Source organism: Prionailurus viverrinus, chromosome A1 (assembly GCF_022837055.1).
Source record: "Prionailurus viverrinus isolate Anna chromosome A1, UM_Priviv_1.0, whole genome shotgun sequence".
Taxonomy (NCBI): Eukaryota; Metazoa; Chordata; class Mammalia; order Carnivora; family Felidae; genus Prionailurus; species Prionailurus viverrinus.
Window position 1 is genome coordinate 77,387,670 of NC_062561.1, and position 288,358 is coordinate 77,676,027.

Sequence of the window (288,358 nt, forward strand, 5' to 3'; positions counted from 1 at the left end):
CTTTAGCTAAATTATCTACACTACATTTAAAAATATACATGGTAAAACATCTTGTTTGGATATTTACCAGTATTTCCTTCACTCTTCTTTATAACCACGTTTGAGAATGTTTACGCCTTAGTAAGTATTCCTTTTTGGCAATACTAAACAAAAGTTGATGTACGTTTCCACTGGGAATGTAAAAGTTTTGTTAAGACTAGTTAAGATCGAAAACACTATGGCACGCGAGGTACCGAATACATTCATTCATATTATTCCGGGTAAATCTTTGAGATGAAAACTATTTTATTTTCTCTAATTGCTAGTTTTAAAATAAGCCTCCAATTTGAGGATTTTTTTTTTTTTTTAAATGCTCAAATACTGCACACCAATTTGAAGTCACGGACTGATTCCCTTGAAGACTAAAAAACCAGGAAGGGGCAGACAGTATTATTCATAACTTTATCACAAGGGTTAAAAAAGGAGTGGTTTTAACAAATGTCCTAAAACATTTACGGAATTCGTTTGAAATTTAATGTAAAGCTCGTGATTTTCTAAAAGAACTAAAACCGAAACAATACCATCCGTTTCATATTTAGCAAAGTTATTTTGTGAAATTTAAATGGTGACCTCTTTGCTCCCACATCCTCTCTCCAAGTAAACTAGAGGAAATAAAGGAAATTTGCATGGTCTGAAAATAACCCTGGCTTCCATTTTTAGTAAATCAGATATTCACACGTCCAAAGCATTTTACCTTGGGTAAAATCTAATGTAAAACTTGTTTTTAAACAAAGTGTGTATTTGATCAAAAAAAATAAAATCCTACACAAAGATTACCACTGTGTAACTAGGGTGTGAATATTTATCAATTTATTTTCAGTAAACACGGATCATCTGTAGAGACTAGGTGAAAAACATCAACAGTAACAATTTCAAGGTGAAAATGTTCCTCTGCTGTTTACCATAATTTCAGTTCCATTAACCTGTGGAGGAGAGGGTCGGGAGCCCCTGCCCCCCCATCAAAAATCCTTGTGTAACTTTGGACTTCCCAAAAACTTAACTACCAATAGTCTTGTTACAGAACCCTTACCAATAACATAAAATCAGTCACCACATATTTTGTTATGTGTATATTCTGTATTCTTATAGCAAGCTAATGTTAAGAAAAATCTAAGGAAAACACATTGAGACCACTGTATTTATTGAAAAAAAATCCCCGTAAATGGAACCACGATTTCAAACCCAAGTTGTCCAAGGGGCAACTGTAATTAAAAGCATCATCTCAAGTCATTTGTGTCTGTATCTGTACATATATGCCAGGCAGAAACTGTTACATCAGCATGTTACAAGACAAAGTTCAAACTTTAATGGATGCCAAACCAAAAAGAACCTAATCACATCAATTTGATACATGTTTGTATTTGGATTTCTCTTTATGATTAAAATTGTAGGAAGAAACACAGTTATTCCCGAAAATCCATAATTTTACCAGCACATATTTAACCCCACCAAAAAAAAAAAAAAAAAAAAAGGAAGTTTTATTTCAGCTGAGGAAGTTAACTTCAACTACTTCCAAAGTTAAAGAAGAAATTTCTAAAAGGTTAAAACTTGGGGCATTTCAGATAGTCAATTATAAAAGTCAATAGAAATATAAATTTGAATATGTAACGAGGTAGCAAGTGTAAATTTCAGTTTAGAAGATTAAGTTGGCAATCAAGTTTACCCAAGTAAATGCACCTTGGTAAAGTCATGTTCCTGCCCCCTTGAATTCCTAAACATGCTTTGGTCTTTAGACCTTATGGATGTTTCTTATATATTCCTTGTATAGTAATCCATCAATTCTCAGATGTACTTCAAAAGACATCTCTAACATAACTTCTATAAAAACAAAGAGCAAAAGCCTTATCTAAATGTAACATTACAGAGAAATTACTGAAATTTGATATACATGTTGATTAAACGTCGTCCAAGCCATGAACTTCCCGTGTAGCTGTGAGCCTCTACTACTGTTTCCTGGCATTGCATGCGGTTTATTTCATAAAGGTCACTGAAATTTTTAGGACTCTTCTGCAAATGATACAGCTCAAATTACTCAAAGGGAAGACCTTTCAAAACAAGAGTAAAATAAAAGTCTTTTCTTAGTAAACTTTGCCATACACTCCTGTGTCATCTTTCTGCTTCTAAAATTCAGTTTACACACATCGAAGCATCTTAATTAAAAGTATTAATTATTACACTGGGCTCTTGGGCCCAAAGAACATTTTTCCCAAGTTTAGTGACAACTGACCTTATAGACTAGAACAATATATTCCTTATGGAACTAAAATACTTCTCGACTACAGTAGTCATTTCAATTTCTAGTTTATAATCTATCACTGGTTTCACATTATTAATGCAAAAGCAGCTTATGTGGAATGAGTACCATTATGGCTCCAACTAACTTGGGCACTTGGCATGAAATCTCATTTCCTTATTTGCAAACCAACAGGTTTAGAAAACCAGCCAAACTCCTGTCAACCTTCCAAGTTGGTTTAGGAGTTTGGTGGAGACAGATAGGTAGCAGCTGTGCTGTTTTGGTTTTACCACTCACAAACACTAATACTTTAACCTCTCCAAAGAGGATTCCCACTTCATGGACTGATACAGATGTGCTGTATATTACAACAAGTTAAATTCTGCTCTAAACACAGAAGTGGTATTACTGACAGCAATCATAAGGAGATTAACATCTACTGTGGCTCCATAAGATCATTTTTGCTCCCTCCCTAACCCACTTTACAGTAAGATGTTCAACAGCACTTAGAAGAGGTTGCATTATATATTCCTTTGTTAATTCCTTGCTACTTGCTTTTCAACCCATAGTGCAGTTCCAGAAGCCTGGAAAATGAGGAAGGAAACAATCATTATCCAAATGTATATAAAACCACAAACCTATTTTATTCTAACGCTCAAGGACCAGGTTTAGTAATCAATTGTTGTACAGACCCTCTTACACACACCCACAGCCGCACCCCTTAGGAATTCCTGAGCGACAGTGAAAGCTGCTGACCACTGAAAATTTTACTCCTTAACTTACTGGTTTCACATTAATACATCTGAAGAAAATATATGTGAAAAATACAACTGTTCGACATCCTCTGGTCCAACCACTGGAGGCTCTGGAAAAGAACACTCTTCGGCCTATCAGTTATATACAATATATAGATTAAGACCATGGGACCATGGGATCTAGTCCTCTGAAAACCAGTGACCAATTTGCTTCAAAATGTATTGTGCAGGCCAGGAGCAAGGAAGTGCAGATCTTCTGGATTACTGCACCAGTAGCAGCTCTATGATCATGCAAAACTGAATGCTAAAATAACACAAGAGTAAACACAAAACAGAAATAACAAGTATGATAAAGACAAGTAGGCAAGAAAATGGCAATTCAACAAATGAAAATGTAGGCCCTATTCTTTGGGCTTCAACACCCATTCGAGACTCCTAGATTGAGGCCCTTCTCCCTTTAGTAGTCCTTTCACTAATTAATAACATTCTGGTATTTGAGTGTTCATAAGACTCCTTCCTGGAGCAAGTGGCAAGTCTCAAAAATTAAGATATCCTGTCTTCAGAAATTCTCATGGCCAGTAATCCAAAACAGATGGACGGTTCTGGGTGTAAAGGAACAGAAAATTAAGGTAACTGAAATGAGAAACTCTAGTTAATAATAACAGCTTTGGAGAAATTTTAGTTAAGGGGCAAGTGGAGGTGCTTAATATAAAATGAGGGATCAGAAATGATACATAAGAGTTCAGCAAGCCAGGAGCCTATGCTTATTTTACTTTGGAAGATAAGAGGTGCAACATTACTGAAAAAGTTTGAAATGCTGGTGGCCATACAAAATAGCTGTGGGCATCTATGAGGCACGACTACATGGCTGGGTCGTTACCTTGAGCGGACTTCGCTACGACTTTGTAAGGGAAGCTGGAACAGTCAATCTTTAACTAAAAACCCCTTTCCCCTCTGCAAGCATTAAAGAGTCCTCACACCAAGCTAATTTAAAGGTTTCGTTTATACAATTGATAATTCTGCAAACTCCACAATAAAAATTGCAATAACTACATATTTTAAATACTGTAATAAAAATAAACAGTCATTAGTTACTGCTATAATGCATTAATAATAACCTAAAAAACAAATTATGAATAAAGGCGTGTTTAATAAATTAGGGAACATCTGAACTGCTAATTGGGAGAAAATTTGAACTTTTATAATACGTACACAAAGGCAGTGGAAACAAATGAAGAAAACAAATTAGTACACATTGTTGCAGCACAGAAAAGATTGGGTGTATTTTATTAACAATCACATCCTCTTTCCTGTAGCCTGGCACAGGAACAATTTCAATATCTGATGCGAATCTCCCGCAGCCGGCAGATATGGCGGGGTGTCACTAAGCAACTTACTGTGATTTCACACCATATGTGGCAGTAAGAGATTTTCAAAAAATTAAAAGGCACGCATAAGCTAATTTAAAAATGTAAGTCCAGGCTACTCTCTTAGATACAATGTTTATAACACTCGTAGAGCAAAACAATTTTTAAATAAACATTTCCCAAAACTTGAATATACAACCTAAGAACAATGGATCTGCACCAAAAAAAAAAAAAAAAAAAAAAAAGTTACATTAAAAAAAATCATGAAATAGAGCTAACCTCTATTTAAAGGTTAAAAAAGGATTCATAAAGCAACCTATATTCTTTAGGTAAATAAAGTGAATGTTTTAGAGTAATAGGTATCATAAGTCAGTTCTCACTACAGTTCATGCCTACTTAAAATTCTATCTTTAAAGATATTTAAACTGATAATATTGTTCCTTACCACAACAGACTCACTGAAGAGCTCAAACTAAAGCAATAGCATTTTTCTTAGCATGCACACACAAAATAATCTACCATTTAGGCATCTCATTAACTTCTGTTTTCACTTTGAAAGACTGATCAAACGGTCTCAAAAATATTGGAGAACATGTTCTCTACTTTGAAGACATGTTTATGCAGCTCAGGTAGCATTTTTAGATCCATATCCTTGTCTTGAATAAATGTTTTAATACCAGTAGACTTAAACATACGTAGATAACTGAGGCAGATTCTAGTGTAGTAAGAGTCATCCGTAAGGTATCACATGCAAAAACAAAAACTTGTAAGAAGTTTAAATGTGTTTGTCCCAAAAATAAACGTGCAGGCACCCTACATCAAAGAGGATTTGACTACCTTAGCCTTTAGTCAAGGCACAAAGCTAAGTTCTTTCTGATGGCCCACTTTGAAAATAATCTAAGGTTCTATACATTTTTAGAACCATTTTTCTTGCCTTCATTAAGTATAATTTGTGATCGTAGTATTTAATATCCTAAAACAGAGGCACAGGATTGAGAATTTAAATCTTTTTCTGGGTGCTTACTCTTTCTTAAAGGTAATACTGACGTCTTAATTGCCGTAGCAGCATAAGTTAGGTATTTGTAAAAATAGCCATTAAATACTAATACGTGAGGATATTTAATGTACATATAAATCCTATTTTAAAAGTATGAGGAAATATAGCATGGTTCTAGGATTCCTAAATTGTTGACCATCAAAAAGTAAACCACCCTCTTTAAGACTTAACAGAACTTTAAAAAAAATTGCTTCAACATATGAATTTAAGACTTTACTTTATTCAGCAAAATCATTTATTTACACAATGGGGAATGCTGGTTTGATTTTGTCAATGAAATAAAAACAAACTGAACAGAGACAATACTGAACTGTATATATAGTTTGTGCCAGAGCTGACCAACTGTTTCCTTACCTGTATCAGGAGCATCAAGGACACTGGTTTAACAATACACCACACAGGTCCAGTAACACCCTGGGAGCTTCCAATGCAATTACCAACTTTTTCTTTTTTTATAAATATATAAAAAAACAAAAAGTCAGCAAAACCAGCATTATGACGTAATAGACAGAGTAGAACTCTGAAGTCAATGGGTCAGTAAAAACCTTATCAGACCATCCAGTTTACCAAGTGATCTGCTCTCCTTCAGACCATACTACAGAATCCAAACAGATGAAAAATAGATCCCTCTTTAGAAGACAGCAATGATCTGATAAGGATTTGACTTAATGGAAGTTAAGGGGGGAAAAGGAATGCAGAGCAGAGCCCCTATTAGAACAAGCTAACTTTTCCAGATTTTCCAAATTAAAAAAAAAACAAAAAACAAAAACAAAACAAAACAAAAACCACTTCAACATGAAGCTACCATACAAAGTTTTTCCATTTTTCTTTGTAAAAAGTTCAGAGTTTGCAATTTAATCCTGTGTTTTTAGTGAGAAGGACAGTTTGGGCCTGGACTTCCCTTTGCCCAGGATAATTTTTTGTTCTTCTTTTTGTTGACGTTGTCGCTCTTGTTCTAGTTTCATCCTTTCCTCATGAATCTTTCTTTGTTCTTCAACAATTCTCAACTGTTCCTCAGCCTGAAAGTTAAAAGTAAACATTAAAACTTCCAAGAATTTCAGGTCTTCCATTAGTAATATTGGGAAATCAGGTGACACAGGAACATACGTACTACAGTATGCTTAATAAAACTCACACAAAAAGTGATAAAGGAAAAATTATAGTGGAATTAGAAAATAACTCCTTATTAATTCTGCCTATTCTTTCTTTTTATGAAAAATATATTTAAAAATTGTAGAAAAGCACTTGCACATTTTGAAAATGGAAATTTCTAAAAATCGTATCTCGAAACCAGTATAGATTTTGTCCTAGTACCTGTTTTTATCCACATCTTCAGTGAATCAGATTAAGATTGTCAATTATGAACAAAGGCACCGATTTCTTCAAACGGTTAAGTTCTCTACCAATTACTAGAACTAGATTTGTAATTAGAAAGACATATAAAAAAGTTACACGAGGGACACCTGGGTGGCTTAGTCAGTTAGGCATCTTTCTCTTGATTTCAGCTCAGGTCATAATCTCATGGTAGTTGAGTTCTTGGCTGAAAGCTCAGAGCCTGCTTGGGATTCCCCCACTCCTGCCTCTGCCCTGTTTGCATGCTTGCTCTCTCTCAAAAAATAAATAAATAAATAAACTTAAAAAACAAGTTATAGGAGGGGTGCCTGGGTGACTCAGTTGGTTAAGCATCCCACTCTTGGTTTCAGCTCAGGTCATCATCTTGCAGTTTGAGTTTAGACGTCGAGTTAGGCTCTGTGCTGACAGTGCGGAGCCTGCTTGGAATTCTCTCTCTCAAAAGAAATAAATAAGCTCAACAAAAAAAAAAAGTTACAGGGGAAAAAAAAAAAAAACCTCTACTGGGGCTACATTATATTGTCAATATGCAATCAAGAAATACTAAAGACCCCTTTCTCTGGAGTGAAAAAATTAAATACCCTTTTCACCCGCTGATTATAACACGCTTTTCGGTTTCAAATGGACACTGGAATAATTAACTTTTGTGGTGACTTCAACTCCTTCAGTCTTAAGTAACCAACTCCCTTCCTGTGTTGTCTATACGTTTCCCCTCTTTACCAAAAAATTCCAGCCATTCCAATTCTCCCTCCTCATGGTCTCTCTCCTTCAGGTCTACTTCCTTACTCCCCCCCATCCCCCAGGTGCAAGTCTACCCCTCCAGCACAAGGGACATTAGGCCATGTGTGCTGGTGACTCCGGTGGTCACGAATGGGAGAGTGGCTCCTGGCATTTAGTGGGTAGAGGACAGGCATGCCGGTAAACATCCTACCACGCACAGGTCAGCCCCCCACAGCAATTATCCACTCCCAAATGTTAAAGTGGCCAAGGTTGAGAAAACCTGCTCTAACCCTTTGAGTTTTTAAATCTCAGTGATCACTGTGGTCCCTTCTTTCCTATTTGATCTTCATCCTAAAACACTCACTGCATCCTGTGAATGCTTTCCTATTTCCAAAGTCAAGTCTTAAAGTCACTACTTCTATCTCCATTATTCTACTAAAATTATTTTCTAGATGGTCAGAAACTCCATTCTCAATGACTTCCTTATTCTTCTGTTCACTTGAAATCTTTTAAAATTTTTTTCTCTTCCCACATATTCTTTCATACAAAATACAGTGGTTCAAAACATACATTAAGGCTCCAGGTATCTGTGGCTCAGTTAAGTGTTTCGACTCTTGATTTTGGCTCAGGTCAAGATCTCCTGGTTCCTGAGATAGGGCTCCGCACTGACAGCATGGGGCCTGCTTGGGATTCTCTCCCTCTCTGCCCCATGCATGTGCACGCTCTCTCCCTCTGTCTCCAACTGAACATTTTTTTTTTAAAACAAAATATTTAAGGCTCTCCACCCTGATCAGTTCTGTTTGTCTCCACTGATAGGTTTTTTTTATTCTGAAATAGTAACATTCAATGTGACTGAATTACAGGCTTTTCAGCAGAAGACCGGAAAGATGATGGACTCTGGTATGCAGCATAGAATGTTTAAAAAAACAAAAAACAAAAAAATCCTGACATTTAAATACATAAGTAACACAAAGAGGTTTGTTTTACTTTAAGATGGTATGGGTGTAGACTAAAAGGCAGAAGATAGATGGTGGGACAAATCCACTGAAATCAAGTGAAGGGCAAATGGGAGGAAGATCAGAATTAAAAGGTGGGAATTTGGGGGCACCTGGGTGGCTCAGTCAGTTAAGCGTCTGACTTCAGCTCAAGTCACGATCTCACAGTTTGTGGATTCAAGCCCTGTGTCGGGCTCTGTGCTCACAGCTCAGAGCCTGGAGCCTGCTTCAGATTCTGTGCCTCCCTCCCTCTATGCCCCTCCCCCGTTTGCACTCTCTCTCTAAAATAAACAAACATTAAAAAAATAAAAAATAAATTAAAAAGTGGGAATTGGGTCAGTAGGCAAGATGGAAAATCCAATGGAGAGGTGAAACAGATCTCTCTTTCAGACCTTTTCCCTAAGCTCCGTTTCTTAAGCTACAGCACACTACAGGACAGAGAGCTCTTCAACATGTCTAAGATTTAGAATCCTCAAAACTAACCCTAAAATAAATCAGCCCTCTCTACTACCTTCTCTATTGCAACCCATATTCTGTAGTTTTATCCTGTCTTCCCCGACACAAGCAAATAGCCAACCAGTTTGTTAATCCTCCCCTTATATTCTTTTCCATTACGTTCTCTCATCTAGAGCCTGTCCTCCATTTCAACTGCCACCACACCAGCACAGGGCCCCACATCTTCTTAGAGACCTGAAATGGTTTCCTCATTCCCAGTCTTTTTTGCCCTTCATCCACCATCCACCCTACAGAACACTGCCAGTTTTGGGAACATCTTTCTGTTCTCTCATGCTCCCAAGTGATCTCCACCAGGTGTGGAATATGGCCTAACTTCCCCAATTAGCACACTATTTAAGACGTTCTATAATCTGGCTCCAACTGTGTGTCTGCTAGTATCTCAAAATTATGCTTGCTTTCTATCTTGCCTCCGCTTCTCCTATACTCCTGCCATTCTCTCCTCCTACTGAAGTCCCACCTGTACATCCATCTCAAATCTCCACTTTCGTGCTTAGACTTTCACTGATGAATACAAGAGAAAAGAATTACCTACTTCTGTTCATCCTCAGTAATAAATTCATATGCCAATTACTTTGCCCAATTTTAACAAATCATCACACATTTGGGGTAAGAGCCTGGCAAGTACAATTCAATCAAAGAACAGTAAAGAATCTTACTTTGTGTCCATGTGCTTGGGAAACCCTTACCAATATAAACACCCAGATTCACTGCTGCCTATGGTTCTAACTCAGCCCTCAACGAAGCAGATTAGATCCTTAAAGAGTGAAGAGTCTGAACATCACAGCTTTACCCTTAAGAGAAATCTAATTAAAATTACACACTATTTTTCACTGTATCATATTGACAAATTCAAAAGTGAAATACAAAATACTAGCTTATGAAGAGTACTATGGCACTACTTACCAAAATTTTATCTTCATAATACTTTTACCCAGAAAATTAATTTTCTGGAATATCCTATAAATAACACTTGCAAACATGCTAAATTGAACAAGGTTTTTTAATGCAACATATCTTGCTCAAGACTGGAGAAATCCAAAATTCCCAAATATGGGACTATTAAATTATGCAAAATCTATGTAACAGACACTGTGCAGGGGCACCTGGGTGGCTCAGTCGGCTAAGTGTCAAATTCCTGATTTTGTCTCAGGTCATGATCTGACAGTCATGAGATCAAGCCCAGGCTCCGAGCTGGGGTGGGAGCCTGCTTAAGATTCTCTCTCCCTCTGTCCTTCCCCCACTCACGAGAGCACATGCGCACTCTCAAAAAAAATACTGTGTGGTTAACAAAAAAAACACAAAAATAGGAATCCCTACATACTGAAATGGAAACCCCCCCAAGTTATACTGTTAAGTAAGAACAGCAAAGTCCCAAATAGTTATGTATAGTATGCTATTTCTCTGCAAAAAGGGGAGAATAAAAATACATGTGTTTGTATCTGCCAAAATATGCATTTTAAACTCTGGAAAAATAGACAAAAACCATAATTGAATATATTATTCTGGAGATGGGAATGAAAAGTAGGTGGATGGGGAAAAAAAGAGACAGAACCATTTATTTTTCTAAAAAATAAATCTGAATGATGTGATCACATACCTAAATTAAAATGAACAAGATTTTTAAACTAGTTTCCTTCATTAACAGGAAATACTGATTCTGCACTGCAATTGACTTTTTTTTTTTAATGTTAATTTATTCTTGAGAAAAAGAGAGACAGAGCACAAGTCGGGGAGGGGCAGAGAGAGAGGGAGACACAGAATCCGAAGCAGGCTCCAGGCTCCGAGCCGTGAGCACAGAGCCCTACCCAGGGCTCGAACTCATGAGCCACGAAATCATGACCTAAACCAAAATCCAAGACTGTGCCACCACCCAGGCACCAATGAAATTAGACTGGGTAAAGAAAGTTTCAGTGTCATCCAGGTTTACAAATACAGGAGACGGAAGTGCATGTGTGCAGAAGAGGGGCTGCAGTCTCTCTGGTTCTCCCTTAGTGCTGAGCATATAGTGCCTACTGGAAATACCTGATAATGAAATGACTTTTAAAAATGAAGTGAGCAGGTGAATATCCTGTCTTTACATTCAAATGTTTATACTTTGTTCCACTATAGCTTTAAACTAAGCATAAATGTTATTCAATTACACCAGAGCAAAACCAAACCAAACAAAACAAAAAAACCAAAAAAAACAAAACCAAAAAAACTAGTCGAGCAAAACCCAAAACCATCAATTTTAATATAGTGGTTCTCAAATGATGAAAAACTGGTTTCCTACCCCATCCATCTGTGAGGTTTGACCCTACACCTTATTTGCTAGGTATTCTAAACCCTAGCCCCCTCTGCAATCTGATATGCCATTTCCTTCCCAATGCCCCTGGAATATCCACTACTCCTCCACCCTTCTGTTGTTTCAAATGCATGCAAAAGAAAGAACTATTCCAGGGGGGAGGGGAGATGTACACGTGTATTCATACAGAAAAACAATACCAAGCTCTCCTACAAGGATTACACATGGACGTCATGGAGGCCCAAGAGAAAGCCAACATCCACCATACTAGAGCCATGAAAAGAGGGTGGGCCTTCTTAGCCATTAAGTCCAGGACCCTCACAAAGGTGGCTTTCAACCCTGTACCTCACTGGCAAGAGTGGCGGGTGAGATAAAATACATAAAAGCAAAGTATACCATTCTAGAAGAGTCTATTTACCCCTTCCAGTACCTTTTGTTCCCCCCTCTTCTACCCAGAGGTCCCAGTGTCCTTATTACAACTGCACCTTTCTAAGCATCCCCCACCTACACGGTCTCTAACTGTACATTGGGGTGATCCCTAGCAGCAGTTTTTCAGCAAATAAGGATGCTGAAATCTACTAAAAATACATATGAAATTTTACGACATCTTAAAAATACAAAGAGAGAATTACTTGTTATCAGCAGTGATTACGGGAATGACAGGCAAGAATGAAAAAATATTACAATTAGGAAATCATGCCACCACTCAGAAATGTGGATTTCTGCATTTTAAACTTCCCAGACACACATCCTGTTAAACTCTGCCATTTGTAACTTTAATTCCTTGACTCATCTTCCCCCCTGTAACAAGTGTAATGTTTATCCCACTTTAAATAAACAATGCGTAAAAAAAATATTAGAAAGAAATTTGAAGTAATTAATTCTGACCCTTAACAAATTACGGATCAGTAAAGTTTTCTGAAATTATTAACGTACAAGGTTAAAAAAAATAACATACCAGGATTTTTTTAAAAAAGTAATCCCCCCCCCAATGGCAATTTGGTTATTCTGTTACCTAATGTTTACAGTGTATGCTATAGCATACTGTTAGCTACCATATAAAAAGAATTCGTATCACTCCTTCTAGCCCCTTTCCTTTGCAATTCCTCAGTTGCTACACCTTTATAATCTTAAATATATTTTTGGAACGTCAACATTACAGAACATCTCCCAAGATCCCGTATTACTTAAAAGTGGACACAACTGCTTCAAGAGGAACTGATAGCCGAGACTGGTAAGGGATACTCGACACAAAAATCAGTGTCCTCCAGGGCTCAGCAGAGACCACTCTAAGAATACTGCCCAAACACCAATCTCATACCTTCAGGATTTTAGTATTTGTGTCCTAACGTGAACTCATCCAGATGTGGTTCTTTTAATCTTCCATACCCTAAGTTCTCTTTTCTTTCAAGTCAGTGCTTCTGTCTGCCTTGGTCACTCATTCCCTTTTGTGGAGGTTTTCTCAAGTGCCTGCTGATACCTGGCTGTCAGCATGAGATCTTCTCTGGTTCCCACACCACATTTTCTCCTCTTCTTTCTCCTCTTCCTCCCTCCGGGCACTTTTATCGCTCAACCAGGTTTACTCTCTTTACAGTTTCTCCTGCCACCTTACCAATTCCAGCCCCATCTTCTGACAGGCTTTCAGTGGGTTTCCGGTTGACTTTCTGTCCTTCACTCACACTATATAAGGCCAATTCAGTAATATCCAGAACATTTTCCAAATACTGTTGCCCAAAATACACTAACACACTCTTAAATGAGCTTTTTACCGTATCAGTTGAAAACAAGCCTCTCCCTGACTAAACATTCTTCCATTAACTCCCCATCACTTCGTTACAAATTAAAATATTTAATTGACATTTACATTTGGCGCCATGCCGTCCCTGTCTCTCTTAAAACGTGTAAATACATCACAATTAACTGAATATATCACTCGGTCCTGTGCTCTCTCAACTTAGATGTGCTCACTCTACTTACTATAAATGCCCCATTCCTTTTCCATTTGTATTAGTTTCCTGTAACCACTGTAACAAATTACCACAAACTGGATAGCTTAAGAGAACAGAAATTTACTCTGGGAGCAAAGGAGTCCAAAGTCAGTGTCACTGGAACTAAAGGTGAAGACAGGGCCACCTTCCTTCTGTAGGCTCTCGGAGGGAATCTGTTCCTGGCCTCTTCAAGGCTGCCAGGGTTTCTTGGCTTGTCTATGCACTGCTCCAATCTCCAAATTTCTCTCTGTGCTGTCCTCAAGTCACCTTCTCCTATACGAGTGGAGTCTGCTGGGAGTCTGCGAGCCCTTCATCACGGTGTCCTCTCCATGTCCTTTTCGGTCCAAGTTGGCAGTGTTTCTGCTGACACAGCATCCTCACAAACCCTGGGGGTCTCCCAAATCTGGCAGGCCACTGGACAAGATGCTCCCCAACAGATCTTTCCTGGATAATCTCATTTACTCCTGGTGTCTGCTACTAAAGTGCCTGAAGGAACTTATGAGTCACAGGCATAATCTCTTCAGCCCTAGCAAATGGTTGTCCAGCCACAGCCTTGGCTTTGTTTGCAGTTTTTTAACAGGAAGCCTCCTGACTTTATAGCATCTTTTGTAATCTAGATGGGCTGAAATTTTCTCCAAACATCAACTGCTCATTCTATTTTACTTATCTGTTCTTTCCTCTATCTGTTCTTGAACTTTACTATCAACAGCCAGGGGAAGAAACCAGACTGTACCTTCAACACTTCACTTAGAAATACCTTAGTTAAATATGCCAGTTCAACACGGAGAAGTTTCACCTTCCACACAATTGTAGGACACTACCAGGTTTCCTACCACTATACAGCGAGGACCTCCTTCCCTCTAGTTTAAAGTAACATCCTCTTCCTCTGCTTCTGAGCTTTAACCAGAAGCACCTTTAAAGTCCCTATTTCTACTAACGGTCTTTTTTAAGGCCGTCCAGGCATTTTCTATCATGTGCCTCAGAATTCTTCCAAACTTTAACTGTCCAACTCCAAAACTACTTCCATATTTTTAGTAATCAACTGGGTAGGTCCAGACAACATAAAACTATTCTGGAGGCCAGAAGTTCGAAATCAGTATCACCGGTCCAAAATCAAAGTGTCAGCAAGGCCCGCTCCGTTAGGAGGCTCTAGATTGAGAGTCTATTCCTTGCTTCTTCCAGCTCCTGGTGGCTGCCAGGATTCCCTGTCTCCTGACCACATCACTCCAATCTTCAAGGCCAGAATCTTCAAAGCTCTCTCTGCTCTGTCTTCAGCTTCTCCCGTGTGTACTGTGGTAAAAGCCCCCTCTGCCTTCCTCTTACAATGGTTATGTGGAATGGCTTTTAGGGCATAGTGGATAAACTCCCCAAGATTTTTAACTTAATCATATCCACAAAGACTCTTTTTTTGGGACCACACAAGGTAACTAGTGTTACTAAAGTAACAGGAGATCAGGACACAGAATACACAAATAGCTTTGTGTATGTGGTGGGGGGGGGGAGGGGGGAGGAGCGCAGGGAGGTATTTTCCAGAGATACCTCTTAATTGCAAAGCGAGCTCTGGTTTACTTTAAGTATGTGGAACACATTTCACATATAATCAACTTCCAAACATGGTACAATTTTTTCATTTCTCAAAAGAGAGAAGTACAAAGCGTTAAGCATGATGAACATGGTAAATCTCCTTATTTGGCAAGTGGGTAAGGAAAAACTATTTTTTTCTTTGTTAATTTGAGAGAGAGAGAGAAAGAGATCGAGTAAGTGCGCGTGCAAAGGGGAGGGGCAGAGAGAGAATTCCAAGCAGGCTCCATAGTCAGCATGCAGCCAGAAGCAGGGCTCAATCCCACCACCCTGGGATCATGACCAGAGCCGAAATCAAGAGTCAGACACTCAACCAACTGAGCCACCCAAGCACCACAAAGAAACGGTTTTTAATATTAAAGAGAGGAAATACACTGTAGATCTCAAACTTATGATCTGCATATATTTTAAAAATTCCAAACAATGTTTCCCAGTTAAAATCAATTTTTCCTTTTTATCAGCATGTTTATAATTTTATTAGAAACTGTCCGTCTCTTATTATAGTTTCAGTATTTACTCACAAATTAACCAGATAACATTTGACTACCACTTTCATTCACCCACGGATAGTCTGAGGGTCATGTTTTTCCTACTGCTCTAGCCTCCTGCAGGGACACTGAATTCCACAGCAACATCTATCGCTTTTCTTAGTATATTTCCCTTTCTAAATAAGTAGGATTCATACACATTTCAGAATAATATCTGGGCTTTTCCCAGGCACATCACGAAAAAACTTGTGAAGAGGAATAAAAAAAATTTTTTTTAGTACTATTTTTAACATTTTTAAAAAACATTAAAAATCTCCATTGTACTAACAATACCCTTTCAAATATCTGAAGACAGTGGTGCACTGCCAATAGTCAGGCAGAACTAGATACCAATCTGCCAAAAAGCCAAGTCCAGGCAAGCCAAGACACGTGTCAATTCTTCCTTGATTTTATTCATCAAGCATGTCTGTTGGTTAATATGCTTTTGCCTGCTTTTGGACAGATAAAATCAAATATCTTGACAAACAATTTGGAACGGATGTGAGCAAAAACTACTGGTCTAGAGTACCTAACATGAATTCTACATGAGAGAACCCATGGGGCTAAGCTAATACATTCCTTATTACAGTCATTACTGTGATCAATCTTTGAACTTTTGTCATAAGGACCTACTTAAAAGTTAGTCAAAGTGTGGTTTAAATTTACTTTCTCTACTAATTATTTTTATGTGATCATGAAAGTGATGTATGTTAGTTGTAGAAAATATAGAAACCAGAGAAAAGTATAAAGTTACATGTAAGTGTACCAATTACAGATAGCGATTCTTAGCATTTTTTTCCCATCTACTAAACCGTGCAAATATACTTTTCAAATTAGCAGGATCATAATGTACACGTAAGTTCTGCATTTAGCTACTTCCCCTGGATTAACAAATACTTTGACTAAAGAAAAACCAACTATATAAGTGACATAAAACCTGTGAAATTTTCACTATTCTAAATAATAAAGGGAAAAGTTTTTTTTCTTTATTAGTTTACTTGTATCTGAGTCACTTTTCTCAAAATAAAATTCTTAGACACAGAATTAAAGGCTCCTGATATTTACTGATTCACTGTTATTTTCTAAAATGGTCACAGCCATTTAAACTCCCCAAATCACTACATAAAAAGGTCCCTTTATACCTTATCCTTGCCAACAGTTGGTGCTAATGAGGGAAAAAAAGTCTTTTTCTACTGGTATTTAGCATTAGAGGAAAAGAAAGGGGGGAGGGGAGTCCTTTGTTTTGCTACATTGTCAAGAATTTATGAAGGCACTTTTCCATTCCACTTGTGTGAGTGAATTGTCTTTTAAGTCTCTTTTCTTTTTCTATTAGGGAGTTGGTCTTCTTTACTGACTTCTAAGAAATCCTTGTATTATTCTTTCAAGATTACAATGTTTAAGAAATACCCTTTGGGGAACCTTCTCTCCCCACCCTCCTTTAATCTGCTTTCGAACCTCATCTACCATCACTTACCTCACCACCTTCTTGACTACACAAAAAGCTGGTTCACTGCTCCGGCCCATCCCACTATCCCAAGAGCACCTACACACTCTTGCCTTTATTCTAAGGCCCCCAAAGGCCTTTTCCCTGCTTCATTTCCTCACACTCCTGTCCCCATCGTAAGTGCAATTTCTAACTATCCACGGAGGCCCAGCTCACACGATCTCTTCCAGGAAGGTTCCCAGGTCTCCCTAGAGACCTGGGCAATGATGTCAATTATCACACATCACCCGTTGCACTACTTAGTATTTTCATATTATTAACTTTTCTTGGAATTGTCCTTGTCTCCACAATAAGTACATTAAATACTTTAAGAGAACTTAACATCTTATCAATTGCTTTTTACACCTAACAAATTCTCAATATGGATTATGGATTGGCTGCTCCCTCTTCTCCCCTTGCCTTCTAGAAGCTAAGAATGCATCCCATTCTTCTTGCTATAGCATGAACCGGTCCACATTTCTAGCATATTTATTAGGTCATAAAAACAAACAGAACTGTTGCTTCAACAAGATAAACCAGCACTACTGACACACTCAGGAAAAGTCCCGTGCTATCTACAACATGGGCATATTTCCCTAAGTATCTATTCTTTTAAAAATATATTCCAGTAGTATCTCCCAATAAATGTGTGAAAAGATGAAAGAACTTGCTGAAAACTGAGAGGATGAGGAATGGACAAGAACGAAAGTCTCCGTACGCTCCTGGCATCTTTATGCAGTAACATTCTGTCTTTTCCTACACAAAGAATGTGCTAGTTTCCCTGCAATAGATGATGCCCAACAGAAACAAATAAAAATTTTCTCCAACACTGACAATTATTTCTCGAGCTTCCAACATTATCATGCACAGGAAACAAATGAGTTATGTGCAAATTCTTACCAAACAGTCTCAAATGCAAACTCTTTTTTTCTCCAAAATATCTTTTCACGAAAGTTGTACTGATAACATGCAATGCACAGTCTATTCTGCCAAATCCCAATGTTCCAGAACAGTGCTGGTCTAGGTATGATCCATGAATCAGCAATAGTCTGCAAACCATAATGGATCCATAACAAGATATGTAGAAACCAGGAGTGTTTTAGAAGCTTTTATAGCCACTTGATGTCATTTTTCTAGTAATTCATCTTAATTGTATTTTGCAAACATAGTCTGAGACAAATTAGGATTAAAAGACAAAAACAAAAACTGGCCAATTACCACCACTTGAGAAGCACTGCTCTAGAATAAGCTTGCTGATCTTTTCCCAGTAAGGACACACCGAAAGTTATGTTTTTATGGTTTGTGTGTGGGTAAACAAAGAAAACTGCCAAAAGAAATATAAAGCGCCAAGTTTCCCTAGGCACCAGACAGCTACCTCGGGATCAGAAGGGATCCTGGCAGGGCATAAGCAGAGGAACTCTTGTTCTAGGAGTCATAATCCGGCATTCCAGGCCACCCAAAACTGAAGTCACCATGCTATCCAATCTCTTACCACGGTCTAAGAGGGATTCCCCCCACTTCGTGATGCCGGTACAACATTTTCAATACCAGCTATACTGTTCCACCCTTCTGGAAACATCCAGGCCCTACAAACCACACTATATTTACCTTTCAAAAAAGCTCAACATTCAAGACTCAAATGAAGGTTCATACTTTCCATCTTCCTTCTTCCTACCTGAACTGAGATTTTCTTCTTAGCATCACTAAAAAAGCACGATCACGTACTCATTAATGAGCAGGTAGGGACAGACCTCAGAATGACTCCTCATCCATTTCACTTTCATAGTGCTTGCTCTACCTTAACAGATTTTAAGGCCTTTTCATTGGGAAAGGCAGGATTAAGTCCCTCCCTTTCACTATGACCTTTACAATAACCAGGATGGCAATGTGCATGAAGAATCCTGGTGTCATCCTCATTAAGTTGCTTAGTTACTTACTTAAGTTGCATTAAGTTACTGATATTTCCAGTACTGGCTTTTATCTGGGGCATACCACCTCTTAAAAGATTATGCCTTAGAACCAACTGGACCATAGTTTTAACTTTTTACATTCTTATCAATTACGGGACACATTACTTATGATCCTCCTTCACCCCTACTCTCATTGGGATCCACTGTCAATTAATTACTTAGACCAACTCAGATCTTTCTGTCCCTTTATAAACAGTCACAAAATTTGTTTTTCCTAAACCACTTAACGAGAGCTTACAACTTGCTTTTATCCTTCATGTGACAGTATGACTTCGCAGCAAATGTCTTCTCAACACATTTCTAAGTAAACAAAACTTTTCTAAGATGTCTAGAAGCAAGAGTCCCTCCTGGGTCATGTCTCCATTCCTGGGCACGAACTAGCACTCATTCTCCGTTCATCCTAAGTAACTTCCCTTCCACTTGATTTAGATTCTTACTTCAAAGTAGAATTCCTATATGCCACTTTCATGAGGCAAAGAAAGTTTTTCCTTTAATGCCTGTCTCTTCCTTTTGTTTCCTGGATTTTTTTGTATCCACAGTCATTTCATTCTGTTTTCTTCCTCATACTGAGACTGCTTCAGAATATACATTTTTAATGGAAATCCCTAGGCCACCCAAAACTTTACCCTACTTCTTTATTCTACTTTAAGTGCCAGTCTGTGCTAAAAATAAAGAAACATAACAAACAAAAACCTCTGGATTTTTGTACTAAAAAAAAAAAAAAAAAGAATTGGAAGGAAAAGCAGAAACAATCACAGATTAGTATTTTTCTATTTTCAAAAGATGACCTCAATGTTCTTACACTGGCTTCTTCACTAATATTTCCAAATTGTTCCTCACCCCCGTTTAGATCCGTATGTCATAATTACTTAAGTCTCTGTATTCCTTGCTGGATTACAAACTTGGAATAGGAAAAATAGCTTATGAGTCCGGCACACTATCAAATACAGACTCCCTACATACTATACCCAGTAACTGGGTGGGAACAAGGTCACTCATGTGAAGTGAAATGCTGCGTTTGAGTTTAAATACTTCCAAGCTTTTGTTTTTACTATCCAGGCAGAAAAATGTAAATGAGGTGAAGAGAGAAAAACTCTGGGACTGGGGATAGTACAATTCTCCCAGGAGCCCTGTTTTAAATGCAAATTTCAGAATGTTCTCCAGAGTTACTAGAATCTCTGGACTGCCCCCGGATGGATTCCTCTGGAAGACACTAGCTAAAATCTCATGAACCATTCCTGCTCTTGCCTCAAATCCCTGCAAACAGCCCCGAAGACTAAAAAAATGTGTCCATGATAAAGCACAAAATCATCCCACAAAATCTGAAGCAGCAAAGCAAATAAAAAATGCGTTTCATACATACCAGTTTGGCTTGTGCTTCTGCAATTTTTCGGTTATTCTCTTCCAGTATTCGCTCTAGCTCCTCACGTTTTGCACGTTCTTCCTCCTAAAGGGGAGGACATGTTAAGATGTTAGAAAAACAAAATGTTTATTTTTACTGATAAATATTTACTAATCTTCCTCTGAACTTTTTTGAGCTGACTTAGAGGGCAGCTTTATAGCTACCTTCTGTCTGACAAATGATAAACTGTGCAGCCACTAAAATTTGTTTCTAGCACTAAATTTAAATCATCCCTCCCAGTCCAAACAGCAACCGACTAAACCCTCCCTAATGATAGTTTCCTGGCAATTATTACTAATACTTTAATATCACACAAATCAACAAGGACAACTACAAAACTGGATAGTATTTACCAAATTAAAAAAATAATATATAAAATATAAATAAAGTGAATATTTGTCTCACCAATTATGTATACCTACGTATTCTTTACCTATACTCCTTTAATCAGCATTAAAAGTTGAATATTTACTGTCTTGTCCAGTGTCCTGCAGAGTGTGCTCCTCGGCTGCCATACGCGCCAGCTTCCTCTTTAAAATGATTTGTACTGTTAGCTTGGCAATACCTGCATCAGCAGCTCAACCATTTATAAAGAAACAACATACAAGGAAGGCTGAGCTGAGGAATGCAGATGTTTATGGTAAGAAGGAACAAAAAATGTAATTCATCATTCCTAAGGCAAACAATTAATAAGAAAAATACATTTACTGTTAGTGAAAAATACAAATGGTAATCCATACTTCATGGAACTAAGGGCTTCTTCCATGGGGAAAATGGACTTAACATTCAGATGTTGACAATTTCTAAAGGCAGCTTATCTTGTCATCTACAGTCTGAACTGAAATTCAGGAATCCAGGGGGTGCATGGTCCGGAAATAAAATTCTGTAATTTATTTTTTATTGGAGAATTTAATGAGATTTTATAATGCAAACTATATGAAGATTGCTTGATGGTTTGGGCAGTGTTCAGATCACAGCATACATATTCAAATGATTTTAATATTTGGAAAGACTGTCAGAGGGTTGTGTCCGTGTAAAAAAAAATTGTTAATACGAAACAAAAAGCAAATGAAGAGAAAAAAATCTTCCTATGATTAATAACTCGCTACAAGACAGCACCATTACTCCAAAATTATCTCCATTATTAAAAGCACTGATCTAAGTAAAATTTCATACATTCAATTGCACAGTCTGTGATAGCTACCAAATATAGACACGTGTATCTAAAGACAGCACAAGGGAGAATGCACTTGAAAAGCTAAGCTTACTGGAAAACAAGAGAGATTTAGTATGATGCCAACTTGCCCATACTAATGCCAAGATTAACAATGATATGAGACATATATTTTGAGTCAAATATTTAAGTTCGAGAAAATAGAACCACAGGATTTTCTATGGCACGCACCAATGGAATTCGTATTCATTACACAAACTATGTCAAGGGACACTCAGCACTGTAAAGTAATTTGCCTTGAGTGTTTCAGTGACTTTCAACAAGTTTTAGGAACCTGGAGTAATCAGTGCAAATAAGCCATAAAGCTTCAGTAGCAAATTACTGTCTCACAGAAAGACATTTTCAACTTCTGCTCCAGCTGCTGATAAAACAAATCATGTGTTTAGCTTGACTCCAGACAAGGACAACCTGTTCCTTCATAACTCTCTAGAGAAAAAAAGGAGTTGTTAGTAGATACTAAAAAAAGTGGATGAATACTCTGGACATTTTTCCTAAAAAGATTCTTTGAAACACATTAGGAAAATGGAGGGAGGGCCTTATGATCAGAATGCCAGAATTAGTCCATTGTGTTGAAGCAGGATTTGGGGGAGGGGGTGAGGGATAAAAGAAGGAAAAAAAGAAGAGCAAGAAAACCTATTTATCAAAAGCAGGTGCTGTCACTCAATGTTAGGCCCTGCTCTTTGTAATCTGACTGAAGGCAAAAAGCCTCTCACAGTCTAGGCAGTAAGAATGATAAACAGAAAAGAAGAATACGTAACCACAGGTGGATTTTTACCCTTTTCCCTTTACCACTCCCTGTCTCCCGCCACCCTCCCAAAAAAGAATGTAAGTCCTGCAGCCATGGCAAAAGTTTCAAACACTTCTCAAATATGTAAGCCAGTTCCGTTAAATCAAAAAGTATCCTTGAATACGTTTTATGAAAGTAACTTTTAGATGTCAGTCAGCACTTCTGAACAGGCTAAAAAATTAACTTTCGCAGCAATGTTAAGTTTAGATGAGAAAGGAATTAGTCTGTATTCCATCTCTTTCTGAACTGAGCAGGAGGCACACCCAACACTGAAAGTTTTGCCATGGACTGTCTCTACTTTCCAAACGACCGAGCGTTACCTCTCTGGCTTTTTGTGCTGCAAGCTCAGCTTGTCTCTGTCGCTCGAGTTCTTCGAGCAACTGCTTTTCCATGATGCGCTTGGCTTCCTCCACCCTTCGGAGAACTTCTCGCTCAATTTCATCCTTCCTTTTCTCCAATTCTTCCTCTACCCTTTTGGCCACTAATTCTTCCACTCTTCGTGCTGTTTCTTCCTCGATGAGTTTTTCTTCTATTTCCTGCTGCCGACTAGCACACAAAGTAGAAAAAAGTGACTTAGATGACAGAAGTAAACGTAAGAATTAAAACTAGTTATACGTCTGTAAAACATTCAGCCTGATTCTATGATTTTATAATTCATCTGAGTGCAACACTCAAGGAAATACTAGACACCAAGATGTTCAGGGATACAGAAACTCGAACAAATATGAAATCATGTTTTTGTTAGCTTTCACTTTCTAAATCCAAAATGACTCAACAGAGAGCTTAATTCATTAGTTTTAATTTAAGAACTGTTAAGAAATCTGAAACAAGAAGTCTACTTTTTGTTACCAACTTTATAACGAAAGGACAAAGTGCATGGATTTACTCATTTGCCAATGCACTCAGTCTAAGGGTTGAGCTTCAAGAGAAGTCAGGAGAAAATACTATGTAGCAAGCAATTCAGACTAAGTTCATCCCCTGCCCCCCAACTAGCAAAATCAGAAGAAATACAGACTCAAAGAGATTCAGACTGTGAAGGCAATGAAGCTTTTTCTGAAAATACAGACCAACTTAATTCAGGTTCTGAACCTAATACCTTTCAGCGTACCTTCTTTCTTTGGTTAATTTTTAATTAAAAGCTCTTCAAGATGTGGGAGGGTAGATGAAAATATATTGCCAATTCTAATAAAAAGTTTAATGACGCATGATACGGTTTAAATTATTTTAATCCCATCTAGATATTATAAACCAACTTATTTACTCAAAATCAAATTCTGCACTGAAAATACTGACATTTATCAAGGCACTGTAGTGGACACCATGTACATTTTATACCAATGACATCCAATATGGTCTACTGGGAATGACATCCCAGTATAAAATTGGTCATTTTATACCAATGACATCCAATATGGGCTACTGGAAAATTTCATTGTACATATGTAGCTCACTGTATTGAGACAATAATTTGTACTGAATTAATAATAAATTCAGAGGCTCTGGAAGTATATCTAAATCCTAAGAGGCCGATTTATTATTATTAATGCTTCAACTTTCTCACAGCCCATAAAATTAAATACAACCTGTAACCTTTATATCTTTTGATGACTCATAAATATGTATGAGCCAGTCATTCAATTTACGTGTTTAGTAAAGACTTTATAGTGTCTAAGTGACCTTTAAACACCCCAATCCACTTCAACTAAACTGTATTTTGGGGGTGGGGGGGTAATTCAATTCCCACTCAAGTGCTTTTATTCTCAACTCCTGTTACTTATTCACAGTGATACCATACTAACACCAATGTATCTTTAACATTCTGATTCATTTCAGTTTCTGCATTTATAACCTCTTATGTTTTTCTGACCAGGAGATAGTAACTACTTAAAAAAGCACAATTATTTATTCTAGGTTCCAGACATATGCATCCCATTCTGAAAACTCTGTTGCCTGTTTCTTAAATATTTCCTCCCCACACTAAATTATTGATTTTTATTTAAAAATATACAAAAGCTTAACATATACTCTAAACAATGCTCCTTTTCCTATTCAATAACTTCGAATAAAATACAGTTTAAGGTAGTTTCAATAAGCCTTTACCTATAGCAGCTCAATAAAAGAGAATAGTTATCTATCCCAACACTAAAATGAATTGCCAGACATACCTCAAGGAAACCAGGCAGGGATTTTAGTGGAAATTAAACTACATTTCAAATATAAAAATTTTGTTTCTTTACCTCATCCAAAGAGAAAAATATTAGGCTGAAATAAGCCTGATAACTGTCAAACCTAGATGATGGGTGTATTAACGTCATAATATTCTTTCCACTTTTGCAGAAGTTGGAAAGTTTACACAATGCAAAGTTTTAAAAGTATACACCACTCACCACAAACAAACTTTTGCTAGTAAATGTAAAGGAGCCTAAGAAGAAGTTCTCTTTTAAGATGTCAAAAATGGTGCAATTCAACTCTAAGGACAACGTAAAACAATTTCAATTAAAACAGTCCAAAGTAAAAAGCAGAGAGAAGAATGGAATAAGGCTTTAGGTTAGCTCATCACTAGAAAAGTCGCCAAATAACTTAGGAATTTTGGAAAGATGGAAGAGACCTGATACATATTCAGGGTTTTTTTCAAGCAGTCTGTAAGTAATAGCAATAGCACAATGGCTAATGGGGTCACATTTCTGGATTTAGTACGGAGAAAATAAGCCTAAATAAATTCAGTTTATTACTTACAGCAAAAGCCAGATCAGCACAGTGTCAGCTGTTTCTGGTCCCACTCATGGACACCAAACCAGAGGGGACAGGTGACATGCAATACAGGCATAGGCAGTGGGCTGTTTTGCTGCTAAGGAGTCAATTCTAAGGGCAGCTCAGTGGTTTTATAGCCCAGAGGGGAGGGCAAGTGGAAAGTCCCAAGCTCAAATGAAACTGAGAGGATGAGAAAAGGCCTCGTGGAGTTTCTCACAAGGCTGCTTATCTCCCTTTGTTCCTGGAGGAAGCACAGGACACACCACTGTGACTGTAATTAAGCCTTGCTGCTGTGTTCCATGTGGAGACAGGCAAGGTCAGGGCACCACAGCAGAACTGTTCCCCTACAAGTATTATCAACAATATAATTTTTTGTTGTTGCTGCTATTCTTAGTAGCAACAATCAGAAAAAAAAATTTTAAGTGATTTTTCAGATCTAGCACTGAAAAAGTTACTCTCAATGACGCTTCAATTCCCCTCTCCCCACACTGAATTCAGAAAAACAATGGGCACATGTACAATTGAATTAAGCAGTTCATCTTTACTGACGGCAAGTTTATTATCATTATCAATGATAAAGAGGTAGAAGGCTAACTTTCACCAGGGGCACTGAAACTTTCTTGGGGAAAAAAAACCAAATACTTTTGCTCATTAGTATCATAAAAAACATTTCATGTCACTGCCTATCCACTCCTTAAAACTTTAAGTTTTTATTTATTTGAGAGAGAGAGAGAGAGAGAGAGAGAGAGAGAGAATATGGGTGTGTGAGCAGGCGAGGGGCAGAGAGAGAGAGGGAGAGGGAGAGGGGGAGAGGGAGAGAGAAAATCCCAAATCCCAAATCCCAAGCAAACTCTGCGCTGCCAGAACAAAGCCCATCGTGGGGCCTGAACCCAAGAACCATGACCTGGGCCGAAATCAAGAGTCAGATGCTTAACTGACTGAGCCACCCAGGTGCCCTACTCCTTAAAACTTTTGCCATAGGAGTTGTCACTTTCCTGATGTTCTTTAGTGGCTCTTATCTCTTCCTCGGGCTCCTCTGCTCAATGTATTCCCTTGCCAAGAATTTGTGCCAATGTTGAAAGGGCTGAATCACAATCTTCAAGATTTCGATGGTAGTATGTATAACACTAGGTCCCCATTTTCTCCATGCCTCCATGATTTCAGGTATTTTAAAAACTCCAGTCACCACCAACTTTAAAACGGTAACTATTAAAACAGTAAGGACCCAGCAATACAGCACTGTTAAACCAGAGTATGACTCTGAACATGGCAAATGGCAATATTATTTAAAATATTATACAGAAATATTTTAACGTGTATGAACTCAACCCTAGGAGTTTCCTTCTAGGAAGTGCTTCATAACATCACAGCAAACAGCATTAATTCAGTACTGAACAGGCACCAAATACTGTGCCAACAGCTTTATACACCATGTCATCAGTTACACCTCTGATGATTCCCAAGGCATAGGAATACTTTACTAGCTGGGCTCCAGGTCACTGCATTTTGCTAAGAGAGGACTCCTAACCTAGGTAGACTCCAAAGCTCATGATCTAAGCCCTATAGTACCCTACAAAGGCAAAGGCATGCAATAATATTTACCCAAATCATTTAAAAAATTTATAAATTTCTTATCAACATCAGCTAGATCTTATGCCCTTATCCTTTGTCTTAAAGCCCTAAGTGTCCCCGAAATACAGTTCCACATACTGAATTTGCTCATAAAAGCTGTTCTCTACTCTCAACAATGAGCTCGTCAAGTACTCTAAGGATCACTCATATAGATCCCAGTTCAGCTTAGATACTTTAATTCAGAAGGCTCTCAACCTGTCATGCAATTGAACACTAAGCATATTGAAACCTAGATTATAACAGGCTACAGTAAATTATTATAGCATTAACATTTCCCGGATTTGCTGCAAGTTATTTTACAACTGCCTATTTTTTCAACATGCACAGTGAATACAACATGCACAAAGCCATTTCAAGAGAATACATATGAAAATGATAAGGAGAGAGAACCACACTAAATGGTTGGGACACAGGGAAGAGGTAGAACTTCTGAATTCAATTTTGAAACATGTGAACTAGCTATTCAGAAATGAGAAAAAAAATTAATGCTAAGGTCTACCTTTTACTATATTAATATAACTCATAAGAGCACTTCATAAACTCACCAGGCTCAATCTGGCTGCATTTCGTAAATTATATTACATTATGTACGGAGGCCCATTATATGCCAAGTATGTCTAGATACTTTAAATGTGCCATTTTTTTTTTTAATGTTTCATTTTTGAGAGAGAGAGAGAGAGAGAGAGAGAGAGAGAGAGTGAGAGTGAGCGAGCGGGGGAGAGGCAGAGAGACAGGGAGACACAGACTCCGAAGCAGGCTTCGGGCCCGGAGCTGTCAGCACAGAGCTGGATGCAGGGCTCAAACCCATGAACTGCGAGATCATGACCTGAGCCGAAGTCGGACGCTTAACGACTGAGCCACCCAGGCGCCTCATAAATGTGCGATTTCTAATCTTCTTAACGAAGACCAGTACCTTCATTTCACAAATAAGAAATCAAGCTTACAGGTACGTGATTTATTCAAGGCTTCACAATTGTAAACAGCAAAGCAATCTGGTTTCCATTATTACCACAAAATTAGTTAAGCCCAACAGAGTATTCAAATTTTGCAGTCTCTCCCCTCCCACGGACCCTTTTCCAGGTACAGGGACACTATGCTCTCTGTTGTCTTCTCTGCTTCCAGCAAGCACTGGTTTCTTCCAACAAACATTCCCTAAGGTCCTCTCAGTCCCGTAAGCCAACTGATTTTTTGCCTTCACACGCTACCTGGGTCGTTCTATCTACTCTCAAGGTTTCCTCCTCAAGGCTTCAGTCTCTCATATCAAACTCGCATAAACTCACTATACCCAAGTGTTAAAGTGCCTACAGTGGAAGTGCCAGTTGAAACTCCCCTCGACGTTCCCTGTCCTCTATCTATCAGGTTTCTGCCGTTTTAACCACCGTCTGCCACACAAATAGTTCCTTAAACATTTGGTGCCCGACATGCAATAGCTACAATATAAACACGAGAACCAATATTAATGCTTTATTTCCCTTATGCTCCAATCCAGTTTTATTTGCACTGTTTCCTAAATCTGTCCTTTCCCATTCCAACAACCGCCCCCTCACTACTCCTGTGTGGTCTTACTGTAACTAGTTATCTATCCTACACAGCGTTCAGTGCTGTTTTGGGGGGGGTGGGGAGGGAGAGAAAAAAGAGCTCATCCCATTTACCTCCTCAAAACATTTCCTGTTTCTAGGATGAAATCCAAGTTCCTTAACATGACTCCTTTATAAGATTCTCAGCCTCTGTTTACCTCCCCTGACTAAAGAGACTCCATGATGTTAGTACTTATAGAACTTCCCATGTTTTACCTCACTTGTAAGCCATTCAGCCCCCCTCCCTCCCTTTACTCTGGCAAGGGCTGAAGGGACTCTGTTTTGGTCCACATGTACCTTCCTATGCCTTGCCGGACAATCTCATTTCTATCTACCACCCATTCCTTAGGAGGATGAAGGTGTTTACCCATCTGAGATGCTTCCTTCTTAAAGTCACATCACTATCACTGAATTTACCACACTATTATTACATACCCACTTAGCAGTCTTTAAGCTTCTTGGAGAGGGGTCAATTATCTTTATCTCAGCAGCACCTAGCACAGTGCCTGGCACTTATTAATTGCTCGAACCGTATTAGCTGAATGAGACCTGTAGACACACAACTACTTAGGCCCATTTCCAAGGCTCTAAAACCTAGGTCTTTCCATGGTTTCCTTTGTGTTCTAAGACATTACACCGTACTGAGGAGTACCTACTGCATGGCACACAGAATTCAGTGTACAGGTGGCTGCTCGCCCCTCTTCCCTTCATAAATGCTGATGGTAATCTGCTGCTTCTGCCAACTTGGAACTATATAGCTCTCCTATTTTCTCTTTTAATCCCTGGTTTCTGTCCCTGCTATTCATGTGCAGCTTGCTAAACACCTCTAATTATTCTCTGCATACCAAGTTCCCTTTTATTTTTCCTACAAGTCATAGCTTTTTAGAGAATGGCAAATAACTTCTCTTTGGACACCTGTTTTCACGTGGGAAAATTATCTGAGACATGACTTAATTTTTAAAATGTTCGGGGCGCCTGGGTGGCGCAGTCGGTTAAGCGTCTGACTTCAGCCAGGTCACGATCTCGCGGTCCGTGAGTTCGAGCCCCGCGTCGGGCTCTGGGCTGATGGCTCAGAGCCTGGAGCCTGTTTCCGATTCTGTGTCTCCCTCTCTCTCTGCCTCTCCCCCGTTCATGCTCTGTCTCTCTCTGTCCCAAAAATAAATAAACGTTGAAAAAAAAAAAAAATAAATAAATAAAATGTTCATCTGTTGACATTTATTTGAAAGTTCATTTTTACAGTTAAGGATCTTGTTATATACCAGAAAAACCCGGATTCTATATAATCAAGGTTTGTTGCAAAACAATTACTTGTATGTATCTGATGTTAATATATGTATCACCGACAGCTCTACATAAAGGAAAAATAAAGACACACAGCAAATAGCTCTCCAGGTACTGCTTCCTCTGTAATATTAGTCAGTGCCCCAGTCCCGTAAATCTTAAAAACTTTGCTCCTTAGAAATACGCTCTGCTGGAAAAATCTACATAACGCAAAGCCAACTGCAGAAAAATTTAAAGCCCCTAAACAATCAGTGCATATATCTGTCTCAGAAAATTCAGGTAATTCTCCTACCTCGTGTGCACTTTCTAAACACCGACGGGCTGAGGAAGATGGCCAGTTAAACACAGACAGTTCACATCTAACACTACCTTTCCAACTGGCTTTGAGAAATGAATACCTAGAGCATCAGGGTACTATGGTCTTAAACCAAAACCAAACCCAAACCCTACATTTTAAAAACAAAAGATGATCAATTTGGAATTATTTGTACCTACTCTTGGATCTAAAGATACTTGAGAGGTGACTCTCAGAGATACTTTTACCCCAAGTATTTCAAGTTGGGGACCTCACTGTGATCCTGATTTTCCCTACATTAAGTACCATACGTGAGCAATGCAAAAATAAAAGCAAATATTCAAGTGTCCTCTACCACAAGGGAAAACAAAACGCAGGATTGCACCTACTTTTTCTACAGAGGAATATAAAGCCATATAAATGAGAAGTATAAGGACGGAGCAACTTTTGATAGGGATGATGGTTATGCAAGTGAATTCAAGTATCAAAATTCATAGTACTGCAGGCTCAAGGTTTGTGCACTTTATTTTTGCAGCTCCAAAAATAACAAACAAAACCCGAACAGGCTCGAAAAAAAAAAGAAAAGCAACCGCGACATCTTTAACAAAAGGAACTCACTAACATAAAATGCATCTTTGGCTGTACTGTTGGGACCACCAACAGGGTCTCATTCCCCGAGAAGCCCTGTCAAATCGAAGCCCCGGTACTAGAATGCTCTGGCCAGCTGCAATTTGCATCCCAAGGGTTAATTCTTTCCGGCTCCCCCCCCCCCTCCCCACCAGCGGGCCCCAAACGCTCTCCATCCCTTCTACGGGCTCCCTTATCCCACGCCCTCACTGGCCGAGGCAGCGCCTCTACCCCACTCTGAACTCCACCCCCTACTTCCGGCACTCCGCTCCGCTCTCGCGCCAAAATCGCTTTCTCTGCTCCTAGCCCTTCCTGCGCAAGCCCCGGTATTTCCCAGCCCAGCCAACTCGTGGGTCCGTCCGGCCCCAAGCTCTCCACTCGCGCGGGCTGCAGCCTCTCGGGCAGGTTCCTGCGACCCCTCGACCCACGCCCCCCCCCCGCCCCCCTCACGCCCCCACTCGGCCCACCCAGCCCCGCCGGCCCCCACCCGCCAGGCTCCCCGCCCCTCCCCCCGTGGCCGCTCACATTTTTCGCTGCCGCTCGAACTCCGCTTTCTTCTCCTCTTCCTCTCGCTTCTGCTTCTCGTCCAGGCTGCTGCGCTTGCTCACCGTGCGCCCGAAGATGTCGATGCGGTCGGGCGGGGACGAGGCGCGCTCCCGGTCCCGCTCGCGCCGGGACACGGCCGTGTTGGTGGAGCGCGAGCGGGACCGCGACTCCCGCCGCCGGTTCCGTTTACTCTCCCGGGACTTGGAGCGCTTCCGCACGCGCTCCTTGTCCCGAGACCGCGACCGCGACCGGCTCCGCTTCTTGTTGTGTTTGCTGCTCTTGGTGTGTTTGGAGCGGGACGAGCTCCGGCTCCGAGACCGGCCCATCCTTCCGGGCGACGCTGTGACTAACCGCTGGCCTGGGGCCCCGCACGCGTCCCACTGCCCTCGCTTCCGCCTCTGGACGCGGGCTGGCCGTCCTATCGAGGCCGGAGGAAGGAAGGCCGTCGGCCAGCTGACTTTATACCGCTCTCTGAGGTGAACGGCCGCCACGAAGGCCGCCTCCGACGACCAGGCCGCAACGCCAGGAGTTGCTAAGATGGCAGCCGCGGCTGCACCGGCCGCCCTTCCCACAATGCCCCGCGCGGAACGCGCCGCTGCGCGAGCCCCGCCCCCTGACGATTGTTGCCGAAGGCGTAGCGAGCGCTTCCGAGCTCACTCGGCTCCTTCCGCCTGCCCCGCGCCGGCCCGACGCTCTCGGGAGCCGTCGTCACCCAGCTCGCTTTAGTGCCCTTCTGCTTTCCGGTAAGAGGCCAATGCCATAAGAATGAACCTGTCGCGTTTTGGTGAGCATGAAGTCGTGCCTCAGCAGAAACCACTGATTGCATTATTTTCTAGGAGCTGGTTTTGTCAGGCAGCCCTACATTGTATCAGAGTGACTCTGAGCAGATGCCTTGCTTCTCTGAGCTTAGCTTCCTCGTTTGTACAGTGAATGTACCCACACTTCACCAAGTGGTTGTGAGGCTTACGAGATGACGTGGGCTTTGATGCGTGGAAGCCAGTGCTTGATACGGGGGGGGGGGCTCCGTGTGCTTTGCGTTTTGTGAACTGGTGGTCCATTCTCATTTTGGGGGTGGGGACGCTGAGGTCCATCAGGTAAAGACCTTAGCTGCCCAGACGGCACAGCTAGCAGGTGGCAGAGCAGGTGTGTGTGTGTGTGTGGTGCGAAGCCCTTGCACATCACGGGTAAGACCCACGGTGGCAACAACAACAAAAAGTACTTAAGAATAAACATTAACAAGTTACAAGATCCTCCTGCTGAAATCCCTCAACCTTTGCTGAAAGGCAGAAACAAGACCTGAGTAAACGAACAACATATGCCATATCTTTGGATGACAAGTCAGTCTCAAAAGCATGCCAATTCTTTCCAAGTTAAATTACAAAATTAGCGCAATTCCCGTCAGAGTCCCAAGCACTCTTGGGAATGTGTTAGAACTAACTAAATAATTTCAAATTTTATACAGAAGATCACCTAGTTGTGAGTTATCAGGAAGCCCTTTAAAAAAAGAGTAGTAAGCATTTGCCCTATAAAAGATTAAAATAAACGGAACGCCAAGGTATTGGGACAGCAATAGGAAAATAATCAGAATAGAAGGGAAGATTTATTATTTTTCTTGAGATACATTGGAGTAAAAACACTTAATAATCTAGATTGTATAGAATTACCCGTTATAAAGTAGATATTCCTGTCAATCTAGTCTGTACACACACACACACACACACCTGAGATGATGCCCATCTAATGCTAAAGATAGTTATTTCTTTTTTTTTAATTTTTTTTTTTTTACATTTATTTATTTTTGATAGAGCACAAGTGGGGGAGGGGTAGAGAGAGAAGGAGACAGAATCCGAAGCAGGCTCCAGACTCTGTCAGCACAGAGCCTGACGCCGGGCTCGAACTCACAAACCGCGAGATCATGGCCTGAGGTGAAGTTGGACACCCAACCGAGTGAGCCACCCAAGTGCCCCAAAGATAGTTATTTCTGATTCACCGATACATTGGTTTTGTAGAGCACCACAAACTCATGGCATGAAACAAAAGAAACTTATTCACTTACAGTGCTGGGGTCCAAAAGTCCAAAATCAAGGTATTTGGCAAGCTTGGTTCTTTTGAGATCTCTAGAGGAGAATCTGTTCTGTGCTTCTCAACTCCAGGGGTTACTGGCAAAACGTGGCATGCCTTGGCTTCTGATCATTGTTGCTGTCTTCACATGGTATTGACTGTGTGTCTGTCTTCTTATAAGGGCACCCAAGATTGAGTTTGGACCCATCCTAATCCAGTCTGACCTCATCTTAATTATAACTACAAAGACCCTATTTCCAAGTAAGACCCCGTGTCTGGGGTGGACATGAATTTTGGGGGACCCTAGTCAACGTACTACAGGTTGGATTTTTTTTTAAATTTTTTTTTTAACGTTTTTATTTATTTTTGAGACAGAGAGAGACAGAGCATGAACGGGGGAGGGGCAGAGAGAGAGGGAGACCCAGAATTGGAAGCAGGCTCCAGGCTCTGAGCCATCAGCCCAGAGGCCAACGCGGGGCTCGAACTCACGGACCGTGAGATCGTGACCTGAGCCGAAGTCGGACGCTAAACCGACTGAGCCACCCAGGCGCCCCCAGGTTGGATTTTTAAAAACTTCTCCTAAGTGTTTTTCTACATGTTGTGAATTTTTTATAAATACATAATATTTTAGAAAAAAATGTAAGATGTTTCTTTCAAAAACTACAGGAATGTGAGAAACTCTACAGTAAATGATAAAGACGATGTTTTAGTGGAAAAAGAATGGTTTATTAAATGCTGTTCCTATGATGAAAGTAGAGACACTTAAAAATAAGATACAGTTGGGGCACCTGGGTGGCTCAGTCAGTTAAACATCTGACTTTGGCTTAGGTCACGATCTCACAGTTTGTGAGTTCAAGGCCCGCCTTAGGTTTTGTGCTGACAGCTCAGAGCCTGGAGCTCGCTTTGGATTCTGTGTCTCTCTCTTTCTACCCCTACTCTGCTTCTGTGCGTGCGCTCTCTCTCTCAAAAAATAAATAAATGAACATTAAAAAAAATAGAGACAGTTAATTAAAAAATTTGTGGCATCATAACAGGAACAAAAGTAAATTTAAGATGGATTGAAATCTATATTCAAAAGCATATGCTTTTTTTTATAATAATGTAAGACATAAAAATAAGAGACCCTGAGCCAGTGGTTATACCACTTGGAGATTTGATAAGACACACAAAATCCTGTGTCATGCCAGAAATTCTCGTACAGTGCTTGGGCCCCAGAACCCCCATTTTTAACTAGGACTCCATGTGATTCTCTTGTAGGTGTTCCACCAACCACAGTTTGAGAAGCACTGGTACAGACGAGCAGATTAATATATTTGTCTATGTAAATAAAAGACAAAACTTTGGGAGAAAATATTTGCAATATTTAGCATGCAAGGCATTAATATCTCTACTATAGAAAGAGTTTCTAAAAAAAAGGGGGTTTCTAATCATCAATAAGAGAAAGACAACCCAATAGAAAAATGAGCAAAGAATATACATCTGCAGTTCACAAAGGAAATACAACTGATTGAAAAAAAAAATAAACGGAAGAAAGAATCTAAACCTCACTAATAAACTAGGAAATGCATATTTAAATAATAATCATTTGTGTGTGTGTTTTCCTTTTAGATTAACAATTATTTTAAAAATTACTGACAAAGTGTTATGGCAAAGGGTTGATTTGGCCTTGCCTATCAGCATTTTAAGTTTTTACATCCCGTAAGCTGGCAATCTCACTTCCGAGAATTTGTCTTACAGATACAACAGCACAGTATATATGATATGATGATGTATAAGAATACTCACTGGGGCACTGTTTGGATGTCAGACAATTGACAACAATCAAACATTAAAAGTTGAAAAGTCTGTGGTACATCCACAAACGTAGCACAACACAGGTTTATGTGGACTGACTTGCAAATGTGTTCTCGGTATACTTATGGCTGGTGGGTGAAAAGGAAAGTTGTAGAAGAATGTGCACGTTGCCATCTCATTTTTTTTCCCCCAAACACATTTGTGTGCTTATATTTCTCTGTGTGAATGATAGCTACAAATTACTTAGAAGGGTCTGGAATTGGAGGAGTAATCTGGGAATTTAGGCTGGTTGCTTGCAAAGCACATTATCTATTTTGTTTAGATGACATGTATTCTGGGGTTGGCTTAAAGGTAACTTCTGGAACTTTTAAAGGAAGATGATATATATCCCACTCAAGCCATGTCTTTTTGCTGCCCCTGGGGGAGCAAAAAAAAAATCCCTAGAAACAAAAGTGCATCAAAGACCTCCCTCCCTGCCCCAAATCACTAGGGATTTTCTCTGAAGGTGCAGCAAAGAAATGAGGGACACGTATATTTCACCCCTCACTTTATAGTATAATTATCAAAGTCGCAGTATTTCAAGCTCCCAGAACTTACTTTGTTTTCTTATATACTTATTTATTTATTGATTCTCTCCTGCACTGGAATCCAAATTCTAGGGCCGTTTGCCATTTTGTGTTCAGTGACACCCACGGGTTAGCATGCTAACCGCAATAAATGTACACCAAATACATGTTGAATGACGAAGATTTGAGTGGTTTTTACTTTGAGTGTGATTTTGGTTTTGTGTGTTTTGCTTTCGCATTCTGTTTAAATTTCCAGATGCCCACCTTTTCCATTCCCTTCTCCCAAAATGTTTCCTCAGTTCATCTTGGAATAATTACAATAGCCAAATGTAAATAACAGATCCTTCAAAAACAGATCATTCTGAAGCACAATCTCCTAGTTTAAACAAAAAATACCAAGGAGATGCCTGAATATATCTCTCCTCCTAATTCTTTTATTTTTATTTTGTTTAATGTTTATTTTTGAGAGAGAGAGAGAAGAGGGAGAGAGAGAGAAAGGAGGGAAGGGATAGAGAGGGAGGGAGACATAGAATCCGAAGCAGGCTTCTGGCTCTGAGCTGTCAGCATAGAGCCCAACGCAGGGCTCGAACCCACAAACAGTGAGATAACGACCTGAGCCAAAGTCAGACGCTTAACCCACTAAACTACCCAGGTTCCCTAATTTTTAAATGAGTAATCCTCAATTTCTTTTGACAGCTTTTAAAATTTGAGGTGTATCCTGTAATGTGCCGATGACGATCATTTATTCACGCCCTAAATATCGAGTATTTAGTTCACGCCAAATACTGTACTAGTTGCTCATAGATTCATACCCATGCTTACCGTATAGGTGGAGCCCTTGGGCACCAGGTGCGAATCTCTCCATAGCTCACTGAACAACAAAGTGGTTTTCTTTGCCTGGAGCTGTCTGACACCCCAGCCATACTCATCCCTCCCTGCCCCACTCAACTCCTTACCCCTTGGCGGGTTAGTTCTCCTTGACAGAACTTGTCAGGTTTGTAATATAAAAAGTGATTTAGTGAGCTTCTCAGGAGGGAACCATGTCTGATTTGTTTGCTGCTGTTTTCTTGTTGTGGCCATACTACCTGTCATATGGGAGGCATTTAACAAAACATAATCTGAATGACTAAATAAACATGGAATATGCATTGTCTGGTTTTCCTGGCAACCTTAAAACATGGCCTCTTTTAAAACTGCTTGAGACATCCAAAATTACAGGATATTCCATAATTTGAATGTAGAGCAAGCCAATTTCATCACAGCCCTGATAATAAAATCAGCAACACTCACTTCCAAAAACTATTTTTTGATTTAATTAAATATGTTCAGTTCTCTACAACACATACAACCTTTTTTTTTCCCTAGCAAATGTTACTCTCATTCTCCACCTCAAAGTATTGCCAGGAGGCCCTATGCTAGGTAAGGTTAATTGTAAAATTTTAAGCGCGCTTCTGTGAAAAAAAGAAAATCCAATGTTTGCCTAAGAAACAGGTAAGGAATTTTTTACTCAGAAAGAAAGAAGAAAAAAAAAACCCTTCAGACTGTTAGAGTACATACAGATAGAGCACAGCAGAGATCTGTGTCTTTTGGTTCAAATGCATGAAGAGCAAGACAGCCAAAGCTCTTGGTGTTGTAAGCACAGAAGAGCAAAGGGAGCCTCTTCCAGAAACTTGCTCAGACTGGACGGGACTAGAGCTGATCTCTTAGGGATGGGAGAGCGAGCTTGGCAGGCTCTGATGTGGAGCCAGTGCAAAGCAGAAGCCAAATTTCATGTCGAATTAGAAACAAGTCTGGACTTAAGAGAGACTTTATTCAAAACGATTATCGCAAGGGGTAGGGTGTAGCATGAGGGGGATGAAGCTGTTGCAATAGGGGGATGGAGACTATGGAAATGGGGACACTGTCATGACCATAACATCTGCAAGTGTCTCCAGAATGGTTGTCTTTGATAAAGAGGGGTAAACAAGGTGAGAAAGATCCAGGTGTGGGGGAGTGAATGAAAGGGGGAGCATGATAGGATAGTACATCAGGGAATGTTTTCCTCTGAGGTCAGCCTAGTTCTCAGGAGGGGTTGTCAATGGGCTCAGGCTGAGGGTGGGCCAATGTTCAAGCACCTGGGGGCAGGAGAGAAGCTCAACCAAAGTTTGATAAACAAGCATTTTGTTCCCGTTGATCAGTGGGGACAAAATAATTCAGCTCATTTATGAGGCAAAGAATAGGAATTTGGAGGGTCTGTGTCTGGAGTCATCCTGGGTAATCAAAAGGGAGTTCCTGTGAGTCTTACCTAAGTCATAAGTGGAGGAGGGGTTCTTTGCAGTGTCATCTTCCAGAAGTCAAAGTACGGGTGGGATATCTCTTATTCTTTGCTGTTTTCCAGGAGCATGGGGTTCAGTTCAAATTCAACACTGTTGGCAGGAAGAGCTTCTGAGGACAACCTCAGAGTCTTCATTTATTCCTTCTCTGATTCTTTCTTTACATAGATCTGAGTTTCTGATCCCTTTATCCTTTTTATCCTTCTCTTTGGAAGAACTTTTCCCATTTCTTTCAGTGTGGGGTCTACCAGTGACAACTGCCCTCAGGTTTTATCTGAGAAAGTCTTTATTTTTCCTTTATGTAACTTGGAAGGATAATTTTGCTGGGTACAAAATTCTGGGTTGGTGTTTTTGTTTTGTTTTGTTTTTTCCTTTCAAAATTCTGAATGTTTCTTTCCACTCTCTTGCTTACATGGTTACTGATAAGAAATCTGATGTAATACTTGTCCTATATGTAAGGTATCTTTTTTTTTCCTCTCTCCTCTTTCAAAATTTTGTCTCAGTCTTTGGTTTTCTGCAGTGTGAGTACAATGTGCCTACGTGTAGATTTTTTGGTATTTATCAGACTTGGTATTTTTTTGAGCTTCTAGAATCCATGGTTTAATTTCTTTCAGTAATATTGGAAAATTCTAAGTCAATGTTATTTCAAATATTTTTTCTGCTTTCCCTCTCATGCTTCTCCTTCTGGAATTCCCATTAACTTATGTTACATCTGTTGTAATTGTCCCACAGTTATTAAATATTCTGTTCAATTTTTTTTCATTCTTTTTTCTCTTTCATTTCACTGGGAAGTTTCTATTGACAGATCTTCAAGCTCACTGATTCTTCTTCACCTGTACCTAGTCTACTTCTGGGCCTATTAGAAACATTTTTAGGGTACCTGAGTGGCTCAGTTGGTTAAGCATCTGACTTCCACTCAGGTCATGATCTCACAGCTTGTGGGTTTAAGCCCCGTGTCGGGCTCTGTGCTGACAGCTCAGAGCCTGGAGCCTGTCTCTGTCTCCCTCTGTCCCTCTCTTGCTTGTGCTTTGTGTCTCTCTCTCAAAAAATAAAAGAAAATATTTTTTAAAAAGCATTTTTCATTTGTTGCACTTGTTTTGATTTTTCAGGTTACCTTTGAGTTTTTCAAGTTCCATCTCTCTGCTTCCATTACTCATCTGTTCTTGAATGTTATCTACTTTTTTTTTATCAGAATGTTTAGCATCTTTATTGTGATTATTTTAAATTCTCAATATGATAATTCCAACATCTCTGCCATATCTGATTCTGGTTCTGATACTTGCCTTGTCTCTTCAGATTTTGGGCTTTTCTTGCCTTTTGGCAGGCCTTGTAATATTTTGTTAAAATGTAGATATGGGGCACCTGGGTGCCTCAGTTGGTTAAGTGTCCAACTTTGGTTCAGGTCATGATCTTGCAGTTTGTGAGTTCGAGCTCTGCATCAGACCCTGTGCTGACAGTTCAGAGTCTGGAGCCTGCTTCGGATTCTGTGTCTCCCTCTCTCTCTGCTTCTTCCTAGCTTGTGCTCTTTCTCTCTCTCAAAAATAAACATTTAAAAAAAAATAAAAATAAATAAAGTTAGATGTGTTGTATTGGGTGATAGGAATTGAGTAGATCGGCCTTTGGTGTGAAGGTTATTTTTATGTGGCTGAGAGTCAGGCTGTGTTTACCGTGCTTAGGTATCAGAGACTTCAGTTTACGTGAGTGTCCTGGTTTTTGTCTCTCCATTTTCTTTGGGTTTCCCTAGGAGCTCCTTCCTGGGTAAAGTCTTGCAGTTTTTTTAGCTGTAACCCCCTTATTATACAAGGAGCCTATTGATTTGGTGGTAAGGGAGTGGGAGGGGAATCATTGTATAATCCTGTAATTAGGTCCTTAGTGTTTTAGTGAGTCCTACCCCTGGGCCATGACCTTCATAAGAGTTTCTCAGCTTATTTTCCTTCCCCTGAGGTAAGGCAGGAAGGCTAGAGGGGGCTGGAGTTGGCTAACATTCCTTTCCCCTGGAAGGCTCTAGGGAAGTTTTTTCTCTTGCTGCGTAGGTGTTTGTTGTGACGCATTTCAAAATGGCTGCTCTCCCCAGCCCCCACCCCCAGCCAGATAGGAAGGGATTTTTCTCCTATCTTCACCGTAAGAACCTACTGGGGGTCCCGAAGGTAGAACTCTGTGAAAATGTGGGGGATCCTTACTTACGCTGGGCCTTCAGGAGCTCTTAACTCTCAGGTTAATCCATCCTCAGCTTCCAGCAGTTTCTGAGGCACGGGCATGTCCCTGCCTGTTCTGGCTTCAGCGGCTTCTGGTTCAGGTCAGCTGTTTTGCGGTCTCTGTCTTCACCTGTCCCTCTAGTTTTCGGGGTAGTGGTTTATCCCGTGACCTCGTTTCTGTGGTAAATGTAAGAAAAGTCATTGTTCTGAGGTAGAGAGACATGACTTCCAAGCTTTTGGGGTTTTTTCGTTTGTTTGTTTGTTTACACATTTAAAGAATTTTTTAAATTCTCACAAGAATTGCATACCAGTAATCTCCAAATTCACTGTTTCTTTCAGATAACACAATCTTAGAAATGTATCTGCACTCTCTCCCCTCTCTGGATTTCTTTCTCCCATTTAATGTGAACAATATACTTTTTATGTTTATTTTTCAGAGAGAGAGAAAATGAGTGTGAGCGGGGGAGGGACAGAGAGAGAGGGAGACAGAATCTCAAGCAGGCTACACGCTGTTAGCACAGAGTGTGACACAGGGTTCACGAACCCATGAAATCATGACCTGGGCCGAGATTAAGAGTTGGAAACTTAACCAATGGAGCCACCCAGGTGCCCACGTGGGGCTCGAACTCACGAACTATGATGACATCATGACACGAGCCAAAACCAAGACCCGGACGCTTAACCAACTGAGCCACGCAGGTGCCCCAGGACTCTATTTCCAAATAAGGTCACATTCGTGGGTACCAGGGGTCAGGACTTGAGCACGTCTTTGGGAAACACAGTTCACCCCACAGCAGTGTCCTAAACAGAGATCTAAACAGAGGGCTGTGGTTGTGGGGATGGCAAGATAATTAACCGTGGGACATCCCTTTGCTACCTCTTTTGTCGTCTGAAGAACTTGGATTCAAATACTCACTGGCTGCAAAGCTGGTACAAGAGCTCTGTCACCCCTCAGTCTCAGAGTACTTATCTGTAAGTGGACATTAACTGGGACAAGTGTGGCCCCACACAAGCAGCCTGGGCATCACCTCGTGAAAAATGCTAAAGTCAGGCCCCAGCCCAGACCACTTGAGCTGGAGTTTGCATTTAAACCAAATCTCTAGATGACTCAGAAGCACAGTGACGTGTGAGGGGCACTTAGCACGGTCCTTGGGGCATAATAATCTGCCAATAAATGCTAACCGCCCCCCACCCCCGACACTATAAAGGCCCTTCAGTAAAACAGCTGAGTTTACATTTAATTGCACAACTTTAGATGGAAACAAGAGAGAAGGGACAAGAGTAGGCCATTTTTAAACTACCCCAAAAGAAACTGGTTAACTAGCAATAGGCTGGTAGTAAAATGTTAACTCTTAGGGCACGTGGAATATCTCAAAAAAAATTTTTTTTAATTGAAGAAAATATTGTTCAGGGCACCTTGGTGGCTCCATTGGTTAAGCTTCCAAGCTTGAGGTCATTTCTACTAGAAACTAGTAGAAACAATACAACACCTCGGTGCTCCATGTTTCTGAATGGATGGTCGTCGGGAAGGTTTGGTGGCTGCTGAGAACACTTTAAAAAAATTTTTTTTTTAAAGTTTATTTATTTTTGAGACAGAGAGAGACAGAGAGAGACAGAGCATGAATGGGGGAGGGTCAGAGAGAGAGGGAGACACAGAATCTGAAACAGGCTCCAGGCTCTGAGCTGTCAGCACAGAGCCTGACGCGGGGCTCGAACTCACAGACTGCGAGATCAAGACCCGAGCTGAAGTCGGACGCTCACCTGACTGAACCACCCAGGCACCCCATGCTGAGAACACTTTGGAACTTCTCCAGCCCTTGTCCTACTTTGCTGTTCATTTTGCTTGAGAGAATCCGAAAAAAAGTAATGGCGCGTTTACATCATGAAAGTAAATCAGCTATATTGTATGTTAGAGCAGAGAAGCCCCTGGTTTGCTTTTCTCCTCAAATACTTTTCGAAGCAAAGCTGTATTTTCCAAGCCCGACAAAATCTTCTCCACAGGAAGAGTCTTGTCCACGTGTAGTTAATTGCCTAGATATTTACTTGAGAACTGGATCAAGTGTTTATCATCTGACGACGTTGTGACAGTTAAAAAAAGACAAATCTTCGGGTTTGTTTTTATTGGTTCCCCCAAAGAGTCTGAGCTGCAGGAAGTTAAAATTCAACGCCAGGTTTTATTTCATGATCTTCCCAAAACAAATACAGCATTTTGGCTTTATCTGGCCTCTAGCGAAGATCAAGGAGACCGGGAATGAGCTTTCCTTCTTCACTCCCCTCTAAAAATTGTTAGTAGTAGGAAAAAAAATGTGGGTGCTGGTGGCTGCCTGGAAGCTGTCGGCTGTAGCACCTACATGTGGCCTCTTCGTGTGGCTCAGGCTTCCTCACAACATGGCGGCCTCATGCCAGTTCGGTGCCCCAATGGGAGCGACCCAAGAATGAAGGGCGAAGCCAGCCAGCCTTTTCTCTCCTGCCTTCATGAGCTGTGCTGCACACCAAATGCCACATGCTGTTGGTTACAAGTCATCCAGGGCGGCCCAGATGTAAGGTGAGGAGACGATTCTCCCCCTCTTGACCAGGGTCTGAGGAGTGGGCAGGTATCTCGTACAAATTGTTGCAATACCCTTTACGAGTAACCCACGTTTCACACAACGTGCAATGAAATTGGCCCTGCATTTTAGCTGAGGACGTTCAGCACAGTTTCTGCCTGAGCGGCGCCAAGACACCACGCTTGCCTGGCGCTCGCGTTCCTCCATCCTCAACTCCGCAAGGAAGGGCCCCAGAGGCCGCCACCCCTTCGCAGAGCTGCGATTTTCTGCTTCTTCCTGCAGCTTCACCATCGAAACCTTAGAGGTCGTGGTTTGAATTCCTCAGACGTTCCTCTGGGAGGAGGCTGTTGTTCTGCCGCCTAGAGCTGTCCAGGGCAGAAAGAGGCAGACAACACGTCTGATCTGATCTCAGTCCTTCTCCCCACTTCTTTCCTATTGTGATTACTAGCAGACAAAGCTGCCGGTTACTGCGAGTGCTGGAGGCTGCTTCTTGGCCTCCTTTGCTCTTCATGCAGCAACCGTAGCCACGGAATATCCTTAGACTCCCTTTGAGGGGTCTGCTCAGGCCCACCCCTCACCGTGGAGGCATCTTTCTGCTAGAGGTCTAAGGCTGTGAGCCCGTGAAGCAGAGTTGGTGTGGTTATCAAACTAGAAAGCGGTCAGGGCTCGGGGGGAGGCCTGACTCACCAAAGTGCTACATGAAGCATATTGGCACAGACAGACCAACAACCGGACAAACTGGGAGGGTGTCACAAATACAGTAAGACCTGGGATCGCGAGTTACTTGTTCTGCGAGGGTTCCACAAGACGAGCAAACATTTCTAATACATTTTAACTTGATAAACGAGGGATGTCTTGCAATAGGAGTCGTACGTGACGTCGAAAGTCACATGATCACAACTGAGCCCGTGGTTCTCTCTCTCTCTCTCTCTCTCTCTCCGGGATTGTGGGTGATCGTCTCTCATGCTCGGTCTCAGGCCACAGCATTCGGCAGAAATCAGTGATTTTTCAGGACGTTCGAAGGTGTCCACACCTGGCACTGGTGTATTTTTGGTCACTTCAGAGCACCTAGGGACAGTCCTTTGCTTTTCCGTGCAAGAATGAGCTTGGGAATGCTTTGCTCTGTTCTAGGTCAGGCTGCCCTTTCCTCTGCTGCCTTATTGCCACTTACATTAAATACAGGACATGACAATGGTTTGTGAATACCGTACCGTAGCATATACAATGGCCCCCATGCAGAAAAAGATTCCATGGGGCAATCGACAGCAGTGATTCCATTAGTGATAGTGAAAGCCTCTCTACACAATAACCCTCCTCTCTCTTGTCTCCCTCACACCAGCCATAAGGGTTTTCAAAGGGAAGTGCCGCTTAATTTGTTTATTTTTCTTTATATTTTGTATTCTCTTTATTATTGTATATTACAGTATTGTAATCATTTTTAAAAAATTTTTTAATGTTTATTTATTTTTGAGACAGAGAGAGAGAGAGAGAGAGAGTGCGAGTGGGAGAGGGGCACAGAGAGAGGGAGACACAGAATCTGCAGCAGGCTCCAGGCTCCAAGCTGTCAGCACAGAGCCTGACGTGGGCCTCGAACTCAGGAACTGTGAGATCATGACCTGAGCCGAAGTCGGACACTTAATGGACTAAGCCACCAGCCCCTAGTATTGTAATCATTTTTACATGAATATTTTTGGGTTGTGGAATGAATCATCTGAGTGTTCCATTATTTCTTATAGGGAAATCTGCTTTGATATACAAATGCTTTGTATTACAAACATGCTTCTGGAATGAATTAGGCTTGCAACCCAGGGTTTTACTATACTAAAAAAAACATTGTTTATCTGAAATTCAGATTTAACAGGATGACCTGTATTTTTATTTCCTAAATCTCCTAACACTAACGACATAGCCTTCCTGTTTTTCTTGCACGCCAACGTAGTTCTTGCCACAGCCCTGAACTGTGGGGGCCTCCTGATTATACTTTAGGGACAGCACAGAAATCCCTTTGGATTTGCCAAAGTAGCCTCCTCCACCTGGGACATTGGGATCATCCCACCAGCTCTGCAAGACCATCCCTTTCCCGCATGGCATATCGCAAAAGTCAGGAATCTGTTTGCTGTTTGGTGGGAAAATGTACATCTTGGTATAATTTTAATAGTTCTTGTTCTCATGGGTGAGGGTGAGCATTCTTTCGTATGTGTAAGGGTTGTTCGCATATGATGAGCAGTCTGTGAGCAGTCTATATCCTCTGTGTGTGTGTGTATGTGTGTGTGTGTATGTGTGTAAGTCAAGTTTTTGTTTCTTCCCTCAATTTCTAGGAACTCTTTCATATCAGAAAGCTCGGTCGGGGCGCCTGGGTGGCGCAGTCGGTTAAGCGTCCGACTTCAGCCAGGTCACGATCTCGCGGCCCGTGAGTTCGAGCCCCGCGTCATGCTCTGGGCTGATGGCTCAGAGCCTGGAGCCTGTTTCCGATTCTGTGTCTCCCTCTCTCTCTGCCCCTCGCCCGTTCATGCTGTGTCTCTCTCTGTCCCAAAAATAAATAAATGTTGAAAAAAAAAAAAAGAAAAAAAAAAAAAGAAAGCTCGGTCCTTCCTTCATCCCAGACTGACTGAAAATACTTCCTCCCAGTTTATTGACACTACTGTGTCTTTTGTTTATTGATGGCTATTGTTGTCTCCTGAATCTGTTATCTGCTTACAGGTGAATTAAAATCTCTCCCTGTGAATATTGCTGCTGGGTATTTAATGTCCTTCATGTTATTTCTAATGGTTTGGGGGCAGGATTCTCCTCTGTGTCACATATCAAGAGCTCAGGGTTTTTTTTGTGGGTTTTTTGTTGTTGTTGTTGTTGTTTTTGGATTTGCTTCCTTGTACTTTGCTTATCTCTTTACCTGAACTGAACCACTTTTACGGGGTGTGCCTTTTGTGCACAGCATAGAGTTGGATTTTGCTTTGTGATAAAATATGAAGATCTTTCTCTTTTAATAAGTGATTTAATCCTATTTTCATTTAATGATTAACAGATATGTTTGGTATTATCTCTGTCCCTTTACTTTATGTTGTACTCCAGTTTCTAGTGTATTTTTTAAAAGTCTTTCACTATGTGATTTGTTTTCTTTGCTTTTTGTATATAGAGTCTTTGTATTTAAGGTATATAGTCCCATTTTATTGGCCACTTTTATAAATATAACGTTACCTATACTTTTACTCCTTCATTTTTTAGGCGGCATAGATGACATTAGAATCTTCCCCCTCCCTCTTTTTTTTCTATAATCTGATTGTGGCAATCATTATGTATTTTTCAGTATTTACATTTGAGCAGTATGGTCTGCTTATGCAGACTCCCAGTGATCGTCCAGGGATTCCCTCTCCTTCCACTTCTGATCCCGCCTGGCCTGTGGTCCTGTGACCTCCCCATCCGTGTGCAAGGCATGCACATTCCTGTCCTCACCCTTTGTCACCGCGGCCACCTACAGAGCCAGCCTTGCGGCAATGCCTTGGGTGGACTGAAGTTCATCCTCTGAGAGTTCCTCAGAAAGTCTCATGGGACTCATGGTCTCTGAGTCTGTGTACTTCAAAAATGCCTGTCGCTTATGTCTTTGAAAGACAGCTTGGTTGGAGATAAAATCCTCGTGTCCTGGGCTGTTTTTGTTGTTCCTCTATTTTTAATCTCAGAGTTACTTCCACATTGTTTTCTGGGGTTGACCATTGCTGGAAAGAAATCAAAAGCCACACTGATCGTTTTACCAACCCGCCGCCCAAGGAATCTGACTTCATCCTTAAGGCCGGGTCACCTCGCTAGGATGTGTATGTTCCTTGAAGATTCTCATCAGTTTCTCAGACGTAGTGGATGCTTTTCTCACTTGGAATTGTGCATTCTTTTACGTTGGAAAATTTTTTTTTTATTATGTATTGAAATATATGTCTCATTTTACGGTTGCTGTTATTATTGTCATTATGAATAGGGAGAGTCTAACCGCTCAGATGTTGTTTTCTGTTGTAGTTTTTCATCTCTTATCTTCTCTCCGATCCTTCTAAACTTTTAATTTCCATTCTTTGTTCACTTTTCTCCTTCCTATCTCTGTTTCTCTACGTTTTTATTATCTCTTGTCCCTTGTTTGCCTTTCAAGTGATCTTCATTTCCGTATGATTCATTTATTTGTGTTTTTGTTTAGTCTTGCCATTACTTACAGTCTTGTGTTTCTCTTATGGGGTCTTTCTTCATAGAGGCTTTTCCCTTTGTTTAAGAATGAGAATGTTCCTTAGTTACTGGTATTAAATAATCTCTGATATATTTTCAGTGAAAAAAAAAAGCCAACAGGCGGAGCTCTATGTCACTGATTGTATAAAAAAGGGAAAAAAGAAAGAAGAAATGTAAATGTGTTTGTGTATGTATATAACATATTTCTGAAATAAGATTCAAGAGATGGTGACATTGTGGGCCTTTGGCAAAAGGGAGACTTTTTGTCATTGGTATGCCTCTTGTAACGTTTGTAGTTTGAACCATATGAATGTATGATCACTTCAGATGAAATGAACTTGATACAAATAAAAATAAAATTGAGGTCAACTGGAAATACATGTGTTTGTTTTTAAAGTGTTTTTTAAAAATTTTCAAAATGTTTTTATTTTTGAGAGTGACAGTAACAGAGTGCAGTCAGGGGAAGGGCACAGAGAGAGGGAGACAGAATTGTAAGCAGGCTCCAGGCTCCAAGCTGTCAGCACAGAGCCCCACACGGGGTTCGACCTCACAAACTGTGAGAACATGACATGCATGAGCTGAAGTCAGATGCTCAACCGACTGAGCCACCCAGGCGCCCCTGTATGTGTTAGTTTTTAAAATAAGGACTAAAGGGGCACCTGGGTGGCTTAGTCAGTTAACTGTCTGACTCTTGGTTTAGCTCAGGTCATGATCTCACGGCTCATGAGTTTGAGCCCTACGTTGGGCTCTGCGCTGACTGTTGTGGAGTCTGCTTGGGATTCTCTTCCTCTCTCACTGCCCCTCCCCTGGGCAACGTGCTGGGAAACTCATGCTTTCTCTCTCTCACTCAAAATAAATAAACAACAAAAAAAATTTTTTTAATAAAATAAGGACTAAAAATAACATTAGCAAGATGTCCCCTGCTCTGTCAGACATTCAAATGTTCCATCGAATTCTAGAACTAAGTGGGTTTAGGCCAACGTGAGAGCCACAGGTGAATGGGGTAGAATAGAAAAGGAAGACGTGTCCTTGCCCTGCACAGAGCTCAGCCCCAGATGGGCCCAGATCCCATTCTCTCATTCCTGCCTCATCCCCTGTCATCCACTTGGTTAATTTCTTCTTTCTCCTGGGTTAGTTCATCAGTGTACAAACATGATGAATTAGCCCCCATTAAAGACAAACAAAGCTCCTGACTCTAGGGATGTACTTCTCCAGGCACTTCTGCAGATGCCTGTTTTCACTATTTCTGGTGTCTTCACCCCTATTCTCTTCAACTGAGAACTCCTCCACAGCAACACCTCCTCCGTGCTGCCACTGACTCTTCTGCAGCAGCTTTGAAAGAGCTGACCTCTCCTCCTTCCTAAAACACTCTCCCTTCTGGGCCTCAGGGCACTACACCCGGCCTCCGGGACTGGCCTGTCCTCTGCCTTTCCCTTCCCTTCCCCACCCTCTGAGCTAACTTCTCATTTACGCTTTCTCCCCTGGAGGCCCTGCAGACTGCATGAATGCTAATGACCCTCCCAAACTTGTATTTCCAGCTGGAACTTTCCTCCTGAGGGAGGTCCTACACCCACTTAATGCCACCACTTGACAGGTAGAAAGAATTTCTTATTTAAAACAAACATATTTAAAACAAGGCTCTGGCTGTTCCTACCTGGAACTTTGCGCATCACCAGTTTTTACCACCTCAGTTACCATCTCTCTTCTCTTGTGGCCGGTGAATCACCAAGTCCTGTAAGCTTGAACGTGGCTACACGCCTTGAGTCTGATCCCTTCCGATCCTCCTGGGAACGGCCGCCTCCCTCTCTCTTGGATGACTCCTCACTGGCCTGTTTCAGTCCTCCACACACTGCTCCACAAGCAGTGGAAATCCGACCACCCTCCCCAGCTACAAATCTTCATTCCGTGGCCTGCACAGACCCCCATCTAAATCTCTGAACTTCTGCTCACTTATTTCTGTCCAGCTGCTTTGGCCTTTTTGCTCCCCCCACCCAAATACCAAGCCTATTCCTGCCCCAGTGCCTTTGCGTTTGCTGTGTTCTACCCCCAGACTTTCACAGGTTCTTTTCTGTACTACATGTGGGCACCCCTTGCATTATTCATGTTCCTTTTGCATCTTTCAGGTGTCTGCTCAATTATCATTCTTCACACAGGCCTGCTCTGACCACTTTTGCTGAGAAAGCTGTCCTGTCTTCTTCTCCATGCGGTTGCTCTACTGCATTATTTGGCATTGTTCCTCTTCTTCCTACTTATCACAATTTGTTGATGGCCTGTGCCTATTACTTGAACAGAAGCCAGAAAAGGCAGGGATCTCATCCATTTCATGCAGTGATGTATCACTTGTGCCTAAAACAGAGCCTAGAATATAGTATTTGCTCAATAAAGATTAGTTGAATGAATACGGGAAAGAATGAGTGAATGAACACTCAGATGTGAACTTGTTTATGTAAAAAATTAGTATATAATGAAAGTAGCAGTATAAAACAGTAGATAGAGCATTGCTATTTATTAATACCAGGATAATTAACTAACCATATGGGGAATAAATAAATCTCATGTCTTACCTGTGTGCATATAAATTATGTATGATTCTAGCAGAATTAAAGTTTTTAATTTATGTTTAAAATTCATGTTTTTATGTTTTATGCATCCTGGTATACATTTTCCTCTTTTTTAATTTATATTTTAAATATTTAAAGGTAAAAATCAAAACTATGCCCGTGCTTTAAGAATTTATATTTTATTACATGTGTATTTTAGGTGATTGTTTAGTCATGACCCTAAGGAAAAACCAATATGGGAACATGTTAATTTTAATAAGTAAGAACTTAAAGCTTCATCTTTTTTTTTTAAATTTATTTTAGTGTTCACCTATTTTTTTTGGGGGGGAGGGGCAGAGAGAGGGAGACACCAAATCCGAAGCAGGCTCCAGGCTCTGAGCTATCAGCACAGAGCCCAACATGGGGCTCCAACCCACGAACCAAGAGATCATGACCTGAGCTGAAGTCGGAAGCTTAACCAACCGAGCCATCCAGGCACTCCACGAGCTTAAAGCTTCTTAGTGTGAGAAATAAGCCCACTGACCCAATCAAGGGAGGGACAAGGAGACTCCGAACACAGTGGAGTGCCTTCATTAATGTTCTTGGAAGAGCAGGTGTCTGACCGACAGGCACTCTGGGGGCAGTAACAGCAGACAATTTATCTCCTAGCGTGCAAGTCCCTCCCCTGGTTCCTCATTGCCTGAGTGCTACAGAGGTTACAGCCTGGCCCAGATGTCGCCTATGCCCATGGAAGGCAAAAAGTAGTCTGACTGAAGGAGCGTACATTCCTCGAGGTGATGCAGAGACTTTCATTCCCTCCTCCCTTTATTCTATGGCACATGCTCATTGCAAAGCCTGAGAAAATAAGCCCACCAAATGGAGAGGGGAAGAACAAGGAAGTGAAGTGTCTAAAGGTTTGGGACTCCATTGTGTGTGTGTGTGTGTGGGGGGGGGGGGGCTTTGTACATATTTCCAGTAGGTTGTAAACCTACTGTTAACTGGACAGCACAGCTTTTATTTAGTATTTCTGAAAATGAATCATGTCTCTTCTCACACTTATGACAAAAAAAAGTTTAGAGACAATGTGTATAATGGGCTGGTAAAAAATATTTCAATATATGTTGCAAAGACCTAATAACCTTAGTATATAAAGAGAGCTTATAAATCAATAAGAAAGATGAATACCCAGTAGGTAAAATGAATACCCATGAACAGGTACTGCACTACAGAATTAAAGACAAACATTAACATTTTTTACTTATAGTTAAAGAATGATACTTAAAACAATGTGATTCTATTTCTCTCTTATTGTATAGCAAAGATTTTTTTTTTAAATACTAAAATGATTCCTTGTATTGGCAGGGGGAAATGAATTCCTGTATACTACAAATTTAAATTAGCGCAATTTTTCTGGATAGTAACTGGCACTACTACAGCTCTTTTAAAAACGTGAACTAATCAAACCCAAATTTATACGTCTTAAAATTGTTATTTTTAAAATTGGAATATAACATACATATCTAAAAATAGGGGGTTGTAGGATTTTAATATACCCATGCAAAAGAATAGAATCAAGTCATTATGAATACTGATATAGAGGTAAAATACTTACAGGGAAAAATCTAACAGTTAATTAAAAAGTATGCAGATTGAAAATAGTAAGTTCAACTTTTGTTAATAAGGATGTGTTTATTACATGAGATCAAAATGTAAAAATTAGACATGTTACTTGTTACAGTAAAAATATGTTATCAACAAATGGGAAGTACTAAAAATTAATATTAAAAAGGTAAAGTAAATATGAAAAGCAAGCGGAAATTGAAAAGATGAATAAAAATATGAAAACTTACCACAAGTACATAAAACATAAAAACATCAGTTGGCAATTGGAAACATTTGCTTTAATTTATTTTAAGGTTTATTTATTTTGAGTGGGAGAGAGAGAGAGAGAGAGAGAGAGAGAGAGAGAGAAGGGCAGAGAGGGAGAGACAATCCCAAGCAGGCTCCACACTGTCAGCACAGAGCTTAATACGGGGCTCAAATGAATCCCAGGATCATGACTGAACTGAAATGGAGAGTCAGACGCTTAACCGACTGAACTATCCAGGCGCCCCAACATTTGCTTTATCTTTTATCTACACAAGTTATACATGAATGAGCTCTTGTTGGAAATAGTCAGGAAGTATTGATGAAACATGGTCCCCTTGGTCATTCTGTCTCCCAGAGGTAACATCTATTATACTTGATGCATAGTCCTCTAGGCTTTTTCTCGTATGTATTAAATATATTATTTTGTTTAACTTTTTAACTTAACCGTATGTCTTAGAGTCTTTGCCTGTCAGTGCATGTAGATTTAACCCATTTTTTTCAATGCTACGTACTATTTCAGAGTATATACACAGGCTTGTGACTGAGCTCTTTTCCCTTTACTTGTCTATTTATTCACCCAACGACAATGTATATGCCTTGCAGAGTTCCATTCTGGGGCTAGAGTTGGAGGAGCCCAGAGTCCTTGTTCAAGTCCATCATCTTTAAAAAAAAAAAAATTGAAGTTTCTGCCCTCCCCACCCCCAAACCAATGCTGTGGGCTCACCTCCACTTTCTGTGTCGCTGAGTGGGGTGTGCGTTCGCAGAGGGAGTGGGGGACGGGGGGAAGGAAGGCATGAGGTGTCTCAGTAAGAGTGGTGGCCCCAGCAGCTTTGGAATGCTGACAGTCATTTGCCTCACCCTTTGAGAGCCTGACATATGGCAGAAAATATTGCTTTAAAGATTCACCTGCAGGAAATACTGCTTTAAAGATAATACCTGCATGATGTCTGAAGGCTGGTGCAAAACCGGATGCTATCAGAAATTTAAGTCTATGGTTTTCTTATTTGTTCGGATGAGTAGGGACTCAGCTCAGTTTTAAATAACTTGACTCTCCTTTCCATTGCTTAAGTTTATTTAATAAAAGTTGGTTCCACCCGGTAGTGGCGGGATTAAAATGCAAAGTCATGCGTGCTTAGAGTCAATTTATATCTGTGTGGAAAGTTATTATTATTTTTGCCTAAACAGGCTATATATCATGCTGGGCACTCCTACTGCCAAGAATCTGAGATCATTTTATTTGAGATGTGGTTCACCTTGGTTGGTCTCAGAAGCTCTGCAGGGCATTGGGGTGGGGTGGGGGGGAGATGTGCCCGTCCATGTTTTTGTGTGCATCTATTGTGAAAAACTTAGACATTGGAATAAAAACAAAACTTTATCTCAGATGAGAGGGAATAAGGTTCTTATTACTGTTACCCGGACCCCTTTGTCATTTCCACAATTAGAACTTATTTTAGAGACTTGCGTTTGGGTGCGCAGGAGTTGGCATAGGTAATTAACAATCCCCGCTTTCCCAAAGTCCAACAGAATGGCAGAAAAGTCACTTTAGTGCAAAGGCATAAACAATAAACACGGAAACAAAAAGGATAGGAGGAGGGACTGTGTCAGGTGAGGGATCAATTGGGAGCATTTTTACAAGTGGGAAAATGGAAGTGAAATGGTAACTAGTTGAATTAGGAGAAGGGGCAGAATCTGGAATCTTAGAATTTCTAGCAGGGGACGTCAAGAAGCAGCCAGCCAGTGGAAGCAGCAGGTGTGGCCAAGACCGGTCCGGGCTGAGAGAGGAGGAATAGTTGACCCTAGGAACAGTCACCCTTCTGGTTTCTTCTCTTGCTGCAGACTCTCCAGGAGACACAGCCCAGCAGGAGGTGGGGACGTGGAAACATGACAGATGCAGACACATAGCTTATGACAGAAATACGAATAAATTAGATTATATTACAAACCAATGTAATTTTGTTCACAAGATAACTTACTTTGGATCAAGGAATTACTTTATGCATATGATTGATGTTGTGTGTGTGTGTGTGTGTGTGTTGCATGTGTGGTGTGGTGTGTGGTTTATGTGAGTGTATGTGTTGTGCATGTTGTATGTTGCGTGTGTTGTGTCTATTGCGTGTACTTGTGTGTGTGTTATGTTTGGTGTTTGTTGTGTATTGTGGGGGGGTATGTTGTGTGTGTGTTGTGCGTGGTGTGTGTGGTGTGTGGGGTGAGTGTGTTGTGTGTATTGCGTGTGGGGCGTGTGGTGTGGATGGCTTGTGCGTTGTGTATGTGGTATGTGTATATTGTGCGTGGGGTGAGTGTTGTATATACTGTGTGTGTGGTGTGTGGTATATGTATGTTGTATGTGTTGTGTGTGTTGTGTAGATTGTGTGTAGTGTGTGTTGTGCATGTTGTGTGTAGTGTATGTGTGTTGTGTATATTGTGTGGGGTGAGTGTGTGTATGTATGGTGTGTGTGTTGTGTGTGTTGTGTGTAGTAGTGTGTGTTGTGTGTGTGTTGTGCATGTTGTGTGTGGTGTGTATGTGGTGTGTGTACTGTGTGGGGTGAGTGTGTGATATGTATGGTGTGTGTGTTGCTTATGGCGTGTGTGGCATGTGTTGTGTGCGTGTTGGGGGCGGGGGATGTAGCATCTAAACGTTGCCACCCTTAACCCCTCACAGCTCTTCTCCAAGACCATTCTTTCCTCTCTTCTAAATTTTGAGGAGGGTACCTTTTGGGAGGAGCACTGGGTGTTGTATGGAAACCAATTTGACAATAAATTTCATATTAAAAAAAAATAAACAAATAAGCACAAGATCCACGTTTCCGCTCTTTCTTCCTCTAACTTCCCTGCTGTGGAAGTCAGGCTCACGCCTGCCGTCTCTGCGACGCCCATCCACCTTGACCTTATCAGTCCTTTGTCTTCTGCCCCTGTGGCCCGAACTGCCCTGGCATTTAGAGTGGGTGGTCTCGGATTGTTGTTTTACTCTCAGTTGTTTTCTGTTCAACTAGCACTTGTGTCCTACCATAAAAGTTTTGTTTTATTTTCTCTCACTTCCATGTTAAAAGGTGAGGCATATGTACTTTACCTCATTCTGTAGCAGCATGACTGTAGAACAGGAGGGCGGCCGTAGTTTTTAGCAGGCAGAGGCTGACCCAGATCATAGATTGCAGTTTGCTTTCGTGGACTCAGAGTGTAGCCCTGCATATGCGTGTGTTGATCAAGATCTCACTTGCTGGAGTTCGTATGCTTTTTTAGTAAAGTCCTCAACAGATCAGTTCTTTTTCTGCAGTGGTTTTATTTTTATTTATTTATTTATTTATTTATTTATTTATTTATTTTACATTTATTTTTTATTTTTGAGAAACAGAGTGAGACAAAGCGTGAGCGGGGGAGGGGCAGAGAGAGGACACATAGAATCTGAAGCAGGCTCCAGGCTCTGAGCAAGCGGTCAGCACAGAGCCTGATGCGGGGCTCGAACCCACAAACTGTGAGATCATGACCTGAGCCGAAGTCGGACTCTCAACCGACTGAGCCACCCAGGTGCCCCTGCAGTCGTTTTATTTTAACATAATTTTAGATGTACCTAAAAGTTGCGCAGAGTACTGAAGTATCTTTTTAGATAATACATAAATATATGTGTTTTTGATTTAAAGTCAATACATTTAAAGTCAATGAATTTTACATCTGATTCCTTCCACTGCCAATCACCTTAGTTCCTCCCAAGTCAGAATCAAAATCTTCGAAACAGCCCTTTACAAAAGAATTTTTGTTCAGCCCACAGTTGTCACTATCAGTCCATAATTCTTTTGAATTCCACTTGAATACGGGCATACTTCAGAAATTCCCCACCTGTAGTCTTCGGGACTACACTTTCTTACTTTAGGACCACGTGTAGGGTCAGAGTAGATGGATGTGCCTGGTGCTCAACTTCAGACACCCTCTTAACATGAATGAGTTCAGATCATACTCACCCCTGAGCGATCATGCCCTAGAACTGTACAGATTGTTGGGGTATGTCAGTACCTGAGATTTACACAATGTGACTGTTAGGTGTTTCACATAGTTTTTTAGCAGATCTGTGTCCTGCAGTTCTTTCGCTTGGATCCAACACACAGTCCTGTGAGTAAAGGAAACCACACAAATACTCTACGAGGTGTTTCCTCTACGAGGAAAAGCTCCATCGGGATAGATCTCAACAATACATAAATATATTTTTAACTAAAATGGAACAAAATTGTTTTGCAACTTTCCTTCCTTTATTCTAAAATATATGTGGATATTGTTACGTCAGGAAATACATACCTACATGATAATTCTTTTTTTTTATTTTTTAAACATTTTTATTCATTTTTGAGAGACAGAGAGAGACGGGTTGTGAGCAGGGGAGGGGCAGAGAGAGAGAGAGACACAGAATCCGAAGCAGGCTCCAGGCTCCGAGCTGTCAGCACAGAGCCAGATGCGGGGCTCGAACTCACAAACCGTGAGATCATGACCTGAGCCAAAGTTGGACTCTCAATCGACTGAGCCAACCAGGTGCCCCTCTATGATAATTCTTAATGTCTGCAGAGAAATTACAAATGGACCATAATTTGTATAACAGATTCCTTATTTAAGCTGTGTAGACATGTATGCTATTTATAACTTTTTTCCTATTTAACGAAACGTAGTGATGCTAATGTCGTTAAATAATTTGTATATTTCCCTGTGCATTTTCTTGGTGACGATTTCTAGGAGTTACCGAGTTGAGGGGTAAAGCATTTTTAAAGACTTCCCACGCCCTTGCCAGGTCACCCCGCAAAGCTTTTGTCTTCACACCAGCTGCACATGAAAGTGTTTGTTTCATTTGACTCCTGACCACATTGGACATTATCTTTTTCATGTTTTCACACTGGTTGCCAAAAACTGTGTTTTTCCTTTTCCACTGATTTGTATATATTTGGTGACTAGTGAGAGTGAACACTTTTTGTTTTGTTTTGTTTTGTTTTGTTTTGTTTTTGTAAATGTTCAGTAACTTCCTATCAGATGTTAAGTAAATGAAACCCTCAAACCTTGGTGAGTGACAGAATGCTAGGTGTAGAAAGTGTCACAGAATGACCTGCAGGGCAGTGGGAAGCCTGGGGCTCTGGCAAATGGGATCTCAAGAAGCAAGAGTAGAAAAATGCATGAGCAGACTTTGGGAAACATTAAAAATGAAGAGCCTCCTTCCGGGCCAGCCTGAGCTTGAGGTGCTCAGAGGACACGTGGATGGAGATTTCCGGGGGCAGTTTGATATGCCCTCTGACCCTGGTTGACCAGCTCTCCAGCAATTCTGCCCCTTCACCTGTCTGACATTATGTGTCATCTGGGAAAATTATATACTGGATGGGAGGGTTTCAGTGAAAATTCATGACCACAAGCCCCATCTGGGCGACTCCGTACTCATGGTTCCACTACACTCTCTGAAATGGTTCCCACTTTTTCAACTCTTCTTGAAATTCATTAAAAAATTTGTGCGTGTGTGTTTATTTTGAGAGAGAGAGAGAGAGAGAGAGAGAGAGAGAGAGAGAGAGAGACAGAGCACAAGCAGAGAAGGGGCAGAGAGAGAAGGAGAGGGAGAACCCCAAGCACTGCCAGTGCAGAGCCTGATGTGGGGCTCCATCCTGCAGACTGCGAGATCCTGACCTGTGCCGAAATCAAGAGCTCAACCAACTGCGCCACCCAGGTGCCCCTCGAAATTCTTAGATCTCTTCCTCTCCACGTCCCTCTCTTTTCGCTGTCAACCTTGACTTCCAAGCAACTAGATGGGCAAACCCTCATCTCTCCTTCTCCCGAGTCCCACACCCGTCTGGCCCTATAGCCTGTTGTAGGAGTGAGACATCACTGCTCTTCCTCAAGGGCAAGCTGCTTCCTTTCCATCTGCACTATCTGCCTGCTCCTGCCTGCTGCAGGGGGCTGCTTCTGAAGTTAGTCTCTCCCTCTGCTTTGCATCATCTATTTCTTCTACTTTATGGCCTCATTCCCAAGGGCACCCAAACAGGCTGTTTTGTTTCCCACCTTTAAAAGGACCTTTTAGGCTAGTAAGCAGGTGGAAGAGATTTGTCATCAAAAAATTAAAAATAGAGCTACCCTAGGACCCAGGATTTGCACTGCTGGGTATTCATCCAAAAGATATAAAAATGCTGATTCTAAGGGGCACGGGCACCCCAATGTTTATAGCAGCCCTATCAACAATAGCCAAATTATGGAAAGAGCCCAAATGTCCATTGACTGACGAATGGATAAAGAAGATGTGGATACTACTCGATGATGAAAAAGAATGAAATCTTGCCATTTGCAACAACGTGGATGAAATGGAGGGTATTATGCTAAGTGAAATAAGTCAGCCAGAGAAAGAGGAATATCATATGATTTCACTCATTTGTGGAACTGAAGAAACAAAACGGATGACCATAGGGGAAGGGAAGGAAAAATATGGTAAAAACAGAGAAGGAGGCAAACCATAAGATACTCTTAAATACGGAGAACAAACTGAGGGCTGCTGGACGGCAGGTGGGTGGGTGGATCAGATGGGTGATGGGCATTAAGGAGGGCACTTGTTGGGATGAGCACTGGGGGTTATATGGAAGTGGTGAATCCCTGGGTTCTACTCCTGAAATCATTATTATGCTATATGTTAACTAACTTGGATTTAAATAAAAATTTTAAAACGTTGTATAAAAAAATACTCTTGTAGCTACAATACCATTTCTGTGCTGTTTCCAGGCAAAGCTTCCTGAAACATGTCCACATGTGTTACTGTAGTCTTCTCCATCGCTTTTTAAAATGTGAGGTATAATGTAAAAAAATAAAGAAATAAAATGTGAGCTATAATGTAAAATATAACAGGCATGTAAGAGTACATAAAACACAACTGTATTTGTTTATATATAAATGTATGTGCTAGTTATATAAATATGTGTTTAGAGATTGATGTCTAGACTACAACATCACCTGCACCTTAGAAACCCCCTTAGAAATTCCTGAGTCGCACATCCTTGCCCCCATGGAAATAACCACTTTTTTAAGCCTTGGGCTAATCATCTCTTTCTTTATGGTTTTCCCAGCTTTGTATGTCTCCCTAAACTACATTATGTATTTTCTAGTTTGTCTGTTATATGGGACATATCATTGTATGCATCCTAAACTGGTTTGTTTTTTGTTTTGGGGCCTTTTCTTTTGGTTTGGTTTTGTTTTTGCTCAACATTATTGAATTTCTATTGTGTTGATGTGGGTATCTGAATTATGTTCAAAGTAGAGTATGACATTACATGGATATATCCAGACTATGTATCTTTTGTACACTTGAAGGACATTGATGTTGTTTCCAGTCTTTCTCTCTTTTGTTAACACGAAACATGCTGCTGTGAATAGTGTTGTAGGCAACTTACTACAAGAGATTATCTAGGGATTTAAGTGGTGGGTAGTAAGTTTGTACATTCTCAGGCTAACTGGATATGGCCAATTTTTCTTGAAGGTCGTTATACAAAGTACGTTGCCCAAAGCATTCTCTGAGTGTTTCCACTGCTCCATACTCTTGGCAACCTTAGCATCAGCAGGCTTCTTAATTTTCCAGCTGTTCAATATGAAATGCTGATTCACTATGGTTCTAATGTGTATTTCCCATATTGCTAATAAGGTTAATCGTCTTTCTAAAAAATGTTTATTTATTGAGAGAGAGAGAGAGAGAGAGAGAGAGAGAATGAGTGTGCTCAGAGGAGGGGCAGAGACAGAAAGGGAGGGAACCCCAAGCAGGGTCCACACTCAGCAACAAGCCCAAGCCCGAGGTGTGGGCACTTGATCTCACACCCCTGAGATCATGACTTGAACCCAAATCCAGAGTCAGATGCTTAACTGCAGGTGCCCCAAGGTTAATTATCTTTTCAAATGTTTACTGACCATCTAAGTTTGTTCTTTTGTAAAATTCCTTGTTTGCATCTTCTTGGTTGTTTGTCTTTTCTTATTGAATAATGCGAGTTCTTTTTGTCCAATAGTATCCATAATATTATATATATTGTATATATACCCTGAGCCACTTTATGTCTTATATTTTTACATTCTTTGTGGCATCTTTTTATGAGCAAGTTGTCATTGATTTAAATATAGTCCAATTTATCAATCTTATATTTTATGATAAATGCTTTTTGTGTCTTGTTTAAAAATGTTTTTTTTTTTACATTTGTTTATATTTGAGAAGGAGAGAGAGAGACAGAGCATGAGCGAGGGAGGGGCATAGAGAGAGGGAGACGCAGAATCCGAAGTGGGCTCCAGGCTCTGAGCTGTCAGCACAGAGCCCTACGTGGGGCTCCAACCCATGAACCGTGAGATCATGACCTGGGCCGAAGTCACACGCTCAACCGACTGAACCACCCAGACACCCCTCGTGTCTTGTTTAAGAAAAAAAAAAATCGTTGCTTACCTCAGGGTCATAAATACCTTCCATATTTCTCTTAGTGTTTCAAAATTGTGCCTTTTACAACTAAGCTGAGATTTCTCAAATACAAAGGAGGCGAATGGTCCAGTTGCAATGCAAAGATTGGGCTTTTACAAGTTCCGTGCTGAAATGGTCAAGGTCTACAATTAATCAGTAACTTGATTGTACAGCTAGAAAGTGCAAGGACTCAGAAGACTGCATCTCTTCCCCACTGCACCGTGACTGTCGTCTTACGGTACCAGTTCTTCTAATCGCTTATTTACTACCATTTTGCTCTTCATTTCTTCTTTCCTCTCAAATGTTCCATCTGGATCGCTTTTTTCTGCCTTTATGCATTTCTGGAGGAGTGGACCGTCAGTGGCAACTTCTCGGTCCTTGAAAATATTTCTACTTTGCCCTTGTTCTTAAAAGGTATTTTCGCTGGTCTACAATTTTACGGCGACGGTCGGTTTGTGACGGTACCATTCTATTGTCCTCTGGCCTCCATGGTTCCTGTTGAGAAACCATCTGAAACCCTAACTTTAGGGTTTTGCATCTTTTATTAAGGACAATCTGTTTTCTTCCAGTGCCTCTCTTTTTAACCTGTTTTTCTCTCTGTCATTGATGCCCTTTAGTTTTTCTACAATATGGCCAGGTATAGATGTCTTTTTCTTTATGGGGTTTATATGTACTAAATATTCCTCTGTGTGTGTGCGTGTGTGTGTGTGTGTGTGTGTGTGTATTAGTATATATTTGTATATATATTTAATATATGTTAGTATGTATATTAATATATATATATTTCTCTTTCCTTACTTCTCTTTCATATTTTACAGGAAATGGTAACAGGCATAGATGGAGCAAAGTGGCAAGGTATAAGAGTGTTTCGGAGCGAAGAGTATGTGGTTACTCCAGCAAAGCCGAGAGGAGGCTTGCGTGGCCCATGCTCACAGAGTGAAGGGGCAGGTGCGAGATGAAGCAGAGACATGGGCGGCTACAGGTTGTTCAGGGTCTGTAGCCAAAAAGCAGTGGGAACCACTGGAGGGTTTACAGCGATGGTGAGAGGATCAGATCTGTGTATGGAGAAACTCTTTTGGCTTTTGGAAGAGAGAATAGAGTGGAAGGAGCCCAGATGAGAGGTCAGGAGACTAATTAAGAGGCTACTGTAGTGTCCAGGCAAGGAACGCCAGCTTGTCCTAGGGTGCTGGGAGTCGAGATGAAGAGAACGAAGTAGAACCAGAGATATCTAGGAGACAAAAATCAACACAGGTCTGCGTTTTGGAAGTTCTGGCCAGAGGATGAGGACGAAACAGAAATCAAGCTCATGCTATGACACAGAAAGAATATGAGAAGTCATTATTTTCAGACCGTATCCCTAGGGAATCTCAAATCAACTAAAAATCTATTTGCCTTAGGGAGGTTATTTATGAGACCGAATTTTCCCTGTGTACCTCACTCTCTGGGCGGCTGTCTCCCCTCTGTTCTCTCCTCGGACCTTTTGTCTCTTGCCCAGACTCTTGTCAACCTCACTATCCACTCATGACCGTGCTAAAAGCAGCCAGGAGGGGAAATGCACATGCCGCCCTCACCACACCTGCTCACTCCCTCATGGTCCATCTTTCCCCCTGTTTCTGCAGATGAACTGTCCACACCAGGACCACGCCCTCCAGCTGTGCCCTGGCTTCTATTCCCTTTGCCCCCTCAAATCCCTTTCTCTCCGCATCATCATTTTCCCACCCTATCAGAACATCCCATCAGTATAAAAATACGATGTGATTTTTCTCATTTAAAACAGACCCTCGGAGCCCACGTGCCTACCCAGCCACAACTCCACTTCTCTTCTGTTTGCAGTTGTACTTCTCAAGAGAGTTGTCCATGGCCACTGCCTATGGTTTTTCCCTTCCCGTTCTCCCTTGAATACACTTACTAGGCCTCTGCTCCCTACTCCAACCACCACTGGACCTGCCGTCATTAAGGTCAAAAGTGGTAGTCATGTTGCTAAATCCGTGTGGACCGTGGCCAGTGACTGAATGAGTGGCCCGGGGGTATAAATGGCTGTCCCTGCCTCAAAGTAGGACGAACTCTGTGTGCAAGCTCCACTTCCAAGCCTCCGGGTGGGACCATACTAGAGCCCATCTCTAGGAAACCACATTGGCGCTTGACCTTCCTCCTGCTCTGTCCCACTTCCGTGCTCCCCTTGTCTCAGGATCACTACGTACACCTCTTGAACCCGGATCCTCCCTCAGGTTCTGCTTCCAGCAGCCCAGTGCAAGACAGTTCCTCTGTGCCTCGTCCCCGGATGTCCAGGGAAGGCTTTCCACATCTGTGTCAAATATTAAATGCTCCTACAATCGTAATTAACCTCGGCCAAGATGCTGGTCTATCTCGTGTCTGAAATTTTTAGTTAAGTTCTGCCTAAGTCCTTCTGTCTCCCTGACCTAGTTTTACTCAGATGAGGATATCTTACTATTAAAATTTTAAGTAGCCTCCAGCACTGTTCCCCGTAATTAACACAGATCTGGCACATGGAAGGCATTCAATACATATTTTGAATGAAGGGATTATTTCACTCAACCCTCTGATGGGCTGTACCCATTTGCCTCACAGTGCCCTTATTTTGGTTCGTCTTCTACTTCCTAAGATCTATAGCCTTGAATAGATGCTGGTTTCTGCTTCTTCAGAAGTGGGGCAGAAACCAAAAAGACAAATCTTCTCTTGTTCTGAAAGATAAGCTCCTTGAGAATACGGAAGGGGTTTAGCACAGATGTCTTCTTACAAGGCTTTCGTGGTTGGGAGGAGACTTAATGGCCCTTGATGCCAGCCACTTCTTGTTCTAATCTTTCCATCACGTGATGCGGCCACACAGGCGTGGACCCGACGCGGGCATGCAGTGAGATAATAAATATTAGTGTTCCAAGCCACCAAATTTTGAGGTCATGCCTTAGCATGGATATTAACAGTCTTACAGTGACCTAGTAAGACGCTTGCGTCTGCTCTCAGGGAAGCCTTTGGATTTCAGAGATGTAAGATCAGAAGTCATTCTGAACAGAAAGTTCAGGAATGGGAAAGAGCAGAGATCCAAGGGGACACTGATTAAAGACCAAAGTCAGATTGGAAACTAGTTTTAGGCAAACAAGAGCTACTCCAATGTTGATAAAAAAAAAAAAAAAATCAGCCCTGGGGCGCCTGGGTGGTTCAGTCGGTTGAGCATCAGACTTCGGCTCAGGTCATGATCTTGAGGTTCGAGCCCCACGTCGGGCTCTGTGCTGACAGCTCGGAGCCTGGTGCCTGCTTCCCATTCTGTGTCTCCCTCTCTCTCTGCCCCTCCCCCTCTCATGTTCTGTCTCTCTCTCTTTCCGTCAAAAATAAACATTAAAAAAAAATCAGCCCTTTCATAGTCAAGCGACCTTCATACCACATATTCTAAGTTAAAAAACTAACAATGAGATCCTTGTGTTTTGCTTCCCTAGATAAGCACTGTTGTGATTTGTTTGTAGAACCTAAATGGTTTTCTGAACAGACACTGTAACCTTTCAAAAATGCGTATTTCTAATACTCTATAAAATGCCTTTCCCCCCCCTTAAGCGTGTACTAACTTTTGACTACAGCTGCATTTTCTCCTATCTTCTAGGGTCAGGATGTCCCATCTTTCCTGTTTGTGTGAAACCCCTCCTTTTTCTGATGACGGGTGGGTGGGGGAGAAGTCTTGGAGGGGTGTCGTAGTCTGTGGTCTTTTTTCCCAAAGGGTATAAAATAAGACGATGAGGGAAATACCCTTAATTGAAATGGATACGTTGATAACATGTCAAGGCACGTTAGAGACGGACACTCTTGAAGTGAAAAAATGAGGAAGTGTGTAATCTTACAAGTAAGCTCAGCTTTATTATTTGTAAGTATAGGGACAAAATAATTTCTTTATATATGGGTCAGGGGTGGTAACAGTATCACAGAAAAACAAATCTCCTTTTTGCAGCCCATCTCGTAGAGCATGACTTCGGGCTGAATTCTGGATGAGATGTTTGGAAATTGTGCAGGACTCAGACCTATCTTCCGTTTGCAAACTGGGTATCCGGCATCCCTGCCTCCTGTCTACTAAATGCCAGTAGCTCCCCTTTAATAGTTGTAGAAATCAGAAAATACTCCCACAAATATTCCACTCTGGAAATCACTGCTCTGTTACTGTCTCTGAAATTCATCGTCAAGCCCTGCCATGCGTTACATATGATGAGTCCTTGAGCAAGACTCCCCCCTCAGCTCAGGAAAGGAGAAGACTTACCGAAGTCAATCAGTGCATTGTATTCTCTGATGACAATGGTTGCTTTAGGGTACCTGAGTCACTTGGAGCCTATGACGCCTAAGGGAGTTTTAGCTTATCGTCTTCAGAAGGAGACTCTGGTCTTCCCGGGCCACTTGAATGAGAGGTTGTAGGCTGTGGGGCTGCCAGAGTCATTTTGCACCTTTTGGAGCCCAGTAAAAATCAACCCAGGGGAATGCACAGTGATTCTGGGCTACCTATAGATGGTTCTTTCCATGCAATGACTCCTGCTAGCCTGGAGGAGGAGGACACTATATTTCTACTTTACGGTTGGGTTGGAGGGTGCCTCACAGCACGGTCCAGGAAGAAGTTGTATATGCAGTCTGTGGTCCCAGTACTTTCATAGACTATTTTTATTGTGCTGCCTTTATCCCTGAGCCAGTTATGTGTCCCCAAGGCTACATCCTGTACCCTTATGGGAGGGAAGGAAAGGCAGGGTGAACACACAGGTGCACAAAAACACTTTCCCAGTCCTAATTATCTTGTTGGTTGTCTGTCTCCCCCCACTAGAATCTAATGTCCATAAGGGACAAGAATTTTCACCTGTTTTGCTCACCGCTGTATTCCCTGTGCCTAGCACAGTGCCACAGAGCGAGGAGGGAAAGGTAAGTCTTGGTTTCCTGCTTTTCTGTATTTGCCACCTAAATGGTATTGATATTTACTCATATTCACTCCCTTTCTGTTTTTTAATTTTTTATCGTAGCATATTTCAAGTATCTATAATGCAGAGGAAATATAAATCCTGTAATTCCTGTTTACCTGTCTCCACTCTCCCTTTCTGCCCCTCTCACTAGGTTATGTTAAGTAAAATCCCAGACACTTGCACACACTCCTTGTAGCAACTTCTCTTGTTTCTGGGATACTACTTGTTTTATTTTCTCTTTTCTTTCTAGCCACCCCTTCTTAGTCTCTGATCTTATGGGGAGCTCTGTCCTTGGATGGCTTGCTGGAGTTGTCTCACCTTGGGGCAGGGACGTGGGTCTTGATTATTTCTCTGCACTCCTGGACGTCATGGAGTCAGGGCTGTTCTGGGGGCGGGGGTCCGGGGAAACATGCACTTGGGCGACGCCGTCTTCAGCGGACGTAGGGTGACTATATGGCTCACAGCGCCCATGACAGTCTACTCCTCGTGCTAGTATATGCATTACCTTCAGGGACTAGTTCTGGGCACAGCCTCCTCAAGACTTTGCCTGGCCCCTTTTCTTAGAAGTCGTAAGAGGGAGGTTGGTAGGACGTGTCTTTGTCCATTCAGACTGCTACAGCCCAATCCCATAGACTGGGGGCCTAATGCACAGCAGAATTCTATTTCTCACAGTTCTGGAGGCTGGGAGTCCGAGACCAAGGCTCCAGCGGATGTCTGGTTCAGGGACGTGGCTGTCTTCTCGCTGTGCCCCCGTGGTGGGAGGGGCGAGGGAGCTCGGTGAGGTCTCTCTTAGAAGGCACTAATCCTATTCAGCAAGGTGCCACCCTCGCAACCCAATCACCCCTCAAAGGCCTCACGTCCTAACACCATCACACTGAAGGGTAGGTTTCAACATGTGAATTTGGGGGACACAGACTTTCAGTCCGCAGCGGGATCACACACAGACTCTGCAGCAGATCTCGAAATTGCGAGTGCCAGTCATTGTCTCCTCCTCTGTTACCGGTTCCGGCTGGGCTCCCCGTCAACCCGCACCTCTGCCCGGACAGGTAGCTTGCCTGGTGAAATGACCTGCATTTCCAAGAGGGTCACGGCCTTGCTCACGGCCCCCTTCTTAGGCTGTGGTTTAGTATACTAAAGGTATACTTACCTTTAATACCTTTAGTATATTGGTCATGAGAGCACTGAGAGCCACCCAGTGGATTACGCGGGCACCAAATTTATTCTTCGTAGCGCCCCCCTGTGTCAAAGCAGGGCACTGCCTCTTTATGATCAGGGGCAAGGCTCAATCCCTGTGCCAGGATGATCGCACATCCTCAGTCTTCTTGCCTGACGGATTTAGGGCATGATGAGATTAAAGTGCCCAGGCGTGGGGCACCTGGGTGGCTCAGTTTGGCGTCTGGTTTTTGGTTTTGGCTCAGGTCATGATCTCGAGGTTCGTGAGTTAGAGCTCTGCAACGGGTTCTGCACTGGCGGTGCAGAGCCTGCTTGGGATTCTCTCTCTCTCTCTCTCTCTCTCTCTCTCTCTCTCTCAAAATAAATAAATGAACTTTAAAAATAAATGAATAAAAGCATGTAAAGTGCCCAGACGCTTCTGTTCTTGAATATCCCACTTTTCCGGTACATGCTTTCTGTAGAGCTCCTTGGCAAAGGATGATGGGAATCATTACTGTATTTACTTGCCATGGGGACTCCTGAGGACCTGACCTCCCATTAATTAGCGGGTTCTGGGTCAGAAGACTGGCTCAGGGATTGAGATATATTTCATCACTTCTTCCACCCCCAGTGCCAACAGTTCTGGCATTTCAGCCTTACTTAGTGTGGACCATAATTTTCTCCAAAGCTCCAGGAGTCATCCCATCAGCATGACGCAGCCATTTCCTGGGGTCCTTGCCAGGGTGGCCAGCCACATGTTGCAGTACACAGCTCCTGTATAAACCAACTCTCCCCATCCAACCTCTTCTCCCGCCCCTTTTGATGCATCACCCTCAAGATCCAGCCCCGTAAACAGTCTCCAGCTTGGCTGGTCCACGTGGGCTGGACCCTTGGGGCTTAGTCCCTCTCCTCCCCCAGTGTGTCCTACCCTGTGTTGTCTGCCCCCAGCTCCAGGTATCGGTCCCGTGGGAGGGGGGAGTGGGGGTAGATCCTGTGTTGTCTTGCAGTGTGGAGACCTCTCTGCCTCATGTTCCAACAAGGGATGAGTGCAGCCTCAACAGGGAGGACGGGGAGGACGGAGCCATCTGGATCCCACCCCCCCCCACCACCCCCACCCTGCCTCCCGCACGGCTCTGCATGGGGTTTCCAGGTTTAGCCATCAGCATTAACTCTGATGTCCCCATTCAAATCGAAGGGTCCCACTCATCCCAGCAAGGCCCATGGCACTGATTAGCAGATCCACCAGGACTGAGCATTCAGATTATTTGGAGCATTGCTGTCCTCATAATCAGGTCCTGCTCCGGCTATAGGAGATAAGGATCTCTTCAGATTCTACCCTCAAGGCTCTCTAACTTTCACGCCTTGCTTCCTGTGGTGATTCACAGCCTCCCGGGCCTCACAGGGGTGTTCTCTAGCAGGTCAGTGACTCAGCAAAAGCCACTGGTTACATTGTTCTCCTGAGTCTTTCAAAAGCCTGAGTGTTACACCTGCCAGTGCATGCTGCCCGCCTCGCATCCACCCCAGTTCATCACCAGTCAACACCAGTGACCATCGTGCTCCTCCAGAGAGCCAGCCAGTGTCCAGGCTTCACTGCCCACCACGGCTGGGTCTTCATTTCCAGTCCGCAGGTGGATGATCCAGCTCTCCAGTTCGATTTTAGAGTCTACACTGGGGCCACCAGCCTCTCTTCCTGAACTCCTCTTGGTCCCAAGCCCTACATCCATACTGTGCCTTAACTGCCTGCCCAGCCCCGCATGCTACAGACTCGGGCTTCTGTCCTCCCGTCTCCCTGCTCTGTTATGACAGCCCGTCTGGGAGTGCACATGGGCCACCTTCCTGTGGGTTTCCTACTTTTTGTCTCAGTATCCCATTTTTCTCTCTCCTTCCACGTCCGGAACACGGTCCATCATCGTCACTGCTGCCGAGGATGCTTTTCTCAAGTACAGATCTTTATTCTCGCGGGAACACTTACTGAGCACTTGCAGTGCCCCTGCCTCTATTACTTTCTAGACGTAGCGTGGTGACCGAAACAGATAAAGTCCCCGCTGCCATGGAACTTGACATTTTAGTGGGGGAGAGACAGGCAGTAACCATGAAGAAATGGAGAAGCGAATAGGTAAAAATAAATATTAGTGAGTGATCATTGCTGTGGCAAGGATTAGCAGAGTAAAATGGAGTGCTGACATGGCTGCCGTGTAGTAATATCCACCGCCCCACTGAATACCACCACCGGCTTCCCATTGTCCTCTGCGTGTGGTTCAGACTCTGGCTTGGCACGAAAGAATGCTGTGGGGACGAGTCCCCAGCCCCTAGTGAGGATCCGATGGGGGTTCTTCTGGTTCCCTGGGTTCCAGCATTCCTGTGGGAGGCTTTTCCTGGAGGGTGAGGCTGTGTGTCCTGTGTCCCCCCTTCCCCCTCTTCTCTTCCTTCCCTCACCCTCCCGGGATCCCCGGTGCCAGAACAATATTGCTTATGAGCCGAAGCAACAAAAGCCAGCTGCCTCAGCAGGTTTATTCTTATCAGTGACTGAACCCAGACAATTAACAATCCATTTCAGTGGTGACTTTGGCCATTCTTTTTGGGAAATGCTGAATGGGACTTGGCTTTTGGGCGGAGAGATTCTTTTTCAAACAGGGAGATGCCATGCTCGTTTCTACTGACCCCTGTTGTCACCAGGGAGTGGTTTTGTCGCCTTGTATTTAGCATTGGCCCCTCCTAGCCCAGCACCCCTCTCTAATCTGCATCACTGGGGTTATGCTAGGAGCGTGAAAACTAAATGGAACCAGAATGCAACCAAGCATGTTATCAGTGGGCCCCATGTCATGGCTCACGATGCCTGGATGACCCCAGTTCTCACCAGGAACCGTGCCTTCATTTCCCTGCACTCAGGGCTGGTGGGCGCCTACGCAGAAGGGAGCAGAATTTCCCCTTCCCTCAGAAAGGGAAGCTTCTGGCAATCCTGCCTGGGCAGGTGCCTATCTTTGCTAGTTTATCAGGGCCCCTAGTCACTCGTCTGCAGACATCGGTGACTGATTCCCTAAATACCCCCGATGTCCAGCCAGAGCGCGTCTTTTCCTCCAGCCTCCTCTTTCCCCCTTTTGTTCCTGCGTTATTTCTCCCTCACCTTTCCTGCAAGGCCCCTTCTCCCTCCCTGCCTTCTCCCTCCCGCAGTCTCTCGTCACTGATCGGCTCCGCCTCCCCCTAGCGGCGGGTCCGGGAAGTCACTCGCTGCAGCCGGCTTACCTGCGCTGCGGGTGCAGAGGGCAGAGACCCCAAAGCAGAAACAAGCATGCATCACCCAGCGGAGGTTCATCTGTCATTTTTAACCACAACAGACAGCCCCATCGCGAATAGTGAGATGTCTGTCCTTCCTTATGGGATTTCAATACACACGCAAAAACTTACAACTCTATATATCAGACTTCATAACATGTACCATAAAGCCTTAGGTATTTTTCTCTTATTATACATAAAGTATAGAGACTCTTTTTAAAAATTTTATAAAAATGTTTGCATTTACTTTTGAGGGAGAGAAAGAAAGTATGAGCGGGGAGGGACAGAGGGAGACACAGAATCTGGAGCAGGTTCCAGGCTCTGAGCTGCCAGCACAGAGCCCTGCCGCCCCCCAATTCATGAACGCTGAGATCATGACCTGAACCGAAGCCGAAGCCGGATGTTTCACCTACTGAGCCACCCAAGCGCCCCGAGAACAGACTGAGGGTTGCTGGAGGGGAGGTGGGTGGGGGATGGGCATCAGGGAGGGCACTTGTTGGGATGAGCACTGGGTGTTCATCTGTAAGTGACCAATCACTGAATTCTACTCCTGAAACCAATATTACACTGTATGTTAACTAACTTGGATTTGAGTAAAATTTAAAAAAAATAAGTAAATTAAAAATGTATAAAAGTATGATCGATGAAAAGTAAAAAGGTTTAATGTGAATATTTATATCTGAATTGCATTGTTAAACGAAATAGATCCTGTAGGATTGACCTTGGTCATATTGATTGCCCTTTGAGTGGACTTACCATGCTTTACTGAAAAAACTGGGTAACACTAGACCTTATGTCTGTATATCTGAGGCTGACAAGAGTCTTAAGAAAGACAGGGTGAGCCACACGATCTAAAAAAGGCTAGGAAGACCCTGCTATGCCCGAAAATTTTACCCCGTGTCACTCAGCACGAAATGATAGAATCACCTGGGACTAAAATCAAATGTGCATATTGATGGGCAGATGTCCTTAAAGTCAATTAACTATCAGCTTCTTCTCCTTTGCATGGTTAAACCTCTGACAGACAGACGGACTCCGAGCCCCTGGAAAGTGATGGGAAAACGGTACCATAAGGAGCTGGGTCAATGCTCACACCACGGGACCCTAAAAGACAGAATGACAAGTCAGGGCTGAGCGTGGGGGCACCTTCTAGGAGGCAGAACAAGAGTGTGAATAGCTTTACCTCCAGCTCCCCCTGGGCACAGCTTCGGAAAGTTGGCATTTCATGAGTCCTTAAGAAAATTTCTCTCCCCCAAATGCCATTGGTGTGGCTCAGGAGCTGAAAGAAAGACCTTCGTTTCTTATTTTAGCTCCCTGTGAACTCCTCAGCCCTCCAAACAGCATGGTGAGGTGGGCGCTCTTATACTACTCGTGGCTCAGATAAACTGAGACACAGAGAAGTTAAGGGACTTGCTCATTAGAGTCACTTAGCCGGTGGGCAAGAGGGCAGATTCCAGCCCTCAATCTGGCCAGCACTCTTGCGCCCCAGCACGCAGTGGGTCTTCCACTGCAGGGGCGTGTGGCCACACCCAAGCATGAGCTTTTGTGACTGCGGGACATGAAGCCAGATGCCTCAAGTAGGTTGCAGTGGATCTTACCAAGATCTTTTAGGCGACGCTGGCTATGAGTGCTATTAGGTCTGAAAGAAGATGGTTCCGGACTGACGCTTAATTTAGCACACAATTCAATCTTATCCTTCAGGAGTCTAAGCGGATTCTATACCAATGAGTTGGAATCTGGCTGGCCTCAATTTCTATGGGTTTGCATGGTCCCCCTCACCGATGGGCACCAATTTCATTAATTGCTTTATGGAAAACAAAGACAATAAGATTTCTTTTTATTTTTTTAACTTCTATTTATTTTTGAGAGATAGAGAGAGGCAGAGCATGAATGAGGGAGGAGCAGAGAGAGAGGGAGACACAGAATCCCAAGCAGGCTCCAGGCTCTGAGATGTCAGCACAGAGCCCGATGCAGGGCTCAAACCCACAAACTGTGAGATCATGACCTGAGCCGAAGTTGGACGCTTAAGAGACTGAGCTACCCAGGTGCCCCCACAATAAGATTTATTTAAGCTAGTCTTTTCACGGTGGGTTAAGTGTTTCAAAAATGATCAGTTTAAAAATTTGACAGCAGCAGAAGCTGGGAGAACTCATAGTTTGTGGCCTTGACCGTATTTCAGTATGTAGCGTATTATTCTGGTGGGGCCGGTGAAAGATGGAGAAAAAAAAACCATTCTAACGCCGAAACCCAAACTTCCTTTGCACATGCAGGCAATCCATGGAATTAAAACAACAATTAAAAAAAGCTCAAACTCACTCTAGTTATAGTGATTTTTTTATGCTTTTTTTTTTTTTTTTGCCCCCAACTGTGATTTTATCTGTTAGCATAAAGCCGAGTGGTTAGATGGTTACCAAGGGTAGGAGATCTAATTCCAGATCAACCAGTGAAAGCTAGGGAGATTTAACCACTGACATCTGCAAGGCCCAAATAAGACCCGTGTTGCTTCGATGATGCAACATCCCCTACCGTATTTCTGAAAATGTGCTCCATTGTCACATAGTAAAAGTAAACATTGGGTTGGTGCCCAGGGATGTTGGTTCTCTGGAAAAAATGATTCCAGCTCCTCTGTTCTTTACAAACAACTTAAGTAAACCTATGAAATGAGACTCTAGCCCTTTCGATTCTGATTACCGGTCCTTCTAAGATTTCGTCCATTCGGAATGGATGAGGAGATCAATGATATCTTTGGAAAGACTGTAAGTCCGGACCAGGGGGGGCAGGTCAGTTTTATGTCTTTGAGCTGTAGACGCTTTTTGCTCACGGAGCCAGCTGGTAGACACTTAATTCTGGAAGCTGTTCATGAGGAGCATGAGCTGGATACGCTGACAGAGATCAGTGTTCTCAGTGGATCGTTCACCGAAAACAGAACCCTGATTTGCCGCCGAGGAGGGTTTTTCTGTTCCTTCAGGGACCAGTTTTCAAGAATGGCTTTAAGGAAGGCGTGAATTGGAAACGAAATCTGAAATCACGGTATAAGTAACATCTTCCTGTATATTTGCCCCTTTGGGCGGATGGTTAGTTTCTGGTCGTTTAGCAGGACTGTTAGAGCAAATCACCGTCTGAAATAAACTCCTCAGACTTCGTAGGTGTGCTCCAGTGCCTCTGCTTAGCACCCCAGGATTAGATTTTTGTCAAAGTTCGAAACAAAGAATAACTAAGATTTGCGTCGCAAAGAGGAAACTAAGGGAGCCGGTGTATGATCTTTGTGAACGATCCAGAATAACATTGTGCTTAATATGGTATACGACTGGCATTTTGCGTTATGTGTCCACATACAGAAATTCACGTTTGTGGCATTTCCCCTTCCAGAAGTAATTAGGGCATTCAGGTAAAACCAATTTTTTTGGTGAACACTTTGTTATATAAAAGAGTTCTCTGTGTTGAGCCACACACTGGGAGACGGTAAATCAGTGGGTCCTTCCAGGGTGTGTTACGTTTGATTACACTGAGATTCCATAATATTTTACCCTTTTCATTTTGTGCTCATACTTTCAGTGGTTTATGAAGTAACAGTCTCTAGATTTCATTCCAAATGGAAAGTTGGCATGAAAACTCTCAATCCAATTATTCCTGTACACATTTTGAAACAAATCATTTTGGCTTTTTTGAAAAAATTTACAGGAGGTGATAAAAATAGGAAATTTCGGGTTTCAGATGTTTTATAGCATTCTTGTAGCATAATAACTGCTTCATTAAAAATAATTTTGCAATACAATGTGAACTTTGTGAGATGTCTAAAACACATTTGCTGGCTTTCCTTTTAAAGCTTTGTTTGCAAGAAAGTTGTATTATTTTATATTTTGTGTTTCATATTATTCTGCTAAGGCTTTGCGAGATATCGAATGACTACCCTTCCCCCCCCCCCCCCCCGCCCCCCGCCCGATGCATGGCCATAAGGAGTAAGGCATCTGGAACGGGGTCCTACTCTTGAGGGGGGAGGGCTCGATTCCCAGCTGGGGTCCCCAACACAGGAGAAGATGCCAGGATTGGTTTCAGTGCTCAGTGCTCATTTCAATCTCCCGACCTCCACACCGTCAGCTGGTGGGACGGGCTGGAGGTAGCTGTGGGAAGCTCTTCTCTAGGGCACTTGAATACGACACAGCTTTTTTGATCAGCCATTAAAGGAGACCGTGAAGGGGAAAGCAAAGCCATCCCTCTCTGCTCCGAATTTGGGGAATGGTTGTTTCACAGACTGAACAGATTTTAGGAGGGTGGAAAGAAATCTCAAACTCACTTGATGCAGATGTACTTTGGCTACTCGATTCTCCTCTCCGAATTCCCCATTCCCAACAATGCTCACATCTCTCCAGCGATGGGAAATTAGTCTCCAAAAGCAGGCAACGCCTTCCGCTAGTGAAATAACCCCAGTGTAACAGAGTTCTTCCTGCTATCGATCTGAAATCTGTCTTCCTGTCGTTTCCACCCATTGTTCCCGTCCCATGCCTCAGACCCAGAGAGAAACAGGCCTGTTTTCCTTTCTTTGACAGCAGTTCAGCTCTCAGAAGGGAGGCAAGGGGCAGAGTGAGAAGGATTCTTGGGCAGGCAGGGTCCTGTTCTCTCTGACCCTCAGTCCCCGCTGATGCACAACTGCGATTCTAAAACCTGACTTACAGGGTGGTGGTGAAGGTTTGAGAACATGTGTACAAGCACCTGGTACAGCTCCTGACGTAGAGTAGCTACTGAATAACAGATTCTCGTTATTATTACCATTGAAGGCGCCTGGTGATTTCCTTTTCTTTGGGTTATTGGCCTCCGTTCCTCATCTGTCTTTCCCATTTGCAGTTTAGGGTCTCTTCTCGGTCATTCTGGTTTTACCCAGGACATTTCCATCCTTGGTTAGACATGGTGCTTGCTGCAGAATGGACTGGAAACCCTGCCCAGGCGCCCTGCCACTGGCCACTGATGCCCTACTGATGTTCACAAAAGGCGCTTTCTTCTTTTTTTTTTTTTAAGTTTAAAAACATTTATTTATTTCGAGACAGAGAGAGAGGGTGGGCAGGTGGAGGGGGGGGGGGAGAAAGAGAACAAGCAGGGCAGGGGCAGACAGAAGGAGAGACAGAATCCCAAGCAGGCTCTGCGCCATGACCCCCATTTGGGGCTCAAACTCACAAACCGTCAGATCAGGACCTGAGCTGAGATCGAGGGCACCTTTTGGGGTGAGCACTGGGTGTTGTATGGAAACCAATTTGACAATAAATTTCATATATTGAAAAAAAATGATAATAACAATAACAATAATAATAATAATAATAATAATAAAGAGTTGGATGCTTAAACCGACTGTGCCACCCAAGGGCCCCTAGGGCGCTTAATTCTAACCGGTTCATTCAGAGACCAAGTACCAGCAAATGTCTGTTAGGGAATCACAGGCATTTTGTGGAACAGGAACAATAAAGAGTTGGTAACTGAAATTCACGCTCTCCGATGTTACGCTAATAAACGACAGCATGCCTCTCTTGTGTGTGTCTTTGTGCCAGATTCAGGCACGTTTCTTATCTTAACTCACTCCTCACATCCGTCCAGTGATGTGGGTACCGTCTCTGCCCTCCTAAGAGGACGCAAGCAGCTCCGACCCCTCCCTTCCCCACCCGCCGCCAAACTTCTCCCGGTTTCCATCTGCTTCTCTTGACTGTTTCCCCAATACAGCACGGAGCTCCCCGATCCCGAAAGGGAACCTCGTAAGACAAACAGAATTACCATCTCTTGGTTAAGAGTACTGTAGTTGCAGTTTTCTGTGGACCCTTTTTACATTGCTCTGAGGGGACGCTTTCAAGTCACTTGAGAAATATTAAAATTAAAAAATGTAGTAGAGCCTCAATCTAGGGTTAAATGCTTAATAGTATGTAAAAAGGAAGCGGTTATAATGGGGAAAAAATATGCCTGTAGCCAATGTTCCCTGTAAAACAGACTCCCAAGCAAGTTCTGAATGCATCCAGCTTCTCCTAAAATTCTTCTTCTCATGTTGCCTCTTTTCCAGATCATACGAAAACAAGTACAGTAATGTATTTGGCCTATAGGTGCCAAGCCTTGTATTGTTCACTTCCAGACACTTTTCTTGATTATGTTTGGGAACAAAAGTCTGGCTCTGGTGTGGCGGAGAGAGTGTTGGGTGGAGACAAGAGAAGAGAACAGATCCGGACGCGGGGCACTGCCTCGAGGGAATTCACAGGACACCCAGGCTTTGCTCGGCCCTGGGCTGGCGTGGGGTGGCCCTTGCGGCCACGCAGCTCTGTCCTCTGTCTCTCGTGCCAGTCAGCGTCCCGCCAGGAAACCGCTGGCGTTTCCAATTAGGAGGATTCGGGGAGGGTGAATAAGAAGCTGTTTTCAGAGGTGTGGGCATGCTGTTGGAAAGCCCCAACGAGCATTGCAGTAACCAGCCCAAGTGACACAGCTGTCACCACCCCTGGGCCACGGCGGGGGGGGGGGGGGGCGTGCGATCACGTAGCGAGGACCACCTGTGGAGGATGCAGAGACACAGGGGCTCCGGGAGACCCCACTGGGAGGGGAGGACCCCTCCCCGGCCAAGCCTGACAGGACTTCAGAGGACAGAGGAGCCCCCTGCACCGCACACAGGCTAGCCTCTCCTGGCAGGGAGCAAGGTGGGGGTGGGGTTAGGCTGTGGGTCCAGAAGGGCAAATGGGCGCTTTCTGCCTCAGCCCTGAGGACCGCAGCGTAATGTGCAGCTAGATGTGTCCCGCTGGGCCATCGGCCTTTCGTTGGGCATTGTGTGGTCTTAACCAAGGTGCTGCTCTTGCTGAATCACGTGCAATGTTCTTTCACCCCTGAGTGGGGAGTTCAAGTGCGCCATGGCCAAAAATTGTTGCTTGTTTTTCGAGGGTGTGGCAGGTTGGAAGACCAGACCATGGCATGAAGGACAAGCACGCCTGATATTTTCTTCTCTTGAATGGGGGTCGGGGGGAGGGGGGCGTGGAAGGCAGAGAGATGAGGCTCAGCACAGCGTTCCTGGAATTGGGCCCGCACATTCCCACACATGGTGTTACTTAAAACTGAATAAGCCAGACTTGGGGTATTGCTCCGTGAATTATTGTCATTGTTTGGGTCAGGCTTTCTGTGTTAGACACTGGAGGGTGGGACGTGGGATACACCCTGAAGGAAATAGCTGTGGCTACTCTCCTTGAGATGAGCCAGGGGCTGGGAGACCACCTCTCGGGGACCAGGAGGAAGTTCGGTCTGGAGGCAGAGGGTGGGGGCCACCACGATTCCCACTGAGGGGGATAGTTGTGGCCTCCCCAGGTGGGCGCCCTGGGTGGGGGAGGCTGGGCGGGGAGGCCACGGTCTGGTTCGGATCGGACTGCGCCCCTTCCCGCAATACTGTGACGTCTTTCTACTGGCCGTCAGCCTTCCAGACGCTCCAGCAGCAGGTCACAGTTGCTGCCATCATGCGGGGGGGGGGGGGGGGGGGAGCGGGAAACAGTGATCAGCAAGCTGAATCCCTTCTTCAGGATGGTGTAGGGTAGCAGGGGCATTCATTTTTAGGACCTGCAGTATCCAGAAGAGAAAACTCAGCAACATGTCTGCAGGGAGAGGTCAGGAAGGAGAAGCCATACCCAAGGCGGGACATGTAGGCCCGGAGGCTCGGCCATCATTTCTTGGGTGTTAGAAAAGACCGTGGTCTCATTTCACGGTCACAGGCTAATTAAGCCACTATATGGGTGAGTTATACGTGAACAAAGCCCCACCTCTTCTCCTCCAGTCTCGAGAACTCGTTGGTCCTGCCAACTACTTGCTGTACTTCATAGATACTCTTCATGGATGGGTGACTCAGCTTAGTGTAGAAAATGCATGAGTAGGCAAACTCTCTTTTAACTGGGGTGATAGTGGGGGCATGCCAGGCGTATATACCCTGAGCCTAGAAATCTAGGGAGACATACAGAGTCGAGTGGCAACATTGGCCCAGAAATGTAGGCTTGAAACCATAGTTTGTCCTTGAAAGCGTGGGCGCGCAGAGCCATGGTGGGACACTGGCTTCGTGGTCTGGCCAAGTCGGGGGTTCAGCCCATCCCGAAAAGTGACTGTCCAGCTTGGTGGCCTGGGACACGTGATCCAATCTCTGTCTATAGTTTCTTCATCTGAAGGGCATAGCGAGAGTCACCACCTCATCGAGATAGAATGAGCTGCTGCGTGTCAAGTACTTAGAAAGCTATCTGGAACTTACTAAGTTTTCGGTCCGTTCGCTCACTCGCCACTCAAGGAATATTTACTGAGTCCTGCGGCGGGAATGGTTTCAGGCAATGAATAACACGGGTGAAAGTCTTTCCCGGCATGGAGTTTGCCCTTAGGAGCATGGAGCCATGACGATCGTTGGAGCTTCATCCTTTTCTTTGCATCGCACACTTCTCGTAGGCTGGCAATGTGGGCGGGTTACGGGCTGTCTGCGCCACCCTATCTTGGCTTCTCTGAGGCATGGCTGAGACAGAAGGTGGAAAAGCATTCCTGCCGAAGTTGTTTGTTCTTTCAGAATTGCTAATGCTTCCTTGAGGACTTAGGGCTTCAACACGGCTGAGCTGGGGAGTGGAGGTTGGACTCCATGGCTGGCCCGTTTTGCCACCATACTGGCAGGAAATGCCCAGCCCGTGAGGGAATGGAGTTAGGCGTTAAGCAAGAACTTCCAACTTTTGAACTTTGCAGTAGGACGGAGTTAAAATTGAGAGTTGGTTTAAACATGGAAGTTTTCTAGAGGTTTAAAAAAGCATTTTTACTTTGGGGGGTCGGGGAAGGGCCTTACGGCAAGGGCCTGCAGCTCCCAATTCAATTAAAAACCATGAAGAATCTCTCCACGGCTCCATGCCACATGGCTCCAATCCACCCCAACATATGCTCTTTGCCATCGTGTCCTGGCTTAGATGTTTAGGGCTGTCTCTCAGAGCTCAGCTCTCATATATTTTAGTTGGATTCGCTGATTGCAGGAAGAGGAATGGGGAATGAGACTTGCAAAAAGCAAAGAAAGTGGGGCGCCTGGGTGGCTTGGTCGGTTAAACGTCGGGCTTCGGCTCGGGTCATGATCTCATGGTTTGTGAGTTTGAGCCCCGCATCAGGCTCTGTGATGACAGCTCAGAGCCTGGAGCCTGCTTCAGATGCTATGTCTCCTTCTCTCTCTGCCCCTCCCCTGTTCACTCTTTCTCAAAAATAAACATTGAAGGGGTACCTGGTTGGCTCACTTGGTTGGGTGTCCAAGCTCAGGTCATGATCCCATGGTTCATGGGTTCGAGCCCCGCATTGGGCTCTGTGCTGACAGCTCGGAGCCTGGAGCCTGCTTTCGATTCTGTGTCTCCCTCTCTTTGCCCCTACCCTGCTCGCTCTCTCTCTCTCTCTCTCTTTCTCGCTCTCAAAAATAAATATTTTTAAAAAACTAAGAAAACAAAAGCATAGAAAGAAAACCAGCAACATTTTCTCACCTTTAATCACGGAATGTGGCGTGGGGGGAACTCAGCTTTTTCCTTCCTGTTTATCATACAAGGTGTATTCATTCATTCATTCATTCAACAAACGCTTTTTGAAAGTCTGACTTTTGGCAGGAATTGATGTCGGAGATAACAGTGAGCAGAATGGCGACAACAACACCAAGAAGTTGCCCTTGTGGAGCTCACTTCCGGTTTAGTGGGGGAAACAGATATGAATAGAATCCGCTGTAGTGATAAATGGAACGATAACAACGAGGTGTTCCAAAGAAGAGGTTCACGGCTCCCTAAGAATGAATAATAGAAGAACTTGCCCCATCAGGGAGTCAGGGTAGGTTTCCAGTGGAGGTTAATTACAGCGGAGCTCTGAAGGAAGAGTCAAGTTTACCTTGGCAAAGGAGAGCCGGGAAACGGGATTCCAGGAAAGGGAGCGCACGTGCAAACGCCCTGTGGTGCATGTAACTCCCAGGCAGAGATGGGCAGGGAGGGAGACGCAGGGCCGATAGGTGGCAACGAGGCTGGAGGGCATGCCAGACCCTGCCATGCTTCATGGCACACATTAAGGGTTTTGATCATCATCCTCACCGAGAGCCACTGACATGTTTTATGAGGAGATGGGAGAAATGTGGTTAGGTTCCTAGAGGGTACCAGTGTGCAAGGCTGGACGGGGAAGCCTCTGGACTGCAGTGCAGACCTGTTATGTATGTAGGGAAAGAGGGGAGCAAGCAGGACTGGGCAGGAGAGGCTCAGACCTTGATGGAGGTGTGACAGAATCGTCAGATGACTCCATGGGAGCTCTCCTAGTCAGCTGGGGCTGCTCCAACATGTAATGTGGACTGAGGGCTTTAACAGTGGACATGTACATCTCCGAGTTCTGGAGACCGGGGATCTGAGCTCAGAGTACAGGTATGGTCAGATTCTGGTGACAGCCCTTGCCCTGGTCGTGGTCCTCACATGTGCAAGCATGCGGGGCAGGGGGTGGGGGGAGATGGAGAGGAAGGGAGAGAGAAAGTGAGAGAGGAGAGAGGGAAAGATGGAAAGGGAGGGAGGGGGAGGAAGGGAGAGAGAGACAAGGAGATCTCGTTTCTGAACAGGATGAGAATCCCGTCTTGGGGACACCACCCTCACGACCTCATCTAAACCTAATGACTTCTCAAAGGCCTCACCTCCAAATACTACCAGGCTGGGGGCGAGGGCTTCAATATATCAGTTTTGGGAGGACGCAAACATTCAGTGCGAACGCCTGCCATGTGCCAAGAGCCGCACCCCTGCCTTGAAAACAGGTGACTAGACAGCCATGGTCCTGCTTTCATGGAGTTTACAACCTCGTGGTAAGAAAGCAGTGAAAACCTGCCAGCAGGTACCGAGCCCGGAGCAAAGATTGCTTGCTAGAGGATTCCCATACTGGGTGGAGGCTGCCAGGCCCTGGGGCCCCTGTTGGGCTCGCCCCCGGGTTGGTGGCCACCGGCAGAATGGGGTGGCGGTCAAAGCTGGGGGGTTCCTGCAGGTGGTGCAGCCATACGCTGCTGACCACACCCCGAAGCCTACCCAGGCGGGTCTTTCTGGAAGGCCCACTGAGCCACACACCTTCGGGGCACCGTTGGGGTCGACTGTAGAGAGCCCTTCCTGTGACGACAGAAAAACCACACCTGCTAAAACATCAGATGGAAACGGCCTCTCTTGTCAAGAAAACGCCGTACACATGGGGCGCCTGGGTGGCTCAGTCGGCTGAGCGTCCGACTTCAGCTCAGGTCATGATCTTGAGGTTCGTGGGTTCGAGCCCTGCGTCGGGCTCTGTGCTGACAGTTCGGAGCCTGGAGTCTGCTTCAGGTTCCATGTCTCCCTCTCTGTCCCTCCCCCACTCACACTCTGTCTCTGTCTCTCTCTTTCCCTCTCAAAAATAAATAAACCTCTAAAAAAAAAAGAAAAGAAAATGCAGTACATACAAACCTCTCTCTCAAAAATATACCAAATAATAACCCGATGCAACCAAAAATTTCAGTAGTAGATTTAATGTAGTAATTTGAGTAATAAATGTCACATTGGAGTTGCCAAACTTAGCATAATAATCAGATGCTTTTTGCTTATTTATTTTATATGTTAGTTGTTTTCTAGTAAATAGAATCATTTATACATATATATATTTTTTTAAATTTTTTAATGTTTATTTATTTTTGAGACAGAGAGACAGAGAGCACGAGTTGGGGAGGGGCAGAGAGAGAGAGGGAGACACAGAATCCGAAGCAGGCTCCAGGCTCCGAGCTGTCAGCACAGAGCCCAACGTGGGGCTCGAACTCATGAACCGTGAGATCATGACCTGAGCCAAAGTCGGATGCTTGACCAACTGAGCCACGCAGGTGCCTCAGAATCATTTGTATATTTTTAATGATAGTAGAGAGAAATGAAATTTAAAATGTTGTTAGTAGGGAAAAGTGAAAAACGATGGTTGTGACAACTTCTATTTACTGTGTAATTTAATAAAACTTCATTTGTGGAGAGTAAAATTATTAATAAAACAATATACATTTTCTCCTGTGGTGCTTAAAGTAGATAACCTAGTTCATCCCCTAAGATAAAGCCTGGAACGAAAGAGACCACACGGTACGTGCTTCAGATTCACTGGAAAGTAATATTTTAAGAGGGGGGTTAGCATATTAGTGCAAGATTTAGAGTCCTTTATTTTGTACTTTTCTGGACTATTCATGGACTGTTGGAGTTTAAAACACACACTGACAAGTATTGATAATGTATCATGTTATTCAAAAGCAAAAACACAGGTTGAAATTTTCTACTTGATTGCCTGGCTAATGAAGTAAAGGCTAACAGAAATGAGTCACTGAGAGACGAGTCACTGAGAAATGAGTCCCTGAGATGGCCATAAAACCAACCTGAGCCCCAGATCAGAGGACTCTGTCCATCTCTGTGAAAGGCCTCTCTCTCTAACACCAGCTATTAGAAGCCCATCTGGTTCCACCTGTTTGGCCTCCCAGAACCTTTCTCCCCTCCTCGGCTTTGGTGTTTGCCCCAATCTACCCAACCGAAGAAGCCAGAGACCCGGGAGGTACCTCGGTTTCCTTCCCGCCTCATTTTCCACTCGTCCCCAGACTACCTCTCGAAGTCGCTCAGACCTAGCCGTGCCTCTGTACCCACTGATCCTGCCCTAGCTCAGGGCCTGATCTAGGAGCCTCTCCTCTGGCCTCCCAACCTGCAGAGTCACCACTGACACTTGCTGTGGCTCTCAAAGCCAGATGGCAAGACCGCCAGCAGCTGGCAACTGGTTAGAAATGCAGATGCTGGGCCCTGCTCCACACCTACTAAATTAGAAACTCCGGAGACGGGCCCTGCAGCCTGTGTTTGAATAAACCTTCCAGAGTAAATTCTGCCAATTGTGAAGTTTGAGAACCACTGCCCTAGTCCATCCTCCATGGTGAGTTGTTCTTCGCATCCAAAGCTGATGTTGTCTCTTCTCTGTTTGAAACAATTAACTGCCTCCTGTTACCAGATAATCCTCACATTGAGTGTGATTTTTTTCCAAGCTCTTCGTCATCTGGCCCCTGCCCCCACCCATATACAGCTAGGGTTCTACGGCCACACTCCCCTTGCCCACATTCGCTCTCCAGTTAGCAGAAACAAATAGCTTTTCAAGCTTCTGTGGCTCTTGCGTCTGCCTCCAAAGGCTGACCACACTATTATCTCTATTTCCCACCTTCCACTTTTGGCCTAGAAATTCTTTCATTCCTTATATTTCTCCCATGTGGTTTCCCCTGAACCCCTTGATTGAGTGGTCACTCCCTCCAGGGACTTCCACAGAACCACATGCATACTTCCCTCCTGTGGGAAGGAGCTCCCCTCTTACTGGAGAGCAGGGAGAAACCCATCTCTATTCTACTTCCGCGCCCTTGTGTTTTAGCACAGGGTCTAACGATTACTTGATTCTCAGTAAATGTTTGTTGAGCCAGTTGAACTGAGCTGAGTGGTGTCCTCCGTCACCCTATTCCACTGGCAATTCCATCTTTGACTTTGGCAAACCTTTGGTTTGGACTGGCACTGGAGAAGTCACCACATTCTCAATGGAAAGTCTCAGTATCTGGTTTGTCAATCTCGTAGGATTTTTGAGTGTCAAATGAAAAGGTTCAGCTGAATTATACCCCCTTGGATACAGACACCGGCTTGAGTCAAGTCTGAGTTTTCTCTGCCTTTCTGAATGCTATAGTTTGGACAACTCACAACCTGATGGCCAGCCCTGGGTTGAGCAGCTCTGGTCATGCCTAGACCTGCTGTCACCTGCTTCACCAAGATCAGTTCCTGGGAAAGTGCTAATTCCCATTGATGGTAAAAAGGGAGGGGCAGAATGATGAGGAAATGCCGAGGGCCCTATTCAGTGGCGAGCTCTAGAATGGCCAAGGAAGAGGTCAGCAAAGGACAGGAGCAGAGTGTGTGGCATGGAGGAAAGAGGGAGACTGCAGTAGCTAAGAACAGGGCCAGCTGTCATGGAGCCCTTACAGGCACTGAGCTCTACCTGGGCTCTGTCATCCTGTCCTCGCACTGCTCTCTGAGATGGGGACTGTGTTTATTTCTCAAGACGAAACAGAGGCTCAACTCGGCGGTTGAAAACTTTTCCCAAAGTCCCACAATTAAGAAGTGTCAGAGCCAGGATTTGATTCCAACGGTCTGTACTCACACCCACTGAATGGTCTTCCCCCATCTGACGGTTTTGCCATAGCTTAGACTGCCAGACAATAAGAGCAGAGCCAGCAACGCGGTGTGCTTCAGAGCTGGTGACTTCTGGCCAGAAAGACAACCACTCATGCCTCATTCAGCCCTCCAGTTCACATTTATGAGAACCAGTATGGTGTCGTGGCTTAACAGATTGTGGATTGTAGAGTTCACATGCTGAAGTCTTAACCTAATACATCAGAGTGTGACCTTGTCTGGAGACAAGGTCTTTGCAGAGGTAATCAAGGAAAAATGGGGTCATCGGGGCAGACTAATTCAAGATGACTAGTGTCCTTATTAAGAGGGAAACTCCGACACAGAGACATGTAGAGAGGGGAGACCATGTGAAGAGACAGGGAGAAGATGGCCCTCCAAAGGAACCACCTGCTGACGCTTTCATTTCAGACTTCCGGCCTCCAGAACCGTGAGACAATACATTTCTGTTGCGGGAGCCACGAAGTGTGTTACAGCAGCTGCAGGCAACTAATACAGCGGTTAAAAGCATGAATTCCAGAATCAGAGCGGCTGGCCACAAATCTCCCAGCTTGGTGACTGTGAGCAAGCTATTCAATTTCTCTGTGCGTTGGTTTTCGCTTCTATAGGATGGGGCTGGATGTACCTCATAAGCCTGTTAGAAAGATTAAATGTGCGTGTGCACAGCGAGTGTGGAGGTCGCGCTTGGTGCGGAGAAGACGTTGGCCATTTCTACCAATGATCTGCAGTAGGCGCCATGACTGCCTGCCCCCCACCCCAGCCCCCCTCTGCCACAGGACCACACGAAGGCACGATGGGGCTTGTGTTCACTGTGGAGATGCCCCGGGACAACGGGGGGCGCTGTTGATTTCTCCACCTTCACACAAGTGGGGAACATGGCAGGTTGTCCACCAGAGAAGTGTGTGAGACTGGGGCCTCCCTCAGGCTGGGGAAGGGACAGAAGGGGGGGACAGAGTGCACAGTTACTGAGAATTTATCAGGGGGTGTTAGTTTCCTAGGGCTGCTGTAAACCAGTTGCAAACTGAGAAATTTATTCTCCTATTGTGCTGGTGGCTAAAAGTCCAAAATCAAGGTGTCAGCAGAGCTCAATTCCCTAGGAAGGTTCCAGGAAGCAACCCGTTCCTTGCCTCATCCAGCCTCTGGTGGCCCCAGGTGCTCCTTGGCTTGTGGCCTCATGACTCTGATCCCTGCAATCGTCTTCCCATGACCTCTCCTCCTGTCGGTGTCTTCTCCTCTCCTGCCTCTAATAAGAACATTTGTCATTGGATTTAGGGCCTGTCCGAGTAATCCAGGATGACCTCATCTCAAGATTTTTAACTTAATTATATCTATAAAGTACTCCCCCCTTTTTTTTAATTTGAGAGAGAGAGGGGGAGAAAAAAAAGAGAGCGTATGATGGGGAGAGGGGCAGAGAGAGAGAGACAGAGAGAGGAAGAATCTTAAGCAGGCTCCACACTCAGCGCAGAGCCCTACGTGAGGCTCAATCTCACCACCCTGGGATCATGACCTGAGCCAAAATCAAGAGTGGGACTGAGCCACCCAGGCACAGTCCAGTCACAGGTTAGAGGGGTCAGAAGTAGACGCAGGACTTGGGAACGGCCACCATTCAATCGAGGACAGAGGACAGCGGGTGGTTTTACACCAAGTATCTAACTTAGTCTTTCTACCAACTGTGTGATGTCTCCATTTCATGGATAAGGGTAGTTAGAAAAAGAAAGGGACTTGCTTTACCCCCGAGTGGCAGAGCTAGGATGCAGACACCGATATTTATGACCTGCTGGCCCCCATCCTGCCGTCTACCCACGCTCCGAGTTAAGCAAACTGTTTAAAACCTTCTAGCGAGTATCATCTTGCTTGAGGCCAAAGGGAACTCAACACAAGGGTCACATATGAGAACGAAGGAAAGAATGGGACTCGTGCTTTTCTTTCGTAAGATACCAGCTGCACAAGAAATACAATCTTCTTTGAAACCGACAGTTTTATGTCCTTGCGTTTCTGTTTGTATTCACAATGAGGACATTCACGTCTAATATCTAACTTACAGCTGGTAGGAAATATCTTTGAACTATTCTTAAGGTTTGTGCCAAAACTTTTAAGATTCAAAGGCAGACAAAAAAAAAAAAGTGTCCCTTTTCGTAACAGCCCTTTGCCTCTTGCATTATTGCCTGGTTTATTCACACGTGCCTTAGAAGGAAGATATTGGAACAGAACTAGATTTTCTGGTTTTCCCTGGGAAGCTCTCATTTCTCATCATTCATATTGAAGAAGAAGGAGGAGGGGGGGGAAGGGGAGGAGGGGGAGGTGAGGGAGGATGAAGAGGAGGGGGGAGGGGGAGGGGAGAAGGGGGAGGGGAAAGGGGAAGACGGGGAGGAGGGCAAGGGGGAGGGGGGGAGAGGAGAGGGAGGAGGGGGATGGGGAAGAGGGGGAAGAGTGAGGGGGGAGGAGGGGGAGGAACAACCTCAAACTAGTGTATACAGTCCTCAGTGTAATTCCTTTGAGTTTTCCCCTCACGCACTGACGTGCTTTCATCAAGATGCCAAAATTCCTCTCTTCTTGCCTCAGCTGGGGAATTCTGAAAAAACTAGAAAGAAAAAACCAAAACACTAAATTTTCAGTTAGGAGTTTGAAAATACGGTTCTTCCATTTGTTAGCTCTGTGACTCGCACGATCGTGTCTCTGTTTCCTCACCTGCGAAATGAAGTTTCTGGTACCTCGTGGGCTTCTCCTAGAGTGCAGGAAGACCCCGCATTTACATCGACTTGGATGCTGCCGGACATCCTGCTCACTTAATCCGTATACACTCCCTCCCCCTCGTCCTGCATGTCTTCATTTGGTTACTGAGTTTTCCATTGTTGGCAAAGGAGCCACCTTCCAAGCTGTTTTGAATTCTACGACGATCATTGTTATTTGGTCTCGGGTTTTGTACTTTTTAGAACAGTCAGCCCTTTTCTTTTGACTTTCTGCCCTCTAAAATTTCTGTCTTGGCATCCGTGCAGTTTCACCAACACCACAACGTGTTTCTGGAATAAAGCTTGTGTGTAAACACCAGGCAGTTTAGATCACAGAGTCTGTTTCATTGCGGAAGCAGGAGGGGCCGTGGACGGCCAGCGACTTTCAGTGGGGTTTTCAGATGTTCGAGTCAAACGTTTCTCCTTCTGGTTTCAAAGGATATTACAAAGTAAAAGCCTGGGATCGGCCCAATTTTACCCTTTTGGAAAATGCTCCACTTACCTTTGTCCCTCTTGGGGTGGGAGCAGCTGGGGAGGAGAGCAAATCCAGGGCCACTGGGTGGGTGAGGGGAGACCTCAGAAGGCGAGGCGGCTTCCAGATTTGACTGCCTGAAGGGAGGGAAGCCTGTGTATCCTTACAGACTCTCTGTAAACTCTGTCCTTGAAGTAATCCAGACACCCAGAGAGCTGTGTTGGCTCCACAACGGCTTCGGACGAGGTCTTCATTTCCTAGGGCTTCTGTAACCAACTACCAGGAATCGGGTGGCTTAGGACAGCAGACGTGTGTTTTCTCTGTGTCCGCACAGCCCTGTCGCAGCTTCTGGTGGTGGCCGGCAGCCCTCGGTGCCCTTTGCTGGTGGGGACATCATCCCCACCTCTGCCTTGGTCACGTGGCAGGTGCTCTGTGTGTGTCTTCAGATGACACTCTCCCCTCTGTGTTGTCTCTGTGTCTCTTCGTATTAGGACACCAGTCGTACGGGATTAACCACCCATCCTATCCGAGTATGACTTCAACTTCAGGTCCCTCTTAATTGCATCTGCAAAGACCCTATTTCCAAACAAGGTCACATTCACAGGTACCACGGGGCTGGGACTCCAACAAGTCTGTGTTAGAGGATTCAATTCACCCCCCAACAGCCACGCGTAGAGTTGAGTTTACCAGCCCTGGGTGTGAGCAGCACAGAAGGTCACCTGCATGACCACTCCCCATGGGAGGGGCGGCTGGTGGAGGTGGGGGGCCTGGATCTAAGGAACACACCTGCCGCTCAGTAGCCATGTGGTTTGGCCTCACAGGTTCCGTATCTGTGAAGGGGAGTGATGGTGTATCTCCCATCTAGATGAGGTATTTGTTGCGCGGTCAGATCACGTTTCTTTGTTTCTTTGTTCGAGTCTCCATAAGTTGGCTCCAAAGCACTTTATCACGCCATCTTGAATTTCATCCTTCTGTTTATGATGTGGGCGCCTGTCCCGAAATACACCACGTGACAGACGTCTGCACCTCCCGGCTCTTGCAGCCCCCTTGGTGTTAATGCTCTCAGCCCCACACCTTCCTCCTGTGACGTTTCCTCTCATCTCCCCCCTACTTGCCCCTAATTGCTTCCCCAGCAAAAGCTCTGCACTGGACCTAAAATAGGCGTATTTTCATCCAGCCCAGCAGTCACAGCCACAGACCCGGTGTCTCTGCAGTGCTGTCAGGACTGGGGCTGGGCGAGTCCTCTGCCTCCTGTCGCCCTGCTTGGTGGCTTGGTAAAGCTGTGCTGCACTGACATTTGCTCAAACAAAACTGTGCATACGTAAATGCACCCTAAGCAGCAGAACAGAAGAGAAAATGATGATTCTTATCACCAGACTGGATAGCTGGAGGGGACACTGAAAAGGCCACCTGATGAAAATGATCTCTCACTAGTCTGCGCCAGCACCCTGAGATTCTGCTGTGGGTGCACCTCTTACGACCTTCTGGAGACTTGACTTTTACCTGGACTGTCCACGAGTTCCCTGGGAAGGAGAGCACTTTGTCATTCATCGTCCCCCAGCGGAGGGCGGTTTCTGAGAGAAGGGGAGTGAAGAAAGTCGAGTTGGACAGACTCAGAAAGTATCAGAAGTCATTTGGGATCAGAAAGTAGCCCAGATGAAGGGGGACTCGGGCCTGTGTGGCACTGGGAATGAGCAGCCATCTGTTCTGGTTGGGAGTGCGAGTCCAGTGGGTGGTTGGCATCGCCCGTGTGTGTGCTCTGTCGAGACATGAGGGCACTTTCCACGAAGAGGAAAGGATTGACCTCCAGGCACACCATCCTCCTCTGTCATGTCCAGCCCCTTCTTGGGGAGCCCCCACGGAGCTGCCCTGTTACTATGACAATTTTGGTCCTGATGGTGCAGTTACCCATCAGGGGCTTTGACGTATGTTGAGTGCTCAGCATCCGATCAAAGGAAAACCTTTAGGGGCTGGAACCACCTGGGGCTGGGCACTGCATCTGTCCTCCTCCAGCCTCACACTGACTTTCCTCTCCAGCAGGTGCACCAGGCGGGCACGAACTGAGGACCCAACGGTGGGATTCCTTTCATCCCAACCAGAGGGCAAAATACCTTTTATTCTCCTCTCAGCCTAATGCAAGGATTTATGTGACCTCCTCACTGGAGCCCAGGACACAACATGTCTTTACATAGAAATAAACTTCACTTCCATGAATTCTCAGTGGCCTAGGGATATCACGAAGGGGTATCTCTTCTTTCTGAATCCTGATGCCTCGTCTGCTTACTCAACAGCCAGCCAAATTCACCACACCGGCCCGCCCCCCTCTTCCCTGGCCACCAGCTTCCTCAATAAAAGATCTGTTACTGTAAGGTTTTTAGTGTGTGTGGCTCGTGTAGGTTGTGTGAAAATTAGAATTTCATGTGAAAGCATTCAGAATCATTTTCTGTTTAAATTGTCGCGTGCTTTTGCCTAGCTGAAAATAGTCTACTTCTTCAAAAAATTAATGTGCAAACTAAAAATGAATATGCTCCCTGATCCTAATGCTTTGCTTACTCAGAAATCAACAGTAGAAAAATGCAATTGCCATCGATGTAGGTGCACATTTTCCCCTCCATCTTTTTGATTTCTTTAACACATGGTGCACGGCCTTTGCTATATTACGGCAGAGTTAATGAAGTTTTAGGCTTTTAGCCTAAATCACATTGCCTGTTTGTTGGGTGTTACTAGAATTGTTTTTTGTTTTTGTTTTTGTTTTTGTTTTGTGGTGGTGGTGGTTGCTTTATGCCTCTATAGCAATTTAAACTGCATTCAAAACAATGACCAAATTTAATATCACCATAAATAATAACCAGATATTAAAATTCCATGTTGACTTAAAGAAACCAAAAGCTATATGTGAATTTTATTTTCTGTAGTATCTTAATCTCTCCCTGACATGATTATTGTGGGTATTTAATAAGGCAAATATATATATATATATATATATATATATATATGTATCTGTCAATAGTAGAGGAAATAAGTCAACAGAGTTAATTGCTTCATTGAAAGTATGGTCAGAGACTACAAGTCCAGGCCTATTAAGATCAACGTGAGGGCTCAGGGCAACAGTGTGGGGATGGCAGATGATGGCTTTTCAGCCTGTGATCCTGCTGCATTTTGTGATGTGGCTTTGGCAGCAGCATCACATATAATTCTTGTTTCTCTCTGCCGTGTCCCTCCATTGACTAACGCGCCATTGCAGATCCGGTGGACTCTCTCTTGGCACCTGCTTTGTCTTTCTGCATGCCCCAGCCAGGAACACTGAAGATCATGTTTCCTTAACCCCCTTGCTGCGAGACTTCCACGAGTCGTTTAAGTGCCACCAAGCAGCTGCTCTTCCGTGAGACCTGGAGGTTGACGTGCCCCTGGGAGGTCAAATCTCTGGATGCCGGCGGTGGGGGGGGGGGGGGGTGTGTGATTATCTTGCATTATCCAGATTGGCCCCTTCTCATCACATGAGTCCTTGAAATCAGAGAGACTTCCCGGGTAGGATTAGAGAGACAGACAGGAGGGGGAAAGATTTGAAACGTGAGTGGGATGCAACCCTCCATGACTGCTTTGCAGGTGGAGGAAGAGACTGTGAGCCGGGAACGCAGGTGGCAAAGGCGAGAAGACAGCTTCCACCCGAGCTCCCGGCAAAGAGCCAGCACACGTAGATTTTAACCCAGTGAGACTCGTGTCGCACCTCTGAGCTCCAGAATGTCAGATAATACATTGGGTTGGTTAAGATACTCCTCGTGTGGTCGTGTGTTAGCACTCTCATAGAAAACCAGCACAGGGGCTCCTAGTTGAGCATCTGACCCTTGGCTTTGGCTCAGGTCACGATCTCAGGGTTCGTGGGTTCACTCCCCCACCTTGGGCTCTGTGCTGGCAAGGCAGAGCCTGCTTGGGATTCTCTGTTTCCCTCTCTCTGCCTCTCCCCCCACTCATACTCTCTCTCTCTCTCAAAATAAATAAATAAACTTAAAAGAAAAAAAAAAGGAAAGAAAGCCAGCACACCTGTGTTGGAGCTCTAACACTTAGTATCTGGAGCCCCTGCTGCCAAGTGTCTAGCTGTGTAGACAGAGGGTTTCCGTGGGGTGGTCTGTGTGGCTTGGAATATTCTAGCAGACAGGCTACCTAATTTGCGGGGCCCTTGTTCAAACTATCGGGAAACAGTGCTAAGGTATTACCATGTCAAACCTTTCCTTTTTTTATGCCTTCTGTCTCCCAACTTGCCGCGATGTTTTCTTATTTGCTATTTTATATCCGTGTCAGTAGAAACGAAAGGTTAAGCTTCATTGGCCTGAATTTTACCATTATCGTCATCTTGTACCATGCCAGTTTTAAGGGGAAGTATAACAGCGTTTAACAAGCACGCAGAATCACCAAAGCCCATCCTAGCGTGTGTTTCCTTGCTCGTACATGCATGTGTATCTTGAACTTCCCAGAACAGTGGGAAGTTCTGGCACGACCCGACTCAACTCTTTCTATTTCGCTTCTTGATAAGCGCGCTTTGCACCTGCACACTCGAGCTCCAGCGACTCGTGAGTGACGGAGGACCGTGCGGAAAGAGTTGCCCCGTCTTTCCCTTTCCTTCCGGGTGGGTCAGTCGGCAGTGGAGTGGCTGGCTTTCACGGCAAAGGGGAAGGGAGGATACGACAGGTCTCCTCCTTACTTGCTTGGCCCTTCACTGTCTGTGGGAAGCAAGTTGTACTTCAGAGGGGAAGTGCGGCCTGAGCTGGGCTCACTCATCACAGATTTAACACTTACTTTGCCCTTGTTTGGAGCCTCCCTGAGCCACCAGGCACCGGGGGTCCACCCGAATTCTGTGCCGGTAAGGCGCCAGGGATGCTAAATGCAAACGAGGCCACTAAGAATGGAGCGAGGACATGTGACCCCCGCACGTGCACATTCTATCTGGACCTTCCTTACAAAACGCAAGCTCAGAGATCAGACCATCACAGTTGCAGGACAGTGAGAGCAAGGCATTCACCCAAATGCAGGGGCCCTGCTGAGCGCTGGGGCACTGTGACGGCCCGGGTCCCATGGCCCTGGTACCAGCCCTTTTCCCACTAGATTGGTTTCCGTTGCATAGCATCCAGGCCTGGCTCTTTGCTCACTCAGAGGTTTTGAGAGTTACCTGATGTTTTTAAATAAATTTGTTTCTGTTTAAAAATAGCTAGAGGGGATTCTGTCGTTGGCCCTAAGAACCAAGACCGATTCGATCAAGCCTTGGTTAACTTGTCTTGGGCTAACTGGTGTCCCCACAAAGAGGTACTGACCTCAGTACCTCAGAATGTGAACTTACTTGGAAATAGGCCATTAGGTTCAACCCTAATCCAATATGACCGGTGTCCTTATAAAAAGGGACACTGGGACACAGAGAGAGGACACCATGGAGGTGAAGGCAGACACTAGGCTGATGCACTACAAGGGAAGCATTGGAAACAAGCCGCCGGAAGCTGGGGAGAGGCTGGAGCAGATGCTCCCTCAGCCTCAGCCGGCTGCTGACCCTTTGGGGTTCTGCCTCTAGAATTGTGAGACCAGAAAGGTCTCTTGTTTAAGCCCCCTCGATTGTGGTTCCTTGTTATGGCTACCCTAGGAAGGGAGTATACACTCGATAGAGACCCTGTTATGTTCGGGGAATAGATTGGGGCAAAATTTGTGACCGAGTTCAGATGCCCGCTGCCTGGAAGTACCACACATCTGCATAGGACGAGGTGGACACTAGTAAACATTGGGCCTTGTGAGTTAGTGAATGAATGGGGTTGAAAGTCCTAGAACTCTTAGGGGCACCTGGGTGGCTCAGTCAGCTAAGCGTCCGACTTCGGCTCAGGTCATGATCTCGCGGTCCGTGAGTTCGAGCCCCGCATCGGGCTCTGTGCCGATGGCTCGGAGCCTGCTTCGGATTCTGTGTCTCCCTCTCTCTGTCCCTCTCCCGCTCGTGCTGGGTCTCTCTCTTTCTCATAAGTAAACATTAAAAAGTGTTTTAAAAATAAAAATTGAAAATTTTATCAGTTATATATTATGGATTTTATTCCTTGGCCTTTAGTTCAACTCATGCCAAATGTTGCATAGCTCATTCAATTGAGATGATTCTATTTTTTATTTTTATATTCATATTTGTATTATTCATTATTTAAAAATATATTTTAATTATTTTATTATTCATATTTTACCATGAACAATTTTGCCAACAATTTAACTTTTCATTGACCTTTGCTACTAATCATTTTCATTTTGAGTTGGATGATAGACCCATTTTTTTATTTCTTCAAAAATTACCTTTTATTTAAGAAAAGAAAACAAAAAGAAACATGTAAAAACAACATGGAGATCACTCTTGTTGATATTTCAAAAATGCACGCGCTTAGTTGGAAAGTTCAAATACTAGAGAAGGACGCAAGGTAAAAGGAAAATCTCCACTTTCCACCCTCCTCTGTCCATGTCTTCAGAGACGACCACTTCAAGTTTCTTCTATACCATCCAAAATGTTTTCAGAAAAATCACATTTTTCTTAACTTGTGTTTTTAGAAAATTTTGAACAATTATGTGAGCAAAATGACAAAGAAAACTGAAGAGACGCGTGTAGAAACATACATAGAGGGACTCAAGACTCCCTACATATACATTTATAATGTCTTACAGTGGGGTCTCCGTGTTTCACATTGAAACTGGCAGGTCTGTGCATTCTCCGTCATAACCGTGAAATACCGTATTGTGTGAAACCTTAGAGGTCATTCAGATTTTAAAATGTGGGGGAAAATACTCTTAACATCTAAGATCCTTTGTTCCTGAAATTATGCTTCTAGGAACCTGGGGAAATGTTTGGAAGCGCAGAGATTTACAAATAGCGACACGTATGGCAGTGTTAATATAAGTGGGAAATGACCCAGATGTCCATCTTGGGTAATTAACATAAAGCATATCCAAATGAGGAAACATTATGTAGCCATTACAATGTCACTTATCAATTGATAATGGTCCCAAAACAAAAGTGGAGTATAAAATCGTGTATAAAGACTGGTTCCTCAAGCATGAAGAAGACACAGACAAATAAGACTAGTATAAATTATGCCCATATATTAAAAGTAGTTATCTCTGAGGGGCTGGATGATGTATTTTCTAATTATTCTACTGTACATAATGGGTTAACATTTAATTAAAATCAATGCATAACTTTAAAAAGATTACTATTACGTTTCTCTGCAAAGCCAAGCGGACTACTGGTAATCATGGGGAAAGATATCTGAAGATCGGGGCTGAAGCTTGCTGGGCTTGAAGAGGTATAGGGAGTCGCCAGGTTTAAAACAGTCAAATGACACCATAAAAATTCAGGTCAGGTGCTAATCTATCAAGCTGTTTTCCTGACATACTGAATCTCTAATTCAAAATCTAAACAGTAATAAAAATGGGTATGAATTCCCTCCATGACCCACATCTCTTCAGAACTCAATCACGATCAGCGGCCCCTCGGGAGGAAAATGAAATAAAAAAGCACATTTCCTTGCGTTTTAAGAGATTCTCTAGTTGTGTGTGCAGCGACCACGAGCGAGCGGGAGGTCAAGGTGATCAGTACCCCAGACATCCAGTGAGAAGACAGCTTTCTGTTGAGACAGGAGTGAGGAGGCCTACCCAGTAAGCCTCCTTTTAAAGCGGAGTCCGGAGCAAGCACAGATCCCAAGTTTACCACCGGTTCGCTAACAATCCTCACATCAGGGACTCGGCCTTCCTCTTACACTTTCTACGTAAAGAAGCGATGAAAAAGTCACCGTCTTGAGTTTGCTTCATTTTCCTCAGCAGAGGTATATGAACACTAGGTTATTGTAGTCCGTGCAGTCCCTCCAATCAGCAGAAAGGGAAAAGGAAAAGCTGAGTAGCTGAAGAAATTCTACCAAACAGACTTGTTTTTCTTATTTAAGTTCTGATTTCTGGGAAGGATTCATGTTTATGTTAAGGTCTATTTTCAGAAATGGGCCCGCTTGTAAATGGGCTGCTTGTGCTGCAAATGATATATAGGACTGTCCCCGGTGCTGGGAGAAGCTGGTTCAGGGTTGGAAAGAAGAGATGTAATTTAAAAAACAAACAAAGCAAACTTTTATTATTTTGAAATAGTAAGATTCAAATTTTTCAATGCCTTTTCTTCCTCAAAGGCTAAATACTAGCTTAATTATTTATAAGAGTTGTGATACACTGATATTTTAAAATTCTCTTTCTTTGACTGCTATTAGAATCAATTAATTCTTTTTTTTTAACCTTTAAATTCATGGGCATGTTCACGACTGGAGGAGTTTGGGACCCTAACCGTGCAGAGTAATGTTTGAATGAACTGAGCCTGTGTGTGTTTGGGTCTTTATGCAACGGATTAAAAGGCAGGATGATTTATTTCTGGTTACAGTTTTTTCTTTTAATTTTTTTAATGTTTATTTATTTTCAAGAGAGAGAGAGAGAGACAGAGCATGAGTGGGGGGAGGGGCAGACAGAGAGGGAGACACAGAATCAGAAGCAGGCTCCATGCTCTGAGCCGTCAGCCCAGAGCCCAACACGGGGCTCAAACTCACGAACCATGAGATCATGACCTGAGCTGAATGAAGTCGGACACTTCACCCAGGGTCCCCACAGGTTTTTTTTTTTTTTAATGTTTATCTATTTGAGAGAGAGAGAGAGAGAAAGAAAGAGAGAGAGAGTGAGCGAGCAGGGGAGGGCCAGAGAGAGAGGGAGACACAGAATCCAAAGCAGACTCCAGGTTCTGAACTGTTGGCACAGAGCCCAATGCGGGACTCGAACTCATGAACCGTGAGATCATGACCTGAGCCAAAGTCAGAGGTTTAACCGACTGAGCCACCCAGGTGACCCTGTGGTTATAGTTTTTATTGACTCTTTAGGTCAATGTATTTATGTAATATGCACATATGTGACTATATGTAAATATATACATTTCTGTCCACTCCTTAGACATAGTCAAGTTGGGAATATTTACGTCAGAGTTCCATATGTGTCATAATAACGACAAAATGCCCATTGTGTTGTTATTCTTTTCTCCATGAATATATAACCGTTCTACAGTCTGCCAGGCGTTTTCACATTTTTATAGTGTTTAATATTTTTAGTGTTGCTGCATAATTGCTGTCAGCCTCACTTTTTCTAATGGGAAAACCAAGGCCTGGTCAGTTGAAGTGACTTACCCACAATCATCCGGACAGGAAATGAAAGCTTTGGGATCCCGATCAGACTCCACGAAAGCAGGCTATTCTCACCAGGCCCATTCAGCTGGCTGGAAGGGCTCAGCGCAAAGGGTTGGGGCAGGATGGCGTCTTCGGGATTGCTTCAGAAAATGAGGTTTTGTGCTTCAAACGCAGAGGGAAGATCAGTTCTAAAAGGCGGCATTTAATGTGGTCAGACTCAACAGGACTGGCAGAGTGGCGGGTGGGGGCAGCCTCGGGCCAGCGCTGGGACGCGTTGAGACTCAGGGAGGCATCATCTCCCCAGACAGCACGCGACTAGGAGGTGGCACTGTGTGTCCCTTTCGAAGACAGTGGGGGGCCTCCAGCAGCACAGAGACGCCTCACAGCCCCTCCGACCAGGCGGCTGCTGGAGTGCAGGCCTGTCGCCCCCGGGGTCACCTGCGATCCCCGTCCCCTGCCCCCTGCCCCCTGCCCCCGCGGAGCTGACCCAGCCTGGGCATGGCTGCTGGTTCTTCCTGTAATGCTTTTCCTGCTCTCTTACCACCCAGGCTCAGGCCTCCCTACCTCACTCCTCATCACAAAGAGCCCCTAGCTGACTCTCCTTTTCCATCCACGCTCCATCCCAACCCATAACACCATCTAATTAATTTTCCTGAAACACTTTGATCGTGTAACCACTCTGACCTCAAAACATTAATAACTCCTCCAGCCTGTTGGACAAAACAAAACTTTTTTTTCTTTAAGCATTGCTTCCAGCTTACTTGCTGAGCTTCTGGACAAAGTATTTGCTAGAAATGCCCTGACATTTTTGCCTCTGAATTCTGTTCCTACCCCTTCATGCAGAAAACCGCCCCCCCCCCCCCACTAAAAAAAAGTCCTCTCTTTTCCTCTGTCATGTCGATCAGACCACCTTTTCAAAGCCAAACTGAAATTTACCTTCATCATCAAGCTGCCCCTTAAGGCTCGGGTGCTTAAGCAATCCAGTTGGAAAACACCTCCATGAGGTCATGCGCAGCAGCCAAAACCCAAGGTCGTCTTGTCTTATCTCAGCATCAGCAGGAACCAGAGAGAGGGCTTGATGTAGGTCTCTATGGTGGGGAGATGTTGAAGAAGGTAGGGCGGTGCTGTGAACAAAATGTGACAATGGAGTGTTTTGTAAGATGGATGGCGTGGGGAACAGCAGGGAAGGGGATGAGGTCAGGATTGAGGACAGGGAAGGAGAGGGAGATCTGTGAGCAGCTATGGGATCCATTTGAGTGGATTGTCTTAGGTAGCACTAGAGCCCTTGCTACCTAGTCCCCACGACAGTTGTCAGCGATGGGGAGTCATATAGTCCTTGAGCTTGTGGTGTGAAGTTTCCAAGGAAAGAGTTATTCTGGAGCCCCAAAGCATTCAAAATACCTTTCAAAACTGGAGGCTTTGAGCAGGAAACACTACCCTTCTTGTAATTGTGTCATAACCATTCTTCCCGAGGTGGCTCTTACATCCCCTTGGAGGGACCTACCCACGCTTATCCACACCACCGTTCTCACAAAGCACTCGGTGGAGACTTTAATCAAATCCCCACAGTCCAACCTTATCATCAGTAGCTTTTTACAACATGTAGATATCACATGTCATGTGTTGATCGCAGTCTGCCTCTGGGATTGCTAGTCCTGGAATGTGGGTTTATAATTTTGAACTTTCAGGACCACATGTAATATCAAGGAGAGGGCTTTCTGACTAAACAATATATTGGAAGAAATTCATGGTAATGGCATTTGGCTGGAGTTGAAAGCTTAGCTTCTCATGCTCATGAAGATCTGAAAGAACTTCGGTTTTTGTTTTCTCCAAAGGTCCTTCTCAGTTAACTGCACAATATCCAATTATGCATCTTAGAAGAATTTAGGGTTGAGAAAACCCAGCTACTATTGGAATCTTTGATTCTACAGAATATGCATTCCCCAAACCAGTGCTTATACAACTAAACTCTTCCCTCTGGGATCCAGTTGGTTATCATAACTTTTCAGCTTGCCTCGCAAAGCCACAGACTCTTTACAATAAAATGCTACAGTTTAAAGTGTTTTCAAAACCTAGCATTGTAGCTGATTTTGTTCGTTATTTGATCAGGAAAGGAAAAAAAATGTTTTTTTTCCCCTGATGTCTTAAATGAACTGAGGTTTTAATATTTACTTTTTTAAAGATTATAGCACTCTAAGCACATCGTTTTTATAGGTGTGGGAATCACAAGTTGTTAAAATATTTTGATCTTAAAGATGGAAAAGAACTATCATTATCATTTACTGCAAGTAAGCAGGGGGGCATAAGGAGGGCTTTGTTTAGTCTGACCCTTCTTGGTGGTGAGAGGAATGGCAAATCACCCTCCTCACCACGTCTCCGGAACAAATTCGCTGTGGCCACAGGTGTTCTGCTCATGTAAAAAGGCGTAAGTCGTATGTCTGGTTTTGCAGAAACACTAGGGCAGTAGGAATTTATAAATATAGTTTCCTTTAATTTGATGAAGACGGCATACAGATAGCGCTCTCCCTAGGTCAAAAACAAGAATTGGGTTCCTTTTCCTTTTATTGGAAGAATTACATGCTCCATGTAGTGATTCATGGGTTAAGGGTTTATTATTGGTTGTGTCAGGCACTCAGAGACATGAATTTCGATTTTCTAGATCAGTGTTTCTCAACCTCGGCACTACTCATAGCTGGGCCCGATAGTTCTTCTCTCTGGAGCTGTCTGGTACATTGTAGGAATTTTTTGTAGCGTCTCTGCCCTCTGCCCTCTGCCCACTAGAAGCCAGCAAGAAGAAGAAGCCAGCTCCTTCCCCCTGAGTTGTAATGATGAAAAATCTCCTCCAGTTGGCAATCACTGCTCTAGATTTACTTTTTTAGGGGAGGGGGAGTACTCTGTAAACCTCCTTAAGTGTTAACCAGGAACCAGGCAGTGGGATTTACAAAACAGCAAGAGTAACTTGCTTCCCCATAGGAGTGGGTGTGGTGAGTGGGCACCAAAGGAATTGTCATAACTTCTAGAATGGACCTTGGTAGCCATGTTTCTACAGAGAGTGGAGCTGGAGGCTCTGGTGTCTTTTGTAAGATTTTAGGGAACCTGGGATAGTCACATTTCCCAGAAGATACAGTTTACTTTCCTGTGGGTACATCCCTTAGTTTCAAGAATAAATCCCCGTAAAAAATTCAGCAACATGTATGTTGGAAAACCAAGGACGGCAAAGAGTGTGTTGCCACTTCCTATCCCCCTTTCCACGACAGACATCACTAATCAATCATTGCACTCCGATGCTGAATCTGATGTCTGCCTCAAAATCATTCTCAACACAGGACTCCGGCATCACTACAAGTATCCGGGACTCAGAGCTCAAGTTGACACCTATCCGTAACCATTGCTTTTACATTTTTGCCAGTTATTTTAAGAACAGTGGTGGCCATTGATGAAGTATGCTGTTTATAATGTAACCTACAAACAGAGCCTCAAAGTCTAGCACAAAGAATATAAACACACCACCAAGGAAAAGTGCGTCTGGTGAACTGAGAAGTCAAAGTAAAGTTGATTTGTGTCTTTGGCACCTTGTGGCTGGAGATTTCTTCTCATGAGGTCAAGCAGTCAGTCAGGTTTAAGTGAGAAATTCTGAAACGTTGGGCATCTGGGGGTCTGAACTTCGCTCTGGTGTTTGGGGCTGCCCACCGGGAGTCATCCTGTGCGCAGCCCTGGAAACTGGGAAGAAGTGTGAGAAAATTTTGGAACGCTCCTGCGGATGCTTGAAAAGGAAACCCTTCAGAGATGCCTGGGTGGCTCAGCTGGTTAAGCGTCAGACTCTTGGTTTTGGCTCAGGTCATGATCTCACCATGGTAAGTTCGAGCCCTGCATGGGGCTCTGTGCTGACAGTGCGGAGCCTGCTTGGGATTCTCTCTCTCTCTCTCTCTCTCTCTCTCTCTCTCTCTCTCTCTCCCCCTGCCCTCCTCTCAGAATAAATAAATAAACTTAAAAAATAAAAAAAAAAAGCCCTCCAACATCTGTAGGTGTGTGGGCTGCTGAACCAAGTAAGGAAATTCACCCCAAAGTGAGAGTTTGCTGAGAAAATAGGAAGTGACTGAAGCTGGCATTGACGGTCACTGAGTTTTCGGGAGCCACCCACTGTGTTTCCTTAAGTACGTCGACCATCTGGAAAGCTTACCAAACTGCCCCGATGGAGCTAGAAGGAGAAGGATTCCGATTAGTTTGGGGGGCCTAGTTCCTGAATCAGAAACTCAGCCACGCCATCATCAAACAACCTCCCGCCACCTCTCCAGCTGATTCTGAGGCCCGGTAACTCGAGAAAACCCAGATGGAAAGCATGTTTGTTCAACTTTGACTTGCCTACCCCGCCCTCCCAGCCTGTTAAAAAGCAGGAGGTGTGGGGTGGGATCCGAGGGTCTACGTTTGATCTAGGGCCTTGGGCTTTAAACAAGTGTCTGAAGTTGATGAGAAGAACTGGAATTTGTCTGAGGGAAAGCTGTCTTTAACCTGGAGGCACCTGGCCGAATGTCTGTGCATAGAGGGGGAAGCACAGGAGGGCAGCCCAGGCAGGGCGAAGCCAGCAGGGCCAGCATGACACAGCCTCATTGGCCCCTGAACTAGAATGTCAGCTGGCGTCTATTTAGCAAGGGACAGGAGCGCTTGCTTTCCCCAGCCTCCTACCGTTGGAATTGTCATCCGACTTCCCACCACTGCCAGGCCCGGTGTGGCGTGGAGAATCCCAGTCTCACGGAGCCCGTCGGGGCCTTGTCCCTGCTTGGCCTCGAGTTCTTCAAGTGCTTTCACTCACAAGGAATTTCTATGAAATCATCTTGGACCAACAAAGCTATTACCCAAGTTTCTCAGCGGGCTGGGTTCAGAATGACTTTTAGCTATTTCCAGAAATGAAAATCACCCTCCGAGGAGGAAGTTCTGCTACCACGGAGTCTGCTGGAAAAAATGAGACACGCTCTTTGAAGGTGGTTCCAAGTTCCAAGTGGTGGGAGATGTACTGGGGGCTAGAGCCTTTCAGCTGACTCCTGGGAAGGGCTCGCCATCAGGGCTCGCCGTCATTGGGGTGTACAAGCTCTGGCATGTGAACATTGCTTTTGTTTGGTACTTCATGGCCATCTCTCGCTTACCTTGGTATAAATGAATGGCCTCAGAGGTGGTTTTGGGGGGTGGAAGAGGATGGGAGGGTGTAGGGCACCTCACGAGGAGAGGAGGGGACAGTGAGACTCGGGGCTCTGGAGGAACAACCTCCTTTGCAGTTTTATTGAAAGCCAACCCTTCAGCCTTGCCCACCAAGGGAGGCCAGGAGTGGGGAGATACCACTGTGGTTCAGTGAGTCAGCTGCCCTCCACAGCAGGCAACCAGACTCCGTGAAATGTTAATTATCTGTTAGAAAAAAACAACAGCAACAGTTTATTTTACACAATTTCAAAAACGAAAATCCAATTCCTGGGCAGCCTCTGTTGGTCAGCTCCCTCGACCTACATGTATACACAACAAATGTACGTGGAAAAGCACAAAGTGGTCTTTTCAAAGGTGACAACGTCTATCCTTTACTCTACACCCTAACACATACACACGTAGTGATTGAGTTACAGTCAGAAGCACGCTGCAAAATGACATTTCCTCCCCTGGTTTTAGTTCTGGAGAATAGCATTAACCTTCAACACAAGAATGACCTGTCCATTCCGGCAATGATCACGTGGTTTGCATAGTTTCTTTGGGTATTTTATCAGCTCAGCCCCCATTGTTTCTCCAGTGATAAATTACACTTTCATTATTTCTTTATTTTATGGAGTGGAGACTCATAGCAATTTCCTTGTCCCAGTCCCATTAACTTCCTGGTGGCATTGTTTGAAGTCTCCAGACCCTGATGTGTAATCCAACTGTTTCCCTAATATGTGGGAAGCAGCACAGTGCTCGTTTACGTCAAAAACAATTCTTGCTACGGTTTTCCTTTTTCGCCGCGTCTTTTCCCATGGAAATTCTGGCAGGAGCCCTGGTTGAGGATTCCAGAGGGTAGCGTGAACCTGGTAGATGCTGAGCATTCCAGGGATGTTGGGTGATTGAATGGGGTCGCTAGGACTGGCCTGGAACATAACACTGAGCCCACCAGGTTGAGCTAAAAAATTTGGAAGTGGTATCACAGCGGGGTGATGTTGGTGTTCGGGTCTTGTCGGGTTCCTCGGCGTCTCTAGCAATTTGTTCGGTTTCCACTTCCCTCAAGTTCTCCATTCAGGGTGCGGTCCACGTCAGAGTTCCTCCACCGCGATCCTGCCTCCCTCTCAACCCGAAATTTTGCAGAGGGCGTGGCGTTTCTTTCCAGAGGCAAGCGGGTCGCCTGTGCCTGCGATCTCATCCCGTGGTCTGCCCTCACTTTACACCTTTGCTCCCTCTTTCTAGCTGCTGCTTCTTTTATCTGTTTACGATGACATCATCTGTAAATGAAGGTTGAACTCAAATCTATGTTTTCATGAACAAAACAAAATGGAAATGCTCCTTCGCTTTCTGTGATTTCTTTCACGATGACACATTTCCTTTTCGGAAAAGTCACCTCTGCGTTTTGTCTTTATCTCTTCTCCTTTTTCAAACCCACCGAAAGTCTCATCGGGCCCCCAAACTCTTCCATAAATGTTCAGAGCTAAGATTTTGGCTTATTAATAATCAGGAGGCAGTGTGGAGGTGGAAAGCAGCAGAGAAAACCTGGAGGAGGGAAACCAGTTAGCGCCAACCATAAGCCAAAGGAAGCCGGCGGCCGTGAGGATCCACATGGTGTTGTGGCAGAGGTCAGAACAGGAGAGCTCCGGCGAGAAAACTCTGTGAGCAGCACACCTCTGGGAGCGTGCTGCTCACGGGCTCCCTGCATTTCAAGCCTGCGTGCTTGAAAAAAGACGCAACATTTACAAATACAGGGACCACAGGAGGAGAACGTGATGGCGGGGGGTGGGGGGTGCGGCTGAGGAGTTAATTTTAGACATGTTGAATTTGTGGGATCAGGCTGTTGATCCTGGGGGATGAACATCAGACACCTGGGTGTAAGGTTTGAGGAAGATAGGGGAGTCAAAGATACAGACTTTCAGGTCAACCGCAGACCAAAGGGAGTCTCTAAAGTGTGGCTCTGAGCCTGCTGAAGAAGGATGCACAGAGGGACGGAGTTAAGGAGGACCTAGGACAGAGCTTTAGAGAAATTCTCCATCTCAGGGACAGGCCAACCGGCCCCAAATGAGAAGGAGAAGAAGACCAGAACCCTCACAACCAGGACTAGTGTCTTTTTTTTTCTTTAATGTTTGTTTTTGAAAGGGAGAGAGAGACAGCATGAGTGGGGGAGGAGCAGAGAGAGACGGAGGCACAGAATCCGAAGCAGGCTCCAGGCTCCGAGCTGTCAGCACAGAGCCCGACGCGGGGCTCGAACTCACGAGCCATGAGATCATGACCTGAGCTGAAGTCGGACGCTTAACGGCTTAACCACCTGAGCCCGCCAGGCACCCCTGGGGCTAGTTTCCCAAAGGGAGTGCTGGAGGAGGCAGAGCAGGGATGTGACTATCCTCTGACCAGACACCTCCTGTGCGTTGAGCACTGTTTTAGGAACGCTTGGAGATCCCCTAAGGGACAACAAACGCTGTCCCGCCCTTCAGGGAGCCTGCTTTCTATGGATGGTGGCAGCAAATTAACCGAGAATTACAGTCCAAGCTGTTGAGTGCCGTGGCAAGGAGCGTGTAGGTTGCTCTTGTCTCCAATATCAGGGGGGTGCACCTGGGGACCTGTCAGCCCTCCCCTGACACAGGGGAGGGCTCTGGAACCCTGCTGCCTGAATCTCTGCTATGGCTTGACCGCTTCGCAGCTGGGTGATCCCCACTCCCGGCTTCAGTTTCCTCAATGATGGTAAAACAGACTGATAATAACCGGATCTGCTCCGGAGGTTTATGGTGAGGATGAAATCCGTTAAAACATGTGACACATTGAGGCAGAGACTGACACATAAGAAGTCCTGGATTAAGCACTGCCAAACTTCCCTGGCGCTCACTCTGGGCCAGACGCAGAAACAGCCTTAGGAAGCAGGTAATACTGTAATCGGCGCGTTTACAGTGAGGAAACAGAAGCACAGTGAGGTGGGGTGGCCTCCTCAGTCACACGGCTAAAGGTGGTTACTTTCTTTTTCTCCTCTCTACTCTGTCAGTGAAGGAGGGATTTCTACTCTCAAGTTATGGGGATGGCCCACGCGATGCTGGACAGATGGACACACGGCAGTTTATTTGTCAGTGCTTCTCACGGCTCTCGGGTAGAGGACACCGCTTGCCTTGCGGGACCACACGGGTGTTTTTAGGACAGAGGGGACGGGTGGGGTTTGTAGTAACAAGAGGGCGGGGTGCCCCCTGGTTCCCGTGGGGGGGGCGCGGCTGGCTTGTTTGAGTTGTTCCGTGAGCTGGCAGGGAACTGAACCCCACCGCCATGGGACAAGCAGGCGTTCTGTCTGTTCCCGTGATAAGAAGTGATGTTTGGCTGGGGAACCTTATCTGCAAGAACAACTTGGGGAAGAGAGTGTGTGGTTAGGCTGTTTGAAGCCCTCCGGATTGTATCAAATGTCAAGGCGGCACTTAATACTGAACCCCAATTTCAGGCCTTATGGCACAGTGATCTGGTGGGCTTTAGGACCCAGGCAGTGTGAGGACCATGTCGGTCTATACTGCTCTGCATTACCTAAACCTGAAACAGAATGGTTGTTCCCTCATCATCTCTATGCTATTATTCACGCCCGCATCTCTGCCTGCAATTTCCTCTTGATTCTCAAGCACCTCCTATTGAAATCCTCTCTGTTCCCCCAAGCCCACCTCAAATGCCACTCACTATAGGAAGTTCTTTCTCTTATCCAGATACGGCCCCTCCTTCATTTCCAGGTAGCGCTGTAGATCGGAAAGGTTTCATAGTCTTTGAAACCAGAAAATCATGGCTGAGTCTCTGGCTTTGCTACTTATTTTGCTACATGATCTGGGGAAACAAATTGGACTGAGTTAGCCTTGGTTTGCCCATTTCTCAAATGAGGGTGATAACTCTCGTTGAAATGGTACTGTGAGATTACCCGTGAAAGTGGGTACAAAATGCTGAGTATTTAGAAGGCGCATGATAAATACAAATTTCCTTCTCTTGAATCATTTCGTATTTCTACCAATGCCTGGATTATTGTGCTTCCTACTCCAACTATTTGCATATTTGTTTTGCTTACTCTCTACCAGACCATATGCTTGGAGACGGCTGATAATTTCCACTTTTCTCCTTTTCGTCCTTGTCCAGACTCTTCAGGGCTCACCATCACTCTCCACATGGTGGATATTTTTTATCAACAGTAGAAGGAACTCTCAGCATATTCTGCTCTAGAAATCAGCAGGCCTGTCTAGGACAATACCGTGCTGTGCTTCTAAGGAAACACAGTTGCTTGAACTGCTAATAAAGTGTTTTTTCTGAAGTAAACATAGTTGGCGGAGATAGCACAATGATATCAATTTATATTGCATGAAAGTGATATATACAATCCCGACCTGAGGTTGAATGAGGGGTACAGTTTTCAAAACCTGAAGAGGGACAGGATGTCGAGAAAGAGAAAAAAACAGGTGTCAAAAGACGACACTTGGAGCTTCTAAGGCAAATGGTACTTTTTTATAATTTTTACCATATAGATTTAGAAATGGGGAGGAAATAAATATTTGTGCCGTTTGCCTGTAAAATGTGTAAGGAAGAGAGATGAAATTGCCGTGGGAAAGAAATGTGTCAGTTTCCTAAGCATTTCACAAGAATTGTGCCTCCTTGTCTGTTCCTCGTGAATGTTGATGGAGTACTGGATGTATGGATTGGTGAGGACAATGGAAGGTGGAAGTCAGTGGTTTACTATTTCTTTTTCTCACTCATCCCAGATAAATTGACTTGGTGTAAACAAGGCATCTCACTTTTGTTCGTTTGTTTGTTTTTTAGGGTTTTTAGTTTGTTTCTTTTTTGATGAATAAAATGAGAGGGACAGTGTTGGCCTCTGTCACAAAGAATCTAAGAAGTTTGACCGAAGTGAGCACCTAGTTTTGAGGTCATCGAATGCTTGTTTCCAAATAGGCCCCAAGGGAGAAGGAAATCTTTTCCTGTGATTCTAGAGCTTCTGGCGTAGGGGGAGGTGAGCATCACCTGGGCAGCTACATTTCTTGGTCAGCAACGCACTGGCTCCCTGTTATGTGACGCTAACTGTTTTGGAGCCTTAAGAAATCTCAGCTGTCAAGAAAACTCCACAATTGCAAGTAAGTACGGAAGTCTGAAGGAACTGAAACCGTTTCCAGAGTCCATTGACTCCTGTCCAGCCAGGGTATCGTTTCTACCGTGTGAGACGTGCATTTGCTCCGTGTATAGGCTTTGGGTGTAATCTGTCCAGTTTTTCTACCCAACACTTATATAGGTTATCAGTTACAAATTCCTCTCAAAAAATTGAATATACTTTAGAAATTGCTGAAGCCACCTGAAACCTTTTTTTTGAAACAAATGTTCTACTAAATAAATGCATAAATGATACCGTCTACAGTATCGTAATTTGCTACCTGTTGAGTTATTATCCTTTCAGTGATTAGCAATCTGTTTTTTCACTTGTTCTATTCTGTCTTGCTAGTGACAAGAAAGGAGCTGGGGACATTTGAATTAATTGTGCAGATGCGTTAGTATTAATCTTTATGTAACTTGGAATGTGCCTGAATATCAGGAAAGCTATTTCCATTGCTATTTGTGGAGGGAGAAGAGTTGGCAGGAAAATTGAATAAGAAAATAGACTAAGAAAAAATATATTTGAATGATAGCAAATGAAATTTAAGCTCAGCTTAACACAGGATTTCCCTCTGGTAGGTAAGACCCGCGCAGCTTTAAATCTTACTTACAGCTCAGCCAGACTGTGAATAGAAATGGGAAAGAGGGACTAGGGTGGGGGTGAAGAGTTTCAGTGAATTTCCAACCTGCAAAATGGAGGTACCTTCTATCTGGACTGTAAGTGGAATTTGAGGAGGTTTATCAAGAGTCTTCAAAATCATTTTTCTGGAACCATCTTTGAGATGACGATCGGCAGGCATCTCGTCTGACTGATGTAATCAGGAGAAGAGGGTTTCAGGCGTGACAGAAGGAAATGATCTGCATTTATATGCTAGGCTGGGTGATGGTGCAGGATTCCTGTGCATAAAATAATCATTTGGACAACAGTCCTCATTTCCGGACTGAGGAGAGGATAGCAGAAAAGCCTGCAAACTATATGCTTGGAAATCTTCTCGGCTGAAAAGCTTCTAATGGAATATAACCTTTACGATAAGTCTCTCCTCCAAGTTTAGTATCTTTTTGTTATTAACACTGCTTGGGAAGATGTGGTTAGTTTAATGTTCTGATTAACAACAATGATGAGTTTGCCAATTTTCACATAGGGAAACAGCGTTCGTAATAGAGTATGAATATCGTGTGCCGAGCATTTTAATGACCGTTCATCATAAACGTAGTTACATGTTCAGAAGGAGAAACGTTGAAAAGGGACGTAGTCATAATTGTCAAACCGATGTTTTTCTGGCATACAGCTGAATCAAATGCTTACGTGGTTAATTTCTGTGCACTAAACCAAATTTGACTGGTGTTTGAGGCCCTGCCGTGAGGTAGGGGCTGTATCTGTCCCATCTTTGCGTCCTGGGGTCTTGTACCGTGTTGGCAAGTAGCAAGGGCTCCATCAATGATTGCTAAGCAGCGTAAATAATTTTAAACCATTGAAAACCCCAAGCCTGATGCTAGCCAGTAATTCCAACCACATTTCCTACAAAATCTTTTATTCATGAGCTCGATACCTGTTTCAATCGACTAGTTGGCATTTTCTCTCTTTTTGACTCCATATTTATGAAGGCTTTGAATCAATTATTTTGTTCTTGAGATTATTTTTGGTGCCAATATACTTGACAGAGACCCAAAAGCAGTATCCAAGGAGCAGTCTGTGAGTGAATATGTCTACATGCCAAATTCAAAGGATACAACGTCCCAACCCTCCAAGGCTACAAACCCGCAGGGGTACCATACAAACTTGTATGCGGGTTGAAGCTGCCACCTACCCGGGTTGGTCCCCAACTGGCATTGCCGGGGGCCTAAAAGGACACCTGTTTCCTTGAGTTGCTCATGGGTCCACGGTGAGTCTTCTGAGGTCATTGCTAATAACAAAGCCCAGAAAGACTCCTTCCCGCTGACAGTCTCGGCCATGTATAGGTGAGAGCCCAAGTATCTTACATGAGTCCCGTGGTTCACATTCTTTATTTCAAAGGAGAGAAAGGTGATCTGATGACTGAAGTGGGTGTCCACGCCAATATAACCGAACACCCAACACCAAAAAAAAACAACTCTGCTTAAACAAACAAACCAAAACCAAAACCAACACCTTCCTGAGATCTTAGTTTGTAATAAAGGCATCATCTTTATTTGCCCGTTTTTAGTAGCGAGGTGAGGCAGTATAAGTTCTGGGAGCGCCGGGATCCTTCGTATTTTGCTCATGTTCTCAGTGGTAACAGATTGCCGGACACACAGTGGGTGCTCAAGCAATATTTGTCGAATGAATGGTAGACGGGGTGAGAGAAATGTGAAGACAGCGCTGGGTACATGGCTTTGTCGCCAACATTCAGATATTTTTTCCTTCTTTTCGTGGATATGTTTTCTCTCATCTTTCAAGCCTCTTTTTGACATATTGTATATGCCCCGTGGTAGACACTAGGGGACACATGACAAAGACTGAGAAGATTAGCAGTCATTGGACGAGTCCCTCGTTAGTCTTCGTTCACTGACTTCTTTATTCACTTAACAATCATTTGTTCTTTTTACAAAATATGGCTTTACCATTGGATGCTGTTTCTGAAACGAGTCCTGTTTCCAATGTTATCCTCTAATGCACCTTGCAGTTTAGAAGCAAAGACGGAACAGTTAAAGATAGGGAGAAGAATCTAAACTGATCAAAAACGTGTAATAATATGGACCATTAATCCCTAAAAGTAGAGTATTCCACTGTGGAGTATTAAATTAGAGAAAGGCCAGGTCTAATAAATATCAGCTTAGATACTGTCAAAGAAAAATTGCTGAAACCAACTTGGCTAAAGGAAGATTTAGCCATAAGATCTTTTGAGAATAAAAAGTTTGAGGAGACAATATAAAAATGGAACCATTGACGGAGTTCATTCATTGCCGCAGTTAATATAAACAGTTATTACGCTGCGTGACCTCAAGCCCAGGAAAACAGAATCTTTTAGATTTGCAGTTTCAGATTACCTTTATGCCTAATCCATTTAAAAGCATAACACATTTCAATTAACCAACATCAAATACTCCTTAATGAATATAAACCATTCAGGAAGAAAACATGAGTCTTAATATATTCCAGTTGGAAATGGGAAGGCATGTTGAAGTCATTTTGTCCAAATCTCCTATCTTCTAGACAGGAAATTGAGGTGAAGACAGGTCAAGTGACTGATTCAGTGTCACACAATTAGGGCACATAACTTCTACTATAGTATTCTTCACACTATATAGTCACACTTCCATTGAACATCCATAAATTATCTTCCTGGCACAAGGCGATCTGGTCAGATTTTTGAAGGGTTTAAGTTAACTCTGTGTGTTGAGCATATACCCATACAGACCCTCAAGACCGAGGCTCCCCCAAATCACAATCAACTGGAATCTACCTGAACCCTACCTCCAGACAGTGTTTGTTTGAATACAACAAATGTGATAAGTTTGATGACTGTCTGAATTTAAATTTGGATGGCTTGAAGACTGACTTATGTCCCTGTAGTACACGATTGATAGCAAATCAGTAAGAGAGAATCAGTAAGTAGAAAACAGTAAGAGAAACCAAATGCTTCTCATCCTTGAGAAGGCGTATGGCATAATTATTCTCCTTTGTTTATTTACTGCCATTGAAGGGTGTTACAGATGAGGAAACTGAAGCCCAAGGAAGGTCTTGAAATCATTTAAGTGACACAGCTGTCATTCAAGTCTAGTGTGTGGTCTCCTCCCATGATGGTCAATTTTACGTATCACCTTGGCTAGGCTACAGTGACCCGTTGTTTGGTCAAACACCAGCCTCGATGTTGCCATGAAGGTATTTTTTAGATGTGATAGATTTGTAAATGAGACTTTGGAGAAAGCAGATTACCTACTGTGGTGTGGGTGGGCCTCATTAGTTCTAGCTGAAGACCTTAAGAGCAAAGACTGAGGGGCACGGCTTAGTCGGTTAAGTGTCCGATTCCTGATTTTGGCTCAGGTCATGATCTCATGGGTTTATGAGTTCGAGCCTTGTGTTGGGCTTTGTGCTGACAGTTCAGAGCCTGCTTGGGATTCTCTCTCTCTCTCTCTCTCTCTCTCTCTCTCTCTCTCTCTCTCTCAAAATAAATAAACTAAAAATAAATAAATAAAATAAAATAAAAGAGCAAAGACAGAGGTTTCCGAAAGAAGAAAAGACTTCTCAAGACTGTAACATAGATGACTACTTCAATGTCCAGACTGCTGCCTTACAGAATCTGGATTCAAGGCTGCAACATTAACTCTCCCCTGCAATTCTGGCTTGATGACCCCATGTACGGATTTTGGACCGGCCAGGTCCTACACTAATGTGGGCCAGTTCCCCAAAACTCTATCTATCATCTATCTCTGGAAAAACCTAATAAACTTCCTTACGTGCATCCTGTTGCCTGAAAGCTGGATTTTTTGTTGTTGTTAAAATTTTTCTTTCTTTCTTTTTCTAATATTTATTTTTGAGAGAGAGAGAGGGAGTGATTAGGGGAGGGGCAGAGAGAAAGACACAGAATCCGAAGCAGGCTCCAGGCTCTGAGATGTCAGCACAGAGCCCGACGTGGGGCTCAAACTCACAAACCGAGAGATCATAACCTGAGCTGAAGTCGAACGCTCAGCCTACTGAGCCACCCAGGTGTCCCGAAAAGCTGGACTTGTGAGTGAGCAGTGAGCTGTCCAATCCATTTGAGACAAGGGTATTCAGACAGGCCATACATTATGTAGTGGTCAAGGGGGCCTGGCCTCGGAGTCCTGTAGGTCCGTGACCAATGCAGCTGCTGAGGGTCCTGGAAGAGAAATCACAGGCCCTCCACAAAGGCTTCAAGGGAATAAATAGGATTCAGAGCCAGAACATCAGTCTCCACAAAGGGCGTTTTCAAGGAAGCAGTTCCACATGTGTGTATAATTAAAAAAGAAAATGCAGAGGAAGATATCTTGCAGGACACCTTTTAAGAAGGACGAAAAATATATATTCTTCTTAGCCTCGTAAAACATCAACCAACACCTTCTTGAATATGAAGAAATTTACATTCTGAAGTAAATGCTTTATCGAGGGACAGATAATAAGTGTGAATTGAAACTAATTGGTGTTTCTGATCACTGAGCTGGTTGAAAAACCATTTGCGATGAGGTCTGTATAAGTTAACAGTCGCTTTTAAATGCCTAATTAAACGTCCTTTGGTCCCTAGTGAGAATTAAAAAAAAAAAAAAAAGTATTGTCGTCCACTGCATTATTCTTAACCGAGCGATTAAATCTGGACAGATTTCATTTTTGTGGGTGGAAGAAGCTCTTTCTTCCCCAGAGTAGGCTGTCAGTAGGTCGACCTTGGACAGGGTAGCCCATGGTGCCTGGGTGTAACGGGCCGATGTGAGAAAAAGCCACGAGATTCTGGTTGAACCAAAAGGAAAAATAAAGAAGCAAGGTGAGCAGAGGCTCGATCGTGGTGGATTTTTTTTTTCTATCCTGAGAATAATAAGTAAAAGAGTATCATTAAGAGGGTTTTAAAAAGTATGCTGTCCGGGCTGTAAGCATTAAGGGCGGAATGTTTGCCGTGAATCATATTTGGGGGAGATCAAGGTTTCCTCCTTGTAATTGCGTTTTACTGTTGGCTGAAGCGTCCGGGAGTTTGATGCGAAGACCGGAAGAGCGCAATGGGGCAGGTGGGATCTTGAGGAGGCCTGGGCTGATTCTCAGGCTACCGCCTGCAGACTCACCGTCTGGGTTTAGGGAATGAGGAGCTCTTCTGGAAACTGAGTACTTTCTTAAGGAACGAGTTCAGGAGGCAGTGTCGACAAGGTGACAAAGATCTGAGGAGACATAGGCTTCTCCTTTCACACTCCTGGCTGGCTCCCCCTCTCCCCCTTCCTCGATGCCTCTCCTACTCCGTGCCCTCCCCCCTTCCCCTCTCCCTCCCTCCATCCTTTCTCCCTCTCTCCCTCCCTCTCTCCATCCATCTTTCCTCCCTCCTTCCACCCTCTATCCTTACCTTCTTCCCTCCCTCCCTCCTTCCTCCCTCTCTCCCTCCCTCCTTCCTTCCTCTCTCCTTCCCTCCCTCCATCTGTTCTCCCTCCCTCCCTCCCTTTCCCCTCCCTCCTTCCACCCTCTCCCCTTCCCTTCCTTCCTTCCTTCCCTCCTTCCCTCTCTCCTTCCCTCCCTCCCTCCATCCATCCTCCCTCCCCCCTCCTCACTCCCTCCTTCCACCCTCCCCCCCTTCCTCTCCTCCCTCCTTCCACCCTCTCTCCTTTCCTCCCTCCTCCCCCCTTCCTCCCTCCCAACCATTGCAGTTTAATGCCTCAGGGTAAAGCAAGCAGTTGCTATCTGGTTTTACACCAATAGCTGCACAATAGTTCAAGACAAAGAAATGTTATTTCTATAATTAACTTCCTAAATCTTTGCAGGGTAGTTGATTTGAGGACTTGAGCCTCAGATAAGGGAAAGGTTTTTTTGTTCCGTAATTCCAAAAACAAACAATAGACTAAAAACAACGCCATCTATATTAAGGGGGGGGGGAAGAATTATTTAGATTATATATCTGGGGGAAAGACCTCTCAGGTTCCTCGTGTGACTCTTTATTTTACACGGAAACATCATTTGATGATGCATGTGCTAACCAGTTACTTCTCTGGTGGGGCCTGGAAAGCAGGGGCAGGGGGGAGGAGCCCACTGGAAAGGGCCTGGATGAGGGGAGAAAAACACAAGGAAGACTGAATCCCTTGGGTGAAATTGCACACTTCAGTCATGTTGCACTTTGCTCTTCCTCCCCACTCACTGAAAACCGAAGTAGAGGCAACAGGTCAGAGCACGCAGGATTGAGATATAACATTTAGGTACCCTGTGTCTATAATATATTTATTCAGGCTTATATTTTTTGTCTTCTATGATCTTGGCTCTTTCTGCTTATTTAGCTCACGTAGCTCTGATCATACTTTATAAATGCGGAATTCTGGGGGAGCCTGGGTGGCCTAGTCAGTTAAGTGTCTGACTCTTGGTTTCGGCTCAGGTCATGATCTCACAGTTTGTGAGTTCGAGCCCCATGTCAGGCTCTGTGCTGACAGCTGCGGAGCCTGCTTGGGATTCTGTCTCTCCCTCATTCTCTGCCACTCCTGTGCTCGCCATCTCTCTCTCTCTCAAAATAAAATAAAACATTAAAAAAAAAAAAAAGAAATGCAGAATTCTGTATTGTAGCCAATACACTTGTTGCTGTGGTTGTTTTGATCTACGTAGGATTGGAAACTACTTAATGGCATTGGCTCTCCTTACTCTCTAAGCAAGCGTTGGCCTCCAGCAGAGTTATTGGTTTCTTATACACTCTTCGCACTGGTATCTGTGAGTGGAACTCCGGGTTCTAAGACCACATTTTCTCACCCTCTACCTCAAATGGTAGCGATTTATTTTCTTGCAGAATTAGATTATGGCGTGGGCACCTTGGCCATTTCTACCTTCTTGACCGTGGCTGGGTCAACCCAGCTGCTCGAAGCCGATGCGCTCGCCTCCTTGGGCATCGAGTGTACTGTGCTTTGTGAGAAGGGTCAAGTCCTTCTGCCTTAAACCCACGTTGCTTGATTCAGATCCCGCCCAAAACACTGTTGGAACAGACTCTCACAACAGACGCTTCCATTGAATTCACTCTGAAACTCGATTTCCATCCTCTTTCCACACCCTAACGTGCACTGAAAGTCCCCAGAGAAGGAAGCAGAAGAAAGGTCTAGTGAAGGTGGTTTCTCCCACTGTCCCACGCCCAGGAGAGCTGGATCTGCTCAGACAACTCAGGCCGGGCATGAGCGAGGGACAAGAAACAGGGGTCTTGTGAGACAGAACGCCCCAGCCGTCCGCAAGGACCATTGTCACCGTCTACATATTGCTCTCCAGAAATGCCGGGTTATACAGACTCTGATCTCCCTCTGTCTCAGATCTCAGGCTTCCCAGCACTGGTCAGACCCACTGCCATTTTCCTGAAGTTTAAAACAGTCCATAGAGATACGATTATCTCCCCAAACAGCTTTAAAACACTTGTAGACAGAAAAGAACAAGGCGTCGCTGACAGGAGCTACAATGAAAGAAGAGGCCACAGGGTCAGCTCGACTACCTTGGGGGTGAAAGACTGCAAGAAACATCGGTTTTATTCCTCTTATATTTTACACACCAAGTGAGAGGCGCAAAGGGTTTCAATATTTCCCGTTCACTCAGGGAAATGGATCCCACAGTGACCAGCTCACCTATCCTCACCCAAGGATGATTCCTGCTTTCAAGAGCACATCTCTTTACATAAGCCTCTCACCTTCTTGTCCCATGCTATCCTGGACTCTCCCAGCTACTCATGTTCTCTAGGATTGCACCTCTCCTTCCGGTTTCAGTGTTAGAAATGCTCGCGGGATTTCCCTGCCTCGGTCATGCGTACCCCGTGGTGTCTTGCTCCCCACCGGATGAAGAGTGGGGCAGGTTTTGTAAATCATGAAAATGACAAAAATATGTGAGGCAAGTATGCCACCATTTGACCACAGGATTATAGCTGCCCAGCTGGAGGCATGAGGAAAGGGCTAAGGAGGTCATGCCAGGTAAACGCCTTTGTAGCACCTTTAATCTCTTTATAATAATTTTGTTTTTCCAGAACAGGTAGATGATGAAGCAGATTTGGGAGAGTTCCCAGTTACCAACAAGTAATAAAAATTACTTCTTGCATATTTTGTCTATAATGTTTGAACACCTTTAATTCTGTAATACCTGGAGTTCATGATTTTCATTATAATCTCTAAGCATGCGAAATTCCTCCACACGAAGTCGCAAATCTCCAAATGTGACAGATTCGCTATTCCAACCTATACGTGATCACTTCATTTATTTATTTTTAAAGTTTATTTATTTATTTTGAGAGAGAGAGAGAGAGAGGGAACCCCAAGCAGACTATCCACTGTCAGCTCAGAGCCCTATACGGGGCTGGAACTCACGAGCCGTGAGGTGGTGACCTGGGCCGAAACCAAGAGTCGATGCTTAACCAACTGAGCCACCCAAGATCCCCTATAAATGATCACTTTAGACATATTTATCTGAGAAAGAGAAACCTAAAATATATAGTAACAATACTTAGAATTTCAATATTCTAGAAAATCTCTCATCTTTTTAAGGATGTTAGAGATAAAGGGCCAAGATGGCATTTTAAGCCGTAATGTAAAATAAACTACAAACCCCCTCTATGATTGTCAATGTCTTACCCTGCTGGTTTTAATAATGCGAAGCAGATTTCATGATAATAAAGTCCATATGAAGAGCATTTTAAAAAATGAAAAAAATCAAGACAAATCAATTCAGCCTATTCACCCTTTAATGTATCCTACAGTACTTAGGCTGCTTAAAAAATGGAACAGTACGGTAGACGTTCTTATAAAATGGAAAATAATTCCCATCCACTACCAGCTGTTCCTTAGCAAATAATTTAGAATTTTAGAATTTCAATATCAGTAAATCAAAGTGATAAGAATTGGAGTGGGCATCATGAGGCTACGTAAAAATTATTCTTATTTTTTGAGGTTTCAATTCATGTGGGGAGAGCTGAGATTCACACATGAAAGCTTCACATACAAAAGTAATGGGGCAGGCTGCTTTATCCCTGGTTGTGTTCAAGGAAACAATCAAGCAGGCTCTGGGCAAAGTACTTGATTTAGCATAAATAGACACTAATACGATCGAAAACTTGCCACTGACCAGCCCAAGGTATGAAACTGCATTTCTTCCTTTGTATAGCTTGTTGTGGTTCTGACCTTCTTCCTCAAGACTGGAAACCAGAACATTTCTTTGTTTTTGTTTTTTTTTTAATGTCTATTCATTTTTGAGAGAGACAGAGTACTAGTGAGGGAGGGCAGAGAGAGAGAAAGGGAGACAGAATCTGAAACAGGCTCCAGGCTCCGAGCTGTCAGCCCAGAGCCCGACATGGGGCTCGAACCCACAAACCGTGAGGTCATGACCTGAACTCACGTCAGATGCTCAACCGACTGAGCCACCTGGGCGCCCCGAACCAGAACGTTTCTATTCAAGCATGACATATATCCCCCATGTAAGGAGGGAGGCTTCCATGTCCCTTGGTATAACTTTAAAATTTCTGTAATTTTCCTTTTTTCAATGTTTATTTATTTTTGAGAGAAAGAGAGTGAGTGGAGGAGGGGCAGAGAAAGAGGGGGGACTGAGGATCCAAAGCAGGCTCCACACTGACAACAAGAGCCAGATGCGGGGCTCAAACTCACAAACCACAAGATCACGACCCGAACCGAAGTCAGATGCTTAACTGACTGAGCCACCCAGGTGCCCCTCTGTGCCTTTCTTTATACTTTATTAGTTATTTCATGATTTGAGTAACTTTGGTGAGTGCCATTTTTCTTCCATGATATTTTCTAATTGGCTTATTCCTGGGAAATGATGGATTTTTATACATTTGTGTTGTCCCATGTATCTGGTCTGCCTTTCATTTTGGCCCGAGTCCATCAGTTTGATGAGAAAGGTGGGTTTAAACTGACTTGTAAACTGATTGGTAAGTGCGTATTTCCCCCCTCGTTGTCATCTCTGACCTAGGGCTGCAGAGAAAGCTTCTCCACAAGACACCTGAGAGAACATCACGTGAACATGAATGAACGAGTTTTGTGTTTCCTGTTCTTCCTTTCTCCCTCCTCATTTGCCAGGCCAGAATGTGTATATGTGGCATTCTTGGCCGTGCTGTTCTGTGCTCGCGAGTCAGGGAAGTTGTGTACCGGGGCCCGGTAACCATCTTGATTTGGTCCAAATGTTTTTATATTTTCCTAACTGTGTTGTGAATTTGAATCCTTCTCAGTTTTCTTATAATGACAGAGATTGATTGTGGTAGGCAGGTAATGGTACCCAAAGATGGCCTGTTCTCTGACCCCTGGAACCTGGGGGTGTGTTACCAAAAGGCAAAGGGGACTTTGCAGATGTGATTAAACGTATGGAATTCGAAATAGGGAGATTATCCTGGACACTCAGGGTGGGCCCATCGAGTCACACAAATCCTTAAAAGGGCAGGACCTTTCTGGTGGCGGTCCGGGAGAGATGTGACAATTCGAAGCAGGGTCACAGAGATGCATTGTTTCTGGCTTTGAACATGGAGGAAGAGGGCAGGAACCAAGAAAGCAGGGTGTCTTTAGAAACTGGGAAGGAGCACCCAAGAGAAATACAGCCCTGCTGACCATTGATTTTGGCCCCGTGAGACTCGAATCACACTTCTGACCTCTGGGACTGTAAGATTATACATTTGTACTATGTCAAGCCCTCAAGTTTGTGGCAGTTTGTAATGGCAGGAATAGAAAATACATTGATGTATTAGCCAGCTCAGGCCGCCCTACAGATCAGACAGCTTAAATAGCAGAAATGTATGTTCTCATAGTTCTGGAGACCGGGAGTCCAGGGTCAAGTTCCGGGCGGGTAGGGTCTGGTGAGATCCTGCTTCCTGGCTTGCAGCCTTCACACTGTGTCTGCACATGGCAGAGAGAGAGAGAGAGAGAGAGAGAGAGAGAGAGAGAGAGAGAGTTCTCTGGTGGTCTTCTCAGCAGGATAGGACCCTATCAGACCAGGACTCCACCCTTATGACCTCATTAGCCCTAATTACCTTCTAAAGGCCCCACCTTCAAGTACAGCCACATTGGGTCTGTTTGGACTTCAACAGGAGAGTTTTGGAGGAACACAATTCTGTCCATAGCAATTGATTTTACAAGTTTTATACCTCTTTATTTCAGGGATGTGCTTAACGGGGGGATAAGAGTATTAGTACTTATAATATCTCCCTTTAAAATGTCCCTCCTTTAGGGACCCCTGGGTGGCTTAGTCAGTTAAGTGTCTAACTCTTGATTTCAGCTCAGGTCATGACATCATGGTGCGTGAGATCGAGCCCCGCACCAGGCTCTGTGCTGACAGTGTGAAGCCTGCTCGGGATTCCCTCTCCCTCTCTCTCTGCTGTCAACATAAACAAACATTTAAAAAATAAAATAAAATGTGCTTCCTTAAAAAATGTTTACAGTTTACATGTTTTATACTTTTTATTTTAAAATAATTTTAGACTTACAGCAAATTTCTAGAAACAGTCCAAAGAGTTTCCTAATGCTCTTTACCGGGCTTCTCTAGCATCCTCTATGTCAACACTTTACACAACCACAGGACAATGACTGGACTCAGGAAACAAATGAGGATACAATACCATTAGTGAAATTACAGCCCATGTTAGAATTGCACCAATTTTTCAAGCAATGCCTGTTTTCTGCTCCAGGGTCAATCCAGGGCTCCGTGTTGCATTTAGTGTCCCCCATTCATTGGTCTTCTTAACCTGTTGCCATGTCTCAGTTTCCTTGTCCCTGGCACTTTGGAGGAGTACCGGCGGGTTATTTTGTTGAATTTGGGTTTGTGGTTCCTTTTGTTAAGGGAAGTCCCTCCCGCTGTTTATGCTACTTTCTGATTTGACTTCCAGTTATACGCATGTCCAATTATAAGCCACTGAAAGCCTGATGTTCCTTCTGCTTCGAGGGGGCATTTTGTATTTCTAAAGACTTCTGGACTGAGTGACACCAAGACCCATAGACTTCTGCTTTTTACAGGTAGGATTCTCATGTGGGGGTCCCTGGCAATTCTACTGCTCTTTCCAAATGTCTCTAAGCAAATCCGAAACAGCTGGAAATAACCGCATGCCGAAGAGTGAGAAAATTTGCCCCAGTGAGTCAACCAAACCTGGGTCTGATTAGTGTGTGCATGCCTCCTGGAGACAGTGAGCTGGGAGTGGGGGCACAATAATAATAGCTAATAATAGCAAGCATTATTTAGTAATTACTGTGTGCCACGGGTTGTGCTAAATGCCTCACATAAATGATATAATTATTCCTCGCAACCTACCCCTTGAGGTAGAAAGGAAATTGAAGACCTGAGCAGTTAAATAGTTTGGTTATGATCATGTAGCGTGGAGGTTACTGCGGGCTGAAACAGAGAGAGTTCGGTGATTAACGAACAGGAGCAAAAAATCCAATCTAAGCCAGGTTATCAGATAGGATAGACTGGAGGGTGGATTTAGGTGGCAGATATATGGTGCGAGGGACTGAAAAAAAGTCTGGAGGAAGTCAGATTCTCTTGGAGTGGCAAGATTCCCCGGCTGTGATCAGATTAATAAATTTCCCACTTACGATATCCCTGTATTATTCTTCTACCAGGGAAATAACTGCCTTTACTTAATTCTCTACCGGACAGCTCATTCTAGTTTTGGACAACCATGACTGTGGAAGTCTGCTCCTTCCTGGGCTGAAACCTGCTTGGTCCTAGTTAAGCCATCTGAAGTTAACAAGATCAGTATCATGTCACTTTCACTTGGCAATCCTTTGGATATTTGAAGATCAAAATAATGTTCCGCTTCCCTCTTTTTGTTTCTAGTTGCATGTGCTTCACCTAATATGATTAACATACCTCTCACCACACAGGTCTCTCTTATTTGTTTAGAGTTAGGCAAATACTAGAAGACTATTCAAATTTGAATTTGACATGAAAAGCAAATGAAAGCCATTGTATAATTAAGGTGACTTGGATGTCAGGAACAGGAAACTGTAGGGCCGGCACTGAGTGGCCAGTTGAGGGCGAGAACCTAAACCACAGGAAAATCTTGTGTCTACAGGAACAGTCTGGAAAAGCTCAGGGTAATATCATTTCAATAATTATGCCTTTTAAGATTTCTCTTAGAAGAACACGTAACTTAGACTTCCTGAGGACATAATCTGGAGCACATCTGAACATTTATAACCCGGGTTCTGCCTGGCACTTAAAATGTTTTCCTATTTAGGAGATGTGATTGGCAAATGAGACTTTTATCTTTTGATGCTATCAACTGAGATCTGTAGCAAGAGTTGGATGATGGATTTCTCTTGGAACACATGATCCTTCTGTAATTTCACCGCTCTCTCCTTCCCCTCTTCCTTTACTTGTAGCTAAGCCCTGAAATAGAACTTAATCTGTCAGATGTACTCTCCATTTGCTCTTTTTCACACGGCAAACACTATTATTGCCATTGCCGAGTTATAAATTCTTCTTGAAATTAAACATAGTAGTTGAAAGAAGAAAATAGCTTTTGCAAATGTATTTTGAAATCTTTAGTGCTCACTACACTATTTTATTTTATTTTTTTCAATGTTTCTTCATTGTTGAGGATGGGGAGGGGCAGAGAGAGAGGGGGACAGAGGACCCGAAGCAGACTCCGCACTGACATCAGAGAGCCGACACGGGGCTCGAACTCAACGAGCCTCAAGATCATGGCCTGAGTCGAAGTCAGCCGCTTAACCGACTGGGCCAGCCAGGTGCCCCTCACTCTACTATCTTAAAACAGTATCTTTTAGTAGGAAAAACAAAACATGGCCAACTAATGTCTTTTTTTCCCCTTGCCTAATGCTAACGAAATAATCAGTAAACCTCAATACTGAATACTATCGAGGTGCTGAGTCAACTGGAAATCAAACTGAGTCATGCATGATTCTCTTCTCACCTTGAATTCTCTTTACAGTTATTCTGCAGTGTCCTGAAATGCTAGTCGTGGTATTAATGGGTGACTATCCCATTTCTCAAGGGCATTATTTGGAAGTTAAAAAAAAAATGTTTCTACTGTTTACAAAACAATGAGTTATGGCCATCTTTAGAAAGGTGAGGCAAGTGATTGGAGATGTTTTGAAGATTTTAGGAGTCAGTGTAAAAAGAGTCAGAGCAGTTAGATCTTCCAGTCTCCCTAAAATGCGTTTGCTATTGAACAGAAATAGGAATTGATTTGATAATTTCAAGTCTAATAATGAACACTTCACTCCATTTATGTTTGAAAATGTAGACATATCTGTGTTTTCTAATGGAATTTTCTCTTTACTTACTGGCAGAAATTCTCAACTTGTTCCCTGTGAAATGTGTAGATGTCAAAATTTTTTATCAGTCTACAGTTAAAATGAAGAGCTCATCTTCATTTTAGAGTAATAATATGGTGCAGAAAAAATGAGCATTGGCTGCTATATGAAGCCTTTGAAAGGTTTATGAAAAACAAGACATGCTCAAGACTTCATTTTTCTGGTGTATTTGTGGCAACATCAGGTGTCATGGCATTTAAATGAAAAATTTGCTCTATGTAATTACTCATTGATCAAAGAAACAACTTAGGTTTGGGGGTGAAAGTAGTGAATTCAGTTAAAATATTCTGCTAAAATACTTCTGAAATTATTTTTTAAGGTCTTCGTTAAGGCATAGGACCATCATTCTTGAATACTATGACTTCTCAGTGTGTCGTTTGAGTAATTCAGTTCTATGAGTTTGAAAAAAGTCAGGAAATATTCCTGAAGTGAATTTTCTCCCAAGCGTCTCTCTATGTCACCAGTGGGCTGCTTTAAACAGTAAGAGCAGGGGTGCCTGGGTGGCTCAGTCAGTAAGCGTCCGACGTCAGCTTAGGTCACGATCTCGCGGTTTGTGAGTTCGAACCCGAGTCAGGCTCTGTGCTGACAGCTCAGAGCCTGGAGCCTGCTTCGGATTCTGTGTCTCCTTCTCTCTCTGCCCCTCCCCTGCTCATGTTCTGTCTCTCTCTCTCTGTCTCGAAAATAAACGAACATTAAAAAATAAAATAAACAGTAAGAGCATAATGTGTTCCACAGCTTTGGGCCAGCCCTGCCTGGGGCCATGCAGCCACGTCAGCATCTACATGGGCATCATATACATCCGTGTGATGCCCAGTAGCTGATTGGGGTGTGGGAGGAAACTGTTGGAATATCTAATTTTAGCTTTTACTTACAAAAAAAATGAAAGAAATCGAGCATATTAAATATTAAACACACAGTTTGAACTGATTGCTTCCCTTGCTAACACGGTGCTTCTTACGTTTAGCCCCAAATGTGTTGCGAAGGCAGGGTGGGCTCTTTCCCATTTACTCTTCCAGCAGAATCTGTAGGGCAGATCCGAATAGCCTGCTTGTTTCTGACCTGAAATCAATTCTGTTTCCTGCTCGACAGGAATTTGGGGCCATGGAGATGGGCTGTCCAGTAAGTGAGCATTATTTACTTTTCAAACGACACCCCAGGACTTGATACATGAAATAGTAAGCATGACTTTGTGTGAGCAAAAGCCGACTTTTGGTATTTAAAATCTCTCCATAAAACTTGACTGTTTTTCCTATTTTTTAGATAAAAATGTTACCAATGTCAAGGAAATACATTTCCACTTTACAAGTGAATGAATTCTGTAGTTGTCCAACTGGCCGTTTTTTGGTGTTGTTTTTAACTTGGTCTTTGACCAGTTAAGTTTTCTCTGCCTTTTCTAGTCACTGTCCCTCTTTTCTCATTTTTGATTCTGCTTTTCTCTCTTTTGGTTCTTCGTATCGGGTGAGTCAAAGTGCCGTATTGGACCAAGTATTAGACACTCCGTCGATGTGTATTTTACGTGCAATGCACATGTGCTGTTTTGGCTTGGGCGGCCCTTTTGCCCCCTTTCTTCTGGGAACTGAGCTCCTCTTTAACATCTCGCCTCCCTCTTGTTACTGATAGGGCAGCTCATCACACATCCCCCAAACTTCCATCAAAGACATGGTGACCTGAGCTAGGCCGCAGACTCAGACCGGGACATCACGGGACATAACAAGAGAGAGGAGCCCTCTATTTGCTGACATCTCAGACTGTGAGGACCAGGGAAACTTGGGGCCTTCAGCCCACGTGAGGAGGGCTTGCCAGCAATGAAGCCAATACAAGGATTGTCCAGAGAAGGAGAGCGAGCGAGAGAGAGATGGGCCTCCATGTTTGAGCCTCTGATGGGTCTCCACCTAACGCCAGCCACGCTGCGGGATTCTCAGTCCCTCCCGTAATTAGATTTCCTAGTTGTGCTTAGGCTAGTTGTGACCTTGTGTGGCTACACTGTTTCTGAATAAGATGACACTGTGTAGAGAAAACCATATGCACTTTTCAATTCTACTACAAAAATGACAAATTCATAAGGTTCCACCCAGTGTAATGGGATCCAGCTGGTCAGGAGACTCTAAACTCCCATCTCCACCCATCACTTTGTGTTCTTGACCTCTCTGAGCCTCAGTGTCCTTTGTATTGAAAAGAGAGGGAGAAACCATCTGCCTGACCTTCACACAGAGAGCGGGAAGCCGATAAAGCCTATGAAAACCCTTTGTAAGCTGTCGGCCTCTATAAAAAGGTAACCTGCTGTTCCCGATGGGAAGGTCTGATTCCCTGGGCTGTGTTACAGTTTATTAGGATGATCTTTCCCGTGGTACTTAGGTAGACCTCCGGAATTGCTGGTACCTGTGAGGCTGTGACGATATCAAAGTTTCCCCGGGAATGTGACGAAGGCCTGACTCACGGCAGAGAATCGTCTTTTCCTTCAGTTGCGTCTCAGAGGGCTCACGAGTACCTGACTTTTGGTGCCGTTGGTAAGAGCTGATCAACATAACGCTTTCTTACTTTGGGATGCTTTCCAGTTCGTGGGAAAACTAAGGGAGGACCCTGCCAATGAGGATGTTCTTAGAAGTCAGGGAGACGCCGTTGGGGCCAAGAAGGAGCTCGTGTTTACTGCGTGCTTGCTCTGTCTTGCCCTCGGCCAGGACAGTCAGTCTCACAGCAACCTCAGAAGTTGGGTGTTCTCACTCTAACAGACGGATCAACAAACACTGAGTGACTCTTAACAAGATCACAGCAAGTTACGGAGACAAGGTCCCAACCCCACACTGCCAGGCTCTGTCCCCATGTTGCTATTTATAAAGAGAAGGCCAAGGCCACCTCGTTCGCCTAGTTCTTCTGGGGAAGATCCACAAAGTCAGCAGGTAGATTGCCGAGCGGGCTGCGTTTGGCTGTAGTATTTCCAGTCACGTGGGGGGAGTCCCTTTGCGTGTCAGAAGTCTCCCTAAATTCGTACGAGTAGTTAAAGGGGAGCAAAGCTTCTAAAAGTGTAACCGCTATCTTTTAAAGAGACCGTTTTGAGGCCATGTATGTGTGTGTATGTACATACCTCCAAACTTACCCACTAAAGTGGAAACACAGCAAATCTAAGTTTCGTAATTAGGAGTACATGATACATAACTCAATAATTAGAATATAAAGTACCCTGAAAAATAAAAAATGGTAGAAAACATGGAAAATATTGCTTTAAAGAGACATAATGAGCCCCATTTGGGAGGGAGAAAAACAGACAATAAATCAGTTGAATAAATACAGACCAAAATCTGGATAGAATTATCTCAAATGAGTTAATAGCCTAATTCAAAATAATATTTTAGGCTTCCAGCCACAGGCTTACAGATTCACTAAGTCTGTCCTCAGCATCAGTTTTCTGAATCTGTTCTGTATTTATTTTAGTGGAAATGAGTGAAGAATTAAGACATAACTAAATTACTTTTCCATGATGCATATGTTACATTGGTGCCATAAAAACATAGTTTCCTCAAAGTTTAATTTATCAAGTGGAGTGTAAGATTAAAATAAAGATACTCCCTTGACATATACAAATATACACATATGTACACAGATCTACATTTACTTCTCATGAAGCTCTCCCTGGTACTCTGGGCAGAGAACAAATTATGTCACCAAGAACAGGATTTGTTTTATAAAATGATTTCTAAGATAAGTAGTTGCTGGAGAATATTCTACTGGCATTCTACATTTCCCACTCAGACTTAGCAGACATAGAATCTGCTTTCTATTGTAGAAATCAATTTTAGCAACATTCATAAAAACAAAAGGATGCCAAGATATGAACACTAAAGACTGTTACGTCTTTTGATAACATTCAGGAGTATATACACCGTAACATTTTAGATAATCGTAGGTAACCTTATGCTCAGCCCTGAAAAGAAGGAAATTCTTTATCCAAAGAAAAGCTATTTCTAGATATTTTTATAAGTTACCTATCATAACCACTGGCTTTTCTTAATATTAATTGAAAACCAGACTGGAGAAGATATTCTCAGCATGTGAGAAAACAGGAATGTGCACTCATCCCTGGGCATTGTGAATTTACCATCACCTCTTGGACGGGAAACTGACAAACTGGAGGAAAGTTGAAGGCGTCAGCAACTTCACTTCTACGTGTCTTGTTCTAAAATGTGCAAGACGGCGTGTGAAATGATAATCACTGCAGCCCTGCCCAGAGCAGTAAAGAGTAGAAACAACTTTCACATCCTTTCTTGGTGTGATGAATAAAGAAACGGAGGTTTAATCATAGGATGAGATAGTACACAATGTGTGTAGACCTAGATCCACGTATAACTATACGGATAAAGTGGGAAAATATTATTGAGTCTAAAAGCAAGCTACAGGGGTGCCTGCGTGGCTCAGTTGTTAAGCGTCAGACTCGATTTCAGCTCAGGTCGTGATCTCGTGGTTTCACGGGTTCAAGCCCCGCGTCAGGCCCTGCAGTGACAGTGTAGAGTTTGCTTGAGAGTCTCTCTCTCCCCCTCTCTCTGCTCCTCCTCTGCTCATGCTGTCTCTGTCTCTCTCAAAAATAAATACATAGACTTAAAAAAAAATTAAAAGCAAGCTACAAAGCTACTGAACAGCACCTTTATAAAACCTTTATAAAACCTTTATAAAAAATTTAAGACACAGAAGCAAAGGCAGATATATTTTGTATATTCATCCTTACACAGGTAAGTCACAAAAACAAGAATGGGAATAACACACACAACTATTAGATTAGAAGCCACCTTTGTGGAGAAGGATGAGTAAGAGAGAGGACAAAGGACATTGTTTAATTTAAAATATTTAACTTAATCTCTTCAAACTAGAAATATTTGAAGCAAATATGCAAAATAATAGTATTTGTTTAATGTCTATGGGAAGTCAGTAGGTGTGTGTTACATTTTGTGGCACCTGCCTACAGCTTTGAAATATTAACAATTAAACGATTAAAAATGTTACTAATTGAATATGACTTCAACTTGAATGTACTAAAATATACTGCCTTGCCTCTTTTCTTCAGCTTCCCCACTATACTTGTTTTTCCCCAAAGTAAATCCTGAGCAAATCTCATTTTATATGATTTATATAAGTGAAGTCTTTGCTGCCATTGAGTGAGTGCATTGAGGTGGGTTCCATCTTCTGGGACTCCCTTAGAAAGCTCCAGATCTGTCCCTATATGTCAAGTACGAAGGGAGTTCCAAAGTGCTAAGTCAAGTGACATGTCTGCAGATCCTAGGTGGGAGACATCTGTCTGAGGAAAGGTCCTTTAGCCGTGTGTCAGAAGGGGATGCGGGTGAGGACATGTGTGTAAGGTGAAGGGGCTTGACCTCAGGGTTCTGCACGACGTATGGGGTCAGGGGTCAAGCCGATGTAGGCACAGTGCACCCCAGTCCAGGTTGGAGACATTGGGGAGCCTCTTCATCAGCCTCTTGTTCTGCAGAGTCTGGTACCCAGATCTGCAAACAGCCCTTCACTGGGATGAGGGAACATCACCTCCATCAAGGATGGCCTGGAGGAAGAGCGCACTCACAAAGCACGGAGAGAACTCTCTCAGGACTGAAAGATGAGAGGTGTTTATGGGGGTAAGAGAGCTGCAGTTGATAGAGGGTATATATTTTTTGAGCAAACTCTGTCCACTGCTCCCAACCCTGCCACCAACCTCGCAGTCTCCTTCTTGCCCGTCAGGAAGCACAGAAATGCGCTGGCATGCCATGGTTCTAGCAGTTTCATGGTGGAGGCTCAAAGAGGAATCCTGAGTTCTGATGGAGGTGGGCTGGGTCAGTTGACATTTCTTGGGTTGATAGCCCAAAGCAATACCAGCCATTACCTCGGGAGAGGAAACACCTTTAAGTCGGTGTGCGCAATGTCACGAGTGTATGCGATGTCCAGAAGTACCGGTTCTGCCTTTGTTGTGATTTCATAAGGCCGGAAGTGGGTGCCCCACAACAAAAAGGGAGATGGACGTAGGTGTGGAAAATGGCCGAGAGGTCGCGTTTTCTCAAAACACGTTTGGCGTGGAAAAGACACACCCCTGGATTTGCTTGCCTTACGTGTTTATGAAACAATAAGAAGGACTGAATTTGGGAAATGCTTCAGGATAGGTCACCCCTTCCTAGTATATGTTTGCTTCGGCTTTTTTCCACGGTACGGTTTTTCATTTTCTCTATGCCCAGGTGGCTGCTGAGTTTTTTGCAGACCTGCGTAAACTGTTCGTGATATCGCTCCTTTAAAGCTGAGGCCTTGGTGTCCTCTTTCAGCCACATATCAAAAGGTAAACAAGTAGAGAAACTTCTCCTTTGAAGATTCGACATGAGTCTGTTACTGGTTAAATTTCCCTTGCAGAAATCAAACAGGGTTTCCTGTTGCGTGTTTACCAAACTCTCTTTCCCCATAAAATACAGAATACAGTGCTGCAATTTTCCCATTTGTTAATTTTCCCCAGTGAACTCATGCCTTCCCTTTAAATATCTTCTTTCTTGTAGTCTACCTCGTTTAGCGGTAAATGCAGAGGATTACAAGCATTCTTGTTAGATATAAAACATTCCAGGAAATTTAATTTCTTTAGTCATGGATTTTCGTCGTAATGATACTTCGCATTTGTATAACATCTCTCTGCTCTGAGAAATTCAAACCCCTTATTCATTATCTGGAGACAAGCATTATTATTGTAATTTTGCATCCTGTGTAACTGAGTCACCGGAAATGAACCAGAAATAAATCATACCTGGAGTGTAACTTGCAAAAGAATGTGACAGCAAGGAGAGACGATTGGAAACCTTCACAGCAGACCACAATTCTGCTGGCTCACCCTTTAGGGAGGAGGGGGACTTGATTTGGTCTGGGGTGAGGTAGACCACAGGGGGATGGTGGGCGGGGTGGGGGGCAGAGACACTGAGGAATGCTTATGGTCAGTGCTGTCACAAATGCTGGATAATGCTACCTAAAAGCTTCCTCTCCCTGACCTTTCTACGATGCACCCCAGCCTGTCCGGGCAGCACGGGGCCACCCTTTCCTGGGCCTGGAAGCCTGGCTGGGCACTGAGCCAGGGTACAGATCCTTCTCTGGGCCTGGCTCCTGGACCATGAGAACCAGTGTGGTCCTGATCTCAGCTGGATTGCTCATGGCCCTTTGGGCCTGACAGGTCTTCTGTCAACATGCCCAGAATCTCTAGGGGTCGGAGCCTTCATCCGAAGTGGTTTTCCTCTGATCAAACCAGTTTCCCAAAATAGAGGTGATGTTTTTGACAAAAAGGAGCTAAGAAGAAACCGTGAGGGGCAGGGTGGTCCCTTTTTTCCCCCTTGTGAGGTTGACGTGGGCCCTGAGTTTCTTAGTCTCCTGGAGGCTCCTTTCCCACTGAGGGCTTAGTGCAGGGCTCTTTGCTACATTTTGCCCCACTTACCAGGCCCAGCAATACTTGGGGTCCCCGGGATAAATACGGAATGGGTAGGAGCTGCGAAGGAGGGAGGGTCAAATGAGTCTCCTCCTCCCAACCTGGAGAGCACATCTCCCATCCCCCAAGGCAGTCGGTGGAGGCTCCATATTCTGGCAGTTTCCAGTTGCTTCCATTTGTATTCCGCATTTCAATGTAGAAATCGAGGAACGGGTTCCGTTACAGCGAAGAATGCACACTAACCAACTCTTGAAATCGAAATAATCATCACAAGCAGAGAGAATGCTATCTGACCAGTAAATTATATAATTGAGGGAGTGCATGAACGAACTGGAAAGGCCAGACACTGGAGTAAGCTCCTTCATTAAAACAAAACAAAACAAAACAAAACAAAACAAAACAAAACAAAACAAAAAAAACAAACAAAAAAGGAAAGCCAAATGGGGGAGCCCGGGTGGCTCAGTCAGTTGAGCATCCCACTTCTGCCCAAGTTATGGTCTCGTGGTTCCTGAGTTCAAGCCCCCCGTCCAGCTCTGTGCTGACAGCTCGGAGCCTAGAGCCTGCTTTGGGTTCTGTGTCTCCCTCTCTCTCTGCCCCTCCCCCGCTCATGCTCTGTCTCCTTCTCTCTCAAAAATGAACATTAAAAATAATACTAAAAAAAAAAAACGCAAAAGGTAACCTCCTTGGCACACTCACAAAGGGACTATTGCCACGATGCAATAGTGGATTCATGTACCATGAATTTAGAGCAAGTTACTGGAATTTTGAGGGGCTTTCTTATTTGGCATCCTGGCGTTTTATACAATTAGCAGCAGCATTGGCTGGGGAGGCTTTGACAAAGAAGGCAAGCAAAACAGAACCAGGAAAAGGAGAACCTGCAAATGTGTTGCCTTTTTTTTTTTTAATTTTATTTTGGGTGTCTATCGAACATAGTACAAGAAACTCTCATGAGAACTTCAGGAAAGGAAACATACCATGTCTGTCACTAAAAGGGAAAAAATGTCATTGGGCCAGTGAGCATTGATTAGAACAATAAGAACTTCCTGGTGCCAAGAGTCAGAACAAATGTGTGAAAGGGGACCAAGGGACATTACCATACTGCGCCTTTCACAGGAAAATGCTAAATAAACCAAGGGATTCATGTCAATATTTGTGTAAGGAACCACGGCTCTGTCCAAGTCTAAGGCACGCTACAAAAAAAAAAAAAAAAAATTCTTGAGAAACTTTGTACAGTATCCCAAATAACAACAAAAATAATACACTTGGAGTTGGGGGTGGCCATTCTCATGGTAATGAAATGTGTTTCAACACTGATCCCTTATTGTGGGCGTTGGGGCGACAAGTCTCTGGGGCTCTAGTCAAAGGGAGGCAGGGCCCTGGCCCCACATTGTGTCCCCCTGTGCCTTTGTGTGTGTCAGCTGGGAGATTCTCAGGTCCTCAATGGACGGGCAGGGCAGACTAAATTAGGAACGATTGCAACTTCATTTACCCACAACACAGTTTATAAACAGCAAGTTCTTACTTGCTGCACATTTTATTTGTTAGGGTCACTGCTAGCAAAATTCGAGCACACAGACCCACAGATAGGGCAGCTATGCCTACAGTTGACCCGGTGGGAAGAAAATTGCAAACATCATTGAAATGAAATCGGACGGTGCCCGCTATCAAGGAACACAGACCCCCACGTGTGTGCCCTGAACCCCCTTTTGGGGAAGTTGCTTGTATCTTTTCAGTCTTGCTGAGAGGCCCCTCCTCGCCACTACTATCCTCCTTTAAAAATCGGCATTTGGGTTTGGAAGGAAAATTCAATTATCCACATCTTTGGTGTCAGGTTTTGAGAGGGAATCCCAGGTTTTGGGAATCCAAAAAGGAAAGGAGAGAAATCCAAAGGAAAGAAACAACAACAAAAAAGCTTTCTCCTTTCTCTTTAGCAATAACAGAGAGAGAGAGAGAGGAGGGAATAAGATTCTTCTATTTTAACACTTTAGTGTATAATGGCATATGAATAATATCATTTTTCTGCCATTTATTCAGATGTGAAGGAACTCAGTGAATAATAATAGCTCCTGTCAAAGGTATTTATATTTAAAAGGTCTTTATGTAAAAAAAAAATTTTTTTTTTTTGTCAGGGCTGATTTGTCTCCAAGAGAATCCCACCATCTCCTAGCAACCAACCTGACCATCTTTTTGAATAGATGCTGCATTTACAGTGGGTGCATAACCTTTATGGGGAGGCATTTGCAAATTTAGCAGTCGGGACTCATATGCATTCAAAGCAAGTTGTTAAACTGATCCCAGAGCCAGACTGGTGATAGAAGTCTCAGGGGGTGCCTCTCTTTCTCTCTCTCTCTCTCTCTCTCTCTCTCAGCAAAACCACACACACATGATGTATACAACGTCCCCTTCCTCCACTGCCTGGGGCTCCCGTGTACTGAAAATGGAAAACGGCCCCTTCAATAGCCTGTCCACAGAACTTTTATATATTTAAGAAGAAGAAAAACAAGGAACTACAAAGGTTTTGCTTTGCAAATTACCCCACTAATGGAAAGATTATCACTCAAGAAAGAAGACGTCCAGCAGGAGCTCATTTATTAAAAAAATTTGTTTTTGAGAAAGAGTGATGGAAACCTTTGGAATTCAATCATCTCTTTTGCTACTGGGTTTTGATTACTTTTAATATATTAATGTCATTTTCATTCCTTCTGAATCTTACAGTGGGGACTTTCTGACTATTCGAAAAACATTGGCTAAGGCTCCTAATCTCTCTCCGAGATAAATATTGTAATAACCAAATTATACATGACTCATCTGAGACACAAAAATTCATAGAATGAGAGGAGATAGAAACAGAAAAGGTTTCCTGTGACTTCCAGGTCTAAGAGGTGTGGAACCGCAGAAAAGATATTATCACTTCAATGAAAGGCAATATTTGTTTCATGTAAATATTGCACCCTCTGAGGATGATGGCTTTAAAAGAACATTTCCCTAACTGAAAATTCTTTTAAAATGCACTGGCCAGAACCAAAAAGCACAAAGCTCTCTATCGCTGGTGGAGGCTTTGGAAAGGAGCAACCCCACACTCCCGTGTCCTCGCTCCGCCCAGGGCCAAAGACTTCAGACGAGGTTGTGACATTCCCCATCCCATCATCACGACCTCCTCTTTCCTCTTCGCGCACTTTCTCCTCCTGTCTTTTCAGGTTTCTGGCTCTCTTCAGCAGCCAGGCTGGAAACACTCAGATGACCGGACAGGATTCTTGTCTTATACTGAATCGTTTTATCGTGGTTTCTGTTTATTCGCCTTCCACGTAGCTGTGCGTTTTAAGTCTTCTCTTTCTTTGCTCCGAAAGAACCTTGTTCCCTTTATTAAAAGATTTTCAGGAATCTATCACAACAGCCCTCGCAATTTCTGGCATGCATCGCAGCTCCAAAGGGGCTTTGTCTTTGTCTCATTGATCTTCACATGACATTGGAGAGGTATAGGTTATACTTTATTGCCGCCACCATTTTTATACCTAAGGAAACTGTGCTTTGGAGGGTTGACCTTACTCAAGCTCGTGAAACTAGTAGCAGATGGTGTACCAGATTATAGGACGACCCTGTAGAAGTTGTTTGCTCTTGCCCCTAGATCAAAATACTTTGCAAAGAGAGGTTGTAAAGAAAGGTACTTCTGGAGGCAGACATTAGGTGAAAAGTTGGACAGGACGTGAAGAGATAGGAACCTTCTCACGCACTGTTGGTGGGAATGCAACCCGGTGCAGCCGCTGTGGAGAACAGGGTGGAGTTTCCTCAAAAAGTTAAAAATACAGCTACCCTGTGGTCCAGTAACGGCACTACTCAGCATTTACCCCCAAAATGCAAAAACACTAATTCGAAGAGAGACGGGCCCCCCTGTGTTTATCGCAGTATTACTTACAGGACGCAAATTATGGAAGTGGCCAATTTATATGTAATGGAATATTACTCAGCCACAAAAAGGAATGAAATCTTGCCATTTGCAACAACATGGATGGAGCTAGAGAGCATAATGCTAAGTGAAATAAGCCAGCCAGAGAAAGACAAATACCATATGATCTCACGTATACGTGGAATTTAAGAAACCAAGCAAATGAGCAAAGGGGAGTGGGGGGGGGCAGTGGTGGGGAAGGAGAAAGAGACAAACCAGGAAACAGACTTTTAACTATAGAGAACACACTGATGGGTCATCAGAGGGGAGGGTGGTGGGGGGATGGGGGAAGTAGGTGATGGGGATTAAGGAGGACACTTGCCGTGATGAGCACAGAGAAATGTATAGAACTGGTGAATCACTATATTGTACAAGTGAAACCATTATAATACTGCATGTGAACTGTTCTGGAGTTCAGAAAAAAGACAAAAGTACATGGTATATCGTTGGCCTGGGTTTGTCAAGGAACCCTGATCTAGTCCTTTGGAAGGCACTGAGAAGGCAGGGAGGAAGGACAAATCAAATGTCCCCCTTCTAGATGCTGCTTATGTGGGGACACTGACTGAGGACCCCCTCGGGGTGGAGGAGGCTGGGAGGTCCTGGGATCTGTCCCCCTGTACCTAGACCAGCCTTCTCAGCATGACCTGTAGGCTCAGAAGTGCATCATTAACCTCACTCCGGATCAGCTATGCCAGAAGCTCTGGGGACTGTTGCCCAGACATCTGTTTTCACAAGCCCTCCAGCCCACTCTTGTGCTCAAGTTTGAGCACTCCCTCCTCTCAACTCCTGCCCCCTATTACATCTGACTAGGAGGGCACCCTCATTCGCACCGTCTGAAATCTCAACCCTAAAAAAGACTCTCCCTGTCCTTAGCTCTGAGACCGCCCCACCCCATGAGTATGTAGCTGCTCTTCCGGGAGAATATGGTTTTGCTCATCCTTCAGACTGATGATTTCCTCTTCACTAACTTCCTAAAATGCATTTGTTTTACTCCCAAAGTCTTTTTCTCGCCAATGTGAAATTTCTAACCATGTGTCGAAATGTAACCAGTTCCCAGGTTGCTGCAAGGTGCTTCGTTTACCTTGTCGGAATAGAGGGGGAAAGAGAAAGGAGAACGGTTCTGGAATAAAAAATAATTACATAGGGGCGCCTGGGTGGCTCAGTCGGTTAAGCGTCCGACTTCAGCTCAGGTCACGATCTCACAGTCCGTGAGTTCGAGCCCCGCATCGGGCTCTGGGCCGATGGCTCAGAGCCTGGAGCCTGCTTCCGATTCTGTGTCTCCCTCTCTCTCTGCCCCTCCCCTGTTCATGCTCTGTCTCTCTCTGTCTCAAAAATAAATAAACGTTAAAAAAAAATTTAAAAACAAAGAATTACATAAAACGAATCAGAAAAGAATAAAAAAGAATTACATAAAATAAATTAGAAAGGAAAATGTTTTGAAATGTGTGTGAGATGGCGATATTGACTCGTTCTGGGAGTGTCTCCGCAGAGCTGACACAGGACACAAATAGATGGCCTGTATGAGGCTATCATAACCGCAGAGCTGACTCCAGCTGCCTTCCGGTAAATATGAGACCGTGGATCAATTCAGTTAAGAATCTAGTTGATGCAGAGAGAAAAATAGGATGGGCTGTTTGTGGTTGTTAGGTTAACCTTCCCACTCACTCGCCTAGCTGCACGAGACAATCTCTCTTAATGAACTGTTTTGCAATCCTAGAAAAGATTGAAAAATTATGTCATTGTAAATGACATTATCCGCTGTCCCAGTCATGACAGTGTTTAGAAGGCGTTGTTCCATACATCCATGCACACATGCTCAGATGAACTGCCCTTTTGAGTAACTGTGTCACACATCTATCTATCACATCAGTTTCCTCCCACTCAAAAGCTTTTCCATGATACATTCGCACGGGGCCAAACCAGACGGGAGAGGTGGGCTAAGGGAGAGCAACTTCATGGATCGTGCGCTCGGCGAAGATTTCCGGAGGAAAGGGTCACTCCAATAACGTTTCTGATTTCCGTCCAGGCGTCCTCAACTCAGATAAAAAAAAAACTGTGGGTGGAGGAGCAAATCTGAATACGGTTTTCTGTGTTAATCAAAAGGCATATAATTGAAGATTGAACTCGGGCTATAGCTTAATGTACTATTTCTGTGTTGTGCTATTTTAATGGCTCCATCTGGAGACAATAAAGCGACAAGACAAATAGTCTGTTGGTGAGTTTCAGGGCCTCTCTCTGATCCCCATTCATTCTCTCTCTCGTCAGGTTACCAATCCCATCCCCCGATTTTCCCCCAATTTACAGAACTTGAACAAATACATTTTTCATTTATACCTAACTGGCAGCCTGACTGAAAATAGCACAGCCACCATTAAGAACTTTTTCTTCAGTAGCTTTTCTTTTGCAGAGAAGAGGGAATAGTAACTCAACTGGGTTAGGAAGACCCAGAACTTAGTTACCTTTTTTTTTTTTTACGTTTATTTATTTATTTTGAGAGAGACAGCACAAGTGGGGAAGAGGCAGAGAGAGAGAGGGTGAGAGAGAATCCCAAGCAGGCTCTGTACTCTTGGTGCAGAGCCCAATGGGGGGCTTGAACCCACGAACCATGAGATCGTGACCTGAGCCGAAACCAAGAGTCACATGCTCAACCGCCTGAGCCACCCAGGCGCCCCAGAACTTTGTTACCTTTAAGTGATACTTTTAATTTACTCCTCAGGGTCATGTCAACTTTATTTTTAGTTTGCAGACAAGTATCTTTCTTTAGCTTCCTCTTGACCTCACTGCTGTCTTTTGGTTTCTTAAAATGCAGGCAGTTTTCTGGGTATTTCATGAAGGAAAGTTATATCCTGATTTTCAAATGTTCTGATACTTTAAAAAAAGGAGAAAGAATTCAAAGTACTTAAGTGGAATGCATTCATTGTGGTATTTGATCTGATTACTTATCATCATCAAGACTATTTATAGTTTTTACTTTTCTTCATTAATGTGCTTCCCGGCAATGCAAAATTGCTAAATTCATGGTTTCAGTTCCTCAGAAGATGATTCTGGATAGGAAGAAAATTATTCTGGAATGAATTAGAATGAAAATGAGATGCTTCAACAATCCAAAGGCCGCATCAAGGGTCTCTGCCATCCTGTCATTGTGAAGTTGTTAAGTCGAACAGTCTGGAAAAGAAATAAAATAAATAAATAAATAAATGGTGTTCTGACAGCTGGACAGAACCCTCCTTCACCATCCAACAACACCTGTGGTTTTCTAGTCCACCTCGTAGAATTCTCAGGAAGGAATCTCTGCAGCTTCTTTGTTCTCCTAATTGTCTTCCTTAGTAGATTCCTAGAAGTGGGATACAGATGTCACGGTCCCTATCAGGATTTACCATTTTTCTAACGTAACAGAAGCTGATTCCTGTGTTGTTTCTTTGTGGGTGCAGAGTAATCAAGGGCCAGAATTGTTGGTGCTACTGTACGGATTACTTACAGGCACCTTGCCCCACACTGTCTTCCTGAGCTCAGTCAGTAACTCAGTAGGATCATTTGAGAATCATTCTCGATGCTTTCTTCTCCCTCCCTATGCACTCCTAAACCACCCCTGAGTCCTCTGTACTTTTCTGGGCAGCTTTCCAATCTTTCCCCCTCATTCCCCTCCCCATTCTCGCTGCCCTTAGCAAAAGCCATTTCAGTCCTACCTCCTTCTTGATCTCAATGGACCGGCCTGTCTTCTCGTCCTAAAACTCATCATCGGCTTCCCTTTGGATGAACTCCAGGTCCCGGAACAGGTGTAAATGGCCCTCTACGTGTTGTTCTGACCTCATCTCTACCTACAAAACAGGACTTTGCGCCTCCCGTGGGGTCCTAGCCTCTCCTTCCACCGTAACAACCGGTCTTTGTTTTGTCCCTGCTCACTTACCTACAGCCTGTCCAGATGCGGTCAGACACACTATGTCTTATTTGATAGTGTGTTCTCAGTACTTGTCATCCCATCCATAGTAAATACCCCCAACCCATCTAATGATTGGTAGAAAGAAACGGTCATTTTAGGCTGGGAGTGACGATGGATGGCTTCAAGAATGGTCTAGGACCTCATGCATGATACGTTTCAGCATCGTCGACTAGGCTTAAATGATACTTGTTTGGATTAGTCTGATGTTTTTACTTCGTTCCCTGATGTAACTGGTCTTCTACTCTTCTCTCGTTGCTACTCATCCCGTGGGACAGCAGGCATCGAAGATGTAATAATGAGGCATTATTCCTGCCTCCCGAAGACAAGTCACACAAGAATGTCGTCCACACTGGAGTGAAGCATTGCTAAAGCATGAGGAAAACGGAGCTCTGCATCTCCCGCGACTAAAGCTAGGACCTCCTTTGTCTTTTGTAAGTTTATTTATTTATTTGGAGGGTAGGGGGGGCGCAGAGAGAGAGGAAGAGAGGGGATCCCAAACACGCTCCACACTATCAGCGCAGGGCCCGATGTGGGGGTCAAACCCAGGAACTACGAGATCATGACCTGAACTGAAATCAAGAGTTGGACAGACGCTCAACTGACTTAGCCACCCAGGAGCCCTGCTAGAATCTTCTTTGAATTCATAATTTATGTGACTCAATAATGTTCCTTAAGTTGTACAGTACCTATCCCAGACCTGGAGGTGGTGGGATGCTGGGGGTCGGTGAGGGTTTTCCGGTGGAAGTAATGGCGAGGCTGAACTGTGGAGGAGGAGGAGCAGGGTTCGATCTACGTAGCGATCGGGTGTGGGTCAAGACAGCTGGCGTCCTAGGCAGGTGGAATGTTATGTGGGATGGACGGTATAAGGGAAGATGTGCTCTAGAAACCAGAGGAAGTTCATGTACAGAGTTAACAGTGACAGACGAGGACAGAGAAAACAGATGTTAGGTTACACAGGGCCGTATAAGCCACTTTAAAGAGTTTTACATGGTGTATTTGAATGACAAGGAGCGGCTGAGGGATTTTAAGCAGCAGAGGGCAAAGCCACACTTGTGTCGTAGAAAGATAATTCTGGAAAGCAGAATAGAAATGGGCAAGAAGGGAGGTTGGAAGAGCAATTAGGACACTTATAGAATTCTGGAGAGAAGGTAGTGAGCATAAGCCCACGACTGGGTGGAGGCGAGAGTCACTTAGCAAACAGAATAGATGCGACTTGTTGATTGGTTTGTAGGCAGATGGGAAGGAATAGCAAAGAATCAAGGTACTGCCCTGGTTCCCAGCAAGGGCAGCTGAGTCGATACTTACATCCCTCACTGAGCTGTAACAAGTTCCAGACCTTGTTGATCGTAAGTGCAGGTAGGCTCTCCCAGGAGAGATGTCCATTGGGCAGTTGGCTCTATAGGCGTGAAGTTTGGGAGGTTCACATGAGATAGTCATTGGCAGAGAGAGAGAGTTATGAAAATTCTTGGAATGAATGGGACCAGCCAGTGTGAGTCTTAGGGTGAGAAGGGAAAACACGTTAGGACATTTACTGGGGAGATTTTAATATTCAAAGAGCCGGCTGAAGCACACTCAGAAGGAACAGTCAGAGAGGCAGGAAGAAAGCAGAGTTGATGGCGGGGTAAGAAAACCTTGAGAAGAGAGAGTGGCCAGCCACATCAGAGCACAGCAATGGTGGCAAAGGACAAACCAGATTTTTGTGACGATGATCTCAGCAAAGAGATCAGGTCAAAGGCAGATTTTAGGAGACTGAGGACTACGTGGAAGGCGAGGAAGATGACTAGACAAATATAGACCATGTTTCCAGAAAGTTCGTGTATGAGAAAAAGGAATTCGCTAGGGAAGGCGACGGTTTTGAGGCTAGGTCTTCTTAATTTTCTCCCTTTCTTTGCGTTTCTTAAAACGAGCTGGCATGGACCCAGAAGAACAGTGGGGTTTGAAGGAACAGAATAACATGCTGATGACACTGAGGGGAGGGCAGGGTCGTGTGGGGAGGGGTCACCCTGGCGATGAGATTCAGCCTTGGTGTGGCACCAAGAGGGGTCGTCCAGACGAAGCAGTGCCTTCTCATGATTAGCTTTTCGCAGAGATGACCAAAGGTGCCTAGCAGGCTTCTGGCGAAGGGAATGGCCGTTAGTAAGTGGTTGAATGAGGCGAGGTCTTGGAGACACAGAGAACACCAAAGTCTGCAGGGTTGGAGGACAAGGGACTCTTAGAAGTGGGAGCCATCTTATCCAGCCATGTTCTCTGTGAAGGAGGAAGGCGGGTCATCTACTGAGAGAATGGGTCAGGGGAGGTCTGTGGAAAATCGAAGCTCTGGAAACAGCCTCCCTGGTGACCGGGGAAGGGAGGCGCCATGTTCTCGCGGTGCTGGTGTTCACAGCTGACACAAGACCACACTACCACGCAGACAGACCCTCACACGCTTTTCTCATGAAAATGGCGCGTGGGCAGGAAGGGACGTGGTCTCTGGAATGAAGCGTGTGTGAAATGTTTGCTGAGCCTCTTCAGGGGGGTCGGTCAGACCGCCACACACTCAGGACTGTTTCTCTTTGCCTCTTATCTCTGCGTCACAAGCCTGAAGGCTCCGAGGGCAGCGGCCCCTGGTTCTGAGGGCGCACTCGCTTCCTGTTTACCACCACGGGACACGACTATTTTCCGAGCCATTCTAATGAGATACAATGCGTCTTGGGAAAACACGAGGAAACTGGGGATTTAAAAACAAGAAGGTCGGGTGACATGAGAACTCTCTTGGTGATGGATTCTGAGAAAGTGACAACGCTAGCAGTGAGTTCACCAAAGGGCCCAGGAGCCAGGAGGGAAGTCCTCAGAAGGACCCCTTGGCATGGGGCGGCCCGTGCGTAGGGCATCCAGAGCTTTGCAGCCTCACATCCTCACCCATCTCCTTGCTTCAAGTTACGACTGGTCTATTTTTTTTTCACGATGATGGCAAATGTGTGGGCAGACAATCTCCAATCAAGCTTCCGACCCCTCATTAATTTGTAATAGAGTCGATCGTGGTCACTAAATATAAAACAATTTACCTGCACTTAGAAAGGAATCGGCTCGGTACGCTGGGTGACCACAGGGCATTTGTCTATTCCACTTCCCCCAGGCTGTCTTTTCTTCCAAAGCCTTCCCACTGGCACGCATACAGAGAGGACCACAAGCAAAGCTCCCAGCGCCCCCAAGCAGCCCCAAGCTGTCCACGGAGGTTGGTCTAGTATTAGCTGTTTGCTTTCATCCATGGCCCATTTTACTCCTCCCCGCCCTCTGCACCACTTAGGAGACACCGAAGGAACAACCTTATTCATGGCCCTCAAGCTACTGCTGTCTGAGGAACAATATATTCTTAAGCACTACATGCATCCGAGATTTGTCTCGATGTGGTCCGTTTATTTTAATTTGGGACTGTCAGTGGGAAAAAAAAAAGTAATTAAGCTCGTGACTGGCACAGCAAACGATTTCAGTCCTGACGTTACGGCCTTATCCCGACTCGTTTCACTATATTTCTTCCACCTGTCAGATCAAAGTCTCAACTCCTAAAACTCAGCCATGCTTTCCTTAATTACTTCACACGATGAATTTGCAAAGGATAGTTCTGTGTGATTTATGTCATTTTTAGCTTTGGTCAGTTTTTGCGGGGGGCGCTCTCTTCACTGAGGAAGCGTGTTTTAAAAGTTGCATTACAGTGTTTTGTGCTTAGAAAAGCGTTACACATAAAGGTTTTCAATAATATGTTGCCTCTTAACTAGAATGTGGCAGAAACCTGTTATTCCGTTTGGAGATCACATTTGAAGATCATAGATTTCCTTGTTGTTCTCTGCAGATTCTCTGAGCCGTGCCCCACTTTTCCTCCTATGCCTCAGTTTCTCTCCTGTGCCTGAATAATTCACACATGGTGTCTACAGCGTCACTTCCAGGCTTCTCTTCCCTCCTTCTTACCTCCTGTTTCCTGTCGAGATAAGTGAGTGTAAATTTATATGACATTATTAAATTTGTTTTCTCCAAAATTAAAGTTGGGGGTTGACTTAGACAATTTACAGTCATTGTTTAAAGGCATTTTTGTTTTTTTCTTCTACCTTCCTCATCCTTTCCTGTTTACTTTTCCTCCTTTAAAATTTTTTTTTTATTATATTTGTTTATTTTGGAGAGACAGAGTGAGACAGAGCACGAGTGGGGGAGGGGCAGAGAGAGGGGGAGACACAGAATCCGAAGCAGCTCCAGGCTCCGAGCCGTCAGCAGGGAGCCCGACACGGGTCTCGAACCCATGAACCGTGAGACCATGACCTGGGCCGAAGTCGGACACTTAACCAACTGAGCCACCCAGACGTCCCCATCTTTTTTCTTTTCTTTTTTTATTTTTTTATACAATGATTGGATGGAATGCCTCTCAGAAAAAGCTCACCAGAATTTGCTGTGTATGCTTTTGAATACAAGGTACAAAATGGCCCCTCCCTACTTCCACAGCCCAGATCCTTCACTGAAACTGGAAAAACCATCTGTCTGTCACCTCAATCCTTGCTCTGGGAATGTGGTTTCAGGTTGGGGCTGACAGCCTCTTGGCCCCTGTGCTCTGAAAATATTTACTTAGTAGGGTCTCTGCTTCTGTCCCAAGGAGTCTGGGGTCTTGATTTTCAAAGAGCTGAGGGGGTTTCATGGAGGAGGCAGCCGCCTCAGAGACTGGTGATTTGGCAAAGTAGGAATGGAAAAAAACCCTGAAAGTAAAGATCTTTCAAGAGATTGTCAACTGCTAGCCAAGCATATTCAGAACACATTTACAACAACTCACTAAGGTACAAATTTATAAATGGAATAAACCAAGGAACTTGGGTCTCAAAATAAATATGTCAGCACACGTAGTCTTGCATTCATTAAAAAAAATCCCACAACTGTGATATAAAGATCATAAATATTAATATTCTCCCTTTTTATTCAAAATTATAGTCATGACAGAATTGTCCATAGGGCCAAAAGAGAATAATATTGCCAAAAATCTTTAATAAAATCTTCTTTATTATGAAAGGGATACAAACCATATTATAGCTTATACAGAAAATAGATGGAAATAATCAACTATAATTGCACCTGCCTTATAAAACTACTCTGTTTTTCTGAGTGCCTCTCTTTCCAGGTAATTTTACTGAGGTACAATTTAAGTAGGAATGGAATAAAACATTTACATTGTAATCAGAGTTTAAATATGCTTTCGTGCATTATTTAGTTCCCTCTATAACATGTTTTGTATTCTAGTCTGCATATTATTTCTTTAAGTAAATACACTCTAATTTACCTATTTCACTATTTGGGGATATTTTTTCCTGAGGTTTTTTTTTAAATTTTTTCGTTTTCTTGCATTTTGTTTTTAGTATTATACATAATACTAGAATGAACAACCTGGGGCATGCAAGCATTTTAGATTAGTTTTTTAGGCTAGATTCCCATTAATGCAATTCCTGCAACAAAGTTCTTAATATATCTACTGCCAAATTATTTTTCTTTTAAAGGGTTGGTTGTATCAATTTACAATGTCAAAAGCAATACATAGAATACCAACCTTGCTATACTTCAGGTGGCATCATGCTATTATAACTTTTTTTAATTCAAGTATAATTAACACATCCAGTGTTACATTAGTTTCGAGTATACAATATGATGATTCAACGATCCTATAGATTTCTCAGTGCTCATCACCTAGTGCACCCCTCCTCTCCCCCGCTCCCCCACCCTGCCCTCCGGTGACCCCCAGTTTGTTCTCTATATTTAAGAGTCTGGGGGTTTTTTTTGTTTATTTTTTTGTTTCTGTCTCTCTTTTCTTTCTTTGTTTTGTTTCTTAAATTCCACATACGAGCGAAGTCATATGGTATTTGTTTTGTTATTATAACTTTAAAAACTGATTTACTAATCTACTGGCGAAAGCACTTTTCATTGACATTTACATCTTTGATTAATTGCGAGGGTCTGTATGTTTCCTATGTAGCTTACTAGTTGTAGCTCTGCCTTGCTGGATTATCTATTCATTTAGCTCTACATTTCCAGATGTGTTTTAGTCATCTCCTCTCTTCCCATTTAGATGATTGATTTTCAACTCTCATCTTACTGACGTGCTTGATTACTCCTCTTTCTTGAACCATTTTCTCCATTTGGCCACTCTTCACACCACCCTCTCTTGTTTTCTTCTCTCACTGGCACTTTCTCTTCTGTTTCTTTTTTGGGCATCCCTTCGTCTCTTGCACCTCAAATATTTGGGGTTTCTTTGTTCTGCACACTCTTCTCACTTGCCGCCCTCTTGCTGGATGATTTCATCCATCCCCATGGCTATAAATATAATTCATGTATAGATGACTTATGTATGCAGCCAGATAGTTCCTCTGACTCATATTTCTAATTATCTACAGTACATCTCTAACTAAACATCTCAAAGTTAACATATCTGCGGCTGAACTCCGAATTTTCCCCCAAATCTGTTCTTCCCCGTCATCCCCATCTCGGTAATGGCATCCCACCCACCAGGTGGCTAGGATGAGAAACTCTGGCACCCTCTTGCCTTCCCTTCTGCTCCTTCGGCAAGCCCCACAACCCTGCTCTGCATCTATTTCCTTCTGTCTTCGCTGCCACCTTCATAGTCCGGGCTGTTGTCACTGGCCTGACCCATTCTAATAATTTTTGCTAAGTTCCACATTTCATTGGTCACCACGCAGCCAGAAGTTTGTGTCAAAAACAAAACTAGATTGTGTCTCCCTTGTTGATTGTGCTTCCAAAGCTTTCCGTTGCACGTATTAGAAAATCCAACTTCCTAGAAGACCTAGAAGTGGCCTAGAAGACCACACAGGATCTTCCCCTGCCTACTTTAGCAGCCTTCCCTCTTGCCACCGTTCATCTTGCTGTCCAGCCGCATCGACCTCCTTGCCCTTCTTTTGCTATGCCGAGCACTGTCCTGAATCAGGGACTTCGATGCTCCTGGAACATGTGTTCCCTGAGTCCTCACCTGGATCTTAATTCTGCTTTGCTTTATTTATTGTTTTAAAAAATTTTCATGTATATTTATTTCTGAGAGAGGGAAAGAGCACGCACGAGTGAGGAAGGGGCAGAGAGAGGGGGACAGAGGGTCCAAAGCAGTTTCTGTGCTGTGAGGGCAGAGCCCAATGCAGGGCTCACACTCACAAACCGTGAGATCATGACCCAAGCCAAATTCAAGAGTCAGCCGTTTAACCGCCTGAGCCACCCAGGCGCCCCCATTCCACTTTGCTTTAATGCTTCCTTTTCAGAGAGAAGGTTCCTCGCCTCCCTATCCAAATTTCCCCCCCTCCTTTTAATTTCTGTAGTAGGATTTGTTTCCTTGGTAACCCTCATCACAGTCTGAAGCTAAACCATTTGTCACTTTACCTGCTCTTCAATTGTCTCTCACTCTGATTATAAACTCCACGGGGCAAGGATCATGTCTGTTTATTCCATTGTGCCCTGCACCAACACAGCGCCTGTCACAGTGCAGCACCCAGAGCATTGAGTAGATGTGCACCAACAACATTTTATGTTGTCTTTTGACAGTAAAGACTCACTGAAAGATTTTCATGGCTGGATTGGGGTTGGGGAAGATCCTTGGGCAGAAGCCTGGAGGTCGGATTACAGACGTATGAAGTTGGAAACCACGTGACCCAATTAGGTAGCTGTTGTGGCCTTGTGTCTAGAGATGAAGGGTCTACACTACGGACATAAGACATCTAATATACTAAGTAGAGTGCTGAGTGCAGACACCCGAGTCCATTCAAGTGACAACCAGCAAACTCTGCCTTGTGAAAGACTTGCGGCAGGGCAGTAGGGACAGAAGATAATTGCTTAAGGTTGCGGACAGAGCGAGAGAGCTGAGGCAAGCAGGGCTGAATATTCTCTTAGGTGCTTGGCTACGAAGGAAAGAAGAGAGAGGGTGGGACAGAGAGGGGTGTGTGGGCTTGAAGGGAAGACTTGTAACTTTAAAGGAAGTGGCTTGAACATGGGCTCCGGTTCCATAGGGAGCACAGATGGCGTGGACAAGGAGAGGTCAGATGTACAGTAGAGAAAGGCCCACGGGGAGCAAGCCCAGTTTGTTCGGATGATGTGTGGCGTGCAGGTGGGGGCGGCGTCAGTCTTGAAGACGAGAAAGGAGACACTTCTTTCTCTCTGAAACAAGTAAACAAGGTGACGGGGGGGTGCAGAAACAGCTACGTCGGCAGTATTGTCATTAGCATTGTCCTCATCCTTGTAGTTTTGATGAAAGCTCATCGAGCGTGGGACAGATGTTACCTTTTGTTGGCCTCTTGCCAAATGCAGACCTAATTTTGGAGCGCAGAGAAGTCCACACATCAGACGTTCCTATGCAAGGTGGGGATTTTATCCCACAAGGCATATTTACCCCAATGTATTCTAACTCTGAAAGCCACTGACAGGCCACAGGCAGACGTCTTTAAGCAAAGAGCCAGCCTCTCAGCTTGTGATTTGTCCGATTTCTCCTCTGTTGTCATTCTGCGTGTTCCACAGCTGGGCAGGAACCTGTTCTTTGCCACATCAAAACACTTCTGCAACCTGTTGCCCATACTTCTCGGGAGAGATGGGCTGGCCCTCCTTCGTGCTCACTTATTGAATTAGGAAAACCAACAGTGGGGACTAGTGGCTTTGTTTCTCTTACACTGATGACAACGATGTACGACTGTACCCGCAGATCTGCTGCCCACCCAGACATTTCCACGTTGTTTTGTTGGTCCTTTCGGCTTTGTGGGCACAGAATACCAGGCAGGGGAGCGGGGGAGAGCCACCACAAAGCCGGGAGAGTCAAAGCTTCCCATGTCTTCACAGCCAGCTGCACAAATGAGCCCCAAGTTCTGAAAAGACAGTCAGGCCACAGGTATCCTACCATTAGCGGGCAGGATGGCGCATGGTAGCAGGCCACCCTAGGCCTCTTAATCCTCAGGGCTGTCAGCCACCTCTCCCCGTGACACCTGTTAACGTGGGAGAAACACAAACAACAGAGAGTCTCGGCCTAACTCTTGCTCCGCACTTCCTTTGCTCTAGCTTCCTGCTGAAGCCCGGCTGATTTTGTTCTCAGTGTGAAAGTCATTTTAGATCCCGTCTACGGAATTGTGTAGTGGCCTCTAGTTAATCCTGGTGGGATGTTATTACTGACTGGACAAGTTCAGGGAGGAAATGGCAGCTTCAGGAAGGAAGGTTCTCTACATGATGAATTTCAGCAAAAAATAGGAGGGTCTGTGTATATGCATATATATACATATATACATACTTAAGATATACTTAATATATCTTATATATACTACTATAAACTGAATATATATATGTATGCACTAGTTCCTTATATCTCTTAAACTCAGAAGAAAATTCTCCTCTTGCTTGTGTACAGCTGGGCTTTTCTGGAAGTTGGAATGGGGGGGCACGAAAACACTAAACGTGCAGAGGTTATGAGTGTCAGCTGATCCTCAGACATAGGGGTCTTTTGAATGGGTGACATGCCTCCAGAGGTCTGACATATCATTGACTCTCAGAAGTTATAGCTGTACACGTTCACATACGCATGGAATTCATGTGCATGTATTGGGAATGCAGTGTTGATTCACGTATGCTAATTGGCCTCCACGTATAACTTGCATAAATATGTTAAAAGTCGTTCAATGGGCTCCACTAACATAGATTCTGCTTCTAGACTTTTGGAAATATCTGCGTATGCTTGCTTACCCTTCCGCACTAACATGACACCAGTAAATGGGTAGTTGCAAGTGACCGGTGAGCCAAAAGCACAGAGGGTGAATATTTCACCAAGGGTCCTGGCACGGGTGAATGCCACCTCTGTGTGTCTGCCTTGTATGTCGGGTCCGTAGATTTGCAGCCAGCATTCCATGGGGCTCAGAATTACGTAGGCTCTCTCAGCAGAATGATGCGATCAATGTCTGAATGACCTCGCCGCCCTCCCCCACTAGTGGTCACCTAGTCTGCTGGAACAGGTTCGTCAACGTCCACTGTAATTTACAGGGATTGTAAGAAACAAAGTTAACCTAGGGAATAACTACTGTGCATGTTTCACCTATTTCCTCCCAGGAATTTATTAAGTATATACTACATGGGAAACATACGGTGCCTAGTTGTATCTCTTTTTTTCCCCACCTAGTGTTACACCATAGGCGTATCTCCTGCTCAGGAAGGGGACTTTGTAATGCCTCTGTGCCTTCGTCCACCGTCTGTACCAATGTACCAATAATGTAATTATCCACTCTCCTGACGTTCGCCGTGAACAAGTGTCCATGTTGGCCACTATAAATAGTACCGTTACAGATACGCTGTAATAACTGAATGTGCCCATCTCTATTTCCTTAAGATAGATTCTGCGCAGCGGAATCAATTTTAGTGTTTTAATCCACATTCATCGAATACTCCTAAGAAGCATGTGCCAAATTATAGACCTAATATGCTTCTTTTGCTAAAAAGGGAGATTATACTCACCATTATCATTGTCAAACATTTTTTTTTAAAACCTTTTGTTAATTTGATAGGAACTAAATGGTATCCCATTGTTCGAAACCATCTCTCTCTGCTTGCCAGTGAGAGTAATCATTTTCCATCACCCACTTGAAATTTTTCTGTGATTCGTTTACTGAGCCTCAATTTTTTTTTTTTTAAGTTAAAATGATGTTCTAAAATTTCCCTTATCTCTCAGTCACCCTCAGCCTTGGCTGCATAGTAGAATCGTCTGGGGCTTTCATAAAGGTACTACCGATGCCATACTCCTCCCCAGGGATTCCAGTTCATTTGGCCTGGGTTGGGGTTACTAGCTTTGGCATTTTTTTCAGCTTCCCAGATGATTCTGTTGCCAGAGTTGAGGTCCACTGATCTAGACTCTCCAGATATTAACTGGCTCTCTTGTTATACTTTTCTGTTTACTTTTTAGATATTTTTCACAGATGTTTGCATTCTTTAAATAAAGTCCAGGCACGGATTCCAGAGAGTGTAAAGTATGTAATCAGAAGTCAGACTACCTGGGTTAGATCCTGTCTTTGTCCTTCGCAAGCGACGGCATCTTGAGTAAATCACGTCCTCCCTTATTGTCTCAGTTTTCTCGGCTGCAAAGTGGGGTTAATTTAGAGTATACCTCATACATTTGATAGAGAGATTAGTATTTATGAAGTGCATATGACAGTATCTGACTGCAAGCATCAGATAAGTCTAAACAGTGTTTTTCTCTGAGCATTTCTTTCATGGTTTTCTTCTAAGAAAGTCTTTTCCTCCCCTGAGATCAGGTGAATCATAATGTATATTAAACCCTAAGTTTTTCGGTTTTACTTTTCCATTTGTCATTGCCTCTTACATCTCGATCTCACTGAGACCCGGGATGAAGTTGGTGGAAAAAGGAAGAAACCCCGAGGGCCTGATGTACAATTTCCCCAAATCCGAATTCCACCTGAGCCACTTATTTCTGATTTTAGGATCCCGGTAACATTTGTTTTCTGACATTATCTCTTGACTTTCAACACCCATGTAAAATGACCTTAATGGGTACTTTGATGTATTTTGGAAGCACGTCCCCTGCTTGCCTTGGGCCTCGTGGCCCCGTGTTCGTCGGCACACCCCTCCAGATCCAAATACCTAATGATGACAGGTTCAACATTCCTCTGCAAAAATCAAAGGGAAATAGTATTATCACAGGCATATGAGATGAGTGGATGCAAAATGACCTAGGGCCATTATTGCAAAGCGTTTTACTTCCTTGGTATCTGGAAAAGGTGATTAATGACGCGAAGATTGGAAATTTGATTACGGGAGTTTGAAATGAGCCGTAATAACATTATGAAAAAGCACACCTTGGTAGCTTTTGTGCTCACACTTATCACCACCTTCTGCACACACATTCATTCCTCTCTTCAGGTCCTCCGTATGTTGGACGCCAACCTCAGTGTTGGGAGTTCATAAATTATACTGCACAATAAGTTAAATGAAAGTTGAATACGTTGCAAAAACAGCAGTAAAATCTTTACGAATTTCACTTGAGGGGAGTGGGTACACATCTTTGTCCTTATCAAGTTTCTATCTGCTCTTTGGGAGGGCTCGCCATGCATAAATTGCTTTCAGGACTGATAGCATCAGCAAACCCAGAGAAGGGGGGTTGGAGGGGCTCTGTCAAGCACCACCCGGAGGACATCAGGAGTCTCGGCTGGTAGGTCTGTGTCAACTTCAGTTCTGTTGTCCTGTCTTTATTTCCCAAGATGCAACAACAACGATAGAGACTATTGCAACGCATGTCTTGGGCGCGTGTGTGGCTCAGTCAGTGAAGTGCCTGACGTCACCTCAGGTCATGATCTCGCTGTTCCTGAGTTCAAGCCCCGTGTGGGGCTCTGTGTGACGGCTCATAGCCTGCTTGGAATTGTGTCTCTCTCTCTCTCTGCCCCTCCCCCACTCTCACTCTGTCTCTCTCAAAAATAAGCAAACATTAAACGAAAAGAAACGTATGTCTTAAAAGTACCAAGGTACTTGATCCAGTTTAGCAAGGCTTTGGATATTTGCATTCTTTCTATCTTATAAAATATACCCATGAAAGGCTACTAGGTGACTAGATTTTCCTGCTCTGAATCTCTGAAATAAAGAAACAGTGCCCACTTTTTTTTTTTTTTAACTTTTATGGCGATCAGGTTTTTAGATACAGGATTCTTAAAGTCAGAAGTGCTCATATTAGCAAAGGTGCCCAGTGGCCTGACAGCCGACTTTCAGGCCGGTGCTGAGCCGGAAACCTGGCAGAGGGAAATATTTGTTGGATGCCCCAGAAGTGATTTGCTCTATTACAGCACAATAAATGTATCATCTGGGTCACTGACTTGTGTGCCATTGATTTAGGAAGTCTAATATCCCATATAAATGAAAAATATTGGAGTACACCGTCCTGTAGTCTATGTCGAGTCGGTTTCCCCCAGTCATAATAGAACTCCTGTAAGTTGTATTAACTTGGAGGCCACCGGGGTCCCCTTTAGTGCGAGGAGACCGTTGATTAAATTTCGGCTCACGCAGCTCCTGACTGTGCTGAACCCACCCCCAGGGCCTGAGCCTTAGGAGAACCCAGCTCTCCGGATTCTGGATTGCGTGGCCACCGGCTGATGCGGGGGGAGGGGTGGGAGGCGAGCAATGACTTCTCAGGACTCCAGGCGGCAGGAAGGCGCGCGTCCCCGCAGGTCACGTTCCGCTTGTTTACCCGCTGCGCCCGCTTCTGTTGCGCATTTCTTTTGTTCCTCCCCGGGCGTAATCTCTGAGGCACATGGAGCCCGGACAATGCAGATGACCCTGTCTCCGATCATCAGAGCGCTCTGTCAAGATATTGTTGTCCCTCACTGGGCCCAAGTCCCATTTTTAGTAGGAGAGAGGAAAAAAAAAAAAAAAAAAGAAAAGAAAAGAAACAATGGAGACAAATTTAGACCCTGATGGGAAAAGAAAAGCAAGGCCCTGTCCGCCCGCAGCCCTGCGGGGCCACGCCCACCCGTCCCTTTCCTGGAACCTTGTCCAGGATTCCCTGCCGCCCGGAGGAGCCCTGGAACCCCAAGCAGAAGAGGATGATGAACTTGTGGTACCCCTCCCCCCGCCACCCCACCCCCAGCGTCCACGCTAGCTTCACGTCCCAGGCAGCCCTTCTTAAAACACACACACACACACACACACACACACACACACACACACACACACACTTTGTGTATTCCAAACAGAAGCAAGATGAATCTCTCTGTTAAGGTCTAGACTTGATCTTTATCAACTTTATTTTCCCACCCATTCATGGCCAGCATTAAGCCTTGCACCAGATGTGTCTTAGACCTTTCCAAGGTCACTGGCCTGTCTCCTCTGTCCACGGGTAAGGGAGGGACTCACTACCCTTCACTCCTGTTTTCTGGTTCTGAACTGCTGTAGCTCCTGTGTCTCTGGGCTCTCCGCTCCCCCTAACGCTAGACAATGTACATTTACCCAGTGATGTGCGGAGACATTTATCAGCCTGTAAGAAGGATGACTGATTCTGAACGCAGCCGAACCGCATGCTATTTATGCAGGGATGTATGTGTCTATGCAGCGGCGCAGACAATACGTGCGATAAGCAATAACGGTGCAATCGCCCCTTGGACTGTCTTGTTAATGAACTGTGAAACTAGGCAGATGCAGTCATAAATACGTAATACTACTTCCCAGGGGAATAATGTCTGCTCTATAGTCTCCTATCCCCTTATCGGAAGGTCTCATGCTGCTTGGGCACCGAGTGTCTCCTACTTTTTACTGTCTTTGCTAATTAGATACATATTTTGGTGGGAAATACAACTGGCAGGTGTGTGTCATCAGCATTACCACAATTACTGTAAATATCCAAATTTTCAGGCCAATTAAAAAAATCTCATGAGCTGTATACATTTATGCTAGACATAGTTATCAAAGCATCTTTATGGGCCTGTATACCGTATTTTATTTAATTTGCACAGATGTAACTTAACTGAACCTAACTTTCGAGGCCTGTGTGCTTCTCTCCTGGTTTCTCGGCTGGGTTCTCCACTTCTTAAACACAGAAGAGAGAGGTGAGGGTGCGAGGCAGAGAAAGTACTAGCCATCAGGATCCCTGAATGAATGAGGAAATTGTAAGACCAGGGCTGAGAAAAAGACACCCAGTGTTTTCTTGTTTCTCTCTAATCCTGAAGATTAAAGATTCACAACCAGCTGATTGTGAGCGAGCGTGGAGTCGGGACATCTGAGATGGTTTACCGCCGGGAAAGTGGAGGGAGGCCAGGAAAGGGCAGATGTACACTCTTTGGCGGGGATCTTTAATAAGTTTTGCCAAAATACGAACGACTTTCTCATTCCCCCACCCCCGCCCAAACATGACCCCACCAAACCCTAGACATCTTGGTAGCAGACATGAACACATTTCCCTTGGCAGGTACTGGAAAAACTGTATATATTTTCACCTGGGTTTCCTCTACTCCTCTCTCCTTCCGTTCTCTGTGCGGCAGGTCTGGATGTTGGTACAACACGGTCTTGCCCGGATAGCGCAGAGGCTCTTTGCTTGTTTGCCTCTTCACCTCCTGACTCCTGTCTCATTTGCATCCCGTGCGAGCTGTATTTTGTCTCCCTGTCCTTCACCTTGTGAGTTTTCACTGTTCCTGGATTGCCTTTCTTGCTGCTCGTGGTGACTGCACCGTTTGCTGCCCACGTTCTAGGATACAAATTGGAAAGCATTGTGCTGCCTTGTATGAGACACGGTTATGTCATGGCACTAAGGTATGGGAGGGTTCAAGGTGGAAAAGGAATCTATGCTGCATTTTATTTGCATTCCCTAATATTGCAGCTAGAGATTTTATAAAGGTAATAACGATGCCATATTAAACTTTTTACCGTATGTTACACGTTGCACCTTCCTGTTCATTTAGTGCAGTGACTATGCGGTCAGTTCGCCCATCTTTCTTCCTCATGAGGTATGCAATCTGGGACAAAAGCTTGTTTCGGTTTCTTGTCTAAATCCTCTGCTAATTGCAGTCCCCCCTAATCGCAGGAAGGATGGAGAAGTCCGTAAAAGACCAAAGAGGAGAAGTGAGAACAGGGTTTCTGAGCCGTGGGCACTGCTGGTGTCTTGGGTTGACTAATTCTTTGACGGGAGCTGTCTTGTGTATTGTAGGGTGTTGAGCAGCATTCCTCTACCCACCAGATGCCAGGAAAACTGACCTCCCGCCACCACCTGGGAGAGGACAATCAGAAGTGTCTCCAGGCATTGCCATGTGTGCCCAGAGTTGAAAGCACTGTCCCGGTTTGAGACCCACCCATGGGGTTAGGATCACGTACCAGTGATCACCTCCTCGCTGCTTGTGACCACGGGAGCCAGTCCTGCCTCCCAGCATCTGAACTGCAGCTCCCACATCCAGGGCTTCTCTTCCCATGAGCTTTACATAACTCATCTCTTCAAATCTGTCCTCTCCTCCTTGTTAACTTGCCTCATTTCATGGCATAGCATTATCCCTACCTGAGCTTAGTTCACATTTTTATTTGTTTGTTTCTTACCGGCCTCACCCACTAGGAGAAACTCCTTGAAGACTTAAATTTTAGCTAGTTCACAAATATATTCTCTGCAATACCTGACATTCAGAGTATGGTTACATGTATTTGTCGAATGCCTGCCTGCATGCGTGAAGGAATGAATGCTGAATGAACGAATGAATGAAGGAGTAACTGAGTGACCAAGCCACCATCCCTGCTCCACGCAAGTCCGGAAGTGGTGATTCCCTGTTGGAGAGATGCGCGTGAGGGCATTTGTTTCTTTGCTCGTGTCCAAGGTTGGCGTCCTCACAAATCTTTCAAATTCTATTCATCAGTAATTGGTTAGGATTATGAGTTCTTCCCAGCATGGAGGATGTGTCAGAAAATGGAAGGTTCTCACATTCAACTTTAATAGGTCTTTGGTTTTCACGTCCCCCCTCCCCCGCCCGTGGAAAAGAACATTGTGAGACTATTGTTCCTTTTTCCTTTTCTAAATCATTGTCAAGATGCTAAAGGAAGTGATACCAGCGATGCAACCAATGATTCCCTCCCTAAGTCAAATTTTGGTCCTGTAACTAAACGAAAACAAATTACACACACACGCAACCATGTATATACTTTTTCTGTCGTATAACTGTGGAACTGTGGAAGCATCTGGTGCACAATGTGCTAGGACTCTTAGTATTTCCTGGCACCAAGCGCCTCCTTCTAGTTAGTGAAAGAACTCTGATTCTGCAAATGGCCTCATGATTTGTGTAGACACCAGGGTGGACGCCCTGACAACCTCGAGCCTAGCAGTTGCCAGGGAGGAATGCGCGATGCCTTGTGAGCAAGTCTGTTTCGTGTCTTCTGGAAACACGTGTCATCACCGTGTTCCTCTGTGCTGTCTCTAAGGAAAGGTCACTTTATGGTTAGCACATGGTCTATGGACAGACCGCCTGGGTTCAACCAGCCTCTACTAACTTGGTAAGGATTCCTAAACTCGAGGCCCCAGTTTCCTCATCCATGGAATGGAAATGCATTACTGAGTTTACCTAATATGACAGTTGCATTCTTATGGGGTTCATTTATATCCCTGGAACAGTGTGTAGCCTGTATAAAGTTCTTAAAACTGATGACTCTGTTACTTAATGCACTTTCATCCCACTTCTGGGTTAGAGAAATCCTATAAATGCTGGCATGAAATATTGTCTGGTCCAACCGTGCTCAATTCTGATTTATCCTAGGTAGGATTTGAGAGAAAACAATGGGCAGTTTTTTTTTTTTCATTGAAAAACAATAGTTGTCATATTCTTCACTTATAAAACTACTATGTGGTCATTATAGAAAATCTAAAAAATTTTAAAAATATAGAGGAATATGTGAATTGTAAATCCTCAGTATGTATGTGTATTTCTTCCCGCGTGTACTCAGTGTGTGCGTGACAGAGAAATAAAGTTAACTAACCCACACTTCCTTTTTAACAAATAAGCTCTCGTTTTTTTTCCATTATTAATCCATTGATAGCCATCTCGCAAATACCGAAGGCGATAATAAATAAATCACTCTGTCCCACCCTCTAGAGGGCGCCACGCAAAGTTCATGTGCTATATTTCTTTATGGGAATTTTCCCTTGCATACTTTTTTGATTTATTTTGAAATCTAATTTCTATATATATGTTTTATTTTTAATCTGCCCAAACAATAAGAACATGAAATAGGTAAAACCCAGAGAACTGCCCTAAAGCGCCTTTTGAAAGGACCCCTAGCTGGAGTCTGCCTTCATTTATGCGGAGAGAAGAGCTCGGCCTGGAGAAGGAGACCACGCTGGGACGTAGCAAGCTGTCTGTGCCAACAAGTCGTATGATTTCCACAATGTGCCTCACCAAACCTGTTTCTCATGAGTCCAGCAGAGATAATAGTAAATCAACTGTATGGGTTACAGGTCAAGCCAGGACATAATATAACCTTGGCTTGTAGTAGCTCTTTCACATCCAAACCCCATTTGGGGACGCCCCAGGGCGGGCCTGACCGCAAATCCAAATCTCCTTGTACTTGGTTAGCAGAGAGACTTCTACTCCCCCGTCCTCTTGAGTGTTGTTTTAAGTTGGGAGGGACTCTTAGAAGGCCAATTCCAAATGTTATAGTTGAAATTCTCGCTCTGGATGTTCCCCAGAAATGCATACTGCCCATGAAAGGGCCAGGTGGGAAGGAGTAGGAAGGTCAAGGACTTTCTTATCTCCTGGATACGAACAGTGCCAATCGGAGCTCAGGATGACAGTTACTGATCTGCAACCGGGGCTGAGCTTTTTCTTGACCACCCACAGTTGGCTGGCTCCAAGCCTACCCTTTATCGAATTTTCTATAGTGGGATCCCTCATATGAAAAATGATGCTTTTTGCTAAAAAGTTCAGAAGCAACAGCTGTAAACAATATTATTGTTATGAAGAATTTTGAAAAACTTGAAAGCATTTCTTATGGGTTCTGTTTAATAATGTTCAGAGATATTGTTTTCTTCTGAGTCCTTAGATGGTGTTCCAATATGCCGTTTGCCTGGCATTTTTTTGTAGACTCCTTTAGCGTTCATCCTCCTTTCTGTTTTAATATTGTTTGTGTGTGTGTGTTTGAGTATATTTCTTTCTTAAATAAGGATGGTTTTAACTATACCTGGTGCTTTCCAACATGATATATGGTTTGCTCTTGATTTTCTCCCATTTTCTGCTTAGGTAATGCTAACAGACAATTTGGGCAAAAATATGAGACATGTGTTTCTGAAAAAGTTATATGGTATGGGGGAAAAGTTATAATTTAATGATAAGTGAAAAGAAGCATGATAACGTCCTATGTAATATCATCTCAATTCTGTAAACTTAATGCCGTATCACACACATATGTAAGTACTCAGTAAATTTGCTATTTGAATAGAATGAATTAATCATATCACTGGAGGGTGGGATTTTTACTGTTTCACATGTTGTTCCATAAACCACTCAGTATTTTCCAAATTTTCTGCCACGGACATGCAGAATTGCTAGCAATGAGTAGAGGTTTACAGAGATCTTTTTTAATTTTCCAAATGATGAAGTCATTCCTACGTTTCTCAGAAATTTTATCTTCTTTATTCATCAGAACATATTTTGCATGCCACATAGGTCATTTTTCATATGTATGCTTAATTTCTTTGCTTGATTAGAAACAACTTGAGGTCAGGAATGAAGTCTTCTATCGTTGTCGAATTACTCCTGTGTAGGAGACAATCAAAAATGTTATTGAGTGACCTACTCAACTGTGTCATATTGAAGACAAAGACATTGAAGTATTAATAAATCGCTCCCCCTTCTCCCCATCAAGTTTACGGTACCTCTTGACTGAACCTTCCATTGTTAAAAAAAAAAAGAATTATAAAATCTACTCAGGCCAAGTTCTTATTGGATTGTTAGTGGTGACATTGATGTCACAGAAGTTTTAAGTTTGAAAAAAAGTGATGGCCTGATTTTTTCCATCAGGGTGCCCAAATATGGATAATTCTGGTGTTTCACACACTTGACTCAGATCATTTTATTTCTGTGCCTTGGATAGTTAGCAAATAATTAAACCTACTTTGACATATGCCTATGTGATATAATTAATTACATGCCCAAAGTCCCATTTACCTCAAAATATGTTTTTTCCACTGAGATTCTATCTTGGTGCCTGAAACTCCTACCAAATTAAGTCAACATTTGTGGGATTACATTCGTTGTCTGTAGTGTGCTTTTGCTCAAATAAACATACAGCACGTGAGAGGGGAACCATTCATACATGAGGATTTGCTAGTACCTTACACTTGACGTCCGTCAACCCACAATGAACAGCCTTCTGTGAGAATAGGACAGAGGACAGATATGTTTTCAGGACAGAATTGAAGAGGCCTTAGGCATGGGGAGAGTCCTATAGCACAAGTTGGGTTAGAGAGCTCTAGGTAGCCAGCATCGGGGTCTGATTGGTTGGAGATTTTCAAAGGATCAGGTTCCAGAGCCTGCAGATCGCTTCCTAGATGAGAAGCATTAAAGATTCCGTAGAGGTGTGTAATTGGGCTCACATACTGGCTTTTTAGCAGAGCAGGCTGGTTCACAATCCCATACGAAAGTACTAGGTACTTTCTCCTTTGGAATAGTACTGGTCCAAAGGGGAATGCACTGGGGGCAAAGCTATGTGATCAGTGTCCTCAAGCGTGAGAAAAGCAAAGGGAACCCAGAGTGTCTGAGTCCCAGCACGCCTGCCAGTGCCCAGTTCGAGAGCAGAAATGCTCCCGGCTCCTCCTTACACACATACACAAGGAAAACCCTTCCTGGCAGGATGAGAGGTAAGCCAACTACTATGAGGCTAGCAATACTACGAACAATACTCCCCGGGTAATCAAGCGTGGTTCCATGCACAGGCTGAAGCCTCAGAGGAACTCCCTAGGAAAGACGTTCACGTTGTCGAGAGAAGCCGAAAGATGTTGTGAGGGCAGCTTGTCGGGGTCTGGAGTGAGTGGGAGGCTAGGTGGTTCCGAAACCACACGGTTAGCTTTAAACCTCAAGTAAACTCCGAGAAACATCAGGGGAAGAAAAAGCATTTTGAGTAGAACATGATATTGTATTTATTTATTTATTTTAAGTTTATTTATTTTGGGGAGAGCAAGTAGAGCATAATATTTCAAAACATGCTAACTTAAATGTCCAGCCTAGGGACCAGTGAAAGGCGTAGCTTTCACTCCCAAATGCGACCTCACGGGCAAGGATGCGCCTGCGAAGCCAATGGTGACCCGGTCATTAGCCAGCCGGTGCTCCAACACGCGCAGTTCAGGGAGCCACAGACCTTCTGTCATTGTCCTCTCTTCGCGCTACCCTTAGATGTGTAAGATTGGGTGTCTCAGCGACGGCTAGGAGGTCAGACATGTCGTCTGGCGAATGAACAGGTCCTTTGCCAAGTGACTGGATCTCACTCTTGCTAAAGGAAGAACATTGTTCACTAAAATAGTTTGTCTTTTGATGCCAAAGGAAATCAAATTGTAATCAAGGGCTGAGAACGCACTGAAGTCATCAAGGCTTTGGCAATCTCGCATGTTCCCAGGCTTATGAAATATAATTTACGTTTACAAAAGGGAGAGGCTGTATCGGATTGGGAATTGGCTTTCATAATGCCTAAGTGAGCCTCTGATGGATCGGCCAGCATCGCAACCCGTGCTCCCGTGTATCTCAAGGACACAGAGAGAAGCACGGATAAGGAGGAATGCAGTTTGTTGAAGCACCACAACAGACAGAGAATGTGTCTAAGTGAACCATGAGGACTCACTATAACCATATCGAAATATGGTGGACACACTGATGTGATTTTTCTGCATCTCTGTTTTGGTTTTGGTTTTGGTTGGTGGGGGGTCATAAGAGTAAGGATCTTTATAGATCTGTGGCTTCTCCACCCTGCCCCGAGGAGCCAATCCAAATGAAAACAAAGGGATGATTATTGAACGCATGCTCTACAAAACTACTCATTAAATATGCTGTCTCATGTAACCCTTACAGCATGGATTTGAAGTTACATTTGCCTCATTTTTAGGCATCCAGAACTGAGGTCCGTATTAGCTAAGTAATCTGCTCAGTCTCATAGCTGCTTAAGTTACAGAGTCAAGATGCAGGTTTAGGTCCCAAAGCTAAAGTTCTCTCTGTTCTGAGTCCTATGCTTCATATAAAAATCAAGGAAGAGAAAAACAGAGTGAGGTTGTTTATAGCCACTGCCCTAAGCCCTTAGCTTTCCCTAAGAGGTGTGATGTCCAGAAAGGCCACTTCTGTGCTTGTAAAATGAAGAACCGAGGCAATTTATTCAATGCCCCCAGGAATTTTCCTTGGGTCTCTCTTGAGAAGCACAGGGCATTATGTTGGCCTGGGTCATCTGTATAATTGTCCGTTTTCTTTCTTTCTTCCTTTCTGTCTTCTCTTTCCCCTTCCTTCCTCCCTCCCTCCCTCTCTCCCTCCCTCCCTCCCTTTCTCTCTCTCTCTCTTCCTTCCTTCCTTCCTTCCTTCCTCCCTCCCTCCCTTTCTTTCTTTCTTTCTTTCTTTCTTTCTTTCTTTCTTTCTTTCTATTTTAAAGACACGGTCACAAGCAATAGTGGTGAAAACAATGCTTTGAACCAACCAACACAGTGTGATTTAGGCCAATTTATCTTGGATAAGCAAGGCTTTGGAATATGCAAAGTTAGAGACCTCCCTCTAGATTTGCAACTAAGTCCCCATACCTAGTGGGACCAGAGCACGTAAAAAACGGGGATAGGAATTTCTTTTCACCTTCTATATGCAGAGGGAAAGCATTTTCCAGATTTTAGAGAATTATGCAGTGATATCTGGCTTATTTAAAGTTTTTATTTTTGTGATCACTTCACAATATATACAAATACTGAATCATTGTATTGTACACCTGAAACTAATGTTATATGTCAATTACACATCAATTTTAAAAAGGCAAAAAATAAAAAAATACATTATAGGGGCACCTGGGTGGCTCAGTTGGCTGAGCGTCTGACCCAACTTCAGCTCAGGTCATGATCTCACGGTTCCTGGGTTCGAGCCCTGCATCAGGCTCTGTGCTGACAGCTCGGAGCCTGGAGCCTGCTTTGGATTCTGTGTCTCCCTCTCTCTCTGCCCCTCCCCTGCTCACACACTCTCTCTCTCTTAAAGATAAATAAACATTTTAAAGATTAAAAAAAATACATTATATATCAACTATGCTCAATAATTTTTAAAATAAAAATAAAAAATGATAAAGTATTTTTTAATAAAATTTATATTCATCAAAATGGAAAACAATGAAGATTGTTTTCCTTTATGTTTTTGGGGCGTATCCAGTTGGCATCTAAATTATTTAAGCTTTTGTGATATTCATCAAAGTTTACTCATCCTTCACAAGGGATTAAAAAAAGATGAAGAAGAAAAGTTAACTAGGGCAATAATGAGGTTATATGGAGACCACAGGGTAATCTGTGAGGCTTGTGCTTATCAGCTCTATTTTTATTTGTTTCTTTTAATTTAATTTGATTTCCTTTAGCCGTGCACCGCATTGAGGAGCACAGCCCACTAAGCCGAAAAAAGACAGCGACAAAAAGCCTAACGCTTTGAGGACTAATGGACCAGGATGTTTCATTATAACCTCATAACAAGCTTTATATACGGAGCCCATTTTACTCATTGGCGCAGAGTCACGAACGTTAGAAGGAGCTACCATAAAACAAGATCCTTTACGTAAGCATCTGATTGCCAAGCTGTCCTTTGCTCTCCACTCAGCAGCTTTGTAGTCTTTGGTTAATGGAGCCAATGTACTTTCGTCCACATAAAGGGAATGATGATTCCACTGGAGGCTCCAAGGGGGAAATTAAAGTCATCCAAAATCTGATTTGAGAAGGCATTTTCTTTGAAAACGTGAAGCATGGCTTTCATTCATCCCAGTCCTTTGCCGAGTGCTGCAGCTAGGGCAAGTGTGGCTCTCGATTCCAAGGGAAGCATTTCTATTGTTTAATCCCACCCTCTGAAAGAGAAGGGGCAGCCAGGGAGGTAGCAAGGACATGTAAGGTGGGCTAATGAATCTAAACAGGAATTCTCTGCAGCTGCTCTAAAACGGAGTAAAAGGTGGTGCCCAGCGCAAAGCCACTGAGGAGGCAAAGGTCAGCCGTGTAGGAGCAGAGGGGTGTTGGTCGGAGGCACATTTGTGGAACTGAAGAAGCTCAATTTCCGTCCAAGAGACACCTCTGACCCGTCCCCCTGAAGGAGGCTGGACCAGAGCAGCTGGCCTTTGATCACCCGACAACATCCTCTGGGCGTGTGTCCTTGTGCCAAGGCTGACAGCCACTTGGGGATATGAAGATGGGCAATTTTCCCTAGCGATCGGAACGTTCTCTCCATATCTTCCATGAAAGTTTATGGGCAATGATTGTATTTTACGATAATGAGAACAAAGTGCATTATGGCTAATGTCAGGAGTATTTTCCCCTCTAGCAAAAGTCTTTTTTTTTTTTTTTTAAACATCTTCCCATGTGCTACATCCTCAGGAAAGACAATATGGCACAGATGTCCCAAAAGAAATTCTTTCTTCACATCCACTTTAATAACAGAAAAGTATACCTGAAAAGATAAAAAGTGTTTATAACTTTAACGTTGGACAAAGAACGAGCCAGGAAGTTCTACCATGACAAGCAGACATTTGCTCGGACTTTTCCCTTGAGATTATTCAATAAGGAATAGCCTTGTGATCCTTTGAAATGTCCCCAGAGTTAGGCTGGTGGTTGCTTTCCATTGTCTGGGAGAGGGGGGGTGTGATCGTGTTTTTACTGGATAATGCCACAACTGTGTGTTTAAAGCAAACTATCGCCATTGTTGATGTTCACATTAGCATCTTGAGGCATAACCTGCATCTCGTCATGCTTAGAATTCAAACGGTCACAACAGCACTTCCTTGGAATCATGATCTAATGCGAGAAACAATACAGTGCAAATAAATAGATTTCCTCCTCGTTGGCTGTTGGTGTGTTCCCTATTGTGTACGTCTTCCCTGGGCATTGAACACTAGGAAATGTCTTGACAAAGGGTTTCTCTCACTTCCGGGTTAGAAGGCTCTTTCACCAGTCTCTGCTTCTCAGATAAGTTCATATACTTTTTGTCCCCATCCAACCAACACCATGACTAAGTTCAGAGACACTCACCCCCAGTGACTGTACCAATTGTTGGGGTGCTGAGTGAAGGCCAGGCTGGACTGGTGGCGACCCCTTGGAAACATCTGTCTGTTGTATTTATAGAATGGACCAATTCAGTTTTGATCAGGTTGACCAAAAAGATGAAAGTTGAGGACCAAAGTGTGAACTTTGTATATTAGTATCAGGCCATTTTTTTTTTCTTTTTGTTTCACATGCACGGGAAACTTGCCACCGTCCTTCTCCAGCCTGGAGGAGAAGGAGAGAAGCTTTCTGGAAGCTCTCCCTTAGGGTTTCCCTGTGGGCTGGTGCATGTGGGGGTAGAGAGAAGGATCTTATTTCCTCGCCGAGGGCCACCTGTGACCATTCTGCAGGTAGCAGATGCCACCACAGGGGCTGCCGTTGAACACATCCAAGGAGAACATTGATTCATTCATTGAATCAAAAAACATTTATTGTGGGCAGGGCATTGTGAAAGAGACAGATGTGTTTAAGATGTGCTCCCACACAACGGGGGTTACATCACTGCCTAATTTAAACTCATGCCAGGTCTAAATTACTTCATCAGAGAAATGCAATTGTCTTGGCTCTCACCACACTGCGCTATTCTTTTCCTGAACATTCCCGAACATTCTCTGCACCTCATCTCTGCCTTTGTCATCTCACCCATATGCCTGGACATATTTTGCCAAGAATGAATTATGTGTTATGGTGATAGCAGCTTAACCTTTGTCTTTCGGTGTCTCCGTCTCTAAAACAAGGGGTAGACACTGTATCAGATGGCATTGCCTCCATCACTTTCCTCAGTGGGTGTCCAGAGGGTGGCTGAAGTGACAAGGTCCAGGTGTTTGGCTCACTTCCCTTTATCTGTTCTACATATTGCTAATATTGCTTTTAAATCATGGAACTAGATAGTATCATAGACCCCCATGGGTATGAAGCCATAATCGTAATCACTATCTAGTTCCAGAACACTTTAATCACCCCCCAAAGAAAACCTGGACCCATTAGCAATTACTTCTCTTTCTCTCCTCCAGCCTGCCCTTGCCAAACATTAATCTAATTTCTGTCTCTGTGGATTTGCCACTTCTGGGCATTTCATATAGATGGAATCCTACAGTGTATGATCATTTGTGACTGTATTCTTTCACTTATCATGATATAAACTCCGAGAAAGTTTCATCCATGTTGTAGCATATATTCATACTTTATTCCTTTTAATGGATGAATAATCATCCATTGTATGGATATACCACATTTTGTTTATTCATTCTTCGGAGATTTAGTTCGTTTTCACTTTTTGGCCATTACAGCTAATGCTGCTATGAATACTCAGGTATACCTTACTTGTGTGAGTGTGTATTTTCAGTTCTCTTGAATACACAGCCAAGAGTGAAATTGTTGGGTTATATAGTGTCATGTTTAACTTCTTGAGGAAATGCCAAAATGTTTTCCATAGCTGCTGAACCATTTTACATTCCCACCAGCAATGTATGAGAGTTCTGAGTTCCCCACATCCTTACCAACACTCTTTATCGTCCATCTTTTCCATTATAGCCATCAGGATGGGTATGAAGTGATATCTCATTGTGGTTTTTATTTGCATTTCCCTGATGACCAATGATGTTGAACAAATTTTCATCAACTAATAGGCCAGTTGCAGATCTTCTTTAGAACAATGTCTATTCACATGCTTTTACCATTTTAAAATTGGATTGTTTGCATTTTTATTGTTGAGTTGTAAATGTTCTTTATATATTCTGGATACAAGAATCTTATCAAATTTATACTTTGCAAATATTTTCTACTACTCTGTGATTTGTATTTTCACTTTCTTGATGGAGTTCCTTGAAACATAAAAGCATTTAATTTTGAAGAAGGTCAAATTATCTTTTATTTTTTTGGTACTTATTTTTTTTTTTAATTTTTTAAACGTCTATTTATTATTGAGAGACAGACACAGAGCATGAGCAGGGGAGGAGTAGAAAGAGGGGGAGACACAGAATCCGAAGCAAGCTCCAGGCTCTGAGCTCTCAGCACAGAGCCCGACGCGGGGCTCGAACTCACAAACTGTGAGATCATGACCTGAGCTGAAGTCTGTTGCCCAACCAACTGAGCCACCCAGGCGCCCCTATTTTTTTGTTGCTTATGTTTTGGTGTCCAATTGCCTCCTTCAAGTTCATGAAGATTTAAGCTTGTGTTTTCTTGTAAGAAGTTTTTTTTTTTTTAATTTATCTCTTAAATTTAGGTTGTTTGGTATATTTTGAGTTAATTTTTGTATATGGTATAGGTAGAGATATAACTTTGTTATTTGGAATGGGGGTATCAAGCTGTCTAGCAGCACTTGTTGAAAATCAACTGACTGCAAATATAAGGGTTTACTTCTGGGCCTCAGTTATTTCCCATTGAGCTACGTGTCTATTCTTACGCCACATCTCACTGTCTTCATTGCTGCAGCTTTGTAGTAAATTATGAATTCCAGAAGTATGCAGTCTTCCAACTTTGTTGTGCCTTTTCAAGGTGGTATTCACTATTATGGTTCTCTTGCGTTTCCATACAAATTTTAGGATCAGTTTGTCAATTTATGCAGAAAAAATAAAAGTAGCTGGAATTTTGATAGATACTGTGTTAAATCTCTAAATCAAATTGGGGATATTTGCTGTATTAACAGTATTAAATCTTCTGATTCATGAACATGGAGTGGTTTTCCATTTATTTAGATCTCCTTTAATTTCTTTTAACAATGTTTGTAGTTTTCAGTGTTTGTCTGACACTTACTTTGTTAAGTTTACTCATAGATATTTTATTCCTTTTGATGCCATTGTCAGTGGGGTCATTAACTTTATGTTCAGATTGTTTATTATCAGTGTACAGAAATACAATTTATGTTTGTATATTGATTTGATACCTTGCAATCTTACTGATCTTGTTTATTAGTTCCTACAGTATTTTTCCGTGTGTGTGTGTGTGTGTCTGTGTCTGTGTGTCTGTGTGTGTGTTCCTGAACATTTTCTATGTCCAAGTTCATGTCATCTGAGAATAGAAATCGTTTTACTTCTTTCTTTCTTCTTTGGATGTCTTTTATTATTTTCCTTGCCTAATCTTCCTGGCTAGAGCTTCCAGTACAATGTTGAGTAAATGTGACAGGAGTCAGCATCCTGTCTTGTTTCCTACCTAAGGGATAAAGCTTTCATTTGTTCATCCATTAAGTATGATATTGTTTGTGAGTCTTTTCAGTAGATTACTTTCTCGGGTTGTGGACGCTCCCTTCTATTCACATGTTTATCAGGTTTTCTTATCATGAGAGGATTTTGGATTTTGTCAAATGCTTTTTCCTCAAGGGACATGCTCATGTGCTTTTTTGCTTCTTTATTGGATGAATGTGATGTATGGTATTGATCAATTTCCATATACTGAACTGACCTTGCCTTTGCTGGAATAAATCTTACTTGGTCATGGCATATAATCCCTTTTGGAGGTTGCTGGATTGCTTTTGCTAGTGCACTATTGAGAATTTTTATGTCTATTTCATAATGAGTATTGTACTATAGTTTTCATTTCTTGAGATGTCTTTTTATTATCAGAGTAATATTGGTCTCGGAGAATGAGTTGGGATGTCCTCCCTCCTATTTTAGTTTTGGAAAGATTTTGTGAAGGATCGGTATTACTCTTCTTTAAATATTTGTAGAATTCACCAGTGAAGATATCTCAGCCTGAACTTTTCTTTGTGGGGAGTTTTCTTTCTTTCTTTTTTTTTTAAACTTGTTATATGTTTCTTCATATTTAAATTTTTTTCTTTAGTCAGTTTTGATAGTTTATGTCTTTCTAGGAATTTGTCCATTTCATCTGATTTGTCTAATTTGTTTGGCATAGAATAGTTCATGGTATTGACTATAATCCCTTTTATTTTTGTAAAGATGGTGGTAATATCCCTTCTTTCATTCTTGATTTTAATTAGTTCCGTCTTGTCTCTTTTTCTTTTTGTCAGACTAGTTAAGAGTTGCCAGTTTTGTTGATCTTTTCAAAACACCAATTTTTTATTTTCTGTAGTGTTTTTTTTTCTATTCTCTATTTCATTTATTTCTGCTCCAGTTATTATAATTTCCTTACTTTGGCTTTCTATTCTTTTTCCAGCATTTCAAAGTAGAAGGCGAGGATAATTATTTGAGATCTTCTTTTTTTTTTATATATGCACACTTACAGCTATAAATTTCTTTCTAAGCTTTGGACACATCACATATATCTTGGCATGTTATTTTTATTTTCATTCATCTAAAGGTATTTAAAAAATCTTTTTAACACTTATTCATTTATGAGAGACAGAGAGCACAAGCAGGGTAGGGGCAGAGAGAGAGGGAGACACAAAATTGATGCAGGCTTCAGGCTTCAAGCTGTCAGCATAGAGTCCGACGCAGGGCTCGAATTCAACAAGCTGTGAGATCATGACCTGAGCCAAAGTCAGACACTTAACCAACTGAGCCACCCAGGTGCCCCTCATCTGAAGGTATTTTATAATTTTACTTGTGATTTCTTATTTGACCCATTGATTATGTAGAAGTGTGTAATTTAATTTTAATGTATTTTTAACTCCCCAACTTTCCTTCCGGTATTCATTTCTAATTTCATTGTTTTTGGAGAACATACTTTGTATGATTTCAGCTCTTTTATATTTATGGATACTTGTTTTATGGCCTAACATATGGTCTATTCTAGAGAATATTTCATGTGCACTTGAAAAGATGCGTGTTCTGTTGTTATTGGATGAACTCTTCTATAGAAGTTTTTAGGTCTTGTTGGTCTATAGTGTTGTTCAAGAATTGTGATTCCCTGTTACCTGCTGTCTAGCTTTTCTCTCCATTATTGCAAATGGAGTGTTGAAGTGTCCAGGTATTAATACTGTAATGTTGGCTTGTCTCTTGAATTCTCTCAGGGTTTTGTTAGGTGCATAAATATTTAGAATTTTTTTCTTGATGGGTTGATTCTCTTATCATTGCACAATGTTCTTTTTGTCTCCAGTATCATTTCTTAAGGCTTTTTGTCTGAGCTATTCCATTTCTCTCTGGTTATTATTTACATGGCATATATTTTCCACCCTTTTCCAACATATTTGTGGTTTAAAATTTTTTTAATATGTGTTTGTTTGTTTATTTATTTATTTAATTTATCTTTTAATGTGTATTTATTTTTGAGAGAGAGAGACACACACACAGATGAGCAGGGGAGGGGCAGAGAGAGAGAGAGAGAGAGGGAGACAAAGAATCTGAAGCAGGCTTCAGGCTCTAAGCTGTTAGCACAGAGCCTGACATGGGGTTCAAATCCATGAACTGTGAGATCATGACCTGAGCCAAAGTTGGACGCTTAACCAACTGAGCCACCCAGGCATCTCTAATGTTTATTTATTTTTGAGAGAGACAGAGAGTGTAAGCACAGGAGGGGCAGAGAAAGAGGGAGAGAGAGAATCCCAAGCAGACCCCACACTGTCAGTGCAGAGCCAGATGCAGGGCTCAGACCCATGAAACCTGAGATCATGATCTGAGCCAAAATCAAGAGTCAGATGCTTAGCTTACCAAGCCACCCAGGTGTCCCTTGTGTGTGTGTGTGTGTGTGTGTGTGTGTGCGCGTGCACGCGCGCACGCGCATGCACGCATGTGTGTTTGGTGCCCCTTGTGTTTTCTAAACTGTGTTACTTGGAAAGAACATATAGTTAGGTCATGGTTGTTGTTTTTTTTTCTTTTTCCAATTCATTCATTCTGTCCATCTCTGCCTTTTGACGGGAATGTTTAATCCACTTGCATTTAGTGTAATTACTAATAAGGTAGAATTGACATATACTTGTATTAGTTCTCTAGGGCAGCCATAACAAAGAACCACAGACGACGTGGCTTAAATAATAAAACAAAAATAATTTTCTCAGTTCTGAAAGCTAGACGTCCCAGATTAAGGAGTCAACAGGTTAGATGTGTTCTGAGGTTTCTCTCCTTGCCTTGGAGATAGATGGCTGCCTTGTCACTGTGTCTTCACATGGTATATTTCTGTGTACATATATCCCTTGTGTTTCTTTTGAAAGTCCAAGTTTCCTTTTTTATAGACACTAGTCAGATTGGATTAAGTCCTATCCCAATGGCCTAATTTAATTTGATCAACTCTTTAAAGAACATATCTTTAAATACTGTCATGTTCTGAGATACTAGGGATTAGAGCTTCACCATATAAATTTGGGGGAAGACAGAATTCAGCCCAGGACATTGCCATTTTGCTATGGTTTTTTTTGTTTGTTTGTTTTTGTTTGTTTGTTTGTTTTTTTAAATATCTATGTCGGTTTTGTTCATCAGTTTCTCTGTTACTGCATTCTTATGTGTTAGAGAAATGTTTTCTTGTGTATTGTTTTAATTCCCTTTTTGTTTCTTTTACTATATTTCTTGAGTTCTTAGTAACTTCCTGAGGATTATAATTAACATCTTAGTTAATACCAGTCAAGTTCAGATTAATAACACTTTAATTTCAATAGTGTACAGAAACTTTGCCTCTATACAGCTCTGTTGCCTCTTCCATCCTTCTGCTATTATTGTCATACAAATGACATCTTAACACCTCATAAGCCTATGGGTACAACTTTCTCATTGTTGTTGTATTCAATTGTCTTTTTTTTTTTTTAATTTTTTTTTTCAACGTTTATTTATTTTTGGGACAGAGAGAGACAGAGCATGAACGGGGGAGGGGCAGAGAGAGAGGGAGACACAGAATCGGAAACAGGCTCCAGGCTCTGAGCCATCAGCCCAGAGCCCGACGCGGGGCTCGAACTCACAGACCGCGAGATCGTGACCTGGCTGAAGTCGGACGCTTAACCGACTGCGCCACCCAGGCGCCCCTCAATTGTCTTTTAAATCAGATAGAAGAAACCAAGATCTACAAACAAAAAAGTGAACATTTCCATTGTCTTTTATATTTAGCTATGAGTTAACTGCACTGATGCTCTTTATCCTTCATGTGGTTTTGAGTTGCTGTATCAAGTCCTTTCATTTCACTCTAATAGACTCCCTTTCATATTCCTTGCAGAGCAGGTATGCTAGTGAACAAGTCTCCCAGCTATTTATCTGGAAATGTCTAAGTTTCTCCTTCATTTTGAAGAGAAGTTTTCCTGGATACAGAATTCTTGGTTGACAATCTTTTTCTTTCAGCACTTTAAGTGTCATTCCTCTGCCTCTGGCTTTCATAGTTTCTGATGAGAAACCAGGTGTTAATCTTACTGAGACTTCTGTAAATGCAATGAGTGACTTATCCTGTGCTGTTTTTAAGATTCTCTTTTGGTCTTTGACTTTCTACAGTTTGGCTGTTTAAATGATTGCTTAATATATTATATATATATATATATATATATATATATATATATATATGATATGTATGATGTATATCATGCAAAGAAAGAGGAAAGCATGGCCAATACACATTTTAAAAAAAACAGTCAGTAGAAACCTTCCCTGAAGAAGCCTACGTATTGGACTTATTAGACAAGTACTTTAAATTTTTTTTTTTAACATTTATTTATTTTTGAGACAGAGACAGAGCATGAACGGGGGAGGATCACAGAGAGGGAGAAACAGAATCTGAAACAGGCTCCATGCTCTGAGCTGTCAGCACAGAGCCTGACGCGGGGCTCGAACTCACAGACCGCGAGATCATGACCTGAGCCGAAATCTGCTGCTTAACTGACTGAGCCACCCAGGCGCCCCTAGACAAGTACTTTAAATCAGCTATTATAAAAATGACCAAAGTACTAAATGAAAACATGTCTAAAGAGCTAAAGAAAAGTATGAAAATGATGTCTCACCAAATAAAGAATGTGAATAAAAAGACACAGTTGATAAAAAAAAAAAAAAAAAAAAGAAAAGAACCAAGGAGAAATTCTGGAGCTGACATGAAAAATTCACTAGAGGGCTCAACAGCAGGTTTGAACTGGCAGAAAAAAGAATCAGTAAATTATGAGATAGGTCAATTGGGATTATCTAGTCTGAAGATGAGATGGAAATAATAATAATTAATAACAATGATAACAAAACATGAGCAAAGCCTCAGAGACCTGTGTAACACAATCCAATCTGTCAATACAGGCATAATGTGAATGCTAAGAGAGAGAGAGAAAGAAAGAATATTTGAACAAATTATATATATATATATATATATATATATATATATAATTTTATAATTGGGCATTTAAATAATATAATGTGTCTAATATGTAAATCAGATCCCCTACCCCAGGGTGTGTGTGTGTGTGTGTGTGTGTGTGTGTGTTTGCATTTAGACAGCAAGAGAGCACATGAGCAGGGGAGAGGCACAGAGGGAGACAGAGAGAGAGAGAGAGAGAGAGAGAGAGAGAGAGAGAGAGAGAATCTCAAGCCTGACACAGGCTCTATTCCATGACCCTGGGATCATGACCTGAGCCCAAATCAAGAGTGGGATACACAACCGACTGAGCCACCCAGGCACCCTGCTATGTTTTTGCTTAATGATTTTATTGAACTAATTCTATAAAGTCTCTATTCTTTGTTTATGACCACTGAGTTCTCTACTCAGTTAGCTTAGTGACCAGCTAATGATTACACCAATATTTCCTGAAATGCCTTGAACGAATAACTCCCAGCTTTGTGAATACGCTCTGTGTGCCTTCTGGAGTGTCTAGCTCTTCAGGGGGCAGGTTACTACTCTTTGATAGCTTTTACTTTCTGTTTGTGCAGAAGCTCAAGGTCCACCAGAGGTGAGATATGAAGGCTTACTCAGTTGTTTCCTGAACCTGCCCACAGTATAGCACATGCACGTGGACATCTTGATTTTCGGGAATATGTCAGAGTTCTTCAAAGACTCTATGTACATCTCATTCCTCGGATTTTCCTTTAAGTTTCTTGATCAGCTTTTCATTTGCCTCAACTATATCACTTCCTCAGGCAGCCACGGTGTTAAGCAATTGCGAGTAATTGTTTTTGAAAAATGTTCTGAGAAGAGATTGTTTGCAGTGAGGTTATTTTCACCGTTGAATGAAGAGAAGCTTTGCAAGTCAAGGTTCCCATGGAACCTCCAGACAGGTCAAATAATGACAGTTTTCTGCTAAGGGAGATTTTGGGGTAATTCCAGATTCTTTCTGCACCCACCAGTGGCTACAAGTCTACTGGTTTTCATGGCTATCATGACTGCAAGCCTGTCGTTTTTCAAGGCTACTGCCGAGATGGAGAGTGAAAGATAGAAATAGAGCAAGTTAAAATGTGCCAAAGCTCACTGTTCTTACCAAGATTCAGCTGTTTTTATTGAATAAACATTCTTCAGATTGTTGCAAGTCTTTGGATAATTTCCACAGTTTTGACAAAATTGATTTTGATCATTTTGCCAATGTTGCCATTGCCTTTATGGAGAGGCAGATTTTCAGAGGTTCTTACCATTCCAGAAGTGATTGTCTCTCTTTGTATTCTAATGTGTATATATTATCTTGTTTCTACTAATTCATTCTACACATTCATCCTGTGCTTCTTTTAATCTTTTGTTCTTGCTGCTAATGTCAAGGTAACTATAGAATCCAATGGATCTTTTGTGTTTTGAGTTCTGGAGTATTGGGATTTTGCATAAGTAGCTCATTGGTAGGGTTTATTTGGCAAAAGGCTATGTTGAAATGAAAGCAGATTTTGGCATTTGCTTCTAGCCCCCAGGACTCACACTTTTGTTATCTGATCAGTTGTTAACATTTTGGGCAGAAGTGTTGGTGGATAACATGGTAGAGAGACAATATTTTTCTTGAAACAGCTGTGAGCTCTATTTATTTTTCAGGTACTCTTTCATCAGAATCCAGAGGGTTCCTAGTAAGCATATACATCAGCATACACAGAGGAAAATTGAGCTCATTTCTTCTTTAATGATAATATTGCTGTTATAATAATTAAATTAAAAGACAAATGAAAGCAAAAGCCATTTAGTAATGGAAGTTCAGATTGCAAAAGAAATTTTCAAAGAATACTGCTCCATTATTTTTACATTTTAGCAAATAATACGCAAACACATATAACATTATGAGTGGGAATGCAATCTAATTAAACCACAAATAGCAATTCTCTTGCTATGTATTATGTTAGCCATAAGTGACAGTCAGAGATGCTAGGGAAGGCATTCTGTCTCCTTTTTGCACAAGTTAAAGTATATAATGAGGAAAAACAAAGGGTCGAACTGGTGTATCTACTTCCAAATTGCTTCACTAACGTATGATTTTATGGAGGAGTTGAGTATTATCCCTTTATATCTTGAAGAGTAGTTGCTGTGGAGAAATTAATTTGTGTACTTACTATTTTTGTGTGTATGTATGGAGAAAATGGTCTGTGTGCTTCTAAAGATGTGCCAATTTTAATTCAAATTATTGGGGTGAAAATATTAAGACCTAAGTTATATTTACTGCCATTAATGGTTTTGATGAAATAACTCCTGTCCTGTGGTTCTCTAAAAACCTGGAAAGGTTTTCTAAAGAAATTTAGGTGTCTTTCTACTTGAAGGTGAATTGTTATATTAAAAACAACAAAAACAACAGCTTGGTACCTCAAGTGCTAAATGTAGACGTTTTTCAGGAATGCTTACACTTACTGTTTTGTACACACCCATGTGAGCCCCTGCTCTGTTGGTGACGTTGCGCTATGCCAGGCACTGAATGTACAATAGCAAAGCAAGTTTGTTCTTTCCTCGTGGAATTTTAACATACTGGGAGAAACAGCAGAGCAAGCAAATATATTGTGACAAGCAGTTTTTGGTAGAAGAGCCAGAAGTAAGCAGGGTATGAAGGACTAAAATAATACAGTTGGGTTTTTTCTAGGGAAAAAGCCTAGATAGGTTGCATGGGACATGGAAAGTTAGCTAGAGATAAGGCAGATGTGTTACATGGGATCGTTTCTGTTGGAGTTCTAAAGCCACACTAGCCAATAAAAATATAATCTAAGCTACATCTTAGCTATGGCAGCCACATTAAAACATTTGAAATAGAAAGCAGTGTAATCATTTTTGTAAGATTTTTTTAAAGCTTATTTATGTATTCTGAGAGAGAGAGAGAGAGAGAGAGAGAGAGAGAACGCACGCACTCACAAGCAGGGAGGGGCAGAGAGAGAGGGAGAGAAAATCTCTAGCAGGCTTTGTGCTGTTCATGCAGAGCCCGACTCGGGGCTCGGTCCCACGAACATGAGATCATGACCTGAGCCGAAATCAAGAGACAGGCACTTAACCAACTGAGCCACTCAGGTGCCCCAGAAACCAGTGAAATAATTTTTAAAATATATTTTAATTAACCCAAGCTTATCTAACAAATTACCACTTAAATACATAATCAATATAAAAATTATTAATGGGTATTTTGCACTCCTATTTTTACTAGCTTTCAAAATGTGGGACTCTTTACAGCACATCATAACTTGGTCATGAAATTTTCACTGGGAATAACTGACCTGTATTAAGATTTCATAAAATTAACAGCTAAAAATTAAATTTACCTGCTCAGGTTGTTCCAAATATAGTGAGACTTCTCTAGTGACTGAATAAAATATCAGCTTTTCAATTTAAGTGTCAAGTAATGAAAATTAAAATTTGAAATTCAGCTCTTCAGTCTCACTAGCCACACTTCAAGTGTTTAATAGACACACCATTGAGCGTGTAGAAGGGACAGCTCAGGTCATTGGCATAGGTCCTCTCCTCAGCAGGGTGCTGAGCTGTTAGTGGGTACTGGCTAAGTGTCTGTCGAATTAAATTAAATGTTGCGGTCGGGACCCAGTGAAGTTAAATGACAAGCTCGGCATTGCCCAGGTAACAAAAGGTGGTGAGGCCTACTACCCAGGTGTCTTGCTAACTAGTAAAATCCTAGCATCGTATCAGTGTTTAAGTTTCAGAAAGTGAATCAAAGAATTTTGACAGCAAAGGATTTTCTGAAATCGTCTCCAAATCTCCTCGGTTCTTGAGTTTGGAGAGAGAGCCCCAACAGGATGAGTTCGGTTACCCAGTGCCTGCATTTAGGCTATTAAAAGCTAGGAAATGCAGTGATAATAGAATAAAGTAGCAATATACCTCACTTAGCTTCTTTTACGTACAAAGCATTACTAGGGCTCTGGAGAGAATCTAATTCAAGAGCCTGAATTGCATCTTCCTCTTTAACAATGAAAGTCAGCAGAAGTGTGCAAAGGTGTGTGGAAGGGGTTTAGATTCAAGGGTGAAGTGGAAGCAAATGATCTGGGGGAGAGGGTGGGGTGTTGGCTTGGGCAACAGCCTTCAAGAGAGGTGGTGGAGGTCCAGCTGGTTGGCTTCCTAGAGCAGCAAGTGGGAGCCAATCGCTTAGCCATACTTAGTTATGGAACTCTAAGAGGCAGAGCAAGCCATTGTCAGTCTGTTCAGGCTGCTGTAACAGAAAAACCATAGACTTGGTGGCTTATAAATAACATAAATTTATTTCTCACGGTCCTGGAGACTGGGAAGTTCAAGATCAAGGAATTGGCAGATTCAATATCTGCTGAAGTTTCGTTTCCCGGAGAGCTGTCTTTTCACTGTGTCTTTATAGGGTGGAAGGAGCGAGGGAGCTCTCTGGGGTCTCTTTAATCAAGGCACTAATCCTATCTATCAGGGTTCCACTCTCATGACTTAATCACCCCCAAAGGCGGTGATTAATCACCTCCTCATACCATCACCTTGAGGGTTAGAATTTCCACATATGAATGGGGGGCGGGGACATAAGCATCCATTAGACATAAACCTGCAGCCACATTTGGATTGAGGGTCCTTCCTGGGGAAAATATATGATGTCATGAATGAAAGAATTGAGTTAGGAGGTTTCCTTTTTATGTCTTTCCTACATGGAAGAATTGATTCTACTCAGCATCGAGAACTCCTCCCTTTAATTTTTCTTTCAGTGGGAGGACATTTAAGTACAATATCATTAGCTAGAAATAATTTTTTTCGGTTTATAAAATTTTACTTGGTATGATTAGGATATTAGTTTTCATCAGAATCAGAATGACAACAATCAATGTCAAGACAATGTCAATGTCATTTTAAACAAATGGGGCCTTTTTGAAATGAACTGCCTTATAGAAAGCCTGTCAAAATCTTTAAAAAAGACTGCATTAATTTTTTAGGTTTTGGAATGTTGTGATTAGGGAGAAAATGCCATTTCATAAATGGATGCATCTCCAACAAACACACCCAAACAAATGGCAGTTACCGTTTGGGGTTGTATAGTGTCTTGCTATCCTCTGGGGCATCCATGAGCCCATGTGGATGAACCCTTTATGGTGGTTCCCTGTTGATCTCATTTGAGAGGGACCCATCTGTGTTAAATCATATATTTTCCAAACTCTACCTACTTATCCACAATGTCACACTGAAGTTCACCTTCCTACTGTATTATTTCGATAAGGCAGATGGCAATGAGCTTCTAAGAGACTAATGGAGGCCAAACCATGGGACAATTGTTTTCAGCATTATGATAGCTTTAGCCAGTTGAAATTGAGTTTTTTTATTTGGGAACAGAAAGGGTGTACCCCTAAAATGTCTAAATCATCCTGGCCTCTGATGCGTTAAAAGTCTACTGCAGGGGCGCCTGGGTGGCTTAGTCGGTTGAGCATGGGACTTTGGCTCAGGTCACAATCTCATGGTTTGTGAGTTCGAGCCCTGCATCAGGCTCTGTGCTGAAAGCTCAGAGCCTGGAGCCTACTTCAGATTCTGTGTGTGTCTCTCTCTCTGTCCCTCCCCTGTTCTCTCTCCCTCTCTCTTAAAAATAAATACAAATTTAAAAAAAAGTTTTTAAGTCTACTGTAACTGTCATTAAGTGACTGACTGTCTTTGAGAACAGGAGCATTTAATGGGAACTTGAAGCATATCTGGGTGCTGACACGAGTAACTTTTGCTAGTAGCCATAGTCTTGAAAGTTTCCTGAGTTTGCTCATTATCTTCCCCCAATTTAACAAGCACGGGTTTCTTCAACTTTTCAAATGAATATTTTGATATCTACCATGAACTAAAAATAACTCTGAATGGCATGCACTTAAAATAGATGGTTGTCTCTTTAGTATAATTAAAGAGATCAGTGTCATCCAAAATCCTCATTTATTTCAGGGAAACCTAGACAAAATCATCTCCTTAAGTAAGGTATAGTCTATAAATTAGATTAATTTGCTAATATGCATTCGGAGTGATAAAAATTCTGAAATTTAAAATTGCCATGGAAATCAGTCTTGATAATGCTTGCTGAGGTAAACCTATTTTACAGAAGAACTTTTAAAAGTTATGAATGCTTGGATTTTGAGTAGCAGTTTGCTCCAATGGCCAGGATGGCATGTGTATTGATGTCAGTCTGCATTTTGTTGGTTAGGACTCCCTTCCCTTTATACCTGAATTGTATGCAGAGTGGGTTTGATGAATTTTCCATCCTGACCTAAGGTGACTCCCCCCATGGCGTTGGGAGCCAAAGTAGAAAAACAAGTGGATTTAGCCCACGTAGACATGTTCTGGAGCGCTGGCCTGTGGAGTTGCTCAGAAAAGCATCGGGCTTGGGGCACCTGGGTGGCTCAGTCGGTGAAGTGTCTGACTCTTGATTTCAGCTCAGGTCATGATCTCAAGGTTCATGAGTTCAAGCCCCGAGTCACGCTCTGCAATGACAGTGTGGAGCCTGCTTGGGATTCTCTCTGTCCCACCCCTCTTGCATTCTCTCTCTCTCTCTCTCTCAAAACAAATAAACTTAAAAAAAAAAAAGAAAAGAAAAGCATCGGGCTTTGTGAGTCAGAATGCAACTTGAAAACATTGGACATCAAAAGTTGCTATCACTAGTTTTAAACACTAATTTTTAAAAATCTTTGCGTTTGTGGGTTACAGATGATAAATAAGAAAAGCAGCCAAGAAAAAAAAATCTAAAATTAGACACTGCATTTTTTATCATATTGAGCATATAACCTCTGACTTTATCCTTTTTATTTAGAAGGAGACAGATTTACCTGATTACGAGTAGACATAATCTCTCCATAGCTTAGAGAAAGTTTGGAAACTTTCAAGTCTATTTTCAAGCAATTATCTCATGTTGTGAGACAACAAGTAAAATGATACCTAAGTAGATATTAATATGGTAACACATTCTTTTTTTTTTTTCCAACGTTTATTTATTTTTGGGACAGAGAGAGACAGAGCATGAATGGGGGAGGGGCAGAGAGAGAGGGAGACACAGAATCGGAAACAGGCTCCAGGCTCTGAGCCATCAGCCCAGAGCCCGACGCCGGGCTCGAACTCACGGACCGCAAGATTGTGACCTGGCTGAAGTCGGACGCTTAACCGACTGCGCCACCCAGGCGCCCCGGTAAAACATTCTTTAACTAGCATCTTCAAGGAATGACGTGTTCCACATAAATGAATTTTCCTGATAATGAAAGCTTTTCTCTTTGAAATAAAATGAACTTAGAAATAAAGTTTTATTTCTTCATTTTTTTGTCAGATATCAATTTACAAAGACATTTGCATTTTCCAGCTACCTATGCAGAGTTAGGAAACATTGTTGGACATTTCCTTGATGGCTTAGGGACGTTTAGAGAGGATTATAATCCTAGTAACATTTTTAGTACAGTATGCCTTAAAGTTTGGTGCATATAAGAACAAACTTGGAGCTCGTCAAAAATATATATTCTCGGGACGCATTACGGAAATTCTTATTCTGTAGTGTTGAATCTGCATCTGTGACAAGTTTTCCTCCTGATTCTGGTCCAAGCAGTCAGGGGACTCACACTTGGAGAAACCTCGCCTTCAGAAGCATCATTTCGAAAATGACAGTAATCATAACAATGAAACGTCATTGTCAGGTGCGATTCTACATTCGTCCATGAATTGGCTCGTTCAGTACTCACAACAACACCACAGAAGAGGCGTGATGTTCGTTCCCATTCTTCTGATTTGGAACTGAGCCCCAGGATGATTTGCATGTCTTACCAGATTACCTCACCACCAAGTGACAAAACTGAGGTTCTAAACCAGCCCTCCTGACCTCAGGGCTTGACCATCATGTCATGTGCTCAACGTAGATATGCAGAGATAGACCTTTCTCAACATTTTATGGATGTATTGCTTCCACTCTCCATTCCCGGTCCTCTGAGGGTCAGCTAAGGATGAGACTTATCAGTGGGGGTGCCTGATACATGCCAGGTGAGACAGACCCCACGGGGGGCACGGGTACTTGCAGAGAAGCATGGCTGCTAGACATTCACTCATGGACAGATCCTAATCAGTTATGCATCAGGAAACCACATGGCCATCTTCAAAAGAACTGGGCCCATAACACGTAGCAAGTAGGCTCTGAACAGCATCTTAAATTAATTGTATTTAATGAGTCATTTTTCTAAGTATACTGTTTAATGCTGATTATGTTATAATCATGTGGACTCACTGTGGAAACTCTGAAAAAAAAGTAGGAAAGGACAGTGGAAAATGTAATATGCAAACCAGTCAGATGATACTAGTACCTTTGGAGCCTCTTGAAATTAGTTTCTTTATATATTTACTCATAAACATGCAGATACATTTTGTGTGTTTATATGTAAATATGCAGGCATTATTTACACGTATAATGTTGTCATCTATATTATACCATGTTACATGATTGGGATAAAGCTGCATGTAATATTTTGCATCATTCATTCTTCTCTTAAGATTGTTCTACGAGCATCTTCCCAGGATATTAATAATTTTTTTAGAACTTCTTTTCATTAGAATTGCAGGCATAGTTTTCAATGATAGCTGTATTTTAATTTGCATATATCTCAACCTATTTTTTTTTTTAGCTATTATGAATAGGGCTGGAAGAATCATCTTTGTACATAAATTTTGCCCATCATTTGAATTGTTTCTTTAAAATAGTATGCTAGAAAGGGAGTTACCTTGTTAAAGAGGACAACACTTTTTAAGGAACTTAACAAATATTTCCCACATTACTTTTCGGAATGGCTGTGCGGCTTTATATGTCCATCATTGGTACAGGAGAGAGCCAACTGCACCTTGCTCCCTGACTCCGGTAAATACTCAATACGATCATTAAAAGTAAATATTGGCTTGTTTAACAATTAAAATAATATGTCTTTTATTTCAATTTGGAGTTCTCTGATTGCTCTCGAAATTGAAACTTTTTCCTATATATTTTTAGCGACTTGTTTTTCTTCTTGCATGACTAATCTATAGTTGCTCCCTCTAATCTTTTTTATGTATCTATAGTAGCTTCTAATATATAAATTGTGGCCATATTTTCCATAAATATTTTAAGGAATTCCTTTAGGACTGAGAGAGCGAGTTTAAGGCCCCTAACTTTATGATGGCACTTCTGGGGGCTACACGTGTTCTGATTTATTTCCGAGCTCTTGGCTCTGTTTAGAAACAGTCGATGCTAATATCCTAGTGAAAAAGCAACTGACATAAATGAATGATATATTTTGTACTGAATGACAGTTGAAGGTCAGATTGGTTTTTACTGAAACTACTGATTTTTCAGAAAGTTTTGCTAATATATAAGATAAATTAAGTTTTTAACGTTCTCTTTTATTTCAGCTGCATAGATTCAGCCTCTACCTATTTTGTCTTCAAAACCCTACTCTGTTTATGATATAGAATATCATTCTCAGAGAGGATCAGTGACTTGGCCAGGGTATCATCTTCAAAGTTTCCAAGAATTCATCTTCAAAGTTTTTACTATTTCTATTACATCAATTTCCTTAACTTTACAATTAATGTCCTGTATTATATGCTTTGGCATTTTCTGACAATTTAAGTACATGTTTTTAAAAGTGTTTTTGTTTTTGAGAGAGAGAGAAAGAGAACTAGCAGGAGAGGGGCAGACAGAGAGAGGGAGGCACAGAATCCAAAGCAGGCTCCAGGCTCTGAGTGGTCAGCACAGAGCCCGATGCAGGGATTGAGCCCAGAAACTGTGAGATCATGACCTGAGGCAAAGTTAGACGCTTAACCGACTGAGCCACCCAGGCACCTCTTAAATATATGTCTTAATAGTATGACTCAACCTTTTATAGAAATATTTACAGAATTTATGGTAATTTACAGAATTTCTTTTAAATAACTGTAGAAGAAATAAATAGTCCGACGCTGACAGTTGCCATGGGGTAAGACCAGTGGTGGGTTCAGGCTGACTTTCAGAGAATTAAAATTACACACCACGAAGCCCCACACTTAACTCTGTAATTAAAAATTCATTTATTGATTCAGTAAAAGGAGAAAAGGAAAAAGAAGAAGAAGAAGAAAAAGAAGAAGAAAAAGCAGCAGCTAAGTAACCAAATTCCAAAGAATATGGTAAAATTCTCACCAGTTCCGATGTGACAAATTTATTTCAAAGTCTTATATGACCAGTTTTCCTACTTAAGGGATAAAAATAAAGAAAGAAAGAAAACAGAAACTAAAGGAAACTTAATTTTATTTTATTTTTTTTTTTAATTTAAATTTTTTTTTTAAACGTTTATTTATTTTTGAGACAGAGAGAGACAGAGCATGAACGGGGGAGGGGCAGAGAGAGAGGGAGACACAGAATCAGAAACAGGCTCCAGGCTCTGAGCCATCAGCCCAGAGCCCGACGCGGGGCTCGAACTCACGGACCGCGAGATCGTGACCTGGCTGAAGTCGGATGCTTAACCGACTGTGCCACCCAGGCGCCCCAAGGAAACTTAATTTTAAAAAGTAGTGGGGAGGGACATCAAGGTCTTAATGGCTTAAAATATGTAAATCAGGGATACAGACAAAATAGGAACATTAAGGTAGCTTTTTTTGAAGAGAATAAATTCTTGGAAACTCCACACACAAAAGAATGAGTTGTATGCAGAGACTGTAGTAAATCTAGTTAAGGCAAACACTGCCCTGTATCGTTAAACCTAGTGGCCAAGGTCAATAGCAAAGGGCTGTGGGTTAGCTCAGATGGTCAGAGAGCACGTGACCGTCCATCTTCCCGAATCATACCACCAAGAGAGTGCTGTATTCAAGCCTGTCCTCAGACCAGCCTCCAGACCATCTCCAGGGATTGATGACCCTTGACAGGGTTCTCTGGGTGCCCAGGAGCATGTGGGCCATTGGCCTTCGGTCTCCCAAACAATGGCGCCCGGATAGAGAACAGCACTGCCATGGCCAAATGCAAAACGCGTCCACAGCGATGGAGCTGTTCCCCGCGTATATTCGTTACTCATTCTCAGCAAGGGCCCCGGGGGAAAATGGCCAGGCCAGTGCTAATCTTGTCAATCTCAGAAGAAACATCTTGTGACTGTTTCAACATGTTTCATTAGGTGATTCAGCCCAGGTGGGGCCATTCCACTCCCCAGCACCCCCGAGCCTTTCCCGGGGCACCCAGGCCTATCACCACCTGCTGCTTCTTTTCCAAGAAAGAGGTGGTTTGGAGGGAAAAGGCAGAGGAAAATTTGAGTTAACAGTTACTGTTAACTGCAGGCCTATAGTATTTTCCCCCCCGTGAGAGCTGGGCCACATTCTCCCCAGTTCATACACTACCAGCAGGCTGTGGCTCACAGATTTCCGGGACTCCACACGTGTGTCTTTCACTGTCTTTCTTGGACTCCCGGTGGCCTAACAGGGTGGACGGGCAGCCTGTCCGCAACAGCAGTTGTCACCGAACGGGTCCCCTCCAGGGAGAACAGACACCCTCTGTTTCTTATCTGGTGGCACTCTCTGTCGCCAGCACCCCCACCCCTGGGTGAGTTTACTCCTCTTATCTATTCAAGGGACCAGAAAGTGCTCTTGAGAAGACATCTCTGTTCTTGCACTTCACTTTCACATCACAGGACTCCCTCGGAAGGATTCTTTTTGAAAAGGTACTTCTTATCTTGTTTTACTTTGAAACCCCTTCAAAGGAGAGTTCTGACCCAGGCTGCAGCAATGGAGATGTCAGATAAGTTCTGCTTCAGGGAAGAGAGTTCTGAGTTACGTGAGGCAAGCAGGCAGAGGCCGTAGGCCGAGCGGATGGTTTCCTTGTTAACAACTTTGCTGGCACAGCTTATTCTTGAGAAAGGACGGCCAGATGAGCGTCACCGTTTCGAGACTCTTCTGCATTTTTGAGGCGGCATTGCTGGTCGGAAGCTTTTGACAATTTTTCTTTTTCTTCCTCAAATCAGATTCATGTCTGTTTTTAATTCTTTGGGAACTTTGGTTTATCTAGAAGGCTGTATCTGTGGTGTCCTTGCACAAAGTTTTGTAAATTAAGGGTTTGTTTTTTGTTTTTTGGGTTTTTTTTAATTACGTGCCAGTGTAAGTAAATAGGGCATTACCCTGGCAATGCTGCTTCCATGAGTTCTCCTGAAGATTAGAGTGGGTGTGTAGGAAGTGAATATATTTTAATGATAAGATCCTTGGGGCACCTGGGTGGCTCAGTTGGTTAAGCATCGGACTTTGGCTCAGGTCACGATCTCGCCGTCTGTGAGTTCGAGCCCCGCGTCGGGCTCTGGGCTGATGGCTCAGAGCCTGGAGCCTGCTTCGGATTCTGTGTCTCCCTCTCTCTCTGCCCCTCCCCTGTTCACGCTCTGTCTCTACTACTCTCTTAAAAATAAATAAACATTAAAAAAAAAGATCCTAAGGTATTGTCAGCATCAACATATTTAGCTACACCATAGCACGATTAAGGGACAGTAAGAAAAAGTAGTTTCATCAGTAAAATATGGTCCTTTCTGCTTACATTCCAAGTTATCACTGCTCTGCTGTATCTTGGAAATGCTGTGCATCCAGGAAATAGTTATACAATACTACTTCAAGGTCAAATCTATTTGGTTTTTTTCCCCCCCAAACAATAATTGGGGATTTTCTTTACAACACTTACCACAGAAAAGTTTTCTGTGAGAAGTGAGTTCTAGAAAATGACCAACTTACATCATTCCTATTAGTGGCTAAAGTTAAAAAAAAAAAAAAAAAGATACCAGTGTGACTAAGTCTTGTTCCTTGTTAACTAGAAGTGGACACATCAAGGGGCGCCTGGGTGGCTCAGTTGGTTAAGCGTCCAACTTCGGCTCAGGTCATGATCTCATGGCTCGTGAGTTCGAGCCCCTCGCTGGGCTCTGTGCTGACAGCTCAGAGCCTGGAGCCTGTTTCGGATTCTATGTCTCCCTCTCTCTCTCTGCCCCTCTCCCATTCATGCTTTGTCTCTCTCTGTCTCGAAAGTAAATAAATGTTAAAAAAAAAAAGAAGTGGACACATCAAGTAGGAAAAGAAATATTTGCCAAAGGGACTCATTTTGGTGCTCTGCCTGGCCCGATCGACCCATTGAACTTGGTAGTGTGTTGGATTGGGTCTTTGGTTTGAGCTTAATCATTTGCGTGAGATGTGTGCAGATGATCCTCGGTTGGGAACAGTTTATTCTGCCAAATACTGGGATGGTATTGCTTGCAGTGTGGCCCGTGGGGGTCTATGAGATTGATGGAGGAAGGCTGTTTGTGCAATGAGGTCGGCTCAACCTTCTCTGGTGTCATAGCTAGGAGTCCGGTCAGGACATCGGTAATATTGCTCACACGTCCCTCTCATGGGAAAAAAAAAAAATCGAGAACCTCAGGATCTTGTGGGAGTTGAGATGACTAAAGCAGCAAAGTCCAATCCTCACTGTGATCTTAACTTGCTTTTGCATGGTTTCGACATTTTGGCAACACATTCCTAAGTGGGACTAAATACAAGAGAGGCGATACTAAATTGGTCTGCGCGGAGCCTCCCAGCAATCTTTCCCCAGGAAGTCCCTTGCTTAAGTAGAGTTTGGAAGCACCGTTTTTGCTGCTTCTGCAATATTAAAATAATGCAAGACAAGCAGGCTGGAGGAATTTTGGACTTCTGGGTCAGGTGCGCTACCGTTACACATGGAGCTTAAAAGCCATCGCAGTAAAAGTGTGGATTGAACAGGAATTAATTCGGAAAGGGATTAGAAAGCCTGACATGTTTTTACAAGGTGTTTCAAATTGATTGGTTAATCCTCATAACATCTGGAGTGAAGAAGCACAGAGAGTCGCCCGTGGAGGCTGTGAGTAACTGGGATTAGAACTCAGCCGGAGTAATTAGCCCATTAAACCTGAGAAAGTGGAGAGGGGTTTCTTGCACTGTATTTGGCTGATAGATTACAAGTGATGCTTCATTTGGGAGGAAAATGAACTTTAAATGTGTTAAGCACAATTGAAGTATATCTTTGAGCCTTTGCCTTCTGAGCAAGAGAAACAGAGTTGGCTTCGGAGAATTTGTTTTACGATACGCTTCAAATGGTGTATATTCTCCACTTCTCTTTATTTACCCAACTTCTATCATCCTTTGAAGATGGCCACAAATTCTGTCTCCTCCATGAAGTCCTTTATAGCTTATAAAAATAGCTAAGATTTGGCTGCTAAACACTTTATTTCTCATTTTCATGACAACTTTGTGAACATTTAGAAAATAAAAAGAGCTGGGATTTAGAGCATTTCTTTACTAATAGAAAGTCAGAGTCAGAATTCAACCTCATGCATGCTCTGCGCTAAATGCATGTGTCTTTAAATTTTTTTTTTACATTTATTTATTTTTGAGAGACAGAGAGAGACAGAGCACAAGTGGGGGAGGGGCAGAGAGAGAGGGAGACACAGAATCCAAAGCAGGCTCCAGGCTCCGAGCTGTCAGCAGAGAGCCCAATGCGGGGCTTGAACCCATAGGCTGTGAGATCGTGACCTGAGCTGAAGTCAGACACCTAACCGACTGAGCCACCCAGGCGCCCCAATGCACGTGTCTTTAGAAAAGATGATATGCTCCCCACGCCATACTGTATAATTAATCTACCATTTCAGTTCATTTGTTCATCATTATTTAAATATCTTAACATTAATCTTATATTTTTATCAATATTTCAGTTTGCCAAAAGCAGAAGCTTTGGTTATATTTCTCATGAAAACTTCCTAGTGGTTGGCACAGGTTACAAAAGGTAGATATTTGAATCCTGGTGATTTGACTTCACTAGTTAAGGGAAAGTTCGTAAGTGCCAGGCCAAGGCCATCCTTACCGCAACTGGTGTGGCCCATGTGGGGTGTGAAATGAAGACACTACCGTCTCTGCTTGGTTCTGTCCTAAACATTCCCGGTGTTTATGGAATCTTCACTCCGGGTCTGTGAAGAATCCTCGAGGTGCTGCATAACCTTGTATGGAGGCTCGTGTGGAAACAGAAATCTTTGTAGAGCAAGTAAGTATCTGAATGCAAACATAACCCTTACACAGGGATACTCTGATGGAGGAAATCGCTTCTCTTTGTAACCAATCAGCTTGCGTCCTTAGAGTGCAGTTCCATCTCCTTGTAGAGAAATTTCTGGATTAATAAGCTCTAATCGAGGCCAGCGTAGGGCATTGCTCTTCTGAGATTTCTGTTTTGCTCATGAATGTGTTGATGGTCATCTTCCCCTCTTCCTCATCTTTTAACAGAATTTACCATGTTTACCTCCAAGTGAACTTCCTGTCTCTGGAGAGACGCCATTTTGGTCCCTGTCATCTTTTCCTATATAAATTCAAAATCTGCTTAGCAAGAAAACATCATGAAGTGCTTCATCTTGAAAGCTCCAGATGATATGAAAGGATGTAGTTAATAGTACAACCAAAGTCAACACAAAGTTGACTCTCCCAGAGCCTCAGGTAAAGGCAGTTGTGAGTCATTTGGCACAATGACTGGGGGGGGGGGGGGAGGCAAGCAGACCAGGATTGTTGCCCTTCAATGCCTCCGCATCAGAGAGGAAACGACCCAGTATGGGGCTGGACCACAGAGAGAGCATGTCTGCTTCACTGACTTCTAGGATTCCTTCAAAAAAGGCAGTGAAGAGAGAAATATGCTAAAATAATACCACAACGCAGGGTGCCCGGCTGTCTCAGTCAGTGGGGCGTGTGACTCTTGATCTCGGGGTTGTGAGATTGAGTCCCACGTTGGGTGTAGAGATTACTTAAAAAATAAAATCTCAAAGAAAATAATAATAACACCAACTCCACTACCTCATATATCCTACACCATCCATGGGCAAAGGGACACAGGAAATGGCTCACCACTTAAATGTTTAAAAATCGTAAAATCATAGAATGCTAGAACTCGAAAAGATTTTAGAAATTTCTTTAAGTTGGCTCATGTTTGTCTGTGATTGTCTATTCTTGCCTCCTGCATAAGAATCCCATAAGATCTTATGATTTTGATATAATTGTGACATCAGGTGGCCTCAATAGCATTGATTTAGAGTAATGGATTCGTTTGCTCATCCATCCATCCATCCATCCATCCATCCATCCATCCTATGAACAGGCATTAAACAACCACTATATGTCAGTTTCTGTACCATTAGTTACAAGGGGCAGAAGGGTGAATAAGTCAAGGGCTTTTGCTAGGGGACACTGGTAGTCTAACATTGGCATTCCCCTTGTAACATTGAATTATGATACCACATAAGATGTGTTAAAAGATGAGTGTTTATAAAATGCTATGGAAATGCAGGGGATGGGGTGATTTCTTCTGCCTGACATAGTTGGGGAAAATCTTTCGGAAGAAGTGGCGCTGGAATTAAGAATACTTAGAAGATGAGTAGGTGTTCATTAGTTGAAGAAAGGAGAGAAAAGGGGGATGGTATTTCGGACAAAAGGAGAAGGCAAAAGTACATGGTGAGTTCACAGAATAATCTAATGTTGTTTAAGAGTGGGAAGGTGGAAATGATATTTCTCATTAACCTAAGGCTTTATTGACCACACCTGTTGCTCTGATTTTAGTGTGTAAGAATACCACGTGTCCCATTCCTTCTTTTGGGTTTTGAGCAGGAAACAGTACTCGTTTCCAGAATCAGGAGGTATGTTATGTAAACAGCCATGGGCAGCCTTCACAATAACCTTGTTTTCTTTGACTTAGGTAAACAGGAACAAAACCCTGACACATTATCCAAGACAAAGACAGCTGGCAATAATCACACTCCACAAATACAGAGTCTCTTTTGAATCGTTTTATCTTTTTAAAAGAACAAAGAATAAAAAGTGACACATTTCCTAATAGATGCTCTTGACCCTGGAGTATATCACACTTCCCACCTTCTCTTTATAACCCTTTAGAAACCACATCTTTTAGTTAATGTTTGAATTTTGATTCTCCCTGATCTTGCAGAAAGAGTTCTACCATTCCATTTGACATTGAACTTAAGAGTTTGAGTTGATGGTAAAGACATAAACATTTAAAAAAAAATGCATTTAGCAATAGGCAGACAGCCCCGCAGAAAGCTGAAGAACTTTCAAGTGCTCCACCCTAAGAGGGTTTTGAAAAACGTGATGGCTTTTAAGGACAAGTAGCAAATTTAAAAACCGAAATAAAATCCCAGAACATTTGTGTAAGACACACTAGGACACTTGAGAGCCATTTGCATCTTATTTTTGTGTTTGCATTTTCTCTTTGAAAATGTACTTGGCAAAGTGCCTGCCGAATGGGGCATAGGAAAGAATAATTAAAGCCATTTTCTGTCAGCCCATCCTTAATTTAACCGAGCCATTCATTCCAAGTAGACCCACTCCTCTTGCTGTGGGACTTTTGCAAAGGTCGGGGTTCTCCCCCACGATACTTTTTATTTAAATAAAGCCACAGATTTATGTCCATATCTTCCTTCCAACTTCCAAAAGCCCCAAGGATTCCCAGCTCGTTTTAAGGCTCAATCTTTTGGTTCCTCCGCCACCATAAAAACTTCACATTTGTAAGACCGCCATAGGTTTTCACCAAAAATTGCACGTGCCAGTTTCTATTCCTTCTTTAAAAATTATTTTTTCAATGTTTATTATTTTTGAGAGGGAGAGACACAGAGTGTGAGCAGGAGAGGGGCAGAGAGAAAGGGACACAAGAATCTGAAGCAGGCCCCAGGCTCTGAGCAGTCAGCACAGAGCCCAACGCAGGCTCGAACCCACCAACCGAGAGATCATGACCTGAGGAAGTCAGGCACTTAACCGACTGAGCCACCCAGGCGCCCCTGTCATTCCTTCTTTTAAATGCCATTTTCTGAACAAATCAGGAGACTACAAATGCTGGTGAGGATGTGGAGAAACGGGAACCTTCTTGCACTGTTGGTGGGAATGCAAACTGGTGCAGCCGCTCTGGAAAACAGTGTGGAGGTTCCTCAAAAACTTAAAAATAGATCTACCCTATGACCCAGCAATAGCCCTGCTAGGAATTTACCCAAGGGATACAGGAGTGCTGATGCATAGGGGCACTTGTACCCCAGTGTTTATAGCAGCACTTTCAACAATAGCCAAATTATGGAAAGAGCCTAAATGTCCATCAACTGACAAATGGATAAAGAAGATGTGGTTTATATATACAATGGAATACTACTTGGCAATGAGAAAGAATAAAACCATGCCATTTGCAGCAACGTGGATGGGACTGGAGGGTATTATGCTAAGTGAAATAAGTCAGGCAGAGAAAGACAGATACCATATGTTTTCACTCCTATGTTGATCTTGAGAAACTTAAGACCATGGGGGAAGGGAAGGGGAAAAAAATAGTTACAAACAGAGAGGGAGGGAGGCAAATCATAAGAGACTCTTAAATACATAGATCAACCTGAGAGTTGATGGGGGATGGGAGGGAGGGGAAAGTGAGTGATGGGCATCGAGGAGGGCACCTGTTGGGATGAGCACTGGGTGTCTTATGTAAGCCAATTTGACAATAAATTATATTTAAAATATATATAATAAAAAAATAAAATTCAAGGTCTGGTAATATAAAAAATAAATACATAAATGCCATTTTCAAGTGGCAAAAGAAACAGGGCAGCCAGTAGATTTTCAACATAAAGAAAAAATTAAGAGATGTGTAGGCACAATGCCCATGACCGGAATTGTTCCTACCCAAACACAGTTCTTACGTATGAAGAATCTGCAGAATTACCTCAGTTCTCCACTTTGCTTTCTTCCAACAGGGCTTTCTTTTTGTCCTGCCTCTTGTTGGTTGTGGTTTTTTCTTTAATCCCTCTTTTCTCTCTGCTTGTGCTAACACTGTAGGTAATTTCACATCGGTCCCTCAGATATGTCCATCATTGCTCCCCAGACCACAGTTGGCCAATCTTGTAACACACAGGGGAGAATGCGCTCACTGCCTTCTGTAGTGCTGTGCTTAAACATCTTCGTTAGCTTGCTAGAAGAGGGAGCCTCTGGTATTCGCATCAATTGTCACTCCTCCTGCGTTCTAATCAAAATGGAGGCTTGCTCTCTGCCCGTGTGTTTATATCATAAGGCTCTTATGGGCTGATGTCCTCTTGGTGAATTTTATGTAGCAGCTAACTCCTAGGGACTCCCAGGATATCGATTATTTTATTTTAATATTACTGGTGAGCAAGACTCACGGTGCTTAACCCAAGCTTAACATTTTTCTTAGGTCGCTCTAAGTGAACTCTAAGACACGCATTTATTAGCTCCTTGCAGGAAGCTGGAAAACATCCTTTGCGTAAAATCACCTTTTCCGCACATCCACGCACCCTGTTTGTTCTTCGGATTTTTGCAGCAATACAACAGTTTTCAATTTCGGTGATGGCGCTGTTTGACCCAGTTCTTCGTTGATTTGAAAACAGCGAATTAGAAAGAGGGTTTGCCAAATCAGAACCGTTCACACCTCCCATTAGAAATCTCATTTAGGAAAAGTTTAAAATGTTTGAAAAAGATTTATGCCGTCATAATGGAAAAGATTTGACAGCAAAGTATGCATTTAAAGCAAAAGAGGTGAGAAAGTTTTAGAAGTGGGAACATCTGAGAAATAGGCATAAATAGCGTCATTCTGGGAAGGCTATGTCACAAGAGACCACCAAGGAGCTTGTGTTGACATTGCTTTGATATTCGGTTCCATTCAGAGAAGAGGAAGTCTTACAGGGGTGTGGTGCAGGGTGGCTACACTTCCTATGCTCTGCACCTTACCATTTTGTCACCCAACAATTTGTTCTTCCCTACCACCTCTGTGTTTTGTTTTTGTTTTTGTCACCACAGCTGAGTTTATTTTCCTTATTGACTTCTTGGTATCATTCTTCTCCAAATGGATTATTTTTCATTCATCGCGGATGGATTTTCATTTTCTTAGCTTGGCTAGCGAGACACCTCACGTTGGAGACACACAATGAGGAGCTTTGAACTACCCGAGGGGAGCTGTGGTGGTCTCTCCCCACGTGTAACTTTTCTCCAGTTTCCTAGCATTATAATTTTTTTCTTATCGCTCGTGTGGTCCGTTTTTGCGTGAACAACCGTACTCCTCTTCCAGTACAAGCTTCGCCTAGAGCTCTTACTGCATTTCTCGAATGCAGTCACCTGCCAATGACATGATGCTAGGCCATGTGACACTAGAGTCACATTAAGGAAGGTTGAGTAGCTGGGAAGGAAAAGAGCTCAAGTTAGCTCGACTTTCCTGAAACACAAGAAACACAGATCTTCCAGAGGGAGACTCAGGAGTAGGAAAATTGTAGGCAACACATGCCTTCCATCCTAGAGAAGTTAAAACCTGAAGAGATGTTTGTCTGGGGGCAGTTTTACGGAGGTGATTCAAGCATCAGAGCTGAACCTTGATTGGCACGCTCTGGAAGCCTCCTTTTACCTGATTTAAGTCGCCCTGGGTTTAGATGTAAAGACTGATGGTTCACCATCGGTGTTCCAGAGTGTTGGCTGGCGGGGCAATCGTAACCTCTGAAATCCCAGTGACCATTTCTCTTACGTCCTTTAAAATATGTAACTAATTATCGAGTGCAGCTATGTTTGGAAGTAAAAATGACATTTGGGGGGGAAAAGGCAGATGACCTACAAGAAGGAGGTAAATTTAGGTAACGCATATATGTCGCATTTCTCTGGCGACTTACTGGTGTGATGACCTATTTGTACGTGGTTGTGGTGCATTCGTACTGGAAAAGTGAATGGCTGCACAGTCCTGCTGAAACTCAGCTCCCAGGGCAGACACCTGGGTCTGTGTAGACTGGTTTCTTTGTTTCAAAAGGTTGAACTAAGGTTGGACCAATGAAGGCATTGCTTCTTCTTAATTGGTCCCGATCTGAATATAATCTGGCTTCAGTTCATCTTTCTAATGTTTCATAAACAAATGGACAATAATTATTTTTACTCTGTGGCTGTAAGCTTTCATGACAAAGATAAGGGTACGTACAATATAAAATAATGGCACCAAAAAAAAGACTATTGGAGTAAGTTATCAATGTGACTAGGTATATCATTGTGACAAGTTCACTTTTCAAGATAGCCCTCTCTTACATCCAATACAGAAATGGAGTTAGAAGGATGGCCATCTGCTCTGTGAAATCTGGTTGGAAGAGAAAAAAATGTGCTTAATTAAAATGTTTCTGTTATGATTCTGTGTAAATATCCAGATCAGACCTGTGTCAGAATCTTTCATTGACATGGTATCTTCCATGCTTCCTTGGATTAACTGGAACACATTCTTTTTTTTAATTTATTTTTATTTTTTTAAATGTTTGTTTATTTTGAGAGAGAGAGAGAGAGAGAGAGCAAGAGGGAAGGGGCAGAGAGAGAGGGAGACACAGACTCCGAAACAGGCTCCAGGCTCGGAGCTGTCAGCACAGAGCCCGAAGCGGGGCTTGAACCCACGAACCGTGAGACCGTGACCTGAGCCAAAGTCAGACACTCAACCAACTGAGCCACCCAGGCGCCTCATCTAGAACACATTCTCTGCTCCAACTCAATAACCAAAATATAATTTTAACAACGTAGAAAGAGAACGTAAGGAATTAGATGGGTTGCAGCTACCCAGACTTTCCTGATCTTATTGAAGCTTTATAGACATACCTTTAATGTTTTTAAATTTTTTTTTTTTTCAACGTTTATTTATTTTTGGGACAGAGAGAGACAGAGCATGAACGGGGGAGGGGCAGAGAGAGAGGGAGACACAGAATCGGAAACAGGCTCCAGGCTCTGAGCCATCAGCCCAGAGCCTGACGCGGGGCTCGAACTCACAGACCGCGAGATCATGACCTGGCTGAAGTCGGACGCTTAACCGACTGCGCCACCCAGGCGCCCCTTTAATGTTTTTAATTGGAAAAGCCACTGCCGTTTTGCATATTTGGATACTGAGATTTTGGAAAAGAGTAGCTACCAAGTCCAGCAGATATTTTTAAGCATTTTTGTCATGTAAGAAAAAGGATTTTTTTTCCTTTAATCAGCATATCTCACGAAGTCAGCAAAAGGTCTTTCTATAAGGGCATCAGAATCGCTAAAGCTAAAGCGATAAAAGTGAAAAAGAAACCAGTGGGAAACAAATCAGAAGGGTCATTCGCTGTGTGAAATAAATGATTCCCTGGGTAAAAGTAGCCAGATAGTGAAATGGGCAGGAACGAGAAGTTCATGTGACCGATGTAACTCTCAACCAACCTGTGTAATTCTCCCGTAGAACTTCCTAAGAGGATATTGCTCTAAGTGTGAGCAGCCTAAGGGGTGTGCGTGCGTGCGTGTGTGTGTGTGTGTGTGTGTGTGTGTGTGTATAACGCGTGTGTGTCCCTGACGCTGGCTCTGCGGCTTCCCCGTACGGCAAGTGTGGACATTGATGCTGGTTTCTCAGTGGAGACCGTGACACCAGTCACCACTGACCTTCCCGGATGTCTGTGAACTGGGCTTCCCTTGTTTCTCCCTGCCTAAGTCTGGGAGGATGATGGACAGTGAGGCAGTTTGCTGTGATCAGATTCCACCAATCTGGTGTGAGGTGGGACGTTGAATGAACGGACAGGCATTTCATTTCATTGTTGTAAAAAGTTGAAGAGTGAAAGACTGTTGTAAGTTTTGACTTTTTCCTCCTGAAGGATATTTAAGACCTTTGGTCTGAGTGATCCCAAGAGATTTTACTGCCTTGGGCTTTGTTACAAATTCACCCACGGATGCTCCTTTGCCATCTTCTCAAAACTCCAAAGGAATTTTCAGCGCCTAGTTCAGGTTCAACCAGGGTTCCAGTAAAAAAAAAAAAAAAAAAAGATTAGGGCAAGATGGCGGCTTAGGAGGACGCTGGGCTCACCGCACGTCCTGCTGATCACTTAGATTCCATCTACACCTGCCTAAATAACCCAGAAAACCGCCAGAGGATTAGCAGAACAGAGTCGCCGGAGCCAAACGCAGACGAGAGGCCCACGGAAGAGGGTAGGAAGGGCGGTGAGGCGGTGCGCGCTCCACGGACTGGCGGGAGGGAGCCGGGGCGGAGGGGCGGCTCGCCGGCCAAGCAGAGCCCCCGAGTCGGGCTTGCAAAAGCGGAGGGGCCGGGCGGACTGTGTTCCGACAGCAAGCGCGACTTAGCGTCTGGGAGGTCAGAAATTAACAGCTCTGCTCGGAAAGCGGGAAGGCTGGAGGACAAAGGGAGGGAGAGCTGCTGAGCCCCCTGACAACAGAGCTCAGTTTGGTGGGGAACAAAGGCGCTTGCCAGCGCCATTTCCCCCGCCCATCCCCCAGCCGAAATCCCAAAGGGAACCGGTTCCTGCCAGGGAACTTGCTCGCTCCGCGCAAACACCCAACTCTGCGCTTCTGCGGAGCCAAACCTCCGGCAGCGGATCTGACTCCCTCCCACTGCCACAGGGCCCCTCCTGAAGTGGATCACCTAAGGAGAAGCGATCTAAGCCTGCCCCTCCTGCCCCCAAGCACCTTGCCTACCCACCCCAGCTAATACGCCAGATCCCCAGCATCACAAGCCTGGCAGGGTGCAAGTAGCCCAGACGAGCCACACCACCCCACAGTGAATCCCGCCCCTAGGAGAGGGGAAGAGAAGGCACACACCAGTCTGACTGTGGCCCCAGCGGTGGGCTGGGGGCAGACATCAGGTCTGACTGCGGCCCCGCCCACCAACTCCAGGTATACACCACAGCACAGGGGAAGTGCCCTGCAGGTCCTCACCACGCCAGGGACTATCCAAAATGACCAAGCGGAAGAACTCCCCTCAGAAGAATCTCCAGGAAATAACAACAGCTAATGAGCTGATCAAAAAGGATTTAAATAATATAACAGAAAGTGAATTTAGAATAATAGTCATAAAATTAATCGCTGGGCTTGAAAACAGTATACAGGACAGCAGAGAATCTCTTGCTACAGAGATCAAGGGACTAAGGAACAGTCACGAGGAGCTGAAAAACGCTTTAAACGAAATGCATAACAAAATGGAAACCACCACAGCTCGGCTTGAAGAGGCAGAGGAGAGAATAGGTGAACTAGAAGATAAAGTTATGGAAAAAGAGGAAGCTGAGAAAAAGAGAGATAAAAAAATCCAGGAGTATGAGGGGAAAATTAGAGAATTAAGTGATACACTAAAAAGAAATAATATACGCATAATTGGTATCCCAGAGGAGGAAGAGAGAGGGAAAGGTGCTGAAGGGGTACTTGAAGAAATCATAGCTGAGAACTTCCCTGAATTGGGGAAGGAAAAAGGCATTGAAATCCAAGAGGCACAGAGAACTCCCTTCAGACGTAACTTGAATCGATCTTCTGCACGACATATCATAGTGAAACTGGCAAAATACAAGGATAAAGAGAAAATTCTGAAAGCAGCAAGGGGTAAACGTGCCCTCACATATAAAGGGAGACCTATAAGACTCGTGACTGATCTCTCTTTTGAAACTTGGCAGGCCAGAAAGAATTGGCAAGAGATTTTCAGGGTGCTAGACAGAAAAAATATGCAGCCAAGAATCCTTTATCCAGCAAGTCTGTCATTTAGAATAGAAGGAGAGATAAAGGTCTTCCCAAACAAACAAAAACTGAAGGAATTTGTCACCACTAAACCAGCCCTACAAGAGATCCTAAGGGGGACCCTGTGAGACAAAGTCCCAGAGACATCACTATAAGCATAAAACATACAGACATCACAATGACTCTAAACCCGTATCTTTCTATAATAACACTGAATGTAAATGGATTAAATGCGCCAACCAAAAGACATAGGGTATCAGAATGGATAAAAAAACAAGACCCATCTATTTGCTGTCTACAAGAGACTCATTTTAGACCTGAGGACACCTTTAGATTGAGAGTGAGGGGATGGAGAACTATTTATCATGCGACTGGAAGCCAAAAGAAAGCTGGAGTAGCCATACTTATATCAGACAAACTAGACTTTAAATTAAAGGCTGTAACAAGAGATGAAGAAGGACATTATATAATAGTTACAGGGTCTATCCATCAGGAAGAGCTAACAATTATCAATGTCTATGCACCGAATACCGGAGCCCCCAAATATATAAAACAATTACTCATAAACATAAGCAACCTTATGGATAAGAATGTGGTAATTGCAGGGGACTTTAATACACCACTTACAGAAATGGATAGATCAACTAGACACACGGTCAATAAAGAAACAAGGGCCCTGAATGAGACATTGGATGAGATGGACTTGACAGATATATTTAGAACTCTGCATCCCAAAGCAACAGAATATACTTTCTTCTCGAGTGCACATGGAACATTCTCCAAGATAGATCATATACTGGGTCACAAAACAGCCCTTCATAAGTTTACAAGAATTGAAATTATACCATGCTTACTTTCAGACCACAATGCCATGAAGCTTGAAATCAACCACAGGAAAAAGTCTGGAAAACCTCCAAAAGCATGGAGGTTAAAGAACACCCTACTAACGAATGAGTGGGTCAACCAGGCAATTAGAGAAGAAATTAAAAAATATATGGAAACAAACGAAAATGAAAATACAACAATCCAAACGCTTTGGGACGCAGCGAAGGCAGTCCTGAGAGGAAAATACATTGCAATCCAGGCCTATCTCAAGAAACAAGAAAAATCCCAAATACAAAATCTAACAGCACACCTAAAGGAACTAGAAGCAGAACAGCAAAGGCAGCCTAAGCCCAGCAGAAGAAGAGAAATAATAAAGATCAGAGCAGAAATAAACAATATAGAAACTAAAAAAACTGTAGAGCAGATCAACGAAACCAAGAGTTGGTTTTTTGAAAAAATAAACAAAATTGACAAACCTCTAGCCAGGCTTCTCAAAAAGAAAAGGGAGATGACCCAAATAGATAAAATCATGAATGAAAATGGAACTATTACAAGCAATCCCTCAGAGATACAAACAATTATCAGGGAATACTATGAAAACTTATATGCCAACAAATTGGACAACCTGGAAGAAATGGACGAATTCCTGAACACCCACACGCTTCCAAAACTCAATCAGGAGGAAATAGAAAGCTTGAACAGACCCATAACCAGCGAAGAAATTGAATCGGTTATCAAAAATCTCCCAACAAATAAGAGTCCAGGACCAGATGGCTTCCCAGGGGAGTTCTACCAGACGTTTAAAGCAGAGATAATACCTATCCTTCTCAAGCTATTCCAAGAAATAGAAAGGGAAGGAAAACTTCCAGACTCATTCTATGAAGCCAGTATTACTTTGATTCCTAAACCAGACAGAGACCCAGTAAAAAAAGAGAACTACAGGCCAATATCCCTGATGAATATGGATGCAAAAATTCTCAATAAGATACTAGCAAATCGAATTCAACGGCATATAAAAAGAATTATTCACCATGATCAAGTGGGATTCATTCCTGGGATGCAGGGCTGGTTCAACATTCGCAAATCAATCAACGTGATACATCACATTAACAAAAAAAGAGAGAAGAACCATATGATCCTGTCAATCGATGCAGAAAAGGCCTTCGACAAAATCCAGCACCCTTTCTTAATAAAAACCCTTGAGAAAGTCGGGATAGAAGGAACATACTTAAAGATCATAAAAGCCATTTATGAAAAGCCCACAGCTAACATCATCCTCAACGGGGAAAAACTGAAAGCTTTTTCCCTGAGATCAGGAACACGACAAGGATGCCCACTCTCACCGCTGCTGTTTAACATAGTGCTGGAAGTTCTAGCATCAGCAATCAGACAACAAAAGGAAATCAAAGGCATCAAAATTGGCAAAGATGAAGTCAAGCTTTCGCTTTTTGCAGATGACATGATATTATACATGGAAAATCCGATAGACTCCACCAAAAGTCTGCTAGAACTGATACAGGAATTCAGCAAAGTTGCAGGATACAAAATCAATGTACAGAAATCAGTTGCATTCTTATACACTAACAATGAAGCAACAGAAAGACAAATAAAGAAACTGATCCCATTCACAATTGCACCAAGAAGCATAAAATACCTAGGAATAAATCTAACCAAAGATGTAAAGGATCTGTATCCTGAAAACTATAGAAAGCTTCTGAAGGAAATTGAAGAAGATTTAAAGAAATGGAAAGACATTCCCTGCTCATGGATTGGAAAAATAAATATTGTCAAAATGTCAATACTACCCAAAGCTATCTACACATTCAATGCAATCCCAATCAAAATTGCACCAGCATTCTTCTCGAAACTAGAACAAGCAATCCTAAAATTCATATGGAACCACAAAAGGCCCCGAATAGCCAAAGGAATTTTGAAGAAGAAGACCAAAGCAGGAGGCATCACAATCCCAGACTTTAGCCTCTACTACAAAGCTGTCATCATCAAGACAGCATGGTATTGGCACCAAAACAGACACATAGACCAATGGAATAGAATAGAAACCCCAGAACTAGACCCACAAACGTATGGCCAACTCATCTTTGACAAAGCAGGAAAGAACATCCAATGGAAAAAAGACAGCCTCTTTAACAAATGGTGCTGGGAGAACTGGACAGCAACATGCAGAAGGTTGAAACTAGACCACTTTCTCACACCATTCACAAAAATAAACTCAAAATGGATAAAGGACCTAAATGTGAGACAGGAAACCATCAAAACCTTAGAGGAGAAAGCAGGAAAAGACCTCTCTGACCTCAGCCGTAGCAATCTCTTACTCGACACATCCCCAAAGGCAAGGGAATTAAAAGCAAAAGTGAATTACTGGGACCTTATGAAGATAAAAAGCTTCTGCACAGCAAAGGAAACAACCAACAAAACTAAAAGGCAACCAACGGAATGGGAAAAGATATTTGCAAATGACATATCGGACAAAGGGCTAGTATCCAAAATCTATAAAGAGCTCACCAAACTCCACACCCGAAAAACAAATAACCCAGTTAAGAAATGGGCAGAAAACATGAATAGACACTTCTCTAAAGAAGACATCCGGATGGCCAACAGACACATGAAAAGATGTTCAGCGTCGCTCCTTATCAGGGAAATACAAATCAAAACCACACTCAGGTATCACCTCACGCCAGTCAGAGTGGCCAAAATGAACAAATCCGGAGACTATAGATGCTGGAGAGGATGTGGAGAAACGGGAACCCTCTTGCACTGTTGGTGGGAATGCAAATTGGTGCAGCCGCTCTGGAAAGCAGTGTGGAGGTTCCTCAGAAAATTAAAAATAGACCTACCCTATGACCCAGCAATAGCACTGCTAGGAATTTATCCAAGGGATACAGGAGCACTGATGCATAGGGCCACTTGTACCCCAATGTTCATAGCAGCACTCTCAACAATAGCCAAATTATGGAAAGAGCCTAAATGTCCATCAACTGATGAATGGATAAAGAAATTGTGGTTTATATACACAATGGAATATTACATGGCAATGAGAAAAAATGAAATATGGCCTTTTGTAGCAACGTGGATGGAACTGGAGAGTGTGATGCTAAGTGAAATAAGCCATACAGAGAAAGACAGATACCATATGGTCTCACTCTTATGTGGATCCTGAGAAACTTAACAGGAACCCATGGGGGAGGGGAAGGAAAAAAAAAAAAAAAAGAGGTTAGAGTGGGAGAGAGCCAAAGCATAAGAGACTGTTAAAAACCGAGAACTGAGGGTTGATGGAGGGTGGGAGGGAGGGGAGGGTGGGAGGGAGGGGAGGGTGGGTGATGGGTACTGAGGAGGGCACCTTTTGGGATGAGCACTGGGTGTTGTATGGAAACCAAGTTGTCAATAAATTTCATAAAAAAAAATAAAAAAAAAAAAATAAAAAAAAAAAAGAGTAAACATTAAAAAAAAAAACATTTAAAAAAAAAAAATTAAATCCTGCAACCAATCTGTTGACAATTAAAAAGATGCTGTTTATTAACCAGTCCTCTTTAGTTATACTTAACAATTTACAAAAAAAGTTTGCGGCATATTAAATGTTAAAGCATATCTAAAACAGAGCGATTAAAGTACAAAGAGAACAAAAAAAAGTGACAAAGGTAAGTGAATCATATCTTAATACTGTTGACAGCAAATTTAGCCTCGAGTTTCTGGAAAGTGTGTTTTCAGGAGAGCATTAGATTGTACTAGATTAGAGTAGAGTTGGTCTTTGTCAGATGAAAGGCTAAAACTAAACAAAACAAAACAAAAAACAAACAAAAAACCACTAACCAACCAACGAAACAAACAAAGAAACGACCCACAAGAAACACACACAACCAAGTAGTGAAACATATTTTAGTTGACCTACTTCTACGAAGAATGCTTCCTATATGAATTCTAACAAAAACAGATAGCTTATATTCTGCAGGATCATTTTTGACTATGGTTTTGCAGGAGAATTTCCTGCCTAGGTCAAACCCTATGATGACCCACTCTTAAAGCGTCATGTTTTTTCATCCTTCAAAGTACTTAGAGTTGTAACTTGTATGCGATTATTCTCTGTATCTTGTGCTCACTGAATGTAAGTTTGATGAGAGTAGAGGCCAAATACATTTCTGTTCAACACTGAATTTCGGACACAGGGCTGGTGTAAGGAAGCCCTCAGGAAAAGGTTTGTTGCAGGAGTGAAGTTTTCTAATGAAAGCCTTTTATACCATCCCTTCCCACCTCAGGAAATTGCACTAAATTTCAACCTGTGTGAAGAATTTTCTCTAAGAGAGAGAGGATAATATAATCTAGTGGTTTGGGTTTTGATGATAGCATTATTCAGGAATATGGCTTAGAAAATCCACAAGAATGGACACATCACACGCCCCTTAGATTGTCTCTTCAATTACCAGGTGTCTCTGGTAAGTTTCGGCAGCTCTTGGCCCATGGGAATTTATAGTTACATTTTCTGAAAATAAAATGCTTGAACTGTAACTCGTTGAAGAAAAAGAAAATCGGTACCGACATGAAAATGGAAGGATGCACTTTTTTTTTTTCTGTAAGTATTTAGAGGTCAGGACTGCACGCTTGCCTGGATGGAGAGCCGTGTCCCTTCCCTGGAGGACAGTGTGGCACACTGAAATGGGATGGCACTTCCGGGTCACTCAATGCTAAGTTCAAGTTCCACCCTGCCACTTCATCTGTGAGGCGTCGGACAGAATTTCCCGCCTAAGACCCAGGTTTGTTCGTTGTAAGTGATCCCTGAAACGTCTCGGAATTGTTGTAGAGATATGTGATAATGAATGAGAAGTCTCCAGCATGTGGTGGGGTAATAAATAGAATTTGTGTTTTTTTAATGAATGTTCTTTCGGAGATCATCTAGGTAATCTCACTGACTAACACCCTTCAGCTTCACCAAAGGTGCAACGAATGCATCTGGAACCAAGAGGACTTCTGGGGTCAATAATGTGCTAATGATAGTTTCCAGAAGTTTCCACAATACTGTCACATACTAGAGCTCAATCGATAGTTGCTAAATTAAGAGTGAATGAATAAATCAATAAATCCGGACCTGCAAATCTCTTGATTTTCCTTCCCTGTGGCTGGAATAAAACCCCAGGGCCAACAAACGAAGTTCATTTTACCTTTACATTATTTTGCTCCATCTGTGGGCTTAAATCTTGAGATCTGGGTTTTTGAATAGTCTGGAAGGTTAGTGGATTTACAAGTGTTTTAAAAGCCAAATGTATCTCATCTCCTTTTTTGCCGACGTATAGCACATCTTAAAACAGTCTCTCTCTGTGATGAGGCTATAATAACACACCATCAGGTTTATTTGCCCGCAAATTGAGTATTTTAATGGAAAGAAAAATATTATTTATTTTTACAACATATTTTCTGGTAAATCTTTCTATTCCTGGAAGCTAGCAGGCATTCAGTGAACCTGGTGACTAAATGAATGAGGCCCTTCTATTTTACTTCTCTTAGAACCAACCTTAATTTTGTTAGAGCCTAGGTGTCCCTTACTGCGTACTTCCTTCAGTGAGTAACATTGGAATATTCAAAATGTCCTTTATGAGGGGTCTATGTTTCATTGAGAAGTAAACAGTTCTCTTTTTGTTTGGAAAACAGATTTAGATTTTAATAACCAGCACTCTCCCATCTGCTTCGGCTATGAATCGTACATACAATTTATCATCATGACAGGATGATGCCAGGTTAGAATCACTGAGCAGGAACAGTGTCTGGAGTCCATTCCCTTCTGGAAAAGTCACTGGGCCCTTTGTCACTCCTTGCAGACCACTTAGGTGGTTTGGAGAGCCACACCGTGAGACAAAGGAGGGCAGGTACTCCAAACACGTTCAGAAGCAGTATGCCTATTTGAGAGAAAGATACAGCTAAGTGGAAACTAATGCAATTATTCCAGTATAGCAATTCTTAAGTCTTCAAGCAATTACCCTAATAATCTGTAAGCAGCTCAAACAAAGGCAATGATCCAAGCTTCAGATATGAAAGGCTCGAAATAAAAAGATATGGGGGGGGGGGTAAAAATGAGTGTCTGCGCCATTATTTGCAAATCTTTGAAAAGAAACAAGAGTGGATGAAAACAGGTTGAGTTTTAGATCCCGACTGGATAGTCCGTGAAAAAATAATAGATCCTGAGTAGGCTGTTCCTAAAAGAGTGACTTTGTACCTTTAAGAAGAGCGGGCTGGCGTGACCCAAGGACATCACATCGGGTGTTTTGAAATTCTCCTCCAGACTGGAGAGTGCAGAAAACCATCCTGCTGTGCTCACACCTGCAGTTGTTACCATTTGCTTACTAATGGTGATAAAATATGGGATGCGCTGTTGCTTTTTTTTTCAAAAAACAATCTACTTTGCCTAAATCTTGTAGAAGATTGTGAACACCACCGCGGAGACAAAGAAAAGCTGACTAGCTCTTTCGTAGATGAGTACAGTGGTTCTCAGTTTTGTGGAACAATTTCCCCGTCGATCTTGCAAGCGGGAATCTACCGGTAGAAGTCTGCTCCCCTCTGGGCATTCTACACGATTTGTACTTTTTAAGTCCAGTTTTGGACACGTCACAGTGCAGGATAAGACGGTGGGCGTCTGGTCACCGAACCCCTCCATTTCCCTTGAAAGTGTGTCTGCTCCCCCCCCCCCCCCCCCCCCCCGCAGCCTCCTGATAGGACGGCAAAGCCCAAACCCAGCCGTTGATGGCAGGCAGATCAGTGCATGCACAGCTACAGAGTGAGTCTCCCTGATTTGTAAACGTGTCTCACGGACCTTTCGTGCCAACACTGTCTTGTCTCACTCCCTTTCGAACGAGAGCCAGAGCCCCAGATCGAAAAAGCAGTGTGGCGCAGTGGTCAGCAGCTTGGTTCTGTAGTGGGCCCCACTTTCAATCAGAGCTCTGCCTCTCGGGATGAAGGGTCCTCCTCCAATAGCACGTGCCTCGTGGGGTTTGGGAGTATTGATGGGGTGAGTGTGCGAAGAGCAGCCGGAACGTACTACGCGTGCAGGATGAGTGTTGCCCTTGGGCTCTGGCGTGGGCCTCGTGCATCCTAGAGGAGACTCACAGAGGGGGAAACTGAGGCCCGGAGAAGGGAAGTGATTTGTTGCTGTCATGTTGGCCTAGCCAGGGTGGAGACCCAGGGCTCCCAGCTACTGTCCTGAGCTCTCTCTACTCTCACTGCTTCTCTTTCTTTATTTTCATTTTTTTTTTAATATTTATGTATTCATTTTGAGAGAGAGAGAGAGAGGGAGTGTGGGGAAAAAGCAGAGAGAGAAGGAGAGAGAGAATCCCAAGCAGGCTCCACGCTGTCAGCATAGGGTCCGACACAGGGATGAATCCCATGACCCCTGAGATCACGACCTGAGCCGAAAGCAAGAGTCAGACACCGAATGAGCCACCCAGACGTCCCCTCTCTTTCTTTCTTTTTAAAGTATTAAACTTCCTCATTATTAATACAGAGAGCAAAATCTAATTTTCAAGGGGGCTTTTTAAAATCCCAGGACACACCCACATTAGCAAGATCTTATTTACTTTAAAGATAAAGTTTAGCAGGTAAGCCACTTTATATATTTTGTTTTCCAGCTACAGGTTGATATGGTCATTAAAGTCATTATCAAAATCTTCTGTAGCGAGATCTAGAGTCCATGTGAACTATTAAATGCTACACGATGCCATAAGCACTCCCGGTGAGCCATCCTGGTAGAGAAGTCGCGAGAGAAAGCTTACTTTATCCCCGTCCACCTAAACGATGACATCTCATCATAAACGTCTGAGAAGCGTTCATCACACCGTAGGAGCTGAGAAATGGGATGGCAAGGATATTAAAGGAATAGCGGCTTTAAAAGGAGACACTTGGCATTTCTTAGATTTCAGCGTCATACATTTTCTTCTGTTGTCACAACAGTAAGAAAAGGATTTCAACCATATAGAAATAACAGACACTGCTTATGGTACCTAAAATGTCTCCGTAAAAGTGACTTCGCATCTAAGAAGCCCGACCTCGAGGATTTATGCTGAATCTGACCTTGCAATGACAGCAAACTCTATCTTTTAATTTTTTTTTTTTTTAACGCTTATTCATTTTTGAGAGACGGAGAGAGACAGAGCATGAGTAGGGGTGGGGCAGAGAGAGAAGGAGACACAGAATCTGAAGCAGGCTCCAGGCTCCGAACTGTCAGCACAGAGCCCGAACAGAGCTCCAACCCACGAACTGTGAGACATGACCTGAGCTGAAGTCAACTGCTTAACACACTGAACCACCCAGGCACCCCACAATGACAGCAAACTCTTTAAGGACTATTTTAGTTACAAGAACTATATTCACTCCAATATGTGTATGATGTTTGGTAGTTTTTATTAGCAGATACAAAATCTTATTTTCTATTTCCTGGCTGCATCAAAATGAATAAAATATTCTTAGGTTACATCCATGAATGATTATTTCATATAATCATACTTTCTTTTAGACGCTTTTCCTATATTTTTCCACAGAATGGTAAAAATGCACACGTAATCCAGGCAGCTGCAAGTTAGCATGGAAAAAATGTTCTATGCATTTGCTACGTAGATGTTTATCTCCCCTTCCACACCCAGTCAGGATAGAAAAAAGAAATTACAATAAATCTACCCATTTCTAATAACTTCCTCCTACAGTTGCTTTGCTGGATTACACTGTTTCTTTCCACTGACGAGAAAAACCAGCTGAATAAGTCAAGGTGGGTCTCTGAACGTGGGTGTGCAATCCCCAGAGGGGAGTGTGTGTTAGACTTTGTACACAGAGTCCAGACTGGTGGGAAATTGGAAATTAGATTTATGAGAAACTGATGTTGATTCTTAACTGTTCTCAATTTACAGTCCATTGTTTTCAGGGAGTATCTGTTTCTCGCAGGCGGAGGAGAGAATCCAAACTGAGGTTCTGTAGAGAGGTGGGAAGCCCTAGGCTGGCATGATTTCAAGACGTGCGCTCCAGTGCGGGATTCGTAAGCACAGGGTTGAGACTGGACTCTTTCCACCGTGGCACAGAGGGACGTTGTCAGACCTTTCGGAAGCCAAGGGGGTAGCGACTGGGCAAATGTTTCAGGACGCCGGAGCTACAAGGAAAAACTAACAGCTGGGTCTGAATAAAACGGTCCTCCCCCAGCCTTCTGGTGGTTTCTAGGTACCAGAGGGAAGGCCCATAACAGAGTTATTGTGTTTCTCTAACCCAGGGAAGGAAATCCAACACTCTCTGGCATTCACCCTCTGAACAGGCTTCATTTTATTCCCAGGGAAACACACTGAAATTTCAGCATAGGCAAGATGACTGTTTCTGATGCAGAAGCATCGAGAATATCCCTCAGAGAGCGTAACTCTTCATCAGGGTTGTTTATCCACACCGGGAGCCGCCGAGGGCCATGCTGCTCTCTTGGTGCCATTTGGTCTGCTCTGACGCCTTTCTGGACAGGAAGTCCTTAAGATTAAAGATTGTATTTTTATGGGCTCATGCCTGCCTTCCCCAGGCTGTGAACTGAAAAGAAAGAACCGGAAGCCAGATTCTCGAAAGCATATTTACAATCACTTGCGTGCGGGTCAGGATGAAAAATAGGAGGAAATCAAGGTGGGGTAACAGAAGGAAGAAGCGCTAAGAAGAAACCAGCAAAGCAGTTGGAAAATTGGAAATAAAAGTATTTCTGTGTTGACGGAGAATTTTCCCCCTTGAGGTCTGTATTCCATTTATAATTAAAACGAACTTGATAAAGAACGTAGGATAGATCTCGAGACACCGCCAGGCTTCGTAAGAGATCGCATCTCACTCTCTGTCACAAAGGACCTTTTATTTGGCCCCAAAACAATATCTCGGCAAGTGGAAGCAAGTAACTGTTTGAAGAAAATAAAACTTCACGTGAGCATAGCAGTGAGGGGGCCATTTATTCTCGTTCAATTGCCTTTACGTTAGGGCTCATGCTACGGGTGTTTAAATGGAACACATTTTGAAAACCTAGTGTCTTCAGACAAATCCAGTAGGAGACTTACGGTCCTGTACCTCATGGGTGTGACACTTGGGTTTGTATTTTCACACATCCAGTCACGGTAAGCACGTCGTGGCATTGTAATAGCATATGGGGTACCGCGTACGATTCGATCATGCTTAAAAAAAATGCTTTAGCTTCTCAGCAGAAATAGTTGTTACTACAATAGGCAATTCGTATGTATTGCCCAGGCACGTCGTTTTTGTAATTTTGTTTTTAAATTTTTTTTAACATTTTATTTTATTTTTTGAGAGACAGAGAGACAGAGCATGAGCAGGGAAGGGTCAGAGAGAGAGAGGGAGACACAGAATCCAAAGCAGGCTCTGGGCTCTGAGCTGTCAGCACAGAGCCCCATGCGGGGCTTGAAACCGGGAGCTGTGAAATCATGACCTGAGCCACAGTCAGATGCTTGACCAACTGAGCCACCCAGGCACCCCTGGTTGCGGCAGATTTAAGTGGGAAATTGCTGTGGTGCTGACGCTTTGGGCTCCACAGCGTGGCTGTAGGTGTCGGCGCGGGAGGCAGTTAGGCAATGCGTTCGCCGGCCTTCCCTTGGAGTAAAGTCCTTCGCACTGTCCGCCTGGTATTTCTGCCTGAAGCTCTTCTGTTGTAGACCCCTCTCCCAATACTCTCCTATTAGCAGGCATCAGACCACTCAAGTCATTTGGGACTGTGCACTATGGTAAAAAAAAAAAAAAAAAAAAAAGTCTAAATAGTTGTCTTAGAGGTTCCTGTTGGATCATGTGTGTTTCTCAGACACAGGAGATTATTTTTATCCATTTCAGGTGCACGGCTTCAATTCTGTAATACGAAAATAGATCGTCCTTGTGCAGATTTCCTCGGACACCCTGAAGGCAGCTTCCTTCCAGCTTGTAAAAGCCAATTTTGCACTTATCTGACAGGACTAAATATGCCTGCTTTCCTGTTATTTTCCTCCTTTTTGTCTTTATATAGATAATATTTTGTAAACAAAAGGTGGACGTTTTCTGCCAGGGACTGAGAAATCCAGTTGGTTGGGACCAGGAGACGTGGCCGTGGGCTGGCGGGTGTGCACAGCACTGGCTCCCTGACCCTGTGCTCTGCAGGTTGGTGCTCTCTGGGCCCAGGTGGACCCACTGCTGGACGAGCCTTTGTCTTGATACATCCAGGGAAAGGAAGGTCCTCGCCGTTCACGCACGTATCTGCGGAAATGTGAATGGGGTCCACGGCGAGTTACAAATCCCGGAGCTTTTTGGAGCCTCATCAGTGAATGTTCTTCCTATCATCCTCTGTGTCCGCTGATGGGGAAGAACATGGAGGCGGGAATTGAAGAAATAGTTCTCCTTACGGATATTTTCTATTCTTTCTTATGCCCCCTTGTGTATACTTTCTCTTCCTTTCAATTTTTTTTTTTTAATGTTTATTTTTGAGAGAGAAAGATAAAGTGTAAACGGGGGCTGAGAGAGATTGGGAGAGACAGAATCCGAAGCAGGTTCCAGGCTCCGAGCTGTCAGCACAGAGCCCTTCGCGGGGCTCGAACTCACGAACTGCGAGATCATGACCCGAACCGAAGTCGGATGCTTAACTGACTGGGCCACCCGGGCGCCCATCCTTGTGTATGCTTTCTATTCTTCCTTAATCTCCTCATGTATGCTTTCTGTTTTCCCTCTCATCTCCTTATGTATACTTTCTATTTTACATCGCAGTTTTTTTTTTTCCTTTGAGAAAGAGAAAACAAGTGATCACTTGTTACCTTTAGTGCCTTCCCCATGATTCTTCTGCAAAGCCAAGCTCATTAGCAGACTGGTGACAGGCACAGGAAGCAAGCAAAGCGCCTGGCAGGCTAGGCCCTGATGACCACTCCTTCCGCGAAATCTGTCACCGCATTAACTGTGTTCTCACAGGTATCGATATGTGTATGTGCGTGGTGTGCCAGGAAACTGTGAATCTACACCCAGGATCTTAGACTGTTGCCAGGGACACACACAAAAAACAAAAAACAAACAAAACAAAACAAAAAAAACCACCAAAAAACAACAAGAAAAAACCAAACACGCACAACAACCCAAAAAAACCTAAAAAACAAAACAAAACAAACAAGAAGACCCAGCAATAAAAGGCATGTGGAATTTTGTTTATCTAAATGTAGTAAATTAACAGAGGGATAACCAACAACGGCAACAAAATTATGCACACTGATGAAAATTGTGATCCTCCCCAGCAGCTTTGTTGACACTTAATAGTTAAGTGCATTTGCTTTTAAGGGCAAAGTTCCCAGCCCCGGAGCGTCCCACGACAGGCCCGCGTGGCAGCTTGTGGACAAGTGCGGGGAGGACGCACGAGCCTGAGGAGTCTACTGAAGAGTCTTCTGAAGCTGTTTGTACCCTGACTTCTGCCCCCCCCCCCCCAACTCCCGTCCTGGGGCACCCGTGTGGCTCTGCTCCAAGCCCCGCTGCCTGTCCCCTCCAAGCTGCTTGCTGTTCACAGAGTAGAAGCCAGGCGCATACTGGTTTCTGTGACTTCAAGAGACAGAGGCTGCAAATACTTTTCCAAAGCGGGAGCCAGATGGGCTTGGAGTGGGGCTGGCTCTCAGGATGGTGTCCGTCCAGGGGCGACTTTCATTGCCTCTTGTCCTTTTACATCTTTGCCACCCATCAGTCCCCCTTTACTTCCACTTACTATCAACACACTGGTGGCACCGGGCTTGGAGCGCGGAGGCAGACTTGTACGTATGTATACATTTATATTCATCCGAAGGGATTTCAATATGATACTAAAAATCATTTCGTCATATTTTATGTGCACACACATATATGTGTATGTGTAGGGTATCCATACATACTCATATATGCATATAGCATATCCGGGAAAGAGAAGATTTAAAGCGGAGACTTGTTTTTGCAACAAATGGCTCTTTATATGGTAGCCTCATCGCCAATGGGAGGAGTTTGAAATTATTTCCTTATTGTAACAAATGTGAGTTGTGCATGGTTGTACGGGTCTAGCAGACTGTTAGAGCGGCGGTTATGAGCTCTGTGCATATGGGTTCACGGGGCAGGGTTGTGAGGGGCAGGGATGCGCTCAGACGCGCTGACACTTGGAGAGACCCAGCCACGGAAGCCCACGAGCCATTCTCTGCACGTTCCTTCCTCGCTCGAGCCTTTGAGGTTCACGTCCAATCCTTCTAACCTGGACCTGCTGTCTCGTCTTCCGGACTGTTGGCCCCTCGCCCAGCCGGCTCTTTATGGGTCTCCGTCAAAAGTCACTCTTTCCTTACACTGCCCCCCGGTTGTAGTCATCCTTTGGTTAGATGAGACATCTTCCTAATGTTCCCACCAAAGCTCTTTCCAACATATCTTACTTGTCTGTCGTTCTGGGACACTCCCTTCGTTGCTGGCATTCCGGCAACAGCTGGCGGTCCACCCAGGCGTGTGGCATGAAAGATAGATGCTAGCGGGGACTTCACGAAGACGGGGGCTCCAGTATCAAGAATGAGCCCTCCTGAAGGAAGCGGTGGTTGTCGTGTGATGGGCTCTGAGGCTCACCTCCCACGCCCCTCCTTTCGAAGGCGAGGCACCAGCCCCCCAGCTGCTGGCCTGCTGAGGCTCCCACTCATTGCTTCCCAGCCTCTTCCCTTCCCAGGGCGGCCATCGTCTGTCACGGTGACGGGCATTTACGACAGAGAAAGAAACATCCCTCGTGGATCGACAGAGAAAGAAGTGCATCCCTTGTGGATCTGGAGGGCAGGAGTCTGGGATCCCACATCAGCAGGGCCCTGCTCCCCCTGAAGTTGCTGGGGGAGATGCCTCCATGGTGTCATCCAGCTTCTGGTGGCCCCGGATGCTTCTTGGCTTGTGTATAGCATGATGAATTTTTATAAACGTCTACATTCGTGTAATCACTACCCAGGTGAAGACACACTAGGGTGAACACACGTGGCTTAGAACCTTCATCTGCCCCTCCAGTCAGCACCTCTACGTCGGCGTCCCCGTGATTCTGACCTCCATGCCCTCCCCATCTTTTACTCTGATCCTTCAGGGCTAATCACGCTACCATTGAACTCCTGAATGTACATTATCTATTACAATGAAGTATAATTTGAAAAAAAAAAAAACAAACCTCTATGAAATAGTCAAGAAAAAGAGCAAATAAGGCCCATGTTCAATTGCAGGTCTACTACTTGCTCATGAATTTGGGCAAGTAACTGATCATAGACCAAAAAGCTAATAGAAGGTGAAAGCTAGACAACAAACTTACTGAGGGCGTTCAGAAGGATTATTTTCTAGATCGGCTCTTCCTTGTATATATAGGGCCTTGAATGCCAAGGTGAGTTAGAAGGTGTTTAGTGGGTCAATAAGATTACGATTGTGGTGCCTAACCAGCACTGTTCCAGGTGTAATGTCACACAGCTTTCAGGGCTGAGTGCTGATATCCTCACTGTCTTATAGGGGAAAAAGCAGAAACACAGAGCCATTAAGTAATTTGTCCAACATGGCCAAGCTAGTACCTGATGCATCCTGGATTTTAACCCAGAGTTTGTTCTCATGGGCACGGCACTATCTTTGTATCTTTTCCATTCCATGTCATTTCAAAAATGGATAAACATATATGATTGAAGAAAAATAAAGATATTCAATGAAGGTTGAAATATAATTTTTTTAGCCTAAATTGATTTTGATTTCCTCCTATCATTGGCATCTAGATTTGAAGAAACTATTGTTTCGCTGAATCATGAATGTACCTTTTAGCCTTCCTGATCAATGTCAAGCAGTTAAGAGTCCTAGAAATAGATGACATAAGATAGCACCTTGGGATCAGGGCTGCAGTTAACTGTCAAGCAGGCCCACAGAACTCAGGGAATCTTGGTGAATCTTCTGGATCCTCAAGAGACCATCCCAGAAGCCTGGGAAACAGCTGATGTGCAGGTGACCTTACAAGGGGTCCAGGCGGAGGCTCGTGAAAGATGGTTTCCTTGGATGATGTCAAGATGCCGTGCTAAGTCAACTCCATCTGTTTCCAATACGCAGTCTAATCATCGCTACCCACGTCCTTTTGACTTACGACCTTGCCTTTGCTTCCCGCTGAACTGGACCTCTCCCTCGACCTGGATATCTTACTGTCTCAACCCAAACACCATGGCTAGTGAATAGCCATTAATGTGTCTTCTCAATTTGTATGACCACATACGAAAGTTTCACAAGTATAGGCCTTGCCTCTGAAACGATTTTCCTCAAATGAAATATCTCTTGACACAAATAATGTCTGTGTGTTCGGGGTGAGGATGAGGCCCCTGATCCGTCCCCAAACATCAGAGCAAATCGGAAATAGTAGGAAGCTAGGTCGGCGCAGTTTTCCGTCTATACATGATACCCATTTCAACTAAAGCTTCTAAAATCGTGCAAGCCACTTACTGGGGATCAATTGCCCAACTTGCTGCTTGTTAATTACTCCTGTGGCTTTGACTTACACAGTGAAAATTCAGATTTGAAGGAGAGTATGCCACTCTGTCTATCTCTCTCTCTCTCTCAAAAATAAATAAACATTAAAAATAAATTTTAAAAAGGAGGGTGCCTGCGTGGCTCAGTCAGTTAAATGTCCAACTTCGGCTCGGGTCATGATGTCAAGATTCATGGGTTCAAGCCCCGTGTCAGGTGCTGTGCTGACAGCTCCGAGCCTGGAACCTGCTTCAGATTCTGTGTCTCCCTCTCTTTCTGCCCCTCCCGGACTCTCTCTCTCTCTCTCTCTCTCTCAAAAATATGTAAATATTTTTTAAAAAATTAAAGGAGAGCACGCCAGAGCCAGAGGAGTAAACACGGATTCTGGCAGGTTCTTTTATTTTTATTTTTTTCTAATCAATGGAATGTTTATTCTTCTCTCTACTCACACACACCCACACAAATACACACACAGTATATATTTGGTAACTCCTAAAATGAACACCTGAATTGCTAGTGAACTTAAGGTGTCCCCCTCCCCCAAATTCAGATGCTGAAGTTCTCACCCCCAAATGTGATGGTGTTAGTACGTGGGAACTTTGAGAGATGCTTAAGTCATGAGGGCGGAGCCTCCTGAGAATATCAGTGCCTTGTCAGGACCCCACAGAGCTCCGCGTGCCCTTCCCTCCCACCAGGTGAGGACACAGTGAGAAGTCTGCGTGGGACCCAGGAGACAGCCCTCATGCTCTGTGCTGACCCTGGTCTGGACTTCAGAGCCCTTATGCTCTGTGCGAGGTAATTTCTGTCGTGTATGAGCTCCCCGGTCTGTGGTATTTTGTTGTAGCCACCCTGATTAGGACACGAATCATGCCTAGGAAGTGACAAAGTACAGTATTTGCACTAAAAGCATCTGATACAGAATTCAGAGAGAATCAAAATCAAGGGGAACCTAGAATTTGAGTTTGCCCTTGAAGAATGAGTAGGATCTGTGTGGACAGTAAAGGAAGCAGTCAGCTATTTTAGTATGAAGCCACATGAACACAGGAGGGAATGTGGTTTTTGTTGGGAAGAATGAGGCTAACTCAAAACAGAGAGCGAGAGAGAAAGGTTTGCTAGGGTGATTTACGTTGGATAAAGTTGGATTTGTGGGGTGCCTGGGTGGCTCAGTCGGTTAAGCGTCCGACTTCGGCTCAGGTCACGATCTCGCGGTATGTGAGTTCGAGCCCTGCGTCGGGCTCTGTGCTGACTGCTCAGAGCCTGGAGCCTGTTTCAGATTCTGTGTCTCCCTCTCTCTCTGACCCTCCCCCGTTCATGCTCTGTCTCTCTCTGTCTCAAAAATAAATAAACGTTAAAAAAAAATTATTTTTAAAAAAAAATAAAAAGTTGGATTTGTAATTTGGGGCCAAATTATTTTTTTCAAACAATTAAAAATGTTAAATAATTAAATAATCATTTAATTTTATTTAAATAACTTATATTTAAATATTTCACTTAAATACTTTTTATTTAAATATTTTATTTAAATAAATTTAAAAATTGTTAAATAACTAAACATTTAAATATTTATTTTGAGAGAGACAGACACACACACACACACACACACACACACACACACACAGCGTGAGTGGGGGAGGGGCAGAGAGAGAGAGAATCCCAAGCAGGCTCCACACTTGTCAGCGCAGAGCCCCACGTGGGGCTTGAATCCACGAAACCGTGAGATCTTGACCTGAGCCCAAACCGAGAGTTGGATGCTTAACCGACTGAGCCACCCACGCAAATTTGGGGGCAAATTATAAAAGAACTGAGGTTTTTAATGTCAGGTAAATACCGAAACGTTGAAATTCAGAATGGAGGAATGGCTTTATGAAAGCCATAGTTTGTGTGGCTCAGCTACGTGACAGAGACTAAATTTAGGCAGAGATCACCTTGACTACTATTGAAATAAAGGAGCAAATCGGAGTGGCATGAAACTATGAAGAGAGAGATTGATCATGGAAATACTGTGGAATAATAAATGTTAAGGAAGAGACCAAACAGAAGGATGAATATGATGGGCCCCAAGACATTAGGTCTCTGGATTGGGCATGTTACTGGCAAAAGGAAGAAATAAGGGGCAGGAAGCTGGATGGCTTGAGGGTGGTGAATTTAGGCTTGTACATATTCATTCTGACATCCACATTGTCACATGCTGTATGTGTGTCCTCGGGGATGGGAAATATTGGCAGCCAAGTTACAGATGTCATGACAGTTTGAAAAGGACAGCTGTCTGGGAGTGTGGGGTGGGCTCCAAAATCCTACCAGAAGGCAAAGAAAGGCCTCCCTGAATTTAATGAAATTTCATTAGTTCCTAATTATGTGCAAATCACAGTATGAAGACCACAGATCCCTTCTCTTGAATTGATCACAAGGGGAAATGATGCCTGCTGTCAGAGTTGTGACAATGTGGTGAGCGCTTTCACCGTGAGCCCTGGAGGAAGAAGCAGGAAGGGAAGCTGGGCAGCGGCTGGCTGAGTGTTGGCAAAGGAGGTGGCTAGAGGCAGAGGCTCGCAGGGGAGGCAGCCCACGAGCTCGGGTGGTAGTGGTTCTAGGACATATTTTACGAGGAGGGGATAATAGGGACGCCTGGGTGGCTCCACTGGTTAAGCGTCCAACTCTTGGTTTCGGCTCAGGTCATGATCTCACGGTCCATGAGATGGACCCCTGAATCGAGCTCTGAGTTGGGGATTTTCTCCCTCTCTCCCTGCCCCTTCCCTACCCGCCCTCTCACTCAAAATAAATAAACATTAAAAAAAAAAAGAAGGAGGGGATGACAGATGCAAAGACTAAAGCCAAGAAACAGCTTCTTGATTTGTATAAATAATTGCCAAATCATCTGTAGCATCCAACAAATTAATTCACAAAAACTAGTGGCTAGGTCATGGGAAGGTGAGGCTGAAGAATGACAATGGTTTGTCTGCCATACAAGGGGCTGTAGATTTCAGTTTGTAGGTGATAAGGAAACATGGAAAATCTTGTAGCCCTGGGAGCGATTTGATCATTTTTAGGTTCTAGAATGACCAGTTTGGTGTTGCTGTAGATGATGAAGTGGATGGGGCGTCACCACAAGACTGTGAGGAATCCAATGTGTATAACTCCTGGAGAGAGATGAGAAGATTTCAACTAAAAATGTTGAGGAAGGACAGGAGGGGTTGGATTTTAAGTAAATGTATGGTGTAGAATGGAGAGAATTGATGTCTGCGAGGATTCAAAGAGAAGACATAAGTCAGCCCTTGGATCGTCAGGTTGTGCTCAGTGGTAGGACAGGACATAGAGAAGCAGCATATTTAAGGGATTAGGGTCAACATGGGGACATCAGTGGTGGGTATGTTGAATTTGAGGTAGAGGTTAGGCAATGTTCGAGTTCCCCCCAGAGTCCTATGTTGAAATCCAACCCCTAATGTGATGGTATTTGGAGTAAGGGACTCCAGACACGATCAGGCCCTGAAGGTGGGGCTCTCACGAATGGGATTAGCGCCCTTATAAAAGAGACCCCAGAGAGCTCCCTCTGCCCTTCTGCCATGTGAACCAGGAAGTGGGCTCTCACCAGATACCGAATCTATAGCACCTGGCTGTCGGATTTCCTGGGCTTCGGAACTGAGGGCAATAGGTATTTGTTGTCTCTCCCTCCTGTTACCGCCCAGATGGATTAACACGAGGTGACAAGCTGGAGAAGTCTGAAAGGCAAATTTATATGTTGGTCTGGAGCTTAGCTGAGATGTCCGACTAGAGATGATGTCTTAGAAGTCATCAGTACGAAGATGATTCCCACTTAGTGAATCTGCTTAGGCAACACGTCGCCCGAGAGGGGAAGAGACATTGTGTTGTCTTGACCCGCATTCCTTGATTATCTCCCTCAGCCCAGCATGCCCCGAGGTAACACATTCCCTTTAGTTGTCTATATCATTTCCTGTTTGTTTTTTGTGTTGTTTGTTTCTAATACAAACACCAATTTATATCACTGCAACCAGAGTAACGGCTGGAAGAATTTATCCTCTTAATGTCCATCTTAGGTTTTTAACTGCGTTCTTTCTGGGTCTGGGCCAGTCTCACAGATTTGGTGAAAGCTGGTCACACCCCTGCTGATGGCTTCACCAGGTGGGAGTTTCTGCCCAGAAGGGAAAGGAGAGTCCTCTGGGAGGCAGAAAGAAGGGAGCTCCTTTTTAAGCACACACGATTCATTCACTTTGCATGAACTCACTCAGCACCTGTAGCAACTTGCAGAATGAGAGTTGTTCTCCAAGTTTTCGGATGAGAAAAACCGGCTTCCTGTCATTTGGGATTGCAGAGCTGATAAGGACTGTCGCCGGATTTCATTCCAGAATTGCCTCTCACCCTTTCAGGACTAGGTTTCGTATCTTCTGCCTTTCCCCAAACTTCTGCCCTGTGAGTTTTAACCGAGCTGAGCTGTGTCCCATAACCCTCTTCCAGGTCAGAGACGGGCTGTGAGTTGGGGCACATCCAGGGTGAGATTTAGAGAGAGCGTAGGCTGTGGTCTCCACTCCACTTGTTATGGTGTAGGATGGGGTCTGGGGGCCTCTGGGAGGGCTGTGGGGCTCCTCTGAGACACTGGTTACCCTGCAAAGGCAACCCTGGCCCTCGCCTCTTTCCTTTCCGACACGTGGGTTCATTTTCGAGACACAGCATCAGAATCATTTACTTCTGGAAGAAATCACTTGCTCTTAAAAAATGCATTTACTCTATTAAAAAAGATAATACATACCCACAGAGCAACATCTAAATAGTACAAAAGGAAATACGGTGAGAAGTAATGATTGCCTTTGTCCTTGCTAATTTAGGTGTCCACACTTTCCAGGCTGATAAATCATTTCAGACTTTTTCCTTCCTTTTCTGACTCTTCAAGTTAGATCCTTACCTAATGTATTTTTATTCTTTATTATGGTTAATATAAATACTCAAAACGGTACCTTTTCTCTGGCTTTAGACATGACAATATTTTAGCTATGTAATATTAAATTATGTTATATTAAATGCTTCAATTTAGTATTTTATTTCCTATTTACATTATGACATAAGCTATTAACTACTAAGCTATTTGAGATGTATAATATCTTAATTGTTACTGTTTTCTAGAGCCTAAGGTTTTTTACATCTTCTGTTATCAATAGTTGTTTAAGATAGAAACCTTTAAAATCTTAAGTGGACAGATTTTTTATTGTTTTATTTGTTTGGTTTTTTTGCTGTTTATTTATTTTTGAGAGAATGCGAGAGAGAGAGAGAGAAAGAGTGAGAGAGACAGTGTGAGCAAGGGAGAGACAGAGAGAGAGGGAGACACAGAATCCAAAGCAAGCTCCAGGCTCCGAGCTGTCAGCACAGAGCCCAATGCAGGGCTCGAAGTCATGAACCACGAGATCATGACCTGAGCCAAGGTCAGATGTTAACCAACTGATCCACTCGGGTGCCCCATTCTGTTTTTTAAAAAGCACTTTTTATTATATTATGATTAGAAAATACTGTTTTGTTTCAGTAACCCTGCTGTTGAGGCACCTTGGGATTCTGGATGTTGGACACAACACAATTAGTGATTGGCTGTTGTACTCGGCCAGGTCTTCAGTAGGGGTGGGTGGTGCTTTCCCTCCAGGGAGCAAAGGGTTAAGAATCATCTATTTAAGACTTAAGACTTGCTTAGTGCAAGATATGGCAAAATTTGTAACACTGTAAGTTTACTTTCTTTGTAACAGACCAAAAGATAAATGCTTTTAATTTTTTTCAACGTTTATTTATTTTTGAGAGAGAGACAGAGAGACAGAACATGAGCAGGGGAGGGGCAGAGAGAGAGAGGGAGACACAGAATCGGAAGCAGGCTCCGGGCTCCAAGCTGTCAGCACAGAGCCCATCGCAGGGCTCGAACCCATGAACCGTGAGATCGTGACCTGAGCTGGAGTCGGATGCTTAACCAACCGAGCCACCCAGGCGTTCCGATCATATTGTTTTTTATTGACCTTACAATAATCATGTGTCACCCACCTTCTGGGTGGGTGGACATTCTAAGACATGCCATCTCAGTAAGTCTTGTTGAATTATGGAAAGTTTATGGAGCCTCCTTTTGTCAGGGTTGGGACACTAATTATTCATATGTTGGATTTCCTTTGCCTGCCATTATCCATGATTAATAATCATTTTCTCTCTAATCCCATTAATACTTAGTTCATTTCCATCTCATTTTCCTTAAGTTATACTTACCATGGCCTTTGTTATGTTTCCATAAAATGTCTACTCTCTATTTTTACGCCTCCGATATGGCCTTCATCTCCAAGATAGTCCTTTGTCACTTCCCACTTATTTCCTGGTCTTTGATAGATCAAGTTTCAACTTTTCCTGTTTTCCTGGCGGATCTTCCCTGACTTTTTATATTACTGCATGGAACTTTTGTTTTATAGAAGCAATTTCGTGATCTAGTTTTATTTGATGTATTTGCTTTTTTGAGCATGTGTGTGGCTATAAATTTGGTCGTACTTTTTTTTTACCTGTTTGTGCCGTTGTCTTCTGATGAGTGTTTGCTTCGTTCTTTTTTTTTCTTCTAGTTCTGTGGTTCTGCACAGGCCCTCCCTCCACACCTCCCCTCTTCCTCTTCGCCTTACCCGTTTTCACCTTTGGATGAGATGAGTCCCAGGAACTCCTCTTATAAAATAGGACTGTGTGGGCGAACCAGTTCATTTCGCAGAAGCACGGGCTGAAAGACTGCCCGCAACACAGAGACCCTTCCTTCCACTCTGCCCCAACTGCATAGGGCTTCCTGGGAACGTGGTGCATGTGATTCCCCACTCAGCCCCCGGCCAGCTGAACCGCAGATCCACACAGATCCCAGTAACCTTCACCACCAGCCCCTTCCCATGGCCCTAAATCAGGTGTGGATGAGACAGTTACTTGGAAAAACTAGTGATTTCCTGGCTGAATCTGAAGTCTGGAGCCACAGACATAATTTCTCTACATTTGCGTTCCCCTCCCCCTGCCTACCCCCCCCCCCCCCATTTGACCTTCATTGTGTTTAGCAGCCTTTTCTCACATATTACTGGTTCTTCAGGTGTTACTGTTTTCTTTCTTTTTAATTTTTTTTAACATTTATTCATATCGGAGAAACAGAGAGAAACAGAGCACAAATGAGCAGGGGAGGGGCAGAGAGAGAGGGGGAGACAGAATCGGAAGCAGGCTCCAGGCTCCCAGGTGTCAGCACAGAGCCCAACGGGGGGCTCGAACTCATGGACCTCGAGATCATGACCTGAGCTGAAGTCGGACGCTCAACTGAATGAGCCACCCAGGCACCCCATTCTTTGACAGGTGTTGCTATTTTCTATAAAAATGGAATGTGTGTTTATTTGTGTAATCCTCCTCATTGCTTTGGGTGATTATGACAGGAGAAGAGGGAAATACTGTCCTGTTGTTTGTCTTGCAAATTGGAAGCAAAAATGAGCCTTAAGCCAATTAATTAATAAGGCGTATGTTCCATATTAAGAGATAAGAAGGACAAGGACATTCTTTCTCTTCCTAATAATCACACAATTTATTAACGTGGCCAATAAATGCAATTATGAATAGAAAACTAACCCAAAGCAGGCAACAGAGGATTGATTTTTTTTAATGTTTATTTATTTATTTTGAGAGAGAGAGAGTGAGCGAGCAGAGAAGGGACAGAGAGAGAGAGGGAGAATCCCAAACAGGCTCTGCACTGTCAGCAGGGCTCGAACTCAGGAACCACTCACGAACCGTGAGATCCTGACCTGAGCCAATACCAAGAGTCAGACACCTGACCGACTGAGCCACCCAGGTGCCCCCAAAGGATTGCTCCCTGAAGAGACAGTAAGATTTGGGGCATTTGGACAAAGGGAAAGTCATGGCAGCAGGTGGAGGGGTAGTGGTTGTGCGTGAAAATTACCTCCCTGTGTTCTGCTTCTCTGATCGAAAAGGCTTGTCAGAAGCAAGGAGAAACCACGCTCTCCCCCACCTCTGCTCCCTGCTCTCCCTCTGCAGATGGTGAAAGAGAATCCCCCTTTGAGGGAAAAGGGTAGAGCAGCATTGTTTCCCCAACAGTGCCTGCCCCCCAAAATTGCCTGGGAAGGTCATTACCGCACACTCTGAAGCTGCAGAGAAGACCGGGACCCGTGTTTCTCACCAGGGCCCTTCGGAATGTGAGCAAGCAGGCAATTTTGGAAATCCCTAGAGCGGTGCACACAGCACTCTCCTGGATGCCGGAGGGGCTGTTCTGCCCTGGCCACTAACTAGGTGTAGGGTTTGGATGCGGTTCAATGTATCCGAGCCTCAAGTTTCTTGTCTATAAAAGGAGGGAACTGGGCTTGGTGGCTGAAAGCTCTTCCAACTTTAATATTCCACGGTTCTCTAAAATACACAGGGCTGGTATAAAACTCTATAAGTCCCTTATAAAATGGCAAGAGAAAGAGAAGGCAAATGGGAACAGAGGACCGAGGAAGGAAATGAGAGGGTGTCTCCCTCGCACACGAAAAGATTGGAATGAAGCCTTTTCTCCTGCTATGTTTAAACGAAAACACAAACTTCTAGGAGCGGAGCTTCAACTGGACCCAAGTTCAGTTAAGATTTCAGTGTTAAGTGACAGGCCAGAAGCAAAAGACGTGCAACGATTTGTCTGATTTGGGACTCTTCCTTTACAGAACACGAGTTTTCTCAAAAGAAACCCCCAAAGCGCCAACAAGGTGTTCTCTCTCTTCTCCGTGTAAAAACATTGCTCTCCACCTAAGCGAAACCCCAAGATTTCCCCCCCCGTGGTTGCTTTTTTAGTAAGAATGGCCATTTTCTTCCCTTAGGACTTTGACCCACAGGTCCCTTCTAGGGTGGGCAAATGCATCTCAAAGATGGCCTTAAGAGACACTGGTTTTCCTGCTCCCCCCCCCCCCCCGCCCCCCCAGGACTTGGATCCCTCCAGGTGTCACAGGACAAACACACACTTCGCCACTGCTCTTGTCCCTAATGATGGTATTATTAAGATCCCCAAGCACATTTGATATTGTTCTCCCGGAGTCTGGGGAGTGCCATTCATTTACTGACACAAGCACCGCAAAGGGACCGCATCTTGCTTTGTTTGAAGGACCCGGGTGCCCTTAATATTTTTATTTGTAGAGACACAGGGTCTCCTTGAAAGCAGGGGAGGGCAGGGAGCCGCGGAGAAGAAAACAGCCCCGGGTCTGGCTGCCGATTGCCTTTTTTATTCACTTGAAAAGCCTGTGGGTGATTGATTTGTGACTGGATACAGCTGTTGCCTCTTCTCCCGCCCTGACCCGGGAGCCCGTGCCCGCCAAGCGCTGCTGACATCCCGCGGCACGCTCAGAAAGTGGTGATTATGATGTGGATGCTAATTGGTTCGCTCCACCACATTTTCCTTGGAAGTGTGGCCGACTTGCAATTTTCAATGGCCACGGGGGACGGGAACACCGTGCGCGAGACTTCCTGCTTTGCTGAATTGTTTCCAAAGTGCTCCTGGATCAAACGCGGACTAATCCCGGAAGCAGGGGCTGGCGGAAGGCGGCCGAGGGTTGAGAAGGCTCGGGTGGCCCTGGCTTGCTGTCGGTGCAAGAGCTGAGGGCGACAGACAGGCTGGACGAGGCCCGGCCACCCAGCCTCGGTGGTGGAATGCAGGCCTCTGAGCGACTCCGATCAGGACAGACTCGAAGAGGCCCTACTTGCAGGGGAATTTCACTTCTGGAGAACTCAGTCTTCTGCAAGTGCTGTGAGCCTTCCCGAAATGAGCCCACGGAGCGTGAGCAATCCTAGCTACCGGGCCAACTGTGCCTTATCCCAGAGGATAAGCCTGTGCCGACCGTGGTGGCCTTCAAAGCCGTAGGTAGCAAGCTGCGAGGGCAAACTGCAACGCAAGCAGAAAGGGCAGGTGCCTGAGAAAGCCTGAGATTGCTCTTGGATATAGTAGGAGAAAGCGAATGATGCAGGGGAAGACAGTACTATAGCACAGAGAGGTCACTGGGAACACACAGCACAAGACAGATGACCTCCATGTCGTCCTGGTTGAGCGGGTCACCGCTTTCAGCTGAGTGGGGAGCCCCACCCGGGGAGGCCCGGCGTTGGAGCAGAGCCTTTGGCCATCTTGTTCTGCTCGTGCCCCAACAGCTGGCTGACTCCTGCTCCCTCTCCTCGCCATCCCCGAGAGCTTCCACTTCAGTGCAGCCCCTCTGATTGCTGCTTTGACCTTGGGTAGACCGTCTCCATGGTTGCCAGCCAGCTCTTCCCTCTGGAAGCTTTTCTCCGTCTTCCCTTCGCCGCGGCCCATCCCCATGGGCAGCCCTGACCTTGGCATCTCGGGGCCTCTGCTCGCGGGAAGTTTGCACAAGCGGACCCCGTTCAAGCAGTAAGGTGTGGAGGGGTGGATATTAATGACACTGCTTTTCACAAGCGTTACAAACCCGGAGCTTCGGTCAGAAGCGCAGAAGCGAGCAGGCCTCCCTTCTCCGGCCCTGCCGCAGTGCTCGGGGCCCTCCCTGGGAGGGAGCCTAAGAGAGTGAACAGATTCAGAGTGGGTAGGTGGACCCGGGGGTTCGAGTCCCAGCTGTGCCCGAGAGCCGCTGTCTAGTCTGACAAACGCGGCCACCTCTCTGGGTCCACTTTTCTCATCAGTGGGTGGTAAGGGCGGGATGAAGCGTGCTAAAAATAACACCATTTGGGGCATTCATTCTGGGGGAGGGTGGCCCTTGGTGCGTCATAGGTTCTCAAAACTGTATATTTTCCATTAATTCCGTCCTCAAATATCTGAACCCTCCTGTGTGCCAGCAACTGGTCTCGTCACCAAGCATGCAAGAGTGAACAGAGAGATTTCCTCTCTAGCACCTTCCTGTTTTCCTAAGCACCTGCGCCTTTCTGCCATACTCACATGGAGGCCGTGGTGGGAGCACTGTCCTATCTCTGAGAATCCCCCCTGCCCTCCTTGTTGGCTGTTCCTGCCTAGTGGTAAACGGTGTGCTGAGGGAGGCCCTCGCTCCACATAGCTGGGTATGTCCTGTTCCAGGATTGCAGAGTGCCGCTGGAGAGCCTCTCAGTCTCTGTCTCTGCCTCTCTGTATACCTGTCTCTTTCTCTAATTCTCTTTCTTATGCACGCACACGCACACACGCACACACTCACCACCTCCCTCCCGACCGGGTCAAATCCGTGCTCCCCGCTGGAGCTTAAACCCTTCTGTGGCCTCTCGAGAGACCCCTACGTGCATTCCCTACAACAGCTGTGAAATGGATTTCCAACAGCCAAGCCCCGGCCTTGACTTCCTTACACCCAGCAGACAACCCCACTCTCTGGGTTTCTCATAAAACTTTCTCACCGAATTCCCCAGGGTCTCAATTTAATCAGGATCCTGTATAGACCCCTGTGCTTCTAAAATCTGTGATGAGACGCATTCCGCTTGTTAGAAAGCTCCCCAACTCCTTTTGTGCGCGTATCTCTAACCTCAAGATTTCTCGGCATCTCTATCCATTTCCTCCTTCACAGTGCCTGGCCAGGAACTAGGCTCCATGTTGCTTGTTGAGGGGAAGCTTCCTCCCCAGCTCTCCAACGCTGTCTCCTTGGTGCCTTTGAGCTGATGTATCTCTCATTCATCACTTTCCCATTCCCTTCTCCTCCGCCAGTCTCTGTCCTCCCCACTTTGTCCACGTTTTTCCAGTCTTTGTTGACATAATCGAACATCGGAAGCCTACCTTTATTTTACCCAGCTACACAATCGTATTCCCATTCTTTTTTATCCTTTAACCACCTACCCAAACTTCTTGCAAAGTCTTTTCAAGCCAATATATTTTGCCAATGAATATGTAATTCCTAAACATATATTTGCATACCTATGTACATCTACATATTTTGTTAACTAAATAACAAGGTATTTTACTAGCATCCATTTTCTTAGCATTTTCTTTTTACTCCTTGTTTTCTATCTTCACCATTTTAAGAAAATATTTTTACGCCAGACTATAAACTGGCATTTTTTAGGATTTTTTTTTTTTTTTTTGGTAGGTTTTTCTCCCAGCGACCTTCTTATCCACGCAGGACTGCTGATCGGTTGTAAATGAAAACGTCTCCCCAGGATGATTCTGTCACATTCTTGGTCTAAGCCAGAGATTGGCAAACTTTTTCTGTAAAGGGCCAGATAGTAAATATTTTCAGCTTTGAGGACCATATGGTTATTGTCGAAACTACTCAACTCTGCCCTGGAGCAGGAAAGCAGCCAGAGACGATATGTAAACAAGTTGGCATGGCTGTGCTCTCATAAAACTGTTTACACACACAGGCACTGGCCTCCAGCCCGGCAGACCCCGGTTCTAACCAAATGCTAGCTCATTCCTAGGGACCCTGCTGTCCATCTCCTTGACCGTTTGTAGCAGACTGCACACAGGCACCGCAAAAGATAGCCACATCCTAATCTGGATCCTGCGAATGCTACCTTGTATGTTAAGAGAAAGAGAGAAAGACAGAAGGTCTTTGCAGATGTGATTAAAGATCTTGAGATGGGGGAGGTTTTTCTGAATTGTCTAGGTAGATCCCAAACACAGTCCCATTAATCCTTACAAGAGAGAAGCACAGGGACGTTGGAGGACATGTGCACGCAGAGGAGAAGGCAATGTGGCCGTGGAGGTGAAGACTACGGTCGTGAGGCTACAAAAGAAGAAATGCCAGCGGCCCCCAGAAACCAGAGGAGACAAGAGGCAGAGTCAGCGGTGCCTCCGTGGTCGCCCCGGGAGACCCAGCTTGAACTCCCGGCCTCCAGAACCACAATAGAATACATTTCTTTTGTTCGAAGCCACTAAGTTTGAGGCGATTTGTTAAAGCATCACCAAGAAACGAACAGGCCACGGCCGCCGAGTGACCATGACCTCAGGCGCAGAACATCTTCCTGCCGTCAGGTTATACCCTCACGCACCTTCACGAAGAAGAAGGCTTCTTCGTTTTCAGTGAAGTGGCCTTATTGTGGACTTTGGCTTGTAATTTTCCGTTTTTTTCTACCCTGCATCCAGCCATTGCCCTGTCACTTGAGTACCCGTGAGGATATCCAGTCCAAGAGCCAAACTCCTTGGGCAGCATGAGTCCAGTGAAGGGTTTTTTCACTTCACCAATACCATGTCTCTGGCTTTACTGGGTGTTATGGATTGAATGTCTGTGCCCCCCCATCTCTCCCCCCAATTTATATATAGAAATCTTAACCCCCAATGTATTGGTGAAATCCTGACCCCAGGATTAGGAGGTGAGGCTTTTGGGAGGTGATCAGGTCATGAATCCTGACGGGATTAGTGCCTTTATGAAAGAGACTCCACAGAGGCGTCCTGTCCCTTGCGCCCTGTGGGACACACCAGAACTGCGAGAAAACATTTCTGTTGTGCGTAAGCCACCCAGTCTGCGGGATTTCTGTTACAGCACCCTGAAGGGACTGAGACAGAAACGGGACTGTTTAATACACATGTGGAATGCGCGATACTTAGAAAGCATTCTGTGCACGCCCTTCCCGAGATCAACTCACTCCTCGCCCTTCGCCCTGCCCTTTCCAGGCAAGGGCCTTCCCTTGTTGGACTCAACATCTGTCACATGATTACGAAAGCCAAAATCAATGAGCTCTCCTGGAATCAAACTCTTACTCCTTGTAGGAACTTGGGGCAAATTACTTAATGTCTCTGCGCCTCTGTTTTCTGGTCTTTAATTGTGCACGGGGTAGTAACGGTTATGGTGACAATGAAGTGAGGTGGCACGTATAAAATGCGCAGGACAGGATGCGGCCTGTGGTTAACGCTCTGTACATTTTAGCTGTTACTATGATAGAACCAAAGAGTCTCGGGTGTGAAAAGTGCTAGATCCCGGCTTGCTGTGTTTGAAATCCCTTGTAACAATTCTGTTAAAATATTCACGACTCTTTTTTTAAAAAAACTTTTTAACATTTAGTTATTTTTGAGAGACAGAGACAGACCATAAGTGGGGGAGGGGCAGAGGGAGAGAGGGAGACACGGACTCCAGGCTCTGAGCTGTCAGCACAGAGCCCGACGTGGGGCTTGAACCCACGAACCGTGAGATCACGACCTGAGCCAAAGTCGGACGCTTAACTACTAAACCACCCAGGTGACTAAACCACCCCCACGTGACTTCTTGAATGCCTCCAGTAAACAAGCAGAAGGGAGACCCGGCACCTTTCCAAGTGATTCGTTTGATCGTTGGAGAGTTCTGAATACTGTGAGGCTCGCCTTTATGTTCAGGAAATCTCCATCTCCCGGAAATAGCAATTCATTCTCCCTGGAAAGGCTTCTTGGGGCCACTTCCACCAGAGAGCCTTTTGAATATTTGAAGGTGGCCAGGATGCCCCCTTCATATTATGTTGTCCTATGAGCTAGACAGCCCCATATCTCTAACTCGTTCCCCTATGGCCTAGGTCCCCTGAGCATCTCCACATGGAAGGTCATATAAGTTGTCCTCACTCTAGCAGGACCCCATTAACCTCGAAACAAATGGATTAGGAACAATTGCCTGTGTTGCTTAACATCAGAGATCAGAATTTTTTTTTTTTTTTTTTTTAGCTCTTTGGAAATCATAGCTCACACACAAGAATGGCAATTCTCTCTTTATCCAGGGTCATTCAGGAACGAGCTGTGCTATGTTTGAGACTTTTCCAAATAACTTAATATTAACCTTTTAAATGCCAACTTTTCTTCAGTAACTGTTCATTTTGCAAGTGTGATTTGACTACTTCCCGAATTCTAAAATCTTATGGTACCCAAGTTATAGAATACATAGTCCTTACCACCTGACAGTTTAAAAACCTGAGTCAGGGATAATACACGCACACAAGCCATCACAGGGCTTGGCAGTAGCGATCCATATGAGTTGGAGCAACCCAGAAAATACGCCACAGATGTAGAGGAGGAGAGACGATCTTGGGCAGGAGTGAACGGGGGGCATGTCACCATGAGGGCAGAAGAGAGAACGGCCCTCCAAAATGGCTAGAGTCCTAACAGGTGGAAAGGTGAAGTATAACATGACGGGAGAAATGGCACTGGGGTGGTTGAGGGTGGATGCATACAAGAAAGGGGGGGGGCATGAGGTCAAGTCAGGAAGCAGTGGAATTGCTGGCTGGCGTCAAGTAATGGAAACTAAAGTGCACCTGTTATGATCTTGTATGTACTGGGGGTGCAGTGTTGAGCGAGTGCAACCTTGACTTAGGTCTGGCGGTGCTTATAGACTCCTGGGACAAGGAGGAAGAATGCAAGTATTTCACAGATAAATTTGTTGTAATTCTGCTGGGACAATGAAAGAAAAATATAAGCTGCTGTGAGAATGGGTAGTAGCAGGCCCTGCAGAGTCAGAGAAGGCTTCCTGAACTTGTCGTTTAATCCGGGAGGTATTAGGACTGAGCTGGGTGCTAGAGCAGAGTGGAGATGAAGAAGCACGGCAAACACCAGGAACCTCACAGATAATGTCTGTGAGGTAGGACGGAGGGTGTCTTCTCAATAGAACCTGGAGAAGTGTTCAGAGTAAAGAGGCGAAAAGCAGGCTAAGGGCGGGGCATTGGATTGTGGGGATTAATCCTAACAGCAGTAGAGTTGGCACAATCTAAGCAGGCACCATCAGGCACCATTTTAAAAATGTTGTGTGGTCAAAGAGTTGGAGGGGCAGGATAGATTTGCCAGCAGAGTAGACGGGCTTGCCTAGGGGATGAGTTGCACCAGGAAAAGAAAAATCCTTAAAGACCCCAGGGTTTGAAAGTCAGAGGATGAAAGGTACGGCAAATGCGGAGATCTTGGAAGACTGGGGGCCATGAAGGACCAGGAACCTAACCAACAAAGTCAAGACGTAATTTCGGCATCTCCTTCCAACTCAAATACATCTTTTCCAACAAAGACATTTTAGATCCATGAAGCCCAAAGTTACCTCTCTACGTCCTAAAACTCCCAATATTCATTTTCTTGCTTTTCCTTCCTAAGACTCATTACTTGCCAGCCAGAAATATATATTTTTAACAAGCCTGTCACTTCTATAGCCTGTAAGCTCCTAATCTATTTCTTATTCGTTCTGAATCACCAAAGCACCTAACAGAGAGATTTGCACACAATGAGTACTTAGTGTTTATTGAATAAAAGAATGATCTCGTTTGTGTAAAATGAAGATAAACTGTAGCTATGATCAAGAAGGATGGCTGAGGAGAGAGAGCACACAGCAGGTAGGGAAGTATGCTGGTGGGGCTTCCGGGAAGCAGAAGTTACTAACAGCACAAATAAGAGGAAGAAATGGCTTTTTAAGTGAAATTATCAGGGTTAGGCGATCCCATCCCATTGTATGGTTTAAACACTTTGATGCATCGATGATTCCCTGATTTACACATCCAGGCTTTGTCTCTCCTCTGAGCTCCAAATTCATATATTCAGCTGTTGACCGGGCATGTCCACCTGGTTCTCCCATCCTGGATTCCATTCTCCTTCTAGTGCTCCCCACGTCCTTTGCTGGCATCACAATCATGACCTGCTCAAGAATCATGTTTGATCCTGGGCTTTCTCTTCTCTCGTCTTCCCTATCCTCTCCCTTCCCGCCTGACCCCATATAAGCTCACCAGCAAATCTGACTCTAAATTAAATTATATTCTTAAAAAATTTTTTAATGTTTATTTACTTTTGAGAGAGAGAGAGACAGAGACAGAGCACGAGCCAGGGGAGGGGCAGAGAGAGAGGGAGACACAGAATCCGAAGCAGGTTCCAGGCTCTGAGGTGTCAGCACAGAGCCTGATGTGGGGGCTCGAACTCACGAACCATGAGATCATGACCTGAGCCGAAGTCAGACACTTAACTGACTGAGCCACCCAGGCACCCCTCCATTAAATTATATTCTAAAGTGGACTTTCTTTTCTCTTTGCCTCCACTCTGGCTATCTTTGTCTTGTCATCTTTCATCTGGAATATCTCCGAAGCCTCCTGATGGGGGGTCTTATCTCCTGTCTCTCTTATCTTTCTGTAGTCCATTCTGCAATCGCAGACAATGAGCTTCTACAAATGGAAGAATGGCATCCCACTGCTTAAAGCCCTCCAGGGTTGCCACTGTATGTAGACAAAACTCAAGATTCTGAGCTCGCAACTGCCTACCTACCTCGCCGACTTCATCTAAGTGTCTCTTGACATCCTTTCCTTTCCTCGAGCAAGCCCTTCTCAGTTGTGGTTCTTTGACAGAAGTAACCATAGAGCCCTAAGCATGCAACGTGCCTAATGGCTTCTCTTCTGGGCATCTAGAATGGTACCAAACTTGCAAACACGGAGAACATCGCTACTCAGGTCATTTCCATAAGGTTTAATTCTCTTGGCAATCCTGATGGAGAAAGCTTTCCGGACCTGTAGACTTGAACACTAATACTTGCCTCCAGGCCTTTGCACTTACTCTTTTCCTGGCCAGGATTTCTCTTTTCCTAGAACCTCATGGAGCTGGCTCCTTCCCATCATCGGGACTCAGTTCAAAAGCTTCAAAAGTAAAAGCGTCGCTTCCCCAAAAGGCCTTCCAGACCCACCCTTTCTAAGGTAGCCCCATGTGCCCACCCTTCTCTATTTCATTGCCCTCATAAATTATACTGTGAATGTGGTCATTTTTTGTTTCCTTACCTAGAAGATTTAAAAAATTATAGCACTGATTAGATGTGCACAAGTGTGGCTTTCTACATTTGTCTTTACTATGATTGTGTGCCTTAATTTTGCATCTGTTGTAGACAACACCACCAATGAGCCAAATTCCAGGTATTGTAGTCGGCCATAGTTTACCTCCCTCAAGGCTGCTCTTAATGTCAATGCTCAGCCTTTCTGGCTGCCTCTGTTCCTCCCTCTCTGTTCTTCCTTCTGAGATGACCTCTGGGGCTCACACTTCTATGACACTGTGGAAAGGTCTTTCATCGACGTCTTGCCGAGGGGGTCTGGGGTGGTTGGTCTTGGAGCCTTATCTGTGCGCATTAGCTACAGTCACCTGTTTCCCTTGTTGCAGCCTACGGTCATCAGAAACATATTTTTAAACTCTTCTTTCAATTTGTTTCAACAGACAATTTGTTTCTTCTAGTTTGCTTATCTTTGCTGTTTTGCTCCCATCCTTCCTTTCTTGGGAAGCCCAGGGCTGCTTCTATGCGACCCTGGCAGCGAAACTGCCTGGGACACATGTGGCATCATCAGCTGCACTCGTGGGATGGTCTGGGCAGCATAACACGGTCGTTGGGCCTCTGGTAGCAGTCAGGATAGGCTACGTCACGCCACAGTAACTGGCGGCTCCCAAAGATGGGTGGCTTACAGAAGTGCTGGTACGTTATTGCTCAGACACCCACTGAGGTTTGCTGCTAATCCCTCCAGGACCTAGGAGATCTAATCCCTCCAGCACCCAGCAGGTGCAAGAAACTGGCGTCTCCAACATGACACGACACGTGGCATTTCCACTCACGTGTGATCGGCCAAAGCAAACCACGTGGCTACTCCCAATGTTGAGGACGAGGCCAGTACAATCCTACTCCCCAGGAAGATATCTGGGGAGGATTGCTAATTGCCAACGACCTTCACAGCCATCGTGCCTGATGCCTCCCCCGGTCACTATACCTCCACAGCAGTGGCTCCTGGGCTGGAGTGCACATCGGGGCCACCGGAGGGCTTGATAAACAGAGTGCGGAGTCTCACCCCGGAGTTTCTGATTCAGCAGAATCTGCATTTCCCAGGCGCAGGTGATGCACTTGGCGGGGGAGCATCTCGGAGACAGCTGCTACTCCAGCACTCAGCAGCCCTGTTGGTTGCGAGGCCTCTCTAAGAGGATGCGGCAGCACCCTGGAGAGTAAATACGTCCCCTGCGATTCTTTTAAGAAACCAAGGATTTCCTTAGAGCTTCTGTTATCTCGGCACCTTCCACCACCGGCTGGTGCTCCTGGGATGAAGCGCAGGCCCACTTCCCCAGTCCAGGCAGTAGACTTTGGTCACATCCAATATTCTGTTCAATACACTTTTAAAAATTAGAGATTGACCATTAGTATACAAAGTACAGTGCAGAGGTTTGATTCCCTTTGCTGGTGATCTTGGCAAGGTTTAGGTAGAAACTGACATCTCTTTCCACCCTTTCATGGTCACGCCCTGATTCTAATAGGAAGGTTTTAGGTAAATTAATGATTATCTTAAAAAGTACACTGCACTTGAAGGAGTAAACACGATTTATTCTTGCAAAGTACATATATCTTAAGTTAGGTCGTGAGGGAATTTCTTGAGGAACTTGCTTTAATAAATGGAAAAGTGACGTTGTTTGAGAAGGTTTTTGTGAGCTGCTAACGTTCGGCGCTGTAATTTATTTGTAACAAAGAAGGATTTTGCTGAGGTGAAAACTGGCCCACACGTTCACAAATGCCACATTATTGGAGTACGCTTCCGTGAGGTTCAGCTCTGTTACAAGTCACGTTGGACACACTTGGGTTGGGTGTAGGGGCGCAGTGTTGGTGAGGGTAGCTCTGTTTCATCAGAGTAAGTTTCTCCCCACACGAATCATCATACCCTGAAATGCCATGCTATTTCTGCAACATTTGGTGAAGCTAGCTGATATTTTTAAATGGATGTTTATCACCTCTCTGCTAGGTCCCATAAACACGTTTGCCTCCCCTCAGGCTGGAGGAGAGGGTTGGGGAGCCATCGCTGTGAGGGCTCCATGACAACATTTTCTTTTCGAGAATGTTAATCTGTTCTTCACCATTAAGACACAATGTTCTTTGTTTTTATAATAGCTTTCGCTTCTCATTATAAAATAATACATATTCATTGTAGAAAGTTTAGAAAACACAAGAGAGAGAAAGAACAAAATCGACCTTTAATTCTATTCCTGAGCACTATTACTCATATATTAATTTATATTCTTTTATTCTTTTTGTACTTATCAACATGTCTTTTAATAAAAAAGCAAAATGATCATTTACATAGTTAGGTAATCTACTTTTTCGAAGACCGAAATATCAGCAGCTTTTCCCCAAATCATTAAATATCATCTACACAAATAATCACTGCATTATGATTCTATTTCAATAAATATTTTGAATTTTATTGAAAAGAAAGCAATGAACTCAAGCTTTCTTACTCGAGTCACTCACAGGGAAAGCACTTTTTGGGTAATTCATGATTTAAAGCATGGGACAGGTGATCAATTAATGGTCATATTAGAATCTTTAAATACTTTTGCTCTCGCTAGTCTCTGTGAGGGCCACCAAATTATTTTGTAGGAGTGGCTTCCTGCACAGAAAGTAGCTGTTCAAGTCGCTTCAATAATTTAATGCAGAATCCAGTGCGGATTTGCGGAAAGTTTGAGACAAGGCTAGGTGCCGTATGACGTTCTCAATATTTGCATTCTCAAAAGTGTTGTCGTATAGTGGGCTACAAGATGTCTCGAAGGGCATCTCTGTTCGCACCTTCACCCCAACTGTTCGCTTTCATCCATGTAGCTTAATTTGAAACATCAGTGTACGTGAATCTCCACAGATTTTTTTCCTCTGACCTTCAAAATCTTTGAAGAAGAGCCTACGATTACGTTTGCTCGTACCTGCTTGGGCTTAGCACCTTCTCCTGTGTGTGAGTGTCTTGTAACCCCCGTGTAACTTAAATCCCTCCTGCTACGCTCTACCTACCTTGGCCCTCCCGCTTGAATGTGGAGGAAGAATGGCTAGTCACTAATTCTCTCTTTCAAAAAGCCTCTCGACTTGTCCAAGAGTATAACTTGCAGAGCAGAACAGACCTCCTTTGGGGTTTCCATGCGTTCCAGCCGAGATGACTGGCAACGTGTCAGACACAGGACACCTTAGGTATCGGGATCACTTCCACTGGATATTTATTCTCCCCACTGGGTGTATGGCGCTCTAAACAAAGTGTTTCCTGGGAAAGTGATCTTTAGATTCAGTGAGACCAGTGTCACTTAACACACCACCTGAATCTCAATTGTAGAATATTTGACACCACTGAAAGTGATCAAACGAAACCATTCAGAAGAGCCGACACGCCCCTTCTGTGTTTACCCAGCAAGGGAAGCCTAAGTGTGGTGTTGACAGCCCATGGCTGTCTCTTCACTGGCTAACTCTGTGCTCGTCTGGAAAGTTCGTTCATTATAGTTTTCGTGATGCCATTGTTTCTCCTTCCGTATATTTAGATAGAATGGGCACCTTAACTTTATCTTGTTCGAATGCTTTAACCTTCCTGAAAAGAATTGGTGCTGGCTTATTTGCTGGTTCCTTCTGAGAGGGGAATCCTTTGTTTTGGACGCATGCAAAGATCCCCTACCCCCAACTCTCAGAATACCAATAGCAGCCATATCGGAGCGAATTCACATAATTCACATTTCTGGTCTTGCCATTTCACTCCAGTTCACTTCCACCATCCTGTTATGGGATTTAGAATGACTTTTATAAGTTTAGGAAACAACTGTCTGTTCTAATTTGCAAACCGAATCTGTTTCCTCCTGTTATTTTGTTTCCCGCTCCCATTTAAGCTGTTAGTGGTACGTGAATCAAAACCAACTGACACTACGGAGCCTCTCCATGTGCCAGGCATGGTTATAAAGTGTTTCCAAGGATAAACTCACCTAATTCAATTCCCTTTCCTTAAAAACCATTGCTATGGGGTTGGAGACTGTTCTGGTTCCCTCTTTATAGACACGGAAAGTCTTTAATTAGAATAAATAACTTGTCCCAAGGTATACAACCAGGTGGTCCACGTTGTGTTCATTGTCTTAGAATAGGGATATATTTGAAAAACAAAAATCTTCAAGGGAACTTAGAAAAGTCGGGGCTTAGATAAGATGGTCAGGAGAATGATCAAAACGAGGAGGTCCCCTCTCTGCCCTGGAGAGCAAGATCTCCCTGGGCTGGTAGAGTGGCTGTGCGGAATGGCATGGGGGTAAGAGCAGGATGCTTCCCCTTCCCCGGGGACTTCTGGGGAGGTGCAAAGCCCTGGACACATGGGAACAAAGAAACGGGCTCAGAGATCCGAGGGCCTCCCACAGCCTAGATGTAGCGGGAAGATTCTTGGGAAACTCAGAAGCACAGGAGACAGAGCAGAGAGCTGAGCCGTTTCACGGCCCACTGTGGACTAACAGCCCATAGTCAGAGGCCATGGACATCTCAGCGGACACCTGCAGTGACAGGTGACCAAGAGATCCACAAAGCTTTCCCAGGGCTCTCCACCACACGGCTCCCCAGAACTTAGAGCCAACCCCTAGGGAATATACCATCGACTGCATTTACGATTCTACTGTCCTAGCAGAGCACTGGCTTCAAATGAGAAACTAGGGAGGTACATTTCTTGCACACCTGATGCTACGAGCGGTGGGGGGCTGACCTGAATGTATCTGATGTGTCTGTGTAAAGCGTCTCCCCTACTATAGAACCATTGCTTATAAACGAACTTCCTTTGCTTTCTTCAGTAGAGGAATAAAAACTTTTCCTCCACCCTCTTAGGGTCCCCGGCTTGGTGTGAAATTAGACTGACAAGGGCAGAATCACAGAAGAAAAGCACACACATTTCTTTCACATCTTTTATGTGACATGGGAGCCATCATAAGGAAATGAAGACACAAAGAAAGAGTTAACCGTGTTCCTGTGCTAGGTTGGATGGAGAGTGGGCAGTCCTGGAAAGATATGATAAGTCAAAGAATAGTAGGTCAGGGTAGTAAATTAGGGGAAACGTAAAGAGTCTCATTCATTCTGGGACACCTGGGTGGCTCAGTCAGTTAAGCATCTGACTCTTGATCTTGGCTCAGGCCACCGTCCCAGTGTCATGAGATCGAGCCCCACATTGGGCTCTGTGTTGACGGTACAGAGCCTGCTTGGGATTCTCTCTCTCTCTCTCTCTCTCTCTCAAAATAAATAAATAAATAAACAGTAACAAATATTAAAAATAAAAGCCTTATTATTTCAGCTTCTTCATGCCGTCCCTCTTGGAGATAGGATTCCCGTTTCCTCTGGGTATGGGGAGGGCACCTGTCACACAGGAGTCTTACGGCCAGTATCGGAGGAGGGGCAGGGGGAGTCCATTCCTCAGAGCCCTGCAGCTCAGAATATTGAATATACCAAGGTGCCGTATTTTGGGGTAATGTACTCTGAACCCCCTCTTCTCTTCCATAGGAATCACCTATTAGTTTTTCGATTGGTTAACTAATTTGTCAACCTATATGCTATTTACGTAAGTCATTGCTAATCAGGAATGCTAACGGTGGGGCCGCTTCAGAGAATCTGAGCGACTAGTAACATTTGGGAAGCCACCCTTAAAAGTCATATGGTAGCACAAAGAGTTAATAGGAGATATCACTGAAATATGGCTCGAAACCTAAACCTGTGCTGTCAGAAGCCATGGCAGGTGTTGCCCTGGGTTGGGGGGAAGGGTAGGGACCAGATAGGAGGGTGTGAGGGTATCTGGAAACATTGTCACGGGCTGAATGGTGTCCCTCCAAAAGATATGTTGGAGTCTTAACCCCCAGTACCCGGGAATGTGACCTGACTGGGAAATAGAGTTTTTGCCGATGTAATCAGGTTAAAGCTCATCACCAAAGTGTCCTCATCAGAAGAGGGAGGAGGCCATGTGAGGACAGAGGCAGAGACTGGAGGGGGGACTGCGTCTTCAAGCTGAGGAGCCCCAAGGATTGCCAGCCATCCCTCTAGCTAGGGGACAGGCCCAGAACACACAGCCTTCAGCCACCTGCTCAGTGACACTTGTTTCGGGAGCTGGTCGTGTTCCGTTCTCAATCTGGGTGTTTTCAGTTTGCAAACGCTCAGCGAGCTGCATGACTAGGGACTGCGCACTCTTCCCTGGCGTGCGGTGCTCTAACACAAAGGTGACAATCGGTATCACCGGGCGGATGCTTGGATGACGTCGAGCGAAAGGCTCTTTCTTGTGCTCGGTTGACAGGAAGAATTTCATGGCTCCATGTGCCTTGGAAGAAACCATGTGGGACAATGATAAAGTGATAAAAGAAGGTGGTAAAATAGAAGTGTGCAGGGAAAGTGAGTGTAACTGGGAGGGCCCACATCGCAGCAGAGGAAGACCCCTCTTCAGAAGGCGAATCCAAGAAAATGATAGCTTGCTTAATTTAAAGGAAACTTGATGTCTCTCTCAGGAGCTTATCTGTTCACGTGACCACCACTTTTAGGTCAGCTGTAATTACTGCTAGTTCTTTGCCAGACCCTTCATTAATGAGGCTCTTGGCACTCCTATTAGCTGCTGGCTTTGTTGCCTGAGACGCGCCCCTGGTTTGTCATGGAAGCTTCCACACATAGGAGACTAGGCGGGTGGAAGGAAAGGCTAAGAAGTCAGAGCCCCAGGGAGCCTCTCCAGGTGCTGGAAACACTTGGTAACTTTTCTTAGAACTGTCACTGGTATTAACTTCTAACCCATTAAACTCGCTTACAGGATAGCTTTAGTCAATGAAGCAGGATATGGCCTTTTCTTGGCCTCTCCATTTCCCATTCCAGCAAAATGAATGAAACACAAAAAGTTCACAGGGGAAGCGGCTGGGGAGGCAGTGTTGGGAGCTGGTGTCGGGAAGGGCTTTTAACTTGTCTTAACATTACTGTCCTTACCCATTTCAACTTTTATCTGCTCATTAGCTCCTTAAAGTTTGTTCATCCATCCATCAAAAAGGAAAAAACAAAAACCAAATGATGTGTGAAGAGATCTTTTAGGTGTTGCTGGGTCTAAAATGTCCTCTCCTAAATTTGTCTAAACATGATTAGCTTCTCATCAGGGGAGATGGGGCTCCTTTTCATGAACAGTTAGTTAATAGTCATTTGTGATTTTTAAAAGCACTTATCTACGAAATTGTTTTAGAAATGTTCGGGACAGAAAGAAGGGGGAACTAACTAGCCCAAAATTTTGCAGAGTCACTCTTTACAAATAATGAAGCGTGTTTAGAATTAGGTTTTAATGATGTCACAGGTCGGGAGATATTGTCCACCCGGTCTCACAGAACTTTCCCCTGGGATGCGTCATGCTAATTCTGTTTATGGTCCAAGAGCAAAGTATTAGATAAAGGATCCAGAGTTTTGATTATAAATAATACAAGTTTATTGTGTCACAAGAATTTGTGTCTATTTACTCAATGTGTCCATTAAGACCCTGCTCAGATCTTCACAAACTCATTTCTCTTAACTTCCTAAAGGGAACCAGATTCTTTAGAGGGAAATGGGCATCACTGATTAGATAGATTTCCTTCAACTGACTGATAGGCTCAAAGTGAAGAAAAGTGTCGGGACCAAGGAACCCAAATAGAGCTAGCACGCAGTCAAAGATATCATTCACTCCCTCCCTCACTCACTCACTCATTCATTCGTTCAGATAACAATCAACGAGGACAGTAGTGTAAGAGATGGGAAAGATTTAGCTCCCACACCAAAATCTTAATAGTCCCGTAGGAGCTATAAACGTGAGATTAAGGCGTCTTACGTACTTAAATACACTTCAAGACAGAACATGCACCTATTGTAGTCTATAAATATTAATTGCTGAGATAGTGGGGGTGTGAGTAAAATCTTCAAAAGCCCACGATGGATGCATTCACCCATCGTGATAGAGGCTAGAACATTCACCAATGTTTCAGTCATTAGGCCTAGATGGACTCAGCGTCATTAGCCACAAATAAAGAAGGTTGGACTACTAGATAATCCCCTTACACTCTTTTTCCAACTGACACGACCATCCTGATTATCTTACGGAGATGGAGAACGGATTCCAGTACTGAAATCCAAGGAACGCTGCTTGCCCACGTATCTTTAGCATCATTTTTTAGGACCATTCCCATTTTTTACACCGATCGTCTGTTTTCAGTAGTCGTCAACCGGCAGGTCGGGGCCGGGGCCAGGCATTCCATGATTAGTATCTAAATCTAAATCCACATCCAAATCGAACTTTAGACGCGACCACTTATTTACTTAATTTGGCACAGCAGACACAGTTCTCAGTAAGTGCCAAGCTGCCAGGCTGTGTGCCTAGACTCGAAGGGGCCAGATGCTTGATCTCTCGGTGAAATCTAGCGCCGTCCGCATGTAGATTTCCCCCACGTTGGCTTGCAATTGCTGCATACGTCTCTAGTTCAGCTACTTAGCTGTAGTCCTTGGAGCGGAGGAAGTGACATTGCTTGAATGAGTGAGTGCATCTAGGACAGAAGCCTGGCCCCCTGTCTGGGGGGTTCAGAGTCTACTAGAGGAGACAAGTATACACAACCATAGCAGAGCCAAACCGGGAGCACCGATGGCCATATAAACAATGTGTCACTTGGATCCAGAGCTGGATTAATTCGTTCTGACTCCAGGAGCAGGCTGGCTGTGAAGAGGCAGGGTATTCAGTTGAAGTGGGGAAAAGAAAAACCTTTTATGTAGAAAATTATGGTAAACAGATGCTTCCCTGCTTAAGTACTTACTTCAGAAACTCTTAAAAGTGTGTCGTACCCCACCCACGGCCCAGCTGCCACATGTTCACGGCCGCCCTTTCAAGTGAGCAGAGTAGCTCTGCATTCGTGGGGAGGGAATGGCAGGAAGCGCTTTGAACACTGTATTCCTGAGTTTACAGAAGGTCTAAGGTGTTTGCCTGCTCCAAATTGTCTCCTCTGTTGGTTTGCTATAGCAGCTTCCTTTCCTAGGGACAAGCGTGACCTCCCCTCTGTGGAAGTCACATCTCCCGGCTGTTACACTCACAGCTCCGTCTCTATGCAGCTCTGGGAAGGTTTCCCACTCCCAGCCCCTGTGCAGGTGCACAGGTGTTGAGCTCACCTGCAGCCTGAGTTTGAGAGGAAAAGAAGAGGGAGGTCCAGTGTCAAATACAAACACTCGAGGATGCTAAGGCGGGAAGGTAGGTCCAGGTGGCCCAGGACATTCCTAGAAGGCAAAAGCAGAGCAAACCGCCCCTGTTTTAAACTGTCTGCGGCAACCCTGAGCCCAGCCATACTGGCGTTTGGAGATCCTGTTCTGAAGCCGTGAACTCTGTTTAACTCCTGGCCCGGCGAGTTGTTTGTCTTTTTCTGTTTTTCTGTACTGAAATTATTCAGAGACTCCTTTTCCCCCCAACTTTCTAATTCCTGAGAATTTGGATCACCAGAGAGAGAGAGAGGGAGAGAGAGAGAGAGAGAGAGAGAGAGGGAGAGAAAGTCATCTCAGCACAGCTGATAACACTATATGCACTAGGCAAGACCCTCCTTTGGAAAAGAACAAGAAAAAGGTTGAGATATGATTTTGTGTCTTCTCTTCTGGATTTTTCTTCTGCAAGATTTCAGCAGGTAGCTGTTGCCTAGGGAGATTTTGCCTGAGGAATTTCTGCGGGGCTGGCAAGTAGAAACTCCTCCCCCCTCCTTTCTCTCTTTTGCAGGAAGAAAGCACAAGCAGGGATTGTACCTGAAGGGCTTTCTGAGTGGACTGAGTGTCCGGACAGAGAAAAAGCTGTTTCTGGATTTAGAAGGGGGAGGGCCCTCTGGTCTACCCCCAGCCCGACCCAGCAGGAATCGGAACCTTGAAGGAACCCACCAGGGAGGGGGGGCATCAGAGCCTCTGAACCTGGAAGGACCATGTGGGAACCCGGGTGGCTGCTTCTGGAAAATCTCCAGAGCCCCGGGGACAGGAGTAATGCAGTGATATCTGAGACCGTATTTCCCATAACACTGGCAGCTTGGGGCGGGGAGAGCCAGAGAGCCGGCTTGCAGAAAATAAAATAATGTTTCTTACGCACTCCATTCTGTGGGCTCAAAGGCATTCTTTCCAGAATAATTATGTTATATTTACTGTTTTATGTAAAGTAAACCCTGAGTTCAACTAATCAATGTCCAATTTACTAATTTATCAAAATTACAAACACACTTATGAACTGATGTTAACTGAAGTCCTGTTGTTAAGGGAAAGGGACATATATTTCTACAGGCACCAATACATGTCTCTTTCTCCTTATTATGTAATATATTTTGTATCTCACAACGTTAATTTATATTTTGTAAAGAACAACAAGGGACATTATGCTTTTAAAATGTAAGGATTTCTTTTGAAAATTCTCTTTACTCGGTTTTATATTTCGACAATAGGACCTTTTATGACAAGAACATGGTATATAGAAGTGTTTCTCGAAGCATTTTGGTTGAATGGCTAATCTGATTAATGGAGAGACATTCCAGACGCTCTCCAACATGGCCCAATAGAGTGTGCAGAGGCACAAATTTGGGGAGTGATTTGGCAACATTTACAGACATCCTAAAATTATTCAGGGTTTTGACTCAGAAGTCCCATTTCTAGGTATTTATGTTAAGGAAATAATTACAGAAAGATGCTACAATGAATAGAAAGAATGCTTGGCTGAGTGAGGTTTTGAAAAACAACATTTAAGATTGTAAAGAACGCTAATGTCCCAAAGTAATGTACTGGCCAGATAAGAATGATGCATCTTATAGTACAGTCTTTCGCAGCCATTAGAAGTTATATGTATATAAATTATATATTCCTTGTATATTTTCAAGATAAAGCCAGCTATTCAAACACAGAAAGTATCCTTTTACTACTAGATTTCTCTCCCTTGTATATGGCTAAATAATTTAAATTTTCTTGTCTTCACAATGACCAATCACTAGTCTTAAAATGAGGAATATTCTCAATAGAATTAACACTCTAAATTTAAAAAGGAAAAGGATTTGAATATATATTGTTGCATTTTTTTTCAATACAAAGAAAAATATCTCAGGGGCGCCTGGGGTGGCTCAGTCGGTTGAGCACCCTACTTTGGCTCAGGTCATGATCTCACGGTCTGTGGGTTGAGCCTGCATCGGGCTCTTTGCTGACAGCTCGGAGCCTGGAGCCTGCTTCGGATTCCATGTCTCCCTCCCTCTCTCTGCCTCTCCCCTGCTTATGCTGTCTCTCCCTCTTATAAATAAACATCAAAAAATAGTTTTAATTTAAAATATCTTAAAAGAATAATGATTATCGTGGACCAGCCAGAATTGTCTCACTTGCTTAAGGTTTAGCCGCAGCCTTCAATCTTAATATAGTTTTTTTTTTTTAATTTTAGTCTTAAGCAGACGATATTTTAGAGCAGTTTTAGATATACAGAAAAATTAGGGACACAGTACAGAGAGTTTTCATATGCCTTCTGCCATTTTCCCCTATTCCTGACATCCTAAATTCGTTATAATTAACTATTTCTATTAGAAGTCCTCAGTTTCTCTAGAGTTCCTTCACTTTTGCCCCATGTCCTTTTTCTGTTCTAGAATCTCATCTGGAATGCCACATGGCACGTATCGTCACATCTCTTTAGGGCCTTCCCGGCTGTGACAGTTTCTTGGGCTTTCCTTGTTTTGAAGTCCCTGACAGGTTTGAGGAGGGCTGGTCAGGAACTCTGCAGAATTCCCTTCTAACGGAATTTGTCTGATGTCTTTCTCACGCGTAGACGAGGGTTTCCATGATCTGTTTTTTCAAAGTCTTCTCTCCAAGTTTCTCTCCAAAAAATTAGAAAAGAATTCATACCCTTGAACATCACAAAATCGCCAAGTCTAAACCCCGGGCAATGTTTTGTGTCTTCTAATTCATTGAAAAATATGCAAAATGACACTAAGTTCCCAGGCTGCAGGCCTCTCCATTAGTAACCTAACCCCTGGTGCAAATAAACATCACATTTGATAGAAGTCACAGCCGTGGAGAAGTCGGGCCTCTGGCCTCCGGGGTTATAGGGCACTCCTGCTGGTTCCCCTCAACACTTCCAGGTTTGAATTTTGACGAGGTGTAGAACCTGTGGGTTAGAAGTGCACTGTTGCTGTTTCCCGTTTCCATTTCAATTAGCTTCTGGGCCTTGGGCTGTGACAGGAGTCTCCAGCCTGAACGTCATGTAAACAACCGGAGACAAACACCTAATTATTTTTCAGTTCCTTAATATTGTAAGTTGTGAAAGAATATGCAAGTTTTAAAATAGGATATATTGGGGCGCCTGGGTGGCTCAGTTGATTAAGCATCCAGCTCTTAGTTTTGGCTCAGGTCGTGATCTCACAGTTCGTGGGGTTGAGCCCCACGTGGGGCTCCGCGCTGTCAGCTTGGGATTCTGTCTCTCCCTCTCTCTCTGCCCCTTCCCCGCTCGCTCTCTCTGTCGCTCTCTCTCAAAATAACTAAACGTAAAACAATAAAAATAATAAATAAAAAATAGGAAATACGATCACCTCGCGGGGAAGAAAACTTTGCATAAGACTGGTTGAAACGCGCTACGAGGTCCCAATGGCAAGACTGGCTTTTCCGCGCACACTCAGCTGGGAAGCCCAGATCAGGGATCCATAAACTCATCCTTTACCAGATGAGAGCAAACTACTTTTTCTGCCACACACGTGTCTCATGTCCTTTGGAAAACTCCAAATGTCTTAACGGAGATCCTGGACAACCCCTCGGTTAGGAGACGGTGAAATGTATTTTTGCCGTTTAAAATAAACACTGATGGTTCCTTGTTAGTGTTTCTGTCACCAGCTGGTGGGCTAAGCTCTGAGGCGTGCTTGAGTCTTCGCAGCACATCGGCGAGGAGGGACCTTGGGATGGGTGGAAAATTAACAGATCTGACATCTGAAGGAGGGTGCCAACAGTAGGATTTATATTAAAGGGAAATATTAATTCAAAAGATGGTTCAGGCTGGCCTGAGTCTGTCCCGGGGATACGATAGGGTCCAGGCTGGAGAAGGGACATGGTCAGAGCCGCACTGGGCATTGAGAGCAAGGCCAGGTAGTCAAGTGTTTGGGGAGAAAATCTAAAATCACTATCAGAACTTGTGGGCACATGGGAACTCAGATACAATCATCCAGACACTGGAATAAAGTCACCAACGCAGGGCTGGTTGTCGAGTGACGCCCTGGTGGGCTCACAGGAGGGCGCTATGTCCTGCAGAGGGCAGGATGCATTCCAGATTGCCAACCTCTTCTTTTTTACTCCACATTTTTTCCTGGCTTGTTACTTTCATGATATTTTGACTTGCAAGTATTTTAATGTTGAGTTAATTTTTTTTTTTTTCCTGAGCTTCGGCATTTGGAAAGTTCTATTCTATCAGCAGGTCAGATCATGACTCGCTCATAGCTTGCAGTTGGGTTTTGTTTGCCTTTTTGTTTTACAGTTAAGACACCCAAGATTTCATTTCCGTGTGTGGTGCAAGGTGAGAATCTGTCCTCCGTCTTTAAGTGGTTAACCAATTTCCTCAGCATCAACCACCGAAGAAAGACCTTGACCGCAAGCCTGAAAGTACCTGGCCTTTCCTTCTTTGTGTCACAGACGCCTACACCTAGTGTGGCATCTGGTCCATAGTAGTTACTAGATTAAATACCTGTTGGGTAAACGAATACTTCCTGAACGTGTCCTGGTCCACTCCCCTGGATGTTTGGTCACATCTTGCAGAACATGTTTGCTTTAATAAGGATTTGTTTTGGAGACGGATCTGTCCGTTGAAGGTGTGTAAAGATAATGATTTATTAGGAAAGAATCGATGGTCTGAAAAGCTGGGAATGCTGGGAACGAACACTTCCTACCAAGGTCTCTCTCGGGCTGCTTCCCAGTGGAAACAGCTTCTCAAGCAGAGATGTCTGAGCGCCTGTGGCCCCGGGGTGTGTGCCCTCCAGAGCGGCTCCTGCATGCCCCTGACTTGCCTTGGGTGGCTGTCTTAAGGGGACAGTATTTCCACCATTCATTCCTTCTAACAACACTTGTCATCACCTATGGCTGTTCTCTGTTCTGGGAATAAGACATTTTTATATGTTAGGGCATCTTTGCATAGTGTTTAACCGTAGGATGACTTCCCCATTGGCCACCGGTGACGCAGAGTCCCCAAACCTCAGTTTTCTCATCTGCGAAATGAGCGTAATGCTAGCCACCATTGCCTTACGGTCCACTTGTGCCTGGCACCCTTCCAAGTGCCTTATTCCTAGTAGGTACCTAGTGCTCGTAGGAGGCGTGCACTATTTCTATCCTCTCTTTACAGATGAGGAGCCGGAGGCATGCAGGGGTAGTTGACTTACCTAAGCTAAACAGCCATATAATGACATATAAACAGCCAGTAATGACAGGGCCAGGATTGAAATGCAGGCACTTCTGATTGCAGAGTCTCACATCTCCATGCAGTGCTGTGCTCTCCCAGGCACCGCGAACAGTACCGCCTTGAGAGCTACGCGAACGTCGAGTGAGGCTCTCCATGCACAACACGCAGTGAACGTTGGAGAAACGTTGGCTCTGTCACAGGAAGCTGGGCTCCCCTGCTCACTGATCTCACTTCCCTAGGCACACAGATGCTCGAATTGTCACTTCCCACTCAGGGCACAAGTGACAGCAGAGCAGGGATCACAGGAGGTGGGGACCACTCAACGGGGCCCCAGTCAGATCTGGAGGATGAGGAAAGGCTCCCGAGGGGTGGGCGGGGGGGTGTTATTCATATCTGCTATTATTTGAGGGGGAAAATATACCCAAATAAAGAACTCTTTTCCTGGTTCAAATCTCAGGGATCATTTGCCCCCCAACAGACTCCGTGTGTGTTTCTTCCTCCTTCTCCTTCCATATCTACCCCTGCCCTCTCACCTTTTCCAGAATTCTCTCAGGGGGACAGGGTGTACGAAAGACACAATCATGTGTATCTATCCGTCTCCCGTACTGGTGGGTGAGGTCACAGCGTGTGATATAAGGAGATGTTTTTAGAAGCATTCGGACTTGTTAATGTCTTATACCAAGAGAACATTTAATCAGTTTCTCCAGTGTGAGCCTGGATGGGTCTTATCATGATTGCCCCAAAGCAGCCCCAAATGGGCATTGTTCCAAAAGTTCTATGAATCCTGGGTACCTGTGTGTACCCACACCTGAAGAGGTAGTCTTCGAACTCACTCATGGTTTTGCAGAATGTAACATACTAGACCGGAGACAGACCTTATGGGCTCTTAGGGCCACTGCATGCCCATAAAGACTCCCTATTACCAGAAAAGTGTTTTTTTTTTTTCTTTTCTTGTTTTTCTGTTTTCCCTTAAATAATTGCAATGGTACAAAGCTTTCCACAACTCAAAGCAACCATTTTGACTGTTGCTCAGCTGAAATCCTAAATGTCTCCACTTACAATGACCTAAAGTCTGCCTGGTATTGTAATTTCCAACATTGTGCTTCATTCTGTCCTTCGGGGAGAGAGAGAGAGAGAGAGAGAGAGAGAGAAGAAAAAAAAAAGCATACATTTTTTTCTGTAGTTCAGACAATTTCATGGTTTCTTTTTGTTTTTTTGGATGAAAGAATAATGCCAGCTGTTGAAGGTTTTATTTGTACCCCAAGAAGCAAGTGTGTTAAGTATGATAACCAAGGGGTCACTTTTATCTTATAAGCTATTTTGTTTAAAAATGTTACCTAGGGGCACCTGGGTGGCTCAGTCGGATAATTGGCCGACTTTGGCTCAGGTCATGATCTCGTGGTTCGTGAGTTCAAGCCCCACGTCGGGCTCTGTGTTGACAGCTGGGAGCCTGGAGCCTGCTTTGGATTCTGTGTCTCCTTCTCTCTCTGCCCCTCCCCCACTTGTGCTCTGTCTATCAAAAATAAATAAACTTAAAAAAAAATTAAAAAAAAAGAATGTTGTTACCTAGAAACTTTTGAGTAATCTTGAGAATGTTAAGCATATGACGTTACAAACTATTTTTAAAAACACAATTACACAAAATAGCTAAGAATTAAACAAAGCATGTGCAGGAGAAATGCATTTTTTTTTTTTTTTACTGTTGCCTTAAAAATTTCAACTTAATCAATATAAAGATGAAACCCTGGAAAATGAAAAGGGCTTAAATAATAAGATCAAATATAAATAACCTCACTAATGGAATTCAAAAGGACTCACCCATCAACATGTTTGTTTTTCAAATGCATTTATAAATATGTAAAAAATGATATATCCGTTAGGGATGAAGGTGTCTTACTTGCTTTCAAGCTCATTTTATTAAAAAATAGAAGTAACAATGGAAAATACGTTGTCAAATAGGGCTTACAATGCTTCATTGTAATTTTTATATTACCTCTTTAACTTAAGCTATACTGTTTAAAACCGTGTGTAAATTTAATAATCTTTTGTAAGAAGATTGTTTTATATAAAACATACCTCTGTAAAATGTTTCCATGTTAACATTTCAAATTAGGAAAGCAAACGGAAAATTGCCATTAAGAGAAAAACCTTTCTCTTAGAACAGTGAGAGGTTCCTTGAAAACACTGGGTTGGATTTAGGACAAACCTGATTTGACCACCCCTAGCCCGTGTGCACCCACCCGTTCTCCAAAAGTCTGTGGCATTATTTTTATATTTGATTCTCGTTCCTTTGTTTTCAGATTTTCCCATTCATTCAAATAGGGAGCGTGGTGTCATTGTGGATGGTTTATGTGAAGCAGTTTCAGCTCTAATCCCTGGGGATTTTCATGTAAGTGTTTAATGATATGCTGAAGATATGCTATTGAATTCAAAGAACATGGTTAGTTCTCGGGAATATTAATTTGATTTGAATAACCCCCCAACCCCAGGTTATGGTTGGTTTCTTACCTTGGGAAAATCCTAAGTGAATTTAATTCACTCAGATTTTGAAAGTTCAGCTTTGCCAGGCAGAATTTTTGCAAATATATGCAAACCAGAGCCATACTCTTAAATTTAACCCTTTCGGACATAATCTTATTTATCTGACTTCATATGGCAAATATAATAATGTAGACTATGCAATTTCGACAAACTCAAAGCACTTTAAGAGGTCGCTAATCAATTGATCATTTTATCTTGTAAACTTTGGAACCTTAAGTAAAATGCCATTTCTTCTTCATCTTACAAAATACTAGTATCGCAGCAGGTGTGGAATACGTGGCTTGGGCTCTCACAGACTTTTGGGTCTTGGGTCAGATTCCTCCTCTTCTTAAGTATCGGCATCGTTATGCTCCTTTTGTCTTGTGGTTGGAGAAGAAAATGAAGATCTCTGACATCATTTATTCTGGAAACAAGTACCCAAGTGTGTTTCACAAGACAAATCAAGGATGTTAACTTCTGCCCCGCTGGTTTGAAAATCCAAAATCTTCTTTGCAAATAGAGTCATTCTTTGCGCACAACTGGATCAAAAAGTAGCAAGTTTTGTCCAAGTCTTTAGCCTCACACCTCCCCTGGCGTCTCCCAGATTAGCTCTGTTGTGCCGGGATTAAACCCTTAGAACCTGGGTATTGTTTCTCTTCATTACATTCATCCCCATGTCTCCTGTTGTTCTGGCTTTTCATTAGGGAGGGATGAACAGTAGAGGGTTTAGCCCCGATAAGCTTCTCCAGCTTGGAGTGTCTATTTGAGCTGCAGATTTGACACTTGTTCCCCCTTTCAGTGTAAACATTTCACTTTGAATCCAATAACCTTGTCAATAGAAACCGTTAACGTGAAGTGCTGAGCAGACCGTGTGAGCAAATACCAGTGAAGTCCCCCCATTAGTTGTACAAAACCTAAAGCCAGAGATGACAGTTTCGCAACTGAATCAATGGTCCGTTGACCCATTCTGTTGTAAACAAATTGGAAAGGGTATTAGCATATGAAAACCATATCCGTTTTAATATGATGACTTTAAGACAAGGGAAGTATGTCCCTGGAGCCTGTCGACAGACAGTTATTCATATGACACTCTATTCTTTCATTTTCTACCAAATCTTTTAAACAGGTTGGAATAGTACATGCATTTAATATAAAGTTGCTGGCAGCACACAGGATTAAAAGAGACAAAGTAAACCTAACTTCATGCTCTCCGTGGATAGAAATAATTTCATCCTGATCTCCACGTATTGTTCCAGTTAAGACAGCTGTTCCTGACCCTGCCCCAAAGGAACTTTGACATTGATTAGAAAGGCCAGGAGCAGAGGCCTCTCAACTAAGTCCTGGGGAAGGACGAGAGTGAGGTTATTTTTCTTAGAAATGACGTGACAAAGAATCGATACCGGGAACGTTCTATGATGTCATGATTTGATTTACTAGCTGACCTGCCCGCCAACCAATGACTGATAAAGATCCAAGGGAGCCTCGCTGGGCTCATCAGACAAGTCTCGCTCTTCTATTTACATGTGAATTTATTTAATCCTGACATAAGTTTGGAACCCTCCAAAGATCAGACCCCCGTCATGATTAAGTGACAATACTTACAAAGCTGGAATCTTGAGGTCATGGATTATCTATGGTTTTCCATTGCTTAGTAACCTTGTCCATTCCATTCTTCCACTAACAGGCAGAGAGCCCAGGTGTTTTACTTCACCTCTGAAAATAATTCTCAAATGCAAATCTATAGTTAGGTGCAAAAAGTAAGGGCTCGGAAGGCTTCCTGGGAAAGAGACAGTTCTTATTATTTGTATGAACGGGCAATCCAAGAGGAAAGAGATACTCCTATGTTCTTTTTCCCAATGTACAAAATGAATGTGTCTGTATGTGAATTTTGACTTTGCCACATATTAAATCAGAAAGGACATTCAGTGTTTGAGGTTGGGATGTTAGAACCGGCTACGCAATTTGTGGGGCCGAGTGCCTCTTGTTCAAAAATCCCTAAAGAATTCAAGATGGCGACAGCAGAGCCTTAAACCAAGCTCAGGGCCATTCTAAGAGTGGCGCCTTCGTGACAACCAGATCAAGGGCCCGTGACGCCAGGCCTGGCTGGGACAAAACCGTAAAGTTATTCAGTGGTGTTTGCTTAGGGAACTGAGGAATGCCTGATTCCTACTTCAAGTCCTCATGACACCTACTTAGGAGACGCCCAGGGAGTTACAGGCATAAGTAACAATAGGGGAAAAATAAGACCGGGCACACCACCTTGCACTGGAGGGGCTTGTGCACGAAACCTGCATGGCGCTTTGGCAAACAGGACGGGAGTGGGCGGCCTAACTTAAAGCCACAGTCTCCTCTTCCCAAGTTTGGACTCTTCCCTTTCTCCCCAAGGCTGACTTAATCTAGAGGAAGAGCTGCTGGTGGATGGCAAACCCAAACAACTAAACATGAGGATAGAGAGAGGAAGCAAGCTGGCCTTGGGCTGGCGGGGGGAGCCTGAGTTCAGCGAGCCATTTGGACCCAAACCAAGCAAGACGTAGCCAAAAAAGATACCGCATTTATGAGTGTGATGTTCGGAGGGACAGCAGCCTCGCTCACGATGCAGTTGGTTATGGCGTGTGACCAAGGGGATTCGCTAACAGCTCTGGAAGGGGTGTGGCGGGGGAGGGGGGAAGGTGAGGGTGGAAGGAAACCATCTGGACTCTCCTGAACACAGTAAGGGAAAAAAATGGAAGGAAAATGTCATTTCTATTAAGCATTTTTCCAATCAAAGGCTACTAAACTCTCTTAATGCTATGGAAATAACAGATGGTTTTCTGAAGAAGAGATAAAAATAAAGCCAGAAGGTAATGATAATAAAAAAAAAAAAAAAAAGGGAAACCAAATGCAATCTCCCCTTGCCTCACACGTCAAATGTAAGTGATGCTAACATTTCAGGACAGAGCTACTCTTACTTGTGGACCATGCTTTTATCATACTGTATCTAAGTTAATAAAAATTGGCACTGTGCTCCCATTGTTAGCAGTATATAGCGTGAGTGCCTTTGATGCCACCAAATATTTCTTTATACATTTATTTCAAATAGCTGCCCAGGGTTTTCTCATGGGTACTTCTTTAAATCCTGTGTCTAAATATTTATGCTGTATATTAACTTGATCTCCTATAAATGACGGGGCAGGAAGGTCCTTGTACCTATGCCTTCCCAACGTTTCTGGTTACTTGCATAGATTAGATTCCTAAAAGACAATTGCTGCATCAGAGTGTAGGTGTTTTTTATTTTATTTCTTTATTTTTTAAGTTTATTTTGAGAGAGAGAGTGCACCAGGGAGGAGCAGAGAGAGAGAGAGAGAGAGAGGAGAGAGAGAATCCCAAGCGGGCTCCGTACTGTCAGCGTAGAGCCAGGCATGGGGTTTGATCTCATGAACTGTGAGATCATGACCTGAGCCGAAACCAAGAGTTGGGTGCTTAACCAGCTGAGCCACCCAGGTGCCCCAGAGGTACACATAGCGTACCTTTTCCTACATGAGTGAGCAGCGTGGCGATTTGGAATTCTACCAGCAGGGTTAGAGATTGCTGCCCTGGACAATGCAAGGCACGGTCCTTCTTTTTCAATTTTTGCCAGTCTGTCAGGTGAAACTTACTTTTTAATTTTAATCGCATTAAAAAAAATTCTTGGTGAAGTTGTTTCCTTCTGCAATTCTTAGACAATTAGCACAAAATATACATTCTTTTTCAATTTTTAAAATTAACTTTATTATACGGGTCCCTGGGTGGCTCAGTTGGTTAAGTGACTTTGGCTCAGGTCATGATCTCGCAGTTTGTGGGTTCGAGCCCCATGTCGGGCTTGGTGCTGACAGCTCGGAGCCTGGAGCCTGTTTCAGATTGTGTCTCCCTCTCTCTCAGCCCTTCCCCCATTCACGTGCATGTGCACACGCACACGCTGTCTCTCTCAAAAATAAATAAACATTAAAAAACTAAAATTAACTTTATTATAAGGGTGCGTATATTTCTTTTTTTTTTTTTAACGTTTATTTATTTTTGCGACAGAGAGAGACAGAGCATGAACGGGGGAGGGTCAGAAAGAGAGGGAGACACAGAATCTGAAACAAGCTCCAGGCTCTGAGCAGTCAGCACAGAGCCCGACGCGGGGCTGGAACTCACATACCGCGAGATCGTGACCTGAGCCGAAGTCGGACGCTTAACCGACTGAGCCACCCCCAGGCGCCCCAAGGGTGCGTATATTTCAAAGAAAAAATTTAACCCGCTGAGTTTCCGAAACAACTTAACGAAATGTTTTCATTTCAAGAAGTTCAGTCACATATATCAAATTACAGGTTTTTTAAAGACTACATTGGGGCTTTGATTGCAGAACATATTTCAGAAATCATAAGCTATAGAATAAAAGTATGGTAGTAGGCTGAATTGAAATTGGAGTTCATTGTCATGAAAAGCTGGAAGTTGAGCCCAGCATGATCAACGTCAAAAGTATACATTGAATACATATTCAAGTAAATTAGGTTAGGAGATAATATTAAAAAGTTGATCACATTAGTAATCCTGAATATTTACAAACATTCAATTAACCCTAAATTAAAGATAATGAACTAGTACCAATATGTATCCTACAAATACATGTTTCATGCAAATGCACTGTCACCTCATTATTTACACTGAAGAAAAGAGAGAGTTAATGGACACCCAGTGGAAATCCTTCCTGACTCTTGGCATTAGTTTTATCCTAATCGTGACCTTGAAAAATGAATTAGTTTTCTTTTTCCTCTTGAAATGGTCTAAATATGAGTTTTTTCAATCAGTCTTTCCATTTTTAGCATCTTTTAAAAACTTTTTTTTAAAGTTTATTTATTTTTGAGAGAGAGAGAGAGAGAAACCGAGCATGAGCAGGGGAGGGGCACAGAGAGAGGGAGATACAGTATCTGAAGCAACTCCAGGCTCTGAGCTGTCGGCCCAGAGCCCAACACGGGGCTCAAATCCACGAACCGCGAGATCATGACCTGAGCCACAGTGGGACGCTTAACTTACTGAGACAGCTAGGCGCCCCAATTTTTAACCTTTTTTGGAAACACTGATGCCTTGGAAAATCGATGCATATTCCAACTTAAGCACCTTCCTTTTTAGCACATGGATGCCGTGTGGAGGTGAAATCAGATGGCAGGGGTGTTGACGACCTCCTCTCTGTGTCTCACTCTGAGTGTTGCCAAGATCCCACGTGCAGCACGTGCAACCTTTTGAACAATGTCCATTAATACTTCCTCTTTTCTCTGAGTGCAAGCTTCTAGAGTCTGGGAGATGTGAGGGCTTCACGATTTTCTGCTCTCATTGTTATGATCTAACATTTCTATCCCCAAAGGCACTGACTAGGGACCCATGAATCTGAAACAGAAAAGGTAAGGGAGAATGTTCCTAAGTAACCCATGAGGACAAATATTCATGCATTGTAAGGGTCAACCCCTGGAACACAGGTCAGCTACCATCACTGTTTATATTTATTGTTGAACTTGTGAACTATTCAACAGCATAGGTCTTATAAAGGGAACTGTCATCCAAACAGGAGGGATTTTTTTTTTGATACTCAAATAGGATAAGCAAAATATTTTAAGCAAGATGTCTTGGCAATGCACTTTGTAACAGGCTTCTGTGTGTGTGAGTGCGGCCATAAGAATATTTCATGTATTGTGTTGCACTGGTAGAAATAAGATATGTTGAATGGCTGCAATTAAGACGGAGTGCTTCTCTCCACAGGACACTTGGAGGGGCAGGGAGGATGCAGGTGTAAAGGCTCCGCGCAGTTTTGGCTTCCTTGTGATTGCAGAACAATCTGGAATGGAATTGGGGAGGTTTGTGCATAGTACAAAGACAGAAGCCATGCCGCTAAGAATTTAGGCTGTGAAGAGGAAACACGTTGAAACGCTGTTCCTAAAAACACCTTGGCCAGAAACTAGCCTGTCATTCTTTCCTCGGTATGATATTCAGACTGGGGGTGCCTGGGTGGTTCAGTCCGTTGAGTGTCTGACTCTTGTTTTCGGCTCATGTCATGATCTCATGGGACAGATGCCCACATCAGGCTCTGCACTGACAGTGTGGAGCCTGCTTGGGCTTCTCTCTCTTTCTCTCTCTCTCTCTCTGCCCCTACCCAGGTCATGCTCTCTCTCTGTTTCTAAAATAAATAAACATTAAAAAAAAAGTATGATATTCAGACTAACTTGGAAATGTGTGTGACTATATATTGCTTTCCTTTTCTCCAGCTGACCATTGTCTAATGGAAGAAAATCTTAAAGGAATCATGGGGAAGACAACATGGTCAATGTCTAATTTTAGGTTGATGACCCCTCATCCTTCTTCAAGCCCTGCACCATTTTCCATTTCTATTTGGAAATGTTAACGTCTCTGCCTAGCATGTCAAAAAGTTGTGGAAAGAACAGTTCGACCTAATCAGTCTTATTTTGCACAACAAAGAAATCTCAAAGGAGAATGTTTAATTTATTACCTTTGTGAAAAACGAAGCTCTGAATTATAGATTATAATTATTTTTCTGTGAGTTCTTTCTGAAGACTTTAAAGATCTTTTTGCTTTATGCCTCTTTATCCACAAAAATATTTAAAGATAAAATTAAGGTATTTTTATTAAATTACTAAATATAGAACTTCATGGCTTGGTTGTAAAGAGAATGTTATATAGTAAAGAGTTTTTACAATGATTTTTGTGTATAGATACACGCATTGCTTTTGAGTTGGAATTAATTATGAGGGACTACAGCCCAGCTTTCCTAATGCAAGGACGCTACTTTCATAATGAATGGCCCTTGCGTGGTGTGTCTAAAGGTCATTAAGAGTTGAAGTCTGCCTTATGTCACTCAGTTGGAGAAGCCTCCTCTTGCAATAAACAGAACAAGGTGTCCTCGCAGAGGAGACCCCACAGCTTGGTGACCATCAGAGATATACATGTATTCAGTCTCCCAAGTTTGAAACTACCTAAGCCAAACAATGAATACATTTCTGCACTACTAAAAGCTAAGGTAAAAGTCAGTTAATTTGAAAAAAAAAAAAAAAGGTTCATTATAGGAAGTGAGCATTAAACTTCTATGACCCACCTTCAAAAATATCCATACCTCTGTTATCTGCATATTATCTATCTATCTATCTATCTATCATCTATTACCTATCATCTGTCTATCTACCTATCTATTATCTATCTATCTATCTATCTACCTATCATCTATCATTAGTCATCTATCTGTTATCTACTTATCAACCTATCTACACACACACATGTGTACTGATAGGTACGTAGACATATCTATCTATATGTCATTTCTGTATGTGTAGTATACGTAATATGTCTAAATAAATAGGCATATATCCATACATTATGTACATCAGTGTATAGGAAGAGATCTCTAGGAGGTTGTAATTGTTGCTTTCAAGGATAAAACGACCACTGCATATATCGTTCAGTCTCAAAAATCTGTCTCATTTGAATGTCTGCCACTCAGGCCAACTTCTCCACAATGCATCCTCCACACAGGAAAAGAGAAAAGATACGAATGAGCACATACAGATACATAGATATGTGGATACAGATATAGATACAGACACAGATGTATAGACATATACTTCTTTTTTTTTTATGTTTATTTCTTTTGAGGGAAAGAGTGAGAGCTTGAGCAGGGGAGGGGCAGAGAGAGAGGGAGAGAGAATCCCAGGCAGGCTCTCCACTGTCAGCATGGAGCCCGATGCAGGGCTCAAACTCACGAACTGTGAGATCATGACCTGAGCCGAAATCAAGAGTCAGATGCTTAACTGACTGAGCCACCCCGGCGCCCTACTTAGTTTACATTTTTAAAAAATTCTCTAAAATACTTTTGTTCTCCTCGGTTTTTCTTATGCATCAGGAGGGCTAAAATTCTTTGATTCTAGTCTAACGGACTTATTATTAGAGACATTTTAGAGCACATAACAATATCTGGAAAAACATTACGTAAATTCTTTACTTAACCCAATCCCGACCTTAAGCCCTGCTTCCTCACCAGGTGTGACAGAGTGTAACAGAAAGGCTGGCTCCAGGGGAGACTCAGCCCCGGGACCACTGAATGACACATCCACCAATTCCAGTCTCTCTCTTTTATTAGCCATATGGATTTGGGCACATAACCTAATCCCGACACCACAACGTTCCTATCAGTGCAATGTGGGGAAAACATCATCTACCTCATAAAATTATTGTAAGAATTTTTCTAATACTAGTGGAAAAGTAACAGAGTGCCTTAAAAAAAGTGTTCCATAAATGTTAGTCGTTATCGAGTGGAAGATGAGAAAATATTTATTCATTCTCCTTTCTCTAAATTCAATATAAAGCTATTATACTGAAATTATTGATCTTTAAAGTATTCATTAACGACCTAAAATTATATTGTAATTTACGACTGACATCCTAAGGGATAGGTACTTTAGACTATCTTTGGCTGTGTATTTTCTTACGACACCATCGTCTATTTTTTCACTATAACTTTGCGTTGTCCCTCAACAAGGCAGAAAGTTCTTAAGCGTAGGGCCTTCCTCTTAATCTGTTCAGTTGCATCTTTAACTGTCACTGATAGATGACAAGGTTAAGGGCTCTGTATCTATGCCTCTATAACTTCCCAGAGAGCTTATCGGGTGCCCTATGGGCTGTAGACGATATTTACTGACTGAGTTAGATAACAAGGCTATATATTTGAATGGCCCACACCAAGTGGTTTACTATCCCAGCTGTGCAGAGGTAATGTTAAATTCAAGAGAAACATATATTTTCGGTGTTTAGAGAACTGGAGTCACGGCAATGTAAAATGATCCTCACCAGGAAATCTTTGATTACTTGGACAACTCTTGGGAGATATACAACATTTTACAGATTGATTATTCCTATCTTCTATATTTCTGTTGCTCTTACATACAGATCATTAGGCAGAAATAGCCCTTGTTTCAGACCTATGTAAATCTTTCAATGAACGCGGAGCTAAGGCAGCCTGGTTTAAAATGTTACACTACGATATTTAATGGGATTACCTTCTAGTGTATGAAGGGAGAAGTAAATTTTTTGGGGAAATCTAATCAATGATGCTATAAGAATTAATTGCAAAAGACTGGACTCATTTAACTCTTATTCTATAAAAATGGTCAATAAAAAAATACGGTTAGTGCTAGCATAGGGTAAATCTGTCAATAATTGTCAGGCAATATGTAATACTGACTTTCAATGAACTGAAGGGAACTTGCTTGGGTTTACTTTTGCAGAAAACATACAAGTGCGAAATCATTTTACCTAAAGATAATCTAAATTAATATTTTTGCCAGATGGCTTCTGTGTTTTTTTTCCCTCAACATTTATTGTAAAAGTGTTCAGATACAGCAAAGTTGAAGTCACTTGTAGGTGAACATCCAATTACTCACTGCCTGGATTCTAGCATTAGCATTTAACTAAAGTTTCTTTATCATCTGCCCATCTATTTTTCCATTCCTGTATCCAGCAATTAATCATCCTATGTTCTTTTTTTTAAGTTTATCAATTTACTTTGAGAAAGACAGAGAGTGGGACAGGGACAGAGAGAGAGGGAGACAGAGAATCTCAAGCAGGCTCCAGTGTCCTATGTGGGGCTCGTACCCGTGAAGCGTGAGATCACGACCTGAGCCGAAACAAAGAGTCAGACGCTTAACCGACTGGGCCACCCAGGCGCCCCATCATCATATGTTCTTGATGCATTTCCAAGTACATCCAAGTACCTGCAAGTTCCATTGGTCCTAAATACCTAAGCAGCACGTCATGATTTTGAATACTTGTTTCTATTCTTTGGGTGTAAGGTTTACACAAAATGAAATGCACAGTGTTCAAGTGTATGCTCTCTGAATTTTGGCAAATGCTTACAACCCAAAGCCCTGTCAAGATATAGAGCATCACCATCACCCAGAAGGTTCCTTCGTACTTCTTTCTGGTCAATCCCTACCCATTTTCCCAGAGGCCAGCACCCGTCTTTCCCTCGGCCACAGATGATTCTTTTCCTCCTCTTGAATTTTACATCCGCGCACACGTTTTCTTCTGTGTAGCACATCTTTGACTCAGCGTAGTGCCTTTGGACTCATCCACATCCATACCAACAGTCTACACTCTGTTGTTGCTGTGTGTGTGGGCACACAGCAGCGTGTTTGGGGGCCCTACTATGGATGGAGAGCCAGGCTCTTTCCAGTTAGTGGCCTGTCACACATCAAGCTCTTATGGACATGTGGTACCAATCTTTTTGTGAACTTGATGGTTTCATTTCTGTTTGGTAAATCCCTAGGGATGGGCTTGCGGGCTCACACTGTAGGTGAGCATCTAGTTATCGCTTTTCTTTCTTCCCCCTAATTTTCTCAAAACACAACCTATGGGGCGGGTACTATTGCTACCATCATTTTGCAAAGGAAACAATCACGAAAATGTTGTGGACGCACAGAGAGGGAGAAAGCCAAAGTGGGACCCCAGGAATTTGGTTCCAAAATTCGTGCTTCTAGCACATGGTAGAGTATTGCAAAACAAGTTGGGAGCAATGTCCAGGAGGCAGGTCATGAGTGCCTGGTAAACCATTTGAAGGATTTAGGGTCTATCTCACGTGATGAGCCGCCTGAGTTATTCATTTCTCTGTTTGCTATTGAAGGTCTGAAAACCAGGAATGACGTGTTTGTATCTGTGCCCTGGAAAGATGAACACATTTCCAGGTGTGCAGAGAGGGGCAGGCAACTCGGAGCTTAGTGGCGCTGTCATTATGATTTCTTCATTCAATTATTCGGCCAATGAGTACCCACTGTGTGCGAGAAGGTATTCCAGGATCTGGGAATCCAGCTCTGGACAAAAAGACATCTTTCGGGGAGCTTACGTTTCAGTGGATAGAGAAACATAATAAATAAATGAACAAAAATGTAGTCTGCCAGGTAGAAAACAAACATCTGGAGAGTCATAAAGCAGGGTAAGAGAGAAATGGAGATTTTCGCAGCGTGAGGAGCCGCTAAGCTTTTACCGAGTGATCCAGGAAAGCCTCTAATCTGGGAGTTGCAAGAGGGGCCTGGGGGAGGCTGAGGGAGTGAGTTACACAGACGTCTGGAGCAAGAGTCTTCCATTTAGAGGTATAGCAGGTGCAAAGGTCCTGAGCGGGGAGTGTGCATGTCACATCGAAGGCACAGACAAGGAAAAGAGGGGGTAGGAGAGGTTGCTCGTGGCCGTGAAAAGACCATGGCAGTTCTAGACCTGTGTTTTCATGAAAGAACTTCCTGGGAGAAATGACAGCGCCCGGATTTAATAGCTGATTCTGGCTGCTCTCCGGTGAACGTGACCCTGGTATCCAGAGGCTGTAAAAGGGTAGCAGTTCGGAGAGAAAAGCATGTTGTTTGTTCTCCTTTCGGACTGAAGGTGTGGCGGGGCATCTTCTAAGTACTGTCTCTTCTGCTGAGCTGATCTGCAGGAAGTTTCCAGTGGGAACCTGTTTCCCTTCGTGTTTCATCCGGAGCACAGGCGGCCCGTGTCCCACGCTGCCACCCCCCACCCCCCGGGCTCTCTTCCTCCTTTGCTGGCACGTCTCCCTTTCCACTGGAAGCACCGGCTTGAAACCCCGCCATCTGTTTTGTCAGCGCAACAACTCACGGGTCGGGTGCCGAGGCAAGGCGGCCACGCTCGGATGTGCACGGGCTCCCAGGGCCCCGCACACTGCCTGGACCTGTTCCCAAATGGGGACAATGGGTGCGACACACCGAGCTGGCGCTCCGGCCAGCTTGTGGGCCCGGCAGGGACAGAGCTCAATGGCTGTTAAGTGCTTTCCTTCTGGAAAGTTGTGGATTAACCCCAGAGAACCCCAGCCTCCCGGGGCCTCTCGTCGTGATACAGACTGTTGTGCTTCTGACGGCTGGACGCCATGAGCACAGCACCTCGGTGTCCCCGTGCTCCTCTGGAGCCTCACTGAGAACTGTCTGGAGGGTGACCAGGTCCCCACACTGACAGCTCTGTCAGGGACAAGGAGAGAGAGGCCCAGGAGGGATGCGGAGCACTGCCGGGAGCACTCATCAATCAGGGTCTTTGTCTCCCCATGAAATCCTTCAGGAGACGGACAGAGGAGCCTGTGTGTGTGTGTGTGTGTGTGTGTGTGTGTTTTAATTTATTTATTTCTTTATTTTGAGAGGGAGAGAGAGCACGATGGGGGGAGAGGCAGAAAAGAGGGAGAGAGAGAATCCCAACCAGGCTCTGCACTGTCAGCACAGAGCCCGACGCGGGGCTTGAACTCAGAACCTCAAGATCAGGACCTGAGCCGAAGCCAAGAGTTTGAGGTTTAACCCACTGAGCCACCCAGACTTCTCAGGATCCTGTATTTTTAAGGGTTCCTCTGTGGGGCGCCTGGGTGGCTCGGTGGGCTAAGTATCCGACTTCGGCTCAGGTCACCATCTCGCGGTTTGTGAGTTCAAGCCCCATGTCCGGCTCTGTGCTGACAGCTCAGACCCTGGAGCCGGATTCAGATTCTTGTGTCCCTCTCTCTCTGCCCCCGCCCCGTTTGTACTCTGTCTCTCAAAAATAAATAAACGTTAAAAAAAAAAAATTTAAAAATAAAGGTTCCTGTGTTCCAGCCATCAACAGAGGCCCCGGGGCAAACGTGTGCTTTCATACTTCGTACTTCTCTTGACCTATTTTCTCCTCATTTTTCAGCTCGTCTCTCCACAGACATCCCTCACCTGGCATCAGGAGAACAAGATGAACTCCGCGTAGCCTCTCACGCGTGGCTCTTTCCCACAGCACCTTGCCCCTCACTTAGGCGTAGGAGCGCAAAAAGGCAGATGAACCAAGCCGCAGAGGAACCAATTTGAAAACCTAGATTTCCGTCTTTCTAGACATTTGAAGGTTTAAATTGAATCCACTCTTTAATTGATTCCAATTGCACATTTATTCTAGAAAATCTCATTTTGTGATACTAACACAATTGACTAAAACTTGGTGTCAGGAATGCAGAGAGGACAGTTTTTTCCTTCCCACTTGAAACACCACATGAATGATTTGGATATAACTTCAATTAAAAAACAGATGGCAATGTTTGGAAATAAGGATAATGGATTATTATGCTTTTCCTTCTTTTATTTCTGGATTCGACGCTTTAAAAATTTTTTTAATGTTTGTGGTTGAGAGAGAGAGAGAGAGAGACAGACTGTGAGTGGGGGAGGGGCAGAGGGAGAAGGAGACACAGAATCTGAAGCAGGCTCCAGACTTGGAGCTGTCAGCACAGAGCCCGACGCGGGGCTCAAATCCATGGACCACGAGATCATGACCTGAGCTGAAGCCGGACGCTTAACTGACTGAGTCACCCGGTTGCCCCTGGATTCTGTACTTTACTTCCCAATCTATCTTTTTTTTTTTTTAACGTTTATTTATTTTTGAGACAGAGAGAGACAGAGCATGAACGGGCGAGGGTCAGAGAGAGAGGGAGACACAGAATCTGAAACAGGCTCCAGGCTCTGAGCTGTCAGCACAGAGCCCGACGCGGGGCTCGAACTCACAGACCCGAGATCATGACCTGAGCCGAAGTTGGACACTCAACCAACTGAGCCACCCAGGCGCCCCCAATCTATTTTTTGTAAAGATGTTTATTTATTTATTGAGAGAGAGAGAGAGAGAGAGAGAGAGAGAATGAGTGGGGGAGCGGCAGAGAGAGAGAGAGAATCCCAAGTAGACTCCGCTCTGCCAGTGCAGAGCCCTACTCAGGGTTCAGACTCTAAACCGTGAGATTGTGACCTGAGCCAAAATTCAGAGTTGGACGCGTAACCGACTGAGCCACCCAAACACCCCTCCCAATCTGTGTTTTGACCAGAGTGTGTTCAAACGGTAATTAAAAAAAATAAATCAATCGTATCTTTCCCATTTCACATCTTGCTCATACTCCGTATAAGCTATGTCATATCCTGTGTTTGACAGCATTCCTTACGCTGTGTTTCTCTCTTTGATTTTTTTTTTTCTTTTTCTAGAACATCGCCTGCTTTCCAGACCGATCTGGTCCTGCCCTCTTCCTCCATCTGCTTATTTTAGCCACATTGCCGTCCACCTCGGTGCACTTCTGCACAGCCTCCCCACACCCCGGCCATTAATCACGCAACAACAAATACCTTGGGAGCACCGCTTGAAAAATGAGTCAGCTTCTGGAGCTCTCTGCTTCATGTTTTAATGGAGCTTCAGTAAAACTATTTAGAGACCACTTTTGGATAATTCTGCTTTTTGAAAAAAAAAATGGAAGCCCCCTCACAAAAATAAAGGAAAAAGAGTAGCATTCAAAGAAAGAAATTTACCTGCCTTCTTTTTATGAACCTCAGAAAGTACCACCTGCCATCAGGTGGGTCCTTGTGCTCACTCCATCCCGCACTGGGCATGAGACTGTGTTGGAAGCTTCAAGAAAGGGCTCCGTGTGGGTCCCGGTCCGGGAGAGAAACCAAGATCAAGGGAGAAAATGAGGGAAGTGTATTTTCGTTTTTCTGACCTGTTTTTGTTTAAGAAGGTATGTTAACACTTCTGAAGGAGAGCAGCCAACTGAAGACAGAGTCTGGAAAATTCCTCCCCCCAAATCTGGTCTGCTGTTGTCTTGGAATGTAAAGACAAGGTTATGTTCTCCTGTACACACTCTGTGTGGATTACAGAAGGAGCCTTTGTTGTTGTTGTTGTTATTGTTATTATAACTAAGTGGAAGGATTTCAGGAATCCTTACTCTTTGAAAGCATTTCCAAATATTTCTCTTCCTTATGTTTGGGCCGAAGCTGTTGTAGCCCTTTGCTTCTTCATTAATTCTCACATAGTAAGATACTAAATTCTCACAGCAAGTCCAGGAAATGTTCGTTTGCTGCTGAGATCGATAAAGTACACACAGAGTGTGAACGTGGACAAACAGCGATGAATCGTGGTTTATGAATCGAAGACATGATTGTCTCGTATGCCTTCTTGGAACCCTGCCCTCGGTCCCCTTTGCCCTCAACGGAGCCCAGGTTGGTGCCTCTGGGGGTCAGAACTCCACCTACGATCCCCACCCCCAATGAGATCCAACCTGACTCAGAGCTCATCCTGCCTCGTTGTTCACGGCTTGTCCCCTGGATCCTCAGACTTTCCAAAACACACCCTGAACTCACGGCTACCTCCTCATCTTCCCTGCAACTCGGTTCCTTCACAGAGATTGTCTTTCTCTCTCTTGGCCTCTTGCGAGAAAATTTGATTCCTCATCCCAGATTCAGGTTTCCGAGGACTATCCCGATATCGTCGAAATGAGCCTCTCTCCACGTCAGGCTTTCGGAGCCACTTATTGGCTCCTCTGCTATGAATGTGAGGACGATTCGCTGTGGATTACAGACACCGCTTGCACTGCTGCCTTCTTCAGGAGATTCTGGATTCCTTGAAGACCGCCCTCGGTGTATGAAATTGAAATAGCAATGGTTTATCAAATACGTGTGCATATTGCCCTATTCATAGATGTTTCCCAATGTTCATATTTATTGTGACTATGTCATAAAATAGTAATGAGTTCTAACTTCTTTTCTTCGGACCCACACAAGTAAACACCTACCCAAATATTGAGTTAGCCAGCAATCCACCATGATGGCATCCAAAGAAATATTGCATCTTAACCTAAAAGTACACGTTAAACTGCTTTGGAAATTATAAGGCACAATAGTTAAACTAACTGGGATTACACTGAGAATTTTAAGTATCAACCCCCCCCCCCCCAAACCACATCTGTTTCTCTCTCTTTTCCAACTATAGAAATTATCTTACTATACAAATTTTACAAATCATTTTCTTTTCGCTCATGGGTTAGCCTTCTTTCTGAGGGCCTGAGAGACCAGGGCACTGGCCGGCCAGACAAGCGGTGTTGGCTCTTCCTGAACGAGACACCTGCTGTGGTCAGTCTGCTGTGAGGCTGCTGGAAAAACCAGCTCGGGTGTCCCAGTCTGCAGGCTGGTTCAACAAGGGCCTGGCTCCCCTGACTTGCCCTTGAGATTAACTTGGGACTGAAGTAGGCCTAATGCCTACTGGATGCTGGTCTTGTTCATCTTGAGGATGTGGAAGATTTCTGGAGAGTTCTGGAGTTATCCCAGAACCCTGATTTGCTTGCAGTTTCAAAGGAATACAGTGTGTGGTGTGTGAAAAAAAAAATGTTATCTTACTTATTTTGAGAGACAGACAGACAGACAGAGAGCATGGGTAGGGGTGGAGCAGAGAGAGAGAATCCCAAGCAGGCTCCACGCTGACAGCACAGAGCCCCAGGCAGGGCTCAAACTCACAAACCGTGGGATCGAGACCTGAGCCAAAAGCAGAGTCGGATGCTTAACCGACTGAGCCATCCAGGCACCCCCATGTGTGGTACTTTTAAAATATGTCCACAAAATCGGCCCTTTTCCTGCCAAAGGAGGAGACCAATTCTTCTCCCCTTGACTACGGGCTTGACTTAGTATCTTGATTCTAACAAACAGAATGTGGCAAAAGTGATAGTGAGTAACTTCTGAAACGAGGTCATAAAAGACAGCAGCACTTCCGTCTTCTCTCTCTCTCGGATCACTAGCCAGGTCTCAAGGGTAACCTCTCAGCTCTTGGAGTGGTTATGACAGCACGGAACTGAGATTTCTTGCCAACAACCGGTACCAATGGACCAGCCACGTGAGAATGCCATCTCGGGAGTGGATCCTCTAGCCCCAGTCAAGCTGGCTGACAAGTTGCTACGACCATGGGAGAGACTCTGGCTGAGCTGAGCCAGCACCTACCCACCTGTGGGGCTCTCAGGCTCCAGAGCTACAGAAAAGATAAAACAGTGGAGGATCCTTTTTGTCCCAAGTCCGCTAAGTTTTTGGGTAGTTTGTCATCTGTCTGGCCTTAACTAATACAGGATGTGGTATCTGGAAGCAGGGTACCGCCATAACAAGAAACTTTCAACGTGGGCTTGGATTTGGAATTGCCCAGGCAGTGGGTGCTTGGAGGACCTCAAGAGGATTTGAGTGAAAGCTTAACTGTTTTGAAGAGGTTGTTAATAGAAGCCTCACGGCTTTTGACAAGATGGCAAGTGATGGCTAAAAGGAGAGTGAGAAAAATGTTCTTGGAAACTGGAAGGAACAAACTCTTATATTGTAGTGGTGTCAGTTTCGGCAGCCACGGTGAAGGTAGAGTGGAAGGCAAAAAAGGGAGCTAGTGAATTGGGGGATATAGTTGATAGGATTTCTAGGCAGACCGTTAGAGGGATTGCCTGGCTTCTGCTTGGCTGCTTGCAAGAGAAGATACTAGAGAGAAGGTTCTAGAAGGTTCTCTAGTACCCGAGAAGGTACCAGAGGAGGTTCTGGACAAAAATTGCTGTTTTGAAAAATCCGGACTCTCCATCAAATGATGCCAAAGTTAAAAATGGCTCTGGGGCCTGTTTCCGATTCTGTGTCTCCCTCTCTCTCTGCCCCTCCCCCGTTCATGCTCTGTCTCTCTCTGTCCCAAAAATAAATAAACGTTGAAAAAAAAAATTAAAAAAAAATGGCTCTGGGGCAAAGATCAAGTCCAGAGCAGGATCAGGGGAGCTCGATGTGAAGAGGTAGCCTGCCAGGGGTGTGGCTGTAAATTCCTTTGTTAAGATTGCAGAAATACCTAATAGGTACCTCGGAGACCATTCGGAAAATAACGTTCCTGAAAATCTTCAGAGTGTTGTCTCTTCCTGGGGTCAGAGGAAGTCCAGGGTAGAGAAAGGTTTATCTCAAAGATATTTGGAGTTGTGATGTGTGTCTAAAGGAGTGAATGCTTGCAGGGATCATAGGAGAAACACAACAGTTCTTTAAGCATTTGATTGGCAAAAACATTGCTTGCTTGAACTACAAAGGATAGAAACAGTAGAATTGAAAAGAGACTTTTAGAACCCCGAAATTTCTACAAGCAAGAAGCAGGCTGAGAAAACTATTCAGCTGAAAACACAAGCTGCCTTTCATGGAAAAGAAAGAATAATTAGAGGAAAACCGAACGCTTGGAAGGGGAGTCACAAGCTATGGATGGAGATGATTCCCCGCCATGACTATGCATCAAGGAACCGTCACACATGCCTTACTAGACTTCAAAATTGCCACGGACCGGTGCCTCCTGTGTGTCTTGTGTTCTACCATTTTTAAAAGGGGGTGTTGGCACCGGGTACCTGAGTTTGTCTCACCATTATATATGGGTGTGGGGCACAGTTGACTTGTCTCTTCAGCTGCAGGTCCTCAGACGGGGAAGACCAGGACTCAAGTGAGCACATCCTAAGAGCTTCATCCGCAACTCAGCTTGACTTAGACGCCAAGATCCTCTAACACGAGTCCCGGTTGGTGCTGTGATAAATAAGATTGGGGGTGAGTGTGGGAGGGAGTGTGTGTGTTTTGCATGTGGGAAGAAGGTTAATAATTCATTGTGAGAGAGCAGACTCTGGTGGCTTTATAGTACAGCAAAACTTTGGTCTGGAAGCATAATTCATTCTGGAAACACGCTTGTAATCCAAAGCATTTGTATATCAAAGGTGATTTCAAGAACCATTGGCTCACTTGTGATCATGTGACGTGCGGTGTCACGTGCTACTCATATTGCAAGACGTCGCGCGTTTATCAAGTTAAAATTTATTAGAAATGTTTGCTGGTCTTGTAGAACCCTCGCAGAACTTGCGGTCCAAGGTTTTACCATACATGCCCAGAGGTGGGAATCCCTGTGGACCATCTTGGAAGCTGGCTAGTACAGTGTGATCACAAGTGATTTTTCTTTATTCTACTATGTTTGGGAACAGCTTCTTATGCAACAGCAGATAACTACTAGACAAACAGACCATAATGGAATATTTTGTTTATTCCTGATGATTCTAAATGAGAGGCGCCATGGTCTCCTGCCTCCTTCTCTCCGTGGAGGACCAGGAGCTGGCACGGACCAGAAGGTTCCACACGGGCTCCCATCTTAGTCAAGCTCTCCAGTTGGAGAGGTGTACCAGGCATTCCAGAATCTCTGGAATGGGCTTGACGTCCTAGTCACCGGTGCTGGAGCATAAATCTTGACGATTGGTTTTGTTCAGTTTTATGAATATCCAGTTTTATTCATCTGTTTTCTAATTTTGTACACTTCAGATTTTTCAGTTTTATCCTAAGTTCCACTCTTGGGTTCTAAAGCTTTTGTATTCCCTTTGGTAAACAAATGTCATTTGCCTTTAGAATAAGCTTTTTACACCATGTCTTTTTAAATATAAAAGGTATGGAGTTTGCTTCCTACCCAGGCCTTTTCCAGAACCCAGAATGTAAATCAGCCTCCCCAGATAGAAGCACAGAAAAAGAGGAGATCAGAGAAGTACAGCATGTTGTTGCCAACAAGGTGGAAAATTCATCCGAAATGACAGAAATCCTGTGTAATGATGAATCTCTGAGGATTCCTGTGTCACAGCAAACTAGCTGATCGGCGTGTGCAATTGAGCTATCGCTTAATATCAATACTTACACTCCCCTTTGAATTGAAAATGAGGCAATTAAAAGTTCCTAAATTCCTTGTTTTCAATTGCTTCTGGTCCCCTTGGGTTTGCCATAGCCCAGTTTTGTGCCTCTTATTTTGAGAAGCCCTGTCTTGCAAATTTGAAAGTTCATAGACTCTATTTTGAAATAGACTGCCTTCCAGAAATAGATGTTACTTTATTATTTTCCACTCCCTCTGGGATGTCTTGACAAAAATGGCAAAACCCAAAGACTTCCTGAAGGCTAATCTTTTTTCTGGGTCATATGATTCTTTTCAGTTTTCATCTGGAGAGGGTTTTCTGATAACAACAGGTTTGGCTGTCGGTGAACTGGAGAAAATCCTGTTGCTTTCGTATTAACAATGAGTAGAATGCCGGCGCAGTACGGCTATTTGCTTAACACAATAGAAGTTGGTACAGAGTAGACTTACAGGAGTCAAATAGACCGTGTGGGAAAATCTGTATTCGTGCAACTGAGTCAAAAAACACTTCTGAATGCAGAACCGCTGACCAGACTGTAGCAAACAATTTGGTCAACTTTAATTCACATCCAAAGATTAAATTGGATTAAGAAGATGCCTATGAAGAAGTGGTTAAATACTGCAATCAGCAGGGATCTGCAACCCAAAAGGGGGGAAGAAAAGAGAAGAGTCAGTGAAATGAAACATTAGAAACACAAAACAATATGCAATTAATAACGGCTGTCTCAGAGGCAGGTGTCTTACAGGTGGAAACCACAAAAGCACGAGCGATCAAAGGTGCTGAAGTCCTCAAACTCATTACTCACATGCATCATGAAGTGTAAAGCAAACAGTGATTAGATTACAGAGATGCTCTCTCTACTGATATTTTTAAGCTTCTGCCTCTGTTGGCTAAACAGTTTCCAAGTGGATATGAATGTAGTTCAACCTGGTGTGTCTGAGTTTATTGGCTAGACATAGCCTTCCAGATATGGCTTGAATAAATCACTGCTTTACCTCAGGCAGGTTGCCAGCCCAGGAAGGCCTATGAGGTTGTGGGGTCAAGAGCGAGACCCGGGCCAGGAGTCAGGAGGTTCACCAGCTGGGCATGAATGGATTTAATAACACCGTGGCTCCCAATTTCCTATTGACAAAATGCAAGTCTGAGTTCCTCTTCACAAGGTGGTTGAGAAAGAGTCAAATATAATTGCACACATACGTGCACACACTCACGTGCATGCACACAGTCTCACACTCACATGCAAATACACACACACACAAATACACACACACACACGCAAAAGCACTGTAGAATTCATTTTTTTTTTTAACAAGTCTAGTCAATGAAAGGGAACTTTATGAGGGTCCCACAGCCACAGGGCTCAGGCAGAAAGCCACTCTGCAGGAGGAGTGCTGGGTTTAGAGGATGTCACATTGTAGTTGGCCCATATAAAAACTAGCATAATAAATTCTAATTCTTAAGGTAAATAGATTATTGCTTTTATTATTCAAATGACACCATGATGTCATTTCGTCCAATGGGGTCCTTGCCTCCAGGCAAGCAGGTAGGGAGGGTGATCCTGAAACTAATGTAGGTTTTAAGACTCCAAAACCACAGGCTGGGGGAGGAGGAAGGGAGTGGAGGTAGGTTCCGTGATGTGAGGTGCACTGACCTCCACAGCCTCTGTGTGACTTCCCTTGGAATATAATTCCTGGGGGACGCTTGGTAATGAACAACCCAAAGACTGACCTAGCACACACACGTGTTCCAGTCCTTTAGAGTCATGGTCAGTACACATCCCGTGTGCGTGAGGTCTTGCTGGGAGTTAAAACCAGCTGAAGTCATGGAGGAAATAAAGGTTGAGTTTTAGGTGCAGCCATTTGGGGACAATTCATACTTTGTTTTATAGCCAGAGATCTCAGCGACAGATGTCCCTGGTCATGACCGAAGCAAAGAGGAGGCTGGGGCAGCACAAATCAGCCAGTGTGGTATTAAAACAGGGTTTATCAACCTCTGATTTACTGACACTGGGCCAGAAAGTTCCTTGCGGGGTCGGGGGGGGGGGCATGCTGTGCACTGTAAGGTGGTTCACAGCTTCCCTGGCCTCTACCTGCTGGAAGCCTGTAGCAAACAGCCTTCTCTCCCAAGTTGTGACAACCAAGAGATGTCCACGGACATAGCTGAATGTCCCCTGGGGTACCAGATTATTCTTATTTGAGAACCGTTGCTCTAAAAACATCTCACAAAGCTGACCTATGGATTACTAGTCGTATTTGTATAGCAGTTGGAAGAGCCCAAGTCTTAAATGCAGATTCTATATTAGTAAAAGGTCAATAGCATACTTAAACTATTTTTACAGCAATTTTAAATGTGTATATGCTTCAGATACTAATGTGTTTTTGAAATTGAAAAGACTATTGCCTTCTTATTAATAGACCTTTTTATATTTTAATCAATAAGCAGGGCCATCCACTTACTGGATTACTCTCTTTTTTTTTTTTTAATTTTTTTTCAACGTTTATTTATTTTTGGGACAGAGAGAGACAGAGCATGAACGGGGGAGAGGCAGAGAGAGAGGGAGACACAGAATCAGAAACAGGCTCCAGGCTCTGAGCCATCAGCCCAGAGCCCGACGCGGGGCTCGAACTCACGGACCGTGAGATCGTGACCTGGCTGAAGTCGGACGCTTAACCGACTGCGCCACCCAGGCGCCCCTGGATTACTCTCTTTTTAATTCTGCTTGCCTTATTCCAAAATAAGATTTGGGAAATAGTGCAAGAAATAAAGTAATACTATATAAAATCAAACACGTTAAAATGCAATAGCTGAAGTTTTCCTTCAAAACTTCATGTATCTGAGAGTTTTGTTTTTCTTTTATCACCATGCTAGCAAGATGTCTTTAAAAAGAAACGAATTTAGGTGGCTCAGTCGGTTAAGCTTCTGGCTCTTGACTTTGGCTCAGGTCATGATCTCACAGTTCGTGGGTTCAAGCCCCACATCAGGCTCTGAACTGACAGTGTGGAGCCTGCTTGGGATTCTCTCTCTCTCCCTCTCTCTCTGCCCCTCCCCCACTCGTCTGCTCTGTCTCTCTCTCTCTAAATAAAAATAAACTTAAAAAAATAATAAAAGAAAAGAGAAACAAATTTAAAACATAGATTTCCAGTCTCCATACACTTTGAACAACAGGAACATAGCTAATATATGCACACGTGATGGTTAATTTTGTGTGTCAACATGACTAGGCCAGGGGAGGCCCAGAAAGCTGCTTGGCTATTATTTCTGGGTGTGTCTGTGAGGGTGTTTCCAGAAGAGATTAGCATTTGGGTTGGTGGGCTGAGGAAAGCTGTCCTTACCAAGTGGGTGGGCATCATCCAATCCACTGAGAGACCAAACAGAACAAAAAGATGGAGGGAGGTTGGACTCACTCTGACTGCTTCACTGAGATGTCATCTTCCCCTGCCCTCAGCATGCCTGGTTCTCAGACTAGAATGTATGCCAGCTCAAGGCTCCCGGGCCCGGAACTAAACACTGGCTTTCTCATGTCACCAGCTTGTAGATACCAGAAGGTGGGACTTCTCAGCCTCCATAATATAATAAACTCCTTTATATACAAATATAAATATGTGCATATCCATATATATATATGGATAGGAATATGTGCAAGCTCCCTCTCTATCTGTGTTTATGTCTCTATAGCTCACTGGCTCTGTTTCTGGGAGAGCCCTCCCTTTTAACTTCAGAATGTTGCATTACTTGAGAAGACGGTCTTTGCAGATGTAATTGAGTTAAGGATTGGAAGTTGAGATCATCCTGGATTTAAGTGGGTCCTAAATCCAATGACTCCTTGGAAGAAGCAGAGAGGACACAGGTCAGGGAGAAGCGATGTGAGGATAGAGGCAAAGACTGGAAGGATGCATCTATAGGCCGGGGACTGCCAAGGATTGTCTGCCATCACTAGAAGCTGGAAAGAAACATGGAATAAATCCTCCCTCAGAGCCTCCGGAAAGAAGCATCCCTTTGGCACCCCCAAATTTCAGACTTCTGGCTTCCTGAACTGTGAGGGAATGAGTTTCTATCCTTTTAAGCTATCCAGCGTGTGGCGATATGTTACAGCGTCTCTAGGAGACTAATACCGTGCGTGTGTTGGCATGGGTCACTGTCTTAGTCAGGGCTGTTGTCACTGAACACCATAGCCTGGGGGACTTAGAAACAGCACACATTTGTTTCTCGCAGTTGTGGAGGCTGGGTGGTCATAGACCCAGGTGTCAGCAGACAGGGTGTCTGGTGAGACTCCTTTGTTTGCAGATGGCTTTCTTCTCATTAAGTTGTCATGTGGTAGAGAGAGAGAAAGATCATCCCTCCTTGTCTTTTCTTACAGAGGCACTACTCCCATTTATGAGGGTCCCACTGTCAAGATTTAATCAGTCCCCAAAGGCCTCACCTCCTAATACCATCACATTGGGGACTTTGGGTTCAACATACAAATTTTAAGGGGACATAAACATTCGGTCTATTGCGGTCTTCTTGCCATGAATTCCCGAGAATTTCATTGGTTGCCTACATCCTTGCTCAGGTCTGTGTGGATTTTTATTGCGGCCAATCCCTCGGTTACCAGGGTATAATGAAATGTTCTGCACAAGGAAGGGATAGAGTATTTCTTTAAGCATTAGGAGACATGGACATGTCTTCTAACCACATAGGATGTCTGGTTATTTTTGAAGATGCTGTGGGAAAACCATGTTGGGAAAGTCGCTCTCTCTCACTTCAAGGGGTTCAGCACATTCAGTTAACACGGATGACACGTAAGTCTTGTGTGATGTATTCTGCTCCAGAAATACAATAATCGTTGAGGGAAATTCAGTTCACTGGGTTACAATACCTCCTGAAGTTTTGTCCCAAAGGGAAGACGGATATGCATTTGAAATCCTGTAATTATGGGATAGATGGCGAAATCCTGTAATTGTGGGATAGATGGAAGACTGACCAACAAAAGTAGCTCTGGGATGCTGATGTGAAATCATTAAACGACGGGTTTCGCATCCATAGGGAAGCAAGGTCTGTGGGCTTCCCCTTAGGCTTGGCACACAACGGGCACTCACATTGGAAGAGCCAAGGAAGTTTGGGATAGTTCCTGCCAAATGACCCCCTCCACCCCTTTTGCAACTGAAGAAAACAAATCAGGAAGAACAATTGTCATGAAATTCGGTGACAATCTGCTCACCCGCCATCTTTAAATTTATTGCTTAAAAGGCGCAGATGTGTGAAGTGTGATTAGCTTTCCTCCAGTAACGCCAAGCTGCCTTTGCATCAGAGAGAACATTTATGAAAATCCCAGCTAGCTGTCTACCTTTTGAGGGGCTCATTTTCGGTTAAGACAATTTCGAGGAAATGTCAGAAATTTTCAATTTGTAAAGTAATACTCTCCCTTTTGAAGTATTTGTGATCTTTGGAAAATGGAATTTAACGTTTATGTGTTTATGTTTTGACCACTAGCTATCTCATCACTAGTGAAATACTGAAATCTGAAATTATAACTCATTGCCATATTATACACACACATATATGTTCAGGAATTGAAAAAACTTTCAACAATAGCCAAATTATGGAAGGAGCCTAAATGTCCATCAACTGATGAATGGATAAAGAAATTGTGGCTTATATACACAATGGAACACTACTTGGCAATGAGAAAGAATGAAATCTGGCCTTTTGTAGCAACGTGGATGGAACTGGAGAGTGTTATGCTAAGTGAAATAAGTCATACAGAGAAAGACAGATACCATATGTTTTCACTCTTATGTGGATCCCGAGAAACTTAACAGAAGACCATGGGGAAGGGGAAGGAAAAAAAAAAAAAGTTGGAGAGGGAAGGAGCCAAACCATAAGAGACTCTTAAAAACTGAGAATAAACTGAGGGTTGATGGGGGGTGGGAGGGGGGGTGGGTGATGGGTACTGAGGAGGGCACCTGTTGGGATGAGCACTGGCTGTTGTATGGAAACCAATTTGACAACAAATTTCATATTAAAAAAAAAGAAAATTCTAAAACGGTAAATAAAATGTAAAATAAATAAAAAGTAAATTAAATAAAAGGTCTTTTACTGTCCTGTTCCCTATTGCTATTGAAGAGAACCCAGCTTTAAAGCAGAATCACCTACACTTTTTTGAGGTAAGTATATTTATTTTTAAAGCTTAGATTTCAATGGATCTACAGGTAATCTGACCCACATTGTAAAATGTGACAGTCATAGCACAACCATCAAAACACATTTGGGTCAAATTAGATTAAATTGCATTATCTGACTCTGTTGTCAATAAAAATACACTCCAAAATCTGTGCTCTCTGGTACAATACAAGATCAAGCAATTTCAATGTTGGAGAGATGGAAAAGTTTTCAAATAAGAGGCTCTGGGTATCCTTGAAAAGATTTTTTAAAAACCCAAATTGCTTATTTTTAGTGCAAAGTTTATTTTTGATGAGTAAACTCGCCTCGAATGCTAAAGGAAGGGGCCATTAAGGAAGCCGACAGGCTCCTGAAATTCACAAGGGGAAAACCTGAGCTCATTTCTCTTCTCTTTCCTCCTATTAACAAAAGTAGCATTTTCTTAACTACCTTATTTTTGGCACACAAAGAATACTCAGTTTCTTTTCTTTTCATTCCGTTAGTTGACAGGACCGCCAGGTAAAAGAAATGTTTTTAATAAAATATATTCCTTCACTCAGTGTGGACTGGAGGTAGCTGAGCAGGGATAAAGATGTTAGTGCTGGCTCCTCTGAGACATAGAAGATGTTCTCTTTAATCTATTTGATTGTCCCTGAATTGCTGATTGCTGCTCTTTTCTCTCCAAGGCACAAAAGGGGAGCTTAATATATTTATATATGTACACACGCAGAATATACAGCCTGTATTAGGCATGCTCATTTTCTTTCTTTTTCACCTCTCTCGGTTTCTGCCTTTCTTCTCACTGTGAGCTGAAAAATGGAAGCAATTTGCTGGAGCCATTCCTAAAGTTCTTCTAGCCAGCATCCTGAGCTGTATAATTGCCGTGATATTTCACCCACACCAGCTGAGATGAGTGAAAACTGTGAGTGGCCTGTGTGGGGGTGCCGATGTGCTGATGTGTCATGGGCAGCAACCCATAAACATTTGTGTCCCATTTCTCCTTGTTACACAGAGGAGCCGCCCCTGCGGCCGTGCAGGGGTCCGTGGGTTTGGGCACGCGATCCCCCGTTTGCTCAGAGACCTGAGACGTTAGTGGTCATCCCTGGAATCGCTCTTCGGACAAAGCGAGCACCTTGGGTAGTGAGCTACACATCCGTGTAGAAACCCGCACTCTGTGCAAAGATACCTGGTTCCTGTTATAAAAATTAGGCGTCCAAACAAACCATCAGCTTTAGGATAACAAGTTTATCCGTGGGTTTGTTGTTGGTTTTTTTGTTTTGTTTTGTTTTGTTTTTTAATGTTAGAGTTAAAGCCCTGTCTTTGAGCAGTTTCTGATCTGATGGTTACATGGAAATTCCAGGCTTTCTCACGCTTGCCCAGACCCGGGGCCACTCAGTATCTCTCATTACATCCCCTTCCCCGAGACAGATTTCTTTCCTTCCACCTTCCAGACAGACAATTCCCTTTGCTGGTTAATTACTATGCTGATGACATCCCCCCAAATGTATTGCGCTTCATGGATCAACACTGTCCCATTGTCCCTCTATTGTACGTAAATGTTTTCATCAGAAGAAATCGGATCACCTCTCCATCATTTATAGTGTTCATTTTACGCGAGAGCTGGACTCAAAGGCAGCAGCATTTCTCAGCAGCCCCCCACTTCAATCATTCCCCGAAACTCCCTTTCTGGCCCCCGGCATCTTGTTATACGTCGCGTTTCTCGGGCTCAAGACAGTTCTGGATGCATTCGCCCATGACTGTATGTTGCATATGCTTTGGCCGCACAGCGATGACCTGACAGTTATCGTAAAAACGCGAAGCCCCAGGCTCACCTGCGCTTTCAAGCCATTTTCACTAGTTCAATGTCACATAGTTTCACTCATTCATCTGCTCCATGGCAGGCACCTTGGTGGGGGATAAAGAGGACACGACAGAGACGAGTGCGATATGGCTCCTGCTTTAAGGAGCTCCGAGTCTGAAAGTGGACAAAGAGATACAACCGTCCCCTGGCGGCTTGTCGGATAGGAAGCTTCTCGACCTGCGAGGAGCTCATCCGGCAGCCCTAGGCTTGAGGGAGTACTCCAGTGCTCCCAGCCTGCACGTGCCCTCACAACATGTGTCCTTCCTGTGCTCGTCTGCAGACCTGACACTCAGGGCTCAGGTGTTAGTGGAAACCCTGATGTAACAGACTCAGCACAACTAGGACATTTCTTTCTGCTTCCAAATGTGGGGGCCTCCCTCCCGCCCCGGGGGACTCAGGCGTGATCGTCTGCAACGAGCCGAAGATGAAAAGGACACCTCACCTGCAGGAGACACCTATGTGTTCGTGTGCTTCCAGCCACGCTCCGATGGGGAATACAGCGATCAAAATACCCGTAAGAGATGGAACAGAGTATAGAAGCATATATAAACGCACATTTTTATAATGTGCGTGGGATAAAAAAGATGTGATGTGACAGGAATTATTTTACGTGTCTCTTTAATAATGCAGATAACACTACAGAGGGCGCAAGCTCCCGTGCATAAAGGTATTTATCCTGTGAATAGCACCTATCATTTAATTTACTAAGGTTAGCTCTTTGTTTCAAGGCGGGTTTCATTTACATCAGGTTTCGACAATTGTATTTTCTATTTGTCTTTCATTTCATTTTATCAGGGAAGTTTAGCTCTAGGGTGAACTTGTAAACCTACCGCTGCATTTCTCAATCTCTAGGCAAAAAAGCAGAGACTGTTGCCAAAACAAAGCCAAAAGGTTCCCTGCCTCCTGCGAAGTAGTGGGGCGAGCTGTGGATGTAGATTAGATACAATAGAACGCAACAGAATGTGCACGGGCTTGAGGAAAAACGCATTATGACCCTACGCTTGCTTCGTCCATTTCCTGGCTGTGTGGTCTAAGGTGGTTCACTAACCACTCTGGTTTTCAGTTTCTTCATCCCTACAGGAGTACAGTCACGCCTACTCCATGGATTCACTGCGAGGATTAAATTAGATATTATATACAAAATGCACGCAGCAGATCGTTATACTATACACACTTATCTGACTCATTCTTAAAAATGCAATTGATGGGGCGCCTGGGTGGCTCAGTCGGTTGAGCCTCTGACTTCAGCCCAGGTCATGATCTCGCGGTCTGTGAGTCGAGCCCCGCGTCAGGCTCTGTGCTGACAACTCAGAGCCTGGAGCCTGCTTCGGATTCTGTGTCTCCCTCTCTCTCTGGCCCTCCCCCGTTCATGCTCTCTCTCTCTCTCTCTCTCTGTCAAAAATAAATAAACATTAAAAAAAATTTTTTTAAATGCAATCGATAACTAGAAATGTTACAACATTTTCAAGGCTTAGAGTGCTTCCTAAAGCAGATTTTTCTCCTGAAAGGTTGTATTCCCAAAGAGCGATGTGCCCGGTTTTTCCACCTGCCCAGCAACACTGGGTACTGTCACATTCGCTAAGCAACTAGGTTGAAAACATATACATTTTCAAGTGCTGTATTTTGAGTTCTATTGATTATCAGTAGGTTGAACATTTTAATAAAACAAAACAGATTTATGGTCGTTTGAATTCTTTCACAACTTACCATTTTGGTTTCTCCCCATTATTCTATTATGGTATTCATCATTTTTGTTAAATACGAGTTAAAAAAAAAAAAGAAAGGGAGAGCAGGGGAGAAGGGCAGAAGGAGAGACAGAACGGATCCCAAGCCGACTCCACACTCAGCACGGAGCCCAGCACAAGGCTTGATCCCACAACCCTGGGATCGGTAGCTGAATCAAGTCAAGAATCAGACACTCAAGAGACTGAGCCATCCAGGTGCCCTGAAAGATAAATTTTTATTATTAAAAAAATTTTTTTAAGTTCACTTATTAATTTTGAAAGAAAGAAAGAGAGTGTGCAGGGGAGGGGCAGAAAGAGAGAGAGGGAGAGAGAGAATCCCAAGCAAGTTCCACACTGTCAGCACAGAGCCCGACAAGGGGTTCGAACTCACCAACCGTGAGATTGTGACCTGAGCTGAAATCAAGAATCAGAGCTTAACTGACTGAGCCACCCAGCTGTCCCTTAAAGATGAATTTTTTAAAACATTTTTTATGCATTAGAAGCATTAAGACTTTGACTGTCTTCTATATTGTGAAAACATTTCCAATGTTGTTATTGTTGTTTGTATTCATAGGTTTTAATAACTCTGTTGTTCCCTCACCAGAAGTTTTTAGGTTTTATGAAGACAAATATGTTTGGCCTTTCTTCATGGCTCCCTTTCCCTAAAATTATAAGAGCTCTCTCACCACAAGATTTTATAAGAGATTTTCCGGTGTTTTGTTGGCAAAACATCTGGTTACTTTCAGGCTCTGCTTTCCCTGCCTTGTTTTGACTTCTGGAATGTTCCACACTGACCAAGCCTTCTTCTTTTTAATCTCAGATGCCAAGTATCTCTTAGACATTCTTCAAACTCTCCGCCCCATCGGTGGACCTCTTCTCTGAGAGGGCTGCAGATTTGTTTCTTTCTTATTTTTCTACGTCTTCTATCATTACCATGGGATTTGAAGAAAGATTTGGGCCTAACCAAAGGCTCAGTCTGCCATCTGATAAACAGAGGCCAGCGCTCCTTAAATAATAGGTATTTAAAAATGCTTGTTGAGTACGAATATGGACACATGTGGGAGTTGTGGATTTTCTGTGCGCTCCAAAGGAATTAAATAAATTCATTTCTTTCCGTCTGGAGCTTTGGAATGGCTTAATGGAGCCTTACAAATCTGGACTCTTCTTTAAAAATAAAATGTAATAAACACTGGGAAGATGAGGACAATATTACCGGTTTTCAGCTGGAAAATATAAACTTCCATTTAGTACTTAAAATAGTGGTTGTATCTTGTTTTGTTTTGTTTTGTTTACGAAGTGCGCCAGTTCCGTCCTAGGGTCCCTACTAAAAGCAGTTACCGCCTACCCACCTGCTACTGTCACAGGCTTTCACTATTAGCTGGCTTAGCCACTCTGCAGCTCAAAATCAGAGCCTATAGACCAAGCTGAGTAACTTCTGCTTTTCCTCTCGTCGCCGATGACGGCACGCACCCGGTCCACCCTTCAGGGGTCTCCTTCTGCTCTTAGCCTGATGTAGAATCCCTAGACTTGGCTTGAGGGAGCCCCTGGGAGGCGGTTCCCGCCTGCTGCTTCTGGTTTTCAAAGCTCCCCACGCACTGACCTTCTTTCAGTTCTTCTGATTCCTCCTGCCTCCAAACCTTCAAGCCCGGGGTTCCCTGCACCTGCGGCATTTTCTCCCCCGTGTTGAGCTTCACGTAGACAACACCACCCACGTCTCAGGGAGCTCCCCGGGTAGCCTGGCCACATGCTCCCTGGCCCTGCCAGGCAGCTTCTCCCTCGCTGTCCTGCAGTTTCCTTCCTGCCCCCGTAGCAGTTCTCAAGAACGCGCCCCCTGGTGGCAGAAACCATCCAATGCCATCTTTTTGGTCCCTCAAAACACCGTGCCTACCGGGTCAAGGAAAGACACGAAACGTTGTTTGAATGAGTGAGAGTAACTCAGCGGTCAGGAGGCTGTCTGTGAGTCCTCGTGTGTGCATTGCACTTGAGAGTGTGGAACGCAAGCATGGTAGTGACCAGATGCCTGCTTACCCACCAACCGACCCTGGCCAGCCAGGCCTCGTGTGTGGCTCAGTAGCCGTCAGGAAATGCTGTAGTCCCCGTGCGCCTTTCTGTCCAGGAAGACTGGCGTTGTAATGGTCCTAAAGTCCCACCTCACGAAAATGAAAGCAATGTGAAGTTGACATTTACCCCTTGAATCTGTGCCCTTGTTTTCCCCATCTTTACATCTTCCCTTTAGGGTGAGTAATGTATTTAGAACCCTTAAAGGGGGCCTGGGGGGCTCAGCCGGTTCAGCGTCTGACTCCTGGTTTCAGCTCAGCTCAGGGATCCCAGGGTTTGTGAGTTCAAGCCCTGCGTCGGGCTCCAGGCTGACAGTGGGGAACCAGCTGGGGACTCTCTCTCCTGCTCTGTCTCTCTGCCCCTCCCTTGCTTGTGTTGTTTCTCTCTCTCTCAAAATAAATAAACTTAAAAAAAAAAACAACCTGGAAACACTCGTGCCTTTAGTGACTAACCTCGTATAAAGCCTTCAAACCTACAAATGGCAGGTCTGGCGACGCTCCTGTCTGTGCCCAGTGACACCGGGACGCGACCTCACTTCCTTCTGTGTAAATGCGAACATTTCACGAGGTAGGCGCGAGACGTGGACCAACCCCCCAGAGAGGAGCTGTCGTCACGCGCTTTCTTCCTCACGTCTGCACAAGTATTGGAGGCGTCGAAGTTTCCCACCTTGTTCTCATTCTCTCTCTTTTTAAAATAGGGTGTTGCAGCCATTGGATGGATAATTCTAGTGGTGTGCTGGAGTCTGCTCAGACTTGCCCAAGAGCTAATTTGTTAGGTATTTAGGCACTTGGGGACCACCATGTTGGTAGCTCCGTATCACCCATGGCCAGCATCTCACCATGAAAATAAGCAGATGCCACAAACCATGCTCGACTAACCTCACGCCCCCCTTTGGAGAGCCAGTTACTTGGCCTTTACCAGCGTACCATGAAGGATGTGTGAAAGGCCTGTCCTCTGCCGAGGGATATACGCCCTTCTATGCCATGTTTCCAGAAAGCCACACCAGCATGTGCGTACTTTCTTTGCCCAAATGTACGCTGTTCCAGGTAAATATTTGCGTCTCAATGGTGTCTTTCCCTGGTGACCTGGGACCCTAACTTATTTCTTTAACATGTATCTCTGATACCCTGAAGAATCATAATTAACCTGATTCTTATTAAAAATGAGTGAAGAGGGGCTCCTGGATGTCTCAGTCAGGTAAGCATCTGACTTCGGCTCAGGTCACGATCTCGAGGTTTGTGGGTTCGAGCCCCACGTCGGGCTCTGTGCTGACAGCTCGGAGCCTGGAGCCCGCTTCGGATTCTGTGTCTCCCTCTCTCTCTGCCCCTCCCCCGCTCACACTCCGTCTCTCTGAAAAATAAATAAACATTAAAGAATTGTTTTTTAAAAAACGAGTAAAGAAACCTGGGGGAAGCTTTGGAAGGTCCTTGGAGTTGCCTGGCTTCAGTCCTGATTCTGGTTCTGGCATCTCCCAGGTGTGTGTATGGCCTGGACCAAGTGACCTAACCTCCTTGTGCCATACTTACCTCATCTGCAAAATGAGCATAGCATTGCTTATCTTTCTGGACTTTGCAAAGATAAAATGAACTTATATATGCACATGTATACGTATACCTTATACATCCGTGGATACGATTGCACGTATTCAATTAGAACAGCGTGTTCCACATAGTGATCAATAAAAAATTAATTAGTATCATTCCTTCTCTCTTGAGATAACCCCAGACTCACGGAAAAGTCACAAAGACAGCGTAGAGAATGCCTGTGTTGTGTTTCCATCAGCCCTTCTCAAGTGAACACGCCTGGGAACTATGGCAACCTTACTGGAACGGGGAAACAAACGTTGCTATGAACTGACCTGTGGACCTTCTGGCCTTTTCCCTACTCCGGTCCTTCTGTGCTTCAGAATTGTGCCCGTTGCACGTCTGTTTCGTGTGCTCTGGTGTGTTACACACCAGGGCTCGGAGGGGCAGGGAGTAACTGACTGGCTTCGCTAAGACGCAACGTGAGGCTTGGGTTAAAACACAAGCGAGAGAGGGCAGAGGACACCTCCCGTATGCGTGGAAAATGGGTTTCCTGGGGCCTGCAAACGTGTATCCACAAAGGCATACATAGATAGTAGTATAAGCGAGAGCCATCAGAGATGGGGCGGAAGGTGTGGGTGCCTGGACAGCTTGGTGAGCGGCACCGTCCTTCCCAAATAGCCACGGCAGAGTGCCTTGGGGGCTGGGGTTGTCAGCATCTAGGAGCCAAGGGGAAGGCTTGTATCCTTTCTTCCTCCGGGAGGCAATTGGTATATTGCCTCCACACCGTGGGCGAGTTGGCCTTCTCCAGCGTTCCGTGACCGCGCAAACCTGCTTGTCAAGTAAGCCCTTTGACTCCCTGGGCACAATGCACAGAAGTCAAGTCGCCAGCGGAACCTTTAGTGAGTGTTTTCTAAAATCCGCGTGTGACTACATAGGACAGTGTGTGTGCCCATTGGGGGCAATAGAATGTGTAACATGTATTATTAAGGAGGAAAAAAAATACTTACCTTTGTATCGATTTTTTGCTTATAATTTCTTTTCAACGTAACCGAAATCCATCTGGCTCTGCTTCGACTTTCTAGTTCCTTGGAAATAAACCAAGATGGCAGGGGCTCAGTCAGTGGCCCTGTGATTCACTATTCCAATGGTTTGGCGATTTCCGTGGTGTCTCCCCCCCTGCAATTAGGTAAGTAAAAAACACTCGCATTTAAATGCTGGTGGACAGAGTCATACATACTAGCTTCTGGACACCACAATAATTAAGATACCATCTGTGTGTCTGTGCGATTTGCACACAGAAAAGCCTGGAAGTATCTGCTCTTCTGTTTAACAGAAAGAACGGGTTGGACAAATTGCTGCCAAAAGTAAACACCAATGTTTCAAATGAACAACATATTTTGGTAAAAGAGGAGCCATCCTATGTCCGGTTCAACATGAACTCATACCCTCTGCACGCTTTCGAGGTGGAGGGCAGGGGTCTATTTCGGTTAGGTTGTCTGCAGAACATTCCAAGAAACACAGGAACTTGAGATCTTTGGTTTCTTTTCTACCTCCAAATTTCCCATCCCTTCCAGGACCCCCTCCATCACTAATCAGAACAAGGATCCTGTTTTTGTCCCGCCTGCAACCTTCCCCTTACAAGCTCACCAATTAAAAGTGAAAAATCGTGCCTCGGCTGTGAGAAGGTTCCAGCTTCTAAAGAAGATAAACTGGACCAAGGGGCCCCCTTTGTTTCGTTTTCTTTTCTCTGGCAAAGCTACCTTTAAGGTTGCAAGAACATAGCGTGCAATTATTCTAAAACGATATGCTTTGGGATGTTTAATTCATTTTAATCTTCCGTGCATTATGAGAGCTATACTTCTTTTTAAGGCTTTCAGACTACCGGCTTAATTTTCATATTGATTCATTCGGGGACAAAACAAAACTTTGTATAAACCGAATGGAAAATGACTCTTTTGTGGTGAAAAAAATCTGTGCTCGCATTTAATTATAATGCATGGAAGTGTTCCTTCCTAATTAAACATTTAAATGAAGAGGGAGTATAAATAGAAATTTTAAAAAGCGAGTGAGCACGACATAGTTCATCCATCCCAAGTTGAAGGTCCTCATCAGATCTTGTTATTTATTTATTTATTTATTTAACCATACTCAGAGCTGATGTGATTGTCCGGGGTTTTAAAAGCATGTCTGCCCATTTTCCGGGGGTGGGATTTTTCAGCGCACATGATAATTACAACATTAACAATATTCCTCACTGACACAGGCTTATCAGGGTGGAGCCTCAAAGTGCTTTATTATCTAATTAAACCTCACAACATGCTGCAATTTCATTAATACATGAAGTGAAACACAGTCGAGTGCTTGCCTTTATTGTGTAAGGTGGAAAAAGGGATGAGAATATAAATTTCAGTTTGGAAATAAGAACACAGTTCAGCCACCAGAGCTGCCTCTCATCTTAGGAAACGTGTAGTTCCGTTTATTAGAAAACGGGGGCAAAACATAAAAGTCTGTTCGCGTAGAAACGCTCATTTTTCACATTTGTGAAATGAAAGGTAACAGCCTTATCTTATTGAGTCGTCTTGTAGTTCCTGTGCTATGAGATCTTATTTTTCTCTGTCATTTTATTCTACTTCTATTCCCAAGCACACCTTCTTGAGCCAGAGAGTGATTCTCTGCCTCTGGGTATCAGAGTGATATTTGCTCTGCTGCAGGAGAGGACATCCACATCGTTTCATTTCTAGCAAAGTCCTTGAATATGGGACACTCGGAGGGTTTGAGTGATCTCAGCATGCTGTTTCATTTTCATCCCTCGGTCTGCTTGGTACTGAGCATGTGGCGGGTTTTGAACAGATATTTACTTAAGGAAGCAAAAAGCCCTCCCCAGAAGCGTTTGGGGGATGTAGGAGAATGTGTGACATACCAAACAGAGGCTCCTTGTCTGTTATGCCTCTCACCGTCCATGGCTAAGAATTTGATAGAAAATCTGCAGTAGAACAGTAATACGGAAATATAAGCTGCAGAAACATGTCCAGAGCCGACGGAGCCCAGTAAGGTCCAGAAAACTTGCATGTACGTATGAGAACTGAGTGGACGCATCAGTCAGCCTCCGTTGTTTAGTAACATCTCAGAGTCTTAGGATCATAAGCATATTTTATTGCTCGTGAATCTGCGAGCCGACCTTGTCGAAGGTTGGCTGGCCATAAGCCCTTACAAAACAGCCCAGGCTGAGGAACGTGGGCTCTTCTCCACATGGTCTCTCGGGTCCTGACAGGCTAACCCAGGCGTGTTGAAAGAGAGAGAGCAGAAGCTGGCACACCATCACTTCGGCTTCCTTCCTCTGGCCAGAGCCACAAGGCCAGCCCAGAAGAACAGTGGACAAAGTGCAGTTGCTGATGGGGGTACAGGATATGGATGCAGGGAAACCATTAATTACGGGCTTCACGGTGATCAGCCCACCCCTGCCAATGGCTGTCCCGTTGACATTTCAAGTTAGTGCACAGAGAAGTGTGTGTCCAGTGGGAGAAACAAGGAAACATCTCGACCCAAAGAAATAAAACTCTCTAGGTAACAGGAAGGAGAGATCTTCTCTTTATAAACTTGAGATGGTGAAGGCCCCTCTAAGAAAGACACAAATCTTAGGATTTACGCTGGAGAAGACAACCGGAGCCATTATAGAGAAAGATAAAGCTTCTAGAAAAAATAGATGATGGCATAAAATTAATACCTTTAATATTTAAAAATAGATAACAACATAAAAAAGAGCTAAAAGACAAACTTCAAAACTGGCAAACATTTATGGAAATTGGGTCATAAATTAATACCTTTCACTCCTACAAATCAATAAGGGATCTGAAGAGGAAATATGTTGAAAAAGGAGCATCAGTTGGCCATTAACACATGAAAACAGAAGTCGGACTAATAACAAATTTTAACCATTGCATTGCTAAGGAAGTCAATATTGTCAAAGGACACAGGTTAAATCCTCACTATCAGGCCCTCTCAGTGGAAGTGTAAATTTAAACAGGCTTTTCCTGCATAAATCATACAGAAACAGGAATATTACTTTATTAATTACTGGAACCTTATCATGAATTACATTTTATTTTTGCATTAAACTGCCGTTTGTTTGCCTGACCAATACATACATCATCCCTTTGTGCCCCTTTACAAGTGGCAAAGCAAAAGCAAATCCAGCTTTTCTGAAATGGTGCTTGTAAGTTCTATCTGTAAGTTATGTGCCTGCTCTTAGACATTTTCAATGCCTTGCAAAACGCACTGCAACTTTTTAGCCTCACTGCTTCATCTGTAAAATAAAAAAAAAAAATCTTGCCATCTTTCTCCTCTTTAAGTGGAAGGTGAGTTAATTTGCCCAAATTAGTGAAATCTGATCATCTTCTGGTGGCTTCTAGGTGGCTGTTTATGAGTAGCGGTTGGCCATGTATTGATCCAAACATAGATGGAGAAAAATTCATACATCCTTGTAATAATGGCTCCCTCCCCCCTTTTTGTTTTTGAGAGCTATGTTTTAGACGCAGTATGTGGTAATTGGCAATCACTCAATAACTTTTGATAGACTGGTTGTTTTACTGATTGATCTCCTCATTTAATTTGGACTTGTTAAGTTTTATAACCCCGCCTTTTATAGGACAGAACGGATGTGAAATTCACAAGCCGAGCACCTGCTGGAGGTCTCGCGCTAGAAAAGGAGAAAACGCAGAGGCCACTCGTCCTTGGTTTGTGTTGGCAGCCACGCGCAAACCGAATTCTGAAGCCCCGGGTTGGGCCTGGCTTCCCACGTGCTTGGACTTACCTTTTCAAACCAACTTATAACACATTCTTAATACAATTAAATGTAATAAAATGTTTGCCCTCCCTTGTAAAAATTCAGTGATGGACTTGAGAGTTTTTACAAAGCCATCATGAATTTTGACACCTAGAAGTCACGCTCAAATTGTTACATGAATGCAATTTTCCTACGAGAGTCAAGCGCACCTTTCCCTAGGCTTACCTGGAACAGCCTAGGGAAATGAAAAGGCAGAAATAGAATGATCTTCCCGGCATTCAGGTATATTTACATGGTTATCTGAACCTGACCCTCACGGGATTGTACATCTGCTTCTGACACTATCAAGCTGGAAAGCGTAGGTAGGTTGTAGCCTGCTTGAGAGGAAGCTGGATGTCATTGTAATGTTGATGGCTTCTGTGCTGATTTTCTAGCTCATCTGAGGATGGTTCTCATCAGTCTGCTCCCCCCTTGGGTGGTTCCATCACTGGCCCCACCAAACTCCGTGTCAGGAACGCTTGACAGTGTGAGGGCTCTCAAGGTGCGGCAACCTTTTCTCCAGTACAAATCATTCCAGGGCTTTCTCTGTGAACGTTCCAAGTAAATGAATGACGGACAACAGTGTGAGCCCCTTCCTTTCCTTTTCTTCGCATTGAGATGTCCCTGTTTACTCTGGAGAGATATTTGGAAGAAACACCGGGGGACGTTTCGCTGTTACATCCACTGAGTTCGGTTCATACAATTTTTAAAATACCGATTTCACTTCGCTTCTTTGTTTAAGTGGAAATGTGATTACTCGAAGGCTAGGTGCGGCTGCAGTCACAAATAATATAGTTATTTATTTTCCAGAGCGCAGTGTACTAGGATATTGAAGTAGTTTATAATCATCCAAACAAATATCCTTTTGGGGACTTCCCGGCTAGGAGGGCTGAAACGTTTTCATTAGGAGGAAGGGATTTATTCATCCGTAAATCTGTTTCTAGGTAGTGAAACATCTGAGCATTTGCATAAATAACCACTACAGAAATGTAAATGACAAAGGAGGATTTCATTATCATAAACCTCTCGGGCTACCTGAAGGGCTTGGAATGCGGGCGGATCTGGTTTCAAGCACCCTCTCACCTTTACAAGACAATTATCTCGGGCATTTCTGGGGAGAGAAAGAGCCCTACCGTGCTTCTTGGCTACAGTCCTCACATACTAACTAGCTGGATCTTCGAAATGCAATTGAACGGCTCCTCTTGGCTATTTGTGTATTAAATATCTATGTGCAAAATCCTCCTGTGTTTCATCGTGCGTGCGGGCATTCGGTTGCTCTGAGAACATTTCCTGAATTACCCCTGGAAACCCAATGATTATAACAGGACCAGACTAATCAGAAAGCTCTCTCTGCAGCCTGGTCCATTTTGCAAATCACTAGCACACAGATTTCAATTTGCTCGCATCATGAAAGAGGAAACTCGTGTGGATTTAAAAGGGAGAACGTCGGACCCATGATGGCAGCGCTGACTGACGCAGAACATCAGCCCCAGAAGGCCGAAAACGAGAAGGCATTCCCTTTGGGCGCTGTGTATACAGGCACGAGGTGTGTAGCAAACAGAATTTTCGAAGGGTAGGATCCTGCGGCTGATCAGCGTGCTAGGGTTTCACCCTTGGGCTCTGCCACTAGGTCTGCTCGGGTTTCAAGGGTTGGGGGTCTGTGCTTCAGCCGACCTGCTCCAGGAGATTAGTTCGTTTTAGGAAGGACCCTGGAACTTCTCAGCCCATCTGGATCTGCGTGTGTGTGTGTGTGTGTGTGCGTGTGTGTGTGTGATGCGTGAGAACTGTACATATACTAAGCCTTCCAAGCCAAGCCTCTCTCTCCTATCAAGTTTCCAAGAATCCCCCTTCCCACCCCCCTCAATGCCCTATCCACCCCCCTCCCCAACTTGCTTCCACTGCTTTGCTCCAAGCCTGCAATGCTTTCTAGAAGCCCGGTCGCTGGTTTGATGGCCTTCTCATTCCATCTACTTCCCTTCTCCCTTCACTTCAGGCTAAGCAACGGCACTGTGCCGTCGAAGAGAAAATTTAAAAAGAAGGCATTTTTCACTCTGGCTAAAGCAGAGAAAGCATCCATCCATCCACATTGTCCCCCACTAGAGAGAAGTTAAAAAATAAATGGAAATGCTCAAAAAGGCAGGTGTTTGTGAGCCAGAAAATTAGCTCCGGTTTTCGGTGAAATTCTCATTTGATCACATGGCTTCTGGTAGTTCATAAGTATTAGTCTTGGTTTGTTTCACTGTGTGTGGTTGATGAAGTTTTGGGGTGACGGTGGGGTGGTCCAGAGCCGGCGGCCAAGAAAGAATTCTTAAAGACGTCTTTGGTGCAAAAAGGCGATTCTATTAAAGCACGGGGACAGGACCCATGGGCAGGACGAGCTGCACTGGGGTCCTGATGGGTAACTCATTATTCTATATGCTCAGGTTGAGAGGGGGTCAGGGATAGAGTTAAGTCTCTAAGGTATTTTGGAAACAAGGTTTCCAGGACCTTGAGGGGCTAGCTGTTGCCAGGGAAATGCCACTTATATTACCGTTTAATAAAGCCTCAGTCATGAGACCCTTCAGATGCATATCGGGGACCATAAGCTTGGAATAGGATTGCCTGCGTATATCTTGGGGCAGTTGAGATAAAGGAAGTAGACCGACAGGATCCTCGAGGTTGGGATAATGTGAAGCCAAGATTCTCTTTTGCCCCCAGCAAAGTGTCATCATCCAGGCAGCTGAGCTCCTGGAGGGAGGTCACTCTGCGGGTTTCGAGGACTTGTCAATGGGCTGTAGGCGGTAAGGGAATTGAATTTTTCATTTGCCCTAGTTTCCCACATCACTGCGGCAAACACTTTAACCCTTTTCCTTTGTTCGTGGGTAGGTGGGAGCGTCTGAGGAATATCACACAGATCCCACGTGTTGGGGGAGGGGAGGGTGTGCCAGCCTGTGTTTTGCCCTCAACTCGCCCCAAGCTCCCTCATCATAGTGACCGGTGTGGGACAGTTTCATAGGGGACATCTGTCTGGTACATTCATATGAAAAATATATTATGGTAGATGGTCACAATCCTTTATTTCACTTTCTATTATTCCCTACCTCTCCTGAAAGTAAGAGGTGATATTTAACACAAATATTGGGAATTAAGGCATGTTAACAATACTCATTATTTATTTGACTCAGAGTAATAGCACGAATAGTTACGCTTCTTGGGTTTAACTGTGAGTCACTGTACTAGGTTTTATACATATATTATGTCCTTAAATTCTACCATCAACTCTACGATGTAGGTTTGGTTATTGTCCATCTTTTACCAAAAAACATGAAGCCTAAGGGGTTGTGTTTTTTTTTTAAGTCTTACTTGTTGGGTTTTAGAGCAGAAATTGGGTTTTAGATCAGAAATTGCAAACAGTTTTCCCTTTACTAGGGCTACAGCAGTTCACACTCTTACAAGTCATGTCAAAAGTCCATTTCGCACACTCTGTGGGTTTTGTTTTGTTTTGTTTTGTTTTTGAGAGAGAGAGAGAGAGCAGGGGAGGGGCAGAGAGAGAGAGGGAGACAGAGAGGCTCCCCGCCCTCAGTGCAGAGCCTGACCTGGGGCCTGAACCCACAAACCGTAAGATCGTGACCTGAACCAAAATCAAGAGCTGGATGCTCAACCGACTGAGCCACCCGGGCCCCCCACCTTCCCCCACTCTGTGCCTTTTATTTTATATTTTATTGTTTTTTAATTTTAATTCCAGTTAGCTAACACACTGTGTTATGTTAGTGCGGGTGTACAATTTAGTGATTCGACACTTACATACAACTCCCAGTGCTCCTCACAAGTGACCTCCTTAATACCCATCACCCGTGTTTCCCCCATCTCCCCTCCCCCCCATCTTGCCTCTGGTAACCATCAGTGTGTTCTCTATAGTTAAGAGTCTGTTTCTTTGTTTCTCTCTCTCTCTCTTTTTTTTCCATTGCTCATTCCACATATGAGTGAAATCATATGCCATTTGGCTTTCTCTGACTGATTTATTTCACTTAGCCTTTGCTCTATCCATGTCACGGCCAATGGCAAGATTTCATTCCTTTTTATGGCTGAGTAATATTCCATTGTATGTATAGACCACATCTTCTTTATCTTTTCATCTATGGATGGACACTTGGGCTGCTTCCAAATCTTGGCTGTTGTAAACAATGCTGCTATAAACACAGAGGTGCGTGTATCCCTTTGAAATAGCGTTTTTGTATTTTAGGGGTAAATACCCAGTAGCGCAATTGCTAGGTCATTCCGTTTTTAACTTCCGGAGGACCCTCCATACTGTCTTCTGCACTGGCTGCACAGCCTGCATTCCCACCAACAGTGCACGAGGGTTCCTTTTCCTCCACATCCTCGCCAACCATGGCTGTTGCCTGCGTTTTTGATTTTGGCTATTCTGACGGGTGTGAGACGATACCTCATTGTAGAGGCCTAAGAGTCTGAACAACTTCCCTGGTCTCATAGCCAGCAGCGGTGGAGCTGGGCAGCCCCTGGGTGGCATCAGTCCATCCCGCGATGGTACGATGCTGCCAGTGGTCACAAAAGTCAACAGTAGGAGAAGCAAGGATGTGTGCCTCACAAGTGGTCCAGCCACCTAAAAACTGGTGTGGGGTGCCTTGTGACGCGGTGGCTTGATGCTGTGGAGCAAGGGTATGGAAATGGCTAGAAATCGTGTCGATAGCAAACCTCACTGAAGAGTTACGCACCAGGCAGGATGACGCCAGTCAGCCTCTTTCTTTTCTGATTCTCCCCTGGAGCGATCTCAGGTCTAACTGGGGAGAGGGACACCTGATGGTGACTATTCCGTGGTGTTAGTTGGTGCTATGTGAGAATACAGTGTGGCCTGGCACTGATTCAGCGACGTCCTTGGACACAAGGGAAGGCTGGAAGAAACGCTTCTCATTGTTTTCTTCGGTGGGCAGGCTGCCATGTTTTTCTCTATCGAGATGAAGTGGCCTAAGTCAACGTGGGTGTCTCTTTTCATCCGTTGTTTCTCCATCTACCACCCTTACGTCTCTTTCAAGATGCACAGACTGGGCAGTGTGGTCTCGTGAAACAAGCAAGACTAAAGAGTTACACATACGTGACAGCAAATTCTGGCTCAACCCTTTAATAGTCCTATGCTCTCGAGCAAATTATTCTGATCTGCTTGGGTCTCTGGGTCATCAACTAGTAAGTGAGGTTGAGTTATGATGAGGCCTCACCAGATAATGTATGTAAATTTTGAGGACTCGAATTATTTAAACTCTGTAAGGTTCTGTTTCTTCAAATAATACATGGGGTTAAACTATTATAAGAATTGGATTGGGTCATATATATAAATTGTGAAAACATGCTTAGATAATTTATGTAAATGGTTTTATACAATTCCTGACATATAGTTGGTACTCAATAAATACGAGCGATTTCTCCCTCACATTACCCTGCTCCAAATCACTATTGCTGTTGTTTATTTTGTCAGGAAAAAAAAATTTTTTTTCAAAGATTTGGAAATGTGCAAAATGGGTTACTGGGTAGCCTTTCAGTTTTGCAGTGGTTATGGGGTAATGCAGTGCTGCTCAGTAGAACTTTCTCTGGGAACGTGCTGCACCTGCCCTGTCCACATGTGGCTAGGGGCCATGGTATTGAGTAGTGTGGGTCTAGCCAGTTTTCTGGGGACCAATTTTTTTTTAAGTTTATTTATTTTGAGAGAGAGAGTGCGAGCAGGAGCAGGGCAGAGAGAATCCTAAGCAAGCTCTGCGTTGTCAGGTTGGAGCTTGATGGGGGGCCGGAACTCATGAACCACGAGCTCCTGACCTGAGCTGAAATCAAGAGTCAGAGGCTTAATGGACTGAGCCATCCAGGCACCCCCTGGGGACTGATTTTACAGGAGTTTAGAACTTTAATTACCTATCTGTTGACGAGGCTGTTTTATAATTCTTTAGGGTGGAAGTTAAATTGTAGAAATCTGATAATGCAAATGATTCTTGCCCATGTCAAAGCAAATGAATTTTATCCAGTACATATAACTGATTTCTACCTTGCAGAAAAGATGACCCAGAACACTGCATTTTATTTCCCTATTGGATACTAGTTAGTGTTTACATCTATTTGTCAATTCATTTCAGCATTCCTGAGTGGCTACATCAATGTTTAGTTCTTTAAATTTGTTTTTGAACTGGTTTTAACATCTAGTTAGTTCCCTCTGTTATAAATGAATTACATAAAATCGTTACATGTATTCATTTTATTTTTACATGACAATGATGATTTTTACCTTGAAAAATCAGGTGTCCTCGCCCACTTATAACGTTATAATGTTTCTATTCCAGCTCAGTTAACTGGGAAAATGGAACATCTTTTTCAATGTAAACTGTGTTTGTGGTTGTTTCTATTACCATATCTATCTGTCACTTGGGGGAAGGCGTGGTAGGAAATTACTTGACGTGGTCATTGCAGGGTTGAAGAACAGTACCAGGAAACCACACAAAACAAAGAAATAAATTCTAAGCTTGGTCCATGAGTTAGCC

At 43.6% G+C, this 288,358-nt stretch overlaps 1 protein-coding gene, 1 long non-coding RNA gene and 1 other non-coding gene across 6 annotated transcripts; 1 reads left to right on the plus strand and 2 right to left on the minus strand.

Annotated features, from left to right (window-relative positions):
* Positions 1–5,651: 5,651 nt before the first annotated feature.
* ARGLU1 (arginine and glutamate rich 1) lies at positions 5,652–31,553 on the minus strand. 3 transcript variants are annotated; one of them, XM_047850544.1, is made up of 5 exons: positions 31,172–31,552; positions 30,977–31,117; positions 22,609–22,834; positions 20,229–20,312; positions 5,652–6,470 (listed from the first exon to the last, which is right to left on the minus strand). In XM_047850544.1, exons 1-5 carry the CDS (start codon positions 31,321–31,323, stop codon positions 6,306–6,308), a joined length of 768 nt encoding a protein of 255 aa, XP_047706500.1. In that variant the 5' UTR covers positions 31,324–31,552; the 3' UTR covers positions 5,652–6,305. The 3 variants fall into 3 exon arrangements, 2 of the variants coding, with proteins under 2 accessions (XP_047706500.1, XP_047706492.1); XM_047850536.1 differs by having other exon boundaries at positions 30,977–31,551; XR_007150429.1 differs by having other exon boundaries at positions 6,391–6,470; positions 20,740–22,834; positions 30,977–31,553.
* Positions 31,554–31,570: 17 nt separating this feature from the next.
* On the plus strand, positions 31,571–202,427 carry LOC125160995 (uncharacterized). Of its 2 annotated transcripts, none has more exons than XR_007150432.1 (5): positions 31,571–31,740; positions 64,316–64,410; positions 136,293–136,448; positions 198,803–198,978; positions 201,838–202,427. It is a non-coding gene; the product is annotated as an uncharacterized LOC125160995 (long non-coding RNA). The 2 variants fall into 2 exon arrangements; XR_007150430.1 differs by having other exon boundaries at positions 136,296–136,448.
* TRNAQ-UUG (transfer RNA glutamine (anticodon UUG)) lies at positions 190,297–190,381 on the minus strand. The gene has a single exon. It is a non-coding gene; the product is annotated as a tRNA-Gln (tRNA).
* Positions 202,428–288,358: the final 85,931 nt, after the last annotated feature.

What these genes read in the sequence shown, in the direction of transcription:
- ARGLU1 (XM_047850536.1), bottom strand. Translation starts at nt 31,323, where the DNA reads ATGGGCCGGTCTCGGAGCCGGAGCTCGTCCCGCTCCAAACACACCAAG. An exon ending in CAGCACAAAAAGCCAGAGAG is followed by an intron (nt 20,313 to 22,608) that starts GTAACGCTCGGT and finishes CCTCCCCTTTAG; the next exon opens with GAGGAAGAACGTGCAAAACG. An exon ending in CAGAAGCACAAGCCAAACTG is followed by an intron (nt 6,471 to 20,228) that starts GTATGTATGAAA and finishes TTTAACTTTCAG; the next exon opens with GCTGAGGAACAGTTGAGAAT.